Genomic DNA, 288,358 nt, shown 5'->3' with positions numbered 1-288,358 from the left:
AAATGCTGCTGAGAGTGTCATTGACACTGATAGGGACTGAAACAGACGGTAGCAAGCATGATTAAATATCTATAAGAAAATAGAAAATAAATTATTTAGGCTTTATATAAAGCAGGGATCAAAGAGGCTTAGATGCCACCTACTAGAAACAAGAAGGAAATTGCCTTCTTTGCAGGAGGCTAAAGAGAGACCTTTATATAATAAATCTTCTTTCTGGAAAAAAATTTAAAAAGCAGAATACACTTTCATTAATGCCCAGGCAGAGAAATAGTCCCTTAAACACCATGAACAACAAAGGTGACAAGGAGTCTCAGAAAGAAAAAAAAAATCCAGAAAATAAGCTTATAGACATACAAATTTGTGACTTAAATGACAGAGAATTCAGGATGGTACTTCTGAAAAAACTCAGTGAGTTCTGAAACAAGTCATATTAACAATTTCAGGAACTGAAAAAAACAGATCAGCAGAGTTCTTTGGCAAGGAGATTGAAACCCTCCAAAAGAACAGAACAGATCTTCTGGGAATAAAAATCAAACATACAAACAAACAAACAAAATAAACACTGTAAAAGTTGAAAAAGAAATAGCAAGCTTGAGAAGTAGAGTTGACCAAATGGAGTCGAGGATCAGTGAGGTCGAAGACAGAAATCTAAAAATAAATCAGAAGGGAGAAAAGAGACACAGAAAAAGGTAAAATAATGAAAGAGAAGTCCAAGAACTAGCTGATACCATCAGGAGAGGAAACATAAGAATAATAGGCATTATTGAAGGCAAGGGAAAGGAGCAGAGATTAGAAAGCATTTTCAGACAAATAGTTCATGAGAATTTCCCAAATCTAAAGAATGAGCTGGAGCTTGGAATCCAAGAAGTCAACAGAACACCCAATTTTCTCAACTCAAAAAAAGACCTTCTCCAAGACACATTGTATTAAAATTATTAAAAATCAATGACAAAGACAAAATTCTCAGGGAAGCCAAGGGAAAGAAGATGGTAAACTATACAAGAAAACCCATTAGATTATGTCAGAAATCTCAGTGCAAACCTCACAAGCCAGAAAGGAGTGGAATCAAATATTCACACTTCTAAGTAAAAGAACTACCATCCTAGAATAATGTATACAGGTAAGCTTAATTTCTCCTTTATATTTAAAGGAGAAATTAAGAACTTTCCAGACATAAAAAAATGAGAGAATTCTCCACTATGAGGCCTTCACTACAGGAAATACTGAAAGGGGTCAGTTCACTGAAAATAAAATGACAAAAAAAAACATAATTAGGAGTAAAGTGACTATCAGGCAAATAAAAGCAAAGAAGTAAAACCCTTACTAAGAACAGGGCACTATAAGCATAAATAAGAGAATTGTTATAGCAAGAATGAATAGTAATGAATGTCCAGCATAAATAGGGACAAACTGAGGTAACAATGACTGAAAAGGGTAGGAGTCAAAGATGAAAATTCACAAAGGAGAATGGAGATAAAGCACACACAGAAGAAAATGGAATGTGTATATATATCCTTTTTATATTGGTAATGGGAACCACACACCAAAGATTCAGAACTGAGGTATAGCATAAAGCAAGAAGAACCAGAGACAAAATCCACAAAAACCAACTAAACAAACAAACAAACAAACAAACAAACGAAAAACCCCATAAACACAAGGACAAGGAAGCAATGGAAACACCGAGCTACCAGAAAGCAAAACATTAAATGGCTATAAAAAGACCTCATATTTCAATAATCACCCTAAATGTGAATGGATTGAATTCATCAATAAAAAGGCATAGAGTTGCAGAATGGATTAAAAAACAAAGCCCAACCATATGCTGCCTCCAGGAGACACATATCAGCCCAAAGACAAATATAGACTCAAAGTGAAAGGGTGAAAAGTCATATTTCAAGCAAATGGCATTCTGAGAAAAGCAGTAGCAGTACTAATATCGGAAGAAATAGACTTCAAAATAAAAATAGTAAGGAAAGATAATGAGGGAAACTTTATAATGATAAAGGAAATCATGCACCAAGAAGACATGCCACTTATTAATATCTATGCTCCCAATCAGAGAGCCCCAAAATATGTAAAGGAATTACTAACAGAACTAAAGGGAGCAACAGACCACAACACTATCATAGTAGGGGATCTAAATACCCCACTGTTGGATATGGACAGATCATCCAAACAGAAAGTCGATAATAAAATAACATCCTTAAATTAAACCAACTGGACATAATTGACATATACAGAAACTTCCATCCCCAAACAGCTGGTTATACATTCTTCTCTAGTGCACATTCTAGAATTGACCACATATAGGGACACAGAGATGGCCTCAACAAATATAAGAGAGCTGAAATCAGACCAACCATATTCTTCACTCATAATGCTTTGAAACTGGAGATCAACTGCAAAAAGAAATCAGGAAGAACCACAAATACCAAACACTTAAAAAAATTTAATACTTATTCTCCCCAACTTTTCCCCAAAATCGAAAAGGAACCAATACTTCCAAACTCACTTTATGAAGCCAATATTACCTTGATACCAAAACCTGGTAAAGATAAGACAAAAAGAAAACTACAGACCATTATCTATCGTGAACACTGATGCAAAAATCCTAAATAAGACACTAGTGAACTGAATACAGCAATATTTTTAAAAGATTATATACCACGATAGAGTGGGTTTCATCCCAGAGGCACAAAGGTGGTTCAACATACACAAATCGATTAATGTGATACACCATATAACCAAATTAAAAAATAAGTATCATCTGATCATATCAATAGATGCAGAAAAAGCATTTGACAAGACACAGTATCCATTTAGGATCAAAATATTTAACAAAATTGGTATAGAAGAAAAGAACCTTAACATAATAAAGGCCATATATGACAAGCCCTCATGTAACATTATACTTAATGGTGAAAAACTAAAAACCTTCCATTTACTATCAGGAACAAGGCAAGGCTGTCCACTATCACCACTGTTATTCAATATAACATTGGAGGTCCTATCGAGTGCTATCAGGCAAGAAAAAGATATAAAAGGCATCCAAATAGGAAATGAAGAATTAAAACTGTCACTATTTGTGGGTGATATTATTCTCTATATAGAAAACCCTAAAAACTCCACAAGAACACTACTAGAAACAAGAAGCAAATACAGTAAAGTTTCTGGATACAAAATCAATGTTCAAAAATCCATAGCATTCTTATACTCTAATAATGAAGTGTCAAAAAAAAAAAAGAAGTGGAAAAAATAATTCCTTTTGCAATTGCACCAAAAAGAATAAAATACCTCGGAAAAATCTAACAAAACATATGATGGACCTTTATAATGAAAACTACAAGACCCTATTGAATCAATGAAGATACGAAGAAATTGAAAGATATTCCATGTTTTTGGGTTGTAAGAATCAACATAGTTAAAATGACCATATTACCTAAAGCATTATACAGATTTAGTGCAATCCCAAACAAAATCCTATCATCATTTTTCAAAGAAATAGAACAAAAAATCATCAAGTTTGTATGGAAGCACAAAAGACTCCAAATTGCCAAAGCCATCCTGAGAAAAAAGAACAAGACTGGAGGTATCGCTCTGCATGACTTCAAATTATACTATAAAGTAACAGTAATCAAAACAGCATGGTAGATGCTGAAAAATAAACACACAGAGCAGTGGAACAGAACTGAGAGTCCAGAAGTAAACTCATAATATATAGGCAAATAATTTTCGAGAAAAAAGCCAAAAGCATACAGTAGAGAAAGAAAAGCCTCTTTAATAAATGGAGCTGGGAAAACTGGAATGCTACCTACAAAAGAATGAAACTAGACTGTTGTCTATCACCACAAACCAAAATTAAATCAAAATGGATTAAGGTTCTGAATATAAGACCCGAAACGAAAAAATGCATAGAAAAAAAGCATAGGAAGTAAACTCAAGGACCTTGGACTTAAAGAGGATTTTATGAATTTCACTTCAAATGCAAAGGAAGTAAAAGCTAAAATAAATGAATGGGACTACACCAAACTGAAGAGCTTCTGCTCAGCAAAAGAAACCATCAACAAGGTAAAGAGACAAGCATCTGAATGGGAACATATATTTGTAAGTGATGCCTCCGATAAGGGCCTAATATCCCAAATATACAAAGAACTCTACAACTCAATAACAACAAAAAAAAAACCCAAATGATCTGATCAAAAAATTGGCAACTCCAAAGGGGGCTTGGGAGACTGGGAGAATGGGGTGAAGGGTTGAAGAAGTACAAATTAGTATTTGATAGTTGAGCATGGGGAACATGGAAGAAGTGATGTAGTTAGCATTAATATGATTAATAAGTGGAGGGTCAGGAGAGGGAGGGAGCAACTGAGGGGATAGTTTTATGAACATTATAGATGTCTAACCAATGTACTGTATACTTGAAACTAATTTAAATAAATAAATTTAGTTTAAAAATTTGGTAGAGGATCTGAACAGACACTTCTCCCTAGAGGACATACAAATAGCCAACAAATATTTGAAAAGATGCTCAACATCACTACCTCTTAGGGAAGTGCCAATCAAAACCACAATGAGATACCACCTCACACCTATTAGAATAGCTATAATCAACAGGACAAGTAATAACAAATGTTGGAGAGGATGAAGAGAAAAAGGAACCCTCATACACTGCTGGTGGGACTGCAAAATTGGTACGACCACTATGGAAAACAGTATGGAGATTCTTTAAAAAACTAAGAATTGATCTACCATATAATCGAGCAATCCCTCTACTGGGAAATTACCCCAAATACTTGAAAACCCATATCGGAAATGATATTTGCACACCTATGTTCATAGCAGCATTATTCACATTGGCCAGGACATGGAAGCAACCGAAATGTCCTAAGATAGATGATTAGCTAAAGAAGCTGTGGTACATATGTACAATGGAATATTACTCAGCTACAAGAAGAGATGAAATACTTCCATTTGGGACAACATGGATGGACCTCGAGATAATCATGCTAAACAGAATAAGCCAGATAGAAAAGTTTAAACTCACATGATATCACTTATATGTGAAATATAAACCTAAATGCAGCAAACGAACAGGACAAACAGAGACTCATGGACATGGACTATGGACTAATGGTTAACAGAGGGTAAGAGTGAGGGGGTAGGTAGACAGGGAAAAGGGGTCAAATACGTGGTGACAGAAAGAAATCTAACTATGGGAGGTGAACGCAGTGTAAATGTATATGTGCCTTACTGTTAAAGTGTACAGCTGAAACTTCGCATTTTGTTAACCAATGTCAACATAAAAAAATAAATGAATGAATTAATGAATAAATAGATTTTTAAAAATAAAATAAAATAATAACTTCGATTATGAGTATTTTAATGTGAATTGAATAGTCACATGATCATAGGAATCTCCTTTTTAAATGTTGCTATTATCTTCTCGGTGGATTCATCTTCAAAATGTATGGCTTGTTTCCCTTCCGGTTATATATAGTATGCATGCTGAACTCTTGTTTAAAAAAAAGTGGTAGATCCATTGAAAGGGAAGTCAAGGAGTCTGGGCTGCTTTCTAGTAGTTGGTGGGAGAGCAGGTCCATAACAACTGCCTGCTGTGTTTTGAGGGGTTGTCATGTATCTACCACTGAAATTGCAACTTTCCCTTATTAGATCATTCAGGTTGTACAATCATCTTCTAAAGCAGGTATTATTAATGTGACCCCCCACATTTTACAGAAGAGGAAACAGAAGCTCCAAAAGTGGATATAACTTGTATCAAGTCCACATAGTTAGGAAGTGGGTAGAACTGAGATTCAAACCCAAACAGTATGACTCCAGTGCTTCCTGAGCTAAACCATCTCTACTGCATATTGCAGCTTTGGGCTTCACCTTCCCTTGCTGTATAACAGAAGTTACTCTCCAGTTCTGAAATGGTGTAACTTTATTTATACACTGGAATGGGTGCCTGAGGTAATAGTCTTGAAAGCTGGAAGTGATCCTCTATCTTCATAGGCAGGGATGAATGAGGAGCCAGTGGAAGGCAGGAGGAGAGCCTGACAACATTGAATCCCTGGACTTTTTTCCAGTTGGTGAACTTGGTATTTATTAGACACCAGCATATTTGTGCCATGGGTCTTCTTTCACTGTCCCTCCTCACACAACAGGACCACTCAGAAAGCAGGATAAGCAAAGCTACCTGGTGAGTTTAACTGGCCCCAAGATAAAAGCCAATTTTTCCAGCCCAAGTGAGCCCCACCCCCCCACCTGGCTGAGTGCACAAAAAGAAAAAAGTGTTTTTTCTCTTCTCTTGAGTAATGGAGGGAGCAGGACAGCATGGTCTAAACTATTTTTTTAAGGGGAAAATTGTTAAGAGTAAAATTGAGATCATACAGAACTGTTTAGTTTCCACATTATAGACACTAACATTTTCCAAACATCATTTTTGCTATGTGATTCTCCACACATTCTCTTTATTCTCTTACAGTAAACCTAGAAGGGCAGGAGGGAAGTGTGAATAACACCCATTTTATTGATTAATGAGGAAGCTGAGGCCCAGAGAAGGGAAAGCAGTGTCCAAAGTCACACATTCAGGGACGCACAGACCCAGAAGGACCACAAAGGCAGAATTTTGACTAACTGCTAGGTGGGCAGGTATTTGGGTACTTCTACTGCATAGGGCTACTGAATTTCATCTCTGGCTACAGGAAAGATGCTCCTTGATTCTGAAGTAAGATGCTGGGAGGCTGTAGGCCAATTTTATCTGCATGGTGCCTGCCATGACTCAGCCAGCCAGGGAGGAATGAACATGAGACTAACCACACTCCTCTGGTCAAGGCAGGAGAGGCTCAGAGAGCACAGACATGACAGCTCCGGAACCTAGAATTCTAGGTGCATCATCCTGTTTTTGGAACTTTGTTCATATTTTGCTTCAGAAAATGAGTTACTAATCAATCAAAATGCATAGTAAGACTAGAAAATCATGCATTATATAAGGAATCAAGAGATACAGGGGACCCAGCTGCCTAGATTCCTCTGTGACCTTGACCAAGTGTTGGTCCTCCTTGAAGCCTGAGATCCCTCTTCTGTTATGTGAGGAGGTTAAGCTCTGTTGTTATCTAAATTTCCCTTTAGTTACAGGAATTTTTAAATTAGGGTTGAAATTAAAAATTCAAGGGTGAACTTTGATTAGGGGAAAAATACATCTTATTTTCATTACTCTCTGCCTCAAATTTACTATTTCCTTCAATGTTGGCAACAAACCATAGCAGTATTAGCTGTACAGATATTTTTTTATCACATTATAATTGTAGAAAAGGTGGTAAAACATATTTAAGCTCATTACCATTTAGTAATTGTGTTGGTAATTAGACTCTCCTCTAGATCTTATTATTTAATCCATTATTAAAGACAGACATATATTATGATATTTAAGATTTTAACAGCTTTGTTGAGATAAAATTTATATACCAAAAAGTTTACTTCTTTAAAATGTACAATTCAATGATTATTGCAAATTTACAGTTATGCAAATATTACCATAATCTTATCAGAACATTTCATCACACCAAAAATAAAAAACAAAAAATCTTATACCCACTGTCGAAGCCCTTCAACCAAAGACTATTAGAAATACAACTACGGTTAAACAAAGTGGGTTTATTATTCACTGCAGAGAGGGAAAACCCTATGGGGGACCATGGGTTGTCTCAGTAAGAGGTGTCAGAAAGGATCTATTCTAGGATTTGGATTTTAGTTGGGTAATTTGGAGGAGGGTATAAGTGAAGTTTTGCTCTAGATCCTATGATTGAACATGCCAATAAATCTTATCTATAGGGAGGGGTGACTAGAGTAAGAATAAAAGTATGATTGGTAAAGAAGTAACAATCATTCATTTTGGCCAAGAGAGATGTTCGTTATTTGTGGGTAGCACAGCAAACTTATTTTTGTCTGTGCTTAGACAAAACAGAGAAGTGAACTTGGTTTATCTCATTTTATCATGGTCTCAGAGTAATCTTGTCTGAGGTTGGTATTCTGTGGGGCCATTTATATCTGATAGGAAAATAACGTGACAGCTGTGAGCACCAGACCAGCTTCTGAATGTGAGGTGCTGTTCTTTTTCAGGTCCCTCTTTGGGACAAGGATAAACACATTTAGGCTATAGGACATTAATTAATGATACCCAGATATTTACTAATGTTGTTTTGTTGATTAAGATAATCAAAGTGTCCATTGAATGCCATCTGTAATTGAATCAGAGTCAACCAATTCTTCTCCTTATGTTGTAGGATAAGATTTTGAAATATCTGACTCAACAATGGCTGACAAGGAGGATTTGAAACTTTGGACAGGATATATCAGTCAACTGTAACAATTGTCAGAAACAAAGTGACTATTTGTCCTTGTAACAGGTCTTGAAGCCAGGGGCCTACATTATTGATACCAGGCAATAAAAACATGTCTCAGAAGTCAGCAGAGTCTATTTTAGAGATGAAGTGGCTTCCTTTAGCCTAGTCACAGACTGTTCTATTTGTCATGCAGTATTTATACAGATGCAACAAGAAGCATTTTCTATAGCACAAACAACTTCTTGGCTGACTCAGAGGAAATAAGGGGCTACATACCATTATCCTTGACTACTTTAGTTATCAAATTTAGACTAGTTTGTTGGGCTTTCAAAACAGAAGTACTTTAACTTTATGACTTCTGCTAAAGGCCAAAACAAGTTTTGAGCTACTATTTCTGATTATATTATTCCCATTGTGGGAATTGTGGATCACAGAACATGCATGGAGAGAGAGAGAGCCAGTTATTCCTCCAGGAAGTTTTCCTGAATAACCTTGCTTGTTTTGATTTTAATCCTGCTAGGTATCTTTTTTATGAGAAAAAAATCACTAGAATGATAGTAGTTTTAAATATCTGGATATCTCTAACTATTACTACTCATGTGCAGGATAAGTTAGTGTGTGGTGGGCAGATATGAGCCTGATGTTCATGTAAGAAATAATATCCTAAATGTTTAAACATATATTATAGCCATACAATAAACTATTAGTCATAAAAAAGGAATGAAGTACTGATACTTACTACAACATAATGAACCATGAAAACATTATGCTAAGTTAAACAATCTAAACACAAAAGGCTGCATATTGTATGATTCTGCTTGAAATATCCAGAATAGGCATATCCATAGAGATAGAAAGTGGAATAGCAGTTGAAAAGGGCTGGAGAGAGAGAGGAATGGGGAGTAGCTGCTTAATGGGCACAGGATTTGTACGTATGCGGTGCATGTGTGTTGTAATTAAAATGTTTTGGAATTAGTCAAAGGTGATTGTTATACAACATTATAAATATACTAAAACACAGAATTATATATTTTTAAATTGTTAAACTAATGAACTTTATGCCATGTGAATTTTGTCTCAATGAAAAAAAGTGAGAAACATATCCTAGTGGAGCACAGATTATATGAGAGCATAAGTATAATTTATTGTAACAGGATTGAGTCAATTTTGCATACCTAGGGAAGGAAAAATTCCTTGAATAAAATTAAACCGTTTTTGTATAGTAGGCTGAAGTGCCTCTAAAGAGAACAAATTGACTATTGTAACTATAGTCTCAACAATCATGTCTACTTCTGATTAACTAGGTTTTTGCTGATAAGATTGTAATGATTTCAGCAGAAGAATTTTGTTGGCATGAGATTAAGTACCATTTTTTGCAAAACTAAAAGTTGGGATTGATGATATCAGGGAAACTTATGTACCAGAAAGGGGTCTATTAAAAGGCATTGACCTTCTGGAATATTTTAAAAACATATTAAATTTTTGTCAGCAGTATCAGGTAGGGAGTGATAATTCCAGCAATCCATTAAATTCAGAGATGTCTTTGGTATGGAAAAATCATATAAGACAGTTTTCTTTCTTCTAAAGTGGTAGAAGATCATAGTGAGTAACAAATTGTAGGATGAAGATAGGGGAGATCATATCAGTGTTTTAGAGGGCATCAAAAATGGAATAATATGTAAGATTAGTACAAGAGTAAAGGAACAGAAAAAGATGTTGAAAATTAAAAAATTAAACTTGATCTGATATCTTGGACAGAAACCATCCACCTCTAAAGTGATTTGCTTCTGTAGGATTCCTAAGAATTGTATCTAAGATTTCGAGAAAATGGATGTCTAGGAGTCAGGATAAAGTGAAGTATATCTTTTTAAATGGGAAACATGAATCCAAGGATAAATACTTTGAAGTTTTACAGATATGTCAGATTTAACAGAAAGCCATTTGAGTCTGGGCTTTTCTTTATGGAAAGGATTTTGATTACTGATTCGATTCTTTACTTGCAATAAGTCTATTTAGATTTTATATTCTTGAGCCAGTTTCATTTGTTTGTGTGTTTCTGGGAATTTTTCTCCATTTCATTTTTTTTTATTAGTTTCAAGTATACAGCACATTGGTTAGACATTTATATAGTTTATGAAATGATCCGCCTAATTGCTCATTCTCTCCTCTGGTTTTCCACCTAGCCAATATATTAATGATTACTACATTCCCTATGCTATGCTCCCCAACCCTCTGACCATCTATCAACTACTAATTTGTACTTCTTTAACCCTTCACCTTATTTTCCCAGCCCCACAACACCCTGTCCCCTCTGTCCATCACCGAATTGCCCTCTATATTTGAGTTTGTTTTTGATTAGTTTGTTCTTTTTGTTCCTTAGATTCCACATGTAAGTGAAATCATATGGTATTTATCTTTCTCTGTCCGACTTATTTTACTCAGCATAATAACTTATAAGTCCATCCATGTCATTGCAAATGGTAAGATTTCACTTTTTTTGATGGCTGAGTAATATTCAATTGTATATATGAACCATAACTTCTTTAATCAATCTTCTGTTGATGGGCTTTTAGGTTGCTTCCATGTATTGGCTATTGTGAATAGCACTGGCATGAATATTGGGGTGCATAGATCTTTACAAGTTATTGTTTTGGTTTTCTTTGGATAAATACCCAGAAGTGCAATTGCTGGGTCAAAAGGTATATACATTTTTAATTTTTTGAGAAACCTCCATAATCTTTTCCATAGCGTTTGTACCAATTTGCAGTCCCACCAACAATGTATGAGGGTTTCCTTTTCTCTGCATCTTCACCAACATTTGTTGTTCTTTGCTTTATTGATGATAGCCATTCTGACAGATGTGAGGTGATATCTCATTGTGGTTTTAATTTACATTTCTCTGATGATTAGTGACCTTGAACGTATTTTCATATGTCTAATGGCCATCTGTATTTCCTCTTTGGAGAAGTATCTGTTCAGATCTTCTGCCCACTTTTTAATTAGATTGTTTGTTTGTTGTCGTTGAATTGTATGAGTTCTTTATATATTCTGGATATTAACCTCTTATTGGATGTATCGTAAATGAATATCTTCTCCCAAAGAATCGGTTGTCTTTTTATTTTGTTGATGGTTTCCTTTGCTGTATAAAATATCTTTAGTTTGATGTAGTCTCATTTGTTTATTTTTTTTCTTTTTTTCCCCCTTATCCGAAAAGAAATTAGTGTGAGAAATATCAGAGAGTTTACTGCCTGTTTTCTTCCAGAAGTTTTATGGTTTCGGGTCTTACATTTAAGACTTTAATTCATTTTGAGTCTATTCTTGTATATGGTGTAAAAAGGTGGTCCAGTTTCTTTTTTTCTTTTTGTATTTATCTGTCCAATTTTTCCAACACCATTTATTGAAGAGACTGTCTTTACCCCATTATATATTCTTACCTCTTTTATCATATATTAAGTGAGCGTATAGGCATAGATTTATTTCTGGGCTCTCTATTCTCTTCCATTGATCAATGTATCTGTTTTTATGACAGTACCATGCTACTTTGATTACTGTAGGCTTATAGTATAGTTTGATATCTGGTAGTATGATACCTCCAACTTTGTTCTTCTTTCCCAAGACTGCCGTGGCTATTTGGGTTTTTTTATGGTTCCATATAAATTTTTGGATTCTTTGTTCTAGTTCTCTGAAAAATGCCGTTAGTATTTTGATAGGGATTACATTAAATCTATAGATTCCTTTGGGTAGTATGGCCATTTTCACTAAAATTGATTCTTCCTAACAATGAACATGGTATATACTTCCATTTATTTGTATTTTCTTCAATTTCTTTTTTCAATGACATAATTTTCTGAGAACAAGTCTTTTGCCTCCTTGGTTAAGTTGATTCCTATGTATTTTATTGTTTTTGATGAAATTGTAAATAGTATTGTTTTCTTAATTTCCATTTCCGAAAATTCATCATTGATGTATAAAAATGCCACTAACTTCTGAATATTTATTCTGTAACCTGCTACCTTACTGAATGCATTGATTAGTTCTAACAGTTTTTTTTTTTTGTGGAATCTTTAGGGTTCTCTCTATATAGCATCATGTCATTGGCAAATAATAAGAGTTTTACTTCTTCCTTTCCAATTCAGATATCTTTTATTTCTCCTTTTTTTTGTCTTATTGCTGTGGCTAATACTTCCAATGCAATATTGAAGAGTGTTGCACGTGGGCATCCTTGTCTTGTTCCTGACCTTAAGGAAAATGCTTTTAACCTTTCCCCATTGAGTATGATGTTAGCTGTAGGTTTGTCATATATGGTCTTTATCGTGTTGAGATATATTTCCTCTATTCCCACTCTGCTGAGAGTTTTTATCATAAATGGATGCTGTATTTTGTTGAATGCTTTTTCTGCATCTATTAATATTATATAGTTTTTATATTTCATTTTGTTAATGTGGTGTATCACATTAATTTATTTACAAATATTGTACCAACTTTGCATCCTAGGAATGAATCCAACTTGATTATGGTGTATGATATTTTTTAATGTATTGCTGAATTTGGTTTACTAAAATTTTGTTGAGGATTTTTGCATCAATGTTCATAAGAGATATTGGCCTATAGTTTCCTTTTTTTTGTAATGTCTTTGTCTGGTTTCAGAATAAAGGTAATGGTGGCCTCATAAAAGGAGTTAAGGGGCCTTCCCTCTTCTTGACTTTTTTGGAATAGTTTGAGAAAAATAGGTGTTAATTTTTTTCAAATGTTTGGTAATATTCATCTATGAAGCCATCTGGTCCAGGTCTTTTGTTTTGAGGGAGCTTTTTGATTACTAATTCTATTTCATTAGTGGTAATTGGTCAGTTCAGATTTTCTGTTTCTTTTTGACTCAGTCTTGGGAGATTGTATGTTTCTAAGAATGTGTCCATTTCTTCCAGATTGTCCAATTTGTTGGCTTGTAATTGCTTGTAGAATTTTCTGATGATCCTTTGTATTTCTGTGGAGTCTATAGTTATTTCTCCTCTTTTATTTCTGATTTTATTTGACTCTTCTTCCTTTTTAACTTGATAAAACTGGCTAAGTATGTCAGTTTTGTTTATCCTTTCAAAGGACCAGCTCTTGGTTTCATTAATCTTTTGTATTGTTTTTCTAGACTCTATTTTGTTTATTTCTATTCCAATCTTTATTATTTCCTTCCTTCTATTCACTGCGGGCTTTGTTTGCTGCTCTTTTTCCAGTTCTTTTAAGTATAAGACTAAATTGCGTATTTGAGTTTTTTCTTGTTTCATATTGCTATGAATTCCTTCTTCAGACTGCTTTCTCTATGTACCATAAATTTTGAGTCATTGTGTTTTCATTTCCATTTCTCTTTAGGTATCTTTCGATTTCTTTGATCTCATTGATAAACCATTCATTGTTTAGTAGCTATTTAGTAGTAGCTGTTCAGTAGTTATTTAGCCTCCGTGTGTTAGTGTATTTTCCATTTTTTTTCTTGTAGTTGATTTCTAGTTTCATATAATTGTGGTCAGAGAAAGTGGTCGATATGATTTCAATATTCTTAGATGTATTGAGACTTGTTTTGTGTTCTAACAGATGGTCTATTCTGGAAAATGTTCCATGTGCATTTGAAAAAAAATGTATATTTTGCTGCTTTGGGGTAAAATGCTCTGAAAATATCTATTAAATCCATCTGGTCTAGTGTGTCTTTTAGGCACATTGTTTCCTTGTTGATTCTTTGCCTGGAAAATCTGTCCATTGGTGTCAAGGCGGTATTAAAATCTCCTATTATGCATGTATTACTGTTGATCTCTACTTTTACGTCAGTCAATAATTGCTTTATGTATGCAAGAGCTCCTATGTGGGGTGCATATATATTTACTAAGGTTATGTACTCTTGATTTATCGATCCCTTTATCATTATGTAATGTCCTTCTTTGTCTCTTATTATACCTTTTTTTAAGTCTATTTTATCTTATATAAGTATCACTACCCTGACTTTTTTCTTCATTTCCATTGTGTGAAATATCTTTTTCCATCCCTTTACTTTGAGTCTGTGAGAGTCATTTGATCCAACATGAATTTCTTGTAGACAGCATATGCATGGTTTTCTTATCTGTTTGGCTACCTTATATCTTTTGATTGAAGCATTTAATCAATTATATTTAAAGTGATTACTGATAGGTACCTAGCTACTGTCATTTTATTATTCATATTTGTTATTTCTATTTTCTTTTTTACTCCTTGTCTTTTTACAGAAGTCTCTTTAACATTTCTTATAATACTGGTGTGTTGGTCATGAATTCCTTAAGCTTTTCTTTTTGGGAAGCTCTTTACTTCACCTTCCATTTTAGTTGAAAGCCTGCTGGGTACAATATTCGTGGCTGTAGATTCTTGTTTCTCATAACTTTGAATACTGCTTGCCAATCCATTCTGGCCTGCAATGTTCCCATGAAAAAATCAGCAGACATTCTTATGAGGGTACCCTTGTAAGGTACTAGCTGCCTTTCTCTTGCTTCTTTTAAGATTCTCTCTTTGTCTTTGACCTTCGGCATTTTAATTATGATGTGTCCTGATGTGGGTCTGTTTAAATTCTTCTTGTTTGGAACTCTGTGTTTCCTGAACTTGTATTTTCTAATTTTTTGGCCAAGTTATGGAAGTTTTCTGTCATTATTTTTTTCAAATAGATTCTCAGTCCCTTGTTCTCTCTCTTCTCCTTCAGGTACTCCTGTGATCTGAATATTGTTATGCCTCATGTTGTCCTAAGGGTCTTTTAAACTATCCTAATTTAAATTATTTTTATTTTTGTTGTTCTGATTGGGTATATTCTGCTACCTTGTCTTCCAGTTTGCTGATTTGATCTTCTGCTTCATCCAATGTACTTTTGAATCTTTCTAGTGTATTCTTCATTTCTGTTATTGTAGTCTTTATTTCTGTCTGGTTCTTTTCTATGGTTTCTATGTCCTTTTCTATGCTTACTATCTCTATGTTGAGGTCCTCATTGTGCTCATCCATTCTCCTCCTATGTTCATTGAGCATTCTTATAACCATTATTTTGAACTCTGTCTCTGGTAAGTTGCTTGCCTCCACTTCATTCAGCTTGTTTTCTAGAGTTTTCTCCTATTGTTTGATTTGTGGCATGTTTCTTTGTATTCTCATTTTATTAGCATCTCTGTTTATTTCTATGTGTTAGGAATATTTGTTTTATCTCTTAGCCTTGGCCAGATGGCCTAATATGGAAGGTGTCCTGCGTGGCCCAGTGGCACACTCTTCCTGAACCCCTATGCCAGGGGCTCTGGACATGATGTTTGCATGGGTTGTATGTGATCTTTTATTGCTGACTAATTGTGGGAATTGGCTGCACCCACAAAGTAAGAGTTGCTGTGTGGGGGCTGACCCCACTGAGTGGGATTTTCCCTAGCAGGCTTGTGTACTTGTTGCAACCACCCTTTGCATGTACTGCTAATGGGGCTAGTCAAGAGTTGCTCTGTTGTGGTCTGGCGTCAGTCTCTGGATGCGTTGATTTTGTGGTCCCTTGGGAAGGGGTCTCCAGTAGGCCAAGCGTTGCAATATTGCATCTGGTGAGTGCAGGGTTCTGTGGGAACAAGGTCAGCCATTGGATTTGATTGTTCAGGACTACTCGGTGGGAACTACAAAATGATCTGCAGGTGGTTATTGCCTATTCTGGATCTACTGGTAAATGGAAGAGACAATGCTGTAGGCAGAAGTCTGGTTATCCCCTGTCCCTGACCTAGCGTAATTTAGCAGAGGGACCAGTACTCCTCAAGGCCTGACACTGCCTGTCAGTTGCCTCTAAGTCTCTGAAACTGGATGAGCCTCTGGGTGATATGCAGGTCAGGTGGTGCGAGGACCCTGGGAGTCTCCTGGGTCTATTGAGTAAATTTCCCTCTGCCACTGCAGTGTCAGTTTAAATACCAGCACTGTCGCTGTGGCTTCCCATACTAGTTTCTAATTGTAGCAAGTTCAGCTGCTGCCGCTTTGGGCCTGAATATGCCACCCCAGGGCAGGGGTAGCTGCCTATCAGGGTATGTATGGTGGGCACTTTGTTTATTGGATGGAGCAGAAGTTCAGGGAGTCAAGGGCCGTCAGGCCAATAGCTCCAGTTTTCTGCAATTTCTCTCTGCACATTCCCGTAGTAGTCACAGATCACATGGAGACAAGCTGCTCTCTGGTATAGTCCCACAGGCCCCTGCAATCCTCTCAAGAGACACTGCAGTTTATATAGGCAGCAGTGGTCTTCCCACAACCCTTTCCCCCTAAATGTGCTCACTGCGCTAGCCAAGGTCTATTGCCTGCATAGACTGTTCAATCCCAGAGCCAGGTCACAGGAGGCTGCCTGTCAGCAGGCTGCAGGCACTTTGCATCTTGGGTGAGGTGGGATCTCAGGGAGACAAGGGCCATCAGGCAAATACAGTCTCAGTTTTGCTGTAAATTCTGTGCCTGGGCATTCCCACTGTAGCCACAGATCACAATGAGACAAGCTGCCATCTGGGGTGGTCCTACAGACCCCTGCACTCACCAGATGCAATATTGCAACTCTTGCAGGCAGCAGAGGTCTGCCTGAAACTGATTTCCATGCAGTGCTCACTCTGTGCCAGCCAAGGTTTGTTGCCTGGGTGAAATAGAAGACTGGGGTTTGGGGGAACGAACAGGGTGGTGGAATTTCACTGTCATCAGGCCCCGCCTGGGGCAATTTGAGGATAGGGTGAGACAGGGTCTCAGGGAGATAATAATGGCAGTCAGATCAATACAGCTTCAGTCTTGCTGAAAATTTTGTAACTATTCACGCATTCCCACAGAAGTCCCAGATCACAGAAGACCAGCTACTTTTCTGAGACTGGCCCACAGATCCCCGAGATCAGCCTAAGTTCTGGTTGGCAGCAGTGATATGCCTGAAACTGTCAGAAATGCGAGTTCACAGTGCTGGCTGCCAGCTGTGAATGTTTGGCTCTGAAAAAGTACAGGGCTAGGCTGCCATCCAGCAACAAAAGCCCTTGGCAATCTGTAGTTTGGGTGGGGCAGGCTGATCTCCTCAGGTTAGAGCTTCCTAATGGTCCTGTGGGAGGGATCTGAACAGTCAAACTGGCAGAGGCCTGTAGATTGCTCCCATAGTGGGGCTGTACTAAGGCACAATGGTGGCTGCTCTTCCAGCCCTCGTTCTGGCTCTAGGTAATGTGGACTTTCTCAGGATGAATCCCATGCGAGCCTCTGACCCACTGCTGGTGTCCTGGGTCAGTGTCCACAGATCAGAAAGCCTATGTGTGAGCTCTTCAAAGTGTGGTGGCTGAAAAATGACCACTAGAAATTTATTGCTTGCAGGAAATTACTGCTTGGCTATCGCCCATGGAAACATGCTATCGCCATGAGAACATAGGCTATCGCCCATAGGAACATAACATTCTAACAATAAGCTTTCTGCTTCTGTGCCCTTGCTTGCACAACAAACCTGTGGGTTGACAGATAATGAATAATAAAAAAAAGACCTTTGTGTTTAGACAGAATGAAGAATGGGATTTGGGGCTTAAAAACCCTGTACCTCTACATTTCGGAGCTGCTTAATTTGGGGTCTGCGTACACCTGGCAGACCCAGCTGGCTGAATAAAGAGTGTGTTTCCTATAATTCACTGAGTTCTGGTGGTCCATGTGTCTTTCGGGGGCTGGCGGCTACAACAACAGGGGCATCTAGAGTTTCAGTCTCCTTCCGTCTCACCCAGACAGTCGGAATCTCCTCTGTGTCAGACACAGAGTGCAGACACAGAGCTGTTGGAGTCTTCTCTTCCCTGGGCTGGGATCCTGGGCTGGGGAGCCCCCAAATGAGGCCAGGACCCCCTCTCCTTCAGAAGAGCCTCTGCAGCCTGGCTCTCCCTCCCAGTGATCTTCCACCACCCGTGGGTACAGGTCCAGCCTGATTCACGACTTCGCCCCTCCTCCTGGCTTCGATGTGGCTTCTTCTTTATATTATCAAATGTGCGTGTTATGATCAGCTAGACTTCAGGTTATTCTCCACGTTGATTATTTTATAATTTGGTTGTTATTTCATTGCAGACCTGGGAGGAGGGAAAACCTGCTTTTTCCTAGTCTGCCATCTTCCACCAACACCATTTCATTTAAATTACTTATTGGCATATACATTTTCATAGTATTCCTTTATAATCTTTGTTTTTGCTGTATGGTCAGTCATGATGTTCCCTCATTTTAGTGATTTGAGTCTTTTCTGTTTTCTTAATCATTTTGTCAATTTCATCAAACTTTTGAAAGAAACAACTTTTGGTTTTATTGATTTTCTCTATTATTTCTATTCTTTATTTCATTTATTTTAGTAACGATATTTATTATTTCCTTCCTTCTGCTTATTTTGGGTTTGCTTTTCTTTTCTTTTTCTGGTTTCTTAAGGTGGAAAGTTAGGTCATTGATTTGAGTTCTTTCTTTTTTCATAATATAGTAATTTATAACTATAAATTTCCCTCTAAGGAATACTTAAGCTGTATCTCATAAATTCTGTTATGTTTTGTATTTGTCTTCACTCATCTCAATTTATTTTTTAATTTCCTTTGTGATTTCTTTGAACCACTGGTTTTTTAAAAGTGTGTTATTTAAATTTCACATATTTGTGGATTTCACAAATTTACTTTTGTTGTTGATTTCTAATTTAGTTTTACTGTAGTCAGAGGACATAATGTGTATAATTTCAATCTTTCTAAATATATTCAGGTTTGTTTTATGGTCTGACATATAGTCTATCCCAGAGAATGTTCTATGTGGCATAGAAAAGAATGTACATTGAATTTGCTAGATGGAGTGTGCCATAGATAGCTGTTAGCTTTAGGTGGTTATAGCAGTGATCCCCAACCTTTTTGGCACCGGGGACTGGTTTCATGGAAGACGATTTTTCCACAGACTGGGATAGGTGGGATGGTTTCAGGATGATTCAAGCGCATTACATTTATTGGGTACTTTATTTCCATTATTATTACATTGTAATATATAATAAAATAATTATACAACTCGCCATAATACAGAATCAGTGGGAGCCCTGAGCTTGTTTTCCTGCAAGAAGGTGGTCCCATTTAGGGGTTATGGGAGACAGTGACACCCGAAGTGTGTTGCTTATGTACAGTCTACTCCGTAATCTCGTTCTGGTTGCTATCACTGCAGAAAATCCTGCTTCACAAACATAGGAGGCTGGAAATGGAAGCAGCACTTTTGTGGCAGTCTCATGATTTTCCACCTTTATTTTAATCCAGAATGTTTTATGTTACGTTATGGAGATTTGAAGTTGTCTCAAAATACTTTAAAGGCCACTGTCATTTGCCATTTCAAATGGTTGATCCTTTTCTACCACAAAGTCTAATCACCTGGCTTATTCACAAATAGGTCGCAGATCCATTCCTTCCCAGTTCAGGGGTCTTTTGTGGTTGGGAAGTAATGCTCAGACTCTTTTGAAAGCTGAGATAGGTGATCATGCACCAGCTGTGAGAAAGAAGGCCCAGGTTCAGTCTCTTTCGAAATCTCTACTAATGTTTGAAATATGTCACAAATCCCAATGTTAACTCGTCGCCCCCATAATTCCAGTTAGGCTTTGAACGCAGCCACTTTATCTGCACACTTGAATACAGTTGTCATTCTCCCCCGAAGTGACAGATTGAATTGATTAAGCAGGTTGAATATGTCACACAGGTAAGCAAGTGTTGCGACCCATTCTATGTTACTGAAATATACTAACAGTGGTGACGGTTTTTCTAAAACAAAACTCTAACGTGGCTCTCATAACTCAGAAACTTTGGCCAGTGATCTATCTTTAGAAACTTATCTCCATTCTATGAATAAGTAAAGATGCGTGTGCTCTGCGTCCATCTCTTCACAGAGCTGTGCAAACAGATGTGAGGTAAGGGTTGTCCTTTAGCATGGTTGATAATATTAATCACATCCTGCAAAACATTGTTAAGTTCAGGTGACATTTTTGGGCTAGCTAACATTTCTCTATGGATGACACAGTATGTAGACTCACATTCAGAAATGACCTCTTTTTTAAAAAAATTTATTCCCAGCTTTATTGAAATAAAATAGACAATTAGTTGCTTGTATTTACATCGTACAATTCAATGAGGGTTTTTTTTTCCAGTTATAGTTGGCATACAATAATATACCGGTTTCAGTTGTACAACCTAGTAATCATAGATTCACATGACTCGCAAAGCTGTCACCCCATTAAACCTAGTACCCCTCTTCCCCCTTACATATTTATTACAACATTATTAATCATCTTCCCCATGCTACACTCTACATCTTGATGTCTATTCTACAACTATCCACTTGTACCTCTTAATCCCTTTGCCTTTCTTTCTCAGCTCCCAACCGCCTCCCATCTACCAGCCCTCAAAATATTCTCTGGATTTATGAGTTTATTATTGCTTTTGTTGTTGTTGTTTATTTGTTCTTTAGATTCCACGTGTACTTGAAATCATGGCATATTTGTCTTTCTCTATCCTTCCTATTTCATTCAGCGCAATACCCTCTAGGTCCATCAAGGCGATATCTTTCTCCATCCCCTTCCTTTTAGTTTATATGTGTCTTTTAATCTGAAGTGAGTTTCTCGTAGGCAACATATGTAGGGGTCTTGTTTTCTTATCCATTCAGCCACTCTATCTTTTGGTTGGAGCACTTAATTCTTTTCCATTTGAGGCACTTATCGATAGAAATGTAGTTATTTCCATTTTTTAGTCATGTTTTTGATACATGTTCTTTCTTCTTAAAGAAGTCCCTCCAACATTTCCTATAATACTGGCTTGGTGTTGATGAATTCCTCTAGCTTATTTTTGTCTAGGAAGCTCTTTATCTGTTTTTAGACTCTAAATGATAGCTATGTTGGATAAAGTATTCTTGGTGTAGACCCAGGGTTTTCACCACGTTGAATATTTTGTGCCAAGCTCTTCTGTCCTGCATGGTTTCTTTTGAGAAATCAGCTGCCAGCCTTATGGGTGCTCACTTGTTCGTAACTAGCTGCCTTTGTCTTGCTGCTTTTAATATTCATTCTTTGTATTTAACCTTTGGCATTTTAATTATGATGTGTCTTGTGGGCCTGTTTGGATCCCTCTTTCTTGGGACTCTTTGAGCTTCCTGGGGTTGTATGTCTATTTCCTTCACCAGGTGAGGAAAGTTTTCTATCATTATTTCTTCAAATAGCTCTTCAACGTCTTGTTTTCCTTCAGGTACCCCTATGACATGGCTATTTTTACATTTAATAGTATCGCATAAGCTTCTTAAATTATTATTATAGTCTTGGCTTCTTTTTCTTCTTGCCATTCTGATTGAGTGTCCTCAGCTTCCCCATCTTCTATATCAGAGGTTCGATCCTCTTCTTTATCCATTCTGTTTTTTCTATCTAATATACTCTTCATCTTAGATAATACGCTCTTCATTTCTAACTGGTTCCCTTTCATAATTTCCATTTCCAATTTTATGTGTTTTATCTTTTTGTTAAAGTTCTCACTGAGTTCATCTACTCTACCCCTAAGTTTATCAAGCATCTTTATAGCCAGCGTTTTTAGCTCTGTATCTGTTAGATTGTCTGACTCCATTATTCCCGGATCTCTGTTCTGTTCACTCATATGGTTTTTGCTTCTGTGTCTTCCCACTTTGGCTGCCTTTCTGTGGCTGTTTCTATGTACTAAGCAAAGTTCCGAGGTCTCCCGGTCTTATTAGTGCAGCTTTGTGTAGTAGGTGTCCAGCGGCACAGTCCTAAAAGGGGTTCAGCTGCAGACCAAGTTTAGCCCCAGCCTATGCCACACCGGGGTCACCTGTTAAGATTCAGCAAGCGATCCACAGATGCTGTGCTTATAGTTGCCTCAAGAAACCACACCAGAACCAAGGCCAGCTGCCAGTAATGAGTGTTGGCTCTGTTCAGCAAGGAGCACCTGACTCACCAAGGACACACCTGGATGTGGTTTGGGTGGGTCCACGAGTTTGGGGAGATGGAGTTTCAGGGAATCCTCTGGACTGAGCGACCTCTGCTATCCAGTTTGATGATGTCTCAGCTATGGTGGCACTGTGTCCACGCACTGGGAGAGGGGAGGGCTCAAAATTGCAAAAAATGGATACCACCAGCACTTCTGTCTGAGAGAGACCCTAGCCACTGGCCCTCATTCTGACAACTCAGTGTCCCCATGTAAGTCCCTGGTTCCCTCCGCACAGCCGAACCAGTGCTGGTGCTCAGAGCCAGCAGGTCCGTCACTGAAAAAGTTCGCTGATGAACATAACCCCTTTAAGAGATATCTGCAGCTTTCGCTGTCATTGCCACATCCTCTGTCCCACTCAGCTGTTCAGACCTGGCAGCCTTGTGTCCTTGCCCAGTCCTACCTCCTCCCATTGCAGGGTGATTTCTTATTTCTCTCCCTAGTTGTATGGATTGTTTATCTAGATCAAAGGTGACTTTCCTTGCTGTTTGCTCTGTGATCCTGTCACAACTTTGATTTGGTTGCAAGAGGGATTAACAGAGCCTCTATCATCTATGCCATTTTTTTCTCCTCCTAAATGCAGCTTTCTTTTTGTTGACTGTCTTAGAGTCTTCTGTTGTCTCATCATTAGGTCTTTCCCCCTTTTCAAAGAAGCTCTCCAGTCACGTTTTTTTTTTTTTTTTTTTAATCATTTTGGCTAGGGTTAGTTTGTGGGCTCACCAACACTGTGACTGAGTCAAATGTACAATGCAAGAAAGAGGCACGGATGGATGTGGTAAATAAAATAATGAGTGGGCCACATACAGACTAAAATAAGTGTCAGATTCTGACTTAAAGTCTTCCATCAGATTTAGCTGTATAATTGAAGTACATCAAGTCACTTGCCACTATAAAGTTTGCCACCAAATTGAGCTTACTTTTCGTTTGCCACTCACTGATAAGGTGTTGATATGAATGTGCAAGCAATTGATTTATTATGGCCTCTGTGAGGTCAAACCTCTACTGATGTTAGTCTGTATTTGCAGCCGCTCCCCAGTGCTAGCATTTCCGCCTCAGCTCTGCCTCAGATCATCAGTCATCAGATTCTCAATAAGGAGCATGCGACCTAGATCCCTCCCTCACATGCGCAGTTCACAATAGGATTCGTTCTCCTGTGAGAATCTAATGCCTGATGATCTGAGGTGGAGCTGAGGTGGTGATGCTAGGGTCGGGGAGTGGCTGCAAATACAGATGAAATTTTGCTCGCTCACCTGCCACTCACCTCCTGCTGTGAGGCCTTGTTCCTAATAGACACTGGACTGGTACCAGTCTGTGGCCTAGGGCTTGGGGACCCTTGGTTTATGGTATTGATCTGGTCTTCTCCATGTTTGATATATTATGCTATTCTGCTATCTTTGCTATTCTAAAATGGCCATCTCTATGTATACTAACAGTTTTTGTCTGGCTGTCTATTTTGTCTTATATTGATAAAAACACTTATACTCTCATGATTACTTGTTGTAGAGTTTATTTTTTCCATACTTTTACTTTCAACCTATTTGAATCTTTGAATCTAAAGTGCATCTCCTGTAGAGAACACATAGTTGGATCATATCTGATGATCACATCCTTTGGGTTTGATCGTTTAATTCATTAACATTGAATATTACCATTGATACGGTTAGACTTATGTTTGCTATTTTTCTTTATGTTTTCTCTGTTCCATGACTACATTTATTCCTCTGTTGTTTCTTTATTCCCTTCTTTTATCATAAACAGATATTTTATAGTGTAAAATCTTAATTTTGTTAATAATTTTAACTATAATTTTTGAGTTATTTTATGAGCGGTTGCAACATCTGAATGGTTTCTCAGTACTTACAACATAAATCATAACGCATCAGAATCTACTTCAAATTTATATTAAATTATTTCTAGTAAGACATAAAGACTTTACTCCTATATAGCTCCCTTCTTGTTTCTGTGCTATTACCATTATACATATTTTGCTTATATGTGTTCCAAACCAACGATAAATTTTTATAACTATAATTTTATATATTATGTGTTTTTAAAGAAGGGAAGAGAATAAAGAAGAGCACAAAGACATGTACTGATACCTTTTCAAATAAATCTTATTTACCATATTTGGTTGTCTTATTTTTTGCTGTGGATTTCAGTTACCCTCTGCTGTCACTCCCTTATTCCAACATAGTTTAATTCAATTCCTACTCTCCTCATTTATATTGTTATTATCTAATATATTACATTACTATATGTTATAGAACCCAAAGTACAATTTAATACATGTTGATACATATTGATTTATATTTATATACATTTAATACACATTGATCTATACAATCACCTTTTAATTGTGATGTAACTGATGTACTATGAAATCCACCACTTTTAAGAGTACAATTCAGGGGTTTTTCATATATTCACAGAGATGTATAACCATCACCACTAAGTCCAGAAGAGATCACCTACCCATTACCAGTCACTCTCCATTTCCTCCTACCCCCAATCCCTGGCAACCACTAATCTGTTTTTTTGTTGTTATAGATTTGTCTATTCTGGACGTTTCATACAAGCAGAATCATAAAATATGTGGCATTTTGTGATGGGGTTCTATCATTTAACACAATGTTTTCAAGGTTTATTCATTTTGTAGCATGTATTAGTATTTCATTCCTTTTTCTGCCTGAATAAAATTTCATTGCATAAATAGACCACATATTATTTATTCATTCTTTAGTTTATGGACATTGAGTTGTTTCTACCTTATGGCTATTATGAATAATGCTGCTATGAGTGTTTGTATATAAGTTTTTGTATGGGCATATGTTTTCATTTTTTTCTGGGTAAGTACCTGGGAGTGAAATAATGGTTCATATGATAACTTCATTAGACAGTATTGTGGCAACTCTTTGAGGAACAGCCAAAGTGTTGTCCACAGTAGCTGTACTATTTTACATCCTTATCAGCAGCACATGAAGGTTTTAATTTCTCCACATCCTTGCCAATATTTGTTACTTACTGTTTTTTTAAAAGTATAGCCATAATTGTGAGTGTAAAGTAGTACTTCTTTGCAGTTAGACTTGCATTACCCTAATGAATAAACAAAGTCCAACATATTTTCTTATTGTTTGTTGGCCATTTATGTATTTTCTTTGGAGAAATTTCTATTTAAATTATCTGCTCAATTTTAAATTTGGTTATTTGTTTTTTATTAATGGGTAAAAAGAGTTTTCTATGTATACGGGATACTAGGCCCTTATCAGATATATGATCTACAAATATTTTAACCAATTTGTGGGTTTTCTTTCTCTTTCTTGATAGTGTCCTTTGATGCACAAACATATTTCATTTTGATGCAATCTAATTTATCTACGTTTTCTTTTGTCACTTTTATTGATGTGCTATACAAGAAACCATTGACAAATCTGTTATGAAGATTTACTCCTATATTTTCTTGTAAGAACTTTATAGTTTTAGCTTTTATATTTAGGTCTCTAATCCATTTTGAGTCAATTTTTGTATATAGTATGAGGTAAGCATCCAAATTCATTCTTTTAGATGTGGATATCCAGTTGTGCTGGCATCATTTGTTAACAAGATTATTCTTTCCCCCATTAAAATTTCTTAGCATCTTTGTCAAAAATGAGTTGACCAATAATATAAAGGTTTCTTCCTGAACTCTCATTTATATTCCATTGGCCTATATGTATATTCTTATGTCAGTGCCGAATAGTCTTGATTACTGTAGCTTTGTAGTAAGATTTGGCATCAGGAATTTGAGTCTTCCAAATTTTTTCCTCTCTTTCGAGAGTGTTTCTAAGTCCTTTTAATTTCCATATGAATTTTAGGATCGGCTTGTCAAATTGTGCCAAGAATCCAGTTGCTATTTTAATAGAGACTGCATTCAATCTGTAGAGAATTTGGGGGAGTCTCTTTTGTCTGATATTAGTATACTCACTCAATTTCCTTTTTGATTATTTGTTTGCATTATATTTTTCCCATCACTTTACTTTAGTTTTTAATATATATATATTTTTATTTTTCAGTTACTGGTTGACATACAATATTATATAGTTTCAAGTACACGACAGAATGATTGGGCATTGATATAACTATGATGTGACCACTCCAATAAATCCAGTAACCATCTTTCCATTATTTTACTTTAAATCTATTTGTCTTTGAATCTAAATTGTGTCTCTTATAAACAGTACGCACATCATGTTATGTTTATCAAATCCGTAAGTACCTTATTTGTTTGTTTGTTTGTTTGTTTTAGTGTCAAGTATACAGTACATTGGTTAGACATCTATATAGTTCATAAAAAGATCCCCCCAATTGCTCTCTCCCTCCCCTGGCCCTCCACCTAGCCAACATATTAATGCAAACTGCATTCTCCATACCATGCCCCCATCCCCGTGACCATCTATCAACTACTAATTTGTACTTCTTAAACCCTTCACTCCATTCTCTCAGCCCCCCAATGCCCATCCCCTCTGTCTGTCACCAAATTGTCCACTGTATTTGTGAGTCTGTTTTTGATTAGTTCGTGCTTTTCGTTCCTTACATTCTGCATATAAGTGAAATCATATAGTATTTATCTTTCTCTGTCTGACTTATTTCACTCTGCATAATAACCTCTAGGTCCATCCATTGGAGAGTTAAATCCATTTATATGTAGTGTAATTATGAATATGGTAGGATTTATGCCTGACAATATTTGTTGGGTTTCATGTATAATGTCTTTTTCTTCTTTAATTACTGCATCTTCTTTGTTTTTCAATTAGATAGATGCTTTCTGGCGCACCATTTTAATTTTCTTCATTCTTTTACCACATACTTTTGTTTTATTTTCTTAATGTTTTCTCTGAAGATGATAAGTAACATCTCAATGTATAATTATATAATTTGGATTAAAACCAACTTTATTTCAATACAAATATTTTCCATCTATATTACTATACCCTCCCTCTCCTCATTAATGCTGTTATTGTCACAAATTACATCTTTACACATCATGTGCTCATGAATATATATATATATACATGTATATATATGTATATATATATAATTGTTGCTTTATGCAGTTTTTAAAAAAATCTTATAGGAGTAAAATTGAATTACAAAGAAAAATACATTTATATTGTCCTTAATATTTACCTATGAAAATATAAAACTCCAGAATTTCTGCTGGTTCCTTTTTATAACTTCTGTCTCTTATCTAGAGAGAAATTCTTATACACTATTTCCAAGAAAGTATCATATTTAGTTTTTTAGACACAGTTTCCTTTATCTCTTTGAAAATATTTTAGTAATGAATTTAGAGTATTTGTCTACTAAGTTCCATGTCTTGGTTTCCTTAGGGACAGTTTCTATCAATTGTTTTTTCCCCCGTGTATGTGATGTACTTTCTTTTTTTCATGTTTTTTTTTTTTTAATTTTTAGATTAAAGTTGGTGTTTAATATTATTATATATATTTTCAGGTGTCCAACATAGTGGTTAGACACTTATATAATTTACTAAGTGATCTCCCAATTAGTCTAGTACCCACCTGACACTATACATAGTTATTACAGCATTAATAACTATATTTCCTATGCTGTACTTTACATCCCTGTGACTACTTCGTAATCACCAGTTTGCACTTCTCAATCCCTTCAGTATGGGCTGTACTTTCTTTAATCTTTACAAGTCTCATACTTTTTAATTAAAACTTAACATTTTAAATAATATAATGTGGCAACTTTGGAAATGAGATTTTCCCTGCTTTTCAGGGTTTACTGTTGTTGCAGCTTATTGTAATTGTTGCTTTTTGTCTCTTTTGTGACTTTTATGAATTATTTTTGTAAAATCTGTATTCTTTATGTGTAGCCATTGATGTCTCTGCTTAGTTCACTTAGTGGTCAGCTAATAACTGGATGATAATTTCATTAAATGCCAGGAATCAACAAATACTCTAGTCTTTTCCATGGAGCATTGTGTGTATGTTGGGGCATGCTTTCAACAGTCAGCCAAGCAGTTTACAACTTTACCTTAGCATTTAGTTCCTGCTTGTTCAGAGCTTCAAGGGGAGCCAGAGGCCAGAGCTTTGGGCCTTCTCAGTTCTTACCTGAGCATGCACACAGCTCTAGGCATGTGTATGGCCTTCTAGATTTCTAAGAATATGTTGGAGCTTTTCAAACTCCCTCCATACATCTAATTACTCAGCTTTTCTTTTCAATATTTTGGTTAGTCTACTGTTTGTCTCAAACATTATCCACAATCTCAGCCAGAGGCAAATGTAAAGACTTGTCTGTGATCGTTTTCAACAAACACTTGCCACCCTTCCAGAGAGAAAACTTTTTATTAGTGGGCGAGGTTTGAGTCATTCATGTAAGGGGGATCTTCCAGGAACCAAAAGACAGGTAAGATAATGACAATTCTTCAACAATAAGATTTCGAGAGAGTTGTAGCTTCATTCTGCTCCCTCCAGTGGCTGTCGAGATGCTTTGGGAATGAGGGCTGTTTTTGTTTGTTTGTTTGTTTGTTTGTATGCATATTTGTTTTTAATTTTAATGCACAATTGGAGAGTGGAGACTGGAACTGGGACAAATTAAAATACCATGAAGCTCACTATTTTTGCTGCGATTCAGTTGTATTTCTTGAATAAACACTACCTGGATTGCTGTAAGCCTTTGGTTAACTTCAAGGATCATGAAAAAATTTATTCTGACAAATTTTATCAGATTTTGCATTGCCTTTATGGAAAGGTAACTTATCAGAGGTATTTACTGCCCACCATTTTTACTGATATAATCCTATCCAATTACTTTTTTAAATTGATTAAGAGAAGTAAAAACAAATAAATATGTAGTTATGCTGTCTATTATCGTTACCTACATAATTCAATTTATTAGAACTGTTATTTTTTTCATATGGTTTCAAATTAGTATCCGCTTTCACTTTCCTTCAGCATAAAGAACTCCCTTCAATATTTCATGTAAGGCATGTTTTCAAACAATGGACTATGTCAATTTTTGTTTATCTTGGAATGTCTTAATTTCTTCTGTGTTTTAAAAGATAATTTACTGTCGGGAGCCATTTTGAGGAAAACAAGACTGTTTGTTAAGCAGGATGTTTTTGCGAAGTTGGCCAGCTGTGCAGTCTGCTGACTCAGGAGGAAGTGCACCTGGTGTGGGGGCGGGAAACGGAATGTTGCAGAGTCTCCGTGATTGGTTGTTATTTAGAGGTGTTTTGCTGCTTACGCACTCAGTAGGGTATAAATATGCTGTGCAAAATAAACTCGGGGCTGCTGCAGTATTGACTGTGAGTCCTCCTGAATCTATCTCTTGTCTCTGTCTTTTCTTTAATCCTCACTCCCCATCTCGGGTGCTGTTTGACCTAGGCCGGCTGGCTCCGGCAATTTACCACATGCATAACTCTTGTTTGCCAGTTTATTTACTTTCTTTCTTTCTGCACTTTGACTACACTGTACCACTGCCTCCATTGTTTCTAATAAGTCCGTTGTTAATCTTGCTGTGATTTTCTTGTAATTAATGAGCCATTTTTCTCTCACCCTTTTCAAAGTTTTCTTTGTTTTTTTTTTTCAGTTTGACTCTATTTAGGTATCAATTTTTTAAAAAATTTATCCTACATGAAGTTCACTGAACATTTTGAATGTCCAGACTAATGTCTTTCATCAAAATTGGGATGATTTCAGCTATCATCTCTTGAAATATTCCTTCTTTCTCTTTCTTTCTCCCTTTCTTAGACTTCCATCATGTGTACCATTGCTGGTGTCCCACAAGCCTCTTTGTTCCTATTTATTCTTTTTTTTCTCTTTCTGTTTCTTAAACTGGACAATCTCAATTGAGCTATCTTCAAGTTCATTGATTCTTTCTTCTGCCAGTTCAAATCTTCTATTGAACACTTCTACTAAATTTTTCATTACAATTATTTAACTTTTTAACTCCATATTTTTTATTTTAATTATTAGACTTTTATTCTCTTTATTAATAGTCTTTATTTAATGAGACATTGTTCTGATATTTTCTTCATTGTTTTGAAATGTTTTTAGTTCTTTGAACATATTAAAATTGCTAATTTAATTTTTTTGTCTAGTAAATTCAAAGTTCTTCAGGATAGTTTCTATTGAATGTTTGTTTGTTTGTTTGTTTTTCTGTGCATAGGTCATTCGAGTTTCTTTGCATGCATCATAATTTTTTGTTGAAAAATTGGCCTTTTAACTAATATAGTGTGGCAAAACTGAAAATCAGATTCTCTCTCTTTCCCAGCGCTTGCTTTTGTTGCTCTTTTTGTCGTTTATTTGCTTAATGACTTTACTCAACTAACTCTGCAAAGTCTTTAACATACACAGCCACCGAAGTCTCTGCTTGGTTAGCTTAATGGTCAGCTAATATTTAGACATTTCCTTAAATGCCTGGAACCAATGTTTCCCAGCTGTTGCAAAGAAGCTTGGTGCATATGTTGGAGCAAGCCTTCAACAATCAGACAGGCAGTTCTGAACTCTGCCTTAGCTTTTACATTCAGCTTGTGATGAGCCTCAAAGTCAACCGGAATGAAAGATTAAGGCCTCTTTATGTCTTCCACTCGAATAGATAATAAAGCATAAATAAATAAAATAGATAATGAAAAATAGAAAAAAAATAAACAAAACAAAAATATGTTCTTTGAAGGCTCAAGAAAATGGGCAAATTTTTACCTCACGTGAGTGGGGGAGGAAAAAAAATAAAATTACTAAAATCTAGAACAAAAGAGGGGGCATTAATACCGACTTTGGAGAAATAAGAATTAGAAAAGAATACTATTAACAACTGTATGCCAACAATTAGATAATCTAGATGAAATGAACAAATTTCCATGAAGACACAAAGTACTGAAAATACCTCAAAAATATAGAAGGTTCTGGTCAAGATAGCAGGCTAGGTAAAAGCAGGATTTACCTCTTTCCATGACTGCATTAAAATTACAAGCAAACTATAACAACTTGGAGAACCACCTAAAGTCTAGCTGATCATAAAACATACATATGTGGACATAAAGAAAAATCCACATCAAGTCTGTAGGAAGGGCAGAAACACAAAGCAGGCTGGTCCCGTACCTGCGTGTGGCAGTTGAGCATCGGGAGAGAAAGTGTAGCTGCAGAGGCCCCCGCCGAAGGGATGAGGGGCCCTAGCCCAACACAGGGGCTCCTTAGCCCAAGGTTCTAGTCCCCGGAAGAGGAATTCCCACAAAATCTGACTGTAAAAATTAGTGGTGATTCTGGCCGTCTGGGTGAGAAATGGAAGGAACCCAAAAACCCAGATATCCCCCTTAAAAGGCCTGTGCACAGACTGACCTGCTTGCAGACACTTTCTCTAGGCTCCAGCAAAGGGAAAGCAGCTGGGGAGGTGCAAGAGACATATGAGGTGGGGTTGAGTTGTGTGATGTCAGAGTGAAGGATAAAGGAAGAGCTGCCATTGTTCCTTTAGCAGGACCCCTCTGGGTCAGTCTATAGACAAATGTCATCTTGCCTGTGTTGAACTCTCCCTCAACATGGCCAATTCTGAAGGTGCATTGGCCTGGTGAGATCAGACTGCTGCACCCTGCATCTTCCACAAGTTGCCTGCAGCGGCCCATTGTCAGACAGGTAGCCCCACCCTGTGCCTTCCCTTGGTTGAGCATTCATGGGCAAGCAGCTGCCCTCAGCTCCCATCACTTACATGAGGCTTGTGCATTACAGGGCAGACTTTTGGTGTCAGGCCACTGGTGCCAGCCTGAACTGCCAGGTCTCTTGGGTGGATCACTGGGGGCTGTGGACCCATGGTAGACAGCGGCATGCCTCACTGTGATCTGTAACTTTCATGGGAGCCTGCAGGCTCAGAATTGGCAGCAGTCTGCATTGGCCTGACAAGATTGGCTAGATCCATCCCCTGTCTCCTGAGACCCCGCACCGCCCAACCCACAAATTGCTCTCAGTGGGCCCATTTCCAGGCAGTCAGCTCCACTCTGTGCTTTCCATTGGCCATGGTTTCAACAGCAAACGACCATCCTCAGTTCGTGCAGACTGTGCATAGCTTTTGTATCCCAGGAAAGACTCTTGGTGGTGGGTCATAAGGCACACCCTGAGCTACAGTAATTCATGAACAGAACTCCAGGGTCTGCAGGCTTAAAGTGGGCATTAGCAGGCTTTGCTATGATCTAAGACTTTGACAGGAAGCCACAGATTCAGCACTGGAACAACACCTGATTCTACATCGACTAGGCGAAATCTGCACACTCTACCCCAGTGACTGCCTGGATCCCCACCACACCCAACTCCCATATACCAAGCAAAGGCTCTTACATCTGAAGAGACTTACAGGCAATGGGCAGACAGTCTCAGGCCTTGAGGTACACTGGTTTTTGGGCTGAGCCACCACAGGTCCAGTCCTGGGAGTAACCAACCTCGGTTTGCAGTATGATCTCTCCCATTTACCTCCAGATTCAGAACAGGCAGCAACTATTTGCAGATCTCATTGTAGCTCCAACCAGGTAGCACTGAACAATCAAAGTCAGTGGCTACCTCGACCCACACAGGAGCCCCTCCCAAGGGGCCCCAGAAGCAACACCCAGAGGCTGGCATCAGACCGCTACAGAGCAAGCAGCACCTAACTAACCCCCTAAGGGGCACACCCAAAGGGTGGTCTCAACAGGCACATGAGACTACTAGAGCAAATCCCACTCTGTGAAATCAGGCCCCACACAGCAACTCATGGACAATCCCCACAGCCGGTCAGCCCAAGAGTCAATCCCATGGACTGATGTGCTAATAGCAATGAAGGATTAGCTACAACAGGAGAACACACACAACATACACAAGAAATATTCCAAGAGCCCCCAGCCCAGGTAATCAGGGAGACTGTGCCACTGGACCACAAAAGATACCTACTCCATAAGGCCAACTGGCCAAGGCTTGGAGATGTAACAAATCTCCCTAATGCATAGAAACAAACACAGAAAGACAACTAAAATGAGAAAACAAAACGCAAGTTGAAAATAAAACAACAGGAGAAAATTCTAGGAAAAATCTAAAATAAATGGAGGCAAGCAAACTACCAGATATAGAGTTCAAAACACTGGTCGTAAGGAGCACCTACATATATAAAAATTATTGACTGACATAAAGGGAGAAATCGACAGTAATATACTCACAGTAAGAGACTTTAACATCACATTGGCATCAATGGACAGATCTTCCAAACAGAAAATGAACAATGAAACAGAGCCATAAATGACACACTAGATCAGATGGACTTATTGATATTTTTAGAGCATTTCGTCCCAAAGCAGCAGAATATACCTTCTTTTCAAGTGCACATGGAACATTTTCCAGGGTAAACCACATGTTAGGGCACAAAACAAGTCTCTATCAATTGAAAAAAGATTAGAATCATATCAAGCATCTTATCCAACTACAATAGTAAGAAGCTAGAAATCAACTACAAGAAAAAAAAAACTGGATCATACACAAACATATGGAGGCTAAATAACATGCTACTAAACAATGAATGGGTTAATGATGAGATCAAGGAGGAAATAAAAAAATACCTAGAAACAAATGAAAATGAAAACACAAGAACTCAAAAATCTATGGGACGCAGTGGAAGCAGTCCTGAGGGAAATACAAAGCAATACAGCCCTACCTCAACAAACAAGAAAAATCTCAAGTAAACAATCTAATCTCAAACTTAAAAGAACCAGAAAAAGAACAGCAAACAAAACCCAAAGTGAGTAGAAGGAAGGAAAGAATAAAGATTAGAGCAGAAATAAATGAAATAGAGTCTAGAAAAAACAATACGAAAGATTAATAAAACCAAGAGCTTGATCTTTGAAAGGATAATCAAAATTGACAAAACTAACCAGACTTATCAGGAAAAAAGAGACAGGACTCAAATAAATAAAATCAAATATGAAAAAGAAATTGTAACTATGGACTCTACAGAAATACAAAGAAGTATAAGAACATACTGAGAGCAATCATATGCCAACAAATTGGACAATCTACAAGAAATGGATGCATTTAAAAAAAAAAAAAAAAAGAAAAACATTATCTCTCAAGACTGAGTCAAGAAGAAACAGAAAATCTAAACCGACAGATTACCTTCCATGAAATCAAATCAGTAGTCAAAACACTACCAAAAAAAACAAAAGTCCTGCCCTGGATGGCTTCATAGGTGAATCTTGCCAAACATTCAAAGAAAAATTAACACCTTTTCTTCTCAAATGTTTCTAAAAAATTCAAGAGGAGAGACGTCTCCCTAATTCTTTTTATAAGGTCAACATGACCCTGATTCCAAAACCAGACAAAGACATTTAGAAAAAGAAAACTATAGGCCGATATCCCTGATGAACATTGATGAAAAAATCCTCAACAAAACATTAGCAAATTGAAAATTGAATTCACCAAACATTAAAAAGATTATACGTCATGATCAAGTTGGCTTTATTCCTGGGATGCAAGGTTGGTTCGATATGCGCAAATCAATTAATGTGATACACAACATTAACAAATTGAAATACAAAAATTATATGACCATATCAATAGATGCAGAAAGAGCATTCAACAAAATCCAGCATCCATTTATGATAAAAACTCTCAGCAAGGTGGGAATACAGGGAACATACTTCAACATAATAAAGGCCATATATGACAAACCTACAACAAACATACTCAATGGGGAAAGGCTAAAAGCATTTTCCTTAAGATCAGGAACAAGACAAGAATGCCCACTTTCACCATTCTTCTTCAACATTGTGTTGGAAGTCTTAGACAAAGCAATAAGACAAGAAAGAGAAATAAAAGATATTCGAATTGGAAAGGAAGAAGTAAAACTGTCATTATTTGCAGATGACATGACATTATTTACAAAGAACCCTAAAGTTTCACCAAAAAATTGTTAGAACTGATCAATAAATTCAATAAAGTAGCAGGATACAAAATTAATATTCAGAATTCAGTTGCACTTTTATACACCAATGATGAACTTTTGGAAAGAGAAATTAAGAAAACAATCCCATTTACGATTGGATCAAAAACAATAAAATATGTAGGAATCAAATTAACCAAGGAGGTAAAAGACCCCTTCTTGGGAAATTATAAGTCATTGGCAAAAGAAATTGAAGAAGATACAAATAAATGGAAACATATATCATGCTAATTGGTAGGAAGAATCAACATCTTAACAATGGCCATACTACCCAAAGCAATCTACAGATATAATGCAATCCCTGTCAAAATATCAATGACGTTTTTCAGAGAATTAGAACAAAGAATCCAGAAATTTATATGGACCCCTAAAAGATCCCGAATAGCTACGGCAATCGAGAAGGAAGAATAAAGTTGGAGGCATCACACAACCTGATATCAAACTATACTGCAAGGTTATAGTAATCAAAACAGTATGGTACTGGCAGAAAAACAGACACAGATCAATGGAAGAGAATGGAGGGCCCAGAACTGAATTAAATTCATGCCTATATGGTCATTTAATCTATGACAAAGGAGGCGAGAATATACAGTGGGGTAAAGACAGTCTGTTTAACAAATGGTGTTTGGAAAACTGGACAGATACATGCAAAAAAATGAAACTGGACAACCTTCTTACACCATATACAAAAATGAACTCTAAATGAATTAAAGACTTAAATATAAGACCTGAAACCATAAAACTTCTAGAAGAAAACAGTAAACTCTCTGATATTGCTATTAGTAATTTTTTTTCTGATATATCTCCTCAGACAAGGGAAACAAAAGAATAAATAAACCAGTGGGACTACATCAAACTAAAAAGTTTTTGTACAGCAAAGAAATCAACAACAAAACAAAAAGACAACCTATTGAATGGGAGAAATATTTGCCTCTGATACATCTGACAAGGGGTTAATATCTAAAATTTATGAAGGACTCACTCAAGAGCAAAACAACAACAACAACAACCCAATTTAAAAATGGGCAGAAGACCTAAATAGGTATTTCTCTAAAGAGGAAATATGCATGGCCAACAGACATATGAAAAAATGCTTAATATCACTAATCATCAGAGAAATGCAAATTAAAACCACAATGAGCTATCCCCTTACACCTGTCGGATTGGCTATCATCAATAGTAAGTGTTGGCGAGCATGCGGAGTAAAGAGAACCCTCTTATATTGTTTGATGGATTGCAAATTGGTACAGCCTCTGTGGAAAACAGTTTTGAGGTTCTTCAAAAAATTAAAAATAGAACCACCTTTTGATCCAGGAATTGCACTCCTGGGTATTTATCCAAAGAAAACCAAAACACTAATTCATAAAGCTCTATGCACCCCTATGTTCACAGAAGCACTATTCACAAATAGCCAAAATATGGAAGCAACTTAATAGACAACTGGATAAAGAAAAAGTGGTAAATATATACGGTGGAATATTACTCAGCCATAAAAAAATTGAGATCTTACCATCTGCAATGACATGGATGGGCCTAGAGGGTATTACGCTGAGTGAAAGAAGTCAAATAGAGAATGACGAATGCCATATGATTTCATTTACGTGCAGGATCTAAGGAACAAAAGGAATGAGCAAACTAAATTAAAACAGACTCACAGATACAGAGAAAAAACTGGTGATTGCCAAAGTGGAGGGAAGTTGGGGGGCTCAGGGAAAAAGTGAAGGGATGAAGAAGTACAAAACAGTTATGGGGATGTAGAGTACAGCATAGGGAATATAGTCTATAGTATTTTAATGGCTGTGTGTCATGCCAGATGGGTGCTAGAGTAATCGGGAGGATCGCTTCATAAATTATATAAATATCTAGCCATTTTACTGTATATTTGAAACTAATATAAAATTTAAAATGAAATAAAAAGAAAATATAGAAATTGTGAATAGGCCTAATGCGTGTAAAGAGATCTAATTAGTAATCTATAAAATCTTACAAATAAAAGCCAAGGATGAGATGACTTCCAAAATGAATACTACCAAAGTTTTAAAGAAGAATTAACACCAATCTTTCATAAACTCTTCCAGAAATGAAAGAGAAGGGAACACTTCCTAATTCATTTTATGAGGCCAGTATTACTCTGACATAAAAATTAGCCACAGACATCACAAGAAAATAAAACAGGAGAAAAATGTCTCTTATGAATACAGATGCAAAAATCTTCAACAAATACTAGCAAACGAAATCTAGAAACTTATACAATGGATTTCTGACAAAATGAAAATTAGTCAGTGTAATACGTCATATAATAAATGAGCAACCCCATCAAATGATTATCTCAATAGACACAGAAAATGTATTTGGAAAAAAATGAACACTCTTTCATGATAAAAAAACATTCAACCAATTAAGATTCGCGAGGGATTTCGTCAACTTGATAAAGGGTATCTACAAAATTCCCACGGCTAACATCATACTCAATGGTCAAATACTAAAAGCTTTCCTCTTAATATCAGAAACAAAGCAATAATGTCCATTCTTGCCACTTCTATTCACCATCGTAGTCGAGATTCTAATTGGGTTGATTTGAGAAGAGAAACAAAGAAAAATTATCTATATTAGAAAGAAATTGTAAAAGTATTTCTAGTGACAGATGACATCATCACGTATATAGGAAATTTAAAGAAATACAACAAAAAGTAAACATTAGAGCTGATAAGTTAGTTCAGCAATGTTGGAGGTTATAAGGTTAATATACAAAAAAATCAATTATGTACACTAGCAATGAAAATTTTAAAATAAAAATTTAAAAAATAGAAATAATTTAAAACATAATTTAAAATATTTTGGAAGATGCTGCTCTTGCCCCAAAGAACAGGGATTACCTCACGTGGCCAGCACATCGGAGTACATGTGTGCATAAGCCCTTCTGCACAGATCCACGGATGCTGAGGAAATCAACAGGTTTGAAAGTCAGGAAACCAGAATCGATGTTTCTGGATGGTCTTGGCTCAGTGTCCCCTGAGGTTACAGTCAAAACATCAGTGGGAGCTGCAGTTGCCTGAAGTCTTGTTTGGGCTGGAGGCTGTGCTTCTCACATGGCTGTCACACAGCTTTTGGCAGGAGGCCTCAGTTCCTTGCCCTGCAGACTTCCCTCAGGGCTGCTTGCTGTGGCATCTGGCTTCTCCCAGAGAGAGCATGTGGAAGCAGCCATGCCTTTTATGGCTTATTCTGTCACATCTGCCATGTCCTGTTCTTAATAATGAGTCCACACTCAAATTACATCCACACTCAAAGGGAAGAAAACTAGGCTCCACTTTTTCAAGGAAGGCGTATCTAAGAATTTGTGCACATATTTTAAAAGGGCCACCATCATAGAATCATCACAGCAACAGAGCCGTTCCGCCACTCTCACAAATGAGGAAACCGAGTCCCAGAGATACAACATCTTCCCACTCCTGCTCTGTATGGCACTGAACCCTTTCTTTTCTCACCCTCGGTCTTCGAACTTTCTGGCTTCTCTTCTGGGCTATAGAATTTAAATTGGTAACATTAAATGGAATCTGATTATCTAAAAAATAAAAGCTTTTAATTCCATTTATAATAGCATCAAAAAGATTAAACTTCAGTATGGATTTAACAAAAGAAGTGCGGAGCTTGTACACCAAAACTACAAAACATTGTGGAAAAAAATTAAAGATAGACATAAATAATGGAAAATGATATCATGTTCATGGGTTGGTTTGGAAAACTTTTATTGTTTTCTTTATTTGTTAATTAGAGTTGACATTCAATGTTATTTTATATTAGTTTCAGGTATACAACATAATGGTTGTAGACATTTATATAGTGTATGAAATGATCCCCATAATTATTCTAGTGCCCACCTGGCATTATGTGGTTATTTCAATATTATCGACTATATTCCCCCTGCTGTACTTCACATCCTCGTGACTATTTTGTAAGTACTAATTCGTACTTCAGTCCTTCACTTTTTTCACCCAGCCTCCTAACCCCGCTCCCATCTGGCAATCACCAGTTTGTTCTCTGTATCTATGATTCTATTTTCATTGGATTGGAAGACTTGTTAGTATGATCCCAATACTCCCAAAATTGATTTTCAGACTGAATGCAGTCTCTGTTAATATCCCATCTGTTTTTGTTTTGTTTTGTTTGCAGAAATTAACAAGTAGATCCCAAAATTCATATGGAAATGCAAGGCACCCAGAAAAGTTAACTTAAAACAATATTGAAAGAGAAGAACAAATTTAGAAGACTTGTATTCCAAAGTTCGAATCTTACTACAAAAGTGCCATGATCAAGGGTCTGTGATATTAGCATAAGGAGAGACATCTAGATCAATGCAATAGAATTTAGAGTCTAGAAACAAACGCTTACATTACTTGTGAATCGATTTTCAACAAAGATGCCAAGATATTTCAGTGGGGAAAAGAATAGTCTATTCAACAAATGGTGCTGGAACAACTGTATATTCACATGCAAAAGAATGAATTTGGATGCTTATCTTATGACATAATCAAATATATATATATATAAATTGAACAGACATAAATTTAAGAGCTAAAACTATTTTTTAAATTATACATTTTTAGAGGAAAACTGTTATGGGTTGAATTGTGTCCTCTCCCCAAAAAAGATATGTTGCATTCTTTACCCTCAGTAGCTTAGCATGTGGCTGTATTTGGAGATAGGGTCTTTACAGAGGCACTCAAGGTAAAATGAAGTCATTATCGGTTTCCCTACAGAAAGGGAAAATTTGGACACAGTGAGACACACACAGAGATAGTGCCACTTGAAGATTGAGACTGAGATCGGGGGATACTTCTACAAGTCAATTAATACCGAAGAGTGCCAGCCAACCACCAGAATCTAGATAAGGAACATAGACAAAATTCTTTCTCACTGACCTCAGGAAGAACCAATCCTACTGACACCTTTACCATAGACTGCTAGCCTCCAGAACTGTGAGACAATACATTTCTGTTAAGCCATCCAGTTTGTGGTGCTTTTTTTGTAACAGCCTTATCGTGCTAATACAAAAACAGGAGTAAATCTCCATGACTTTAAATTAGTCAATAGGTTCTTAGATATGACAGCAAAGGGACAAGTAAAAAAAAAGATAAAAACAGATAATTTGGACTACATCAAAATTTAAATATTTTTGTGCATCAAAGAACTCTATAAGGAAAGCAAAAAATTACCCACAGAATAGAATAAAATATTTGGAAATCATATATCCGATAAGGGTCTAGTATCCAGAGTATGTGGATCGCTTGCAACTCAACCAGAAAAAGGCAAATGGTATAATTAAAAATGGGCAGAGGATTTGAACAGACATTTCCCTAAAGAATATATACAATGGCAAATAAGCACATGAAAAAGTGCTCAACGTTATTATTTATTAGAAAAATACAATTCAAAATTGCAGTGATATACTACTTCACATCCAAAATATGACAGAAATAAAAATATCTCTCCCTTTATAGAGCTTATCTTTTCATTCTCTTAACAGAGACTTTTGCAGAGCAAAAAATTTTAATTTTGAGGATATCTAATATATCAGATTTTCTTTTCATCGATCGATCATACTTTTGTTATCAAGTCTAAGACCTCTCGGTCTAGCCCTAGATCTTCCAAATATTTCTCCTATTTTTTTAAGTGCTATAGTTTTAAATTTCACATTTATGTCCCTGATCTACTTTGAGTTGTAAATAATATTGGGTTTTTAACTTTTGTTTTACACTTGTTTCTTGGTATTATATAGAGTTTCAATAGATTTTTATATATTGGTTTTGTATTCTCAACCTCGCCGAACTCACTTAGTCTTGGTTTTCTGAGAATGCCTTTACTTCCTCTTCATTTACGGGACATTGAACTCACAGTTGACTTCTTTCAGCATTTGAAAAACGTTCTGTCTCTTCTCTTTGTCTTCCATGGTTTTCGATGAGGAATCTGATGCTATTCAAACTGTTGTTCCCATGTAGGTACTGTATAGTTTCTCTCTGGCTGTTTTCAGTTTTTTTTTTTTTTTCCTCTTCTTTTCTTTAGTTTTCAAAATTAAATTATGATTTCTTTGGATTTATCCTCTTTGTGGTTCACTTTCTCAAATACACAGTTTTATGTCTTTCGACACATTTTGGAAGTTTTCAACCATCATTTTCTCATATATTCTTTCGCTTGCACTCTCTTTCTTTCTTCTTCTGGAATATCAATGATACAAATGTTAGATCTTTTGTTTTCATCCTCCAGATTCCCTGTGGCTTTGTTCAGTTATGTCAATCTGTTTTCTCCCTATTATTCAAATTGCATAAATTTACAAATCTGTCTTCAAGTTCACTGATTCTATCCTCTGTTATTTCTACTCTACTATTGAGCCTATCCAGCATTTTTAATTCCTCTTGCTACGTATTTTTAGTTTTATAATTTCTATTTGGTTATTTTTTATAACTTGTCATTCTTTGTTGAGATTTCTAATTTTTCATTTGCTTCAAGAGAATTTGTAATTGGTTGTTGAAGCATTTTTATTATAGTTACTTTAAAACCCTTGTCAGATAATGTCCAGCATCTGATTTATCTCAGTGTTGACATCTGTTGACTGTCTTTTCTCATTAAAGTTTGATTTTCCTGGTTCTTGTTATGATGGGTGATTGTTAATAGTATTTTAGACAGTTTGCATAGTATGTTAGGAGACTCTGACTCCTGTATAAGTCTTTTCTTTTAACAGACAGCTACCCTATTTAGGTTTAGCATGAAGGTCCTGGCCTAATTTTGTAAGGTGTGATTTCAAAGATAATTTAATTGTCTTTATGGTCTTTATGGTACTATTTTAGTCTGCTTGGTCTATCTGGTGCTGATGGAGTTCCCACTCATTTCTGCTGATGTTGCCTGAGAGGTGGAGGTTGTCCCCCAGGCCAGACTACCTGGTGAACCTACGTTAGTGGAAAATAGTCATTGTCCTGCAGGGAGGATGGGCACATCCCAGGCCAGGTCACTTGTTTTGCTAGGCTACCCCGTGCTGGTGCCAAGAAGAGAAGAGTCCCAGGCATGGAAGAGAAAGAGAGTTGTTCCTCTGGCTTTTTATTCTTAACAGGGTTCCCAATCAATTACTTTTTATAGTACTTCTGGGATTACATGATGTTGTCAGAGGATCACCTGGGGAGAGTTGAGACTTCTCTGGCTGCCTTCCATTATTAGGTTGGGGATTGGGAAATGTCAGGTCTGGGTCACCTTCTTCTTGCGGGTTAAGAGACACATGATGTCCTGCTGTTGTGCTATTCTTCCAATCTATGATCCCTAACCAGCTCACCTTCTTACCGCTTTTTAAGTTCTCCTTCTGTTGTGTCTTTTGTTGTTTCCACAGTTTATAGTTGTACTTTGGGGGAAGATTGGAACCAGAAGACCCCATAAGGCATTTAAAAAAATCATTATTAACTGTCATAAAGATGAATAATACTTTCCTTCTGCCCTCAAAGAACTATCTTCTAGTCAAAGAGATGAGACAAGAATATAAATATAATAGCAGCATATACTATTCACTATGTTTCATTTTTATTGTTAATAAATATTCAGTTTGAGCTAATACATGTTTAATATTTTATAACTTCTGAGGGAAGTGTAAATATGTTACCCATTTTAAAGATGCTCAAAAGAGCTCAAGCAACTTGCTCAATATTACGTATCTAGTAGGTAGCAAAGTCAGGACTGGGACCTAATCAGTCTGGCTTAAAAGTTGTTACTCTTAACACTATGCCAAGTTGGGTGTATACAGAAAGAGGAAAACAAATAGCTGTAGGATTCAGAAGAGCTGGTGAGCCCTCCATAATGTGAAAATCAAGAGGAGATGGTTTTTAGGACATATAGTGCAGTATAAATAGGATTTCAATTGGTTAAGGTAGTGGAAGTCTAGTTAGAGGGGAAAACATGTATAAAGACCCTGCGGGGCCTACCAAATATCTACAGCATCTGCTATGTAGAGTGGTATGAGTTGGGACTACAAAGGAGGTTGGAGCCATAAGATAGAAGGCTTTGAATGCCAGGTTGAGGAAGTCATTCTTGACTTCATAATAGTGACTTCACAAAAGGCATGGCCTGAGCCAATGGGTGATTTCTAAAGAACAATCTGGTGGTAGCAACCGAAAGTGGATGCATGGTACTCAGTGGAGACTTGGAATGAAGGCTTGGCCTAGGACAATGAAAGCTGAGATGGAAAGGTGGGAATGGATTCAAGAGATGTTTAAGAGGTAGAATTAACAGAATTCAGTGACCGATTACATGTGGAGACTGAGCAAGAGAAAGGAGTCAATGATAACTCCATTTAGGAGCCCGGCTGGCTGGCGGTGCCATTAACCGAAATGTTGACTTCTTCTGGCTCAGGAAATGGAAAGAGACAGTATAGCATTGTCTGTGTATTAGTCTTTTGAGATTTAAAGACTATTATTCTGTTGGCAGGCAAACTTATTTTCTCAAGGCAAAATTTCTTTCACCTTTCCTCATAGATCCTATTTCCAACCATTATAAACATTTTCCTTTGCTCTCCTCTGGACATGCTTTAATTGCTGGCATGCTTAGAATGCAAGATGCAGGCAGAGTGGTGAGAGCAGGGTGGAGAGAAAGTGAGAGACAGTGAGGGAAACAGCGTGTGTGTTGGGACAATGATGATATGGCATAAGGATGTGTCCTGAATTCTAAACTTTAACTTAGACATAATGACACAAAAGACCTGTGGTTATCTTACCCATCTGTACTGTGATTCTTATGTAAGAGCCTTGTCCATTTTGACAAGAAATCAGAGGACAATAAAGCGGTAATGGAGTCTTCAGGGTTAAGACAAGGAACAGGGAGTCTTGGGGCTTAACTCCAGTTCAGCTTCAGATTATCCGATGGGCTTTGAGAAATATTCTTACATTCCACGTACTCACCTCAGCTATAGTTGACAGTCTATTATGTTGAACTATATGAAATTGCCGATACTTGACTAATTTTGACAAACAGGCACCAACAGCAGTATTACATGGTTCAACTTAGTACTTTCATCTATTGTATTCATGTGCCTGCTTACCATACCACTTTCCCACAGTACACACACACACCACTGCTAGATTGGCAGCTCCTTTATGGCTGAAACAGTTCTGGATTTCTTAAAACCTAAAAGGCCAAGATTTGCCATGTTTGCTGATTTCCATGGTAGAAATTACTCTTGCCATTACCAATTTCACCTATCAATGCGATATAACTGAATGTGGAGTTGGGAAGATTACGTACAATTGGCTCTTGAGAGCTCGTGCAAACTGGCTCTAGTATACCACTGCTTATCTCTGCATCCCCTACAGCACTTAGCACGTGATCTCGGACTTAGCATGAGGGTAACAATTGCCAATCTGACGATACAGCTTCCTCCTGAAGAATCCAAGCTGCACAGATAATTCCAGAAATAATAACAACTATTTTGGCACCTTGCTTTACAGTTTTCCAAATTTTTTTTTATATTTATTTCACAAGAGGGAGACAGGGAAAGAATTGAAATTCTTATTCGATGGATGAGGAGGCTGAGGTCCAAAGAAGTGAGGGTAGTGCCTAAGGTCATACAGTCATGGGCAGGCCAGGAACAGAAAAGCAGGTTGCTAATGTAACTCCCAGGAAAGCAGGCAGGCACTCCTACTATCAAACTCTACTCACTGGAGCTCAGCTCCATCTTGGGCTATGGAAAAGATACTCCCTGATTCATGAGCCAGGTGCTGGGAGATTGAAGACCATTTCTACAAGCTGCTCACAATTACTTTGAATAGTGGTTGCCATGAGCACAACCAGTTAAGGAAGAAGCCACATGAAACCATCTGTACTCTGTGTGTTTCTCTGCCCAAGCTAGGAACATGTTCATCCTTTGTATTGAGAATGAGAGAGAGAGGGAGGAATGAAGAGAGAGAGATCAAAAAATTGAGAGACTGATAGAAACTCAGACTGAGAACTTGGGGTTATTAAGAAAGTGAATTCTTTTAACTATGGCAATTTTCCAAAATCCTAAAACACACACACACACACACACACACACACGCACACACACGCACGCACGCACACACGCACACACACACACACACCAAAAATAAAACTCTAAAGTCACTGTGTCTAATAACTGGGCTGTCAAAATGTAGGATCTGGCTACTGACAGGTGCAAATTGCTTTACACAGGGCCCTGGCCTTGTGGAAGAGATGAGTTCGTTGAGAACTTGGGGTTATTAAGGAAGTGAATTCCTTTAACTATGGATGTTCCCAGCAAAGGCTTTCCCCAAGCCATTTTTTTAACTTCCAGGTAAGTAGAGTCTCTTTTCAAACTGGCTTACCACTAATCCTAGCCCAAGAGGTGGCATTATAAAGACCCTACCAATGCATTACCTTAAGGCTACAAATGCATTACCTCAAGGTAGAGACCCCAAGGAAAGGATTTTGGTGAGTTCTCTCTTTGCACCCTATATATAGATACAGCTTACTTGCCTATACAAAAAGCTACTGGGAAATCATCAAAGCCCAGCCTTGGCACCAAACACCAGACACAGTTATCTCCTTCCCACTCACATGATTGATTTCAGCGTTCCTCATTTTCCTCCTCCCTTTGCACCTGAGTTTCTAATACCCACATTGGGCTCCTTATTTAGATGATGGTTTTAATCCTGATTGTACAGCTCAGAACTTAGCCTGTTCTTCAAGGTACAGCCTGCTCCAGGTCTCCTAGCTCCAGGAACTTTCAATTTCTGGTAAAAGAAACACTTGTTACCTATTCTCCTTGAAGTCTCTATTCCAGCCTTTCCTTGAAGTGGGACATTGGACCTTGAACCTGGATGCTGACAGCCCTAGCTTTTCTGAGACCCTTGGGTCTGGACACAACAGGCACTCACAATGCTCAATGGGAGAAGTACAAAGGGCCCCATATTATTACTTGTCCAGGTGCTATGGCCTCCACAGAGGGCGACTAGGTTGACTGGATTCTCTCTGCACCTACCAAGGATCCAAAGTGAGGCTGCTTGTGTGCCAAGGATATAAGCCATGATGACAGCTAAGACTGTCTACCATCTGGGCAGGGCCTGCACAGGCCAGACACTTGACAGAAAGACCTTATGCACATCACTGCCAATATCTCATTTTATAGATGAAGATGCTGAGACTTAGAGAAAGCTTCACTTATCCAATGCCACGTAGCTGGTAAGTCATAGACCCAGGTCTGTTTGCCTCTAAAACTCATAATGCTTAATGTCTTACAGGTTTCCAGGAGTAATGGCAAAGGAAGGGCCTAGGTCAGGGGTCCCCAACCCCTGGGCCATGGACTGGTACTGGTCCGTGGCCTGTTAGGAACCGGGCTGTGCAGCAGGAGGTGAGCAGCAGGCCAGAGAGCGAAGCTTCATCTTCATCTGTATTTGCAGCTGATCCCCAGAGCCAGCATCACTACCTTAGCTCCATTTCAGATCATCAGTCATTAGATTCTTGTAGGAGCATGAGTCTCTTGTGCATATTACAGTGAAAGGAACTACCTGCTCTGTGGTGATGACTTTTTAAGCTTTGTTTGTTATTTTATTTCTAAAAGAATGCCAACATTAAAAAGGTATTAGAGAACATCAAGTAAAGCAATAGCCTCATACATCTCTGCCTAGGTTAGGCCATCATCGAGAGATCATGTCTTGTTCTGGGTGCACACTTGAAGAAGGCCGAACACTGGATTGTGTTCAGGAAAGAGTGAGAAGGCTGAGGAGGGGGATGAGACCTAGGGCCCACAAGGAAAGGTCGAAAGGACCTGGAACTGTTCAGCCTGGAAAAGAGATAACTCTGGGTGACACAAGTCAGATCATGTCATTCTCTGCTCCCATCTAACTCAGGAGAGGAGCTAAGGTCTTTACAATGGTCGATAGGCCCTTTTTTCTGCCTCTTCTACCCCCAAAGGGACCTCATCTCCTATTACTGTCCCCTCACTCACTCCACTTCAGTCACACTGGACTCCTGTTCTTTTGCCTCAAAGGTTTAGCTCCTCTCTCAAATGTGACCTGTTCAATCTCCTCTTGACTATTTTAATTTGCAATCTCCTATCTCTCCTTCACTACTAAATTTTCCCCTATTGTACCTATCACCATCTGACATGCTGCATCTTTTGTTTATTTATTTTGTTTATTAACCGTCCCCTCCTCTGAAAAAAAAAGTAAACCCCATGAGGGCAGGAGTTTTAATCTTTCTTGTTCACTGCAGTACCCTCAGCACCTAAGACAGAACCTGACATATAATAGGTACTCAATATTTGTTGAACCAAAGAACACCATCTCTGCCTTCAGTTCTGAAAGGGCTGTTATAGGGCAAAGAGAACAGACATGATCTGTGTGGCTCCCAGTGACTAAGCTAAGCAGATTCCAGCTCAATATCAGGAGGGACATCTTAGGCATTAAAACTGCTCCAAGAATCTATGCCAGTGTAAGTGAACAGGAACAGGACAGATGGTGTAGGAATAATTTAAACACCAAAAGGGGAAGGGTTTGGAAAGGACTTAAGCCTGAGATTCTAATGTTCTCCAATCCCCTCATTTACAGGTGAAGAAACTGAGGGTCTGAGAAATCACCCAAGTTCCCATCAGTTACAAGCAGAGCAAGGACTAAAATCTTGGTGTCCTGCATTCTAGGACAGTGAAATCATGTTTTGTTGTTGTTATTTGTTTGTTTGTTTTTGTAATAGGCAGTATTTTTGTGACAAGGTAATTTCTAGAAATGTTCATGTTTGTTCATGCCTGTCGTTCCTCTATGTCCCCACCTCCAATTCCACCACGCCATGGAAGTAACCAGGCCCTTGACAAATGTCTTACAAGAGGTATTCCAAAGTATAGAAAGCAGAAACAGGCTAAAGCCACCAAATCTATCATTTTTTTTTTTATGAAAGCCTGAAACCCCCCACTGAGGACATGTTGTCATAAAGGAGAAGAAAACCTTTTGAAAGCCCAGAGAGAAAAAAAAATAAGGAAGATTCCTAACACTCCAAGGTCCATGTGGAAAGGGAGAGCTCCTGAGTCTGGGACAGAAGAAATTAAGGTGCTGCTTATGGCAGTGCTTCAAGGATGGGGAAGAGATGACTCTAAGGTACCCAGAGGAAGGCAGAACCTACGTTTCCAGGGCTCTCAGCTTCCCTCCCAGAGGTGAACTAAGGGTATCAGCTGTGACTGGAACAGATGAGAGATTAGTTGTCCTTGCCTTAATTTCTGTGTACTATAAGCATCCCCTGGATTCCAGTGTCACTCTTAGGGGGCCCCTAGTCATGACTGACATGAAATATTTTGCTTTCCTGTTAGGATGGGGAGCTTAGTTACTTTAAAGAAAACGAACAAGGACTATTTTTTGGCCACTCACATCTGAGTTTGCAGACAGAGATTGGATGTCCATTCCATTTTCAGCTTCGTGAAGGACATAACGATACTTTTAATCACAGCATTTGTGATCAGGCAGAGCATCCACTTCCTGCCGGTGATGAGTGCTGCACAGGAACCCTTGGGAAGCCTCATGAGGTGCTCTATGGTCTGGGAAAACCAGATAGAAAATGTGCTTAGAAATCCAAAGGGAGGAGGTGGAAAAGCAAGACAGAAACTGAAGGAGCAGAGGAGAGCAGCCTTCAAGAGCCCATCAGACAGCAGTTATTCTCCAAGAGAAAGAGACTGTTTCTCACTGTGGCTATTAAGTGATTTACAATTAAGTAACTCTTCATGATGTGGTGCTCCAATTGATGGTGAAGGTGTGAGTGGCGGGAGGCCCATTCTCCAGACGTCTAAGTGCTCACATCTATCGATTCACTCTGCTATTCATCATTTTCCCAGGCCACTTATTAGCAGGTTTAAGTGAGAGGAGAGTATGGCCCACCTGGCTGGGAACAATCCCCATAGATCCAAAGCTGGAGGTAGAAGTGAGGGAAGGGAGTTCCTCCCTGGGCTCACAAGGGCCTTTGACCCAGGCTTGGAGCTGGGAGGCTGGGCTGGGCCCAGTAGGATAAGAGCTTTAGGATGTTCTGACTTAGGGCCTACAGCTGGGGGCATCGCTGGGATTCACCCCTAGCACCCCCAGTGCACAACTAACCAGCAGCTTCACACCAGTGCAACGGAAGAAGCAGGAGATTTGGAGTCCACTGTAAACTTTTCTGGCTGTAAACTTTGGTAAGGCTCTAAACTGAGGCTCCGTTCCCTCATCTAAAAATATAGGTAACAACACATCTCTCAACACATCTCTGCCCCAGCTTGCCCACCCTCTTTCTCACTCTGGTTTGCAATCAATATTTTATATTACCATGAGCAAGGCATTTCACTTCTCCATGCCTCCATTTCCTCATCTGTAAACTGGGGATAAAATCGTCTGCTTTGCCCACCTGCTTCAGGGGCCTTTTAGGTGATAATGGTGATGCAAAGAGTTTGCAGACTAGAAAGTGATACTTTAGGGTCGCTTGCTCTTATTGGCTAGGTATTCCTCACAAAAGCCATGCAGCCCAGCCTAAGTCTAGGAATTCATCCAAAGAGAGAAGAACACAGTCAGGATGGGGACAGTGGAGAGCTATCAGCTTACCCACAGCATCCTCCAAAAGGCTTGCACAAAGGTCTTTTATCTGTTGAGTTTACACCTGCTCTAATAGAGAATGGGGACAAAGGCAGCCCATTCTCTAGGCACAGCTCCAGCCCTCAAGAGGACCAGCAATGGAGCTGATCAAGGTGCTTTTCCTGATGATCTAAGGAAGGTCTTAGGTAGATCCCTCCACCCATGTCCCCCTCCAGTATTGCAAAGGACTCCCCAGGGAGCCATAGCAAAGGCAGCCATCAGTCACAGCACAACAGAAGGATCTCTTGCCACTCATCCAGCAGGTGCAATGCATCAGTCATGTAGGGTACTAGAAAAAATATTCCACCCCAGGCCAAGTGAGTCAGAATTAGGGAGTGGGGAGTGTTGGAATTAGTTAGTTGAAAAATTTCCACAGGCCACTCTGAGGTAGCCCAATCTTCTGATTTGCACATGGCAACAAGTTTAGCTAAATCTATGTCTATGCCCCTCACATGTTATTGATGAGGAAACTGAGACTCAGAAGGAGAAAACATTTGTGCAAGTTCTAGCTGATTAATGAGAAACAAAAATTAGGGCATAAACCTAGGCTTCCCTGACTCCACACCCCTAAGAATTTCCAGTGAATGTAATAAGACTTTCCCAGAAGGTTTTAGTCCAAAAAATCCCTGAGTAAACATGACCCTCTTTGTTTCCCAGCAGTCCAGGGCAGAGTATTCAATTTCTATGAATTATCAACTTCCCTCCCAGGAAGTTCTTATTTTTCTTTCCTACTAATTTGCTTTATTTTGGCTTTTCTTGACACATGTGGTCCTGGGGGACACCAAGCTTTTTTGTGAATCTGGGAAGGGGCCCCAGGGAGTTCCCCAATTATGTTTGTGGCATTACTGTCTACAACACTTTCAAGCAGTTATCATTTCAGGCTTTCTTGCTTGGACATGGCAATTGGGTAACACTAAATGAAGCGCACCAGCAGGTATAGGTCACCCTTGCTTGTCAGGAGTGAAAGGTCAGAGTTTGAAATAAAGAAATCACAGCCATTAGCACAATCGCCTTCTCCTGGTTGATGGCACAGGTAGTCCTCTGTGTGGGTAATAGAAAACAGCAAGTGATTCCTGCCTAGGTTAGGACAGGCTGGGAAATCAGGATGTGACCCTAAGGGGACTGGGTTATTGCTATGATAAATCTCTGGTGCCTACCAGATAGCATGCCCTACAATATTGGGCAGAAGCTGCATACTTCCCATTCAGCCCATGATTGAATAGGTGTGGCAGGCACCTGCCTGACCAGCATCTCATCTCTGTCCCTAAGCCTGGGTGAAGGATGTCATTCCTGTAGCTTGGCCTGAGAGTCCCACTATTAGACACATCTTTTTGATGGAGCCATCACTAGGAGGTCCACACCTCTACCTCCTAGCTCGTGGGGAGTCCAGCACATTTGGATGGACTGAAGCTAATTTTAGAAGTGCTAGCCAGCCCTTAGTAGGTATTAGAGTATGGAAAGTGTGATGGAGAGTTTACCAATAGAGTATCATACTTAGATGCAGGGCATGGCTTGGATGAAGAACTGAAGTTTCCTCTACTTTCAGTTTTGGCTTTGACTTCTGTTTCCCCTTCTGGGGGTATCCTCTAACTACTTCCTTTCTCCATTTCTCTTCAAGATCAAACCCAGAAACTATGGGTCAGAGTGATACTGCTGTGGAACAAACCACAAACATGCACTTTAGTGACTGGGGGTCCATTTTGAACCCAGTTTATTGGCATTCAGCAAAAGACATATACATCGTTACAAACAAGAAGTGCATCAAGATATCCAGATGTGAGTGATAACTAGGATTGGAAAGGTCACAATCCAGGCAATTTTTTGATGTCTCAGGAATAGAGAAGTGGAAGCTAGAGCACATCAGGGGTCATGCTCCCCTTTCCATAGTAGGAGAGAAAGAATTCTTACGCCTGGGATGGGGATGTACTGCAATTCCCGATTTCTTTCCTCTATCCCCCAGCCATTTTATTTAACATGACCTAAATATACATTCCTGGTTTCTGCCCCCCACCCCCACCCCCATATACAGCAGGAAAAATAAGCACCAATAGTAACAAGAATAATTAAAGCCCTGCCTCCCGGTAAGCCCAACCCTTATACATATACATGCTATGTAGATCTTCTTTCTTTGGGGTGACTACAGGATGAAAAAGTGGGGATCAAGCCATCACCCTGACAGTCACTGTTCCCCAGAGTACCATCCATGTGTGAACTAAAGCAAGGCAGGGGAGGGGAAATGGTGGTAAAGGAAGAGATTTCCCTCAAAGAAGCAAGAGGGATCAAGGAGTTACCCAACGTCTCTTCTGGGTGAATTTCCCAGTCAACTGACCTCCCAGAATTTCCTCAATGAGATGGCTAATTCCTGATGGTTCAAGCATTACTGGCATCTGTTTTACCCCATCTTCTTGGGAAGACAAAGCTTAGTTGAAACTCTCTGCCCTCCCCACTGGGTAAAGAATGTCTCCATCCCCAAAATGCTCCTTTGGAGAAATTCAATGTGACAAACACCAAAACATGGGCACTCTGGTTTCAAAACAAAAGCACAAAACATAAGGGGAAAAAAGAGAAAGACAAACACACAAGTATTCCCAGAAGGTCTACAAACAGGGAAAGTACAGAATCCAAGAAATAAAATAAAGCTATAAAACAACACACTGTCTACCAGGTTCCACATGCCTGAGTCACCTGGAATTTGTAAGTACCTGGGCATCTTTTGCTGTCCCTATCATGGAGGGAGGGGATGGACAGTGCAATACATCAGGGGTTGGGAGAGGAGCAAGAGTGAGGGCCCTAGGCAGTTGAGATGCCAGCCCTCTGCACAAGCAGCAACAATTTTTGTGTCACCTTTGTTTTGCTTAAAACTGTAAACAGCACCGCTTAAAAATAAAATATATCAGAAAAGAACAATCGATAAACATCATTTTCCATGAATATAAAATCAAACAATACAAAAATAGATAATTGATATATATATATATATATATATATATATATATATATATATATATATAAAACAACTTGGGTGCAACATATACATGGGTAAACTTGAAGTCTCCCTGCTAACCCCCCATGCCTCCCTCTAGCAATAGGGCCCCAGGGGCCAAAGGCAGGTAGGATGGGAAGAATGAGAAAGCCACTGGCAGCAGGCTAAGGGAAAATCATCTGGGTATGGGAAGCTACTTCTCTCCTTAGTACAGCACAAAGGAGGGAGGGAGACTAGTGTTGATGAAAGCCTTTGGCCCATGAGGTTCAGGAACTGGTGCCCAAGCTGAGTTCAGATGGGCAAAGAAGGCCCTAAGGCAAGGCTTCCTTGAAGGTGCTAAAGCACTGAGATGCTGGTGCCCCTGGGAGAGGCCTCCTAGGTAGCCTTTTATATCCCCAGTCACTGATTGCCTAAGGACCAGCCTCATCTTGTAATTCTCAGGGTTAGAGCTGTCTGGCACTAGATAAGCCTGCTGGGTAGATAAGGGTAGCCACCTCTTCTCAAGTCATATCTTCCCTTGAAGTAACATCTAAAAGCATTACCCCAAGATATGATGTTCAAATGGTCACAGCCTAGGAAGTGTGGACTTGACATCAGCACTTTTAGTAGTCTGGGGCATATTTGGCACCAGACAAGCAGGCACTGGCCTATGTTTGGGAAGAAGCCTGGAGTTTGGCTGGCTCTCTCAGTGTCACACTGCACTGCCATCACCACATGTCCCCAGGCAGGTCTTCCTTCCTCTTCTAGGCTGCAGCTGGAATTTGGCCATGAACTGCTAGAGGAGTCTGCTTTTGCAGCCATGCACCCCGACTGCCCCATTTCTGTTAGTGAGGATCTTGCCCTGGGCTAGTCAGGACAGTGAAAAGACTTGCAGGCAGTAATGTAGTCCAAACCATAAGCTGCTGCTGAGTCCTAGTCTCTACCCTGTGGAATGCAACTTTCCAAACCCCAGCAAAGTATGTCAGGGCTATGACTGCTCCCTTCAGAGGTAGCACCTCTTGCTGCCCTCTTGTCACTAAGGGCAACTCTCAGCCCTTGGCCAAAGGCTGATCACCTACTTTTTCTCTTCTCAGAAAGGTTAGTGGCCTAGTGGGCTCTGGAGGCTGGCGATGGCTCTACTACCTGCTGTGGCCACAGTCCACATCTAGACAGGAGCTGGAGCTGCCCTAAGGGACAATCAGAGACAGAGGAGGCAAATGGTGGGTTTTCCCTTGTTGTAAAGGCATTTGGTGAGTGTTTAATTCCTGCCAAAAAGCCAGGCCACATTTAGCCCCACCCTCCCAGGGACAGCTTTGATGAGAGGACCAAAGGTTGGAATTTGGCCACTTCTCTCCTGGTATGAGGAGGGCCTTCCTCACCCTATTTTATTTTCCAGCTCCATTACTGACACATCTCTTCACAATGCTGACAGTCATCTGGAAAGCTGGTCCGGGTCCCTTAAGCAGTGGCATTGGTGCCATGCAAACTTACGTGGGGCTTCCAGTGATGTAGCTTCTACTAGCCAAGCTTGATTTTTGGGGGAGCAGTACTGGGCCACCCCCACTCTGATAAATGGTGGCAAAGACCAGCACAAATGTATCTCCTGGCCAAGGGGTAGTTTGCCCACAAAGTCACCTTTGTGACTCAGGGGGTCAACAGTAGCTATTCCTAAGCCAAATTATCATATCTCAGTAATGGTAAGAGCCCTCTTCTCTTAACAAGCCAGGAAATGGGTGGGAGTAGGGGCAAGAACAGGGTGGGCAAGTATTATAATTTGGGTCAATACATCCAGGTAAAAAATGTTCCATATGCTATTTCCAATAAAGAAATTTAAAAGGAACACTTGTATTAGTGATTAATGAGAGGTTGAGCCTGGTAAAATTAGCTTGTTGCGATGCTTTCCTGACAGCAATTTTTCCTCACCAGTTTTTCCAAGCAAGTTTAACTAGAAAACTGAGTGGATGCAGGAGAAAGGAGGGTGCCATTCATTCCATAAAGGGCTGTAACTGCCATACAAATCAGTCTTCACGCTTGGCAGAGTGCGGGCAGGTCACAGTCTTTCCTCTCAAGAAGTCTAGTCCTTTGATCATGCTAAAGACTTATCTAATTGGAAGTGGAAAACTCTTTAGAGAATCTAAAACAGCAGCTTACATGCTTTGGGTATTCTGCCTCTTTGGAGAGTTACTCTTTACAGCATCTAAATGAAGGACTGGGAAAGGCATAAGGAATTTTTTTTGGGGGGGGCAATTTTCCATTCTAAGAAGCTGGGCTGCCTCAAGCTCTGCAAAGTTTGAAATCCTCTGTCCTCCTGGCTGGGACAAATAGACCTTTTTCTATCCTTTCCCTGCAATCTGGAAAAATCCCAACACCTACAGTGAAACCTAATTTAGGCCACTTCTCTTCTTGTACCTCAATTAAAAGAATGTATTCTTTGCAATGAGATTATGAAATTTTCATTCAGAGGAAAAAAGAATCAAAATTCAAAGATATCTGCAACTCAGGAAGTCACAAGCTTAAAAGAGGAAGAAGGAAAAAAATCCTATCATTCCAGAGCTCAAGACTTACAGCAGTGTGGCAGTGTCTATGATAGAACCCTATTTGGTCTTCTGTCTGCAGTTGGATAAATTTGATCACTCTATTAAGGGTATCAGCATTTTTGTCTTCAACCCAAGCTATGGCAGGCCAGATTAAAAAGCCCCCATCCAGTTATCATGACAGAGTCCACAGCAATAGGCAGTGAGACACATGCTACTTGATCCTCTCTAAGACAGCTAGCTAAGATGAATATATTATAGTCATTTTATGTAATGGCGGCAGCTATGCTAAGACCAAAGGGAGTAGGGGTGGGAGGACCTGTACCATAATTTTACATTGCTAACAGCAAACAAGGTCCCTGTCCCCACGTGGGAGGCAGCTGCAGACCTGGCTGTTTATCAGTGGTTCATCATTCACTGGGTTGGGGAGGAGGTGGCAGGGGGCACTAAGAGTTCAGCCTGTGTCAATGATGCATGCTATATGTGTGTGTGTGTGCGTGTACACACACACACACACACACACACACATAATCACTAACTCTGCAACTGGAATAGGCACAAAATTACAGCATCCCAAACCTTGCATGGGTCACAAGAAGAAACCCCAAAAGCAAAAACTGGAGCACAGCAGCAGTAGCAGCAGCACAGCAGCTACCTCCTAGGGCAGATGTACTTGAGCTGAATGTGGCCACAGATGGCAGAAGAAGAAAGTGGGAAAACAAAGGTGAAAACTCATAGGAGCCTTCCTTGGCCAAAAGTATTTTCAAGTTAAACAGCAATACCCACCCCCCAACCCTTCTGACCAACCCCTGATTCCCATTCACATGCTTAGGCCCCATGCCCCTACTCCAGAATTGAAGATGACTACTCAGCTAGGTTTCCATTCATGGCAGTGGAGGAATAGCTGGTGGGGAGAGGGGCATCTTGCCCAGCCCTCTCCTTTGATAGGTCAAGGCTAGAAGCCCCATAGTGCTGAGACTGTAGGGACTCAGACCGGACGCTAGGCAGCTGACGGATGCCATGGGTGATGCCCACAGGCTTGGCCTGGGGCATAGGACTGTTGCTGAAACCTCCAGAACTGGAGGAACTGGGTTCGTCAACAGAGAGCAGTATATCTCGAGGCCTAGCCCTCACACTCTGGGAGGCCTGTGGTTGGAGGTTATAACAAGGGCCCATGGGCAGTGGTAAGTGTGAAGGCCGAGCTAGTTGAGGCTCAGATTCCCTGGGTGCCCTTGGCTCTGGCCCTGGTACTGATAGCAATACTGACATAGCCACAGGAGGTATACAACAGGCTGCCTGCCCATATGGAGACTGGCTTAAAGAACCATTCGACTGCCTGGTATTTATCCAGGCAGGGCCTGGCCCCACTGGGAGAGGACAGGGAGCCCAGGCAGGCCAGTCATAGGCCCCTGGAGGTTCAGTATAGAGGGACAAAGGACTGTCTCGGCCCCATTCTTCCTCCTCTTCTTCATCTGAATCTTCCTGCCGAACTTGAAGCTCATCAGACTCCATGTAGCCCTGGGCCAGGTGAGAATTAGAGAGTTCCAGCTCCAAGGTCTCTGCAGTGTCAAGGGAGCGGCTCCTTCTGTTGAGGGCCATGGTGGCAGGTGGAGGTCGATGGTGCATGCCAGGCAGTCCTAAGTATCGAGGGAGACTGCTCACACCCCAGGGAAGGCCTTGGTAGAATCGGCTGCGGTAGTTGTAGGCATGTTTCTGGTAGTAGCCCAGCTCAAAAGCTTCCAAGGAGGCTGCAAGGTCCTCATCATTGTGGAATTCAGGATTCTCTTCACATTTGCCTTCTCCATCCCGTTCCACATCAGCGATGTCAAAGGTCACCATCGGGGGAAGCTCAGGGAGGTTTTGAGTGAAGGATGAGTCAGAGTCAGTGCTGCAGGACATACTGAAGAGGTTCCCATTGCTGGTGAACTCAACGAGGGCTTGCGAGAAACTCACAGTGACATTCCCTTCCTTCTCAACCTCCTCTTCCTCTGGCTCTTCAGGGGGTGAATAAGTAGGGTAGGCCCTCCTGGGAGATCCTCCAAAGTTTGCTTCTTGCATGTCTGGCTCAAACATAGCATCACTCTGGAATAGCTGCATCAGGCAGGTACTTTGATCCTTCTTAGAGCAGGACCCCTCAAAACGTTTCTCCAGAGGACGGAAGTCCCTCCAGTCTGGCTCACTGCTCGAAGTGGCAGGGAAAGCTGAGGTGGTTCCGCGGTGGGAAGTCTGAGAAGCCCCTGATGCCCCTGCCACCAGGCCCATTACTGATGGCCCTAAGGGCCTCATCTGATACTCTATGATGGGCTTTTCTTGACGTCCCTGGACCTCTCGGACTTGGGCCTCTCGAGCACGGGCTTCTTGGGCACAGCCTTCCCTGACACAGGACTCTTGGGCTCGAGCCTCTCTGACGTGGACTTTCTGGGTGTGAGTCTCTCGGGCACGTGCCTCCCTGGCCTCTTGGGCTTCGAGCTGCTCCCGCCGAAGCTCCCAATATAACAACTGCTTCTGAATGGTCACTAGCCGTTCTTCTTCTGTCTCCATTGCTCCAGGTGGCCGAGAGGAAGAAAAGGGCTCAAAGTTCAAGAAGGGGTCAAATATCTCAGAGCTGCGACCATGGAGGTCATAAAGGCAGTCATCCCCAGGTGGGGAGTTCTCAAGACTGTCATCTGGCTCATAGAATTCATAAAGGGCATCTCCACTATAGCTGTCTCGGGGTAGACAATCCCTGTGGACAAGCCCCAGGGCCTCACCTGAATCATCCTCAAATCCAGGTGTGGTAGAGTCATAATAACCCTCATCACTATTAGGGGCAGACTCTTGCTGGTCACTCTGAGGAGTCAAAAGGTCCCCAGGAGCTAGGCCAGGATAAGACTGAACTGGGTCAAAGAGCATGTAGCTGTGGTGGCCTGGGGATGTGGTGGTATGGTAGCCGAGATTCAAATTGGGTCTTGGGTACATCTGAGCACTTGCCCATAGATATTCTAAGTCATCATCTTCTTCTGCCTTGACTTCTTCTCCTTCCTCCTCTAATTCTACCTCCTCTTCCTCCTCTTCTTCCTCATCATCATCATCTGGCAAGGCCATCTCCTCCCCACCTCCTTGATAGGTCACCAGGCAGGAACTTCTCTTGGTCCCATCTCGGTTGGCCCTCTGGCCTCCAGAGGCCATGCTGTCTGTCATACTGTCCATGTCTTGCTCTGCTATGATGTCACCGCAACCTGTCAGTGAGTCAAAACTTTTCAAAGATGTTACGTCCCCAAACAGGAGGCTCAGCTGGTCCACCACGGGGCCATTGGGTGGATTTACCTCTCCTACCACCACCTTCTCCGCTGTTTCTGGGCTGTGGGGCTCCTCTAGGCCACTGGCTTCAGGGACAGGCTTGAGCTGCAGGAGTGTTGAGGCATAGACCTCCATGGTTTTTTCTGAATCTCTGTAGGCTGTCTCCTTTGTGGCTGCTGGAGAAGACTGTGGTGGTGAAGAAACTTTAGGTCTAGAGGCATCTTGGGCCTTGGCCTTTTCTTTTCTTGGGGCTTGGAGGGTTTCCTCGGCATGAGACAGATGGGCTGAGTTCACATGCTCAGGCCTGGCTCTGGCCCCTTTGGGCCCCTTGGCCCCTAGCTTACTTTGCTCAGCCCCAGAGATTTTAAACTTTCGGTAACGGCGGATACTGCTGAAAAAACCTTTCAGGCCTTTTTTTGGCTTGGGCACAGAGAGTGCCTTCTCAGCCCCAGCTTTCTCTGTGGCTATAGCCACAGATGCCTTGCTTCTGAAGCCTGTCTCCAAAGCTCCATGGGCACTCTGGGAATTGGGCAGTTGGCAGGGTGACTCAGGCAAAGGTGAAGAGAAGCTAGGTCCTTCACTGACAATGTCTTCACGGCTACGGGATGCTTCACTCAGGCCATCATGGGTCTTGCTCTTGCTAAGGCCCTTCTTGGAGCTGCCTTTCCCAGAACCTTTGCTCCGTCTCCCTCCAAAGAAACTAGGCAGAGTACAGATACCTTTCTTGCCACCAAATAATTTCATCGCAGTTTTCTTCAGCCTACTTGGGCCAGATGAGGGTGGCTCTAATTCTGGCCCTTCCATTGTCTCAGCTTCTTTGTTCTTGGCTCCTTTCTCTGTCCCTTGGTCCTGGGTGTCCACAGAGGCTGCATATCCTTTAACCTGAGCAACTTCATCCTTTTGGGTCTCCATGGTGATGGGAACAACTCAGTTATGTTCAGCTGAAAATGCAGCCTTCTGGCTTCCAGGTACTGTTATAACATCATCAGTCAGGAAGCATCATTATTGGGTCTGGAAGAGATGAGAGAGATAAAGACAGAGAGACAGTACTTGTGAGCAAGCATCCAGGCAGGGTTTGTTTTCACAGGTGTCTGCGGTTTCAGGCTTGAGTGGAAACAGAGAGAAAGAGAAAATGTGGGGAAAACCATAATGCAATCCATATGCTTGGCTTGCTAGGCCAGCCTCCTCTGGGCTCCAAGGCAGTGAAACCCTACACTGAGCAATAGGCAGCCATCGGCCCTACCTCCATGCTGGGTCCACTCCCTTCAGGCCACCTTAAGCTCAGGGAAGCACTGAACACAGGAAACTGCAGATATGAGAAAGACCCAGAGGTGTTATTGGCTACAGGAGAGATTGTTAAAGGGGTAGGGTAGGAAGAGGCAGAAAAAGCAGGACAGAGGTCATAGGTCAGCTCTAATGACTGAATTTTGAAGAGCATCTGGCAAGACAGCTCATTGAGTCCTTACTGAGCTCTGTGGGGTTCAGACCTCAATTTCACCTTAGCCTGGGCTCTCACTGACATTTTTCCTGGGGCTAGAAAGAGAAGTAGACCTGATGTTTCATTTCATGCCCACAGGCTCCCTAAATGACCTGCAAGACCATGTTTGAGGACCTGCCTCACAGATCCATATTCCAGAGCTGCTATCCAGGATCTGCTAAGAGTGCATGGTGGCCTTGGAGCAAGGCACTCTCTGGGGTTCACTATCCTTATAGTCCAAGAGGCCTAGCAATACCTCCCTCATAGTAGTTATATGAGGGATAAGTATAGGTCAGACTCTCTATTGGCTGTCCTGCTGGGAAGAGATTTTAATGTGGTCCTTAGTAACTAGAACCCCCAAGTTCCACTTCAGAACCATGAGACAGACTGTTTCTTCTCCACTCCCCCCGCCCCCGCAATTTTTTTTGGCTCCTATTAGCTCCCCATCTAGAAAGGGAACTCCTTGAAGGCACAATTCCATAAGATTCATGTTCCTGGCCTAGGAGTTAGGCTCTCAACATCTATGTAAATAATAAACCTGATACAAGGCACACCCTTCCAGTCTAGGCTCACAATACTTCAAACATCCAAATTCCACAGAGATGGAATAAAAGGAAAGGCTAGCTATTATTCGCCCTTAGCTACAACACATGTCACACTTCCAGGTCTGATGTATTCATTCCAGTGACTACAGCTGGTCGACAGCTGGATCAGTGACCAGCCTGCTAAAACCCAATGACTCCTCCTTGGAAAGTCCTTCTCCACTGTGTTCCTTCTCTGTAGAGTAGCCATCAGCAGACAGGGGGCTAAAATAAGGAAGGGAACAGCTGTGGGGAGCCAGAAAGAGGGGCAAAAGCACCACCGTTGTCCCAGAGCAGCTGGCCAGCACATCAGCCCTGTGATTAGTTGTCAAGGAAATCAGATACACATTCACTTCCAGTAGGAGATTACAGACCAACACTGGGGTTGAAGAGAGACTGGCAGCTATACTCTAGCTTCTGACCTCATTAGAAGAACCCTCCTAGAGCCCTTGATCCTGTCTTGCAAACATTAATTTTCTGCCTTAAGCCTTGCTTGGCTTAATATTTCAATTATCAGTGTGACCCAGGCTTCCATGAGGAGCACCCTGCAGAAATGAATATCAAACTTGGGGCAAGATAGTGGCTGGTTATCTAGTGAATAAAAGAGAAAATAAAACTCATCTGATCCCTTCTCTGTAGAAATATATATTGCCATTTGCTCAGGTTAGGTTTGTTTTTGTTTTTGTTTTTTCCCATGTGATATATTTCCACATGACATTGTTCCAGCTCAGACCTGAAACTGATAGTCCCATAAGAGTCAGTACCATTCACCCCTTAACAAATATACAATTGTACAACCACTCAGGGTCCTCTGCCTTGTGGTCTGATGAGAATAGGAGCCCTATAATGTATTTGAATTCCCCGCTTTCCAAAACACAGTTATTTTTAAACTCGGCCCTAAAATTACTTACAGTGTTGTCATTATGGTGTTGGGTATGGGGAAAACGGAGCAGTAGTAGTGCTGTCTGTGAAACTATATTCCCTTCTGTGGAATTCATGAAACAAATCTCTACTAACATTTGGTAAGTGATAGACATTGAGCTCAGTGTTGCAAGGCAGGTCATGAAGGGGAAACCCCTAGCAATTACTTTTGGGGAGCTTCTAGGCTAACGGGAAGAGTCCTATATGTCACAACCTGAAAGCACAGCATGATGCTGGTCTTAAAAAAAGAGCCCCCCATTATTGCTTAAGTTGAGTGGAGGGTAAACATTCTTCATACCTTGTTATGAGCCTGAGGGACCTGCTGCCTTGGACCACACTGAGGAAGAGCCAGGTATGGGAATTTTAAAGACGTGAGTGGATTTAAACAAAGTCCTCTCATTAGGGCAGTTTTAAAAGCCCTCTGCAGATGTGGTAGGAGTGGGTAAACTAGGCAGGATTGTGTCCTGGAACTGAGATTCTCTACCCGCAGCTTCAGGCCTTCCTCCTAAAGGGGATTGCGGTCATCTTCTGCCTCCTTACCTAGTTCCCCCTAGGGCAATGTACCCTACTCCATAGCCACTCACAGTGTCTCTGTCTGCTTTCCCCCTCACTAGCCCCACGTAGCCACCTCTGGCCCAGGTCCCTTTTCCACATTCCTTGATAACCACCCCAGGTCCCAGTGCTGTCCTTCCCCAGTGGGCTATGCTGCCTTTATTTAGGGACAGAGTTCACTGGCCAGGAGAGTGAGGTGGGGCAGAAGGCAAAGGGGACAGCAAGGGACAGATTTTTCAGCTCCCCCAGGCTGGGACTGGCTCCTATTCTAGTTCCTGCAAAGAAAGTGGTCCTGCCAAATGTAAGGCCCTGTAACCCTTGGGTTTCTCAACCTGTATGGCTAATTTACAGGTGGACTGGTGGGTAAGGGAATGCTCTAAGGCCACTCTGTGGTCCCTGGCAGGGGCTTGCTGCAGCTGCTACTTTGATGGCAGGGTGTGGGCTGTGGCCATCTTTGCTCCCAGGGCCACACTCAGTCCACTCCAAGACGGATGGAAGCCTAGACGTGAGTGTACAGCTTCTTCCGTCCCCCCTCCTCACAAAACACAGACAGGAGACCAGCCATAAATCTGCCTCATGGTCCCTTCTTGGTGAGGAGGAAGCAGCTGCAGCCTTATCTTTACATGTTCCAGTCCAGCTTCCTGGGACCAGCTCAGCCAACTTAAAGAAGGCTGAGTTCAGGGAAGAAGTGTATGGATTTATGCAGTAACTCCAGAGGCATGGTCTCAACAAGTCATGGTTCCTCAGAACTCCTCCACACAGTTTTACTTGGGGCAAGCCCATTCTGCACCCACCTTGCCATTGTGTATGGGGGGTGCACTAAGGAAGAAATGATCAGGATAGGGAGCGTCCCCCCCGCTAGCGAGTCAGCCAGTTTTGCACTGTAACCAGTTCTGCCCACTTGGGGGAAATCAGCAAGTTCTTTCAGTTTACTCAACTGGAAAATGAAACTATTGAGATGCCTACCTCTTAAATCTATTATAAGGAACAAAACTAAGGTATATAAAGTACCATATACAATGTGTTATGTAGCAAAGGCTCACAAACATAGCAACTAATTTTTAAAATATTTTATTCAAACTATAATTGGACAATTTCTAGCAGCAAAACTATCTCAGTCAGGGTTGAATAGAGTGCTCCACAGGGCTCTAAGGATAAGTAGCCGAGCTTCTTTGGACCTCAGTTTCCCAAATGATAAATGAGGGTGACTGTGTAGTTATCTCACAAAAGACTTTAGTTGCTCTTTTACCCAAACTTTGATATTCAAGGACCCAAAATCTTGCCTCCAGTCAAGTATTGCCTAATAGCCCTGGATTATCTGGGAATTTCAACTAGCCAGTTCTGTAGCCCAGGCCAGAAAGGTCAACAATTCAAACTCAGCTGAAAATAGCAACATCAAAGGAAATGCAAATCAACAGATATTCTTCACCCAACTCAGATACTTACCCATTTATAAAAAGCTCCACACTATCTCATGTGCCATTTACCCTTCCCAGAAATCCATTAATCAGGTCTGGTGGGGGATGGTAACTTCTTGTCACGGAAGCAGAAACTGCCTAGACTTGGGAAAAGATTTACCTAAGGTCACACATCCAGACAGTGACAGAGCCACATAGGCTCACAGGCTTCTTGAGTTTCAATACCATGCCAATCTGCTACACTGTGCTGTCCCCCAATCAAAAGAGGAAGACAAAGCAAGGACTGTGAAGGTTCTCCTCCCACATAGTTATCCTCTCCCCCTCCCATCTCACCTCTGTCCCAACCCAGGTGAGCTTTCTCTGCAGCATTTCCAGTCCTCACTGGCTGCCTCTGTTTTGGCACCCCCTGCACATTCCAGAAAGCCTGCTGACTTCAGAATCTAAGGGCTGCCAATACAGACTGGCTGCTCTCATCAGGAACGCCCCCCAACCCACCACTACCATTCCCAAACAGTGGAACATGTTCCTCTATTCTGCTTTTTCTTGGGAGATAAGTTTGAGCAGCCAACAAAAGGTTCTAATAGAAACCTGCCAACAGAGGACAAAGATGCAAAATATGAGCTATTGTTTAAAGGAAATGACCTACGATATGATCTGGAATGTGAATTACCCATTTCTAATGCCCACAGCCAAGGTCCAATCTCAAAACCATCCATTCAGGACCTGAAAGAAGGGCTGCCTGGCTTGGTACCCCTTGGTAGAGCTGTAGAGGCTGCTGGCAGAGCTCCATCAAAACTACCTCCGCAACCACCCCTCCTCTAGTTTTCAGTCTTTCTGTGGAAGGGCACTCTCAAGAGGACATTCCACCAACTCTAGATGCAGCACAGACCCCCACTGGGCCTTCTCGCCTCTGCTCCTACTCTCCAACTACTAGCCTCTCAACTGGGACGTTAACATTATTCAGCATTGGGTAATTCATTCTGGCTGAGATCCCTCTGGTCCCTCCATGCTGCAAAGCTAAAGTCCTGCCCCTGCCTCTCCCTGTCATCTCCTCCATCCTGCATATCCTTGCCAGATTCATTTTCTTACAACTTTGATTTCAGTGCATCACTCCTCCACTTACCAAATTATCCCGCATTGCCTACAGGATTGGAGCCAAACTCCTTCGTCTTACCTTCAAGACTTGCCCTTCATGCCCTCTCCAGGTTTCCTAGCCTCAGTCCTCTGCCCATTGCCCCAGTCCCCAATACACAAGTGTTTCTCCACTCTGGGAGATGTGGTCATCCAGACACACTACGTCTCCCCTCAAAATGAGCTTTCCTGGTAAGTCTTCTTGGTGCCCGTTTTCTCCTAAGGCTGCTGAGGTTCCCTGCCCAGCTCACCTGGAAAAACAGGGGCTCTTAGGGCCACCTACTTGCTACTTCCCTTGCACGCTCCCAAACCTCCTTAGAGAGGATGTATCTGAGATGGATGTCGTGCCTACACAGTAAGGCTTCTGCTATGTCAGTACTAACACAGCAAGGGTGAGATTGGAGACAGGTGCCACTCTACCCCTCACCCTCAACCCCAGTTCAGATGAAGAACAAGAGAATAGTTAACCCCGGGGAAACAGATGTAATGAGGCAGCAGAAGGAAGCCTGCAGAGGAGAAGCTAGGCCAAGTAAACAATGGAGACCCTTGATTTTCCTATGTATCCACTCCCATATACAAACCATAACCTATGTAAGAGTCCAGCTAAAGAAATTGAGGTGTGGGAGGGGATAAGGATCAGTGTGCTTAAATGAAGAAGCATTGAATTGGGGTCTAGGAGCTTTGTACTCTTGTGTAAACTTGGGCAAATCCCTTCCCTGTTCCGGGCCTCAGTTTCTCCACCTAGAAATGGAAGATTGGACCTGAGGGTTCGCTTGATTCACATTTAGTGAGAAGCTGGAGCAAGGGTGATTTTGTGATCACATTTCTAGTGGCTGCTAAGTCAAGAGGCATGGTGAGAATGTGATTTTGAGGGGATCCTAGGCTTCTCTGGGATGCCCGGATCCCTGGCTGGTTGAGCCCAGTCCACCACTATAGGACAGAGGTGTTCTGCACCCCACTCCCCTGCCCAACATTTTGCTCTTTACGAGGCCTGGCCTGAGAATATTTCCTATTTGTCCATAGGGGAGGGATACCACAACTGGCCTGGCCCAGCCTTCTATCCCCTGAGAAAAGCTGCAGCCCCTAACAAGAATTAAGGAATGTGGGCTGGAGAAGAGGGGTTATTATCTGCTTGGAAGCCAAGGAGGAGGAAAAAAAAAACCTGCAGGAGATGAAAGCAATGAAAATTCTGCAAGAAGAAACGCAGATCAAAAAGGGTCACAAATGCCCCTACAGCACCAGCATGCCTGCCTCTGATTCCCCTAAGACCTTCAAGCCATTTTCTCCATTGTCCATATTATCCCCTAATTCTAAAAGAGGAGGTGTGGGGGAGTAATGTACCCTTAGTCAGCTGGTACCTGTATCTCTGCAGTAGTTCTGCTTTCCCTGCCTGCTTTATAAGAGATATATTTACACAAGCACAAGTTTGAAAATTAAGACCAAGAAGAGAAGATGAAAAGCTCTGCGATTATTCAATTCAGAGAATAGAAGTTGGGAGTGGAAGAGATGTTTTAATGCCCATGAAATCTCCAGTGGATTGTTAAGCCACTATTGTGAAGAGCAATAGTGGCCAGCTGCTCTCAACTCCATCCCCTACACACACACACACACACACACACACACACACACACACACACACGCAGAGAGAGAGAGAGAGAGAGAGAGAACTTAAGTATAGCATGAAAGGCTCAGATTATCTCTAAGAAAGAACTTCCTGGTAGTGACATGGGAAATGCAGGAATGAGTGATACAGGAGGGCTATGAAATGCCATCTCTAAGGGCTTTACCTTTATCACCTAGTTTATCTGTCTGGACAGGATTTGAAGCAGGGGAACTGATGGAATAGCATAGGCAATACACTCTTCTAGCCTCAAGTTGCCTGTTAGTGAAGGGGCTGGAAGCTTGTTCTTCCTCTTTGGTTCTGTAAGCAAGAAGTGACTTGCCAGGTTTATTGCTATTCCGTTCATTCCCTTATTTCCTTGGACCAGCAGAGCAAAGCTGGTCTCCTCCTGCCTATCCTGCCACCTCCCATACTTTCCGAGAGTGTAAATGTAATACTTGAAAAAAAATTAAAACCTCCACTACTAGAAGAGAATCGTTGAACTGCCAACATCTTCCAACTTCCTCCCCTCCTTTCGAAACTTTTAGCTCCCAACAGGCTGCAGACCAAGATCAAGAAGCAAAAGAGACATGGAAGGGGAGGAGGGATTCCCCGACGGGGTTCCCAAGCTAAGCCAGCACCTCTTCACTCTTGAGGAACAGGTGAAGTGAGATGAGGAGTTGGTTAATGAGATGTGTGTCAAATGAAGGCCATTGGAGACAGTGGGATAAAGCGGAAAGAGCCACTCCACAGGAGTCATCAGCCTATCCCTCTATTGCTAAATGCTGTGTGACTTTAAGCAAGTCCCTGTTGCTTTCCAGGGCTCAGGATTCCCATCTGTAAGCATAGAATTTCAACCTGGAGCTCCTTGAAGGCCCAGGGGACACTTAGCTTCCACATTGGTATGTGGGCTCCGGGCTCTTTTTCCCAGTCCCCAACCCCCACAAAGCCAAAGGGAGACTGACACCATACAATTTCCTTCTAGAGACAGCCTACCCTCTAGTTTTACTTCTAGATCCAAAGGTGGCCTCTTACCTATCAGACTTATGGTATGCTTCTAATCCTCTTCTAAGGCTGCATTCTAAAACCCTTTCTAAAACTCCAATTTATTCTAGCATATTTGTATACACACACATACACAAAATACCAAAACTTCCCAATTCCCCATTCTTTGATGTCCCTTTGCCCCATGATCTGACCTCTGTTCCACAGCCTGGCATTTGGGATCCCACACCACTGGACACTAACCTTCTCTCTACCTTAAGAGTCATACAATCTCTACCAGGAAAGTTTGTCATCTCATTCGGCCTGCCTGCCAGGTTCCCCAACCCATTAATTTTGTGTATACCATTACCCTTTGCCTAGCCAAACTCCTCTACTTTCTGGCAACTTCCCAGGATGAAGTCCTTGCATATGCAGATCTCCCATCTCTCTCCATGGATCGTCTCTAGGCTCATGAATCAGCAACCAAAGGTATGTGTAGTCTGAAGTCTGGGCAGCCCAGATCCTGAGCTTGTTGTTGAAGGGAAACATCATGATTTATTTTTTTTCTTATAGCTGCAACCCATCTCCCTTCCCCATCCTTATGAGGCATACTCTATAAATACCTGAGCTTTGAGTAATTTTTCTAATCATTTTCATATGGATTAGAACAAGTGTGAATTGGAGAGGTAAAATTTTTCTTAAAAGCTCTACAAAGACAGCAAGTCCTCCTGGAGCATTCCTTAACTACTATGCATTTCTAGGCTTTGAAGGGGTTATGGCTGAGTTTCAGGTTTCATTAACCCCTCTGAGGGTTTCTAAGAGAACCCAGACATCCGTGAGATCAGCGAGACAAAGTAGAGGCATAGAAACTTAATTATAGTTTCCCTCCTATTATAATTTAATCCCAAAAGTGCCCAAGGGACTCAGGCAGCCAGGAGGAGTTCTGAGGAAAGAAAAATAAAAGGTCATCATGGGTTTTGAGACAGGCAGGAACAGCACTAAGAGGGTGAGCCAGAGAGAAAAGAGAATTTGGACAGTGTAGGGTGAGTGGGTTTGGATGTGGGGAGAGAAGTTATATAGGACAGATATGTCAGGTGGTTGTTAGTCTGAGGCAGGGCAGAGGACAGGTCTAGCCCTGGGCTGGAGATGGTCAGCTGCAAGTAGGGGATTTCTGTTGGCAGTGGTCATGGTGGGAGGTGAGTGTAGTACCATATCCGCAGTACTTGCTAGTGTCTCAAAGGTCCCCAGCTAGCTTTCCTCCCAAGTGAGGGATTTACTGGGTCTCATTGTCTCCTCACAAAGAGTTCTCCACCCTCAGAGGCTGGTCAAAGGTTCAAGAAGAACCTTTGCCAAGCACCTAGGTCGCTCCCTCTCTCCTGTTCCTCAGAAAGGCCTAGAGTCCATTGCCAGAGGCACAAGGCTATGCGGAGACTGAGCAGTGGGCGGGGCCGAATGAGGGGAGCCGCACTTGGGGAAGTAGGCTGTGCTGGAATCCCCAGGGGTGGGGCATGGATTCCAACAGTACAGTGCTCTCCACCCTGCATATACCCACACGCAGGCAAAAGGCAAGCAAAACTGCAAAGGGAGGTGTTCGTGTGTGACAAGGCTCGCCTTGACGCTGCGGCCCACTCCAAGAAGAGCCTGGTCCAAAGGAGGCCAGCTCTGCGGGGCCGGTCCAGCTGCTGCCCGGAAGCCTGGACTGTGGCGTGACTGGCGGACATAGCCCCTGAGGGCCGGGGAGCCTAGGCAAAGTCGGACAGTCACCAGTGTCAGAGGTGTCTGCAGCAGACAATGACAGAGGCTGGCAGGCTGGGTATTTTAAGTAACTGCTAAGTTGTAGGGTTTGGCTGCTTCTCTACCTCTCTCGCACTCAGCCGGTGCTTTCCCTACTACAATAATTGTTCTCTCGGCCTCTGGCACAGAAACCCCCTCCCAACGCCATGCTTATAGCTATTTTTAAACAGACATCTGGAGAGAAAAATGTGGCCAGTGCCCTCCCAGGAGAGAGGAGGCGAGACAAGGGGGGAGACAAAGCGGCCTTGCAACTCTAACCCAAGGACTAGCTTGAGCTGCTGTTCTAATCCAAGGTCCAGCGAGAACTCCCTTGCCAGTCTGCCTGTCCCCAGGGGCAGGCTCCAGATGCTCCTAGAGGCCCAGGAGCAGGGGGCGCGGCTGGTTGGGGCCTCATGACCACGGTACTGAAGGGAAGAGGGCAGCCCACAGGCCCAAATGAGCTCCCCAGGGAGGGGGTAGACAGCGTAGATACCCCAATCCACGCCAAAGTCAATATTCGTCGGACCTAGGCCAGCCTGTTGGCTTCGTCTGCGAGGAGAGAGACAGGAGATGAGAAGGGGAGGGGAGGGGCGGCCGCCTGGCCGCTGGGGTGAGCCACGTCCGCGTAACACAGCTGTTCCAGCCAATGTGCTACAACAAAGCTACAGAGCTCCCGGCCTACAAATGCACCGCTGGGGGTGCTGGCTGGTGGCTCCCCTCCTGGGATCGCGCAGCAGCACGTGGAGACCCCATCCCCTTCTCTCTGAGGGCCCGGAGGCATGGCCCAGGCTAGCTCGCCCGCCAGCCAGCCCTCTTTCCCCACCCCCCAGCCTCGGTGACGCACGCCCAGGGGGACTGTGCTCTGGCCCTCACCAGATAGTCCTCAAAGCGGGTTCCAAAGGAGAGTGGAGAGCGGCCCAGACGCCGACTGGCTTAGCTCTAGAGCCCCTCTCCAGGCATCCAGAGCAGAGCACGCGGGACTGCCCCGCTGTCGGAGGCTCCTGGCTGCCCCCAATGCTTACCCACCCCGGTCCGGTTTCCAGCCCGGTTATTGTCTGTTGCGCCGCCCTGGCCGAGGCTGGAGCCTCGGCTGCCGTGGCTGAGAGCGCCGCCACCGCTGCTCCTGCCGCCACCACCGCGGCTCTAGTCACCTACTGCACTGGCTCCCCTTCCCCGGGCTCTGGGAAGCTCCCCCATACCCCCTCCCAGCGGACTCCATAACCACAGGGTGGGGTGTCCGCGCCCGGATTGGCAGGCGTGTGGCCCAATCGCCAAGGTGGGAAGGCGTACCCCAACCCGCCCACTGTTTTCTTCAGTGTGTTTCCCTTTAAATGCAAATAAGCCCAAGCATGGTGTTGGCAGGGGGCGGAGAGGGTGCAGAATCCCTCTTAGGGACTTCCCACTCCAGCCCCGAAGCCGGGCGGGTCTCTGCTTGGCGACACTATGAGCTCGCGGGGCCTGTCCTGCCCGAATGGGGCTCACGGGAGCCCTGGAGCTCGGTTTCGGTTTTGCATGCGCTCCCATTTCCGTGGTCGCGATGCAATCGCGCTGCAGCGGGCGCCCTGTGCGCCACCAGGCAGTTTATTTCAGAACAAGAGAGGCTGGCAGGGAGAGGCAGAGCAGACAGGTTGGGGAGCCTTGGGGAACTGCAGAGCCCCTTGGAACCTCGCCGGGCCCAACCTTAGAGGTAGAGAAAGTCCTGCACTGAGAACTCCCAGAACGCCCAGAGGAGGGAATCGCCTGCCAGGAAAGCCAATTGCAGTGCCAGCGCCCCAGCTTCTTCCGTCTCTTTAGCACTTCAGGTCCCTTAGGGACCATTTAGGCCAACTTCCACCCATTACCAAAGGGCCTGCTGCTGCCCAGAGAAGGGGAGGCGCATTTCCAAGGTCACCCAGCCCACCAGCGACAGGAGCGAATTTGTAATTCAAAACTCTGGGCTCCCTGTCCAGAACTACTTTCACTTACCTTCTTCTCTGAAAAGATCTGTTTCGGTAGTTTGACCCTCACCCAAATTTCTCACCTTTCACAGAAATTGAGGAGATTTTCAAGGTTTGCAGAGGCCGCTTCAAACTTTTAGTGGTTTCGTTTTTGAAAAGTGTAGTTAATGAGAAAAAATTTTGACTTAGCCCAGACTGGAGGTCAAGGCTGAGGTCAAACTGAGAGGCCTGTACCAGCCTTGCAAACTACAGTGTCTAGGATGTGGCTGGAAGGAGGGGGCAGTCTGATCTAGGGTCTCTAACCAACCTGAGGGCATTATGTGGCATTAGTGGCTGCCAGAGCTAGGTGAGCTGAGGCAAGAAAGAATCCAATTCTACCATTAGCTCAAGAACATAAAGAAGGCTCAGCTCTAAAACTCTGAATGTCTAAAAGCAGGGAGGTGGGGGTTGGGTGTGGGATTGAAGAACAAAGCCTACCATTTGCATAGCAGGAAGAGTGTTCTCTGCTGTTCTACTGGGTCCTATCTGCCTTGAAAAGATCCAGCTGCTAAATTGGTAAGAGAAGGGCTGCTGTCTCTGTATATGTGTAACACAGGAATTGACATGGCTGCTAGAGTTGGGATCTGGCTCCAGCTCTGCCTCAGACTTGAAGTATGACTTTGGCCAGCTGGTTTTCCTCTCTGGGCCAGTCCATCACCCCATATCTAAAAGGAGGGAATAAGACTGTTCGAGATCCTTGATTTCTTCCAGCTCTTACAGTTCAACTCAATTCTTTCTATAATATTCCATGATGTTCTATGACCTTCCATAACATGCTATACATCTCCAACAAAAATCAGCAATTTGGATATCCGCCCTCCTTTTCTAGTCCCAGGTCTCAATAGATTTCAGGTAGTAAGGAACTGCCACTGGCTGGCTCATTGTATGACTTTGTTGGGTAAGTACCTTTTCTCCCCCAGTCTTATTTTTCCCATCTGCATGACTGGACTTTACTATTTCCCTGGAGCTGTGCTTTCCTGTTTTGCAAAGTCCTGATTCTCATTTGTTGGACATGGTTGGGAGGTGTCTTTTTTTAGGGCTCCTTCATAGGCTTCTCCTCTGCCTTGTAACTCTGGTTGCCTGCCACCTGTTTCAGATCTTGAGCACAGGGAAACCGAATCCAGTTCTACCACTAGCTAGGTCCAAGGCAGTCTCAGCTGTGGGAACAGGGAGAGAGGAAGTGTGCAAAGTAGTTAAGTGGTGGATTTGAAATAACCCTGAGATTGTGCTGCTCCTCTCACAGGAGCTAGTCTACCATGTCCTCTGCCCAGCTGCCAAACATTCTGCCACACAAGTCAGCTTTGGGACTGACAGATATTGAACACTGGGTTGGGCCCCAAAGAAATAGGACTTCAGGAAAATGAAAGTCTTTGATATGCTAAAGAGTTTTCTCAGCTGGGTGCCTTTCTTTTTGGTCCTGATATTTCTAAGTCTCAGGTGGAGATTGCCTAAGTGTACATTAAAGGGGGAAGGGATGTGGGAGGAGTGTGGCACAGCTACTTGTTTGTTTGGTCCACTCCTCCTCAAGGACAATGTAGGAAAAGACCAACTGTGGGCATAAACTTGTACCTCAAAATGCCTTCTTGAAGAGGAAGCCTTCCAGGTCCCCATTCCACATTCTGACTAACACATGATCAACTTGTTTGGCCACTATAGGGGCTGGTGGTGGGAGGCACAAATATTTTATTAAGTTTTGTCACCTATAAAATAGAGATAATCCCTCTGCTGCCCAGTGTCTTGTGGCTGCAGTGAAAAGAACATGAGAACAGATGTGCAAGCTGTTTGGAGGTAACTCCATGAACTCAAGTGATGGACTGGTCCACATGAGTACAATGGTCATTTCATTATTCACCAAAAGTACCATGGGCACCTCCTCTTAGCCAGGCCTGGTGCTTGGTATTGGGAGGAGGGGTACAGTGGTTACAATCTGCGAGAAGGGAGGTCTGAGGATGGAGTTGTGAGAGGAGCTGAAAACTAGACTAGAAGTCTGGCAAAGGTGATCTGAAGCATAGTGTGTGAAAGTTCTTCTCCTCAGGGTGAGGAAAGTATAAGAGAAAAGTTCCTGGAGGATGGCCTTAATGATTATGCCAAATCAGAGAAGTAGGGGAAGGATTCCTGCTCAATCCAAAGCCCATCAGTGTGAGAGTGTATGGAAGATATGGCAGATTGGGCAAGAGCTAGGATTCTGGACACCTGGGTTTGAGTATTTGTGTAAGGGGAGAGGAAGAGCTGGAAAATAGGTCTGAGGCCAAAGAGTAAAAGACCATGATTGTCCAGCTAAACTGAGGCTCAGGTGGCTAAGTTCATCCTTCCCAAGAAAGTAAGTGGTATAGTATATAGTGGCTTTGCTACCAGACTTCCTGGGCTGGGATGCCGGCCCCGCCACTTAGGAGTGGGGTGACCTGGATAGGTTATTTCACCTCTCTGATTCTGTTTTCTCGTCTGAAAAAAAAGGGAATAATAGTAGTATTTATGTCACAGGCTTGTGGTGAGAATTAAATGAACATTCCATGTGAGTGCTTAGCACAGAGCCTGATACATACAAAGCTTTCAATAAATGTTAGCCGCTGCCACTGCTGTTATTATTGTTGCTGTTCTCATGATCCAATGTATAGATCTTCAGAGTTACAGAACTCTAAATATGACTTTAACACCACTTTGTGTTATAAACGCATGTGAACCTGTGATTCCTTATAGACAGATTCCTTTTGATTGTGCAAAGCCAGACCGAAGTTTCCAGGGGAGAGAGTCTCTTTGTTTATCTTTGTATCCTCAGTACCCAACAGAGTTTAGCATAGACTTAGTGCCAAGCATGTTTGTTGAACATGGACAAATGAGATGTCTTCAAGTCTAAGATCAAGCTTAGTTACCAACATCCACCAGTGAAAAGTAATGTTGCCACCCTCTAATACCTCCTCTGTGTCAAGCCCTGTGTTTGGTGCCACACACATATTGATGAACTAGACACAGTTTCTGGCCTCGGAGCAATCGAGGCGGCATACAACCTATCAGACCAATGCCCTGCAGTTTCCAACTTAGGCAAGGCACTGGAGAGTTGTCAATTGAACTGAGGAATATAGGAATAGGATTAGGAAAATGTAATGATTTTGTTTAGAACATTCTGAGTTTGACAGTCTGAAATCCCACCTCCAGGCCTTCACACTTGCTGTTCTTTCTGCCTACAATGTTTACGTCCTCTGAATACAGACATAGTTTATAGCTCATTTCCTTCAGATGTCTACTCAAATGTCACCTGAGTTTAGTGAGACCTTCCCTGGACACTTGAAATGTAAAATAGCAATCCTCATCCCTATCCCATTTACTCTACATTCCCTTAATTTACTTTTTTTCCCCTCATCCATTGTATTACCATCTCCTGGCATATTCTTTTTTACTGTTATTTATTTATTTTATTGTAATTTTCAATTGTCTATTTTTCATCATGATAAAGAAGCTCCATGAGGGCTGACAATGAATAAAATACATAAGTAAAATATGTAGTATGTCAGATGGCAATAAATGGTATGGAGAAAAATAGAGCAAGGAAGAGGTACAGGGAGTATTGATGGAAGGGTGCTATTTTAAACAAGGCAGTTGGGGTAGGCCTCACTAAAAAGGTGACATCAAAGGGAAGATCTGAGGGAATTGAGGGAGTAAACCATGCAAATATTTGGAGAAAAAGCATTCCAAGCAAAAGGAACAGCGAGTACAAAGTCCCTGAGGTGAGAATATGCTGGAATGATAGAGGAACAACAAGGCAGCCAGTGTAGCTGGAGCAGAATGAGTATGGGGTAAAGTGGTAGAAGAGAGGGTCAGAGAGGACATGGAAAGATGATGGCGTATGGCTCTGTGAGTCATTTTAAAGACTTTAGGTTTTGCAGGATTTTGACCTGAGGAATGTTATGGTCTTAGTACAATGTCTAGGAAGCCGTAGTAGCAGTGAGACCTGGAAGGAAGCTCCCGTAGTGATCCAGGTGAGAGATGATGGTGGCACAGACCAGGGTAGAGGCAGTGGAGGAGGTGAGAAGTGGTTGAATTCTCGATATATTTGGCATCTAGAAGTGGTCAGACCTGGCGATGGCACCTTAGATGAAGACTATGAGAGGTGTAAGTAACAGGAGCCCACAAAAACCCTGAAAGGGAGGGATTAACAAAGGTGAGACCAGAGCCAGAAAAGCTGGTTCTGCCAGAAGCCATAGAAAATATGGGTTTTTGTGAAAGAGTATATGGGAAGTCACTGGTGATGTGCACAAGGCCAGTTGAAGCAGGAGTGAGGGTGTACACCAAACTGCAGTGGGGTGTCAAGAGAATGGTCTATGAGGAAAGAGAGAATGTCTGCAGGCTCCTTGTTCCAGAAGTTTGACTGCAAAGAGACAGTAGCTGGAGGAGGCCCTAGGGTTCAGGTTTGTTTTTATAAGATGGTAGGATGTGAGCTTGTTTATATTCTGAGGGGAAATATCAATCAAGTCGAAGATTCCAGAGACAGGGTTATTGATGGATGGGAGGCCCTGGATAGGGGTGGGGGATGGGATCCAGAACCCCTAGTGATGAATTAGCTTTGGCTGAGAAGAGGGACTGAGATAATAGGGAAGGATGGGTGGATGCAATGGAGTTTATTGTTATGGAAAGTTAAAGGTGTCACACCTAAAGACTTCTATTTGCTCTGGGACTTGGGAGGCAAAGTACCCAAAGTGAGAGGAAAAGCAGTAGTGATGGAGGTACAAGGAATCTTGCTAATATTGGACAGGATTTGAAATAGTTACTGCACAGAATGGGCAATTTGATAAATGCCTAACTATAATGTCGCCCAGGAATGTATGGTGATTCCATTCAGTTACTTGATATCCTTCCTGCTTCCTAGATATGCAACCTTGAGCAAGTTACTTAAACTCTGGTCTCAGTTGCCTCATCTATAAATGTATGAATGAGTAAAAGAAGGATATTGAATTAAATGAGGTAGTCCATGCTCAGTGATTACTGAGCACAATGTTGGCACATAGTAAATGTTCAATGCATATTAACTCTAGATTTCTATAATGATTAGTTATTTCAATTTATTCAGTGGTGTTTATTACCCCAGGTTTAGGAGAGGATGATGGTTTGATCCAAAGTTATTATGTTACTGGATGAGAGATTGAAGTAATCTAATGAATACAGGATCAAAGATGGACAGGGAAGGAAGTGAAGACAAGGTGTGGGGAGGCGGCAAATGGAAAGAAAGTAGAGGAATGCGTGGTGCCTGAAACACAGAGTCTGGCACAGAGTAGGTCTCAAGAAGTGTTTGTTGAGTGAAAGAATGGAGGATTCTGTAGGGTCAAACTATAGGGTTCCAGGAGTGTCACTTCTAGAAAAGTAGGCAGTGTGATTGAAAATGGGGACCTGCATTTCCAGGTGAGACCAAGGGTAGGTGGTAAAACAGAGGGTAGATTGTATTATGAGAGTTAAGGAGGTGAGGAAACTGCAAGTGAAGGTATTGAAAGAGTCACTGGACTGGACACTGCCATTAGTCCAGCCTCTACTTTTCTACTAGGAGAAGGTAGCTTACGATGAGAAGAGACTGGCAAAGTAGGAACTAGCAAGTAGGAACTAGCAAGTAGACTAATGTCTGGAAGCTAATATTTTCTGTGACTCTAGGTGGATAGAGGCCAGAAGGTACTAGGATGAAGTAGATGGTCATTCATCTTGCATCTTGGTCAGAAAAATGGCTTGAACATGAAAGGACAAGGTTCCTTTGAGCTAAGAAAAGAAGGAAGCTCCTGTAGAGTTTTTCTGAAATAACCAGGAAAAAAGTAGGGAAAAGGAGAAGAGCACTCTCGTATGCCCAGCTCCTCTCTCTGGACTTACCCCAGCTGCTTTAGCCTATCCACAGTGCTTGGGGCTGCCACTTTCCCCTGACTTGCCATATCATTGATTACTGTCAGCTCTATTGTGGGGGCCAGGGTTAAGGCATCTGACAGCTAATGGGCTGCTACCCCACTCAGCAAGAGAGAGGCCTGCACACACTATCCAGGCCTGTGAAAAGAAGTCAAGGTTTGTCCCTCTCCCTTCCCTAGTGCTCCCATTTACGCATGAGAGAGAACATGGCGTCCTGAACAACACGGAGTCCTATGTGTTCTAGTCCTGGCTCTACCTTTCCTTCTCTGGGCCTTAGTTTCCACATCTGTATAAAACCTGTCCTGCCTTCCTCGCAAAGTTTTTCTAGAAGCAGATGAAATGATGGGTGCACAAAAAGTTTGTAAGCAGTCAAATGCTCTGTGCCTGCAAGAGAGTGGTTAAATTAATGTTGCCAAAATAAACCCATGTGTATATAGTCAATCAATTTATGACAAAGGAGCCAAGATACACGATGGACACTCTCTTCAATAAATGGTGTTGGGAAAACTGGACAGCCACATGCAAAAGAATGAAACTGGATCACTATCTTATGCATACACAAAAATTAACCAAAAATGAATTAAAGACTTGAATGTAAGAGCTGAAACCATAAAACTCTTAGAAGAAAACATAGGCAATAAGCTCCTTCACATTCATCTCGGTGACGATATTTTGAATTTGACACCAAAAGCAAAAACAACAGAAGAAAAAATAAACAAATGGGACAACATCAAACTAAAAAGCTTGTGCACAGCAAACGAAACATACGAAATGGGAGAAAATATTTGCAAATTATATATCTGATAAAGGGGTTAATATTCAAAATATATAAAGAACTTATACAACTCAATAGCAAAATAAATTCTGATTAAAATGTGGGCAGAGGATCTGAATAGACATTTTTTCAAAGAATTCAAATAGATGGCCAACAGGTACATGAAAAGGTGCTCAACATCACTAATCATGAGGGAAATGCAAGTCAAAACCATGATGAGATATCATCTCACATCTGTTAAAACAGCTATTATCAAAAAAGACAGGAAATAACAAGTGTTGGTGAGGATATGAAGAAAAGAGAACCCTTGTGCACTATTAGCGGGAATGTAAATTGATGAGGCTACTATGAAAAACAGTATGGAGGTTCTTCAAAAAGTTAAAAATAATACTGCCATATGATCCAGCAATTCCACTTCTGGGATGAAAAGGCAAACACTAACTCGAAGAAAATGAAAACATAACTTGAAAAGGTATATGCAACTTAATTTTCATTGCAGCATTATTTATAATGACCAAGATATAGAAGCAACCTAAGTGCCTATCCATGGATAAATTGACAAAGAAAATGTGGTGTATGTATACAATGAAATATTATTCGGCAATAAAAAATGAAATCTTGCTATTTTCAACAACATGGATGGACCTTAAGGGTGTTATGCTGAGTGAAATAAGTCAAACAGAGAAAGACAAATAATGCATAATCTCACTTACATGTGCAATCTAAAATTTTTAAGAAATGACCTTATAGGTACAGAGAACAGATTGGCAGTTGCCAGAGGTGGGGTTGGAGGTGGGTGAAATGGTTGAAGGGGGTCAAAAGGTACAAACTTATAGCTATAAAATAAGTCGTGAAGATGTAATTTATAGCATGGAAACTATAGTTAATAATAATGTATTGCATATTTGAAAGTTGCTAAGAGTGTAGATTTTTAAAGCTCTCATCATAAAAAAAATAATTATGTTTGGTGACAGATGTTAACCAGACTTATCATGATGATCATTTAACAATATATATCAAATCAAATCAAAATATTAAATCATTATGCTATATACCTGAAACTAATATAATGTCCTATGTCAAATACATTTCAGTAAAAAATGTAACACTGACAGATTTGCCCTGGGAAATTAGAAAACATGTTCTTTGTACATTCAGCAAGTTCCTATAACTGTGTATGCCCTATTCTAAGAACTGAAATCTTCAAGTCCAAAAGACCAGGGTATCCAGGGCCCACTCCAGTCTAGTCCCAAGCCTAGTTATTCTTAAAATACATTGGACTCTAACCAAACTTTACTGGTTATCCAAACTGCCCTGCTTTTTTTTCACTTTTATGTCTTTGCTCACTGAGTTCCCTCCACTAATATTTTTTTCTTTCCTCTGGCCTGATTAAAACCCTTTCCACCATTTAAGAACAAGATCAAATAACACCGCTTATATTAGACTTTCCCTCAAGGTAGCAGCTGAACAGGATCTCTCTAGTTTCCGAGGCTCAATAGGCTCTTTCAAACTTTGGACCTAGTCTTTGGGGGCCACCTTTCTGAATAAAGGAAAATAGTTTTCCCACTGCAGGAGAGAATGCCAACTGATCAGTGGCACGTGAAGGGCAGAGCCAGGCCCAGGCTCATGGCAATGCCAGGAAGTAAGAGAGGGAGGAAGGGAATAAGGAAGGAAAGAAAGGGAGGCCAGGATAAGACAGGGAGAGAGGGAGACAAGGAGGGAGGGAAGGGACCTGGTTCACCTGAAAAAGTTAAGATTTGGCTTTCTTGGAAGCTGGGTGCTATAGTGGGTAGTGGAATGGGAGAGACTAGGTTATCCTCTGGGGGGACCGATGCCAAGAAGAGATTAAAAGCCAACGGAGAGATTTCACTCAAGGAACAGTGACATTACCTCTGCCTCCTCCTCACATTTCCTAAAGAAGGTTGTCTCTGAAGATTCACCATCAGAATTGGACATGATCCATTCATACCCCTGGTCTATTGTCTGGATGGGAATGGTTAGCCTGGGGAGGGGAAGGGCCTAAGGCACTAGGCCATGAAATTGTCTCTGCTCATCAGCAGCACAGACAACTGGAAATATAACAGCCAAAAACATAGGCACTTAAATTTGTTAGAGTCTCAGTCAACTTATCTGGGAAATGAGGCTGAGTTTTAGCCTTTCCTCTCTGCCTAGAATTTGGTATAATCCTACATCCTCCTCAAGTACAAGTACTTTAAAATTACCAGAATATCCACATGCTTTCATAGGTTAACCAGAGAATCTGTGTCCCAAATGCCACAGGGAGGCCACCCTTGCCAGGCCCCATTTGAAGGGGGCACTTTCTCAGGGGCCTACAATAGATGGAGTTGCTAAGGATCACTCCTAATTCTCAAGGGCCCAAAGAGAATGGGGGGGGGCAGAGCCATGGGAACTCACTCCTAAGAAGAGAGCTAGGTCTGTCTGCCCTGAAGCCCACTGTCTATGCTTAATGGCTCAGTCCTTCAGTTCTCTAGCTCCTTAGAGTAAACAGTTGCTTTGCTCTCTAAAATGCAGAAAAATGAGTCTGGAAGCTGAGTGGAGTAGGGCCATGGAGATAGATATCCAGTTCTCTCACGTTTTTCCTAAAGTCTCTAAGGCACTAGAAGCTAGGGAGAGTGGGAGAGGTGAGAGTTGGGAGAGAAAAGTCAGTTCAAGACCCTATTCCCTGCCTCCCTTTCCCCATAATAAGAAGTCATGATGTAGGAGGGCTGTCAAGGCAGCTCCCAGGAAGAGTCCTAAATAAAGTGCTTTCCAGGTACAGATTATCTTGGCTCTTCTCCTCCATCCCTTTATCATGTGTCAATGCTTTTCCACATGCCCATCCAGGTGTTATACAGGAGAAATGCAAAAAGGCACTTTGCAAGGATAAAGATTTAGCAAAATGAGGGTGCCTGGATCTGAATTTGGGTGGTTATCTGTGCTGGTCCTGTTTTCCAACTTCCCCTGCTCTTCTCCATATCATAAAGGACTGACTACTGTAGGCTGCATTTCCCAGGATCCTTCATCAATCATCATTTGACTGGGTTTAACCAATGGAAGGAATTGATGGGAGGGTAGGAAAAATGGAGAAGAATGCATATTTAGCCTCTGCCTTTTGTGCTTCTGGTACTATCTCTGCTATGTATATTCTGTGAATCCCACTGTCCATATACTTCCAATTCTGCTGTTTGATTCCAGCTTCTGACTCAGATCACACCATCTCCTCCCACTGTTTCTTCATTCCTCATGTTCCCCTATTCTGCCTTATATTGCAAGGGGACTACCCCCTGTAGGCTGTTTCCCAGTCTCCCGTATTAGTTGACTTTTAGTTTCCCCCAATGAGAGACATTTGAGGCAGATTGAAGGGCAAGAATGAAGGAAAGGAGAGGGTAATTTTCCTTTCCTGTGGTTTGGGCAGTGTCTCTCTTCTGGATAAGCCTGTGATTCCACTTTCCATCAGGCGACTTCTGTCTCTGGATTCTAGACATACTTACTTACTGCTTCAGCCTAGGTGTGGTCTTGGCCTCTTGATGCCACTAATCTGTCAATTAATTTCCTTGCTTGGATTCTATGGCTATCACCTATGTAACCAATTTCTTTTATGCATTAAATTCTGTAATATTTGGTAGTTTGTTTTCCAAGTTTGATCTTGATTATAAACTGGACTGGTGGTAATGCAGCCTATGATTCAAGGTGAATAAGTGGGAGGCTTCTTGATCACTTGACTCAATAGGGAATTTGATGACAGCCCCTGAAAATGTGCCTTGCAGCAGCCTGAGAAATAGAGGGTGGTACAGGGCTGAGCAAGTCGATGCTATCCTTCTACTCACTTGAATTCTTCAGGACCTTGCTTTTAAAACAATACAGTTTCAAATTCTCTTGAGGATTTTGGTGGAGAGGTATGGGCCATTGGGTTAGTTTTCTCTTTTTCTCTTCAGTGGTCAAGAATCCTTATCTTGTCAAATGCTAGACCATTACCCATGGCCAACCAGAGCCCTCCCCCGAGTAACTCCTCTATACACACACACCAGACATAGCAGCCACCAGGATTTATTTTGCTGATGATTTTATTGTGGAGGATAATACAGGAGAGCAGCTCCAAATGAGTGGGTAGAGCTATAGTGCCCTCCAAGCTACCTGGGTCCCCAGGAAGTTTTTGAAGGCATTGCGAGTTTCAACTGAAAGATTACAGTTGGTGTTTGAGGTAGCTAATCAACACAGGGGGAATATCCAGATGGTCAATGGCTTGTGGTTGGCTGGCCTGGTGCAGGGCTCTGCGGATAACTAAACGGGCCTGCGATAGTAGTGACCGTGGAGTGGCTATAGCAAGAAAAAGAGGTCATGAGAAGAAATCCTCAGGGTAATTTTCCCACCCAAGGCTGCATCCACTCTGCCCTGGCTACTGCAGCCCTAAATGCTCTCTCCCTTCTAAAACATGTCCCCTACTGTCCCCTCCATGCATGGTACCAATGGGGATGTACTGAGGTCTAGGGAGGGCATGTTCAAAGTCACAAAGCAGTCATGGCAGAGCCAGAATAAGATATTGGGCTAGTGCTATCCCCCCACCTCATCTGAGTGATTCCACTCCTAACCTCTTCTCCACTGGTGCCCAGGAGAGAGAGAAAGATAGTGTTTTCTCCAATTCATCCCTGAAAGATTGGCTTAGGGGTTGATTTGGGGCCCTAGGACTTCCACACAAGGAAGCCTATAAGACTAGCCTGCTTGACACTCACCTCGGGCTTGTAGCAGCAATGCAGTGCCTTTATCATCTTGTGAGTTCAGGTCGAGGGGGAGAGATGGAAGGTAGATGTTAGCACCAAAATCAATTAACAGCTGGATGTACTCTGGATCACAATTATGGTGGAGGCAGATTTCAAGGAGGGTGCGGGGCCGTGGGACACGAGCTAATAGGCGTTGGTCAGTGCAGTTGTAGTTGGGGTCTGCCCCATGGATCAAAAGCAGGCGGAAACAGTCAAGGTGCCCATAGACTGCAGCCAAATAAAGGGGGCCAGAACATGAAGCTATGTTCGATGCCCAGACAGGTAGTTTAGCTTTGACGTTTGCATCTGCACCATGACCTAGGAGCTCCTGCAAGATGGCAACAGCACCATCACGTGCAGCTGTGAGCACAGGAGAGCAATTGTTGTAGATGCTACCACCAGGACATGCACCAGCTTCCAAAAGCACACGCACACAATCAAGATGGCCATGGCTAACAGCAGTAAAAAGTGGTGTCTGTGCCTTGACATCTAAGCTATCAACGTCAGCACCATGTGCCAACAGGACCTGCAAACAACTAAGGTGGCCATAAGAAGCAGCCAAGCGCAAGGGTGTCCCAGGAACACCCCAGCCACTCCTGCTGTTGATGAAACGTTTGTAACGTTCCTGGCACAAAAGCTGGTCCAAAGCATACGAGTCATTGTTGTACACTGCTTGATTGAGAGCCTGCTTCTCCCCTGTGTCGGTGTCCTCCTCCTCTTTGTCGGGCTGCAGGAGGGAGAAGATCTTAGTAATGTCCATGAGGTTCATGTTGGCTGATTGGAGCAGAGATATTCTCATTATGAGGAGGATCTTCCAGATCTGTGGGTGACAAACACAGAAAAGAGACTGAGGGCCACTATTAAAAGCCTGGATGCCAGTCTTTGCCCCCCAGCTTTCACCATCAGGCTCTTCACTCATGGGTCCCCTCCTTATAACTTCTACTCCTTCTTAGGCCCCAGAGATGGTTGCCAAAACAGATTAGTGTCCTTGCTTTTGTTGTTCTGCCCACCCTTCAAACTCCTGCTTCTGGGAAGCCCTCCCTAATCTCTTCCTCCCCCTGTTCAGGGATTCCAAAGGATCACAACTAGACTTTGGCTATGAACTTTCACACCACATTTCCACTTATCTGTGCTTCATTAGTGTGTAAACGCCAGGATGAAGACTCCTTTATTCATCTTGTATTCCACCACTACCAGTAGGACCTAAATCATGGCTGGGGCTTTGGTATATGCATCTTCCTTAGTTCACAATGTGTGAACAAATGAGGTAGCTCTGGTCCGGTAGTTGTTAGGTCAACAGAATGGTGCTTTGTGATGTCGAACTTTCATTCCTGAGCATTCTGACATCAATTCCACCTCCAAGCCTTTTAGATGAAGTTAACCTCTTTACAGCCCTTCATATGTGACCTCCCTCAGACTTATGTCCCATGTTTCAGGCAACAAAATTGATTAAGAAATGGATCTTGAATGACATTTATTGATCAAATAAAGAGGTGGCATCACAAAGAACATACTTCAAGTAAAATGAATTCAAAGAGAAGAAATAGTTTAGGTTTCTAGGACAAGTCCTCCTTTCTGGTGACAACTAGTTTCTGCCCCAGGAACACTTTAGTCCAGGAGTCTCTTTGACTGCCAGCACCTCCTTGGAACCTATGGCTTCCCTATCCCTCTGGATTAAGCCTTTTCTCAATCCTCTCTGCCCCACCCAGCCTGGAGTCTTGTCTCCAACCACACTTATTACTCCTCATTATCCCCAGACCCTATGAAATCACCCATGGCCCAATGACTAATTCAACCTCTTCCTTTGAATTTAATAGTCCTGTTTCTAGTGTGCCAAAGTCAAAGTTACTCACGGAAGTTTGTAATGTCATCAAAGTAAACTGGTAGATTGTTCGAAGCTCAATCTCCCTACCCTCCCATACCCTGCAGCCATGGTCTCAGGGCCGCAAACCTCCTTTTATTCTCTTTTCACCTCCACCCCTCTTTGTTAGCCTGGGACCTCAGGTATACACCTCATAGAAAAAATTGTGATGTGGGTGGGTGGGGTCTCCCTCAAAATTAGACCCCTTCCCACCCACAAGCATCAACTCAATATGTGGTTTTACTATTTATTCATTTTGGAGGGAAATTGTAAGAAGAGGATTTTAGGAATTAGGCAGACCAAGTTGGCAACTTTAGCACTTCCACTTCCTAGCTGAGTAACCTTGGGCAAGACTTCCCTTCTTTGGGACTCAGTTTCCTTATCTATAAGACAGAAGTGATAGTCTCTGTATTATAGGTATGTTAAGAGGTAGAGAGCTACTGTATATTAGATCTTTAAAGTTAAGCTTCCTCTTTCTACACCTTCAACCTCCTCGTTGGCTCCTCCCCTCAGCCATCATAGGAAACAAAAAAAAACACTTCTATGATCTTTTGTCTGACTCTAGCCACCTTTCTCTTCATCTCTTGCTTCTTCATTAAACATATCCAGAGTTGTCTACTGTCTACTTTCCCACATCTCATTCAGTTCTCTGGTTTTTTCTTTCTTTCCGAGTATAGCCTAGATGCCTTAGCCTGACTCAGAGGTCCTTCATGAGTAAATCTTCACCAACATCTCCAGCCGTACATCGTATTAATCCTCTACTTATACTCCAATATCCAGCAATGAGAAAAGAAAAATGGTGACTCCCCATATATATCATGCTTTCTTCTATCACATGCAGTTTCTTCTGATAGATTAGTTCTTCCAGAGTCTGTGCTTTTATAGCACTATAGAAGTCATCATACTATTGTAACTCTTTCTATATGGATCTCTTTTGCTCCCACTGCAGATTGAGAGGCTATAAAATGTAGTGGTAAAACATGGTATGGCATTCTACTTCAGGCCCAAAGGAAAGCAGGAACTTTTTCCTAGGGTCATATGACCAATATTGTCAGTTGCTTCATTAGGAAGAACCAAAAACACACCTATAACCTTGTAATTTTCAAAGCTATTTCACCATAGTGGAAGAGGTGATACTGTATTACCCCGTTTTGTGGATAGAGGAAACTGAGGCCTGAGAGGGTAAGGGATTTGTGAGATGCCTTACATCAAGGCAATAACAGCCAGAAATAGAATTTGAGTTTCTCTACTACCCATCCTGTTTTTCTTTTGTAACCTTAAAAATGAACACATGACTCTCCCCCTTGCCTCAAGAAGAGTTACATTGTAGCTCTCAGATTCCTCAGTTTTGAGGCTGTGCTGAATTCCAGAGACTTCAGTCATGGAAGGTTTTTTTTTTTTAACAAATAATTTCTTCTGACAACCAGAAAGATTTCCCTTCTTATTGTTTTATTTTGGGGAGTTGTGTCCAGGAAGATAAAGAAGGCAGGGAGTGTGGAGGAAAACGCTGAAACTCTCACCAAGGTCTTACCATAAGCCCACAAGGCAAATCTAAATGAGCTTCCAGAAGGAAATCAACCCATGGCCCCCAGCTAGCTTGGGCACTTAAGTGGATTGTTCCTTATTGTTAAGGAAAGAAAATCTAACCACTCTATTTGTCTAACTTCACCTTGTTATGGCTTATTAATCAAAGAGTTATTATGTGACCATTCTGTGCAAGGATCCGTTCCCGATCCCCAAAGTACAGGGGTTTTAAACCTTTTTTGTGTATGACATTGGCCCCTGTGGCAATCTGGTTAAATATCTGATCTCTTCTCAGAATGCTTTTAACACATAAAATAATACATAGGATTACGGGAAACAAATTATATTGAAATACAGCTATCAAAATATTTAAAAAGCTGCATGAGATAGTAATAAATGTTTGTTATTAACACATTAATGACAAGATCTACCAATATTTTTTTATGTGATGATGAACATAAATAATAACTCCAGATCTCTTCCAGGACTGTAATATGGTATGAAATGTCTGTCATTTCTTCTGATCACCAAGTTACAAGAACTAGTAACGCTACTGCCATTTGCTGCCTACATTCATCCTTGAAGGAAATGATAAATTTCTAGTTAGAGATTAGGAGGATAAAAGGTAATTATTTGCACCATCTGTGTTTTTGGACCCCTCGAATTCTATCTAAGGCCCTCTTGAGGGTCTACGAATCCAGGTTAAGAGCTCCTATGGGAGAGTGGCTGGTTTCTGTGGACACTAGAACAGTCCTCCAGGCCTTAGTAAACTATTTTTAAGCCTCGCCTTCCTCCCCCACCCTGAGAGGCTCTGTCTGCCCTTCTTCCTTTGAGCCCATCCTGCTGCACCCAAACACACAGATTCACGAATACCACACAAGGACACAAAGACAACGTTCACACTCCCTGTATTGTACAAGGGCAATTTCCCTCAAGAAGTAGGTCTGTTTGGACCCAAAAGCCTTGGCAGACACACCGTCTTGGAACAGACACAGTAGGAAGACATCACCATATCCCTCTTTCCCTCTGCGGGAGATTTCCTTACAGGCTTCTCAAGTGCCCTCAGAAACCAGACCCAGTGGGAAAAACCTATAAAGGGTGGTAGCCACAGATCCATGGGCCTGCAGTCCTAAGATTCACTCCTCCCTAGCAATGTCATGCAGTTCTACATTCTAGGTACTCACCGGGCTTCTGCCTGAAGCCAGCACTACTCAGGGTCATCACTGCTACTGCTCCTTTGTGAAGCACTGGGCCTTGGCGGCCTCTTCTTGGGGAGCCCCTACTGCCCCAAGTTAGCAGGCAGGACACTCAGTTCCCACTGTTAGCAACACCACATAAAGGCTAGGCATCAGCCCCTGGACTGACTAAGTCCAGGGGGCTAATTTTAGGCTACCCTCCACCCCCCTTCCCAGGGCCGTGTTATCTTACTAGTGCCATTCTGGGAACGATCTCAGCCAGAGGAGAGGGGCCATCTGTGGGGAAGTCATGGAAGGACTGACTGACAGATAGACAGGTGCCTGGTCAGGCCAGGGCTCAGGCTTCTAGTGCGTCCCCGTATACCCCTCCCCACCATTGAAATGGACCACATGGCTAGACCCCTGAGCTTCTTTCCTCTTGGCAACCCCTTACTCTGGGCAGAGGCCTCATTTTTTTCTCTCCTTAACTTAGCCTCTCTGGATTTCCTTTTCCATTCTTGAAGGTCCATTGACACATAACGCTCCCCTCCTCCAACCCCTACCTCCATACTCTAATATTATTAATCAGTAAAAGACTTTAAGAAGGCCCTGATCACTTATAAAGGGCCTCTCATTCCACTAACCTTCCAGTCTCAGTCTGAAGAAAATACCTATAGCCTCCCCACTCTTCTCATATCTAAGGCATCAGATGAATATGTCCAGCACTGGAAATTTTGTCAAAAAATTAACTCTTAATGGTGTCATTTTATATCTCTGATTGCCTTTAACTGAAGGAAATGGTAAGGAGATACCTTTAGATGTCACCCAAAAAGAAACTGGGAGACAGTTCCCTCTTTCCTCTGTGAGGAAATGCCGGGCTCTCATTTAGTATGCAAACTACACCACGAATAATCTGATCATGCTGAGAAACTCTATAGAGAAACTATCAAGGTTATAGATATAGGAAGAACACAAAGAAAAGTAAGATTTGGAGTCCCAGAAAGAGCTTGTAGTTTATTAGGAAAAACAGACATGGAAAACATATGTTTCACATAATGTCATAACTAAAAGCTTTTTATGGTTACCCTGTGTCCATGCCAATCTTCCAAATTGATCCAGAGGGTTATTGCAAGGTTCTGTGTCCCTACATGCCACCCAAAACAATAGTATCTTGACTTTTCCTGCAAAAATATTCTAGTCTATGCAGAACACTGGTTGTAAGATTTCAGAGTCCTTCTCTTTGTCCCTTCTAATCACTAAGGAAGAGAAGTTTCCAATCATGAAAAAAATGAAAACCCAGTGAGAGACCAGTGTGATAAATCACTAGCAGCCCTGTTTTACATGATTACTTTGGTGTTAGAATCTATGCATCGAAAGGGAATTTCCACAGTCTGAGAGATGTTCAATGACTTCTGTTCAAATGATCCCAATAATAGGGTGTTCTCTACATCCAGAAGCAGCACATCTCATTACTGGGCAGCTCAGTTAGTCCTTTTTCTGTGAAGCCTGTATCTGCATCTATAAAGCACCCCTGAGGTTAAATGCTGATCTTATTGTCAATCATCCTTAGGACCTCAGGAAACAGGTCACTTTTGGCCCCAAAACATCCCTGTAGGGGTCTGAACTCAGGTATTCTATCCTTCATGTCATCTCAGGAGAAACAGCCTGGCTCCTTCAACTTTTTTTTTCAAGCTGGTTTCTGTTCAATCTATTCCCCAGTCTTGTTGACCATACACATGAAATGGTCATGTATCCTGCTTACACATTGACAGCACCAGGGAGTGCACAGGTCAGATGACTCCTTCAGAAAATGTCAGAGTGTTCTGATGTTATTAGTGAACCTGAAGACAAGAAACATCAAAAAGCATATCTGCTTCAGCTTAGTTTGAGCCAAAGGCCCATAGCTGCTCATTATCTGAAGCTTCTTGTAAACCCAATTAGCAGCCAATAAAGAAGCTATTATGATGTTAAAGATGACAGAGTAGGGCATGATTCTTGGGGGGAAAAAGATTAGTAAGTTTTTAAATAGCAATTTTTATTGAAAAAATTATATATTCACATGCAGTGTAAAAACAATAGAGAGATTCCTTGTACACTTTACCATTTCCCCCAATGGTAATTGATATTGAGACAATCCATCTATCTCAGATTTTCCAAGGTTTATTTGTAGTGATTTGTGTTTTTATTTTATTTCTATACAATTTAATCACATGTGCAGGTTTTTGAGTCCACTACCACAGACAATATACATAGTTCTATCACAATAAAGATACCTCATTTTGCCTTTTTACAGCCAGATCCACTTCCTTACTACTCCTCCCACCTTAGTCTCTAACCCCTGGCAACCTCTAATAGGTTCTCCATTTCTATAATTTTGCCATTTTAAAATTATATGAATGAAACCATACCTTTGGAATTAGCTTTTTTTTTCATCCAGCATGCTCTTGAGAGTCATCCAAGTTGTTGCGTGTATTGCGTTTGTTTATTTTTGTTACTGAGTGGGATTCTGTGGTATGTGTGTACTGTAATTTGTTTAACTATTGATCTGCTGAAGAACATCTAAGTTGTATGTGTTTGACTATTAAGAATAAAGTTTCTATGAACATCTGTATACAGGTCTTTATCATTGTAGTTACAGTATAGACCTTATTATTGGGTAGAGTGATTACTTCTACTTTACTATTTTGTATCAAGATTGTTTTAGTTATACTATGGTCTGTGCCTTTTGCATACAGTTTAGAATAAGCTTATTTATATCTATAAAAGAACTTTTGCTGAGACTTGGGGAGGAACTGTATTTAATCTATATATCAGTTTTGGGAGAAATGACTACTTTACTGTATTGAGTCTTCCAACACATGCATATGGTATGTTTTTATATTTAATTTCTTTCATTAGTGTTTTGTAGTTTTCAGCATATGAATTATGTACATACTTTGTTATGAATATACCTAAGTATTTCAATTTCTTTGGAGTAATTGTAAATGGTATTGGGTTTTTATATCAGTTTCCATATTTCATGGTTAGTATGTATTAATGTGATTATTTTTTTGTATGTTGATCTTATTTCCTGCCTCTGTGCTAAACTCACTAGTTCTGGGAGTGGTTTTGTTTTCCATAATTTTTTGGGGGGGATTTTCTGTGTGGTCAATCATGTCATCTGTAAATAGAGACAGCTTTATTTCTTCCTTTCCAATCTGTACACCTTCTTTCCTTGTCTTATTGCAGTGACTAGAAATTCCAGAATGATGTTGCATAAAAGTGGCAAGAGTGAACGTCTTTTCCTTTTCCCAGTCTTAGAGGAAAACATTAAGTTCTTTTACCATTAAGTATGATGCTAACTGTAAATTTTTCATAGACGCCCTTTCATGCTTCATGAAGTTCCTTTCTAGCCATAGTTTGCTTGAGAATTTATATGAGGAATTGATGTTGGATTTTGTTAAAGGCTTTTCTTGCATCAATCAATGTAAGCATATAATGATTCTTCTTTAACCTGTTCATATGGTGTATTGCGTTCATTGATTTCCAAATGTTGAACCGGCCTTTCATCCTTGGAACAAACTCTATTTGGTAATAGTGTATAATTATTTGTACACATTGTGGGATTAGATTTCCTAATATGTTGAGGAATTTTGCATTTAAGTTGATGAGAAATATTGGTTTGTAGATTTCTTTTTTCTTCTGTTTTTATTTATTTATTTATTCATTCATTTATTTATTTTTATTTTGGCATCAGGGTAATATTGGCCTCATAAAATGAGCTGGGAAATATTCTCTCCTCTTCTATTTCTGGAAGAGAATGTATAAATTTAGAAATTTAGAAGATTGGTGTTAATTCTTGAAATGTTTGGTAGAATTCTCCAGTGAAACTGTCTTGGACTGAATATTTCTTTTCTGGAAGTTTTTACATAATCAATGCATTTTAATAGGTATTGAGTTATTCATATCTATTTCATCTTTATGAAAGTTTTAGTAGTTGATGTTTTTTGAAAAATTTGTCAATGTCTTTTAAATTGTCATGTTTATGAATATAAATTTGTTCATAGCATTCCCTTTTATATGAGTAACTAATTATTTTATTGTTATATATAACAAAGTTTGTCATTTAAACCACTTTTTTGAAAACTTTGTTTTTAAGAGAAGTTTTAAGGTCACAGCAAAATTGAGAAGCATGTACATAGATTCCAATACACCCTCTATCCCTACACATGAAGAGCCTCCTCCGTTATCAACATTTCCCACCAAAGTGGGATATTTACACTAATTGATGAACCTACATTAACGTTGTAATCACAATAAGTCCACAGTTTTCATTAGGGTTCACTCAGTGTTGTACATTCTATGGGTTTGGACAAATATATAATGATATGTATCCATCATTACAGTAACATACTGAGTATTTTCACTGTCTCAAAAATCCTCTGTGCTCCACTGATTTATCCCACTCCCACCCCAGCCCCAGGCAACCACTGATTTTTTTTTTACTGTTTGCATAGTTTTTCTTTTTCTAGAATGCTATATAGGTGAAATTATACAGTATGTAGCCTTTTCAGATTGGCCTCTTTCACTTAGTAATATGTACTTAAGGTTTCTCCATGTCTTTCAAGGCTTGATAGCTCATTTCATTTTTGCACTAAATAATATTCTGTTGACCGAATGTGCCACAGATAATTTATTCATTCATCTAGTGAAGGGTAGGTATCTTGGTTACTTCCAAGATTTGACAACTGTGAATAAGGCTGCTATAAACCTCTGTGGGCAGGTTTTTGTGTGGATATAAGTTTTCAATTCCTTTGGGTTAGTACCAAGGAGTGCAATTGCTGGAATGTATGGTAAGAGTATGTTTAGCTTTATAAAAAGCTGCCAAACTGTCTTCAAAAGTGGCTGAACCATTTTGCATTCCCACCAGCAATGAATAAGAGCACCTATTGTTTCACATCTTTGTCAGCATTTGGTATTATTAGAGTTCAGGATTTTGGCCATTCTGATATGGGTATAGTGGCACCTTATTGTTTTATTTGCATTTCTCTGATAATGTATGATGTGCATTATCTTTTCATATGCTTAATTGCCATCTGTATACCTTCTTTCATGAGGCGTCTGTCATGATCTTTGGCCCATTTTTAAATTGGGTCATTTGTTTTTTTGTTGAGTTTTAAGAGTACTTTGCATAATTCGAATAGTCCTTTATCAGATGTGTCTTATGCAAATATTTCCTCCTAGTCTTTGGCTTCTTATACTCTTTAACAGTGTCTTTTGAAAAACGGAAGTTTAAATCTTTCTTATCTATCATTTCTTTTATGGATTGTACCTTCGATATTGTATCAAAAAAAGCTATTACCATACCCAAGGTCATCTAGGTTTTTTCCCAAGTTGACTTCTAGGAGATTTATAGTTTTGCATTTTACCTGTAAGTCTGTGATCCATTTTTAGTTATTTTTTTGTGAAAGGTGTAAGGTGTGGATCAAGATTATTATTATCATTATTATTTTGTAGGTGGATATCCACTTGTTTCAGCACAATTTGTTGAAAAGATTAACTTTGCTCCATCGTATTGCCTTTGGGACTTTGTCAAAGATCAGTTGACTATATTTATGCGGGTTCATTTCTGGGCTTTATTTTGTTCCATTGATCTATTTGTCTGTTATTTTTCCAATAACACACTGTCTTGGTTACTGTAGCTTTAAAGAACGTCTTAAAGTAGAGTAGTGTCAGTCTTCCAACATTGTTCTTCTCCTTCAATATTGCATTGGTTATTATGGGTCTTTTGTCTCTCTGTATAAATTTTGGAATCATTTGTCCTTATCCCAAAAATAACTTGCTGGGATTTTGATTAAGATTGCATCAAATCTATAGATCAAGTTGGGTAGAACTGACATCTTCACAATACAGTAATGCTTCTCTTAATGATGAGGATGTGTTCTGAGAAATGTGTTGTTAGGCAATTTTTCATTGTGAGAATATTGTAGAATGCACTTACAGAAACCTAGATGGTATCTGGTACTATACACCTAGTCTATATGATATAGCCTATTGCTCCTAGGCTACAAACCTGTACATAATGTTACTGCACTGAATACTGTAGGCAATTGTAACACAATGGTAAGTATTTGTGTATCTAAACTTAGAAAAGGTACAGTAAAACTATAGTATAAAGATAAAAAAATTGTACACCTGTACAGGGCACTTACCATGAATGGAGCTTGCAGGACTAGAAGTTGCTTTGGATGAGTCAGTGAATGAGTCATTGGTGAGTAAATGTGAAGTCATAGGACATTACTGTATACTACTGCAGACTTTATAAACACTTCATACTTAGGCTACCCTAAATTTATAAAAAAATACTTTTATTCTTTAATAATAATTAACCTTAGCTTACTATAAATATTTTATTTTGTAAACTTTTAAATTATTTTTTAACTTCTTAACTTTTTTGTAATAACACTTAGCTTAAATGCAAACACATTGTACAGTTGTACAAACAATATTTTTCTTTACATTCTTAGTCCATAAGCTTTTCCTACTTTTAATTTTTATAGTTTATTTTGTTGTTTGTTTGTTTGTTAAACACTAACACACATTAACCTAGGCCTGCACATGGAAAAGATCATCAATATCACTGTCTTCCACCTCCACGACTTATCCCACTGGAAGGTCTTCAGGAGCAATAGTATGAATGGAGCTGTCATCTCCCACGATAATAATGCCTTTCCCTGGAATATCTCCTGAAGGACCTGCCAGAGGCTCTTCTTGAGGAAGTGTCACTCTTCTGAAATTTATCCATGGTGCTTTGTTTGGTTTGTTTGTTTTTATCATAGATTTGCTTGAAAGTAAACAATGCACCATGAATCTTCCTCCTTATTAATGAAAACCTTTCAGTGTTGGGGTACATGTTTTCAAACATTTTAAGGAGTTTGTTGAAGTTTTCAAAAGTTTCTGCTAAACCCTTTCACTGTGAATTTTCTTAGAGGTTCTTTTTCTTCTCCTGCAGTTTTGTTTTCTCTCACCTCTTCTTTAGCTATGTGTTCCTATTCCAGTTCCAACAACTCCTCAGTAGTCAATTCCTCAGGAACTGCCTCTAAGAGCTCCTCAATGTCATCCTCATCTACACTCAGGTTCAGATTGCTTACTATCTCATTCAACAATCTCCTTTCCTTGATAAATTCTTTGAAGTGATGGATGAACATCTTGAGTGTCTTTTTCCAGATACCATTCATACACTCTTTGGTCACATTGTCTCAAGCCCAAGCAAGGTTCTCAAAGCAGTCATAGATGTTGCAATCCTTCCAGAATTGCATCAGTGTCTTCCTCCCTTGTAGTAATAGACTGGACATTAAAAATTGCTATAACTCCTTGACCCATTGTTTGGATCAAAGAGGTGGTGTTTATAGAAACACCACTTTGAAATTAGGATGAAGGTTACCAATAAAATATGTCCAGGAGCATTATCAATGATAAGCAAAATCTTGAAATGTATGTTATTCTCCAAAGAGTTTTTCTCCATTTCACTGGCATAGCAATTTAAAAGAGTATATTGGAAGAGAAGCTGAACCATCATGACTTCTTATTTCTCTTGTAGTATACTGGCAATGTGTGCTTATTGATATTCTTGAAGAACCTGGGGTTCTCACTGTGCCAGGTCACAAAGGGTTTCAATTTGTAGCCAGAAACACTGCCTTCAAGAAATATTGTTATCTTATACTTAAAAGCCTCAAAACCTGGCATAAACTTAGCCTTCTTAAGGATTAAAGTCTTTTCAGGCCTCGTTTCCAGAATAGGGAGGTTTCATTCATATTGAATATTTGCTCTGGCAAGTAATTTTTTCCCCACAATTAGCTTATCTAGAGTTTCCAAAAACTCTTCAGCTGCTTTCACATCACCACTCACAGAGTCACCATTCACTTTCACATTATGTGATGAATAATGATTCTTGAATTATTTAAACTATCCAGAGATAACAGTAAAGTCAACATCATAGTCATGTTCAGCTTTTTCATTCAACATTGCAAACTAACTTTTTGCTTCACCTGTGATCATCCTGGTGCTGAGAAGGATATGCTTCTGTGTCTGGTCTTCAATTCAGGTAATTCGAAGTTTCTCCATGTATGATATAAGCCCTTCTCATACTTTTCTTAGTCTTGTTTCCTTCAATGAGGCAGATCCTTTAAAAGCCTTCATCAGTTTGTAGCTACGGTGGAATAGGACATGCCTGTCTGATGAGAAATAACCATAACTGATTTTCCACCTTCATAGTCCTTAATCATTTTTAATTTTTTCCAGGTAAATCACTCAATGTGGTCTTTTACTGGAATATTAAAACATTAGCAGTGGATTCTATATGCTTACTATCCATGATGAACAAAACTATATGAGATTGAATCAAGCATAAGATAAAATGATGCAATCAAGATGTGGTAAGCATGAGATGTATGCGGCTGCTTCTGGTATAACACATAACATGACATACTATTTTACAGCAAACCTTTTTTGTAAGTACAAGGAGTATATTCTGAAATAACAATAAAAATATAGTAATATAGTACTTTATTATCATTATCAAGTATAATGTACTATACATAATCATATGTGCTATGTTGTTAAGTGATTGGAAGTATAGTAGGTTTGTTTAAATAAGCATTGCCACAAACACCTGAGTAATCCCTTCTGTTATTACATTAAGAAATCTATGACATCACTAGAAGATAGGACTGTTTCAGCTCCATTATAATCTTATGGGACCACTGTTGTATATGTGGTCCATCGTAGGCCAAAAGGTCATTTTGAGGCACTTGACGGTATTGTATCTTCTTTTCATAAACAAGGAATAGCTCATTTTTAAGTTATTTGTATATTTTATTAATCAGAGTTTTACAGTTCTCTTTATGTAGATCTTGTACATTTTTAAAAAATCTTTCTCTACATATTCCTTTTTGTGCAAGTGGGGGACTAATATAAACAGTATTATGTTTTTAATTTCAAACTCTATTTATTCATTGCTTGTATATAGGAAAGTGGTTGACTTATGTATATTAACCTTATATCTTTAAACCATGCTATCATTGCTTATTAGTGCCAGGAGTTCTCCTTTCCATTTTTTAGATTTTTTGCATACACTCATGTCATCTGCAGGCAAAGACAGTTTTATATCTTCCTTCCTAATCTGCATACATTTTATTTCCTTCTTCTTGTGTATTATATTAACTAGGATTTCCAGTACTATGTTGAAAAGAGGTAGTAGTGGGAAAGCTTCAAGGGTCTTATCATTGGGTATAATGTTAGCTGCAGGTTTTTTGTGGTTATTCTTTACCATGAGTAAGTGCTGGATACTGTCAAACAACTTTTCTGCATCTATCGATATGATTATGTGATTTTTTTCTTCTTGAGTGTGTTGCTTTGATGGATTACATTAATTAATTTTCAAATGTTTAACCAACCCCGAATGCCTTGAATAAATCTCACTTGGTCATGGTGTATAATTCTTTTTATACATTGTTTGGTTAGATTTGCTAATATTTTTTGCATCTAAGTTATGATATTGGTTTGTAGTTTTCTTGTAATGTCTTTGTTTGGCTTTTGTATTAAGGTAATGTTAGCCTCATAGAACGAGGTAGGAAGGATTCCCTCTGCTTCAATTTCTGGAAGAGAATGTAAATAATCGGTATAATTTCTTACTTAAGTGTATGGTAGAATCCACCAGTGAACCCATTTGGGACTGGTGATTTTTGTTTTGGAAGGTTATTAATTCTTGATTCAATTTTGTTAATAGATATAGGCCTATTGAGATTGTATATTTCTTCTGTGAATTTTGGTAGATTTTGACTTTCAAGGAATTCATCCATTTCATCTAGGTTATCAAATTTGTGGGCATATTTGAGTTCATAATTCTTCTTTATTATAACTTTAATGTCTAATGAATAATTTGTGTCTTCTTTTGTGCATAGTTGACCTAGCTGGAGTTTAGCAATTTTAGTGATCTTGAAAAAAAACAGCTTTTAGTTTTATTGATTTTCTTTATTGATTTTATATTTTTTATTTCATCAATTTCTGTTATAATTTTTCTTTCTTCTTTCTTTGATTTTAATTTGTTTTTTCTAGTTTTGTAAGGTGGAATCTTAGATTATATATTTTATATTTGTCTTATTTTCTAATTAAATGCTATAAGTTTCTCTCTATGCACCAATTTCACTGTATTCCGTAAATTTTGATAAGTTGAATTTTAATTTTCATTTAGTTAGAAATATTTCAAAATTTCTCTTGAGAGTTCTTCTTTGACTAGAGTGTTATTTAAGAGTGGGCTGTTTAGTCTCCTAGTATATTGGGCTTTTCCAGCTACCTTTTGTTTACCGAATTTTAGTTTCATTATATTATGGTATGAGGGTTCATTTTTATTTATATTATTTTATTTATTCTTCCTGCTTTGTTAAAATATAATGTACATATAACATTATGTAAGTTGAAGTTGTACAATGTGATGATTTGATACATGTATACATTGTAAAATGTTTACCAAAATCAGTTTAGTTAAAACATCTTTCATCTCACATGATTACTGTTTTTTTTTATTATTATCATTATGGCGAGAATATTAAAGTTGTACTCTCATAGCATATTTCAAGTGTAAAATCCAGTTTTGTTAACTGTAGTTACCATGCTGTATCTTAGATCCATTGAACTTATTCGTCTTATAATCAGTAGTTTGTTCATATTGACCAACATTTCCATTTGCTCCACTGCTTGGCCCCTGGCAAATACAATTCTACTCTCTGTTTCTATGAGTTTAATGTCTTTAAATTTTATATATAAGTGAGATCATTCAGTATTTGTCTTTGTCTGTCTGACTTGTTTTACTTAGCACAATGCCTTCAGTGTCCATCAATGTTTTCACAATTGGCAGGATTCTTTTCTTTTTATGGCTGAATTACATAAATATAACATTTTCTTTATTTGTTTATCAAACAGTGGACACTTAACTTGTCTCTGTATCTGGACTATTGTGGATAATGATGCTATGAACATGGGATTACAGATTTTTTTTATTTTTCAATTTTATTTTATTTTTCCAACCTTTATTGAAGTAGAATAGACAATTAGGTGCTCATATATATATATATATATATATATATATATATAGTACAGTTCAATGAATTTTAATCATAGTTGACATGCAATACTATATTGGTTTCTGCTGTATAGCATAGTAATTAGAGCTCAAGTGATCATCTTACTAAATCTAGTACCCTTCTTCCCCCTTATATATTTTTACAACATTATTGACTATTTTCCTTATGCTACACTTTACATCTTTACGACTATTTTGGAACTATCTATTTGTATTTCTTAATCCCTTTGCCCTTTTTCATCATCTCCCCCAACCCTCCCTCCCATCTAGTAGCCCTCAAATATTCTCTGTATCTATGAGTTTGTTTCCATTTTTGTTGCTGTTGTTATTTTGTCCTTTAGATTCTGTGTGCATATGAAATAATATGGTATTTGTCTTTGACTAACATCATTCAGTGCAATGCCCTCTAGGTCCGTCAAGGCAATATTGTTTTCCATCCCCTTCCTTTAGTCTCTGTGTGTCTTTTAATTTGAAGTGAGTCTCTTGTAGGCAGCATATGTAGGGGTCTGGTTTTCTTATCTACTCAGCCACTCTATCTTTTGGTTGGAACACTTACATCTTTTCCATTTGAAATATTTGCTGATAAGAATGTAGCTATTACCATTCTTTGTTCCTCTTTTTGATACATGTTTTTTTTTCCTTCTTAAAGAAGTCCCTTCAACATTTCCTGTAATACTGGCTTGGTGTTGATGAATTCCTCTAGTTTATTTTTGTCTAGGAAGCTCTTTATTTGTCCTTCAACTCTAAATGATAGCTTTGCTGGATAAAGTATTCTAGGTTGTAGATCCTAGGTTTTCATCACGTTGAATATTTTGTGCCAAGGACTTCTGTGCTGCATAGAGGTTTTTTTTTATATTTTATTTTTTTTTTTATTTTTCGAGAAATCAGCTGCCAGCCTTATGGGTGCTCCCTTGTAGGAAACTAATTGCTTTTCTTTTGCTGCCTTCAAGATTCTTCGTATTTAAACTTTGGCATTTTAATTATGATGTGTCTTAGTATGGACCTCTTTGGGTTTTTTTTTTTTGGACCCTCTGAGCTTCCTGGGATTGTATGTCTATTTCTTACACCAGGTTAGGAAAGTTTTTCATCGTTATTTCTTCAAATAGCTTTTCCACTTGTTCTCTTTCTTCAGGTACCCCTATGACATGGATATTATTTCCCTTAATTTTGTCCCATAGCCTCCTTTAATTATTACTGTACTCTTGGTTACTTTTTTCATGCCATTCTGATTGGATAATTTTGGCTTCCCCATCCTCGATATTGGTGGTTCAATAATCTTCTACTTTGTTGATTCACTCTAATATACTCTTCATCCCAGATAATGCTTTCTTCATTTCTGACTGGTTTCCTTTTATAATTTCTATTTCCATTTTTATGTTTTTTATCTCTGTTAAAGTTCTCACTGAGTTCATCTATACTTCCCTTAAGTTCATTGAGCATCTTTATAACCAGTGTTTCAAACTCTGTATCTATTAGATAGCTTGACTGTTTTTCCTAGATCTATGTTCTGTTCTTTTATATGGTTTCTGCTTCTTTGTCTTCCCATTTCGGCTGCCTTTCTGTGGCTGTTTCTATATACCAATCAAAACTCTTAAGTCTCCTGTTCTTATTAGAGTGGCTTTGTATAGTAGGTGTACAGCAGCACGGTCCTAAGAGGGGTTAGTTGCAGGCTAAGTTTAACCCCAGCCTGTGTCTTTCCAGGGCCACCTATTAAGATTCAGTGAGCAATCCACAGATGCTCTGCTTAGAGCTGCCTCAAGAAGCCACATCAGAAACTAAGGTCAGCTGCCACCAGTGTGGGTCTTGGCCCTACTTAGTGAGTGGCACAGGACTCACAAAAGACACAACTGGATATGGCTTGGGTAGGGACATAAGGTGAGGGTGGCAGAGTTTCAGGGAATCCTCTGGGCAGAGAAACCTCTGTTATCCAGTTCCATGATGTCTGAGATATGGTGGTGCTGTGGCCTCACACTGGGAAGAGGGACGGTTCAAAGAGGAACAGTGGATACCACCAGCACTTCTGCCTGGGAGAGAACCTTGCCTCTGGCCCTCATTCTGACAACTCAGTTTCCCCCTGTAAGTCTCTGGTGCTACCTCCACTTCCCAGCAGCTGACCCAGTGCTGGTGCTCATTGCGAGCAAGTGTGTAACCAGGATAGTCCAGTCATTGACATGGCACCTTTAAGAGGAGCATCGCATCTGCCAGCTGCAACTGCCGCAGCCTCTGTCCCACTCAGCCACTTGGGACCTGGCAGCCTTGTGTCTTCACCCTTTTCTACCTCCAACCATTGCAGGGTGATTATGTATTTCTCTTCCTACTTGTATGGTTTGTTCAACTAGACCCCAGGTGACTCTGCTTGCTGTTTGCTCCATGTTTCCATCACAACTTTGATGTGGTGTTAAGAGGGGATGAACAAAGCTTCTATTATCTACATGATTTTGTCCGGTCTCTGGTAGTTCTACTTTTAATCATTTTAGTAACCTCCATATTGTTTTCCATAGTGGCTATACCAGTTTACATTCTCACCAAATGTGCACCAGGATTCCTTTTCTCCACATACTCACCAGTATTTATCTCTTGTCTTTTTAATAATAGCTTTTCTGAGAGGTATGAGATCTCATTGTGGTTTTGATTTTCATTTTCCTGATTATTTCATGTACTTATTGGGCATTTGTACATTTTTTTGGAGGAATATGTCTCTTTGAGTTCTCTCCATCTTGCAATAGAATTTTTTTTGCTACTGTGTTGTATGAGTTCCTTATGTGTTTTAGATACTATCCCCTTACCAGATATATGGTTTGTGTATATTTTCTTCCATTCCTTTTCATAGATTATCTTTTCATTTTGTTTACTGTTTATTTTGCTGTGTGGAAGCCTTTTAGTTTAATGTAATCTGACTTGTTGATTTTTGCTTTTGTGTCTTGTACTTTTGGTGTCATATCCAAAAGAATCACTGCCAAGACTGATATCAAAGAGCTTTGATCCTAGAAGAAGAGTTTTCTTCTAGGAATTTTGAAGTTTCAGATCTTTACATTAGGTTCTTAATCTATTTCGAATTAATTTTTAGGAGTGGTATAAGAGAGAAATCTAATTTCATTATTTTGCATGCGAATATCCAGTTTTCTAAATGCTATTCATTAAAGAGACAATCTTTTCCTCATTGTATATTCTTAGTGTTTTTGTCAAAAAAAGTTAACTGTATATGCAAGAGTTTATTTTTGGACTCTCTTTTGTACCACTGGTCTGTGTGTCTGTTTTCATGTGAGTGCCATCTTGTTTTGATTACAATAGCTTTGAAATACAGTTTGAAAGACAGGAAGTGTGATGCCTCCAGCTTTGTTCTTTTCTCAGAATTGCTTTGGCTACTCAGGGTATTTTGTGGTTCCATTCAAATTTTAGGATTTTTAAATATTGACTATTATGGATATAACAGTCTGTATTAAGCTAAGAATAGCTTAATTTGACTGTAAACTACAACTCTACCCCTTTACTTACCCTCATTTTGTTTTTGATATCACAGTTTACATCTTGTTATATTGTATACCCATTAACAAATTATTATAGCTATTTTAATACTTTTGTCCTTTAACTTTTACAATAGAGTTAGTGATTAACACTCTACCAATTACAGTATTAGATTATTCTAAATAAGAATATACACTTACTTTTATCAGTTTGTTGTACATTTTCATATGTTTCCATGTCAATAATTAGAATCCTTTCCTTTCAACATATCATGTAAGGCAGGTAGTGGTGATGAACTCGATCAGCTTTTGTTTGTTTAAGAAAATATTTTTCCTTCATTTATGACAAACAACTTTGCTGGATAAAGTATTCTTGGCTGGTGGTTTCTTTCTTTCAGTACATTGAATATATCTTCTCACTTTCTCCTGGCCTGCAAAATTCCTGTTGATAAATCCATTGATAGACTTCTGAAGTTTCTCTTTTATGGGAAAAACTTTTTCCTCTGGCTACTTTTAATTTTTTTTTTTACTTTAGACAGTTTTATTATAACATGCCTTGAAGAAGATAATTGAAATTATGGGGTGATTTCATATTTTTAGCCTCCAAAATTTCCATTTGGTTATTTTATGTTTTCTTTTTCTTTGTCGAACTTGTTTTTTGTAATGTTTTCTTCGTATAGTTGTTTATTTGTGTTCCCTTGTAGCTCTCTGAGCATCTTTATAAAAATGATTTTGAATTATTTGTTGGGCAATTCTTGTATCTCCATTTCTTTGTGGGTCAGTTACTGTAGGTTTACTGTGTTCCTTTGGTGGATTAACGTTTTCCTGATTCTTTTTGATACCTGTAGCCTTGCATAGGTGTCTGTACATTTGAAGAACCAGTGACTTCTTCTAGAATTTGTGGACTGACCTCAGTAAGAAATGTCCTTCACCTGAAGTGCATACTGGATGCTGTGACCTCAGGTCTACTGGTGCAGGGCACCAAGTGCTGGGTCATGTGGTAGCTTCATGTTGGTGGTCATGATATCTCATTGGTTCAGGCTGCTGGGGTCCACAGTATCAACAATGCATGGTATTTCTCATGCACTGTGGAGGTCTGCAGTGGTTGTAAGAGCTGTGGGGGTCTTCAGAAGTACCTCCAGTTTCACCAGCGAGAAACCCGGGCAGGCAGTGGTGGTGGCTGCAGCTAGCGGTGTGCATCTATGTAGATGCAAGAGCCAGCTGCAGGTTTTTTTGTATTGGTAGGGGCTGGTTGCAGACACATATAAATTTGTGAGGTTTGGGGATAGCAGTGCATCCTGGAGATGCACTGGCAGCTGCAGGAGCCCCGGTTGTTGATGTGTACTCCTGTGGCTTCAGGGTCTCCTAAGGCTACATGCATAGCAGTGGAGGTTAGTGAAGGAAGTCAGGTGGTGGCATACAAGTATACAGCTTGGGAGACTGGCTGCAGGTGAGCCCAGTATTTGTAGTGACAAAATTCAGGCCCATACCCAGACCTACAAACATGTGCAGGGGCCCTACCTGTTGAAATGCACCCTGTGGCTAGTTGGGACATCCAGCTATAGGTGAGTAGAAAGGTGAAGGCCAGTCAATTGAGCTAGGACCAAATACAGGCTACAATCAGCTATGGGGGCCTTGGCTGTCAGCATGCACTTCTGTGGTGGCAGAGTCTCACAGTAGACATGCGCGTGGCAGTAGAGGCCAGAGAGAAGAGTCGGGTCAGCGGCATGCAAGTGCATAGCTGGAGGACCTCACCCCAAATGCATGAACGGCAGTGAGGTTCAGCTGTGTGGGTCTAGGCTGGTGTCTGTTACTTGCACAGCTGCAGAATCCTGGACTGGCTGCCAGAACAGATCCTGGTCTCTGGTGAGTGTGGGGATCATGGGGTGGGGAGGGACTCAAAAGTTTGACCTCTGTAAGCAGGCAGTGCTCAGTGATGGTGATGGTTGTTTCTTTAATGACAAAAACTGTTTGGGTTCTCTGCAGGGCAGTTCACTAGGAACCATGGTTACTTTCACTGCATGGCTGATATTGGTATCCCCTGATCTTTTTCTTGTTCCTTGGTGTTTATATATGTCTAAGTCTGCTGGTCTCTGGGTACGGTCAAACTGAAGTGAGTCCTTTGTGCAGTTCCCTAAAAGGCTGGGGAAGCTGGTCACTCATCCCACTCTAGCTGGGGAGTTCCCTCTTTCGAAAGTATGGGGGATTAGATGATGCAGGCAAAATGAAGTTGTTCATCCTTTCCTTTTCATGCAGTTATTTTCAGGTTATTCCAGTGTGATGCTGAAGTTTCTTAAGTGGATTTTTCTTACCTCTCCAAGAGTTGTTTTTGTTTATAGAGAGCTGTTTAATTGTTTATCTTTTCGGGGAGATGGAGGCTGGGGTCTCCTACTTTGCCATCTTGGTGGTCCCTCAGCTGATTTCTATTCTTTTATGTAACCTGGCCAAGAATGTGTTTTGTCTTACTGAATGCTCTGTGTGAGCTTGAGAATATGCATTTCTTGTCGTAGGATGTATTTTATAGCTGTCAATTAGATACAGTTGATTGATGGATGGTACTGTTGAGTTCTACTATGTCCATGCTGATTTTCTGCATCTGTATTTGTCAAGTAATCATAGAGAGGAGTTGGAGTTAAAAATATAATAGTGAGTTCATCTATTTCTCTTTGCAGTTCTCTTAGTCTCTGCATCATGTATTTGTCATTTTGTCGGTAGACACATACACATTAAGGATTGCTATATCTTCTTTGAGAATTGACCATTTTATCAATACGTACTTCCTCTCATTATCTTTGATAATTTTCTTTGCTGTAAAGTCTGCTTTTTCTTAAAGAAATATAGCTTCTCCAGTTTTCTTTTGATTAGAGATAGCATAAGGTGACATTCATGTGGTTCTAATTTGCATTTCTCTAATTATTAGCGATTTAAGCATCATTTCATGTACTTATTGCTATTTGTATACTGTCTTTAGAGAAATGTCTGAGTCCTTTGCCCATTTTCAATCAAGTTGTTTTTGTTGCTGTAGGATTTCATTATATACTTTAAGTACTAATCCCTTATCACACACATGATTTGCAAATTTTCTCTCATTCTGTGTGTTGCCTTTTAATTCTGTTGATGTTTTTTTCTTAATATTTTTATCACTTTTCATATACAGTTGGCATACAATATTATATTAGTTTCAGGTGAACATGATGATTAGACATTTATATAGCATACAAAGTGATCACCCCAATAAATCTAGTACCATCTGACACCATACATAGTTATTACATTACTGACTATATGACTTATGCTATACTTTATATCTCATCGCTATTTTGTAATTACCAATTTGTACCTCAATCTCTTTGTCTTTCACCCAACCCCCACTCCTTTCCATCTGGCAACCATCAAAATGTTCTCTATATCTGTGAATTTGTTTCTGTTTGGTTTCTTTATTTTGTTCTTTAGATTCCACATGTAAGTAAGATTATATAGCATTCGTCTTTGCCTTATTTACACCATTCAGCACAATACCTTCTAGGTCCATCCATGTTGTTGCAGATGGTAAGATTATCATTCTTTTCTATGGCTGAGAAATATTCCACTGTATATGTGTACTACTTTTTTTATCCCCTTATCCATTGATGGACATCCAGCTTGCCTCCATATCTTGGCTACTGTAAATAATGCTGCAGTGAACATATGGATTCACATGTCCCTTTGAATTAGTGTTTTGAATTTCTTCAGATAAATGTCCAAAAGTGGAATTACTAGGTCCTTTGTCTTTTGTCATAGCTTTTGTTTTAAAGTCTATTTTGTCTGGTATTAGTATTACTACCTCCACTTTTTTGTTTCTATTTTTATGAAAAATTTTTCTCTATCCTTTTACTTTCATTCTGTGTGTCTTTCAATCTGAAGTGAGTCTACTGTAGGCAGCATATATGAGTCTTGTTTTTTTTTACTCGTTTATCCTATCTTTTGATTAGAGCCTTTAATCCATTTAAATTTAAAGTAATTATTGATAGAGATGTAGTTATTGCCATTTTATTATTCATATTTTTTAACCTTTTTCCCCCTTCTTCTTAAAGAAGTCTTTTTAATATTTCTTGTAATACCAGTTTTGTGGTAATGAACTCCTTTAGCTTTATCTTGTCTGGGAAGTTCTTTATCTGTCCTTTGATTCTAAATAATAGCTTTACTGGGTAGAATAGTCTTAGTTGTAGATCCTTGCTTTTCATCACTGTGGATATTTCATTCCACTTCTTTCTGACCTGCAAAGTTTCTGTTGAGAAATCAGTTGACAATCTTACGGGATTTCCCTTGTATGTAACTTACTGCTTTTCTTTTGCTACTTTTAAGATTTTCTACTTGTCTTTAATCTCTGGCATTTTAATTATGATGTTTCTTGGTGTGGGCCTTTTGGCTTCTTTTTTGAGACTCTTTGTGTTTCCTGGATTTGTACATCTATTTTCTTCACCAGCTTAGAAAAATCATTATTTCTTCAAATAGCTTTTTTTTAAAAATTAGTTTCAGGTATACAGTATATTGATTAGACGTTTATAATTGTGGAGTGATTCCACCAATTAGTCTATCACACATTTAGCTCTACACTTAGCCATGATAATACTATTGAACATATTCTCTATGCTGTACTCTACATCCTTGTGACTCTTTTGTAACTATTAATTTGTGCTTCTTCATCCTTTCCCCTTTTACTCCCAGTGCCTTAAACACCCTCCCGTCTGGAAGTAACCGGATTGTTCTCTATATCTGTGATTCTGTTTTTGTTTAGTTTGTTCCTTAGATTCTGCATATAAGTGAAATCGTATGGTATATATCTTTCTCTGTCTGACTTATTTCACTCAACATAATAACTGCTAGACCATCTATGTTGCAAATAATTTGATTTCATTTTTTATGGCTGAGTAATATTCCATTGTATATATGAATCATAACTTCTTTACCCAATCATCTGTTGATGGACATTTAGGTTGCTTCCACATTTTGGTTATGATGAATAGTGCTACCATGAACATAGAGTTGCATAGATATTTATGGATTAGTGTTTTGGTTGTATTTGGATAAATATTGAGAAGTGCAATTGCTAGGTCAAAAGATAGTTCTATTTTAATTTTCGAGGACCCTCAAAACTGTTTTCTTTAATGGCTATACCAATTTGCAATCCCACCAACATTGTGAGAGGGTTCCCTTTTTTCCACATCCTTGCCAACACTTGTTTTTTGATTTATTGATGACAGCCAATCTGATAGGTGAGAGGTGATATACCATTGTGGCTTTAATTTGCATTTCTCTAATGACAAGTGATCTTGAGAATCTTTTCATATGTCTATTGGACATTTGTATTTCCTCTTTGGAGTAAAACCTATTCAGGTCTTCCGCCCATTTTTAAAAATTGGATTGGTTTTTGTTGTTGTTGAGTTGTATGAGTTTTGTAAAAATAAATTTTGGATATTAACCCCTTATCAGATGTATCATAGGTAAATATCTTCTATTAAGTATGCTGTCTTTTCATTTTGTTGATGGTCTCCTTTAATTTTTTTATTTTGACGTAGTTCCATTTGTTTATTTTTTCTGCCTTTTCCTTTGCCTGAGGAGACATTTCAGAAAATTACTGATAGCAATATCAGAGAGTTTACTGCCTATGTGTTCTTCTAGAAGTTTTATGTTCTTGGGTCTCACATTTAAGTCTTCAATCTATTTTGAGTTTATTCTTGTATATGGTGTAAGAAGGTGGTCCAGTTTCATTTTTAGCATGTATCTGTCCAATTTTCCTAACATCATTTGTTAAAGAGACTGTCTTTACCCCACTGTATATTTTGCTTCCTTTCTCATAGATTAAATTATCATAAAGATATGAACTGAATTTATTTCTGGGCTTTCTATTCTGTTCCATTTATCTATGTATCTGTTTTTATTCAATTACCATGCTGTTTTGATTATTATAGCTTTGTAGTATAGTATGATATCAATAAGTTGATACATACTACTTTGTTCAACTTTCTTAAGATTTCTGTGGATATTTGGGATTTTTTATGGTCCCATATAAATTTTTGGATTCTTTGTTCTAGTTTACTGAAAAATGCCATTGGTATTTTGATAGAGATTGCATCAAATCTATAGCTTGCTTTGGGTAGTATTACCATTTTAGCAATGTTGATTCTTCCTACTCATTAGCATGGTATAAGCTTTCGTTTATCTTCTTCAATTTTTTTTAATAACATAATTTCCATGAACAGGTATTTTACCATCTTGGTTAATTTGATTGCTAGGTATTTTATTGTTTTTGATGCAATTGCAAATGGGATTGTTTTAATTTCTTTTTCCAAAAGTTATTCATTGGTGTATAAAAATGCAACAGACTTCTGAATATTAATTTTGTATCCTACTACTTTATGAATTCATTTGTCAGATCTAACAGTTTTTTTTTTGGTAGACTCTTTAGGCTTCTCTTTATATAGATTCATGCCATCTGCAAATAATGACAGTTTTACTTCTTCCTTTACAATTTTGATGACTAATTTTCTTTCTTACCTGATTGCTGTAGCTAGGAATTCCAATAAAATGTTGAATAGAAGTGGGGAAAGTGGATATCCTTACCTTGTTCCTGATCTTAAGGAAAACACTTTTAACCTTTCCCCATTATGATGTTTCACTGTAGGTTTGTTATATATGGCCTTTTGTTATGTTGAATTATGTTTCCTTTATTCCCACTTTGCTGTGTTTTTATCATAAATGGATGCTGGATTTTGTCAAATGCCTTTTCTTCAACTATTAATAAGATCATATGGCTTTATCTTTCAATTTGTTAATGTGGTGTATCTCACTGATTTGTGTACATTGAACCAACCTTGCATCCCAGAAATAAATCCAATTTGATCATGGTATATGACCTTTTTAGTGTATTTTTGAATACAGTTTGCTAATACTTTGTTGAGGACTTTCAATGTTTATGAGAAGTATTGGCCTATAGTTTTCTTTTCTATAATGTCTGGTTTTGGAGTCAAGGTAATGGTGGTCTCATAAAATGAATTAGAAAAACTGCCCTCTTCTTGAATGTTTTATTTGTAGTTTAATTTTTAAAAATGTATTTATATATATTTTTATAACATTGGTTAACAAAATCCAATAAATTTCAGCTGTACACTTTAACAGTAAATTTTATATATATATATATATATATATATATATATATATATATAGAGAGAGAGAGAGAGAGAGAGAGAGAGAGAGAGAGAGAGAGCACGAGAGAGAGAGAGCAAGAGCAAGAGCGAGAGAGAGAACTATCCTTTATATATTTGTAATGGTGATCACACATCAAAGATTTAGAACTAAAGTTTATAACATAAAACAAGACAGACCAGAGGGAAAACCTACAAAACCCAACCAAATTAAAATTTAAAAAAAGGACACACAAGGACAAGGAAACAATGGAAACACCAAGCTACCAGAAAGCAAAAGATTAAATGGCTATAAGAAAACCTCATATTTCAATAATCACCCTAAATGTAAATGGACTGAACTCACCAATAAAAAGGCAGAGAGTGGCAGATTGGATTTAAAAACAAAACCCAACCATATGCTGGCTCCAGGAGACACATCATGGTTTCAAAGACAAATGTAGACTAAACGTGAAAGGGTGGAAAATGATATTTCAAGAAAATGGTATTCAGAGTAAAGCAGGAGTAGCAATACTAACATTGGATAAAATAGACCTCAAAATAAAAAAGGTAAAGCAGATACCGAGGGACACTTCATAATGATAAAGGGAATCATGCTCCAAGAAGATATAACACTTATTAATATCTATACTCCCAATCAGGGAGCCTCAAAATATGTAAAGTAATTAAATATGTGACGTAATATGTAAAGTAACAGAAATAAAGAGAGAATGAGAAACAGACCAAAACACTATCGTTGTGGGGCCCTAAATATCTCACTGTCGGATAGAGACAGATCATCCAAACAGAAAATCTATAAGGAAATGACATCCTCAAATGACACATTAGACTAAATGGGCATAATTGACACTTACAGAGCCTTCTATCTCAAAATATCTGCTTATACATTTTTCTCTAGTGCACATGGAACATTCTCAAAGAATGACCATATACTGGGACATAGAGATAGCCTCAACTAATATAGGAGGTTTTAAATCATACCAACCATATTCACTGATCATAATGTTTTGAAGCTGGAGATAAACTATAAAAAGAACCTGGGAGGAATAAAAAAATACATGGAGATTAAACAACATACTAATAAAGAATAACTGAGACAGAGATGAAATAAAAAGAGAGATCAAGAGATACATAGAAATGAATGATAATGATAGTACAATATATCAAAATGTTTGGGACACAACAAAAGCAGTAACAAGAGGAAAGTTCATATCATTAAAGGCCTATCTCCAAAAACAAGAATGAGACCAAATAGGCAACTTAATTCTTCATCTTAAAAATCTAGAAAAGGAAGAATAAATGAAGCCTGAAGTCAGCAGCAGAAAAAAAAATAATAATTAGTGAATAAATAAAATTTAAATAAATGCAACAAAGTGCTGGTTCTTGGAGAAGGTTATTAAAAGTGACAAACCACTGGCTAGACTCACTTAAGAAAAAAGAGAAAGGACCCAAATAAACAAAATCAGGGATGAAAGAGGAGAAATTATGGCAGACACTGTAAAAATACAAAAAATCACACATGAATACTATGAAAACATATACAACACCAAATTTAATAACCTAGGAGACATGAAAAAGTACTTAGAAAGATATCGCCTTCTTAGACTGAATCAAGAAGAACTGGAAAATCTAAATAGCCCAATCAGCTGTAGGGATATGGAAACAATTATCAGAAACCTCCCAAACAGTAAAAGTCCAAGACCGGATGGCTTCACCAATGAATTCTACCAAACATTCAAAGAAGATTTAATACCTATTCTCCTCAAACTCTTCCAAAAAAAATCGAAGAGATGCAATACTTCCCAAGACATTTTATGAGGTCAATGTTACCCTGATACCAAAACCTGGTAAAGATAACACAAAAATGAAAACTACAGACCAATATCTCTCATGAACGCAGAAGCAAAAATCCTAAAGATACTAACAAACCAAATACAACATCATATTAAAAAGTTTATACACCACGATTAAGTGGGCTTCATCCCAGAGGCACAGAGATGGTTTAACATATGCAAATCAATCAATGTGATACACCACATAAACAAATTAAAAAATAAGAATCATATGATCATATCAATTGATGCAGAAAAGGCCTTCAACAAAATACAACATCCGTTTATGATCAAAACACTTAAATCGGTAAAGGTTTGTATGTTCACATAATAAAGGCCATATATGACAAACCCACAGTCAACATTATACTTAATGATGAAAACCTAAAAACCTTCTCTCTAAGAGCAGGAATAAGGCAAGACTGTCTACTATTGCCACTTTTATTCAATACAACATTGGGGGTCCTAGCGAGTTTAATCAGGCAAGAGAAAGATATAAAAGGCATCCAAATAGGAAAAAAGTTAAACTGTCACTATTTGTGGATGACATGATTCTCTATATAGAAAACCTGAAAGACTCTACAAGAACACTACTAGAAACAAGAAGCAAATACAGCAAAGTTTCTGGATACAAGATCAATGTTGAAGATTCCATAGCATTCCTGCACTCTAATAACACAGTTTCAAAAAAAAATAAGTGGAAAAAATAATTCCTTTTGCAATTGCAACAAAAAGAATAAAATACCTAGAAATAAATCTAAAGAAATATATGAAGAACCTATATAATAAAAACTATAAGACCTTATTAAAAGAAATTAAAGAAGATACAAAGAAATGGAAAGATATTCTGTATCCTTGGATTGATAGAATCAACATAGTTAAAATGACCATATTTCTAAAGCATTATACAGAATTACTGCAATCCCCATCAAATTCACATAGGCATTTTTTAAATAAATAGAACAAAAAAATCATTAAATTTATATGGAAGGACAAAGGAGCCCGAATTGCCAAAGCTATCCTGAGAAAAAAGGATGAGGCTGGAGGCATCACTCTGCCTGACTTCAAATTATACTACAAAGCGACAGTGGCATGGTATTGGCAGAAAAACAGACACGTAAATTAGTGGAACAGAATCGCGAGTCCAGAAGTAAACCCAAGTTTATATGGGCAAATAATTTTCTACAAAAAACTGAAAACCGTAGAGTGTAGAAAAGAAAGCCTCGTCAATAAATGGTGCTGGGAAAATTGGAAAGCCACCTGCAAAAGAATGAAACTAGACTTTTGTCTATCACCGCACTCCAAAATTAACTCAAAATGGATTAAGGAACTCAAAATATATAGAAGAAAACACAGGAACTAAAGTCAAGGACCTTGGACTTAAAGAGGATTTTATGAATTTGACTTCAAAGTCAAGTGAAGTAAAAGCAAAAATAACTGAATAGGACTACATCAAAAAAAAAAGCTTCTGCACAGCAAAAGAAACTATTAACAATGTAAAGAGACAATCATCTGAATCGGAAAAGATATTTGCAAGCAACAACTCCAATAAGGGCCTAATATCCAAAATATACAAAAACTCATACAACTCAACAATAACGACAACAACAAAATGATCCAATTAAAAAATAGGCAGTGACCTGAACAGATTTTTCTCCCTAGAGGACATACAAATGGCCAACAAGTATATGAAAAGATGCTCAACATTGCTAGCTATTAGGGAAATGCAAATCAAAACCACAAGATGCCATCTCACCTGTTAGAATAAGTATAATCAACAGGATAAGTAATAACAAATGTTGGAGAAGATGTGGAGAAAAAGTAACCCTCATACTCTGCTGGTGAGAATGCAAATTGATACAGCCACTATGGAAAACAGTATGGAGGTTACTCAAAAAACTAAAAATAGATCTGCCATATGATCCAGCAATACCTCTACTGGGTTTTTACCCCAAAGACTTGAAAACTCATATCCAAAAAGATATTTGTATACCAATGTTCATAGTAACTTTATTCATGGTGGCTAGGACATGGAAGCAATGGAAATGTCCTATGATAGATGATTGGATAAAGAAGGTGTGGTGCATATATACAATGGAATGTTACTCAGCCATATGAAGAGATGAAATACTGTCATTTGGGACAACATGGATGGACCTCGAGATAATCATGCTAAACGAAATAAGCCAGGTAGGAAAGCTGAAAACCACATGATGTCACTTATATGTGGGATATAAACCTAAAAGCGACAAATGAATAGGACAAACAAACAGAGACTCATTGACATGGAAAATAGACTAGTGTTTACCAGAGGGTAGAGGGGGAGTGGGGTGGTATTTGGGGTAAAAGGGGTAAAACATGCGGTGACAGAAAGAAATCTAACTATGGGAGTTGAACACACAATGTAAATATATATATGACTTACTGTTAAAATGAATAGGTAAAATTTACCGGATTTTGTTAATCAACGTCACCATAAAAAAATAAATAAATTTTAAGAAGTAAAAAAAATAAATAAAAATTAGAATAAAAATTATTAAAAAATAAAAAACTAAAATAAAATAATATAAAATTATGTGGTTTTTTTTTTGCTCTTTTGATTGGCTGTTTTTTATTACTATTTATTCCAGACCACTTATTTTATTCTCTGCTTCATCTAATGTTATTTAGTCTCTCTAATGTATTTTTCATTTCTGACTCATTTCTTTTGTTTTCTATCTCTATTTTTATGTTTCTTATCTTTTTGTTGACATTCTCTCTGTGTTCTTATATTCTTCACCTAAGTTTATTGAGTATCCTTTTATCCACTGTTTGGAACTGTGTTTCAGGTAGCTTATCTCCATCTTGTTTAGTTCTTTTTCTGGTTTTTTTTCTACTCTTTCATTTGGGACATATTTCTTTGTCATTCTCATTTTGGCTGACTCCCTGTATTTGTTTTTACGTATTATGTACATCTTCCGGTTTTGGCAGTGTGGCCTTAAGTATTAGTTGTCCTGTGTGTCCCAGTGATGCAGTCTTCCTGGTAACTGAGCAACGTGATCCAGGGGTGTCCCTTGTGTGGGTTATGTGTACCCTCCTATTTTAGTTGAGGGTTTCCCCCCCAAGCTTTATTAAAATAGACAATTAGTTGTTTGTATTAACATTGTACAATTCAATGAGTTTTTTTTCAATTATAGTTGGTATACAATAATATACCAGTTTCAGTTTTACAGCATAGTGATCAGAGATCCACACAACTCACAAAGCATTTGCCCAACTAAATCTAGTACCTCTCTTCCCCCTTACATATTTATTACATTATTAATAATCTTTCCCATGCTACAATCTACATTTTCATGTCTATTCTGCAACTATCCATTTGTACCTCTTAATCCCTTTGCCTTTTTCCCCCATCCCTCCAATTCCCCTCCCTTCTAGTAGCCTTCAAAATATTCTCTGTATCTATGAGTTTATTTCCATTTTTGTTATTTGTCTTTAGATTCCATATATATGTGAAATCATGCAATATTTGTCTTTCTCTATCTGACTCAATTCATGCAGTGCAATACCATCTAGGTCCATCAAGGCAATATCTTTTTCCATCCTCTTCCTTTTAGACAGTGTGTGTCTTTTAATTTGAAGTGAATCTCTTGTAGGCAGCATATGTAGGGGTCTTGTTTTCTTATCCATTTGGCCATTCTGTCTTTTGGTCAGAGCACTTAATACTTTTCCATTTAAGGCACTTGCTGATAGGAAAGTAGTTATTACCATTCTTTATTCATGTTTTTGATACATGTTTTTTTTCTTCCTAAAGAAGTCTCTCCAACATTTCTGTAATACTGGCTTGGTGGTAATAAATTCCTCTAGCTTATTTTTGTTTGGGAAACTCTTTATCTGTCCTTTGACTGTAAATGATAGCTGGATAAAGTATTCTTGGTTGTAGATCCTGGTTTTTCATCATGTTGAATATTTTGTGCCAAGCCCTTCTGTCCTGTAGATTCCTTTGAGAAATCAGCTGCCAGTTTTATGGGTGCTCTCTTGTACATAACTAACTGCTTTTCTCTTGCTGCTTTTAAGATTTTCTCTTTATATTTAAACTTTGGCATTTTAATTATGATGTGTCTTGTCGTGGGCCTCTTTGGATTCCTCTTTTTGGGGACGCTCTGAGCTTCCTGGGGTTGTACGTCTAATTCCCTCACCAGATGAGGGAAGTTTCCCATTATTATTCTTTGAAATAGCTCTTCAATGTTTTATTTTCCTTCAGGTGCCCAAATGACATGGATATTTTTACATTTAATAGTGTCCTATAGGGTCCTTAAATTATTATTGTAGTCTTGGATCTTTTTTCTTGCCATTCTGATTGAGTGTCCTTGGCTTCCTCATATTCTATATTGGCGGTTTGATCCTCTTCTTTATCCATTCTGTTTTTTTCCATCTAATATACTCTTCATCTCAGAAAATGTGTTCTTAATTTCTGACTACTTCCCTTTTATAATTTCCATTTCCATTTTTATGTTTTTTATCTTTGTTACAGTTGTCACTGAATTTTATATTTTCCCTAAGTTCATTGAGCATCTTTACAACCAATGTTTTGAACTTCGCACTTGTTAGATTGCTTGACTCCATTTTTCCTGGATTTCTGTTGTTTTCTCAAATGGTTTCTGCTTGTATTCTCCTTTCTGTGTCTGTTTCTATGTATTTAGCAAAGTTCCTAAGTCTCCTGGCCTTACTTGCACGGCTTTGTGTAGTAGGTGTCCAGTGGCACAGCCTTGAGGGGGGTTCAGCTGCAGGCCAAATTTATCCCCAGTGTGTGCCCTTCCAGGGTCACCTCTTAAGATACAGCAAGCAATCCACAGATGCTGTGCTTACAGTTGCCTCAAGAAAGCACACCAGAAAACAAGGCCAGCTGACCCTAGTGTGAGTCTTGGTGCTGCTCAGCAAGGAGTACCACACTTTCCTAGGACACACATGGATGTGGCTTGGGTGGGGCCATGAGTTGGGGGAGGCAAAGTTTCAGGGAATCCTTTGGGCTGATTGACCTCTGTTATCCAGTTTGATGATCTTTCAGCTATGGTAGTTCTGAACCCGCGAACTGGGAGTGGGTAAGGGCTCAACAGAGGAACAATGGATACTGCCAGCACTTCTGCCTGGTAGAAAGCCTTACTTCTGGCCCTCGCCCAGATAACTCAGTGTCCCTCTGTAAGACCCTGGTGTCCTCTGTGCAGCTGACCCACTGTTGGTGCTCAGAGTGAGCTGGTCTGCTCACTGCCATGGCTCCTTGAAGAGGTATCTGCAACTGCTAGCTGCCACTGCAGTATCCTCTGTTCCACTCAGCTGCTCAGAACTGGACTGCCTCGTGTTCTCGCCCTCCTACCTCCTCCACAGGTGTTTTCTCATTTCTACTCTACCATCTTGACTAGAAGTACGTAACTTGTATTTCTTTGTTGAGAATTTCTATTTTTTCATTTGTCTTAAAATAATTTTATTTGCTGTTTGAATAGTTTCTTTTTATAACGACCACTTTAAGATTGTGAGAAAATTCCAACATCTGATTTATCTTGGTGTTAATGTCAGTGGCTGTCTTTTCTAATTCAAATTGCAATTTTCCTGTCTTTTAGTATTATGAGTGACTTTCTATTGTATATTGGAGATTTTGTTTAGGATGTTAGGAAACTCTGGGTCCTTTTTGAATCTTCTATTTTAGCAGTCATCTTACCTTTACCATGTAGATTCTGGCCTATTTGTCAGGTTCGAGCCAATGGAAGTTTAGGTTTTAAAGCCTTTTTGGTGCTATTTTTGGTCTGCTTGATTTATCTGGTACCCCTGGAACACTCACTGGTTTCTGCTTGTGCCACCTTAGAAGATAGAATGGCTCTTCCCAAGTCTGTTGCTTCATGTCTCTGAGTTGGTGATGAGTGTCTCAGGCCTGCAAGAATAAAGAAACTTTCTGGAATGAACACTTGTGGCAGGGCCTCTCTTGTTGAAGTCTCCTGGCTGCCTCAGTGTCTCTGGGTGGGAAAGGCAGAGATGGGAGAACTTTTTGCTTAGCTGTTTATTAGCGGGATTAGAGTCTTAATCAATCCTCTTTGCTGATACTGACAGGCTCATCTCTTTTCAGAGGGATTCCTATTTGATATGAGGGAGAAATGAGCCTACCTGAATTGCCTTCTGTTGTTAGATTGGGGACCAGGAAATACCCAAGCTGGACTGCCTTCTTTCGGGTTATTATTCTAGGCCTGGGGTCCCAAACCAGTCTTTTAACTCCTTTTGGAGTTCTCCTTTGTTTGCCTCTTGTGCTATTTCCAGGATTTATAGCTGTACTTAGTTAGAAGGAACAGTAAATAATAAGTCTACAACATCTTGTCTGGGCCAGAAGTCCAATCAACAGGATTTTATAGTACAAAATTCTGAAAAGAGACAATATTTTAGAGTTTGAGTTTCAATAGACTACATACTAACTTGATGACTTAGAGAACTTCAGCTATTTAAGTTACATGTAATATACTTAAAGCTCCCAGCTCAAGACTTGGCACAGATGAACCACTCAATAGGTATTCAGTATCTTTCCCTAGAAATCATTTATGTCAAACCAGCTGCTTTAAATACAAGGCCAGAAAGGCCTAGATAAATGTGGGAGCCTTTAAAATATGCAGTGACCCTCATATACCCAAGTGACATTTTTTTTTCCCAAAGCCCAAAAGCACACTCTCAATTCTTGATTATTTGGTTCCTTGCTTCTTCATGGTAGGTCTGGTTCAGTTGGAAAGGATTTGAAAATTGAAAATAAAAATACAATTTATATTTGAAAAGCACCTCAAAATTTACAAAGTGCTTTTGCAGTTACAATTTCCCTTGGTTGGTACAATCACAGCATGAGACGAACAAGGTAGAGATTACTTCTGTTTTGCAAATAAGGAAACTCAGTAAGTTGAAGGGCTAAGACTCATCCAGAAGTGATTTTTCATTCAGGGCCTTTGCTTGACACCTTTTACCCTGTGAAACTGGACCTTTATTGGATGACAAGAGGCTGTGGAAAGTTTTCTTTAGGGCACCAAACTTGTCATGTCTTTGGGATAATGCAGTGGATCAACTTGTGACTATAGGGTAGACAGAGTCCAAATTTAGGCTTATGTTTCATATATAGTAAAGTACCCTGAGACTTGGAGCTCGAATTACCCTTGGAGTGTTTGCTAGTAAAAAAAAAAAAAAGAATCTTCCCAGGTTGGTGAAATTATCCAATGGCATAGGTCAGCTCTGGCAAGGGGGTATCTTAGGTGAGAAAGGTTGCTGAATTCCAATAAAAGGAAATAGGGTATAGTCCAGGAAGGCAAGATTGGAATTTGATAGAAGGCTGTAGCTTGGCCAAACAATAAGGAGTTGGTTGAATAAAAAATAGCTTACATAGTGAGATACTATGTGATCATTAAAAATGATGAGATCGATCTATTTATTGAAAAGGTCACAATTAAACAAGAAACGTAGGAGTATGTAGTATGATCCTATTTTTGTTCTGTATACATGCATATAGATTTATCTCTGCATAAATTATGATGTCCTTTTTTTGGTACTATAATTTTAAAACATTCCATAATGAACAAAGGTTTCTTGGTTAATTATAAAATTTATTTTATAATTAAAAAAGAGAGCCATAGCCTAATCCATTTGTTATGACCTGAATGTTTGTGTCCTCCCCAAATTCATATGTTGAAATTCTACCCCCCAATATGGCAGTAATGGGAGATGGGGGCTTTTAGGGGGTGATTAGGATTAGATGAGGTCATGAAGGTGAAATCCTCATGAATGGAATTAGTTCCATTTTGGGTCATGAGAGAGCATGCTTCTTTCTCTGCTCTCCTCCATGTGAGGTTACAGCAAAAAGATAACTGTCCACTAGACACTAAATCTTCTGGCAGCATAAGTATGGACTTCCCAGCCTCCGGACTGTGAGAAATAAATGGCTGTTGTTGTTGTTGTTGTTGTTGTTGTTTTTGTTACAGTAGTTTGAATGGACTAAGACAGAAATTGTATTGTAATGTAATCTAATGGTCTAAAGACAGTGTGTCAAGAGTAGGAAGGGGGCTGAATGGAGTTGAGGAAAAAGGAAGCCTAAGAGTAAGGATCAGTTTAATCAGAAGTTAACAGGGCTGAAAGTAGGAGACTGACTGACGTATTTTGATTGCTTTTTTATGTGTCAGGCTCTTTACCAGGTAGTACTTTATTTGTTAGCTCAGCTAATCTTCATAACCACCATGTGGAAGGAAGGTACAATTAGCATCCCCATTTTTCAGATGAGACCTCTCCTCTTAGGCTCAGAGAGGGAAAGTGACTTGCCTAAGACCATACAACTAGTACATGGCAAAGCCAGGACTAGAACCCAGGTCTCTTTGTGTTCTACCCACTGGAGGTCCTGGGCATGTGGTTCCCAGGGAGGAAGCTTCTGCTATAGGACAAAGAGATATCACTGGACTCTTCTGCAGCCTAGAGAAAATAATCCGAGTTCATGAGGCTCCATGTGTGAGGATTCTTGCTTAGTGGGACGAGGAGAAAGGACCACAATAAAGAGCCTGATTCTTGGATAGATCTATCCTCAAGTATGAATTAACAAGCTGGCATTTGATCAGACAGTATGCTTTTGTGAGTTAAGCTGGTGTCGGTCTTGTCCTTAACTGATCAATGACAGCTAGAGCCTGGACTCTATAAGTGCTGTCCATCCTGATACTTGTCTTGTGTTATTTTAGCATCAACAGTGTATACTTTAACTTACCTGCAGATTCTGTCTTTATATGGAAGTTCATCTGTTAAGGCTATGCCAAGACACCCTTTTTTGAAAGTATGCTATATTTTATTTGTAGCTATTACACAGCAACCTCACACATGTAAGAGACTGAGGTTTTTAATTTTAAACTCAAAAACTGTATCAACCATTTTCAAACTGGAACAAAACTGCAGAAGAGAGCTAATGAGCAATTTTGCTCTAGACTAAACATGGCAGCGAGCGTCCTGATGGGGTCATATACACATACTCCAGTGGTATGACAGGTTCAAAATAACACACAACAGGCAATTTAAGTCAATATACACACTGTTGTACCTTGGCAAGTTCAGACTTGAGCTACTGTGCCAGTCATTCTATAAACCTGGGGCTAATGAAAAGTTAGGTTTGTTAAGAAAATATGCAGCTGAGATTCTGACATATATATCAGTTACATGATGTCCATGCAGGTATGTGACCACCATGAACACATTACAGATAACACTGGCCATGTATGTGAATCCTACTTTTAAAGCTGTTTGATCAATAGATCCAAGGAAAAAGGCCAATTGCTTCGCTATCATTTTGGTTTTTATATCTGGCTTGGTTTAACATGTCCTAAAGTCCTCATGGCACTTAGCTGGACAGTATCAAAGTTAAAGTTAAAGGTCTATCACTAGAAGAGTTCTTAAATCTTGGAAACATTTTCTTCCTCTGAATGCCCAAATGATCCATGAGAGCAGATACTGCTAAAGTTATAGTAAACACATATACATATACAAATACTCTTACCATGAGTTACATTCCAAAAGGACTAAACTTGTTAACTAATCCTAAGCCCGAGGCACTTTTAACTAGCATACAGAACATACTGTATCTCAGAGCTAGGATATGCGTTCTGCATTCCTACTGGCATTCAAAAAAACATAAAAAAACAACCCTATCTGCCGATGTGAGTTAGGTGGAGATGCAACAATACCTGTGAATGACTGTGGCCAATTGTATGTAAGGTGGGATCAGAGAACAGAGTCTTTAAACGATAATCACCTAGTGACTTTGGTGTACATATTCTCATATAACTAGTGATGGGTCCAATGATATTTCAAGCTACAAAGAGGCAAGGAAGGAGCCCAGAACTCATCTGCCTTTGGGACAAATTAAGGGAGAATACCATCCATCATCCTTGACTCTGGGGGGCGGGGGGGAAAGACCCAGGACTACGTACCCTAGCAGAGAACAGTGTTTACAAAGAAAATATACAACTCAGAGCATTTTTAAGGAGAGTTTCTACCAGTGTAAAAGACAGCTTTAAAATATATATATATGTCAGCCACAGTACTGCCTGAAAAAGAGAACCATTTTTGGATGTTATTGGAGCACAGGCAATCTTAAATAACTAGAACATTGTCATCCTGGACTGGCATATATTCCTTTTGCTTACTGGTCAGGTGTATTTCTGTATTATCTTCTCTTCCCTCCTGCCCTCCCCCCACCTTCACCACAACTGGGATTCCGTGAGGGTTGGTGTAGGTCTTTTCAAAGAGTACAAAGCCATTAAAATGGTTGAAAGGCAACAAAACTTTGGAAGAGAAAGAGGCTTTTAGGTCACCCTCAAAGCTTTGGAAATGCCAAGAAACAGGGTACGGGACTTAGCATTGAAGCTGCGAGTTTCATACAAGCCAACTTCTGAACATGTGTTTGTTTATCCCCAGAAAGATACACGGGCCTATATTACAGAACTGCTTTCAAAGGACACTTGCCTTTTGTGAAGTCACAAATCACACATCATGTAACACGCTTTTACTTGCACTGACATCTAAAGATGTAGGCTGCTGTGATTGGTGACAAAAACAATACTTCCTATTTAATGAGAAGGCACAGAAATCAGTCTTACAGCCAGGGAATCAGAGAAGACATATTCTGTATATCTTGAAATTACTTTTCTTTGTTTTGTTTTATTTTATTTTATTTTTTTTTGCCTTGGAAAAGCTTCTATGCCTCCATCAGATGTTTTGAAAACAGAACTGCCTTTAAAAGAACAACAAACTAAGAGTACTTTATACTTCCCAATTTTTTCTCTTGTCCTTTGTTTGGTGTCACATAACAGCAAGCCATTTTTTTCCACATTCTATGTTTGTGTGTGTATGTGTATGAGTGTGTGTGTGTGTGTGTATGTATGTATAAAATAATCTCATAGGACAGATTTTAAGGCTTAATTAAGCATGTCTACTTTTTTAATGTTTATATAAAAACTCAGGTCTAGATTTGGCACTTAGAAGATAACAACCAAATTTGGTTGGAATCATATGTGCCTGCATCTATAGACCTAGAATTCTGGGAGAGAGAGGCCTGACAGTGGGGGAAAGGTTTGGTACCACAGCTATTACTAAACCGCATACACTGGAAATGAGAGAAATTTAGAAACATTTTCCTAAGTATAAACCAATCTGAAGTATATAGTATACCCCTTTTGAGAGTAATATTTTTTAAAGGTAATTTACATTTCCCTACACAACTGTTTGAAAAAAGGCCACTTTATAAAATGGTCCAATAGAAATATTTCCCAGTGGTATATCGAAGCATAAAAGCATCAAGAAAAGGTGTTATGTGTTTCATAAAAGCCAGTAAGTAACAAAGATCTGACATAGTTATTAAACTTCTCCAACTGCTAAATTCAGGCTTAGCTTAAATATTTACCAATTTGGATTGAAAAGCAAAAAACTTGTTTTCCATCTAGTTGGAAGTATTCAAGAAAAGGTCTTACTTTCAAGTGAGGTATATTGCAGGCAAAAGGTATCCATACATGTTGACAGGCAAAGTTAACTGACTTTGTAGTAATCGAACACAATTTCTAGGGTGACTTTCCAAAGATATAAGTGCCCAATACATGCACCATAAGCTTTACATTCTTGCCCTGTTAGTTCCAAATAGAATTCCAGGTTTTCTTTCACACAGAAAACCTTATCTCTCAATTTCTTCTTTGAAAAGTCAGACTATTAGCTATTACTTAGCTTTGTTATTTGGGGTTATTTTATTTATTACTATGAAGAATCTGTCATTCTATAAACTAATCAAATAATTAAATTTTTAAAAAAGGTGTCCATGAAGAATCTTCCTCACCCTCATGGACACAAGCATAGGCACAGAGCCTCCCTCATGCTTAGAAAAGATAAACAGTGATCCTAAGCCTGTGAAACTTGCATAGGAAACTGGGAGAGGTCAGGTTAGTGGAAGAAACAGTAGCCTTCTTATTTAAGCAGGGCAGTCACATTAGAATGGAATTTCTGCTCAGGGAAGGGTAGTACAGTGAGGGAAGGGGTCATATTTCTTTCATAGCATAGGTACCATATGAGGGTATGAAATGAAAGCCATTAATAGATCACTTTTTTTCTAGTACACGCAGCAATTTTCCTTCAGTTGTTTCCTCTCTGTCATGAGACTCCTGACTACAGATATCTACTGGGCTTTTACCAGTGCACAAATATTTGGATCTCACTGAACTTTTTTCCTCTCTCAGATTTTCAAATCCAATTGAAAAACAGGGAGGTGTTAATGGAACATGTTAGGAAATAAAATGAAAACAGACCAAATAAATTGACAGATCTTTAGGCTGAAATTGATTCTATGTTTCTAAATCTTCAATAAAATAAGATAGTCTTTTTTAAAAATTTCATTTTTGCTTTTGGTAATACCAGTGTTGCTCTTTACCGCGTCTCAGTTTAAAATCATATTGAAAAGATATTTTCACTACTGATTAATTTTATTCTAGGTCTAAAAAATAAAGTTTGGTACTATGTACTGCCCTTGTTTAGGTCTGTAGAAACAAATCTGAGACTCTTAAACTAACTTTTCATAGGATTTACAAAATTACTGTGTCCTGCCATTTGCTTTTTTCCTTTTCCTGAAAATAACGTAACATCCTGTATTTGGAGTATCATGCTAGTTAATGAACTGTGAAATTCAGACTGAGATATAGGAAAAGGCCTTGGGTATAAGAAAGACCCAGAATAGACTCACTCATAACAGATGATTGGTACTGTCATCTTCTTTGACATCTTCCTACAAAGCCAGGGTTAGATGGAGTCTCCAGATCAAAATGATTTGCACAAATCATACTTTTTTCCCCAGAAGTAATAAGTCAAATAACTGGAAACATCTGATGATTTAGGCTATATAAGCCAGTGATCAAATTGTGGAAAGAGAAGGATCAGAGAATATATAATAGAAAATCACCTTATTGCTTAAAAATGAAAGAAACAAGGCAAGAATCAGAATAAGGCAAATTTTAAAAAATGGACTCTGTTTAGAATGAAAAAAAACTAATAAATTAGTTCTTTACAAACACAGAATTGAAACAGCTACCAATGGAAGGTAAGTAAAGAAAAAAATGGCTCTTATTTGCATATAAAAAAGATAACCTGAATGATTTAGTGTTCTTCCTCTAAAGAGGAAGGTTGTTTTGGGTTCATAGTTTAGCTATGGACAAGAAATCAAGGAGCTACCCTGGCTCTTCTTTCCTACTTCTAACACTTAAGTTAAAAGGCACTTCTTTCTTACAGAGGAAAGTAACCAATAAGTCTTTAGAAATGTCTGTGTTTACCACTGGATGTGTTAGTATCGAAGATGGCTCTTTCACTAAGAACTCATTTTTGAGCTTAAACCACCAGATAGAGTATTCAGAATAGACATCTTGGGTGAGGACATGGATTGTGTTGGCAACGGGAGTTCTGAAAATGCTGATATCATAGAGTGCATGACCCAAACTGCCAGAGGCCTACTCTACCACAGCATGTGAAAGCAGGTAAACCATGACTGAATATCCAATAGGAAAGTGTACATAAAGTATATCAGTCCCAAGAAGAAGATCTGGTGTTTAAACAATAAGGAACACATCCCTTCTCCAAAGAGTATTTAGGCCTCTTAAAAGAATGAACTTTTTTCAAAAGTGTACATTAGCACAAGGTGATAAAAATAGTGCCAATTGTATGTAAAAATCCACACACTTGATGTGATGTCTACAGAAGCAAAACCACTTGTTTTCACAAAAAAGACCTAAGAAAAGGTCTGTTTTAAGAAAACTCGGATGAGCACATAGGCCACATATAAGCCAGGGTCTAAAGCACTGAGAGTTTCCATTGTTTCCTGAATTGATGTTGAAAATACTATTAATAAATGACACTAATTTGGATCCCACCAATTTGGAATTGATCATTTTAGAATGTAGTGGATTCAAATTTATCTATGGAACAACTATGAAAAGGTGAATTGGCTAAGTGAGTATTATAAGACCTGGCTTTCATGTGTATTTGGGAGAACAAGTGTAACTTAAGAAAACTATTTCTTTATATGTTCTAAACCACCAAGCAGCCAGCACTCATGCTAACAATTAAGGATCATTTTGATTTATTCCTCAGGCAAATGTTGGGGTCTCTATAGGCAATAATGTTAGCTTATATCTTATGACTAAATATATCTGACAGTAAAATTTTCTTTTAAACTATATGGTGATTCAGTTACCTGTTGCACATCATCTCTTCATCCCCTTAATAAGAGCTTAATTCTCCACTATGACAATATTTCCACTTTGTTCTCATGCTATAGCAGTGAGGGTAGAAAAGTAGGGAAGTTGGGTCATTAAGGAAAACAGAACAATGGAACCAGCCTAGTATCTCAGCTGAAAGGCAATATTTCTAAAGTTAAATCCCATCCTAGAACAATAATATAATCTTTCTCTTACCTACATTGTGGGCTGCTCGAAGTGCATATACTGATCACTTAATAAGTAAAGGCCCTAAATCCCCTTCCAGACTCTTAAGTGGAAGGAGGGGTGCTCTGGCCTTACCCATTTAAGCTAATTGGAAAAGCAGGATGGCCTTCTTTTTGACAAGGATGATTGTGGGTACCTGCACGTGTACCTAGCATGGAAGCAGATAAGTAGCTCACTGTTGCTTGGAGCAGCCTGCTTCCTTAGTGCTAGCCTTTGAGATGCCTGTGTCCCCATACATGCCCATTTCCCCAGAGAAGCCCATGGCTCCAGAGATGCTGATGTCTTCAGAGATGCCTGTGGCCCTAGAGATGCCCATAGCCCCAGGGATGCCTCTGGCTTCAGAAATTCCTGTGTCTCCAGAGCAGCCTACATTCCCAGAAATATTTATGGCCTTAAGGCGACCCATGATCCCACAACAGTCATGGTGGTGGTCTGCACACTGGCTTGTTACTGGATCCATCTGAGCTTGGAGGCCTCCTTCCCTGGACAGGGTGCCATACTCCATCAAGATACAGAGGTCTCCATCAATACTCATCAAGTCAAGTGGATTTATCAAAGGACTTCCCAGATGCTGAGGTAATAACTGAGAGCAGGTACAGACTTGTTCTGGTGACTCATCATGGGCTTTCAATTTCTGTCATGGAAGAAAGGAATGGGTGAAAAGAATTAGAAACAGGAGAAAAACTACGTAATATTACATTATCTTGCAGAGATCCTGCCTGGTATCACTGATATGGTAACAAATGACCTTTTGCCCCCTCTTTACCTCCAAACAATTTTTCTTCATCACCTGAGATAGTACTTTAAAAAGCCCTACCTTTAAAGATCCTCAAAGGTCTTGTGTCTATAAAAGATCTCTTTTCTCAAAAATACAATTTTATTATTAGGAGCAGGGAGGGCAAAAGAGAGGCTCACTGATACTTAATGAATACTGCTATGTGCTGGACACTTTACATATAGTCTTTCCTTTTACACTCATAAGAATCCTGTTAGTATTAGCTGTATTTTATAGATGAGAAAACTGAGGCTCACAGAATTTAAGCGAGTCACTCAAATTCACATTTAGGAAATAGAGCTGGGATCTGACTCTGTTTCTTCTTAATGCCAAAGTCTATAACCTGTCTACTACCTTACTTATTCTATCTCCAATGAATATTTTCACTTTAATGTATAACACAATAATTCACTGATACTTTACAACAGTGATTCTTAACTTTCTAGGGGTCATAGATCCCTCTGAAAATATGAAGAAAATGATGGAACTTCTCATAAAACTACATGCATACACATGTGCACATGAGACAGCACAAAAAAAGTTTTTAGGTATACTTTCACAGGCTTCACAGATGCCCCAAAGGGCATCTTTGGATACCTACAGGGTTAATGGACTCTGAACAAGAGCTCTTGCCTTAAGGAACAAGCATATCACTTTTATTTTTCTAGAAATAACAAAATCTCATAAACACACACACAGAGTGATAACCCCTGGAGAGAAGAACTAAATAGTTAGGTGGCTGAGGAAGTTTTTTAAACTCTTATTCATTTTGTATATTTTTATATTGTGCATATTCTAACTGTACACTTGAACTGCCTTTTTAAAATGATGACAGGGCTATCTGGGAAATAATATTATGGGCCACTTTTGTTTTTCTTCTCTGTATTAAAAAAGAATGTTAATAATTTTAATGTATATACTTTAAAAGAAAGGAAGCCTTAACTTTTTTTTTTACTTTAGAATCAAATAATGATCTGATTCAATATAGAATAAATCTGATCTTCTCTCGGAAAACAGGCAGGAATAAGTGAGAGGGCTATCATGAATAAGGCACTTGCTCTGGGAGCCTTGTTGCTAATAGCTAAAAGAGAGAACAGAAGACCCTAGGGAAAAGTTTTCCTTCTTCCAGTTCTGCCTATCACTTGGTCTTCTCAGGGCTGCTTATTTCCCTTGTTTCCTATGATTTTAAGTCATGCTTCAGTTTTCAAGTTTCCTTCTTCTTCCTTCTTTTCCTTCTTCGTCTTTCTTTTTATTTTTTTTAAATAAATGGAACCAAGTAACTGACTATTACCTCTCAAGAGGACATTCAAAAGTTTGGAACCTGATGTAATCAAAATACATTTACTTTCACAATAAAAGGATATTTGATTACTTATAAGGTAAAGCTATGCCTTATCTGGCCTATACTGGTTCACGCTCAGTTCCTAAACAGCACATCTCTCCCAAGAATTCTTTTATAAGAGGTAACCCTCCCCTCTTTCCTTCAAACACGCCATTAAGAACCCCAAGAATCCAGAAGAAGCTCAGCATTTTCTTTATTTTGAAAAGAAATCCTTGTTGACTTGTTTAACCTATAATTAAAAACATGTGTCTGGTTTTGCTGGTATAATAAAGCAAAATGAACACATAGAGCATGACCACTCAAAGAACTGTTTACTATCTACATGAGAAGAAAATGAGAATTTTTATAAGGTTTTCCTAATTGAAAATATAAAAATTTCATTTTTCCTATAAGTAAACCCAAGATACAATAACAAATACCAGTATAACTTGCCTTTTGTTTCCCCTAATAATTACACCCAGGTCAAAATTGGGGAACCAATCCACTTGTTTAACTAGCTGAGTGTGATATTTACCACTTTCTATGGGGAGTAAGAAAAAGATTTGTGCCTTAGTCCCTTGTAGCCATAGGACACCTGGACACCAGAAGATATAACAAGTCAGTCAGGCAGCTTCTCACAAGTACTAAGTGGGCTGGGAATACTCAGAAGAGGCAAAAGGATCTCATTTTGAGATTCTTCTCTCTACCCCTTATAGTTTGTGCACATCTGCCTCCAGCATTGTTCTCTGCTTCTTAATTTCTAGGAGGCTCTCAAGCATACTCTGCTTGGGATGAAGCCCTTTGTCAAAGCGGTTATACATCCCACAACCAGAACCTTGAATAAACAAAAAGAACAAAAAGTGGGTTAGTTCAGCTGGAAGAATAGGTTACTTATGTTTTCTTGTGTCAAGAAAGTATTAGCCTGGTAGGTTAGCATATCTCAAAAATAAGGTAATTTTGACATAAAAAAGACTGAACATGCTCATAACTGAAGAGTAAAGTTCCTAGCAGAAAGAGCTCTTCTGAAAGAGACACTTTGGACTTGAGCAAATTTGAGCCAATTTTTAAAAATTAAATTAAACTTTTTATTTTGAAATAATTATAGATTCACATGCAGTTTTAACAAATAATAAAGAGTTACATCATCAAGATGACAAACTTGGAAGCTCCAGGCCCTTGTTCTCCCATGGCAATACTAAATAAATAACGATAGATGGACCAATGTAGCTTTGTGAGACCTCTAGAAACCAGGTAAGAAGCTGCAGCAATCAAATGCCTAACCAAGAAAAATTGTGCCCAAAATGGTAGAAAAAGTCATAGTGCTTTTGCTTATCTTTGCCCTACCCCCTCACCAGCACAGCATGATAGAATTCGCAGTATGGTGTCCAATTCCCATTTCCTTTATTAGGTCAGAAGAAAAAGAGTGGAAGTTGTTTGCAATGTTCTGCCTTGTCTATGGGGAGTCAAAGGGATTGATTTTTGTCTCACCTGCCTTGAAGCACTGACTGGAACAGTGGAAGCAGTGGCAGTAGAGAGGAGTAGGGGGTCTGTAGACACATGGTGCCTATGAGCAAGAGATTATGGACAGAGGAATACAAGAGAACTTCCAAGGCTTCTGAAACCCAGGGGTAAGACTCTCAGTGAAACTAGTACATTTAAAGCAGCTGGGAAAATTGGAAACGTGAATAAAAGCACATACAAAGACCCAGGGAAGACACATCTCCAGAAAAGGTTTGAGTGGGACCTGAGCCTTTAAACTGCCTGATGACTGTAGGTTTCTGCATGAATAGAGCCAGTCCTCAAAGACATGGAGAGGTAGCTAATTTATAAATACCCAAATTTCAACAGAAGATGAGGCATAAAGAGAAATGAAGAAACATAGTCCATTCAAAGGAACAAAATAAGTATCTAGAAACCAACCCTAAGAAACTCAGGCCTCTGGCTTACTTGACAAAAAATTAAAAACAAGTAATTTAAACATACACAGTGAGCTCAAAAAGAATGTGGAAAAATAAACAAAATAAGGAAACTGATTTAGGAACAAAATGATACGGTCAATGAGATAAAAATGAGAAAAAAAAAGAGAGAACCAAACAGAAACCTTGGAGTTAAAGAAACACACATAAAAAAAACTATTCAAAGAAGATTTAATATGTATTCTCCTCAAACTTATCCAACAAATTGAGAAGGAGGCAATACTTCCTAACTCATTTTATGAGGCCAATACTACCTTGATACCAAAACCTGGTAAAGATAACACAAATAAAGAAAACTACAAACCAATATCTCTCATGAACACAGATGCAAAAATTCTAAATAAGAAACTAGTGAACCGAATACAGCAACATATTAAAAAGATTATACACCACGATCAAGAGGGCTTCATCTCAGAAGCACAGGGATGGTTCAACACACACAAATTGATTAATGTGATACACCACATAAACAATTAAAAAATAAGAATCATATGATCATATCAATTGATGCAGAAAAAGGCTTCGACAAAATACAGCATCCATTTATGATCAAAACACTTAATAAAATTTGTACAGAAGGAAAGTACCTTAACTTAATAAAGGTCATAAATGACAAACCCTCAGCCCACACTATACTTAATGTGAAAAACTAAAAAAACTTTCCTTTAAGATCAGAAACAAAGCAAGGCTGCTCACTATCGCCACTGTTATACAATATAACACCGGAGCTCCTAGTAATCAAGTGCAATCAGTCAAGAGAAAGATATAAAAGGCAACCAAATAGGAAATGAAGAAGTCAAACGGCCACTATTTGCAGATGACATGATTCTCTATATAGAAAACCATAAAGATTCCACAACAACACTACTAGAAACAATAAGCAAATACAGTAAAGTTTCTGGATGCAAAATCAATGTTCGAAAATTCATAGTGTTCCTGTACTCTAATGATGAAGTGCCAGAAAAAGAAGTGGAAAAAATAATGCCTTTTGCGATTCCAATGAAGAGAATAAAATACTAGAGAATAAATCTAATGAAACATGGGAAGGACAAATATAATGAAAACTATAAAGCCCTAAGAAATGAAATCAAAGAAAAAAAAAAAGGAATGGAAAGATATTTTGTTTTCTTGGATTGGAAGAATCAACATAGTTAAAATGACCATATTATCTAAAGCATTATACAGATTTAATGTCATCCCCATCAAAATCCCATTGGCATTTCTTAAAGAAATAGAACAAAAACTCATCATATTTGTATGGAAGAATGAAAGACCCTTACTTGCCAAAGCCATCCTGAGAAAAGAGAACAAGGCTGGAGGCATCACTCTACCCAACTTCAAATTATACTACAAAACAACAATAATCAAGATGGCATGGTATTAGCAGAAAAACAGACACACAGACCAGTGGAACAGAATTGAGAGTCCAGAAGTAAACCTATGTATATATAGGCAAATAATTTTCAACAACAACAACAACAACAACAACAACAACAACAACAACAACAAAAGCCAAAAACATACAGTGGAGAAAGGAAAGCCTCTTCAATAAATGGCACTGGGAAAATGGGAAAGCCACCTGCAAAAGAATGAAACTAGACTGTTGCCTATCACCACACATCAAAATGAACTCAAAATGGATTAAGGACCTGAATATTAAGACCAGAAACAATAAATTGCATAGAAGAAAACATAGGAACTAAACTCAAGGACCTTGGACTTAAAGAGGATTTTATCAATTTGACCTCAAGGGCAGGGGAAGTAAAACAATAATAAATGAATGAGACTGCATCAAACTAAAAACCTCTGCACAGCAAAAAAACAAAACAAAAAACAAAAAGAACAACCATCAACAAGGTAAAGAGATAATTATCTCAATGAGAAATTATACTTGCAAGCAATGCCTCTGATAAGGCCCTAATATCCAAAATATACAAAGAACTCATATAACTTAATAACATCAAAAAAACAAATGATTCAATCAAAAAATGGGCAGAAGACCTGAACAGACACTTGTCCCAAAAGGACATATAAATGGCCAACAAACAAATGATAAGATGTTCATCTTCAATAGCTATTAGGGAAATGCAAATCAAAACCACAAGATACCATCTCACACCTGTTAGAAAGGCTATAATTAACAGGACAAGTAATAACAAATGTTGGCGATGATGTGGAGAAAAAGAAACCCTCATATGCTGCTGGTGGGGATGCAAACTGGTACAGCCACTATGGAAAACAGTATGGAGGTTACTCAAAAAATTAAAAATGGATAACCTTTTGCCCCAGCAATTGAACTTCTGGGTATTTATCCAAAGAAAACCAAACAATAATTTGTAAAAATGTCTATGCACTCCAATATTCATGGCAGTACAATTTACAATAGCCAAGATAAGGAAGAAATCTAAATGCCCATCAACAGATGACTGGATAAGGAAATTATAGTTTATATATACAATGGAATATTATTCAGCCATTAAAAAAAATGAAATGCTATCACTTGCAATGGCATGGATGGACCTAGAGGTTATTATGCTGAGTGAAATAAGTCAGACAGAGAAAGGTAAATACCACATGGTTTCACTTATAAATAGGATTTAAGGAACAAAAAGAACAAGCTAATAAAGAACACACAAATATAGAGAACACTTTGGTGATGGACAGAGGGGAGGGGAGATGGGAGTCTAGGAGAACAGGGTGAAGGGTTAAAGAACTACAAATTAGTAGTTGATAGCTGGTCATGGGGATGGGGAGCATGGCAGAGGGAATGTAGTTAGCATTAATATGATGGCTAGGTGGAAGGCTAGGGGAGGAAGGGAGCAATTGGGAGGATCATTTTATGAACTATATAGATGTCTAACCAAAGTAGTGTATACTTAAAACTAATTTAAATAAATAAACAAAATAATCATATCAAGATACTATGAACAATTGTATGCCAACAATAACCTATATAAAATGGGTAAATATTGAAAAACATACAAACTATCGAGATTGAATCATGAAGAAATAGATAATCAAAACAATTGTACATGTAGTAAGGATACTGAATCTAATAAAAAACCTCCCAATGAAGAAAAGCACAGGACCAGTGGGCTCAATGGTAAATTATAACACATTTAAAGAAGAATCGACACCAATCCTTTTCAAACTCTTCCAAAATTTTTTTTTTATTGTGGTGAGATTGGGTAATGAAATCCAGTAACTCTCAAGAGTACAAATCAACAGTAAGGCATATGTGTATGTGTATGTGTATGTGTATGTGTATGTGTATGTATATGTAGCATTGCGCTCACTGCCCATAGTTAGATTTCTTTCTGTCATCACATATTTGACCAGTTTTACCAAATCTATATCCCTCCACCCCTTACCCCCAACTCTCTAGTAACCACTAGTGTATTGGCTATGTCCATGAGACTTTGTTTGTTTGTTCTGTTCATTTGTTGCTCTTAGGATTATATACCACATATAAGTGATGACGTGGTTTTCAACTTTTTCTGTCTGACTTATTTTGTTTAGCATGATTATCCTGAGGTCCATCCAAGTTGTTGCAAATGGCAGTATTTCATCTCTTCTGATGGCTGAGTAATATTCCATTGCATATAGGTACCACAGCTTCTTATGCAATCATCTATTGTAGGAAACCTTGGTTGCTTTCATGTCCTGGACACCATGAATAATTCTGCTTTGAACATCAGTGTGAAAATATCTTTTCAGATATGGGGTTTCAAGTCTTTGGGGTAAATACCCAGTAGAGGGATTGCTGGATCATATGGTAGATCAATTCTTAGTTTTTTGAGGAACCTCCATAGCGTTTTCCATAGTGGCTGTACCAATTTGCAGTTCCACCAGCAGTTTAATCCACATCTTGCCAACATTTGTCATTACTTGTCCTGTTGACAACAGCTATTCTAACAGATGTGAGATAGTATTTCATTGTGGTTTTGATTTGCATTTCCCTAATAGCTAGCGATGTTGAGCATCTTTTCATGTGCTTGTTGGCCAAATTATATGTCTTCTTGGGAGAAGTGTCCGTTCTGGTCCTAAACTCATTTTTTGACTGGATTATTTGTTTGTTTTTTGTTGTTTTTATTGAGTTGAGTTCTTTGTATATTTTGGACATTATCAGAGGTGTTGCTTGCAAATATATTTTCCCATATAGATGGTTGTCTCTTTACCTTGCTGACGGCTTCTTTTGCTGTGCAGAAGCTTTTTATTTTGATGAATCTCATTCATTCATTATTGCTTTTACACACCTTGCTATTGAGGTCAAATTCATAAAATCCTCTTTAAGTCCAAGGTCCATGAGTTTAGTTCCTATGTTTTCTTCTATGCAATTTATTGTTTCTGGTCTTATATTCAGGTCTTTAATCCATTTTGAGTTCATTTTGGTGCGTGGTGATAGACAACAGCCTAGTTTCATTCTTTTACAGGTGGCTTTCCAGTTTTTCCAGTGCCATTTATTGAAGAGGCTTTCCTTTCTCCACTGTATGTTTTTTTAGGTCTTTTGTTGAAAATTATTTGCCCATATAAATATGTTTTGATTGCTGTCACTTTGTAGTATAATTTGAAGTTGGGGAGAGAGATGCCTAAAGCCTTGTTCTTTTTTCTGAGGATGGATTTGGCAATTTGGGGTCTTTTGTGCTTCCATATAAATCTGATGATATTTTTCTTCTGTTTTAAAAAACACCAATGGGACTTTGATAGGGACTGCATTAAATCTTTATAATGCTTTAGGTAATAAAGTCATTTTAATTATGTTGATTCTTCTAATCCAAGAATGCAGACTATCTTTCCATTTCTTTGTATCTTTTTCAATTATTTTCAATAGGATTTTATAGTTTTCATTACAGGTCTTTCACATGTTTTGTTAGATTTATTCCTCAGTATTTTATTCTTTTTGTTGCAACTGCAAAAGGAATTATTTTTTCCACTTTTTTTCTGACACCTCATTATTTGAGTATAGGAATAGTATGGATTTGTTTGTTTGTTTTTATTGAAACATAATAGACAATTAGTTGCTTATATTTACATTGTAAAATTCAATGAGCTTTTTTTCAATTATAATTGGCATACAATAATATACTCGGTTCAGTTGTATAGCTTAGAGACCAGAGAGCTACATAACTCACAAAGTGATCACCCTACTAAATCTAGTACCTCTCTTCCCCCTTACAAATTTATTACATCAACTATCTTCTACAACTACAATCTATATCTCCATGTCTATCCACTTATAACTCTTAATCCTTTTGCCTTTTTTTTGTCCCTCTAACCACCCTCCCATGTAGTAGTCCTCTAAATATTCTCTATATCTATGAGTTTATTTTCGCATTTGTTGTTGTTGTTCTTGATTTTGTTCTTTAGATTCCACATGTATGTGAAATCAAGCATAATTTGTCTTTCTCTATCCTTCTCATTTCATTCAGTATAATAACCTCTAGGTCCATCAAGGCAATATCTTTCTCCATCCCCTTCCTTGTAGTCTGTGTATGTCTTTTAATCCAAAGTGAGTCTCTTATAGGCAGCATATATAGGGGTCTTGTTTTCTAATTCATTCAGACACTCTATCTTTTGGTTGGAACACTTATATCTTTTCCATTTGAGGTACTTATTGATAGGAATGTAGTTATTACTATTCTTTATTACTGTTTTTGATCTATGATTTTTCTTCTTAAAGAAGTCCCTGGCTTGGTGATGATAAGTTCCTTTAGCTTATTTTTGTCTGGGAAACTCTTTATCTGTCTTTCAACTCTAAAAGATAGTTTTAATGTATAAAGTATTATGGGTTTTCATCACATCAAATATTTTGTGCCAAGCTCTTCTGTCCTGAATAGTTTCATTTGAGAAATCAGCTGCCAATCTTATAGTAACTGTTTTTCTCTTGCTGCTTTTAAGACTCTCTCTTTGTATTTAACCTTCGGCATTTTAATTATGATGTGTCTTGGTGTGGGCCTCGTTAGGTTCCTGTTTTGGGGGGCTCTCTGAGCTTCCTGGGGTTTTACGTCTATTTCCTTCACCAGGTTAGGGATGTTTTCCATCATTATTTCTTCAAATAGATCTTCAACATCTTGTTTTCCTTCAGGTATACCTATGAATGGATATTTTTACCTTTAGTAGTGTCCCATAGATTCCTTACATTATTGTTATAGTCTAGGCTTCTTTTTTCATGCCATGATAATTGAGTGTCCTTGGTTTTCCCATCCTCTATATAGGTCATTTGATCCCCTTCTTCATTCACTTTGCTTATTCCTTTTAATATTCTACTCATCTCAGATAGTGTGTTCTTCATATATGATTGGTTCCCTTTTATAAGTTCCATTTCCAATTTTATGTTTTTTATCTCTTTGTTGAAGTTCTCACTAAATTCATCTATACTTCCCATAAGTTCATTGAGCATCTTTATAATCAGTGTTTCGAACTCTGCATCTGTTAGATTGCTTGACTCCATTATTCCTGGATCTCTGTTCTGTTTTCTCATGGTTTCTGCTTCTTTGTCTTCTGATTTTGGCTGCTTCTTTGTGTCTGTTTCTATGTACTAAGCAAAGCTCCTAAGTCTCCTGGTCTTATTAGGTTATTAGGGTAGATTTGTGTAGCAGGTAACTAGTGGCACAGTACTGAGAGGGGTTCAGCTTCAGGCCGAATTGAGCTCAGTCTTGTACCCCTCTGGGACCTCCTGTTAAGATTCAGCAAGCAATCCACAGATACTGTGCTTATAGTTACCTCAATAGGCCACACCAGAAACCGAGGTCAGCTGCTACCAGTGTGACTCTTGGAGGTGGCTCAGCAAGGAGCACCAGACTTGCTAAGGACACAGCCGAATGTGGCTTGGATGGGGCCGGGAGTTGGGTGAAGCAGAGTTTCATAGCATCCTCTGGGTAGTGTGACTTCTGTTATCTGGTTTGATGACATCTTCACTAAGACGGCACACTGGGAGTGGTGAGGGTTCAACAGAGGAACAATGCATATCGCTGCCACATCTGTACAGAGCGACTCTTGCCTCAGCCCTCAGTCCAATCAACTCAGTGTACCCCTATAAGTCCCTGGTGTCTCTTGCACAAACAAGCACTGTTGCTCAGAGCAAGCAGATCCATCACCATGAAAGTCTGCTCACAAACATGGCCCCTTTAAGAGGCATCTGCCGCTGCTGGCTGCCACTGCCACTGTAGCAGCCTGTGTCCCACTCAGCCACTTGGGACCAGGCAACCCTGCATCCTCACCCCATTCTACCTTTTGTCGTGGCAGGGTGATTTCTCAGGTTTCTCTCTAGTTGTTTGTGTTGTTCATCTAGATCCCAGGAGATTTTTCCTTGCTGTCTACTCCGTGTTTCTGTCGCAACTTTGATTTGGTTTCCAGAGGGATGAACAAAGCCTCTATCATCTATACCATTTTTCCCACTCCCCTGCTATGGATTTTTGAACATTGATTTTGTATCCAGAAACTTTACTGTTTGCTTATTGTTTCTAGTAGTGTTTTTGTGGAGTCTTTAGGGTTTTCTATATAGAGAATCGTGTCATCTGCAAATTGTGACAGTTTGACTACTTCATTGCCTTTTATATCTTTCTCTTGCCTGATTTCCCTTGAAAGTACCTTTAATGTTATACTGAGTAACAGTGGAAATAGTGGGAAGCCTTGTCATGTTCTCGAACTTAGACATAAGGTTCTTAGTTTTTCACCATTCAGTATAATGTTGGATGAGGATTTGTAATATATGACCTTTATTATATTATGGTAATTTCCTTCTACACCAATTTTGTTAAGTGTTTTGATCATAAATAGATGCTGTATCTTGTCGAACGCTTTTTCTGCATCTACTGAAATGATCATATGATTCTTATTTTTTAATTTACTTATGTGGTGTATCACTTTAATCGATTTGCTTATGTCGAACCATACCTGTGTCCATGGGATGAAGCCCACTTGGCCAGAACATATCTTTTTAATATGTTGCTGTATTTGGTTCTCTAATAACTTATTTAAGATTTTTACATCTCTATGAGATATTTTTCTGTAGTTTCTTTTTTGTGTGTTATCTTTACCAGGTTTTGCTATCAGGGTAATATTGGTCTCATTATATGAGTTTGGAAGTATTGCCTCCTCTTTAATTTTTTGGAAGAGTTTGAGAATAGGTATTAAATCTTATTTGAATGTTTGGTAGAATTCACTGGTGAGGCCATCTGTTCCTGAACTTTTACTTTTTGGTAGGTTTCTGATAATTGTTTCCACATCCGTACAGCTGATTGGGCTATTTAGATTTTCCAGTTCTTCTTGATTCAGTCTAGGAAGGTGGTATCTTTCTAAGTACTTGTCCATTTCTTCTAGGTTTTTAAATTTCGTGGTATATACTTTTTCAAAGTACTCCTGTATGATCCTTTGTATTTCTGTGGTGTCTGTTAATTTCCTCCTTTTCACTCTGATTTTATTTGTTACCTTTCTCTTTTTTCTTTAGTGAGTCAGGCCAGGGTTTTGTCAATTTTATTAACCTTCTCAAAGAACCAGCTCTTTGTTATATTTCTATTTCTATTGCTTTTTGTTTTCAATTTTATTTAGTTCTGCTCTAATTTTGATTACATCCTCCTCTCTGCTGACTTTGGGTTTCATTTGTTCTTGTTCTAGTTTTTTAAGATGAAGCATGAGGTTGCTTATTTGGGCTTGTTCTTGTGTTTTGAGGAGGCCTGTAATGATATGAACTTTCCTCTTAATACTTGTTTTGCCATATCCCAAAAGTTTTGATATGTTGTACTATCATTTTCATTCATTTCTATGTATCTCTTGATCTCTCTTTTTATTTCTTCTCTGACCCAGTCATTCTTCAATAGGATGTTGTTCAATCTCCATATATTTGTGGTCCTTCTCATTATTATTATTTTTTTTTACAGTTCATCTCCAGCTACAAGATATTATGTTCAGAGAATATGGTTGATTTCAACCTTCTTATTTGTCGAGACTATCTCTGTGTCACATTATGTGGTCGATCATTAAGAATGATTCATGTGCACTAAAGAAGAATGTATAAGAAGCTGTTTTGGAATGGGAGGCTCTGTATATGTCAATTATGCCCAGTTGGTCTAATGCATCATATAAGAATGTTATTTCCTAATTGAGCTTCTGTTTGGATGATCTGTCCATATCCGACAGTGGAGTATTTAGGTCCCCTACCATGACAGTATTTTGATCTGTTTCTCCCTTTAGTGCTGTTAGTAATTGCTTTATATATTTTGGGGTTCCCTGATTGGGAACATAGATATTAATAAATGTTATGTCTTCTTGATGCAGATTCCCTTTATCATTATGAAGTGTCCCTCTATCTTTTTTTACCTTTTTTATTTTGAAGTCTATTTTGTCTGATACTAGTACTGCTTCCCCTGCTTTTCCCTGAATGCATTTGCTCTGATTATCATTTTACACCTTTTCATTTGAATCTACATTTGTCTCTAGAACTGAGGTGTGTCTGCTGGAGGCATCATATGTTTGGGTTTTGTTTTTTGATCCAATCTGCAACTCTGTGCCTTTTAATTGGTGAGTTAAGTCCATTTACATTTAGTGTGATTGTTGATATATAAAGTTTTCCTATAGCCATTTTATTTTTTGCTTTCTGGTAGCTTGGTGTTTCCATTATTTCCTTGTCTTTGTGTTTGTTTTATTTTAGTTGGCTTTTGTGGGTTTTCTCTCTGGTTCTCATTTTATGTCATATACTTCAGTTCTGAAGATTTGGTGTGTGGTTATCATTACCAATATGTAAAGGATAGTTATATGTATGTATGTATGTGTGTATGTGTGTGTGTGTATGTACACAGGCATACACACACACACACATACACACAGAGTCATTCATCTTCTTCTGCGTATGCCTTCTCTCTGTTCCACTTTGTGAATTTGGATCTTAGAATCCTCCCATTTTCTGTTATTGTTGTCTCAATTTGTCCCTATGTATGCTGAACATTCATTAATATCTTGCAAAGCAAATCTCTTCTTATTGTTTAAGCTTATAATGCCCTGTTCTTAACAAGGGTTACACTCCTCTGCTTCTATCTGCCTGCTAGTCATTTTACTCATAGTTATGTAATCTTTTTTTTTTTCATTTCATTTTAGGTTAGCTGACCTTTTTCAGTATTTCCTATAATGCAGGCTTCATAGTAAAGAATTCCCTCAACTTTTGTATGTCTGGAAAGGTCTTCATTTCTTCTTCATATCTAAATGAGAGCTTTGATGGATACATTATTCTTGACTGGTAGTTCTTTTCATTTAATAGTTTGAATGTTTGATTCCACTCTTTGCTGGATTGTAAGGTTTGTGCTGAGGGTCTGACAATAATATAATGGATTTTCCTTTATAGGTTACCATCTTTTTTTCCCTGGCTGCTCTGAGAATTCTTTGTCCTTAATTTTTAATAATTTTAATATAATGTGTCTTTGAGAAGGCTTTTTTGGGTTGATATAATTGTGTGTTCTGTTGACTTATTGAATTCCAAGCTCCAGCTCATTCCTTAGGTTTGAGAAATTCTTGTCAACTATTTGTCTGAAAATGCTTTCTAATCCCTGCTCCTCTCCCTCCCCTTCAAGTATACCCAGTATTCTTATATTTCTCTCCTGATGCTATTAGGTAGTTCTTGTATTTTTCTTTCATTATTTTTAATTCTTCAGTTTCTCTCTTCTTCTGTCTGGTTTATTTCTACATCTGTCTTTGATATCTCTGATCCTTTCCTCCATTTGGTCAAGTCCATTGCCCAAGATTGCTATTTCATTCTTCATATCTTTTAGTGTATTTTTCATCTCTAGACATTCTATTTGATTCTTTTTAAGGGTTTTGATTTCCTTGCTAAAAAATGCATTGTACTGATAACAGTTGTTTTTTCAATTATTGGAATTTTTGATATGAATTATTTTGGATCTCACTGAATATTTTCATAAGTACCAACCTGAATTCTCTGTCATTTAAGTCGCATATTTCTATGTCTTTAAGCTTATTTTCTAGAGAGTTTTCTCTTTCTTTCTGAGCTGCCTTATAACTTTGGTTGTTCATGGTGTTTAATGGACTATTTCTCCTCCTGGGCATTAATGGAAGTGTATTTTGCTACTTTTTTTTCCAGAAAGAAGATTCATTATATAAAATTTTCTCTTTATCTTTTTGGTAAGATGATGTTTTTCTTTGGTTTCCAGTAGTAGGCGGCGTCTAATCCTCTTAGATCTCTGTTTTATATAAAATCTTAATAATACCTTTTTTCCTTATAAATATCAATTATGCTTGCTACCCTCAGTCTCACTGCTTGTCAATGCTAGTGACAGTTTTGGTAATATTTGCTCAGATTTCCGTGGTGCTTCCCAGTGTTTGGTCTTTGAGGATATGGTGAGAGGTGCCATCTGGGTTAGGGGATGGGGGTTGCTGCTCAGCCTCACGTTTTGCAACTGAAAGTGGTATTAATCTACTGTTGCTTCTCTGCCATCCCTAGTTCTCTGCTGTTCCCACTTTTCTGCTTTCTGCCCTGATCCCTGGGGACAGCTGCTGCTTTGAGCTCACAGCTCTCTCAGGCAGGGCTGTTCAGGGAACAAGCCACTCTTTCTTTCCTCCCCTTCCTCCTGCAGGGAGCTTCAGCTGTGAGAGGCAGTTTCTTTATTTCTCCCAGTCTACCACCCAACTTCCAGGGTCCTGACCTGTAGCAATTCTTATTTGCAGATCCCTCACATGCTTGTGTGAAAGTTGGGTGTTTTTTGTTGAGGTTCAATGTTCAGCTTATTGCTGTTTCAAGGGGAGAGATGTGGGGACATCTGTCCACCATGTTTCTGACATCACTAGTAATCAGATGCATACCACTATTAAACACAGTCAGCATCTGTAATTTTTTTTGTTGTTTGTTGATTGTCTAGCTTTCAAAAGTCCCACTCTATCTAAATTATGAAATAAAGAGGCTTGCTTACAGAGAAAAGAAAAAGCTGCAACAGGAGGTAGAAATAAAGCAGTCAGTCAGAGGCTCCACAGACAGACACACAGACATGACTTAATCTTACCACTAAAAAAAGGGGAAGCTCTACCGAAAAATGAAAAGAGAGAACATTTCTGAATTAGTTCCATGAGGCCATCATTACCACAATATCAAATCCAGACAAATGCACTATAAGGAAACTAAATATTCATATCTCTTATGAATATCAATGCAAAATTTCTCAACAAAATACTAGCAAACAGTGTGATATATGGATTATACACCATGACCAAGTGGGATATATTCCTAGAATGCAAGAAGGTTCGAAATACACAAAATCATTTTAATATATACCACATTAGCATAATGATGGGGAAAACACATGATTATCAGAAAAAAATGTTTGATAAAATTCAACACCTTTCATGATAAGGAAAAAAGACTCAGCTTACTAGGAATAGAAGGATGGTACCACAACATAATATAGACCATATATGAATGATAAAAGACTGAAAGCATTTCCCTTCAAAAAAATCTACTGTTTTTATACATAAATATTACCCAACCAAAAACAAAATAAAAAAAAAAAACAATTCTATTTATAATACCAAGAAAAAGAATAAACTACTTCAAGAATAAACTTAACCAAGGAAGCAAAAGACTTGTTCACAGAAAACTATAAAATTTTGCTGAAATAAATTAAAGAAGATACAAATAAATGGAAAGACGTTTTCCATTCATAAAAGGTATTTATTGAAAAAATCCACATATAAGTGGACCCTTGTAGTTCAAACACATGTTTTTCAGGGTCATCTGTATATCCAAAATAGTTCTAAAGTAGGTTCTCAAAAATATCGTTACATGAATGTTCATAGCAGGATTATTTACAAGATCCACAAGGTAGAAGTTACTCAAGTTTCCATGAACAAATGAATGGATAAACAAAATATGGTATATATAATCAATGAAATATTACCCTTAAAAAGGGAAGAATTCTGACACACACACTACCACATGGATTAACCTTGAAGACATTATACTAAGAGAGATAAGCCAGACACAAAGGGACAGAGAATGTATGGTTCCACTTATATAAGATATGCTAACCAAAATAAGTCAGATGGAGTCAAGAACCATATGATTCACTCATATGTGAGATATAAAACTAAAAGCAACAAACAAGCAAGCCAAACTAAAACAGAGAAACTCATAGTATGGAGAATGATACATTTTCTCTCTCTTGCCCTGAGGCCCAGACTCTCCTTAAAGACCTAACCCTGGAACCAAGTAGAAAAGAGGGCTGTCTGGCTATATAGAATGGATCTGGTGAGGAACAAACTTCTCCTAAAGGGGGCTGAAATTAAACAATTGGTTGCCATAGTTCATAATGGAAAAGTGATGTCTCTACTAAAGGATCCCACACAATTCATATGAATGGTGGGAATGACCCACAGAGGAGGCTTTCAACCTCAGCCCACATATAACTTGTTGATGTGTATTTTTATGGCTTGGAGGGCTGCCCATCCTATGTTAGGCTTCATTAAAGCCTGGGCAGACTGTCAACGGAAAATATTAGCTGAGGCCAAAGATCTCTTTCATTACCTTGGGGCTTATCAGGCAACAAATGGATACAGTATGGCATGAAATATGATGACTTAGCAAGTACAGAGGAGACTGAACTGAGTCCCGAGTTTACCCAGTTGTTTCCTGGGGATGAGGGGTACTGATAAGTATAAGTCCTTTTTTTGGACCATGATAGCTAATGCTAAAACAATTCAATAAGTCATAGATGCCCTGTATTTAATTGAACTTATGAAAGAGAAATTAAGAGTCATGTTGTTTGCTAATTCTATAAGCGATACCCTATCTGGCTTAAATAAAGATTGCTATTAACAGTGATGCTTCCCTCTTCAAGAACAGACAACTAGGCCCCCACTTAAGTGTGAATTGTTAGATGAATGAGAGGTTACACTGGATCATAAAAGACAAGAGGAATTCTAATTGAATGATTTCTGGTAAACTGGTAGAGCAATTACAGTACTTACTAGTGTTATAATCCTCAGCAGGTATCACCTTCTAAGACATCCTCCCCTTTGAAACCTATTCCTGATCTCCTCCAGTGGCAAGCACCCACCCCCACATGGGGACCTGACAGTCACAGAAGGGGTGGATCCAGAAGCTGGCCACTTCTAGTAGAAAATAGCCCTTTTACCATATTAACTATAGTTTGGGTTCCAAAAACTAAACACCATGGGCTAGCTCTGTTGAATATGGTTGCCCAAATCTCCCTAATCCAAGAAATCACACTCATGCTTTAAAAGGATCCCTACATACCCTTATGCCCCCACCCACCCAGGAGGTGACCAACTGGGAAAGAAGATTAAATAAAGGAGTAATTACTCACTTAACTATAACTGTTCAAACTGGCCCAGTTGTGCAAAATGATGCTTCTGTCCTGGTTAGAACCGCCCCCCCCCCCGCCAACCAAGACAATCCCTTTCTCCATTTTTGGAATGGATTCCTTCAGTCAGCAAGTAACTCATGGAACAATCTTAAGGCTTTTATGCCATTGGTGGACACCACATGGTGGAAGCTGGTTAACCTTCCCTTACCATTGCAGGTGGTAAATATAGCACAGTATTGGGCAAGGCATGGCATTGGAAGATTGTGGCCTATCAAAGCTGATTTAGTTAAAGAAAGGGGTACTGAATCCTACTCTCTCACTTTTCAATTCCCTAGTATGAGCTGTGCTATAAACCTACTAGTAATACGTAGAAACTAACTACAGACTTTGAAGAGTTGAGCAAAGATGTTCCCTTTATTAGGAAACCTCTATCAGATATTTTCAGCTTAACATTCAAATAGGTAAATTTTCTGGAGTTACAGACTTGACTAATACATTCTTTCAATTCAGTAAAAATTTTGCAAGGAAGCTAACTTTTACCTTTAACTACCTTTACCTTTACCTTTACCTTTGAGGGTTAAAAAGTGTATCTTTTCTTCGTTGCCTATGAGATACATAAATAACCCTGTGATCACACATGTGGTTTGCTGACAAGACCCAGATGCCCGTTATATATATCCCACTAGAAACTTGGTTTTGACCTTATATTGATGGCATCCTCCTCAGCAGACTAGACTAAGATTGCCTTATAGGCCATCACAGCTATGAGCAAATACCACTGAGAGAGGATGGGCAAATGCCTTGCATAAGGTACAAGACTTCTTTCAATCTGTTAAATTTGGTGGCTACATTTGGAACTAAGAAGGGTGCACTGGTGTTTCCAATCTGGTAAAAGAAAAGCTCTTAGAGCTTCAACCTCCTATATTTGATAGGAATGTTTGGATCCTGGCACCAATGCTTTCCTCGTCTCCAGTATTTGCTGGCCCCCATCTAACAAGTCACCTGTAAATCTACTTTTCAGTGAGGATATAAGAAATAACGAGTACTAGATAAACTAAAGGTGGTCTCTTCCACTAGTGCTCTAAGGGTAGGCCTTATAAGTTTCTGACACCTCAGAATTCTCTAACTAGAACCTCTTGGCTGAATGGACAGATAAATGCCTATCCATGGGTTTTTAGTGTTAGCGACTCCTAGAGTCAGCTCAAAAGTTCTCTCCACTAGAGAGAAAACTCCTGGTGGTGTAGGGGGTACTTATCAAATTTGAAGCTCCATTATGGACAAATGCCTTGACCTCTGGCTAATTATTCTATAGACCATGATTCCTATTATGCTCTGAATAATGGGAAAAGGTTTCTGTAAAACTGGATAAGCATCATAGGCCTCCTAATTAAAATAGAAATGTTATCTAAAAGATCAAGCTAAACCCAGCTCTACTGAAGTATCACAGCACCATGAAGAAATAGCCACATACCTTGTTACTAAAATTAACTTGTCAAAACCCTCTGGGTCTTGCTCAGTGTGGACAGTACTCACATAACAAGAAAAGCAATACTATTTCTTTACTGATGGAGTGAACAGAGAATATAAGGGGGTTTGACAATTCAATTCACTCTTATTCAAACACTTCAATTTCCATAAGGAATAGACCAAAATACCCAATGGGCTGAGCTGCATGCAATACTAGTAATAGAGCATGTCCTTGACAAACATTTTCCTAAGGTTCACATTTTCACTGATACCTACATGGTGGCTAGTTGGCTAACTACTTGGTCAGGACTTCAGCAAAATCAAGGTTGGAAAAAACAAGGCTGAAACATTTGAGGTAAAGAGATACAGGGAAAAAAGCCACTACACTGGCTCCCACTCTGTGCATCCTGGTGCACCATACCTTGGCTCATACCAAACAAGACACATGGGAGGCACAACATAATGCCAGTGCATACTAACCAAATCAGGCAAACCTCTTAAAGGAGGGAGAGTCCTCAAAACTTTGGGATGAGCTACCTTATTTCTATTGGTAAGCATACCAGAGGGCAAGGGATTTGGCCATCATGGGGTTGTAAAACTAGATTGTTATAGAAGAGTCAAACCAATAGAGAGATATTTAAACAAAGCCAGTAGGGGCTGTACCCCATGAATTCTAGACACTGGGCCTACTGCACTAAAGGAAAAATTTATTAAAAAAGACCACATCAGAATTGGCAAATCAATTTCGCTGGGCCTCTCCCTGCAGTAGATAGAGCCACTAAGTATGCCTTAACAATAGTAGACACCTGCATAGACCTTCTGTTGGCTTACATATGCAAGGGTAACATGCTGATGTTATTGAGGAGCTAACAAAAAAGCTTTTATGGCCTTTGTAAGTTCCACAATTACACAGTCAGATCAAGGTTCCTACTTCACCACAAAGCAAATGCAACAATGGACATTATACAATAATATTACTTGGGTTTTCACCTACTCTTATTGTCCTAAGAGAGCAGATATCATAGAAAGACATAATGAGCTTTTAAAACAAGAGCTACTAAAGGGCCATGGAGGAAAATGGTCCTCCAAGTGTCAAAAATAGTGCTCATATTCCTGATTACATTAAATCCACCACCTACGGTATAATTACACCATACTAAAATCCACAACAAACTAAGACACCACAACCCTCACTGGTATAAGGACTTACATAAGATATAACCCAATTACCAATTTTCTCAGACATGAGAGCCCTGATATTGTCATCTACAGCACAGTAATATCCACCTGGTGCTTTCACTTTTTCCTTTTCTCTGAAAAATTCAGAGCCTAGCTACTTCCCTGTCAGTCCCGAGAGGACCTTACATGGACAACTGATCATTCAGTGGTTGATAAGGTATGTCTGGAAGCAACATGCCACGTGCACACCACAGGAAAACACACAAGGTGGACCAAATTGGGGACCATGCTGTTGGCTATTTGGGTTGAACGATCCTACTAACATGACCACAAACATCCTTCTCCCATCTCTACTACTACTAACAATACTCATTCTGGTTAAGCCAGACTTTAAGATATCACTTGTTACTTATAAATGCCTTTTAAGCTCTATGTGACAACTTTTACTTCAAATCAGATGAAACTGACCATTAAGTAAGGCCAAACAAACAAAACAATGTGTCACCTATTGAGTCTCATTTAAGGAATGTCCAGAAATAGTTGCACCCATCTTACAATCAGAATGCTAATGATTGTTACAGTCAAATAAAAGATGCTGTAATCCTGAGCCAATACCAATAAACTCTACAGTATTATAGAGAGAAAATTATAGCTTTTACTAATCCCTGGCATGAGAATAAATGTAAAACTCTGCCAATAATGCACACCCTTTAGCTATTGGTCTCTTTTCCTATTAATTATAATGATCTCTCTCACTCTCCAACATAAGTCTCATTTAATGAAGCAAAGAGAAACTGCACTAATCATATGGCCAAGGGCTCTTACCATGGAATTAGTTCCTGACCACTAATTAATATAAGACAATATAAACCAGATAATATCGCCTACACCAAGGACTATTTTTTTTTAATCAGGGATTACTATCAGCTTGGGAATTCTTCCCTAACCTAACCTTCCCACAATACCAACTGCAAATTTTACATAAAAATGCAATGCTGGATGCCCATACTAAATAATCATAATTCTTAGGTGTTATTGCAAAGAGAAGTCTTATGGAAAATGCATTTGACCCCATGGGGAAATCTAACCACTACCTATATGAGAGTCTCCACCCAAATTGACAACTACTTGTTTATAGCTATTATAAAAGTTGCTGGACCTACAAAAGTCACTGTTAATAAAGACTTGGGAAATATTTGAAGGAAATTGACACTCAAAAACCTCTTCTGAGGGGCTCCTTAAAACATATAGCCCTCACCTTAAGGAAGACAGAAATAATGAGAAGCCTAGTAGCAAAGTTAACCCAGGGAGAAATTTATTGGTTTCATAACATCATTCTCCTGAGGGGCTACCAAACAACTATTAAAACTATGCAAATGATTGTCCTGGAAAAGTCTCCACTAGTATAGAAGCACTGCAGCAGGTGGTCCCTCACTGAAACACAGCAACATTGTGATAAATAGGGACAGAAATACGCTGAATATATAATATAATTAATGTCTACTTTTGAAATAATGTGTCCCACCTGTGAGGATCCCATATGTGAATCCCTAATAGTTCAGGATCTAATTTGATGTGTAACTAAATTAACAACTAAACAAAACCTCTGAGAGTACCTAAAAAGCTTATTTCACAATCATGGAAACACACCAATATTATTTACCACTGACACTGGCAAGAAACCAAAACACCAATGTATACCAATCCGAAAAAGGAGGAACATACAATTACCCACCAAATCAAACCTGCATATAGCCTTAGCCACAGAAATACATAATATGGCACCTTTAACCACATGTTGGACTTGGTTCCACCAAACTGATTTTAGTACACACAGCATAATAAATTTCCCTTAGCCTAGCTCCCCCATAAACTTCACTTATCAAGATGAGCCTATTTCCCCTAACCACTGATGACACCAAACAAATTCCAGAGGCTTATCTCACATAAATGTGTGGGAAATGGTGGGCTTAAATAATAACCAATTTAGTTGACCCAGGTGCTAAATGTAAGGTGGATACCACACACTTGATTGACTAGAACATTATATGTAATAAACCTGATTAGAGAACTGAGGCAGCTGTGTAGCCCATCCTACAGCCATACTTGCAGGAGTTCCCAAGCAGAGAGCTTAACCAGTAGTTCTGTCCACTTGCAGAGCTGAGCCAGTAGCCATAACTGGCTGGGGATCCCAGTGGGAAGATCTGCCTGTTTCAGGTCACTAGACAGAAAGTCGAGCTGGCCACGGAGCTTGTTTTGCAGACTCACATTGGTGGGAAAATAAATTCAAAGCCCTTCCTGCTGCTGAACATAGCCCCTAGTCCTGCTCAACCAGGAAGCCTAACCAGAGAACTGGGGCAGCCACGGGGCCAATCTTAAAGCCATGTTTGGGCAAGGAGCCAAGCCAGCAGTCGCGCCAAGAGAAATATAGCCTCTGGCTCTGTGTAGCTGAGGGGCTAGGTGACAGAGCCATGTCTACAGCCTTGGCTGATTGCTGAACAGAGCCTGTGACCCTGTTGAAGTAGGAAGTCTGGATGGTGATCCTGCCCAACTGTGGAACATAGTCTCTAGCCCCTCTCCCCTGTGAAATACAGCCCCCTCCTAACCAAGGAACCTAGTTGGCAAGTTTGCCAAATTGTGGTGCACAGCCAGCAGCATACCTGATCACTAAGTCCAGCCTATGGCCTATCCAGCTTTGGGGTATAGTCTGCATCTCAGCCTGTTTGCAGAATACAGCTTGAGTCCTTATCTGACCATGAAGCCCTTCCTGTGGCCCCAACTAAGCAGAGTCCAGCCAACAGCACCACCTGATTGGTGATTACAGACTAAGAACCCACCCAACCAGGATCAACTGCAGAGCCAAGCCCATAGCCCTACCCAACCAAAGAATTCATCCAGAAACCTTAACTGACCCAGAGGTTATTGCATAGCACACTTAGTGGCCTCACCTGGCTGAGTAGCTGAATGAACAGAAACCCCTGAACAGGGAAATAAATGAGTGGCCTTGCACAGAGCCCAGCCAGCAAGCTCACCCAAATGTGGAATTGAGCCAGTGGTACTCCCCTCAGCCTGAGAACACAGGCAGTGTCTTTGCCCAAAGAGAGACACCAATAGGGAGCCCTGCATATTAAAGGGTGCTATCAGCTGACCTATCCATAAACCCAAGGTGTGCTGACTGGTGAAGCAAATCTATTATGTCTGGAAGAAGAGACTGCTTACTCAAATGTGCAGATACCAACAAAAAGAATCAACGATCACAAAGAATTGGGCAAACATGACACCACCCAGGAAACCAATAAAGTTTCAACAGAAGAACCTAAAGAAATGGAGATCTACAAACTGTCTGACAAAGAATTCAGAATAATCCTCTTAAAGAAGTTCATTGAAAAAGAATAAACAGACACCTAAATGAAAAGAAGGAAATGCTCCACGAAGAAAATGAGACAAATGACAAAAAAACCCCCCCAAAAACAGAAAACCTAGAATTGAATACAATGACTGTACTGAACAATTCAACAGAGCTTCAACAACACTTCACCAAGAATAAAAAAGGATCAATAAACACAAAAATAAGTTATATACAATTATCACTCAGAGGAACAAAGAGAAAAAAAAGAATGAGAAAGAATAAAGAAAGCCCATGGGACTTATAAGATATCGCCAAAGAAAGAATAAATGTATTATGGGAATCTAAGAAGAGGAGAAACAGGAAGAAAAATGGACAAAAAGGACATTGAAAGTAAAAAGGCAAGACACTTCTCAAATGTAGTGAGAGAAATGAACATCAAGATTCGTAAAGCCCAAAGGCCCCCATAAAATTTGAACCCCTTCGACACCAAAGGCAAAGGCAAAAATAATAATAATAATAATAATAATAATAATAATAATAATAAAATAAACAAGTGGCACTACATAAAATGAAAAAGCTTTGCAGAGTAAGGAAACAATCAAAATGAAAGGTAACCTACCAATGGGAGAAAATATTTTCAAATCACATATATGATAAATGATTAATATACAAAATACATAAAGAACTCATACAACTCAAAAGAAAGAACGATCTGCTCAAAAAATTGGCAGAGGATCTGAATAGATATCTTTCCAAAGAAGACATACAAAAAGGGCACATGCACATGAAAAGATGCTCAGTGAAATTAACCATCAGGAAAATGCAAATCAAAATCAAAATGCAATATCACCTCGCATGTGTTAGAATGGCTATCATTAAGAAAAAAAAGAGTCGACTTGGAGAAGGATGGCAGAGCAAGGGATGTCCCTGGATCACTCCACTGAAATAACAATAAGCTGAATATCTAAAACTCAACAAGTAACATGCAACCTCCACACAAGCACGTCTGACTACCTGATCTGCGCATAAAAGCTTCCAGAGGTCAGAACCACTGGAGTCTGTGGGGTAGAGTGAAAGAAAAAAAGAAGCTGCCTCACACAGCCGAAGCACCCTACAGGAGGGGGAGGAGAAAATCTGAGACCAGTTCCCCAAACAGCTCTACCTGAGGGATCAGTGTGTTCCATGCAGGAGAGCCCAGTGATGAGGACAGAAAGTGAAGCAGGAACTAAGTGTGAAGGGGCAATAGCTGTGTCATAGTAGCCACAGTTGCAAAGCAGGAGGCTGAGACACAGAGACCACCAGCAACCCCCACTCACTGACACAGAGGGTGCTCTCTCTCCACCCCATATCCTCCTAGACCTAGCACCACAGAGCACCAGGGGAATTTGAGCAAACGGTACCAAAACAACAACAACAACAAAACACTGTTGGTACCACAGAGAGAAGCTGGGACCCAGGGTAGTCGATTATGACTTGAATGTTTAATTTATTGGAGACAAAAAAAGGCATTATTACCCTCAAAGAAGAGATCCAATAGACTTGGCCACCAACTTCTGGAAATCAAAAGAAAAACACCTTCATATCAACAGGCTAAAGACAAATCTCTACATAATAAATCTTTCTGAAAAAAAAAAGCTGAATATACTCCCAGTAAGGCCCACGTGGAGAAACAGTCCATCAAATACCATGAACAACCAGGGTGATGAGGGGTGATGAGGCAGCTTAGAAAGAGAAAAATCTCCAGAAAATAAGCCTAAAAAGATAGAAATATGTGATTTAAATGACAGAGAATTCGGGGTTGCATTTCTGAAAAAAAAAAAACGAAATGAGGTGCGAAATAATTCAGATCAACAATTTCAAGAAATTAGAAATAAATAGACAAGCAAAATTAAATTTTTAGCAAGGAGCCAGAAACCCAAAATAGAGCCACATAAAACTGCTGAAGATGAAAACAACACTAAAAGAGATGAAGACTGACATAGCAAGCTTAGGAAATAGAGCTGACAAGATGGAGGATAGAATTAGTGATATCAAAAACAGAAATCAAGAAATAATTCAGAAGAAGAGAACGAACAATGAAAAATAATGGAAGAGAAATGCAAGAACTGCCTGACATCAGGAAAGGCAACTAATGAATGGGTATACCAGAAGAAGAGAAGGAAAAGGGAGCATATTCAGAAAAACAGTTGATGAGAATTTCCAAAATCCAAGAAATGAGCTGGAGCTTTGAATCCAAGAAGCTAACAGAACACCTAATTACCTCAACCCAGAAAGGCTTTCTCCAAGACACATTATATTAAAACTATCAAAATATATAACAAAGAAAGAATCCCAAGGCACCCAGGGAAAAGAAGACATTAACCTATAAAAGAAACCCCATTAAACTATCTTTGGACTTTTCAGCACAAACCTTACAAGAAAGGAGTGGAACTAAATACCCAAACTACTAAATGAAAGAAATTACTAGCCAAGAATAATGTATCTTTTAGCTATGAAGGAGAAATAAAGACCTTTATAGACATACAAAAGCTGAGGCCTGCATTACGGGAAATGTTGAAAGGGGTCAGCCCACCTGAAACAAAATGACAAAATAACAACAATAACAACAACGAAAAACACCTAACTAGGAGTAAGATGACTAGCAGGCACATAGAACCAAGATAATGTGACCTTTATCAAGAAGAGGGTAAAAATAAGAAGGGAATGGCTATGGCAAGTTAGAAATGAACATTCAGCATGCATAGGGGCAATCTGAGACAACAATGACTGGAAATGGGAGGATTCAAAGATCCAAATTCTCAAACAGAGATAAGGCACACACAGAAGAAAATGGACTATTGTGTATATATACATATAGCTATCCTTTACATATTCTTCATAGTAACGACAGATGAAACATCCAAAACTGAGGTACATAACGTAAAACAAAAGGGTCACAGGGAAATTCTGCAAAACCCAACTAAATTAAAATAACAGACAGAAATACAAGGGCAAAATAACAATGGAAACACCAAGTTACCAGAAAGCAAAAGATAAAATGGATATAAGAAAACCTTATATTTCAATAATTACCCTAAATATAAATGGACTAAACTTGCCAATAAAAAGGCACAGAGTTATAGAATGAATAACAAAACAAAACCCAAACATATATGGCCTTAGGAAACACATCTCAGTTCTAAAGACAAATATAGACTCAAAGTGAAAGGACAGAAAATGATAATCTGAGCAAATAGCATTCACAGAAAAGCAGGACTAGCAGTACCAATATCAGATGAAACAGACTTCAAGATAAAAAAAGGTAAAGAAGGATACTGAGGGACACTTCATAATGACAAAGGAAATCATATACCAAGAACACTTAACACTTATTAATAATATCTATGCTCCCAACCAGGGAACCCCAAAATATGTAAAACAATTACTAACAGAACTAAAGGGAGAAACAGACCAAAACACTAGCATAGTAGGGGACCTAAATACTCCACTGTCGGATATGGACAGATCATCCAAACAGAAAATCAATTAGGAAATACCATCCTTAAATGACACATTAGACCAACTGGACATAATCAACATTTAAAGTCTTTCATCCCCAAACAGTTGCTTATATATTCTTCTCTAGAGCACATGGAACATTCTCAAGGATTGACCACATACTGAGACACAGGGATAACCTCAACAAATATAAGAGGGCTGAAATCATACCAACCATATTCTCTGATCGTAATGCTTTGAAGCTGCAGGTCAACTGTAAAAGGAAAGCAAGAAGAACCACAGACACATGGAGATTGAACAACATGCTACCGAAGTATGACATATCAAAACATTTGGGACGTGGCAAAAGTGGTAATATGAAGAAAGTTCATATCATTACAGGCTTATCCCCCAAAATAAAAATGAGCCCAAATAAACAACCTAATGCTTCATCTTAGAAAACTAGAAAAAGAACAAATGAAGCCCAAAGTCAACAGAAAGAAGGATGTAATTAAAATTAGAGCAGAACTAAATAAAATTGAAAACGAAACAAAAAAAAACAATAGAAATATAAATGTAACAAAGAGCTGGTTATTTGAGAAGTTTAATAAAATTGACAAAACCCTGTCCTGACTCATGAAAGGAAAAAAAAGAAAGGACATAAATAAATAAAATCAGAGTGAAAGAGGAGAAATTAATAGACACCACAGAAATACAAAGGATCATACAAGAATACTATGAAAAAGTATATAACACCAAATTTAAAAACCTAGAAGAAATGGACAAGTACTTAGAAAGATACAACCTTCCTAGACTGAATCAAGAACTGAAAAATTTAAATGGACCAATCAGCCAAAAGGTAATTGAAACAATCATCAAAAACTTACCAAAAAGTCAAAGTCCAGGACCAGTTGGCTTCACCAGTGAATTCTATCAAACATTCACAGAAGCTTTAATACCTACACTTCTCAAACTCTTCCAAAAAATTGAAAAGGAGGCAATACTTCAAAACTCATTTTATGAGGCCAATATTACCCTGATACCAAAATCTGGTAAAGATCTCTCTCTCTCTCTCTCTCTCTCTCTCTCTCTCTCTCTCTCTCTCTCTCTCTCTCTCTCTCTCTCACACACACACACACACACACACAAACTATAGACCAATATCTCTCATGAACACAGATGCAAAAATCCTAAATGAGATATTAGCAAACTGAATGCAACAACATATAAAAAATATTATATACCATGATCAAGTGGGTTTCATCTCAGGGGTAAAGGGATGGTACAACATATGCAAATCAATTAATGTATACACTACATAAACAAAATAAAGAATAATAATCATATGACCATATCAGCAGATGCAGAAAAAGCCTTTGACAAGATATAGCATCCATTTATGATCAAAACACTTAATAAAATAGGTACAGAAATAAAGTAACTCAACATAATAAACACCATGAATGACAAACCCTCAGCCAACATTATACCTAGTGGTGAAAAACTAAAAACAATTCTTCTAAGATCAGGAACAAGACAAGGCTGGCCACTATCACCACTGTTATTCAATAGAATATTGGAGAGCATAGTGAGTGCAATCTGGCAAGAGAAAGAAATTAAAGGCTTTCATAGGAAATGAAGTAGTCAAACTGTCACTATCTGCAGATGACATGATTCTCTATATAGAAAACCATAAAGACTCCACAATAATACTACTAGAAATAATAAACAAATACAGCACAGTTTCCTTATACAAAATTAATGTTAAAAAATCCATCGCATTCTTGTACTCTAATAATGAACTGTCAGAAGAAGAAATGAAAAAAAAATTCCTTTCGGAACTGAAACAAAAAAATAAAATACTTAGGAAGAAACCTAACGAAATGTGTGAAGGACCTATATAATGAAAACTATGAGACTCTATTAAAAGAAATTAAATAGGATATAAATATATGGAAAGATACTCCATATTCTTGGATTGGAAGAATCAACGTAGTTAAAATGACCTTATTACCTAAAGCATTATACAGATTTAATGTAATCCCCATCAAAATCCCATCAGCATTTTTAAAGAAATAGAAAAAATAGAATAAAAAATCATTAGATTTGTATGTTGGCACAAAAGACCCAGAACTTCCAAAATTATCCTGAGAAAAAAGAACGAGACTGGAGGCATCACTGTGTCTGACTTCAAATTATACTACCACGTGACAATAAGCAAGCAGCATGGTTTTGGCTGAAAAACAGACACACAAACCAGTGGAACAGAACTGAGAATCTGGAAGTAAACTGCCATTTGCTTGGATGAATAATTTTCAACAAGGAGCCAAAAACATAGTGGAGAAAGGAAAGCCTCTTAAGTAAATGGTGCTGGAAAAACTGGAAAGCCACCAGTAAAAGAATAAATATAGACTGTTGCCTATCATCACATACCAAAATTAACTCAAAATGAAGTAAGGACCCGAATATAAGACCTGGAACAATAAATTGCATATAAGAAAACATAGGTGCTAAACTCAGAGACCTTGGACTTAGAGAGGATTTTATAAATTTGACCACAAAGACAAGGAAAGTAATAGCAAAAATAACTGAATAGGACCTACATCAACCTAAAAAGCTTCTGTACAGCAAAAGTAACTGTCAACAAGGCAAAGAGACAATCACCCAAATGGGAAAATATATTTGCACACAATGCCTCCGATAAGGGCCTAATATCCAAAATATAAAAAGAACTCATAGAACTCAATAACAACAATAACAATGAAAAAATAAAACAATCCAGTTAAAAATTGTCAGAGGACCTGGACAGACACTTCTCCCAAGAAGACATACAAATGACCAGCAAACATATGAGAGGATGCTCAACTTCACTAGCTTTTAGGGAAGTGCAAATCAAAATCACAATGAGATACCATCTCACACCTGTTAGAATGGCTGTTAGCAACAGGACAAATTATAAAAAGCTTTGGAGAGAATGTGGAGAGATATGAACCCTCATATAGTGCTGGTGGGACTGCAAATTGGTACAACCACTATGGAAAACAGTATGGAGTGTTTCTCAAAACTAAGAATTGATCTACCATATGATCCATCAATCCCTTTATTGGGTTTTTACCCCAAAGGCTTGAATACATATAGCCAAAAAGATTTTGCACACTAATGTTCATAGCAGGATTATTCACAGTGGCCAAGACATAGAAGATACTGAAGTGTCCTACAACAAATGACTGGATAAAAGATATGTGTGGTACATATATGCAATGGACTATTACTCGGCCATAAGAAGAGATGAAATACTGCCATTTGCGACAACATAGATGGATCTTGAGATACTCATGCTAAGTGAAATAAGCTACACAGAAACAGTTGAAAACCACATGATATCATGTATATTTGGGCTATAAATCTAAAAGCAACAAACAAACCTGAGAAACAGAGACTCACAGACATGGACAATAAACTAATGATTACCAGATAGTGGGGGGAAGGAGGGAGGTGGATAGGGGTAAAAGGGGTCAGATATGTGGTGAAAGAAATCTAACTGTGGGTGGCGAATACACAATGCAATATACATATGACTTACTGTTGAGTTGTACACTTGAAATTTATTGGATTTTGTTAATCAATGTCACCCTAATAAAACAAACAAAAATCAGATAACAAATATTGGCAATAATGTGGAGAAAAGGAATCCTTTATGCACTATTGGTGGGAATTTAAATCAATGCAGCCACTATGTAAAACAGTATGGAGGTTGTGCAAAGACATATTCTTCCCCATGTTCACTGCAGCATTCTTTACAATAGCCAGGATGTGTAAACAATCTAAGTGTTCATCAATGGGTGAATAGATGAAGAACTTGTGTTATATAGATACAATTGAATATTATCCATCCATAAAAAGAAGGAAATCCTCACGGGTCCCCTGGTTGAGCATGTCTGTGGATGACCTCTCCAGCCTGGATTCCCAACTACAAGTTTACAGAGGGCAGAATCTGAGGTGGGCCTGGGTGTAGCTGCTGCTGGAAGCCTCCTCCCTCTTCTGAGGAGGTCAGAGCCTCCGAAAGAGGGCAAGACCTATAAACAAAATTCTCCTGGTAGGATACGTCATCTATCTCCAAGATTCAATCTCCCAATAATGAGAGCCCCTTCATAATTTCTCTCTTTACCCTCCTATTGGACCTCATGACAACCCTACTGATTAAGTGATGATATCCATGGAGAATACTAATTTCCTGCCTCTCTCCTTTATTTCTATTTTCCTCTCCATTCAAATCAGAGTAGTGCGCAGACACGATTTTAAAAGTCAAACAGGATAGCCAAGAAGATTGTGGAGAAAATCAACTCTGAGTTCACCTCCTCCCACAACCACATCAAAATTACAACTTGATTATAAAACCATCACTGAGAAGCACCTTAAGACAAGTTGAAAAGATAAGGATATAAAGCAGAAGCCATATCATTAAGGGTACGAAGGGAGGAGATGCAGACCAGGCAGATATGGGATGGCATTTCAGAAAAGGGACAGATAGCTCAGCTGCAGAGATTCCCCCTGAAGAGCAAGGGGTCCCAAATCCATACTGGTACCCCCAGCATGGGACACCAGTGTCAGAAAGGAGTCCCCATGATATCTAGCTGTGAAAACCATTAGGGATTACATCCTAGAGAGACAAAGGTCTGCGGGAGACCCAGACACTGCTTTTAAAGGGCTGGTGAACAAACTTACTCCCACTAAGCTCTAGTGCAGGTAGAGCAGCTACAAAAGTGCCAGGGAAATACCATGAAGAACTAAATAGACTAAGTTAAGGGTAATGGGCTGGAAGTACGAGAACTGAGGTATCTCTCTCAGGGGACTGAAGTACTGGTGGGCACCATTGTTCCTTTGTTGAGAGCTCTTCTACCATCCAGCCAGCCCAGAGCAGCAGGTGCCAAATCTGTTGTATCCCATTAACCTGGCTATCTCCATTTGCCCCATCCTGGTGATACCCTGAGACCTCAACACACTCTACTTGCTCCTGGGCCTCAGTCTATTCCATTGGCTACTCCACACAAGCAGCTTATGGTGGCTTGTGCTGCGGACCTTCCCCCAAATGCACGAACCCCATATATCAGCAGCCTGCCTCCAAGTGTGCCGTAGAGTCTCTCAAAGATTCAAACAGCCCACAAAGGCAGAAGTCAGCTTTGGTTTTCATCGTATCTCCTGAAAAGTAACACCAAGCTCAGCACAAGCAGTGGCCAGCCTTAACTAGCATGGTGACTGCCATCAGGTGGCCTGTCTTGCCCTGTAATATAGCACCACCTAAGGGGATACAAGCCTAGAACAAGTGGTGGCTGGCTTCCTTGCATTACAGAGCCCACCAAAGGGTCCCAAGACTGGTATAAGTGGCAGCCAGACTCAGTTCCTATTGTAACATCTCTCATGAACCTGATATGTCAGTACAAGCGGCAACCAAATATAGATCATTTCACAGCTCCATACAAGTGGCCACAAGCCTGGCACAAGTGGCAGCTAAACTTGTCCCAAATTGGAGTCACTCCCAAGAGGCTCCAGACCCAACACACCTAACAGGTGGCTTCAACGGCACCAGAGCCCTACCCAATAGGTCCACAACCAACACACTAGAAGGGTGATCTTGGCTGGCACCAAGCCCTGATGAAACGACTTCTGCTCCATGGGGTGAACACCCACACAAAGCTCACCCATTGTAGTCATGGACAACTCTCACAGGCAATCAGCCTTAGGGTCAACCGCACCCATCCACTGATGAGCCATCAGAAATTGAGGCCCAAATATAACAGGAGGACACATACAACCAACATAGGGGATACCACTGGAACACCTGGCTCAGTTGACCACAGAGACTGTGCTACTGTGCACCACACCTTCTACATAAGACCACTTTCAAGACTGAGAGACTTAGTAGATATGCCTAACACATAGAAATAAACACAGGGAATCAGTTAAAACGAACAAACAAACAAACAAAAAACCTGTGCCGAATAAAAGAACAAAACTCCTGAAAAAAAAATGCTAGAGGGAATCAACAGCAAATTAGATGAAGCAGAGAATTAAATTATCAATCTGGAAAAGGCAGCAGAAAACACCTGATTGAAAAAGCAAAAAAGAAAAAAAAAAGAATTTTTAAAACAAAGATATTTTAAGGCAGCACTCCTCAACCTTTTTGGCACTAGGGGCCGGTGCTCCGATGAGAATATAATACCTGATGATCTGAGGTGGAGCTTAGATGGTGATGCCAGTGCTGGGGAGCAGCTGCAAATATAGATGAAGCCTTGTTTGCTCACCTGCTACTCACCTTCTGCTGTGTGGCCCAGTTCCTAAAAGGCCACAGACTGGTACCAGTTTGCAGCCCAGGGGTTAGGGACTCCTGGTTTAAGGAACCTCTGGAACAACATCAAATATAGTAACACTTGCATCATAGTGGTCACAGGAGGAGAAAACCAAGAGATTGAAAACCTACTTGAAGAAATAACGACTGAAAACTTCTCTAACATAGCAAAGGAAACAGATACACAAGACTAGGAAGCCCGGAGAGTTCCAAACAAGATGAATCCAAAAAGGCCCATACCAAGACACATCATAATTAAAATGCCAAAAGTTGAAGACAAAAAGAGAATATTAAAAGTAACAAGAAGAAAGTAGTTAGTTTCTTATAAGGGAGCTCCCATAAGAGAACCAACTGATTTTTTAACAGAAACTTTGCAGGTCAGAAGGAAATGGCAGAACATATTCAAAGTGCTGAAAAGCAAAATCTCACAAATACTATTACTCTACTGAGCAAGATTATCATTTAGAATCAAAGGAGAAATAGTTTCCCAGAGAAGAAAAAGCTACAGGAGTTCATCACCACTAAACCAGTATTATAAGAAATACTAAAGGGACTTCTTTAAGAAAAAAAAAAAAGATAAAAAATATGAATAAAAAATATAGGAGAGAAAAAATGTATGAATAAGAAAAATAGAGGAGAGAAATAAACAGGAAAAATTATTAAGTATTCAAAAAGGCAAATACTTAGTAAAAGTGGTAAATCAACCAATTGTGAGGTAGTATAGATGTTAAAAAAAACAAAAGTAGACCATGTGTAATTACGATAAGAAAGGGATGCAATCTATAAGAGATATTCAAGAAATAAAGGTAAAGGAATCCAAACTATATGATATCACATATAAGAGAAGAGAGAAAGAGAAGGAACAGAGAACCTCAGAATCAATCAGAAAACAATTGATAAAATGGCAATAAGTACATACTATTAGTAATTGCTTAAATTTAAATGGACTAAATGTTCTAATTAAAACACGCAGGGTGACTGAATAGATAAAAATAAAAGACAAGGTCACCTGAAACAGATTCACTTCAGATCATAAGAGAAACACACACTGAAATTAAAGGGATAGAAAAAGATGTTTCATGGATATGGAAATGAAAAAAGCCAGGGTAGCAATGCTTTGACAAAATAAACTTTAAAGTAAAGGCTGTAACAAGAGACAAAGAAGGGTATCACACGATGCTAAAAAGATTAATCCAACAATAGGGTATAACTCATATAAACATCTACATGCTCAATGTAGGAACACCTAAACAGATAAAGGAAATATTGACAGGAATAAATGTAGAGATCAATGATATTACAATAAGAGTAGGGGCTTTAACACCCCACTGACATCAATGGATAGATCATCCAGACAGAAGAACAGCATAGAAACAGTAGCCTTGAATGACACCTTAGACCAGATTGAATAATTGGTAATTTTAGAACATTTTGCCCCAAAACAGCACAATATACATTATTTTCATAAGTACATTGGACATTTTCCAGAATAGATTATATGTTAGGCCTCAAAATAAGGATTAATGCATTTAAAAAGACTAAAGTCATACCAAGCATCTTCTCTTAATATGATGGTATAAAAACAGAAAGCAATTACAAGAAGAACACTGAAAAACACACAAACAAGTAGAAGCTAAATAACATACTACTAAACAATGAATGGGTGAACAACAATGTGATCAAGGAGGAAATCAAAAGACACCTTGAGACATATGAAGAAGAAACACAATGGCCCAAAAATCTATGATATACTGCCAGAGCAGTTCTAAGAGGGAAATTCATAGCAATACAGGCCTACCTTAAGAAACACATGATATAATCTGATATACAGAGAATCATAAAGAGTCAACCAAAAATACTAGAACCAATAAATTAATTCAGTAAAGTATCAGGATACGAAATTAATATTCAGAAACTGGTTGCACATTCATACAAAAATAATAAATTATTAGAAAAGGCAATTAAGAAACAGCCGTATTGGTGGCCAAATGGATAAGAAAACAAGACTGTTGCATATGCTAACTACAAGAGACCCACTTCAGATGAAAAGAAACACAATGAATGAATGTAAAGGGATGGAAAAAGATATTTCATGAAAATGCAAATTGAAAAAAAAACCTGGGGTAGCAATACTTATAGTAGACAAAATAAACTTGAAAACAAATGCTACAACAAGAGACAAAAAAAAGACCCAGTAATCTCACTTCTAGGTATTTCTCCAAAGAAATCCAAACCACTACTTCAAAAGGACATGTGAACCCACATGTTCATTGAAGCGTTATTTACAATAGCCAAGATGTGGAGGCAAGCTGATAGGAGAATAGATAAAGAAGAAGTGGTACATATATACAATGGAAAATTACTCAGCCATAAAAAGAATGAAATCTTGTTATATGCAACAACATGGATAGACCTAGAGTGTATTGTGCTGAGTAGAGTAAGTCAGAGAAAGACAAATGCAACATGATTGCACTTAAATGTGGAATCTAAAGAACAGAATAAACAAACCAAACAGAAACAAACTCATAGGTATAAAGAACATTCTGATGGTTGCCAAATGGAAGTGGGGTGTCCCGGCCCGCAGGACAGTCAACGGAGGTCCTAGGACTGAAGGAGAAGGGGGACAAGAGGCGCAAAGAATGGAGACAAGACAGGCTTTCTGATCAAGTCTCGTTTATTGTAAGTAGGGGGGTTACATATCTAGGGGCAGGTTTAAGGGAGGGAACATGTAGCTCTAGGCGGGAGTTACCTAATCACAAGATGTCTTAACTTCTTAACTTTCTTTATCTATCTTGGTAAAGTGAGCAAAGCGCTAGCTGTTTTGAAAGGATTATACTACTGTCTCCAGTTCCTGGAACCTTAGTCCCCCGGGCAATGTCAGGAAGGACATTTATCTTTACAGGTCTGAGTCGTTCCTATATTCAGGTGAGGGGCTTCCTCTGACTTTGGGCAGCCTGGCTCCCAACAGTGGGATTAGGGAGGTGGCTGAAAAATGGGAAGGGATTAAGATTGGTGGTTACAAAACAGTCACAGAGATATAAGTATAGCATAGAGGATACAGTCAAAATATTTTAATAATTATGTATGGTGTCAGATGGGCACTATATTTATTGGGGTGATCACTTCATAAGTTATATAAATATCTAATCGCCCTACTGTATAACTGAACAAGTATAATATTTTATGCCAGCTGTAATCGAAAAATAAAAAAATATACGTGTTTTATAAAAGTGCATTTACTGAGGCCCAGTAAATTGCCACTTAAAACCAAAAGTAAATGCAAAAATATGCTTACAATGCAAGTTGCTCCCTCTGTGCTACTCTCTGAGCTTCCAACTACAGTGTAAATACAGAAGTGCCTATGTTGAAACTTTCTTTTGTATTTCTGTTTTTAAAAAGCACCTAACAGACTGTGGGAAAACTTGTCGTGAGAGATAAAAAAAAAGTTAAAGTAACTTGTGAATGAGGTTCAAAATGATTTATTGTGTGTGCAGTTGTAAAAGTGTATGCTTGGTTTGAAAAGTGAAATTTGAATTTTGAATGTTTATCAAATATTAGGAAATTTACACTTGAAGCTGATATAATGTTGTATGCCAACTATAATTGAAAAATTCAAAAAATATATATATTATAAAAAGATATGGCAAGGAACCAGAAATATCTAAAAGGAATGAGAAAATAATCATGCTTCTTCTAGGGCAGTTGACATGTTGAAATATATATTTCCCTTCAGAGAAGTCCACATAGCTTCCATAATTAAAATTGTTATAGGTGGGGAAATGGAAAGGAGGTGGAGAAATGAAGTTTTAAAACCTCCGTCATACTCAATCACGAGTGAGAAATGCTTATAGAGAAAGAGGTAAAGAACAGATACTTTGAATGTCTATTCTATTTTATATATTTACGTAATGAATTGTGTATGTTTTCAGCAAAGAAATTTAAATACCTGACATCAAAGATTTTCAAAGAAAGGCAAACAATAGACTGTTAAAATTTATCTCAGAAATATCAGTCTAATTAAAAAGAGAAGCCAGGCTCAAATTCATTTAACTTATTCATCCATTAAACAAACATTTATTTCCTAGATGAGTAACATTAACGTTACTTCAAGTCCTTAAAAAAGTCTATGGAGTTTGGAGAAACATGGTGGAGTCAAAGACACCACCAGATCTGTTTCTGTGAAACAACAATAAGTTGAACAACTAAAACTCAGCAAAAAACACCCAAAGTGCACACCAGCACGTCTGAGCATGGGATCCGTGTGTAAGAGCTACCAGAGGTCAGACCCTGGGTGTTGGGTGGTCAACTGAGAGAAACAAAGAAGCTGCATCTTGCAGCCAGAGCTCCCTGTAGGAGGAATGAGAGGGGGAGAAGGTGCGGTGAGTTCCCTGAATAGCCCTTCCTGGGACAGCTGTGATCTCCACACAGCTGGTGGCAGAGCCCAATCATAAGGACAGAGAGCAGAGAAGCAGGGATGACAGAGAAACAACTGTTTATTTTTGCCAGCCACCGTTGCAGAACTGAGGCTGATGGGAGCTCCCATCCTCTAAACCAGAGGGCACCTCTCCACATATAATTTGAGACCAAACACTATAGGGCCTCAAGGGGAAACTGAGCAAACACTACCGAAACTGTCGCTAACACTGACAGGGACTGAGACTAAGAGTGGCAAGCATGATTAAACATCTATAAGGGAAAAAAAAGCATTATAAAGTCTTTATACAAAGCAGGCATCCAAGAGGCTTAGAAGCCACCTACTGGAAACAAAAAGAAAAACACCTTTGCAACAGACTAAAGAGAGACCTTCATGTAAAAAATATTCTTTCTGGAAAAAAAGCCAAAATACACTTCCATTGATGCCCAGACAGAGAAATAATCCATTAAACACCACGAAAAAGAAAAATCTCCAGAACATAAGCTTACATACATAGATATATGTGACTTCAATGACAGAAATTTAGGGATGGTACTTCGGAAAAAACTCAGTGAGATCTGAAACAGGTCATAGCAACAATTTCAGGAAGTGTAAAAAAAAAAACTAGATCAGCAGACTGAGTTCTTTAGCAAGGACATTGGAGGCCTCAAAAAGAATCAAATAGAACTTCTGAAAATTGAAAACACACTGCAAGAGTTGAAACATAAAATAGCAAGATTGGGAAATATGATTGACCAAAGAGAGGAAAGGATCAGTGATATCGAAGACAGAAATCAAGAAATAGATCAGAAGGAAAAAGAGGAAAACCAAAGAATAAAAAATAATGAAAGAGAAATACAAGAATTAGCTGATATCATCAGGAGAGGAAACATAAGAATAATGGGAATTCTTGAAGGGGAGGAGAGCAGCAGGGATTAGAAAGCATTTTCAGACAAATAGTTGATGAGAATTTCCCAAAGCTAAGGAATGAGCTGGAGCTTGGAATTCAACAATCAACAGAACACCCAGTTATCTCAACCCAAAAAGGCCTTCGCCGAGACACACTGTATTAAAATTATCAAAAATCAATGACAACAACAGAAGAAATCAGTAATTTATAAAGGAAAACCCATTAGATAATAGTCAGACTTCTCAGCACAAACCTTACAAGCCAGAAAGGAATGGAATCATATATTCAAAATATTAAGTGAAAGGAACTACCAACATAGAATAATGTATCCAGTTAAGCATTCCTTGAGATGTGAAGAAGAAATAAAGACCTTTCCAGACATACAAAAATTGAGGGAATTCTTCACTATGAGGCCTGCACTATAGGAAATACTGAAAGAGGTCAGCTCACCTATAACAAAATGACAAAAAAAAATACATAACTAGGTGTAAGGTGACTATCAGACAAATAGAAGCAGAGGAGTGCAACCCTTACTAAGAACAGAACATCATAATCTTTAACAATAAGGAGAGAATTGCTATAGCAAGATAGTAATGAACATTCAGTATACATAGGGACAAAATGAGACAACAATGACTGAAAAGGGGAGAATTCAAAGACCTAAGTTTGCAAAAGGAAATGGAGATAAGGCACGCAGAGAAGAAAATGGATGACTGTGTATATGTAACTATCCTTTAGATATTCATAATGGTAACCACACATCAAAGATTCAGAACTAAAGTATATAATATAAAACAAGAAAAAATCAGAGGGAAAACTCACAAAAGCCAACCAAAATAAAGAAAGCAGGAACACAAGAACAAGGCAGCAATGGAAACACTGAGCTACCAGAAAGTAAAGATAAAATGGCTATAAGAAGACCTCATATTTCAATAATCACCCTAAATGTAAATGAACTAAACTCACAAATAAAAAGGCACAGAGTTGCAGAAGGGATCAAAAAACAAAACCCAAACATATGCTGCCTCCAGGAGACACATCTCTGCTCAAAATATAAATATAGATTCAAAGTGAAAAGGTGGAAAATGATATTTCAAGCAAATGGCATGCAAAGAAAAGCAGGAGTAGTAGCACTAATGTCAGATGAAATAGACTTCGAAATTAAAAAGATAAAGAAAGATACAGAGAAAAGGAATGAAGCTGGAGACATCACTCTGTCCAACTTCAAATTATACTACAAAGCAACAGTAATCAAAACGGCATGGTATTGGCAGCAAAACAGACACACTGACCAGTGGAACAGAATTGAGAGTCCAGAAGTAAACCCATATTTATATGGACAAATAATTTTTGACGAAAAAAGCCAAAAACATACAGTGGAGAAAGGAAAGACTCTTCAATAAATAGTGCTCGGAAAATAAGAAGGCCATCTGCAAAGGAATGAAACTAGACTTTTGTCTATCACTACATACCAAAATCAACTCAAACTGGATTAAGGACCTAAATATAAGACAAGAATCAATAAAATGCATAGAAGAAAACATAGGAACTAAACTCAAGGACCTTGGACTGAAACGACGATTTTATTAATTTGACCTCAAAGGCAAGGGAAGTAAAAGCAAAAATAAATAAATAGGACTACATCAAACTAAAAAGCTTCTGCTCATCAAAAGAAATCCTCAACGAGGTAAAAAGATAAGCATCTGAATGGGAAAATATATTTGCAAGCAATGCCTCCGATAATGGTCTAATGTCCAAAATACACAAAGAATGCATACAACTCAGTAACAACAACAAAACAAATTATCTAATCAAAAAATGGGCAAAGGACTTGAACAGATACTTCTCCCTAGAGGAAATACAAATGGCCAACAAATATTTGAAAAGATGCTCAACATCTCTAGCTATTGAGGAAATGCAAATCAAAACCACAATGAGATACCATCTCACACCTGTTAGAATAGCTATAATCAACAGGACAAGTAATAACAAATGTTGGAGAGGATGTGGAGAAAAAGGAACCCACATACACTGCTGGTGGGAGTACAAATTAGTACAGACACTATGGAATACAGAATGGAAGTTCCTCAAAAACTAAGACTTGATCTACCATATGATTCAGCAATCCCTCTACTGGGTGTTTACCCCAAAGACTTGAAAACTCATATCCAAAAACATATTGCCACACCGATGTTCATAGCAACACTATTTACAGTGGCCAGGACATGGAAGCAACCGAAATGTCCTACAATAGATGACTGGCTAAAGAAGCTGTGATACATATATGCAATGTAATATTACTCAGCCATGAGAAGAGATGAAATACTGCCATTTGTGACAACCTGCATAGACCCTGAGATAATCATGCTAAGCAAAATAAGCCAGACAAAAAAAGTTGAAAATCACATAATATCACTTATATGTGAGATATAAACCTAAAAGCAAGAAATGTACAGGAAAAACAGAGACTCAGGAACATGGACAATGGACTGGTAGTTGCCAGAGTGTAGGAGGTGGGGGAGGATGGAAGAGTTAGAGAGGGTAAAGAAAGTCAAATATATGGGGTTTGGGGGAGGGCAGAGTGGGTAAAAGGGATCAAATATATGGTAGCTGAAGGAAACTGGTTCTGAGTGACAATCACAAAATATAATACATCGATATCAAATTATAATGTACACCTGAAAATTATATAATTGTCTTAATCAATGTTACCTCAATAAACTTAAAAAAATAAAAGCTACTCAGGAATACTTCATAATGATAAAGGAAATCATGCACCAAGACGATATAACACTTATTCATATCTATGCTCCCAATTAGGGAACCCCAAAATATGTAAAGCAATTACTAACAGAACTAAAGGGAGAAACAGACCAAAACACTATCATAGTAGAGGACCTAAATACTCCACTGTTGGATATCAATACTCCACTGTTGGAAAATCAATAAGGAAATACCATCCTTAAATGACACAATAGACCAACTGGACATAATTGACATTTACAGAGCCAGCCTTCCATCCTAAAACAGCTGTTTATACATTCCTCTCTAGTGCACATGGAACATTCTCAAGGATTGACCACATAATGGGACACAGAGGTAGCCTCAACAAATATAAGAGGGCTGAAATCATACCAACCATATTCTCTGATCATAATGCTTTGAAACTAGAGATCAACTGCAAAAAGAAAGCAAGAAGAACCTCAAATACATGGAGATTAAACAATATGCTACCAAAGAATAACTGGCCCAGAGAAGAAATAGAAAGAGAAATCAAGAGATATATAGAACCAAATGAAAATGATAGCACACATATCAAAACTTTTGAGACACAGCGAAAGCAGTAATAAGAGGAAAGTTCACATCATTACAGAGGGTGACCAGAGGGGAGGGGGTAAGGGGGCGGTAGATGGGGTAAAGGGGGTAAAATATGTGGTGACAGAAAGAAATCTAACTATGGGAGGTGAGCACACACTGTAAACACATATATGCCTTACTGTTAAAGTGTATGTCTGAAACTTATTGGATTTCATCAACCAATGTCACCATAAAATAATTTAATCAATCTAAAAATGTCTATGGAATAAAAAAAATGAAAGTGTAATGTGGAAGTGAGCTGTACAAGCATACAAAAATATAGTAATTTGTAAAATCATTATAATGGTTGTTTTGTTGGGTAACAGGAGTAGAGAATCAAGAGTTCATTAAAAATAATAAAAGAAATTAACATATTTAAGAATTGGATCAGAACTTATACAATACCTGGAAAGGGAATAAATTTCACTAAGAAGGTGAAAGACGTACTCAGAAAATTATACGTCATTGAAGAAAAAAGTTGAAGACACAAATAATTAGAGAACTATACCTTGCTAAAGGATAGGAAGAATTAACACAATTATAATGTCCATAATAACAAATGCAATGTACAGATTCAATACAATCTCTATCAAAATACCAATGGTATTTTTCACAGAACTGGAACAAATATTCCTAAAATTTCTATGGAACCACAAAAGCCTGGGAATAGTCAAAACAATATTGATAAAGAATAAAGTTGGAAGTATCATACTGCTTAATAACAAAGTATACTACAAGATTATAGTAATCAAAATAGCATGGTACTGCTATAAAAACAGACCATTAGATCAATAGGACAGAATAGAGAGCCCAGAATATAAATCCATGGCAACATGGCCAGTTAATCTATGACAAAGGAGGCAAGAACACACAATGTGGTAAAGATAGTCTTGTAATAAACGATGTTTGGAATAATGGACAGATATATGCAAAAGATGAAACTAGAACACTTTCTTACACCCCATTATTAATTCTGTAATAATCTCAAAATGAATTAAAGATTTAAATGTAAGACCTGAAACTATAAAACTCCTATAAGAAAACATAGCAATAAAGTCTTTGACAATGGTCTTAGCAGTATTTTGATTTTTGGATATGTTTCCTCAGGCAAGGGAATCGAAAGCAAAAATTAAAAACAAAATGGGATTACATAAAACTAAAAAGCTTTTGCACTACAAAAGCAACCATTAACAAAATAAAAAGCCGAAGGACTAAATGGGAGAAGATATTTGCCAATGATACATCTGCTAAGGGGTTAATATCCAAAATGTATATAGAAGTCATACGTCTCAACATCAAAAACAACAACAACAATTCGATTTAAAAATGTGCAGAGGACATGAATAGCTTTTTCTCCAGAAGACATACAAATGACCAACAGACATATGAAAAGGTGCTCGATGTCACTAATCATCAAGGAAATGCAAATCAACAACACAATGAGAGATTATCTCATACCGGTCAGAATGGCTATTATCGACAACAACAAAAAAAAGTGATGGCAAGAATATGGAGAAAAAGGAACTCAAGTGCACTGTTGGTTGGGCTATAAATTAGTGCAACTATTATTCAAAAAGTATGGAGATCTTCAAAAAATTAAAACTAGAACTACCTTATGACCCGGCAATTCCACTTCTGCATATTTTTTCAAAGAAAACCAAAACACTAATTTGAAAAGATATATGCACCCCCATCTTCACTGCAGTGCTTTTACAATAGCCATGATATAAAAGCAACCTAAGTGCCCATGAGTAGATGACTGGATAAAAAATGTGGTATCAGTATACAATGGAATATTACTCAGCCATAAAAAAAATAAAATCTTAACATTTACAACAACATGGATGGACCTAGAGGGTATTGTGCTGAGTGAAATAAGTCAGACAGAGAAAGACAAATACCATATGATTACACTTATATGTGGAATCTAAGGAACAAAATAAATGAACAACAACAACAACAACAAAAACAGACTCATAGATACAGAGAACAAACTGGTGATTGCCAGATGGGAGTGGGGATTGGAGGGCTGGGTGAAGATGGTAAAGGGATTAAGTATAAATTGGTAGTTACAAAATAGTCACAGGGATATAAAATACAGCATAAGGAATATAGTCAATAACATTGTAAGAACTATGTATAGTGCCAGATGAGTACTAGACTAATTAGGGATATCACTTTGTAAATTATATAAATGTCTATCCACTATGCTTAACACCTGAAACTAATATAAAATAACATTGAATGTCAACTCTAATTAAAAAAATAAAAACTAAAAAAAAAGAAAAGCTATATATCTATTGCAGCATTATTCACAAGAGTCAAGATATGGAAGTAACCTGTCTACAGATAAATATATAAAGAGGATGTGGGGGGGGGTGTTTGTGTGTGTGTATACGTATATGTATATACGTATATATATATATGTATATATATGTATACACACACATATATATACATATATACACATATACACATACATATATACATATATATGTATATGTATATATATACATATATATGTATATATATATACATATATATGTATTTATATGAATATTAGTCACAAAAAAGAATGAAATCTTACTATTTTTAACAGTCATAGATCTAGTGGGTATTATGCTAAGTCAAATCTGTCAGACAGAGAAAGACAAATACCATATGATTTCATTCATAATAGAATCTAAAAGAAAAAAAAACAGAAAAAACTTATAGATACAGAGAACAAACTGACAAGTGCCAGACAAGACAGGTTTGGGGAGATGGGCAAAAGTGGTGAAACAAATTAAGAAGTAAAAATTCCCAGTTATAAAAATAGTCATAGTACAGAGGGAATAAAATCCCTAATGCTGTAATAATTATGAATGGTTTCAGATGTGGACTAGATTTTGGGGGAGTGATCACTTTATAAGTTGTATAAATATCTAATAACTATGTTGTACATCTAAAACTAATAAAATATTGCATATCAAGTATAATCGAGAAATATATTTTTTAAAAAGGAATTCCTGAACTTTGTCAAAACATGAACCTTGAGTGTATTATGCTAAGTGAAATAAGTTGTGAAAGACAAATACTGCGTGCTCTCACTTAGATATGAAAGCTTTAAAAACCCAAAACTTATACCTAAAACTAATACATTATATGTCAACTATACCTTAAAAAGAAAAAAGTAGTGGACAAATGACTTGAATAATTTTTTTTTCCAAAAAGATATACAAATGGATAATAGTTACATAAAAAGATGCTCCATATCACTAATAAATGAAAGTCAGAATAATGAGATATCACTTCCTTCCCACACATTTTGATAGCTACTATAAAACAAATAAGCAAATAAACAAAAAACTGAAAATAATTGTTGGTAAGGAAGATGAGAAATTGTACCCCTTGTACACTGTTGGTAGGAATGTAAAATGGTACAGCCACTATGAAAAACAGTATGACATATCCTCGAAAAATTAAAAAACAGATTTACTATATGATCCAGCAATTCCACTTCTGGATAGACATCCCCCAAAAATTGAAAGCCAAGACCCAAATATTGTACAAGCATGTCCATAGCACCATTACTCACAATAGCCCAAAGTGGAAGCAATCCAAGTGTCCATCAAAGGATAAAGTGATAAAAATATGTCATGTATACGTACAACGGAATATTATTTAGCCTTAGAAAGGTAGGAATTTTTGAACCATGCTACAACATAGATGAACCTTGAAGACATTATGCTGAGTTAAATAAGCCAGTCATAAATGGACAAATACTGTACGATTCCACTTATTATAAGGTATCTATAGTAGTCAAATTTATATAGAGAGACAGAAATTAGAATAGTGGTTGCCAGAGACAGAGGGAAGGGGAGAATGGGGAGTTACTGTTTAATGGGTATATAGTTTCAGTTTTGCAAGATTTACAAAGTTCTGGGGATGGATGATGGTGATGGTTGCATAAAAATGTGAATGTACTAATGCCTCTGAAATGTACACTCAAAAATGGTCAAAATGATAAATTTTATGTTATGTATACTTTACCCAAAAATTTTTAAATGGGTAAAAAACAAAAATTCCTAGTGTCTCAGAACACATCTAAGGATTCAATTTAGAAAAGAACTTCTTGAAGCCCTCTATACCATTTATTTTCTTTCCCCTCTGAGTCCTTCCATCTTTTCCATTTCAATTAGATTGCTGAACATTCTCACTGCAATAAAGTTCACCTTTTATTTTACTCAAGGCTATACTCAAAGACACTGCAGAGATTCTTTCAGTGGGATAATGAAAGCCTACATGGAAACCTGGCCTTTTAAATCTTACACCTGTGCTATAGCAATAATGGCAATAGAATTAGTCTAAAGGCCTTTGAAAGAAATTGTACCTGCTGTGACTAGAAATAAATTATACAGTTATTTTAGGGGGAAAAATAATTGAACAAAAACCAAACTCCTAGAAACAGAACAAGGAGTAGGGGTGGGGGAAATGAGTGAAGGTGGTCAAAGGGTACAAGCTTCCAGTTATGAGAATATGATGTGCAGCATAGTGACTACAGTTAATATTATTGTATTGTATATTTGAAAGTTGCTAACAGAGTTGATTTTAAACATTCTTACCTGCATAGAGAAAATTGTAACTATGTGAGGTGATGGACGTGTTAATTAATATTATGGTAATCATTTTGAAATATATACGTATATAAAATCACTTTGCTGTACACCTTAAATTTACACAATATGTCAACTATATCTCAATAAAACAAAAAAACACATTGTAAGCACTTATCGCCACCTAGAATTATGAATTGTGCTAATACAAACTTACCTACAAACGAACTCAAACGATATAGACAGTAGAGGGAGCCTGGTGGGCATATAAGGGAAGAAAATGGCTTCCCCTATCATAAACTTCACCTTGTCCAAACCTGAAAAATATTTCCTGAATTTGGATTTCTCTCAAAATTCCACTAAATTTTACTCAGCTGAGGAACTCCAGTACTTTCCCCTACAAAGAATGCTAGCTGCAACTCTCAATTGCTACAAATGAGGTATTTTACTTATCTCCCTGGCACTGACTGCCCTGGCATTGCTAATTTAGGGAGCAGTACAAGCCATATAAGTGTAAAATATCAGACAGTAATAACGGAAACACAGATAACCATATCCAAGGAATTAGCCACATGAATTTAACAAATGGACGACAGGACTGAAACTCTGGGGCAAATCTTTTGGGATTATGGTGACAGATAACTGCATAGTCCTACATTATTTATTACCCGCTTGAAAGAGAGGTCGGCACATTTGTTAATACAGTTGCTGCATGTGAGTAGATAATACCAAATTTTACTGATGGTCAGGGTCATGCATCAAAGGGGTCATAACATCACTATGCTAACTAAAAAGATCAAACAAATTTAGGAAAGGAAAACATTTTTCTTTTTATGATTTGTCCTCTTTGCTTTCCCCCATAAAAATGGGCAAATTGGCTGGGAACAGGCTTTGAAATTTTAGTGTTTCTTTACAGGATTCTTGGTCTTTAAGATATTTTATCGCTGACTCCAAACTTAGGCATTATGAAATAACATACAACTGAAGAGTATAAAACTATAGATGCTAACATTCAATAATGGCTAGAATGACCAGACAGAATATCAAGGAGAAAAAAAAAAGACTGGAACAACCTTAGAATCGATTAGACCTTGTAGACACATATAGAAAATTCCACCCCAAAACAGCAGAATACACAATTTTCTCAAGTTCACATGGAACATTCTCCAGGATAGACCATATATTAGGCTACAAAACATGTCTTAATACACATAAAAATCAAACAAAGTATTGATTTATGACAATGGGGTGAAACTAGAAATGAATAAGAAAAAACTGGAAAATTAACAAATTCGTGGTAATTAAACAACATACTTTTAAACAATAGGTCAAAGAAAAGAATCACAAGTGAAATTAGAAAACAGCTTGAGATGAATGAAAACAAAAATATTTCTATTTATCAATTTCTTCCTTTTGCTAGCTTTGAGCTTAGTTTACTGTTATTGTCTACTTCCATAAGTGTAATATTAGGTTCTTGATTTCAGATTTTTTTTCAAGTATTCATATACAGCTGTAAATTTCCCTCTTAATATTCCTTTTGCAGCATTCCTAATGTGCTTTTGTTTTCATTTATCTCAAATGTATGATGATGGAAGGAAATTTAACTTTGGATACAGAACACACAATGCAATATACATATGATGTATTATTGAATTGTACATTTGAAACCTATATAATTTTATTACCCAATGTCACCCCAATAAATGTAAAATAAAAAAATAGTGGAGATAAAAATATAGACTACAAAAACAATAGAGAAAATCAACACCAAAAATTGGTCTAACAAAATTGACAAACTTTTAGATAGACTAAGAGAAAAACAAAAGAAGACTCATTACTAAAACCAGAAATGAAAGTGCTATCAATACTACTCATTTTATAGAAATAAAAATAATTATATGATAATATTAAAACAATTGTATATCAATAAACATGATAACCTAAATGAAATAGACAGACTCTTAGAAACACAAATCTACTAAAACTAACCCATGAAGCAACAGAAAACCTGAATAGATTTATATCTACCAAGGAGATGGAATTAGTAATCAAAAACATCCAAGCCAAAAAATCCACAGACAAGATGACTTCACTAGTGATTTCTATTAAACATTTAAAAGGAATTAAAACCAATCCTTTTCAAACTGTTCCAAAAGACAGGAGAGAACATTTTATAACTTATTCAATGAAGCCAGGATTACCATAAAATCAAAATTAGACAAAGACACTAAACTACAGACCAATATCTCTTATTAACATTGATGCAATGATCCATAAGAAAATATAAGGAAAGAAAACTAAGCAGCATACATGATGAACACAACCCAAGTGAGATATATGCCCAAAATAAAATGATGGTCCAACATACAAAAATCAATCACTGTAATATATTACATAAACAGAACTAAGGTAAAAAAAATGAGAATCCCAATTGATGCAAAAGAAAGCATTTGGCAATTTCAATAGCCTTTCACGAAAAAAGAAACAATACAATAGGAACAGAGGGAAAATTCTTCCACATGACAAAGGCCATGTATGAAAACCCACAGTTACCAATGTATTCGTGATGAAAAACTAAGAAACTTCCCCTGTAAAAATGGCATAGATGATAGAGGCTTTGTTCATCTCTCTTGTGACCAAATCAAAGTTGTGATGGAAACAAGGAACAAAGAGCAAGGAAAGTCGCCTGGAATCTAATGAACAAGTCTTACAACTAGGGAAAGAAATAAGAAATCACCCTGTAAAAAGAGGAGGTAAGATGAACCGAGGACAAGAGGCTGCCTGGTCCCTAGTGGCTGAGTCAGACAGAGGCCATAGCAGTAGCAGCTGGCAGCTGCGGACACCTCCTAAAGGGGCCGTGTCCATGAGCAGACTTTAGTGGTCATGGACCTGCTCACTCTGAGCACCAACACCGGATCAGCTGCACAGGGGCACCAGGGAATTACAGGGGAACACTGAGTTATTGGAGTGAGGACCAGATGCTAAGATCTCTCCCGGACAAAAGTACCCATGGTATCCATTGTTTCTCTGTTGAGTGCTCCCCCCATCCCAGTGTGTGGACCCAGAACTGCCACAGCTGAGATATCACCAAGCTGGGTAACAGAGGTCGCTCTTCCCAGAATATGCCCTGAAACTCCACCTCCCCAACTTGTGGGCCTACCAAAGCCATATCCAGGTGTATCCTCTGCGAGCCAGGTGTTCCTTGCTGAGGAGTGCCAAAGAATCATACCGTGGCAGCTGGCCTCGGTTTCTTGTATGGTTTCTCGAGGCAACTATAAGCACAGCATCTGTGGATTGCTTAATGAATCTTAACTGGTAGCCCTGGAGGGGCTAAACAACCACAGGCTGGGGCTAAACAACTTGGCCTGCAGCTGGACCCCTCTCAGGACTTTGCCACTGGACACCTATGACACAAAACCACACTAATAAGACCTGGAGACTTAGGAGCTTTGCTTGGTACATAGAAACAGACACAGAAAGATAGCCAAAATGGGAAGACAAAGGAGCAGAAACCATATGAGAGAACAGACCAGAGATCCAGAAATAATGGAGTTAAGCAATCTAACAGATGCAGAGTTCAAAACACTAGTTGTAAAGATGCTCAATTAACTTGGAAGAAGTATAGATGATTTTACTTAAAGTGAGAACTTTAACAGATAAAAAATATAAAATTGGAAACGGAAATTATAAAAAGGAGGCAGTCAGAAATGAAGAACACATTATCTGAGATGAAGAGTATATTAGATGGAATCAACATAGTGGAAAAAGAAGAGGGTCATATGACCTATATAGAGGATGGGGAAGCCAAGGACACTCAATTAGAATGGCAAGAAAAAAGCCAAAAATATAATAATAATTTAAGGAGCCTATGGGACACCATTAAGTGTAAAAATATCCATGTCATCTGGTGACCTGAAGGAAAACCAGATGTTGAAGAGCTATTGGAAGAAATAATGATGGAAAACTTCCCTGACCTGGTGAAGGAAATAGACATACAACACCCCCCAAAATAAAATGACATAAAATAAAAAAAGGAAAATGCTCAGAGAGTCCCCAGAAAAAAATGAACCCAAAGAGGCCCTAACCAAGACACATCATAATTAAAATGCCAAAAGTTAAATACAAAGAGAGAATCTTCAAAGGAACAAGAGAAAAGCAGTTAGTTGTCTACAAGGGAGCACTCATAAGACTGGCAGCTGATTTCTCAAAAGAAACCATGCAGGACAGAAGGGCTTGGCACAAAATATTCGATGTGATGAAAACCCAGGATCTACAACCAAGAATATTTTATCCAGCAGAACTATCATTTATAGTTGAAGGATAGATAATGAGTTTCCCAGACAAAAATAAGCTAAAGGAATTTATCAACACCAAGCCAGTATTACAGGAAATATTGGAGGGACTTCTTTAAGAAGAAAATACATGTATCAAAAACAGGAATAAAGAATGGTAATAAACTATGTATTATCAACAAGTACCTCAAATAGAAAAGTATTAAGTGTTCCAACCAAAAGACAGAATGGCTGAATGGATAAGAAAACAAGACCCCTATATATGCTGCCTACAGGAGAATCACTTCAGATTAAAAAACATGCACAGATTAACAAAAGGGGATGGAAAAAGATATTGCCTTGATGGATCTAGAGGGTATTATGCTGAATGAAATGGGCCAGAGAAAGGCAAATATCGCATGATTTCACGTACATGTGGAATCTAAAGAACAAAATAAACAACAACAAAAGCAGAAATAAAATCATAGATACAGAGAATATTTTGAGGGATACTAGATGGGAGGGGCATTGGGAGGATGGCATAAAAAAGGCAAAAGGATTAAGAGGTACAAATGGATAGTTGCAGAATAGACATGGAGATGTAAAGTGTAGCATGGGGAAGATAGTTACTAATGTTGTAATAAATATGTAAGGGGGAAAAGAGGTACTAGAATTAGTGGGATGATCACTTTATGAGTTACATGGCTCTGATCACTATGCTATACAACTGGAACTGGTATATTACTGTATGCCCAGCTATAAGTGAGAAAAAAGGTCATTGAATTGTACAATGTAAATACGAGCAACTAATTGTTTATTATATTTGAATAAAGCCGGAAAAAAAGAAAAATGAAATGTTCGTGTAAGACAAAAAAAAAGCTTACCCCCTGTGATCCTGAGATCAAGAACAAGGAAAGGATGTTGACTCTCGCCATTACTATTCAACAAAGTATTTGAAGTCCAGCCAGAGCAATTAAGCAAGGGGAAAAAAATAAGAGGCATTTAAACTGGAAAGGAAGGAGCAAAATTATCTTTGTTCACAGATGATACCATCCTATATGCAGAAAATTCTGAAGAGTTTACACACACACACACACACACACACACACACCTGTCAAATCTAATTTAAAATGCAGTAAAATTGCAGGACACAAACATGAAAAAATCAGCTGCATTTGCATTTTGTACACTAGCAATGAAAAATCTGAACAGGAAATTAAGACAATAAATCCATCTATAAGAGCTAAAGAAATAATATACTTAGGAATTAATTTAATCAAGGATGTCTAAGATTTGTAGACTGACAACTAAAAATTATTGGTGAAAGAAATTAAAGAAGATAGAAATGAAATGGAAAGACAATCTATGTTCACAGACTGGAAGACTTATTGTCAAGATGTCAATACTATTCAAAGTGATCTACAGATCCAATGCAATCTCTGTCAAAATCACAATGACATTTTTGCAGGAATAAAAATGTGAATCTCATAATTCATATGAAGTCCAAAGGAACCACCAATGGCTTAAACAATTTTGAAGTACAAGAGAAAAGTTGGAGGGCTTACCCTTTGATTTCAAAAATTAGTACAAATAGCTAAAAATAAACTTTAAAAAGAAGGTAAAAGACCTGTACACTGAAAACTATAAGACACTGATGAAAGAAACCCAAGAATACACAAAGACATCTAAAGATATTCTATGTTCATGGATTGGAAGAATTAACATTGTTAAAACTTCCATATTACCTAATGCAATCTACAGATTCAAAGCAATCCGTATCAAAATCCCAATGACAGTTTTCACAGAAACAAAACAAAGAATCCTAAAATTTGTATGGAACCACAGAAGACCCCAAATAGCCAAAGAAATCCTGAGGAGAAAGAACAAAGCTGGAGGAATCACCCTCGATGATTACAAACTTTACTACAAAACTATATAGCAATCAAAACAGTATGGTTATGGCATTGGCAAAAAAAAAATCATAAAGCCAAACAAAAAACCCACAACAAAACAATCAAACAAGAAACAAACACAGACCAAAGGAAGATAATTGAAAGCCCAGAAATAAACTCGCACATATATAGAGAAGTAATTTATGACAAAGGAGCCAAGAATATACAATTAGAAATGAAAGTCTCTTAAATAAATAAACGGTATTGGGAAAACTGGATAGCCACATACAAAATAATGAAACTATATCAGTATTTTACATAATATACAAAAATTAACTCAAAATGGATTAAAGACTTGAATGTAAGACCTGAAACAATAAAATAAATAGAAGAAAATATAGACACTAAGCTTCCAGACATCAGTCTTAGTGGTATACTTGTGAATTTGATTCCAAAGACAAGAGAAAGAAAAATAAATAAATGGAACTACATAAAACTAAAAAGCTTCTGCATAGCAAAGGAAACCATCAACAATGAACAAAAGGCAACCAACCAAATGGGAGGATATTTGCAAATGACATTTCTGATAAGGGGTTGATATCCAAAAATATATAAAGAATGCATACACTTCAATAACAACAAAAAACAAAGAACCTGACTAAAAAAAATGAGAAGAGGATCTGAACAGACATTTGTCTAAGGAAGACATACAGATGGGCAACATACACATGAAACGATGTTCGATATCACTAATTTTTAGATAAATGTAAATCAAAACTGTAATGAGATATCACCTCACACCTGTTAGAATGGCTATTATCAAAAAGACAAGGAATGACAAATGTTAGAGAGGATGTGAAGAAAAGGGAAACCTCATACAGTGATGGTGGGATTGTAAATTGGTACAGCCACTATGGAAAACAGTATGTATCCCTCAAAAATTACATATAATCCAGCTATTCTTTTTCTGGGCATATATCCAAAGAACATGAAAATACTAATTTGAAAATATATATGTACCCTTATGCTCATTGTAGCATTATTTACAATAGCCAAGATATGAAAACAATGTATATGTCCATTAACAGATGAATGATAAAGATGTGAGACATACACACACACATGCACACACATACATGATGGACTATTACTCAGCCATAAAAAGATAAATTATTGCTATTTGTGACAACATGAATGGATCTCAAGGGTACTACACTAAGTGAAATAATAAGTCAGATGGAAAAGGATAAAAACTGTATGATTTCCCTCATATGTAGAGTGTAAAACAAACAAAAAACCAGAGGAAATAAAAAAAAACAAACTCATAGATACAGACAACAGATTAGTGGGGTAGGAGACTGGGTGAAATGGGTAAAGCAGGTAAATTATATGGTGATGGCTAGAAACTAAACTTTTGGTGATCACACTATAGTGTATACATATATCAAATTATAATGTACATCTGAATTTATATTTACCAATATAAATTTTATTATTAACCAATGTTAACTCAATTAAAAAATAAAAGATACTTTACATTTATTAATATGATCCATTTTGCATTATATTTTATAAAATTATGAGGTTTAGGTAGAGGGTTTTCCAATGAGTATACCATCATTATTTGGTGAAAAGTATAAGCATCATTGAGTTGTTTTTGCAATAAGCTTGATAATTTGTGTAAGTCTTCTTCTGGGTTCTCTATTAAGTTCTATTGAAGTATGTGTCTATCCTTCCACCAATAGCACACAGATCTGGTTACCTATATAATAAGGTGTTCAAATAGGGCACAATAATTCCTTCCACTTTATACTTCTATTATATAAAGATTTTAATATTTTTAGTGTATGAGGATCACAGCAAAATTAAATGGAAGGAACAGAGATTTTCCATATATCCCAATACCACACCACAGGTTTAGCCTACCCCATTATCAACATCCACAACCAGAGAGAGTGGCATATTTCTTACAATTGATAAACCTACACTGATACATCATAATCACTCAAAGTCCATATTTTACCTTCGAATTCACTCTTGGTGTTATATATTCTATAGATTTGGGGAAAATGTAAGTATTTTCATGGCCCTGAAAAGCCTCTAGGCTTTGTTTATTCATCTCTCCTTCCATCTCCAACTCCCGACAATCACTAATCATTCTACTGTCCATAGAGTGGTCTTTTCCAGAATGTCATATAGATGGAATTATACAGTATGTGCCATTTTTAGATTGGCTTCTTTCACTTAGTATTATGCACTTAAGTTTTTCTGTGTCTTTTCGTGGCCTGATAATTTCATTTTAGCACTGAATAATATTCTATTGACTGGATGTACCATAGATAATTTAACCATTCATCTACTGAAGGACATCTTGGTTACCTCTGCGTTTTGGCAACTATGAACAAAGCTGCTATAAACATCTGCATGGATGTTTTTGTGTGGATATTTTCTATTCCTCTGGGTAAATACCAAGTAGTGTAACTGCTGGAATGTACGGTACGAGTATATTTAATTTTGTTAGAAACTGCCAAACTGTCTTCAAAAGTGGCTGAGCCATTTTTACATTCCCACCAGCAATGAATGAGAGTTCTTATTGTTCCACATTGTTGTCAGCATTTACTGTTGTCAGTGTTCAGGATTTTGGACATTCTAATAGGTATCTAATTTTATCTTGCATTTCACTGACGATATATAATGTGAACCGTCTTTTCATATGCTTATTTGTCATATGTATATCTTCTTTGGTGAAGTATCTGTTAAAATTTTTGGTCTATTTTCTAAATTAGTTTGTTTTCTTATTGTTGAATTTTAAGTGTTCTTTGTATAATTTGGATAACAGTCCTTCATCATACGTCTTTTGCAAATACTTTCTCCCAGATTGGCTTCACATTCTCTTAATGGTGTGTTTTGCAAAGTAGAAGTTTGTTGTTGTTGTTGTTGTTGTTGTTGTTGTTGTTTTAAATGTTAATAAAGTCCAGCTTGTCAATTATTTCTTTCATAGATAACACCTTTGGTGTTATATCTAAAAAGTCATTGCTATACCCGAGGTCATCTGGTTTTCTCCTGTGTGATCTTCTGGAATTTTATAGCTTTCCATTTTACCTTTAGGTTTGTAATCCATTTTAGTTAATTTTTATGAAAAGTTTAAGGTCTGTGTCCAGATTTATTTATTTTTGTATTGGGATCTCCAGTTGTCCCAGCACCATTTTTTGAAGACTATATTTGCTGTATCATATTGCCTTTGATACTTTTTCAAAGATCAATTGACTACATTTACGTGGGTCTATTTCTGGGCTCTCTATTCTGTTCAATTGATCAATGTCTATTCTTTTGCTAGTAACACACTGCCTTGGTTACTGCAACTTTATAGTAAGTCTTGAAGTTGAGTAGTGTCAGTCCTTCAATACTGCTCTCCTTCAGTACTGTGTTGGCTATTTTGGATCTTTTGCTTCTGTATAAAATTTTTTAATCGGCTTATAGATATCCACAAAATAACTTGCTGGGATTTTGATGGAGACTGCACTGAATCTACAGATCAAGTTGGGAAAAACTGACATCTTGACAAAAGTGAGCCATCCTACCCATGAACAAGGAACACCTCTCCATTTATTTACTACTGATTTAGTTCTTCAAATTTTGTAGTTTCTCCATGTAGCTATTATACTATTTTGTTACATTTATCACAATGTATTCCAATTTTTAAGGTTCTAATGTAAATGGCATTATTTTTAATTTCAAATTCTACTTGTTCACTACTGGTATATAGGAAAGTGATTGACTTTTGTATATTAACCTTGCATTCTGCAGCCTTGATATAATTGCTTATTAGTTCCAGGAGTTGTTCTGTCCATTCTTTCAGATTTTCCACATATAATTGAGTCATCTGTAAAGACAGTTTTATGTCTTCCTTTCCAATCTGTATAACCTTGTTTGTTTGTTTGTTTGCTTTTCTTATCACATTAGCTGAGACTTTAGTATGATGTTGAAAAGGAGGGGTGAGAGGAGACATCCTTGCTTTGATCTTAAAGGCTTTGAAGTCCTCACCATTAGGTGTGATTTTATCCATAAGTATTTTGTAGATATTCTTTATCAAGTTGAGGAAGTTCCTGTCTATTCTTAGTTTACTGAGATATTTTACCATGAGTAAGTGTTGGATATTTTCAATTACTCTTTCTGCATGTATTGATAAGATGATATAATTTTTCTTTTCCAGTGTTTCTTTGATGGATTAAATTTTCAAATGTTGAACCATCTTCCATGCCTGGAATAAATTTCCCTCGGTCATGATGTATAATTCTTTTTAATTTTATTTGATATTGTTTTGTTGAGGATTTTTGCATCTACAGTCATGAGAGATATTGATCTACACTTCTTTGTCAAAAGTGTTTTATCTATGCTAGTTCCTTTGACTTTCCATATAAACTTTAAAATATTGATGATATCTCCAAAAAGTCTTCCCAGTATGTTGATAAGAAACTAATTATACCTGTATATCAATTTGAGGACAATGGACATCTTAACTGTGTTAAGTTTTCTTATCCATGAATATTTTATGCCTCCCCATTTAGGTATTCTTTGATTTCTTTGTTTTGTAGTTTTTGGCACACAAGGCCTATTTATGTTTTGTTATATTTCTACTTATATATTTCATTTTTAGATTTAGATAAAATGTCTCCTTGTTATAATTTATGGTGATAAAAAAACACATTAAAATTACCATCTCAACCATTTTGGAGTGTACAGTTCAGTAAAGTATCTTCACATTATTGTGAGGCATATACCTAGAACTTAAATTTTCAACACTGAAACTCTACACTTTCTGTACACTAATTCACTCCTCGCCTGCCCCAGACCCTGGCAATCACATTTCTACTTTCTATTTCTATGATTTTGACTACTTTAGATACTTCATATAAGTGGACTGATAATTGGTTCTTTTGTGACTGGCTCATTTCACTTGACATGTCCTCAAGGTTCATACAAGTTGTAGCGTGTGATGGGAGGTCCTTTTTAAAGGCTGCATAATATGCCATTGCATTGTTTATACCATTTCTTTATCCATCTATCAGTCGATGGACATTTTGACATTTGGGTTGCTTCCACATCTTGGTTATTATGAATAATGCTGTGATTAACATGTGTGCACAAATATTTCTTTGAGATCCTCCTTTGCATTATTTTAGATATAAATTCAGAAGTGGGACTACTAGATCTAGTTGGTAATTTTATATTTAATTTTTTGAAGGACTGCTAAAATGTTATTCAACAATGACTGTACCATTTTATAGTCCCACTAGGAATGTACAGGGTTCCAATTTCTTCACATACTTGCTGATTCTTTATCCCATTTTTTTTTGATAGTAGCAATACTAATGTGTGAAGTGGTATCTCGTGGTTTTGATTTGTATTTCCCTAATGATCAGTAATGCTGATCATATTTTCTTGTGCTTATTGGTCACCTTGTTTTTTATTTAACAGTAAGGTGTGTGTGTGTGTGTGTGTGTGTGTGTGTGTGTGTGTGTCCGCGCGTGCACTGTTCACCTCCTATAGTAAGATTTCTTCCGTCACCACATATTTGACCCCCTTTACTTCATCTATCTCCCCCTCCCCCCAACCCTCTGGTAACCCCTAGTCTATTGTCCATGTTCATGAGTCTCTGTTTGTTTGTCCTGTTCATTTGGTGCTTTTAGGTTTATATCCCACATATAAGTGATATCATGTGATTTTCAACATTTTTTGTCTGGCTCATTTTGCTTATCATGATTATCTCGAGGTCCATCCAGGTTGTTGCAAATAGCAACATTTCATCTCTTCTTATGGCTGAGTAATATTGCATTGTATATATGTACCACAGCTTCTTTATCCAATCATCTATCGTAGGATACTTTGGTTGCTTCCATGTCTTGGCTACTGTGAATAATGCTGCTATGAACACTGGTGTGCAAATATCTTTTCTAACATGGGTTTCATTGATTGATTGATTCATTCATTCATTTTTAACACCTACAGCACCCGGTATTCCTAGGTGGTCACCCATCAAAGTACTAACCAGGCCCAACTCTGCTTAGCTTCTGAGATCAGACGAGAACGGGCACGTTCAGGGTGGCGTGGCTGTAGACTCTTGGATTTGGGTTTTAAAGTATTTGGGGTAAATACTCAGTAGAGGGTTTGCTGGCTCATATGGTAGATCAAGTCTTAGTTTTTTGAGGAACTTCCATACTGTTTTCCATATAGGCTGTACCAATTTGCAGTCCCACCAGCACTGTATGAGGCTCCTTTATCTCTGCATCCTCTCCAGCACGTTATTACTTGTCCTGTTAATTAGAGCAATTCTAACAGATGTGAGATGGTATCTCATTGTAGTTTTGACTTGCGTTTCTCTAATAGCTAGCGATGTCGAGCGTCTTTTCATATGTTTGTTGGCCATTTGTATGTCCTCCAGGGAGAAGTGTCTGTTCTGATCCTCTACCCATTTTTTGATTGGATCATTTGAGTTTTGTTGTTATTGAATTGTATGAGTTCTTTGTATATTTTGGATATTAAGCCCTTATCAGAGGCAATACCTGAAAATATATTTTCCCATTTGGATGGCTCTTTCTTTACCTTGTTGATGGTTTCTTTTGCCATGCAGAAGCTTTTTAGTTTGATGTAGTTCCATTCATTTATTTTACCTTTTATTTCCCTTGCCTTTGTGGTCAAATCATAAAATCTGCTTTAAATCCGAGGCCCTTAAGTTCAGTTCCTATGTTTTCTTCTATGCATTTTATTGTTTCAGGTTTTCTATTCAGGTCCTTAATTCATTTTCAATTAATTTCGGTCTGTGGTCATAGAAAACAGTATAGTTTCATTCTGTTGCAGGTGGCTTTCCAGTTTTCCCAGCATCATTTATTGAAGAGGCTTTCCTTTCTCCCCTGTATGTTTTCAGCCTTTTTGTTGAAAATTATTTGCCCATATAAATACGGGTTTACTTCTGGACTCTCAATTATGTTCCACTATTCTGTGTGTCTGTTTTTCTGCCAATACCATTATTCGTCATCTTTGTATCTCCTTTGAAGAAATATCTACTTAAGTCCTCTGGTAATTTCTGAATAGTAATGTTCCCTTTTTTGCTAGGTTTTAGTAGTTCATTATATATTCTGGATATCAATCTCTTACTATGCAAGATTTACAAACATTCTCTCTCATCTTTGAGTCTGTCTTTTCACTCTCTTGATAATGCCTTTTGATATACACACACAAAATTAACTGTGATCAAGCCTATTTTACTTTTTTTTTCTTGTCTGTGCTTTTGGTTTCATATCCAAGAAATCATTGCCAAATCCAATGAAAATTTTCCCTATGTTTACATCAAGGAATTTTACATTTTAACTCTTACATTTAGGTCTTTAATATATTTTGAGTTAATTTTTGTATATAGCGTAAGGTAAGGGTCCAACTGCATGCCTTTGCAAGTAGATATCATTTTCTCAGCACCATTTTTGAAAAGATTGTCCTTTCCCCACTGAATGTCAGGTACTCTTGTCAAAATCAATTGACTGTATATAAAAGGGTTCATTTCTAGGCTCTATATTCTATTCCATTGGTGTATATGTCTGTCCTTATGCCAGAACAATAGTATTTTGATTACTGCAGGTTGGTAGTAACCTTTTAAATGAGAAAGTGTGGGTCCTCCAACTTTGTTCTTTTATTTCAAGATTGTTTTGGTTTACCAGGATCTTTAGTACTTCATTTTGGGCGAGTGATTATAAATGGTATTTTAGTTTTTATTTCCACGTCCCTTTGTTCATCACTAGTATATGTAAACACAACTAATTTTTATGTTTATCCTATATCCTGTGACTCTGCTGAACTCAACTATTAGTTCTAAGAGGTTTTTAAAATTTTTATTAGATTTCTTAGATCTACATAGACTTTCATGCCATCCACAGATACAGTGTTTTATATCATGCTATCTACTACATTATACCAAGGACAGGAAAATATAAGCTTGAATGAAAAAAGCAATAAACACAGAAATAAGTGATGTTAGAATTATCTAAGATTTTAAACAGTCATCATTAAAATGCTGCAGCAAACCAATTACAAGCAAAGAAGTCTCAGAAAATAAATTGAAGACATATAGAAGAACCAAATGGAAACTATACAACTGAAAAATACAATAACAGAAATTTAAAAAAAATGAATGGATGACATCAACAGAATGGAAGGCAGAAAGGAAAGAAGCAGTGAACTTGAAACAGAAAAATAAAAGTTATTCAATCTGAGAGAAATTCTACTAAAAAAAAGGTAGGCCTTCGTGGACCTGTAAGATAATAACAAAAGATCTAATATTTGTGTCAGTGGAAAATCAGAAGCAAATGAGAAATATGAGGGGTTGAAAAAGTATATTAAAAAATAACGGCTTAAAATATTTCAAATAAAGCAAAAGGCATAAACACAGAGAGTCAAAACATAAACCTAGAGTCAAGAAGCTGAGTGAACATCAAACAGGCTAACCAAAAGAAAGATACAGTAAGATGCATCACAGTCAAACTTAAAAACAATCTTGAAAACAGCAAGAAATAAATGATACTTTACTTATAGGGGAAAAAAAAACTACTTGAATGGTAGCTAATTGTTCATCAGAAATCATGAAATCCAGAAGGGTGTAGCATAACATTTTCAAGTGTTCAAAAAAATTACTGTTGACTTGGAATTCTATAACTGATGAAAATATCCTTCGAGAATGAAGGAGAAATAAGACATTCTCAAATTAGGACTGTTTCACTCTTAGACAAACTCTAAAAATAAAACTAAAGGAACTTCTCTAAAAAGAGAAGTTTTCTAAAAAGATAAATGAAGGAAACTAAGAAATTCAGAAAGGAAGAAAACACAATGGAAATAAAAATATGAATAAAAACAATAGGCTTTCTCATCTTTAGTTGTCTAAATTAGGTTTGAGACACACAATACACTGCCTAGAGAAGTCACTTAAAAAATCTATCCAAAGATATATACTCAGATGACAAATTTACAGTTAGAGTTCGAGAAATCAATACCCCTTTCTCAACAATTGATAGAACAATTAGTCAAAATCAACAAGGACATGGAAGAACTCAATACGGCCAGCAGTGCTTAGTACATATGTATACAATACTCTATCAAACAACAGAATAATACATTCTGTTTTCAAGTACCCAACGAATATACCAGGATAGACCATGTCCTAAGCTATTGAAAATTTTAACTGAAATTATACAAAATATTTTCTCTGATCACAATAAAATCAAACTAGAAATCAATAATACAAAGACGATAGGAAAATATAAAACAGATTTTCTACTATTTAGAAACTAAGCAATGTATTTCTAAATAATCTATGCATCATAGAAAGTCTCAAGGGAAATTAAATGTATATCGAAATGAAAATACATTCAAATGCAATCAAAATTTGTGGGGCTCAGCTAAAGCAATGCTGAGAAAATTTTATAGCACTAAATGCTTACATTTGAAAAGAGAAAAAGTCTTATATAGTCTAAGTTAGCACATAAATAATCTACAAAATATTAAAATAAACCTCAAAGAAGGAAATGAATAATAAAGATAAAAGCAGACGAATAACAAAAGAAAAAGGGAGAAGACACAAATAACTTATGTCTGAAATGAACCAGGGGATATCATTACAAATGATGCAGACATCAAAAGGATAATAAAGAATGGTCCTGCTCCCAATAAGTCCTACATGTCTGCAGTCACCTCTCTGGTTTTCCAGGCACTGACTTGCCTTGTGGCCCTGTAGGTTGTCAATTTGTTTAGCTTTTCTTCTTCTGAGAAACATGAGAATTATTTCTTGGCTCTTCACCATGAGAACTTACTCTAGAGGGAGAGTAAGACTGTGCTCCCAGAAATTTCTCACTTACAAACTATAACCTTGTTCTTAAACGTTGACGGCACAAGGTAATCTTTTTCAGAATAGCACAGAAGCAGCCTGAGTATGAACAAAACTAGATTCTGGACAAACCTGCTGCTGCTTGAAGAGGACTGAAGTGTGGTCAGGAAATGGGTCTACAGGATGCCAGTGTGAAGGCATTCTTCTAAAATTCTGTGGTACTCCAGCTGCTTTCATCTGATGTTTTGGGATCCTAGAATTATTTATACAGTTAGGATGGTACTTTTTAGTTGAAAAAAAATTAAATACTCAATGTATAAATCATACACAAAACCTCATTCACACTTCTCTAGATCTTAAGACATCCATAAGCTACGGTGGCTATCACAGAATGTTTATACATGCAAAATATACTGAATATGCTTCAAGCATTTCAAAAGTCTGCAACTGTGAGTAGCACACCAGCATGGTTTACCATAGTGTATCTGCCTTTAAACATGTTTCAACTAATATTGGCAATTGCTTTACAAGTGAAAACAGGCCTCTTCAGCTCTCAGAATGCTTGCTGTAATCTAAGCATATCACATCTCCCCCACTCTGCTTGTGCACCTTTCTCTGTACCTTTTATCTTCTTGGGCTATTTAAATAGCTCAAGTTCCAGATCAAATATCCTCTACTCCATGAAGCCTTCCTTGACCCTCTCCATTGACAGTAATAACAAACCACCTCTGAATTCTCACAGCACTTTGTTTTCATTTGTTAAATCAAGCACCACGATCTGAGTGGTGTGATTGCTGGAAACTTGTGTTTCCTTGTAGAGTCTGATATCTTATTTCTGTTTGTGTGATTCTATTTCTTAGTAAAGGACCTTAAAGTATGCTCTCAGTAATTCTGATTGGGCTGAATTTCAGGTATTCATGAAATGCAAATTCCAGTAAAGCTTTTGTATGACTGTATCCAGATAGTTCAGTTTTTAAGACTAGTAGAGCTCCTATAATTCTTGTGATACTTTATATTTGCATACCCATCTATAACTTACAAATACTTTTGTAATAAATATTTACATGCAAATGTAAGAGTCAACTAAAAATAAAAGAATCAAAACAAACACTGCAAAAGTAGAGTGGGTGACGTGTAACGTGACCTGGGACAGAAATGAAAAGTACTGAGGAAGTACTAAGAATATAAGTTATTCTCTTCCTGACAAATATTTGGAAAATCTAAGGGGAGAGAGGGAGAGAGAGCTCTACAAGAGCAAGGAGACAGTATGCACGTTTCTGTCAACTTTAGCAAGCCTTCCCATGTTTATGTTAGAGGAGAGTCACGCTCAGAAGTCCCTGCATCATTATAGTGGTTTGAGATAACAAAGGACAACAGAAATAGAGCCCTTATTTACAAACCTACCTCTAGGAGGTGAGCTCTAAGACTCTGTAAGATGAAATTTCCCCAGGGAAAGGGAGATTAAAGGCAGGACTCCAGACATCTCACACATGCACACACAGACACACAGTCTTCTACTTCAAATCTGGTAGCTCTACTTCTAAGTATGTCGATCTCCTTAAAATGTTTAAAGAAATGGTTCCTTGACTGAAAAGTATAAATTTTGAAAACTACCGACCTAAGGACATTGAAAATTAACAAATTCTTCAATAATTTTAAGTATTATGGCACCCTTCTAGAAAGCAAAGCTCAAAGATTAACACACAGAAGCTAAATCAGGGAGAATGTAGAGTGGGATAAAAAGAAAGTGAAGCTAGGAAAGATGCTAGCAATGGGAAGTGTGACCCACTTCATGAAGAGTAGTTTACTTGGGAGGGGTGAACATTTGTTCACTGGGACTCTTGGAGGACTCCCTGAGGAGTAAAAGGCAGGAGAATTTATCTGCTGCTTGTCTCCCTTCACACATATTCCACGATTAAGCTTCATCCCACAGGGAGCTAATTCACTATAACTGCAGGATGCAACTTTTGGTTCCTTGGTGGTAACTCAGAAATCTGTTCCCATGCCAAAGCCTGGATGTGAAGAGGCAACACAAAAGAAGTAGGGCTTTGACCAAGAGAAATAAAGAGAAGGCTGCTGGAATTTAGGGAAGAGCAAAGATCTGTGTCCAAAGCAAAGATACTTTTTAAGACACTGGCTTGTAGAAGTTAATAGTATCACTTAAATGAATGTAAATCAGCACAAAACAGACTGGCATTATATAAACAGAAGTTGTAGAAGAAATACAGGTAAATGAAAAATCACAATGAAAAGCATGGAGGTACAATAATAATAATAATACATTAAATGAGAGTGGGAAGTTTGGCTTGAGTGAAGTATCTTCTAAGGTTACATCTACATTTCTGGACAGTATTTAGGAAAAATAAAGATATTAATCTGTGTTATGAATTACTGAGGATCCTATAAGGTTAGCATAAAGCCATTGCTTTAACCATATATCTGTCTGGGGCTTACCTAAATATCTTAGTCAAGACTGAATGGTCTTTAATATTGAAATAAGATTCAAAAAGGTAGCAAGTACTGTGGCAAGCAGTAGAAATTCAGGTATGAACAACTCAATTTTTAGCATTAGTTTTGAAGTTCCATACAGGACAGTTTACATAGAAATATGCTATCTACACAACCTGCTCCTATGTTCTCACTCCCTCACATTGTGCCTATTTTTTTAATTTAAAATTAAGTTTATTGGGGTGACATTGGTTAATACAATTTTATAATTTTCAGGTGTACATTAAAATTTCACATCTGTATATTCTATTGTGTGTTTACCACCCAAAGTCCAGTTTCCTTCAGCTACCATATATTTGATACCTTTTACCAACTTAACACTTCCCCTACCCCAGGTTTTGACCTTTTTTACCACGTCTACCTCCCTGGTCCTCCTCCACCCTCTACCCTCCGGTAACCACTAGTCTATATATCATGTCCATTATATGTTGTTTCTCCTCTTCATTTGTTGCTTTGAGGTTTATATCCCACATGTATGTGATATCATGTGATTTTCAACTTTTTTTGTCTGGCTTATTTCACTTAGCATGATTATCTCAAGGTCCATGCAGGTTTCAAATGGCAGTATTTTATTTCTTCTTATGGCTGAGTAATATTCCATTCTGTATATGTACCACAGCTTTTTTAGCCAATCATCTATCATAGGACATTTCAGTAGTTTCGATGTCCTGGCCTATGTGAATAATGCTGCTATGAATCATCATTGTGCAAATATCTTTTCAGATATGAGTTTTCAAGTCTTTGGGGTAAACACCCAGTAGAGTGATTGCTGGATCGTACAGTAGATCAATTCTTAGTTTTTTTTTTTTTTTTGAGGAACCTTTATACTGTTTTCCATGGTGTCTGTATCAATTTGCACTCCCACCAGCAGTGTATGAGGGTTCCTTTTTCTCCACATCCTTTCCAACATTAATTACTTGTCCTGTTGATTATAGCTATTCTAACAGGTGTGAGATGGTATCTCATTGTGGTTTTGATTTGCATTTCCCCAATAGCTAGAGATGTTGAGCATCTTTTCAAATATCTGTTGGCCATTTGTATGTCCTCTAGGGAGAAGTATCTGTTCAAGTCCTCTGCCCATTTTTTGATTAGATCATTTGTTTGTTTGTTTGCTGTTGTTGTTACTGAGTTGTATGCGTTCTTTGTATATTTTGCATGTTAGGCCCCTATCAGAGGCATTGCTTGCAAATATATTTTCCCATATGCCTTTTTTGCAGAGCAGAAACATTTTAGTTTAATGTAGTCCCATTTATTTATTTTTGCTTTTACTTACCTTGCCTTTGAGGTCAAATTAATAAAATTGTCTTTTCAGTCCAAGGTCCTTGAATTTAGTTCCTATGTTTTCTTCTATGTAATTTTGTATTCAGATCCTTAATCCACTTTCTGTTAATTTTGGTTTGTGGTGATACACAACAGTCTAGTTTCATTCTTTTGGAGGTGGCTTTCAGTATTTCCAGCACCATTTGTTGAAGAGGCTTTCCTTTCTCCACAGTATGTTTTTGGCTTTTTTTCTCAAAAGTTATTTGCCCAAATAGCATGGGTTTACTTCTGGACTCTCGATTCTGTTCCATTGGTCCATGTGTCTGTTTATTGCCAATACCACGCCATTTTGATTATTGTCACTTGGTAGTATAATTTGAAGTTAGGCAGAGTCATACCTCCAGCCTCATTCTTTTATTCTCAGGATGGCTTTGGCAACACGGAGTTTTTTTATCACTCAATACAAATATGGTGATTTTTTTCTATTTCTTTAAAATATGCTAATGGGATTTTGATGGAGATTGTAATAAATCTGTATAATCCTTTAGGTAATAGGATAATTTTAACTATGTTGATTCTTTCAATTCAAGAACATGGAATATTGTTCTATTTCTTTGTATTTTCTTCTATTTAATAGGATCTTGTAGTTTTCATTGTATAGGTCCTTCACGTTTCATTAAATTTATTCTTAGGCATTTGACTCTTTGTTGCAATTACAAAGGGATTATTTTTTCACTTTTTCTGACATTTCATACTACAGTATAGAAATGCTATAAATTTTTGAACATTGATTTTGTATCCAAAAACTTTACTGTATTTCCTTCTTGTTTCTAGTAGTTTTCTTGTGGAGTCTTTGGGGTCATCTGCAAATAGTGGCAGTTTAACTTCTTCATTTTCTATTTGGATACCTTTTATATCTTTCTCTTGGATGAGTGCACTCATTAGGCGCTCCAATGTTATAATGAATAAGAGTGGCAATAGTGGACAGCCTTGCCTTATTCCTGATCTTAGAGGGAAGGTTTTTTGGTTTTCACCATTAATTATAATGTTGACTGAGGGTTTGTCATAAATGACCTTTAGTATGTTAAGGTACCTTCCTTCTATACTGATTTTATTAAGTGTTTTGATCATAAATGGATACCGTATTTTGTCGAAGGCTTTCTCTGCATCTACTGATATGATCATATGATTCTTATTTTTTTAATTCGTTTATGTGGTGTATCACATTAATCAATTTGCATATGTTGAACCTTCCCTGTGCCTCTAGGATGAAGTCTGCTTGGTCATGGTGTATAATATTTTTAATGTGCTGCCGTATTTGGTTTGCTAGTATCTTCTTTAGGATTTTTGCATCTGTGTTCATGAGAGATATTGGTCTGCGGTTTTCTTTTTTTTTAGTTATTTTTACCAGGTTTTGGTATCAGGGTAATATTGACCTCATAAAATGAGTTGGGAAGTTTTCCCTTCTGTTCAATTATTTGCAAGAATTTGAAAAGCATAGGTAATAAATCTTTGAATGCTTGGAAGAATTCATTGGTGAGGCCATCTGTTCTTAGACTTTTACTTTTTGGTAGGTTTTTGATGATTGTTTCAATTCCCATACTGCTGATCAGTCTATTCAGTTTTTCCAGTTCTTCTTGATTCAGTCTAAAAAGGTTGTATGTTTCTAAGTACTGGCCCATTTCTTCTAGGTTATTAAATTTGGTGTTATATACTTTTTCATAGTATTGTTGTAGGATCCTTTCTATTTCTGCGATGCCAGTAGTAATTTCCCCTTGATTTTGTTTGTGTCCTCTGTCTTTTTTCTTTAGTGAGTCTAGCCAGTGGTTTGTCAAATTCATTAACCTTCTCAAAGAACCAGCTCTTTGTTGCATTTATTTTATTTATTTATTTATTTTATTTCTGCTCTAATTTTGATTATTTCTTTCCTTCTTCTGACTTTAGGCTTCATTTGTTCTTCCTTTTCAAGTTTTTTAAGATGAAGCATTAGGTTGTTCATTTTGGGCTTTTCTTGTTTGTAGAGATAGGTCTGTCATGATATGAACTTTCCTCTTATGATCACTTTTACCATGTCCCAAAAGTTTGGATATGTTGTAATATCATTATCATTCGTTTCTATATATCTCTTGATCTCTTTTTCTTTCTTCTCTTACTGAGTTACTCTTCAGTAGCTTGTTGCTTAATTTCCATGTATTTGTGGTTCTTCCGGATTTCTTTTTGTAGTTGATCTCCAGTTTCAAAGCATTATGAGCAGAGAATATGGTTGGTCTGATTTCAACCCTCTTATATTTGTTGAGGCCATCTCTGTGTCACTAAATGTGGTTGATTCTTGAGAATGTCTCATGTGCACTAGGTAAGAATGTATAAACAAATGTTTTGGAATGGAAGCTTCTGTAAATGCCAATTATGTTCAGTTGGTCTAATGTGTCATTTAAGGATATTATTTCCTTATTGATTTTCTGTTTGAGTGATCTGTCCATATTCGACAGTGGGGTATTTAGGTCCCCTACTATGATAGCGTTTTGGTCTGTTTCTCCCTTTAGTTTTGTTAGTAATTGTTTTACATATATGGTGCTCCATGATTACAAGATAGATATAAATAAGTGCTATGTCTTCTTGGTTCATGATTCCATTTATTATTATCAAATGTCCCTCAATATCTTTCTTTATCTGTTTAATTTTAAAATCCACTTCATCTGATATTAGTACTGCTAATCCCAATTTTCTCTGCATGCCATTTGGTTGAAATATCACTTTCCACCCTTTAACTTTGAGTCTATATTTATCTTTTGAACTGAGATGTGTCTCCTGGAAGCAGCAAATGTGTTTTTTTGTTTTGTTTTGTTTTTCTTGTTTTATCTCTTATTTATTTATTTATTTATTTATTTATTTATTTATTATGCAATCTACAACTCTGTGTCTTTTTAATTGGCGAGTTCAGTCCATTTACATTTAGGATGATTATTGAAATATGAGGTCTTTTTATAGCCCATTTTATCTTTTGCTTTCTGGTAGCTCGGTGTTTCCATGTCTTCTTTGTGTTTCTGTTTTCTTTGTTTGCGTTGGGTTTTGTGAGTTTCCCATCTGGTCTTTCTTGTTTAATGTTATATACTTTAGTTCTGAAACTTTGGCATGTGGTTACCACTACAAATATTTAAAGGATAGTTATGTATATATAGTCATCCATTTTCTTCTGCATGTGCCTTATCTCTATTCTACTTTGTGAATTTGGATCTTTGAATTCTCCCCTTTTAAGTCATTGTTATCTCATTTTGTCCCTATGTATGCTGAGCATTCATTACTATCTTTTTACAGGAATTCTCTTATTATTATTTAAGCTTATAATGCCCTGTTCTCAGTAAGGGTTGCCTGGTGTGCTTCTATTTGCCTGATAGTCACTTTACTCCTAATTATGTACTTTTTTTGTAATTTTGTTTTAGGTGAGCTGACCACTTTCAGTATTTCCTGTAGTGCAGGCCTCATAGTGCAGAATTCCCTCAATTTTTGTACGTCTGGAAAGGTCTAAATTTCTCCTTCATATCTAAAGGAGAGCTTAGCTAGATACATTATTTTAGGCTGGTAGTTCTTTTCACTTAATAGTTTAAATATTTGATTCCATTCCTTTCTGGCTTGTGAGGTTTGTGCTGAGAAGTCGTATGATAATCCAATGGGTTTTCTTTTATAATTTTCCATTTTCTTCACCCTGGCTGCCCCGAGAGTTCTGCCTTTGTCATTGATTTTTGATAATTTTAATACAATGTGACTTGATGAAGGCCTTTGTGGGTTGGGATAAGTGGGTTTTCTGTTGATTTTTGAATTCTAAGCTCCAGTTCATTCCTTAGATTTGGGAATTTTCATGAACTATTTCTCTGAAAATGCTTTATAACCCTGCTCCTTTTCCTCCCCCTCAAAAATGCTCATTATTCTTATGTTTCCTCTCTTGATGGTGTCAGCATGTTCTTGAATTTCTCTTTCATTATTTTTCATTCTTCGGTTTCTCTTTTCTTCCTCCTGATTTATTTCTAGATTTCTGTCTTCGATATCACTGATCCTTTCCTCTATTTCATTGACTCTATTTCCCAAGCTTGCTTTTTCATTTTTCAACTCTTGCAGTGTGTTCTTCATCTTCACAAATTCTGTTTGGTTCTGAGGGTTTCGTTCTCCTTGCTCTGCTTCTTTAGGTGTTTTTTTAAATTCCTAAAATTGTTGATATGACTTGTTTCAGAACTCACAGATTTTTTCTTAAGTACCATTCTGAATTATCTTTCATTTAAGTCGTATACTTATGTCTGTAAGCTTATTTTCTGGAGATTATTCTCTTTCCTTCTGAGATGCCCTGATATCTTGGTTGTTCATGGTATTTAATGGACTATTTCTCTGCTTGAGCATTAATGGAAATGTATTCTGCTTTTTTTTTCCAGAAAGAAGATTTATTATATAAAGGTCTCTCTTTAGCCTGCTGCAAACAAGGCACCTTTCTTTTGGTTTCCAGTAGGTAGCGTCTAAGCCTTTTGGATCCCTGCTTTATATAAAGCTGTAATAATGCCTTTTTATTTTCTTATAGATATTTAATCATGCTCGCTCCCCTCAGTCTCAGTCCCTTTCAATGTCAGCAACAGTTTTGGTAGTGTTGCTCAAATTCCCCTGCAGCTCTGTGGTGTTCGGTCTTGGAGGCTATGGGGGAGGAGGCCTCTGGGTTGAGAGTTGGGGACTGTGGCTCAGTCTCCAATTTTGCAACTGTGGCTGGTAAAAATCAACTGTTCTTTTTCTGTCATCCTGCTTCTCTGCCTTCTGCCATGATGACTGGGCCCTGCTGCCACCTGCGTGGAACCCACAACTCTCCCGGGCAGGGGTGTTCAGGGACTTCACTGCATCTTCTCCTCTCCCCTTCCTCCTACAGGTACCTCCAGCAGCTGAACAAAGCAGCTTCTTTTTTTATCCCAGTCCACCACACGATGCCTGGGGTTCTAACCTGTAGTAGCTCTTATATGCAGATCCCACTCTCAGACGTGCTGGTGTGCAGTTTGGGTGTTTTTTTTTTGTTGTTGAGTTTTAGATGTTCAGCTTATTGTTGTCTCAAGGGGAGAGATTTGAGAACGCCTCTCACTCCTCCATATTTCTGCCCTATTAAAGATTTAAAGGCAGGTTGGCCTGAATCTAATTCCTGATTCTTTCATTTTGAGTATTCCACTTAACTTTGAAGTACACTGTTTTTCTTTTTAATTGGTAATACTGTGATTAGAATATCTCAAACATAGTGTTGTCGAAAATAAATTCATTAAGAAACTATAGTAATATTCTACCACAGTGTTTAAAGAGTGATAGATATTATGACAATGTTATTTAATACCATTATCATCGTCGTTTTTATAACTTTTTATACTTGGGTTAAATATTCAATATTCTGTATATAGTAGTTAATTCCTAGTGAAATTATATTCTACTCAACTAACAACTTACATTGTCCTGGTAAAGTGATGGGAAATAAAAAGTAAATTGCCATGTATTGCTGAGAAGGAATTTCTGAAATGGATGGATCCAAGTAACATTTATAGTCTCAATCCTTGTGCTCCTGATGCCAGCTTTTCAGTTGCTAACATCTGTCACAGACTAGAGACTGAACAAAGTCTCTTCATGTCTTGCATGGTTCATTTCCACATATCATCTATTGTAATTCCTGCAAGTTTATGTGCAGTAAGCAGGCTAGTCATTGCTACTTCCTTTAAGAGATAACTGAACTCAATCTGTGACTTGAATTATGTCTAGCAGCTACTTCTCGGCAAACTCAGACTTCAAAACTCATATTGGAGCTCACAGTATAGTATATTTATCACAAGACTCAAATGTAGAATGTGATAGATTTATTTATGTGAAGGATAATTAGTCTTCATTTGGGGGATTATCAGGCACTTGCTATTCTAGACACAGAAAAAGTAGCACTTTCTTAGAACACTGGATTTGGAGAACCAGAATTCTATACTGTTCAGTATTATATAAATGGGTTTATTTTGATCTGCTGATTTATGGTCTAGATCAGTGGTCCCCAACCTTTTTGGCACCAGGGACTGGTGCTCCTATGAGAATCTAATGCTTAATGATCTGAGGTAGAACTGAGACAGTGGTGCTAGAGCTGGGGAGCTGATGTAAATACATATCAAGCTTTGCTCGATTGCCCACCCATCACCTCCTGCTGTGCAGCCTGGTTCCTAACAGGCCACTGTTCTGCGGCCTGGGGATTGGGAACCCCTGGTCTAGATGACTATGGAGGTAATGAAAAGTAATTTTTTTCTGTAAATAAACTCTTCAGCAATCCAGGGAAACATATTATAAATGATGTTTTCCAGTTAGGTAAATTAAATTCTGGTGTAATGACCTGTCTGGCTTCTTGTTCTGAAATCTATCAAATTAAGCCCTAACTGTAGGTGCAGACAGACCTGGCCCAGCCTGTGGATTAAATATCATTTATTACACAAAGAAATGAAAACAACCCAGCAAATTCAGCAACATGACAATTTAGCACAATTATACCTTTATTCTTGGTTTGTCTCTGGACTTACACTCCAATAAAATTACTGTGTTCCTATTTTTATTTATTCATTTCAGTCAAAATTTATTGTGAACCTATTCTCTGACAAATTTTCTGCTAGGTTCTAATACTCATTCCTGAATTTTGAAACTTTCTTCTTGCTAGACTTCCATGAGTAAAGGCCTCCTTCTCTTGAATCCTGGTTCCTAAAACTTTCTTTCAGAATTTACATATATACAATGCCAAATGGTTTCATTTAGACATAGTTGCTATTTTAGATGTACTGCTAATGTAGATATAATTGCTAAGATTGCTAAATATTGCTCCATTGCAGTCTGAATTTACCAATCATTCAGCATGCTTGCCTTTGTTATCAATTATTTAATATACTTGATTTTAGTGATTTATCTAAACTGTCAAATTAGCTTCCACTTTATTCCCTTAATACTACACAATCTTTTTGAATATTGTTTTATTCTCATTTTATATACTTGACAGTTTGTAAGAGCTGCATTACCTGAGCTAATGTGGGCTTAATAAAAATAAAGTTAAGAGTAAAAAAAGAGATAATAAAGGAATACTACAAACAACTTTAAGCCACATGAATTTGAAAACTCAGATGAACCAATTCTTTAAAAAGCATAAATTACCACAACTCATCCAATATGAAATAGATAATGTGAATAGCCCTACAACTATAAAGGTAATGTAATTTAGTTAATAATTTAATTCTCAAAGAAGAAATTTCCATGCCAAGATTGTTTCACTGGATCAATCTACAAATTATTTAAAGAATTAACACCAACTACAAATCTTTTCTAGAAAACAGAGTAAGAAATACTCTCTAATTTATTTTAGAAAGCTAGTATTACCCTGATACCAAAAGCAAAGACAGTACAAAAGAAGAAAAATATAAATCAATAACCCTTATGAAGAAGACTAAAAATCCTTAGCCAAATATTAGTGAGTAGAAATCACCAATATTAAAAATGTAATTTTATACCATGACCAAGTAGGGTTTATCACTGATCCAAAGCTAGTTGAATAATCGAAAATCAATCAATAACCATATTAACAGATTAAATGTAGCATGATCATAAAAACTGATTAAGATAAAACATCTGACAAAATTTAACATTCATTCATGATAAGCTAAAAAGACTAGGAATAGAGGGAATTTATTCCCCTGATAAAGAGCATCCACAAAACAACTACAGCTAATATTGTACTTGTGACAAGACAGGACACTTTACACCTGAGATGAGGAACAAGGCAAGAATACCAGTTTTTCCATCTTTTTCAGCATAGTAATGGAAGTCCTAGCCAGCACATTAAGGTAGAAAAAAGAAATTAAATATATATCTATGGGGAAGTATAACTTTCAACTGAAACCTACAGATTTTGGCAATTTTGTTATGAGACTGTGAATCCGTGGATCTTATTTGAATCTTCTGTGTTAGCAAGCCTGTTATGAGGAACTATGGGTGCTTCCTCATTACTGCCGGGTGGAGTAGAGATTGATATTTCCCACCTGGTTTCCACTGACAAGTTGGGAGGGCCCCCACAGTACTGTTGGGTGGAAGTGGGGCCACAGACATCCCACTAGTGCTATGCTGATAGCACCCTGGCTGGGATGTGCAGAAGTATTTCATTATTTCTCCCCATGTGACCTCCAATGATACCATTGAATAGCCTCATTAATGCTGTGTGATGGTGAAAGTCCTGACTCTACATTAGGCCTCCTCTAATACCATCCAAGAAGGGAGATGGACAGTAAAGGTGAAAGTCCTGGCTGCCCGTGTGATCTCTACCATCACTGGCAGGAAGAGAGTAACTAGTGAGTATAAAAATCCCAGCTCCCCACCTGACCTTCTCTGACACCACACTGGAAGAGTGGATGTGGGGATATTTGGGTGCTTTGTTACAGCTTGGTGAGAGCAGAAATCTAGGCTCCCTACTTGGTCTTTGCTGGCTGGGAGGAGCCACAGTTTACATCTGTAGTATTTGACTAAAGGTGAAAAGTTATCATCTAAGTGTTCTGTCTTTCTAGGCTGTCCTTTTCCTGGTCCTTTGGCTAGAAAGAGCAAGCTTCTCTTATGGCTTTTTTTCCTGTATCTTTGATGTTTCTGGATTGCTAACTTTTTTAGCTCCATGTCTGACACATATGAAGCAAAAAGAAAACCCATGGAACTCATTGTTGTGTTGTGTCTTTAGTCCTGTGGACTCCAGTCAGTCTGCTTCTATTCTCCACTGTTCATAATAGTTTAATGTTCATTTTATAATTTCCAGGGGTAAATTTTTTACTTAGTGGAGAGAGTAGAGAAAAACATGTCTACTATATGTTCCCTTTGATCTAGATTTTACTTCTCAAAGAAATATAGGAGGATTTCTGGCACTATATTTAAACTAGCATCACTTCCTGAAGAAATTCTCATATGGACTATCCAAAGCTAAGAATAATAGTCATAATAATAATAATAACAACAATAATAATAATAAACACCATTATTGGTGACATCACTGGAAACAGTGAAGTAGGGATTTCTAAAACTCTATTCCTTCACTAAAGCAATGATTAAGCAGACAAAATCAGTAATAATAATTTTTTTTGAAAATTCAGAATATACTCGAAAACTTAGAACAACTAGGAGAATACTTAATGAAAAAATAAAACTGATAAAATTTAAGAGAGTGTCCTAACATTTTGACTTACCTACCTTCCAGTCTTCACTCCCCAACTTCGCAGCAGCTTTGGGGAGGGCAGTTCACATAACCATGTGGCTTTCTGGTGCCAGAGGGAGCAATAGAGACCTTGTTATCAAAATACTGTGGTGGTATATTTTGGCTTCCCTGGTATCTCCCTGAAGGACGGGCCCAGGGGCTTGTTTTGCTGTTCACCTCAGAACTTTCTCAGGACTGGAGTCACCTTTCAGACAATGTCGAAAGAATTTAAAGGCAAATATACTAGACATAGCCAGCTGAGGCAAGGAATAAGAGATAGGGCAAGCTGCAGACATACTGAAAATTTTGGGAAGAAAGAGGTTCAGGAAGAAGATACATGGGAAAATAAGGGCACTGAAATGTTCCTGTATATACTCGGGTATGTAGAAGGCCAGGTTCATGCCCAGGGCTAGACACATGGTCAGGAAAGACCTGAGAAGACCCTAAGTTTTCACCTGTGGCTGACTTTTAGGCTCTGTACAAGCAGGAAATGAAGGCTAAGGGAGAGTTATAAATAACCTTGCTAAGCAGTGAACATGTCCACCAAACCAGAGTTAATTTGCAAATACTGAAAATTATTTTTATTTTTTAGCATTTAAGGAAATTTCTGGCAAAACTAGCTGACCACTTAGCTAAGAGAAGAATTCATTTCTGACAAAGAATACATGACAAAGAATACAGTCCTGACAAAAAGAAAAAAACAAATACTTTAGAAAAGTCACTAACCAAATAACCACAACCTATGACAAGTAGCAACAACAAATCCAAAAGAAGGAGGAATCTGATTTCTAGAATTATCACATTATACTATTTAAAATATCCAATTTTCAACAAAAATATTATGGGGCATGGAAAGAAACATGAAAGTATGGTAAATTCACCGCAAATAGAATAAATTAATAGAAACCACTCACGAATAAATCCAAACATTGGTTTTACTAGGCAAATACTTTAAATCGATTATCTTAAATATGCTCAAAGAACTAAAGAAAAACAAGGAAATTAAATCTCACCGAATAACAACTATCATATCAATAAATAGATAAATTATTAAAAGAAACCAAATAGAAATTTTGGAGATAAAAAGTACAAAAAGTGAAATGAAAAATTCACTAGATGAATTTAACAACAGATTTGAGCAGGCAGAATAATGATATAAACAGAAGATAGGACTATTGAGAGCACCCATTCTAAGGGGTAGAAAGAAAAAAAAACAATGATGAAAAGTAAACAGAGTCTGAAGAAGCTGTGAGAGACAATTACACATACCAACACACACATAATGGTAGTCCCAGAATGAAAGAAAAGATAGCAGGGACAGAAGGAATATTCAAAGACAAAATAGTAAGAAACATCCTAAATTTGATGAAAGATGAATCTACACATTTAAAAAGCTCAAGAAACTCCAAGTAGGATGAATTCAAAGAGATTTACATTGATATATATCATAATCAAACATAAAAAGACACAGAATGTTGAAAGCAACAAGACAGAAGCTACTCACCACATACAAGGAAACTTCAAAAAGATTAATAGCTTATTTCTCATTGGAAATCACATAAGCCAGAAAGTAGTGGGATCACATACAATGCTTAAAAACAAAACCGAAACAAACAAACAAACAAAAAGTCAACTAAGAATTATATATCTGATACAATTACCTTTCAAAAAATAAGGAGAAATTAAGATATTCTCTGATAAACTAGAGCTGAAGAAGTTAATCATTAGTAAACTTGTTCTATAAGAAAAAAAAAACTAAAAAGTGATCTTTAGGCTGAAATTAAAAGTTATACACAGAAATAAAAAATACTAATAAAGGTAACTAATTAAGTAAATATACAAGCCTGCAATATTATAGTTTTGATTTGTAATTCTTTACCTCTTTAAACAAATTTCAAAAAATAATAATTATGGGTCTATTTTAATGGACACACAAAATATAAAATGTAATTTATGAAAATAATATAAAGAGGTGAATGGAGCTGTACAGAAGTAGAGATTTTGTGTACAATTGAGGTAAATTAGTATTAACTGAAACTAGAATGTTATGAAATTAAAATGTTAATTATAATCACCAGAGTGACAAATAAGAAAATAACAAAAATATACAGAAAAAGAAAGAGAACGGAATTAAACGATATACTTAAATGATCAATTTAACACAAAAGAAAGTAATAGTGGAAAAATTAAGTAATAAAAAAGATTTAAGATATATAGAATATAAATTACAAAGTGGCGGAAGTCCTTTCTTATCAGAAATTATTTTAAATATAAATAGACTACATTCTCCAATTAAAAAGCAGGAGTTTGCAAATAGATAAAAAAAATGATCTAAAACATGATCTAACTATAGGCTGTTTTCAAGACACTCACTTTAGATTCAAAGTGAAAAACTAAAAGGATAGGAAAAAAATTCCATGCAAATAGTAACCAAAAGAGAGCTGGTGTGACTACACTAATAAATACAAAACAAACTTTAAGTCAAAAAATTGATACTAGAGTCAAAAAAGGACATTATGCATTCATAAAAGGGTCAGTCCCTCAAGAATATATAATTATAAACTCATATATGCCTAATGATAAAGCCCAAAATACATTAAACAAAACTTGAATGAATTAAAGGGAGAAATACACAGAAATGAAGGGAAAAATAGTTTTAGAGTAATAGCTGTAGACATCAATATCCCACATTCTATAATGATAAGAACAATGAGGGAGAAGATCAATAAGAAAATAGAGAACTTTCAGAAACATGGTGGAGTGAGAGACGTCCCTAGATCACTCCCCTTGAAAAAACAATAAGAAGATCATCTAAAACTCAACAAAAACACCAAAACTACACACCAGTACATCTGAGCGTGGGATCTGCGCATAAGAACTACCATAGGTCAGAACCTCGGGAGTCCGGGTGATAGACTGGGAGAAACAAAGAGGCTGACTCTCATAGCCAGAGATCCCTGCAGGAGGAGGGGGAGGGAAGAATGTGGGGCAGGTTCCCCGACAGCCCTGCCTGGGAGAGCTGTGAGCTCCATGTGGCTGGCAGCAGGGCTCAGTCATCAGGGCAGAAAGCAGAGAAGTGGGGATGGAAGAGAAGCAACAGTTGATTATTACCAGCCATGGTTGAAAAACATGAGGCTGAACCACAGCACTCATCTCCCAACATGCAAGGCCCCTCCCTTTCATATGCTACAAGACAGAATACCGCAGAGTCCCTGGGAAATCTGAGCAAATGCTACTGAAACTGACGCTAACAATGAGAGGAACTGAGATTAAGGGTAAAAAGAGTGATTGAATATCTTTAAGAAAGAAAAGGCAGACTAGGAAAAATGTGGCATATAATAGAGGTTCTGTTCATAACTCTAGTGACCAAATCAAAGTCGTGACAGAAACAAGGAGCAAAGAGCAAGGAAAACTCGCCTGGGATCTAGATGAATAAGCCATACAACTAAGAAGAAATTTAAGAAAACACTCTGCAATGGAAAAAGATAAAACAGGGTGAGAACACGAGGCTGCCTGGTCCCAAGTGGCTGAATGGGACACAGGCTATGGCAGCAGCAGCCGGAAGCTGGAGACGCCTCTTAAAGAAGCCATATCCACGAGAGGACTTTTGTGGTGATGGATTTGCTTGCTCTAACCAACAATGTGGTTTGGCTGTGCAGGGGGCACCAAGGACTTACAGGGGGGCACTGAGTTGTCAGACTAAGGGCTGAGGTGAGAATAGCTCTGAAGAGAAGTGCTGGCATTATCCACTGTTCCTCTGTTGAGCCCTACCACCTCACAGTGAGAGGATTTAGTGCTGCAATAGCGGAGACATCATTGAACTGGACAACAGAGGTCACTCCACCGAGAGGATGCTCTAAAACTCTACCTCCCCCAACTCGCAGCACTACTTAAGCCACATTCAGGTATGTCCTCGGCGAGTCAGGTGATCCTTGCTGAGCAGCACCAAAACTCACAATATTGGCAAGTGGTCTCGGTTTCCGATGTGGCCTTCTGAGGAAACTATAAGCACAGCATCGGAGGGTTGTTTGCTGAATCTTAACAGGTGGCCCCAGAGAGGCATAGGCTTTGGCTAAAATTGGCTTGCAGCTGAACCCCTCACAGGGCTATGCCACTGGACACCTACTTCACAAATTCATACCTATAAGCCCGGAAGACTTAGGAGCTTTGCTTAGTACATAGAAACAGACACAGAAAGGCAGCCACATTGGAAGACAAAGAAGCAGAAACCATATGAGAGAACAGAACTGAGATCCAGAAATAATGGAGTCCACCAATCTAAAAGATGCAGATTTCAAAACACAGGTTATAAAGATGTTCAATGAACTTATGGGAAGTGTAAATGAATTCATTGAAAACTTCAACAAAAAGATAAAAAACATAAAAATGGAAATGGAAATTATAAAAGGAAACCAGTCAGAAATGTAGAATACATTATCTGAAGTGAGAAGTATATTAAATGCAATTAACAAAGTGAATAAATAAGAGAATCAAAAAAACAATATAGAGGATAGGAAAGCAAAAGACATTCAATCAAAATGGCAAGAAAAGAAGCTAAGGCTATAACAATAATTTATGAAGCCTATGGGACACTATTAAAGGTAAAAATATTCATGTCATAGGAGTACCTGAAGGAAAATAAGATTTTGAAGAGCTATTTGAAGAAATAATGATGGAAAAATTCCCTCATCTGGTGAAGGAAAAAGACATAAAACGATTCTTAGCTCAGAGAGACCCAAAAACCAGGAACCAAAAGAGGCCCACACCAAGACACATCATAATTAAAATGCCAAAGGTTAAATACAAAGAGAGAATCTTAAATGTAGCAAGACAAAATCAGTTACCAGTTACCAATAAGATGACACCCATAAGACTGGCAGCTGATTTCTCAAAAGAAGCTATGGAGGACAGAAGGGCTTGACACAAAATATTCAAAGTGATGACAACACAGGATCTACAACCAAGAATACTTTATCCAGCAAAGCTATCATTTAGAGTTGAAAGACAGATAAAAGAGCTTCCCAGACAAAAATACACTAAAGGAATTTATCATCATGAAGCCATTAATACAGGAAATGTTGGAGGGACTCCTTTAAGAAGAAAAAACATGTATCAAAAACAGTAATAAAGAATGGTAATAAGTACATTCCTATCAACAAGTACTTCAAATGGAAAAGAATTCAGTACTCCAACTAAAAGACTGAGGAGCTGAATAGATAAGTAACAAGACCTCTACATATACTGCCTAGAAGAACTTCGCTTCAGATAAAAATACACACACAGACTGAAAGGAAGGAGATGGAGATATTGCCTTGATGAACCTGGAGGGTATTGTGCTGAATGAAATGGGTCAGATAGAGAAAGACAAGTATCATATGATTTCACATACATATGAAACCTAAAGAACAAAATCAACAACAACAAAAGCAGAAATAAACTCATAGATACAGAGACTATTTTGAGGGACACTAGATGGGAGGTGGGTTGGGGGGGAAGCGAATGGATTAAGGAGTACAAATGAATAGTTGTAGAATACAGACATAGATGCAGAGTGTAGCATTGGGAAGATGGTTAATAATGTAAGAAATATGTAAAGGAGAAGAGGGTTACTAGATTTAGTACAGTGATCACTTAGCGAGTTATGTGAATCTCTGATCACTATACTATACAACTGAAACTGATATATTATTGCTCTGATCACTATACTATACAACTGAAACTGATATATTATTGTATGTCAATTATAATTTTAAAAAAACTCATTGAATTATACAATGTAAATACAAGCAACACATTGTCTATTATATTTCAGTAAAATTAAAAACTTTAAAAAATTTAAAAAAACATTTAGACTTTTGCAACAAATAAAAAAAGGCATTATAAAAATTTTATAAATTATAGATCCAAGAGGCTTAGACACCAACTACAGGAAATGAAAAGAAAAACACCTTCTTTGCAACAGGTTAAAGAGAGACCATTATATAATAAATCTTCATTCTGGAAAAAGATCAGAATACACTTCCATTAATGCCCAGGTGGAGAAGTAGTCCATTAAACACCATGAACAACCAAGGTGACAAAACATCTCAGAAAGAAAGAGAAAAATCTCCAAAAATAAGCTTTCAGACATAGAAATATGTGACCTAAATGACAGAGAATACAGGATGGTACTTATGAAAAAAAAATCAGTGAGATCCCCAAAGAAACATATCAACAATTTCAAGAATTGAAGAACACAACTAGATAAGCGCAATGAGTTCTTTAGCGGACTGAAACTCTCAAAAAGAACAGAATAGAAATTGTGGAGATAGAAAACACATTGCAAGAGCTTAAAAATGAAATACCAATCTTGGGAAACAGAGTAGATCAAATGGAGGAAAGGATCAGTGATACTGAAGACAGAAATCTAGAAATAAATCAGAAGGAAGAAGAGGGAATCCAAAAAATGAAAAAAAGAAAAGAAAGAGAAATAGAAGAACAAGCTGATATGATCAGGAGAGGAAACATAAGAATGGACACTCTCAAAGGGGATGAAAAGGAGCAGAGTTTAGAAAGTATTTTCAGACAAATAGTTGACAAGAATTTCCCAAAGCTAAGGAATGAGCTGGAGCTCGGAATTCAACAATCAACAGAAAACTCAATTATTTCAACCCACAAAGGCCTTCACCAAGACACATTGCATTAAAATTATCTAAAATCAATGACAAAGACAGAATTCTCAGGGCACCCAACGAAAAGGAGACAGTAACATATAAAGGAAAACCCATTAGATTATCATTAGTTTTCTCAGCACAAACCTCACAAGCCAGAAAGAAGTGGAATCAAATATTCAAACTTTTAAGTGAAAGGAACTACCAGCCAAGAATAATGTATCCAGCAAAGCTCTCCTTTAAATATAGAGAAATAAAGACCTTTCCAGACATACAAAAATTGAGGGACTTCTGCACTACGAGGCCTGCACTACAGGAAATACTGAAAGGGGTCAGCTCACTTAAAACAAAATGAAAAAAAAAATACTTAGGAATAAGATGACTATCAGTAAAATAGAAATAGAGCAGTGCAACTTTACTAAGAACAGGGCTTTATAAGCTTAAAAAATAAAAAGAGATTTGATACAGCAAGAGTTATGAACTTCAGCATAAATAGGTAAAAATTGAGACATTAATGACTGAAAAGGTGAAGATTCAAAGATCCAAATTCACAAAGGGGAATGGAGATAAGGCATGTGTAGAAGGAAATGGACAACTATATATATATATAAAACGATCTTTATATATTTGTAATGGTAACCACACACAGAAGATTCAGAACAGAAGTATATAACATAAAACAAGAAAAACCAGAGGGAAAAACCACAGAGCCAACCAAAATAAAGAAAACAGAAACACAAGGTCAAGGAAGCAATAGAAACACTGAGCTACCAGAAAGCAAAAGATAAAATGGCTATAAGACTATAAGACCTTATATTTCAATAATCACCCTAAATTTAAATGGATTGAACTCACCAATCAAAAGACACAGAGTTTCAGATTGAATTAAAAATAAACCCAAACATGTGCTGCCTCCAGGAGTCACACCTTAGTTCCAAAGACAAATAAAGACTCAAAGTGAAAGGGTAGAAAATGATATTTCAAGCAAATGATGTTCATAGAAATGTGGGAGTAGCAGTCCTAATATTGGACGAAATAGACTTCAAAATAAAATAGGTAAAGAAAGATACTGAGGGACACTTCATAATGATAAAGGGAATCATGCACCAAGAAGACATAACACTTATTACTATCTATGCTCCCAATCAGGGAGTGCTGAATATGTAAAGCAATTACTAACAAAACTTAAGGGAGAAACAAACCAAAACATTATTGTAGTAGGGGACCTAAATACCCCACTGTCGAATATGGACAGATCATTCAAACAGAAAATCAATAAGAAAACAACATCCTTAAATAACACATTAGACCAACTGAGCATAATTGACATTTACAGAGCCTTCCATTCCAAAACATCTGTTTATACATTCTTCTCTAGTGCACATGAGACATTCTCAAGGATCGACCACATACTGGGACACAGAGATAGGCTCAACAAACAGAAGAAGGTTGAAATCAGACTAACCACATTCTCTGATTATACTGCTTTGAAACTAGAGATCAACTGCAAAAAGAAATCAGTAAGAACCACAAATGGCTGGAGATGAAACAACATGTAACTGAAGAATGACTGGATCAGGGAAGAAATAAAAACAGAAATCAAGAGATAAATAGAAACAAATGATAATGATAGTATAACATATCAAAACTTTTGGGACACGGCAAAAGTGGTCATAAGGAAAGTTCATATCATTACAGGTCTATCTCAAAAAACAAGAATATGCCCAAATAAACAACCTAATGCTTCATCTTAAAAAACTTGAAAAGGAAGAAAAAAATGAAGCCTATGATCAGCAGAAGGAAAGAAATAATAAAAACTAGAGCAGGAATAAATGAAATTGAAAACAAGAAAACAAAAGAAAAAAATAAATACAACAAAGAGCTGGTTCTTTGAGAAGATTAATAAATTTGACAACCCCCTGGCTAGACTCACTAAAGAAAAAAGAAAAAGGACACAAATAAACAAAATCTGGGATGAAAGGGAAAATTATGACTGACTTTGCAGAAATACAAAGGATCTTACAACAGTAATATGAAAAAGTATATAACGCCAAATTTGATAACCTAGAAAAAATGGACCAGTACTAAGAAAAATACAATCTTCCTAGACTGAATCAAGAAGAACTGGGAAATCTGAATAGACCAATCAGCAGTATAGAAATTGAAACAATCATCAAAAATCTACCAAAATGTAAAAGTCCAAGACCAGATGACTTCACCAGTGAATTCTACCAAACATTCAAAGAAAATTTAATACCTATACTCTTCAAACTCTTCCAAAAAAATCAAAGAGGAGGCAATACTTCCCAATTCATTTTATGAGGTCAATGTTACCCTGATACCAAAACCTGGTAAAGATAACTCAAAAAAAGAAAACTACAGACCAATATCTTTCATGAACACAGATGCAAAAATCCTAAATAAGATACTAACAAACTGAATACAGCAATATATTAAAAAGATTATACATCACAATCGAATGGGCTTTATCCTGAGGCACAGGGATGGCTCAATATATGCAAATCCATTAATGTGATACACCACATAAAAAATTAAAATATAAGAATAATACGATCATATCAGTAGATGCAGAAAAAGCCTTCGACAACATACAGTATACATTAATGACCAAAACACTTAACAAAATCCGTATAGAAGGAAAGTACCTTACCATAATAAAGGTCATATATGACAAACCATCAGCCAACATTATACTTAATGGTGAAAAACTAAAAATCCTTCCCTCCGAGATCAGGAACAAGACAAGTCTGTACACTAGCACCACTGTCATTGAATATAACATTGGAGGTCTTAGCAAGTGCCATCAGGCAAGGCAAGAGAAAGATGTAAAAGGCATCCAAATAGAAAACAAATAAGTCAAACTGTCCTATTTGCAGATGACATGATTTTCTATATAAAAAACCCTAAAGACTCCAGAAGAACGCTACTAGAAAAAATATGCAAACATAGTAAAGTCTCTGGATAGAAAAAATCAACGTTCAAAAATCCATAGCATTCCTATACACTAATAATGAAGCATCAGAAAAAGAAGTGGAAAAAATAATTCCTTTTGCAATTGTAACAAAAAGAATAAAATACTTAGGAATAAATATAATGAAACATTTGAAGTACCTATTCAATCAAAACTATAAGACCCTATTAAAAGGAATTGAAGAAGACACAAAGAAATTGAAAGATATTCTGTGTTCTTGGATTGGAAGAATCAACAGTTAAATGACCACATCACCTAAAGTATCATATAGATTCAATGGAATCTCCATCAGCATCCCATCGGCATTTTTTGATGAAACAGAACAAAAAATCATTAGAATTGTAGGGAAGCATAAAAGACCCCAAATTGCAAAAGCCATCCTGAGAAAAAAAGAACAAGGCTGGAGGCATCACTCTGCCCAACTTCAAATTATACTACAAATTGACAATAATCAAAACATCATGATATTGGCAGAAAAACAGACTCATGGACCAGTGGAAGAGAATCGAGAGTCCAGAAATAAAGCCATGATATAGAGGCAAATAATTTTTGAGAAAAAAGTCAAAAACATGCAGTGGAGAAAAGAAAGCCTCTTCAACAAATGGTGCTGGAAAAACTGAAAGCCACCTCCAAAAGAATGAAACTAGACTGCTGTCTATCACCACACGCCAAAATTAACTCAAAGTGGATTAATGATCTGAATATAAAATTACATAGAAGAAAACATAGGAACTAAACTCAAGGAGCTTGGACTTAAAGAGGATTTTATAAATTTGACCTCAATGGCAAGGGAAATAGAAGCTAAAATAAATGAATGGGACTACATCAAACTAAAAAGCTTCTGCTCAGCAAAAGAAACCATCAACGAGATAAAGAGACAACCATTCGAATGGGAAAGTATATTTGCAAGCAATGCCTCTGATAAGGGCCTAATATACAAAATATACAAATAACTCATATGACTCAATAACAACAAAAACACAAACGATCTAATCAAAAAATGGGCAGAGGACCTGAACAGTCACTTCTCCCTAGAGGACATACAAATGGCCAACAAACATATGAAAAGATGCTCAACATCACTAGCTATTAGGGAAATGCAAATCAAAACCACAATGAGATACCATCTCACAGACAAGTAATAACAAATGTTGGAGAGGATACAGAGAAAAAGAAACCCACATACGCTACTGGTGGGACTGAAAATTGGTATAGCAACTATGGAAAACAATATGGAGTTTCCTTAAAAAACTAAGAATTGATCTACCATATAATCCAGAAATCCCTCTACTGGGTATTTACCCCAAAGACTTGAAGACCGATATCCAAAAAGATATTTGCACACCGATGTTCATAGTGGCACTATTCACAGTGGCCAGGACATGGAAGCAACCAATGTATTCTACGGTAGAATATTGGCTAAAGAAGCTGTGGTACATATATACCTTTGAATATTACTCAGCCATAAGAAGAGATGAAATACTGTCATTTGTGACAACATGGACGGACCTCAAGATAGGCCAGAAATAAGCCAGACTGAAAAAGTTGAAAGTCACATAATATCACTTTTATGTGGGATATAAATCTAAAAGCAACAAATGAACAGGACAAATGAATAGAGACTCATGGACATGGACTATAGGCTATTAGTTACCAGAGGGTGGGGGGATGTGAGAGGAGGGAAGAGGTAGACAGGGCAAAGGGGGTCATATATATGAGAATTGGGGAAGGGTGAAGTGGATAAAGGAGATCAAATATATGGTAGCTGAAGGAAACTTTGGGTGGGAAACACACAATAGAATATATAGATGTCAAATTATAATGTACACCTGAAAATTATATATTAACCAATGTTACCCCAATAAATTTAATTTAAAAAATTAATAAAATAAAACATAATAAAAAAAAGAATAAAAGAATTTACCAAGGATGATGAGGTTGCAAAAACCAACAAGGCTGTGGTCGAGATTGCAAACAAGTATAACCTGGGTATATAGATAAAGATAACTTTGAGAACCTTCCATAGGTGGTTCCTGAGGAATTGGAACTGGGACACGAACACATAGCTGAAGAATAAGCAAGTTGGGGGAAAAAAACTGCAGGAGAAGAAAATGAAGAGCCCACTAGAAAATTCACAGTGAAGGGTTTAGCAGAACTTTTGCAGACCTCAATAAGCTCTTTAAAAGGTTTCAAAACATGGATTCCAACACCAAAAGGTTTTCATTAGCAGAGAGAAATGTTCATGGTGCTTACAAGCAAATCTATGATGAAAAAAGAAACAAACCAAGCAAACCACCATGAACATATTTCTGAAAAGAGTGATGCTCCTTCAAGAAGAGCCTGAGGCAGGTCCTTCAGGAGGTATGTCAGGAGAAGGCATTGTTATCATAGGACAAGACATCTCCATGTATGGTATTGCCCCCAAAGACCATCCCATGGGACAGGAGTGGAGATGGAAGACGGTGATATTGATGATTCTGACCCTGTGTAGGCCTAGGCTAATGTGCATGTTTGTGTCTTTAAAAAAATGTTTGAAAATAAGTTTAAAAGTAAGAAATAGAAAAAAAAATTAACAAAAGAAGTTTGAAAGAAATAAAATTCTTAAAGTAGGAGAAAGCTCAGAATGAAGATATTAAGAAATAAAATATTTTTGTACAGCTGTATCATATGCTTTTAGTTGTGAGTCAAAAGTTTAAAACAATTTAAAAATTTATAAAGTAAAACGTTAAAGAAAGCTAAGGTTAATTTATTATTGAAGAAAAATATTTGTATAAACTAATGTATCTTAAGTGTACAGTGCTTATGAAACCTACAATAGTGTACAGTAATGTCCCACACCTTCACATTCACTCACTATCACTGACTCACTGAGCAACTTCCATTTGTGCAAAAGCTTCATTCATATTAAGTGCCCAAACAGGTGTACTATTTTTTATCTTTTATACTGTATTTTCCTCCTTGTTTTCTATATGTAGATGTTTAGATACACAAATGCTTACCATTTTATTATAATTGCCTACAGTATTTAGTACAGAATCATGCTGTGCACGTTTGTAGCATAGGAGCAATAGGCTAAGTGTGTAGTAGGCTCTACTTTCTATGTTTGTGTAAATGCTCTTTATGATGTTCACACAATGACAAAATTGAATAATGATTCATTTCTCAGAACATGTCCCCATTGTTAAACAATTCATAACTGTATAAATCTTTGCTCTGTCACTTGGTTAAGCTATTATAGTAAAGTCTGTTTCCCTGCAGTGTTACTCTTGGAGTCTTTCGGATCACTTTAACTCTTTTCTTGATTTCTCTATTAAGCTCTCAGTCTCAACTGTTATTATGCACTAGGCTCCACTAATTACTAGCTAATTGCTCTATTTTTTTTAAAGAAAAGTTTTTTTTTACAGTATTGGCCAGTTTTGCTTGTTTCACTAGGAAGTGGGTCCTATGGATGGAAGTGAACGTCTCACAATTGATTTTTATGTGTTGATCTTGTATCTGTAACCTTGTTGAGCTCACGGTAGTTCTAGGGGTTTTTTTTATAGCTTTGGGGAATGTCTATGTGTATAATCATGGCATCTGCATATAGGGAATATTTTATTCATTCTTTTCCAAACTGTATGCCTTTTATTTCCTCTTACCGTTTTATTGCAGTGTTTAGAATTTCCATTACTGTCAATAATTGTGGAGAGAGTGGACATCATTACATGGGTTCAATCTTAGGGGAAAAGCATTCAGTCTTTCATTTTAAGGGTAGTGATGACGATAGGGTTTTGTTATAAAGGTTCCTTATCAAATTTAAGTAATTCACCTCTACTCCTAACTTGCTGATATTTTTTTTATAATTAATACATGTTTAATTTATGAGTGCTTTTTCTGTATGAATTGATATATTTTTCTTCTTTAGCTTGTCAATATTGTAGGTTATGTTGATTGATTTTTTTAAACATTCATCTACCCTTGCATACTTGGACTGAATCCCACCATGATTCTTTTTATGCATTGTTGGATTCTATTCCTCAATATTTTCTTGAAGATTTTTTTGCATTTGAGTTCATGAGAGATACTGGACTCTAGGGCTTTTTTTTTGATATTCTGTCTTGTTTTGTTTTCAGGGTAACTATGACCTCATAAAAATAGTTGGGAATGCTTCCTCCTCTTCTTGCTTTCTTGAAGATATTGTATAAAATTTGTGTTAATTCTTTAAATGTGTGGTAGACTCCTCAAACAAATATTATCTGGACCTAGAGATTTCTATTTCTGGAAATTTTATTTTTAATCCAATTACTTTAATGATAATAGCACTATTCAGATTGCCTATGTTATCTTGGTTGAGTTGTGGGAGGTTGTAATTTCCAAGGAATTGGTCCATATGTTCTAAATAGTCATTATAAGTGTAAAATTGTTTGTAGTATTCTCTTATTAGCTTTTTAATGACTACAGGATATGTAGTGATATCCCCTATTCCATTTTTCGTTATGTCCTTTCTCTTTTTATATTTGTCAGTCTTGCTAGAGGTTTATACATTGATTTTTTGGGGGAGGGTGGGAATCAGCTTTTTGTTCATTTTTTAAGAATCAGCTTTTTAAAAATTTTCTCTATTTTTTCTGCTTCTGATAGCATTGATTTCTGTTCTCATCTATTATTTCCTTCATTCTGCTTGCTTTTGTTTATTTTGCTCTTATTTTTCCAGTTTTTTGAAGTGGGAACTTAGATTATTGATTTGAGATTTTTTTTTCTTGTTTCCAAAATAAGTAGTGCGATAAATTCCCCTGTCAGTACTGCTTCAGCTGCATTCCTCATATTTTGAAAAGTTGTATTTTTATTTTCAGTCAGTTTTATGCATAGTTTAAAATTTTCTTTTGAGACTTCTTTTTTCAGTTGTGGATTATTTAGAAGTATTTTCTTTAATTTCCAAGGATTTAGAGACTTTCCAGTCTTCTTTGATCAATTTTTAGTTTGATTCCAGTATGATCAGAAAACGCACTATGTGTGTAAAATTACTATGTGTAATTTCAATCATTTTCAATTTCAATTTAATGAGTATTATTTAATGACTCAGAACATGGTGAATGTACCATGTGCACTTGAGCAAAATATTTATTCTGGTATTTCTGGGTTGCGTTTTATACATGTCAATTAGATACTGCTAATCGTGTTGTTTAGATCTAATAGATCTATATTCTTGCTGATTCTCTTTCTAATAATTCTCTCAATTATTGAGAGTATGTATTGGAGTCCTCAAACATACTTGTATATTTGTCTATATCTCCTTTCAGCTCTATCAGTTTTTAAATTAAATGTATTGGGGTAACATTGGTTAAAAACATTATGTAAGATTTAGGTATACAAAATTAGTAGTTGATAGATGGTCACAGGGATGGGGAGCACAACATAGGGAATGCAGCTAGCATTAATGTAATGGCTAGGTGGAGAGCCAGAGGAAAGAAAGAGCAATCGGGGAGATCATTTATAAACTATATAAATGCCTAACCAACATACTGTATACTTGAAACTAATAATAAAATAAAAGTTAAAAAAAAGCAATGTGCCATTTGTACATAAATAATCAGAAGGATGATGGCACCAAAAAATAAAATTGGACCTAAGTATATAATGGAAGTATAGTATATTATGTGGTAAATTAAATGACAGGGGAACAATAGAGTTTTCGATTAATATTTTGAAGACAATTCAATAGTTATTTTTTTAATCTAAAATTAAACCTGTATGTTGTAACTTTTACTAGGATAAACTCCAAATAGATCAGAGATATAAATATTTAAAAGAAATTATGCAATTACCAAAAGAAAACATTTATTAATTATCATGTCAAAGTTGGAAAGTCTAAGTAATAATGTCTCAAAATATATTTGCAAGGAACGCCTCCGATAAGGGCCTAACATCCAACATGTGTAAAGAAGTCACACAATTCAGTAACAACAACAAACAATCCAGTCAAAAAATGGGCAGAGAACCTGAACAGATCCTTCACCCAAGAAGAAATACAAATAGCCAACATACATATGAAAAGATGCTGAATATCGCTAGCTCTTAGCGAAATGCTAATCAAAACCATAATGCAATACCATCTCACACCTGTTAGAATAGCTATTATCAACAGGTCAAGTAATAAGTGTTGGAGAGGATATGGAGAACAAGGAACCCTCACACACTGCTGGTGGGACTGTAAACTGGTACAGCCAGTGTGGAAAACAGTATGGAGGGTCCTCAAAAAACTAAGAATTGATCTACCATATGATGCAGCAATCCCTCTACTAGGTATTTACCCCAAAGACTTGAAAACTCATATCCAGAAAGATATTTGCACACCGATATTCATAGCAGCATTATTCACATTGGCCAGGACATGGAAGCAATCAAAATGTCCTATGATTAATGACTGGATAAAAAAGCTGTGGTACCTATATACAATCGAATGTTACTCAGCCATAAGAAGAGATGAAATACTGCTATTTGCAATGATATGCATGGACCTTGAGATAATATTGCTAAGTAAAATAAGCCAGACAGAAAAAAACCACGTGATGTCATCTATATGTGGGATATAAACCTAAAAGCAAAGCGAACAGGACGAACAAACAGACTCACGGACATGGACCATAGACTAGTGGTTACTAGAGGGTAGGGGAGCAGGGTGGTATGTGAGGTAAAAGGGGTCAAATATGTGATGACAGAAAGAAATCTAACTATGGGAGAAGAACACAACGCAATATATATAAGCTTTATTATTGAATTGTATACCTAAATCTTACTGGATTTTGTTAATCAATGTCACCAAAAAATAATTAATTAAAAATACATTTAAAAATGATAATGGAGGACTTGAACATTATTAATACTCACTAAACTAAGAGATATTTTTAGAACACTATACCTAACCACAGCAGAGCACATACTCTTCTTAAATGATTACACATCATGTGAAAAATAGATATCATTCTCCAGGACATAACATGTAAGGTTTTAAAACAGTCTTTATAAATTTTAAAATTTAAAGTATGTATTCTGACCACAATGGAATAAAGTTAGAAATCAATTACAATAACAAAAGGAATAGTGGAGAATTCACAAGTATGTGCAAATTAAGCAACACATGCTTAACCAATCAAGTCATCAAAGAAGTCATATGAAATTAAAAAAAATACTCTGGGAAGTTCTAAAGAGGGCTATTTTGCAGAAAAAATAAACGGTATCCACATTGGAAAGGAAGAAATAAAAAATCTGTATTCAGAAATAACATGATCTTATATATACAAAATCCTAAGGAATATGCTAAATAAACTATTTGAGCTAATAAACATATTATGTTCTGTCTTGTACTTCATTAAGTTGAGGTCAGTGAGAACAGCAACCTGTATTTATACTCTTTTGTAAAAGTATAACAAAAAATACCAACACTTTCTATTTCTGTCTTTTCTTCTCTATGTTGTGGAAAAGGATGGGAAAGAAGAGGAAGATATAAAGAAAGAGAAAGAGGAATGAAGCAACCTACATCCTGACTTGTTGTACTACTATGAATAAACTATTATTTTCCATTTATTTCCCTAAGCAAACCCCGAAACCTGAAAGGAGTATGGTCTTGTTTTCAGATGCAGCAAGGAATGGGTGATCTGGAGAGAGTGTCATACTCCACAGTTAGGCTTATGGAGATGATGACAGTTATATAAGGAGAGGCGAAGCAGCTGAGGTCCTAGAGCTTCCTGTAAGAAAGGAAGGAACAGCCTAAGAACTTACTGAATGTTGTAGGGCACAGTACTAGGACTGAGAAACCCATACATAGTGAAGCCTTTATAGAGGGGTTCCTGAAATCTGGTTTCCTCTGAACCAAGAAAGAGTTTTCTCATAGACTCTGTTGAAAAAGAAAAACAAGCCAAAAAATTAAAAGCAGCAAGCAAGTAATCTCAATAGTCCTGCTGAACTTGATAATCAGCCAAATTTTACTAACAAATAACCCAACTCAAGACAAAGCAACAAGATATGATAGAAAGAAAATGGAAATAAGTGGCTTATAAGCATTGATAGTATAATGAATTATCTGGCTTCAATTTATCCATTTTTAAAATGAATCAGAAATTAAACAGTTCTACACTGAAGAGCTGGAGATGCTAATAAGCCTTCTGCTGTGGAGTAGCTATGTGATCTTAGTAATAACCCTAGCTTTTTCTGGGCCTGTCTTCTCATTCATATAATATGACCCCTAAGGTCTATTATGAATCTAGGATTCTATGAACTTATCATCTTTCCATTTTTTGAAAATCTGGAATTGTTTTTAAAATTCTGGTAAGTTAACAGACAGCCTAGAGGGTGAATTTCTGTTTTTTCTATATTTCATTTTATGTCAAGCCAGCTTCTCTTCCTCTCAGAAAGTATAAGACAGAGAAAGACAATTGATAATTTATATTGGAAAATATTTGTGAGTTATCCTAGGTGGGCAGCTAAAGACTGTGATATTTATATCGTAAGACTAATTCTCATGTGTTTGTTGAGACCACTGAACCTTGCTCACCAAGCAAAGTATAGCCCCTTAGTTAATACCTCAAAAAGCATCAGTCCCCACTGGTCCCCAACAAGAACTCCTGTGTAATCATGCATGGGAAGGTCATTTGCACACATTGTTTCAAGGAAGAGAACGAAGAGGAGTAGTATGGGTGGTAGGACCTAAAATTGTAGTCTTTTACCTTTTCTAAACCTCAGACCATTCCAGTGAAGTCAAAGGACCTGTATATCTGTCTCTCATTTGTTGTTAGTTAAAAAAGAAAAATCTTGCAGAGGTAAGATAACTAATATTTATCGAGTATTTACTATGTGTCAAACACTGTTCTAGACTCTACTTAAAATACCTTGTTAAATTTTATGATATTTTATCCCCAAATTAGTAATGAAAATGAGATAATTAATTTGCTAAAGATCATATTGCTAGTATAGGTAACACAGTCAAAATCTGAACCCAGGTCTGATTCTAGAGCCAATGCTTTTCCTTTCATGAATGAATGATACTTCTGTTTAGTTTAAGTAATCACTATTTTAATGTGTTAAAATTCTCAACTTTTGTACTTTTACATGGAGATTTAGATTTGTATGGGGAACAGGTCTAGGATATATTAGCCTCATTTTAAGAGGTGGAAAAGGAATTTGGAAAAGATCCTAGGTTTAATGCCTAGACAGAATGAATGTGTCTAAAAGCATTTGGGGAGAGGGTAAGAAAGGTCTGGTTGTAAAAGAAAGAGACAGAGAGGTGATTTCATCCAGGATATGTCATAGAAGGGCCTGAGAACTTGAGCTAACTGCTATTCAACCAATAGCTGTGAACGAAGAATGAGTTGTGAGATAGCTACTTCCCTATCTATTTCTTTATCTCTAAAACAAGAACACTGCTAACAGCAACTCTATCGCGTCAACCTCAAAAAGTATTTATGCTTTGGATATTGTGGGGATGTTAGAGTTTAAGTCAGATACAAATTCAACCATCTACAGGAACTGAGAAGATAACATTAGAAATTGGCTGAGAATAAACTATAGGGAGTGATGAGAGCTGTGGCAAACAAACAAGAGTGAGTGCCTCATCCAAGCTGAACATCTACTATTCAGCTCTAGCTGATTATGGCCATGAGAAAACAGGTCCAGTGTTGCGAGAGCTTTTGATGTTTCAGAATATCTTGGCAAAATCGTTTTTCTATTTAGGACAAAATCCTGAAATAACTATATTTTTATGTGAAATAACCTGATATTAAAATGTCGACAACTAATTCATAGTTTAAAAAATACTCCACGGACTGAACAAAGCGTATCGGTTGAGCCAGGTTTATTTGGATTATGAGCTGCCATTCTGTGGTCTCTGATTCAAGTGATGAAAGCCTGCAGATAATAACTACTCAGTCCTACACGGTAATTGATTTTTACAAAGTCCTTGCACATCCATTTTTTATTGGTTCTTCATGATAGCTCCAAAATGTAGGTATTAGTATCTGTTTTACCAATTAGGAATCTGAGGTTCTGAGTAATTCCCACATGAACACCGAGTGCTTTATGCTTCAAAAGTTCTTTTTACTGTTGTCATTCCTTCCCTTTCCTAAACTGCTGTTCAAAATTCAGGATGGTGGGTACATTCTGTTTGCACTGACCCCCTCTCCCTATTCAATATTTTCTCACGAACTGAATTTACCTTATATCTTCCCGATCCTTCTGGCAGTTTCCAAAGAAGTTCCCAAACTGGCAGGAAAAAACATGATCATGGATCTCCAGCAGGAAGATTTCATTAAACTCAAAGGCACAAGGAAATTGTTCCATTAACTGCCAGATACAGTCTAGGAACTGAGTGAAGACAGGAGATACTTCTTTAGAGTCCCCGTTGAGATGGCCACACCTGAGAGATGCAAATAAGGCAAAGAAAGACAAGAGTTAACATCAGGGATTACACTGTTTGGAACAGTCTATAACAAGATCACCTTTGGTCCTTGTTGGCATTAGCAAATAAACACCTCATGCTAAAAGGCCACCCGGAATTCAATACTTGTTAATCTCAACAGATCTATTAGCCACTGTCATCCTTCACCATCATTCAGACTGTAAACCCTTTGATCATCTATTCTAACTCCTCTTATACCCTCTCTACAATAGAACTTTCTGCAATGATAGAATGTTCCATATATCTGTTGTCCAATATGGTAGTCACTAACTATTAAGCACTTAAAATGCAGCTTGTGTGATTTAGGAACCGAATTTTTAACTGTAGTACTTAATTTAAATTTAAATTTAAATAGCCACTTTTAACTCTGGGTAAGAACTATATCTATGTTGTTTACTGTACGGTTCTTAACACAAAATAAGTGTTTAATAAACATTCACTAAATGAACAAACCTCATCCTAGAATTGTTTAATGCCTCTCCCATGATGCCATCTTTACCAACTCTTACCATCCATTGGAAACCCTATTCTACTGGAAACAAAAACAGCATCCTCAGCTTCTACATTGTATGTTCTACCTTATGATTTAACAAAAATATGCCTCACCAAGGACACCACTTCTTCCTGGGGCCCAAATCAAATGGAAAATGCCCACCATTCTACTCTCCAAATATCATAACCATAAAACAGGGCATAGATGGGATCAGCTTCCTCTTTACTCCTAACAGTTTTCTATTATTTCTTTCACTCTTCAAACCACTTCCATTATGGGTCACGTTATTTACCTGATACCAACTTGCCCTTCCCCAGTGTTGTCTCCTACCAATCTCTGGGTCACTTCCCCAAGCTTTCTGAAGATTCTGACTCCTGTCTTAAGTCAAATTTGAGGTCAATGCAGATAACCTACACTGGCTTAGAGGGTTCCTTAACTAACTCAAATCCAATTATCTTCATGGATCTTTACCTCTACTCTACTATCAGTCTCCCATATCCATGACCATAAGCTGGTTCTTGAAGTTACCTAGAGGTTTCTACTCCACTTAGAAATTTTAATCTCAATATCCTACTCTGACCACCATATTTTATATTTCCAAAGGCTCCTCCAGTCCTCATCTCTGAGCCTCTCAACCTGCCAGATTCCTTCCCTTTTGTACTTATCCAACCTATACTCTATGGTCTGCCCCATCAACCACTCTCTCTCCATTTTCTCTAACTTTCTGATCTTTCTTGTCATTATTCTCCTTCAAAATCCAACTACAGATGAACTGAAAAAGCTATGTTCTCTGCTCACAGATCCTGACTGATGGATGCTGTCTGAGAATATTATAAAACCATGCAAACTGATGCCATTTAAAATTAAGTCTCCAGGGATGGCTCTATAGTGTAGTGGTTAGCACATCTGCTTTACACACAGAAGGTCCTGGGTTCGCACCTCGGGTGGAGCCACAAACCATACCCCAGGTGCGCCAGGTCCCACTGAGTGCACCAGGCTCCGGGTGCATGCTGCACCTGGGTGTGGGAAGAGACGCTCCGCCTTCAGAGATCCAGTTCTTAAAGGAAAACAGCAACATCCGTAGGTCAGGGGTGGAAGTGTGTTGGGGGGAATTAAAGAGGGGAAAAATAAAAAATAAAATTAAGTCTCCATATTCAGTTAGAATTTAATTGCTCTCAAATAATCTTTATGTATGTCCTTGACACTGTTTTCCCATCATCCTTACAGCTGTTGCAAATTTTAAGCTATCGTCTCAAATCCCTAACTTTTTTGAAACTTGTGTTTATAGTATCACTCACTGGAAAAGACCAAGGCCATCAAGTAAAAATATCTAACTGCTGCCTCTGACACTCACACGCTTAGTTCCTTCACTGCCTGTCTTTCCATCCAGTCCTCATGGAAGAGGTGTTCTTAGTAATAGCTCATGCTAGTCTTTTCATGTGAACTGTAGTTTTTGCTCGTTTTCTCCTCAGGAGACTATTCTACCAAACGCTCACTGTCTCAAATCTTTAACCTTATGTTCTTTAATGTTCTAAGGTGCCATTAATTCCAGGTAGCCTTCTTTGTCCCAGTATGGGTTAGGTTCTTTTGTTTATGTTTACTTTTGTCTTAGCACTTATTATAATATACTGTCATCATTGATTTTCAGTGACCATATCTGAGTCAACACAGTCTTCTTAAAACCTGGCATACAGTCTGGCCCAATGTTTGTTGATAAAGGAAGAATGAATAGATGGACCCAAATTGCGAGAGGGTGGCAACCAAATGAAATTAAATAGATGTACATCAATGGAAGAAAATATGACCTGAATTATAACTTCCCTGAGAATAAAACATTTTATGTGTCTTTGGTACTGGCTCAGTGTCTGATATAGTATACAGCACATTGTTAGGTATTTGGTAAATATTCATGGATTGTTCTGATAACATAGCTAAAGCCTCAGTGAGGCCGTTAGGCTCATAGCACACACTAGATAAATGCAAGCCCTAGCACCACCCCTTCCTTACTAAAGAACAGAAAAAAGCATCTCTCTTTTTCCTTACAAAAGGTTAAAAGGTTGAGTGTCTTGTGTATTATTCCCTCTGCCTGAATGCCCTCCTCATCCTGCTATTCTGTCTAGCAAACTCCTATCCATCCCCAAAATTTTATCTTTAAATGCTGCCTATTCCTGGACATCTATCCTGACTTCTTCAAGCAGAGTTAAGCACTTTATCCTCTGTGTCCTGTGATGCCTTGTTCTTCCCCGAAACATTTAACAACTTGAAATAATCATCTGCACACTTTGAAGGAAGAGATATACCTTTGTAACACTAGTACCCAAACATAGTGTCTGGAATACTTGTTTCCTGATGAAAAGAGATGTATACCGTGTTTAATTCACTGTTCCTTCATACACAGGAATATATTGGGTTTTGATAAACCTCACCCTAATGACCATCTCTTTTAAAGTGAGGATATTTTCACCTTAGGGAGAACTTGTGGCCCATGGATATCCATTCCTTCTCTATCATAATCTTCATTTTTATACAAAAAGAAAAGTTTGCATTAGGCATCATAAAATGAATTAACCATACATATAAAAATATCAAAACACTTTCCTGAAATGGACGTTGTACAAGTTTGAGATGGGTTGATAATAAATAAATGTTCCAAATGATAACTAAGTAAGTAATTTGCATTTCCTTTAAAGGCCTGTACAGGCTGCCTTCAAATTTCAAATGCTCTCAGGAGAAATTATTCTGGACTTGTATCCAGTGTCGGATTTCTGGATTTCTTTTAGCTTTTACATGATGTGTGACAAGCCATTTGAGCCATAGCTAAATGCGAACCTAATAAACATGATATTAAATTCAACCTATCAAGAAGTAGATCTCCAAAAATCAGTGCTTGGGTTTGTAACAAGAACGAATCTTGGTACAAACCTATTTTCAACCACTTAAAAAAAAAGCATTTCCAAAAAATGAGGTGAAACTCTGATGTGTTCTTTTTTTAGGAAGATCAACTAAGAAGCTTTGGATTCAGTATCAAAAAATAATCATGAGTCCGACATCCAAATGGCGGACATGTTGAAGATGATGAATTCATGAGACAGTCTTTGATAGTCATCCAACCACTCTGCTTTGCAAACTTTTTGAGTTTCTCCTACCCTTTACAGCATTTTATTATATCTATCAATACAACTTACCTTCTGATAGGTAAGAAACTATGTTGAATGTACAACAGAAAGTATATAGATTGTAAATGCCTAATTTAGTAGAAAGAAGCTAAATTGAAAAACAGGGCTACTTTTGTAGATTTGGAACACTTTCTTATAGAAAACGAGTTGGCTGAAAGTTCTTTTTGATTTATCCACAATCTATCACTCATACAAAGTAAAACACTATTGCTTGCTCTCTTACCATGAGACCTTTGAATGTCCTGTAAAATGGATCTAGGAGAATGCTAGCCACAGATTAGACTTGTGCTGTGCGGTCCCACCCATCAGAACAGTGGACTAAAACACTGGCCTTTTCTCCCTTCACTGTCTGTGAAGACAAGAGGCAAAAAGTAGCATCAACACATTTTGCATAGTATGTTGGGTTAATAAATAGGGATGCCAAATGCCATCCCTACAATACAGAGAACTTGGTCTTACTGGACTATATTTTTTTTTTCTCATAATATTGGTATCTCTGTGGGTAATGAAAAAGAAAATAAAGGTATGCAACAGGAGAAGGAGAGTTTACCTAACAGGAGAATAAAATCAAACAATACATGAGTCAGGGTAAAAAGAAAAGAGAGTTCCAAATTCACTAAACCTCTGAAGAAGACAAGAATCAACTCTCAGAGAGAGGGGTGGGCAAGAATAATAATTCTCCCCCAAAACACATATAGGACAGTTCTGCATTCCAGCCCCAGACATGGCAATGAATTCCTCTGGAGTCTGTAGACATTTAGTCTTACTAATCTAAATCCTTTGGACATAAGATAGAGAGGGTTATCTGTCTTAGGTCAGTTTCAGTACTTTCGGAATGATGTAAAGGTCTGGGCAGTTACCTAGTCTTGGCAATTTAACAATTGATATATATGGAGCCTTCATTTATTCATTCTAACACTTAATGTATCCTATCTCTCTGTGCAAATATGTGGTTAGATATTATAGATACAAAGACAACTCAGTTTCTGCCTTCATGGAGTTCATAAACTAGAGTGAGCAAATGTAAACAAATAAATACAACACAGTGAAACAACTGCTGCTATAGTGTAATGTATAGTAACTATATCCTTTTGAAGGAGCCAGGAAATCCTGAGCCTTTAAGAGTAGCATTTCCTCAGGTGAGGAAGGAGAATGAAATTAATTTATTATACAGATGATAGAGGCTTTGGTCATCCCTCTTGCAAGCAATTCAAAGTTGTGACAGAATCACAGAGCAAACAGCAAGGAAAGTCGCCTGAGATCTAGGTGAAAAGCCCTACAACTAGGGAGAGAAATAAGAAATCACCCTGCAATGGGAAGAGGTAGGACAAGGTGAGGACATGAGGCTGCCCGGTCCCCAGCAGCTGAGTGGGACGGAGGCCATAGCAGTGGCAGCTGCAGGCACCTCTTAAAGGGGCTGTGTCCATGAGCAAACTTTCACAGTGATGAACCTGCTCACTCTGAGCAGCACTGCCAGTTCGGCTGTGAGGAGGGCACCAGGGATTTACAGGGGAACATGAGTTTTTGGAGTGAGGGCCAGTGGCTAGGGTCTCTCCTGGATAGAAGTGCCGGCAGTATCCACTGTTCCTCTGTTGAACCCTATCCCTTCCCAGTGTGTTGATGCAGCACCGCCAAAGTTGACACATCATCAAACTGGAAAACAGAGTCGCTCCACCAGGAAGATTCCCTGAAACTCCACCTTTCCCAACACACGGCCTGTCCCAAGCCACATACAGGTATATCCTTGGCGAGTCAGGTGCTACTTGCTGAGCAGAGCCAAGACTCACACTACTATCAGCTGGCCTCGGTTTCTGGTGTGGCCTTTTGAGGCAACTATATGCACTGCATCTGTGGATTGCTTGCTGAATCTTAACAGGTAGACTGGGAGTGGTACAGGCTGAGGCTAACCTTGTCCTGCAGCTTAACCCCTCTAAGGACTGTGCTACTGATCACATACTAAACAAACCCACGCTGGTAAGAGCGGGAGACTTAAGAGCTTTGCTTAGTACATAGAAACAGATGCAGAAAGTCAGCCAAAATGAGAAGACAAAGAAACAGAAACCACATGAGAGAACAGAACAGAGATCCAGCAAGAATGAAGTCAAGCAATCTAATGGATGCAGAGTTCAAAACACCTGGTTATAAAGATGCTCAATAAACTTAGGGGAAGTATAGATGCATTCAGTGAGAACTTTTACAAAGGGATAAAAAACATAAAAATGGAAATGGAAACTATAAAAGAGAAATGGTCAGAAATGAAGAACACATCATCTGAGATGAAGAGTATATTAGATGGAAAAAACCAGAGTAGATAAAGAAGAGAATTGAACCAACAATATAGAGGATGGGGGAGCCAAGGGCACTCAATCAGAATGGCAAGAAAAAAGAAGCCAAGACTATAATAATAATAATAATAATGTAAGGAGCCTGTGGGACACTATTAAGTGTAAAAATATTCATTTCATAGAGGTACCTGAAGGAAAACAAGACTTTGAAGAGCTATTTGAAGAAATAATGTAACCCGGTGAACGAAGTAAACATACAACCCCAGTAACCTCAGATTGTCGAAAGAAAAGAGGAACCAAAGGAGGCCCACATTAAGACACATCACAATAAAATGTCAAAGGTTAAATACAAAGAGAGAATCTTAAAAGTAGCAAGAAAAAAGCAATTAGTTATAAGTGAGTACCCACAAGACTGGCAGCTGATTTCTCAAAAGAAACTATACAGGGCAGAAGGGCTTGGCACAAAATATTCAAAGTGATGACAACCCAGGATCTACAACAAAGAATACTTTATCCAGCAAAGCTATCATTTAGAGTTTAAGGACATATAATGAGCTTCCTAGATAAAAATAATCTAAAAGAATTTATCAACACCTAGCCAGTATTACGAGAAATTTTGGAGGGACTTCTTTAAGAAGAAAATACGTGCATCAAAACAGGAATAAAAAAAATGGTAATAGCAACATTCCTATCAACAAATACCTCAAATGGAAAATAATTAAGTGCTCCAACCAAAAGATATACTGGCTGAATGGATAAGAAAACAAGACCCCTACATAAGCTGCTGTCGGGAGCCCTTTTGAGGCAGAATTAAACTGCCAGTAAAGCTGAGACTTTTGCAAAGTTGGCAAGCTATGCAGTCTGCTGGCTTGGGAGGAGGTACACCTGGCCTTGGTGGAGAGAAACTGAAGGTTCTTTGACCATGGGAAAGAGTATGTTAAGATAGCTACAAAGTTTCCTGAGTGAATATCATCAATTAATTACATCCTTGTGGGTGTTTATTTCTCATGGGCTTTGTAGAGTATAAACATGCTGTGCTAAATAAACTCGGGGCTGCAGCAGTGAGATTGTATGCCCTCCCGAAGTGCTTTCCTGTCTTCTTTTTTTCCCTTAGGCTTCACCCCCTCTTTCAGGTGCTGTTCGACTCTATCTGGCTGGCTCTGGCAAGTGGCGCCCGAATAGGGAGCTGAAAACTAGGATGGAACGTTTATGAATGTTGAGGTTGAGACTGCCACCGCAGAAAAAGCTGGGCCCCCGAGTATAAAGCCGAATAAGCGGCAAAGGTGAGTACGGTGGAACAGTCCAGGAGTTTTGTAAATACAAAGAAATAAGAGAAAAGTCGACTTATTAAAAGAAAAATGGGTAATGGAAATAGCTGGCTGCTTTTTGTACATAATGTTAAGAATATGCTCCGAGTCAGAGGAGCTAAGGTAGGGCATCAACAATTGTGTAATTTTTTAGAATGTTTAGAGAAGGTTTGTCCTTGGTTCCCTGAGGAGGGAACAGTAAATTTAGAAACATTGAAAAAGGTAGGAGAAAAACTACAAGATAATTATGATTTTCATGGACCTGGCAAAGTGCCTGTAGATATCTTTGGTTTATGTACTTTAATTAGAGATAGCTTAGATCCTAGGTATGAAAGGGACAAGATAAGGGGACAGACCTTAGATTCCCTCACAGTAAAGGGGAAGGGGCCAGGCTGCATGCCGGACGCCCTGGCGGCTTGGGAAGAAAGTAAAGCTAAACCCTCCACTCTGCCAGCTAAGCTAGTTTGTTCAGAGTCATGGGGAGAGTTATACTGATGTTTTATCTCGGTTATGCATGGTCATTGTCAGGGCGGTGGCTCTTCCTGAAGTCCAAGAATTACTCTTATAATCTCTAGCTTATAAAAATGCAAATGCTGAGTGTCAAAGGGGACACCTTTAGAAGAATATATTAAAGCTTGTCATGATGTTGGCTCTTTAACACATCAAGCTACTTTGTTAGCAGGAGCTTTACAGAAAGGGTTTCAAAGTTCTCGAATGAAATGTTATCAATGTGGAAAACTAGCACATTTTCGAAAAGGCTGCAAGGGAGAGAATAAGGAAGAAGGAAAAGTAGTGTACACAAAGCCCCCTGGTAGGGAACAGGCCTCTAACAAAAGAGAAATTTGAAGTGTTACAGCAACTAGTAGATGTACAATTGGCCAGTAATCATACTGAATCCTCCTCTTCTTCATGGAACTCACCAGTTTTTGTTATAAACAAGATGTGAAGAAAATGGACAGTGTTAACAGGTGTAAGAACAAACAATGCTGTTATTCAGTCTATGGGAACTTTGCAAACTGGGCTCCCTAACCCCACATTAATCTCCCCGAAATTGGGTTTTAAAGATTATAGATTTAAAAGATTGTTTTTATACTATGCCTTTACAGCTTCAGGATAGAGAAAGGTTTGCATTGACTATTCCTACTTTAAATAATGCTCAGCCTACTCAGCGATATCAATGGAAAGTGTTACCCCAAGGCGTGCTTAATAGTCCTACCATGTGCCTAGCATTTGTAAATATACCTTTTCAAGAAGTGAGGAAAAAATTCCCTCGGGGACTTGTGTATCACTACATGGATGATATTCCTTTTGGGCATAAAAAGAGAAATATTAGAAAATATGTTTTCATTTGGAAAAACTTCTCTGGAAAAGTATGGGCTCGAGATAGCTCCAAAGGAAATACAAGAATCTGTTCCTTATCAATATTTAGGACATAAAACTTAGCAATAAAAAATTACCCCTCAGAAAATAGGAATTAGGCAGGATGCTCTCAATACTTTTAATGATTGTCAAAAATTAGTAGACAATATTAATTGGCTCCATCCTTCCCTCACTTCCTCACATGTGCTTTTACTAACTTGTTCTCTACTTTAGAAGGGCCCACAGCATTGAAGAGTCCTCGGGAACTAACGCTGCTGGTGGAAAAGGAATTTTAAATACTGTATTATTAAAAGACACTCTTATAGTCACAAACTTACATTGCTCAGGTTTCATTATTGTGTGATAAAGGTTTTCTCTAACTTAAAATTTAAAAACTATTAATGATTTCCTTTTTCTTTTATTAGCGAATTAGTCTAAAACTTAGGTCATTTTAGCATGGAGTCAACAGTGAAAATAACATGATTTTGTATTGGAGATGAGAAAAGTAATGACTAAATTACAAAATTCAATGCTTTTTAAGGTACCTTTCTGTTCCTGTTTCTGTTGACCGTTCACCAGGGGTCTGTGGAGATACTGGGCACAGTCATATCTCCCGGACCACGGCCAGGCTGCGGGACGCCGCCTCCTGTGCTCTGTTGTCAAAGTCTGTTTATTGTCTTTGGTCTTGTCTAGGTGGTAGGTGGCAAACTTCCCTAGGCCCACCTACACCCCAGTAATTGTCCTTGTCTGAGTGTCTGTTTTGTGTTCTCTCTTTTGTGTTCTCTGCGCAAGCAATCGGGGGGTGAGGTATGAAATGCCTCAAGAAAAAGGCTTAATAGAGCTTTATATACTTTAAATTTTTGACATCAAGTTGAACAAGGCAGCACAGAGGCTCATCGACATTGGGTGAAACAGGCCAGTGAGCCTTTGCAGCAACCAGGATACTGCAAGGATCTAACAAGAGATCGGGTGCCTGCTGAGGTACTGAAATGGGGCTGAGGTTTAGCTTTTATCTCTACAAGAACAGAGAAGCTTTGGATCTGAGCCAAGAATGTCAGGCTCCATGAGCGGAGAGAAGCGGCAGGTAGTCACTAAGTCGGGGCAAGAGATAACTCGAACTACTCTGTTCCTTTCAATGAATGACAGCCCTGATTACAGCACAGGTAAGAGGGGTACAAGCTGAGACAGGAAATTATTCATATTGGGCGTATGTCTAACTAGATGCTTAGACCTTATGATACTAGAGGGCCTCTCAGGCCTGAAGAAGAAGGGAGAGTGATTGAGAGCTATACAGTAAAAACGGAAGGGATGCCAATTTGCATAGGAGGAGCTGGAGAGCACTGTTTACAGCTAGGTGCTCGAGTATAGTTGATAATTTTGCAGACTTCTGAACAGAATGCTAGGGTAGATCACTTGTTTTTATGAAGTATAGAAGGATTTAAAAATGTCCTTCACTGTGTTCGAGCCTGTGTTCGGCTCCCCTATATCATTATGAAGGGCAAGGTGAAGTGGAATAAAACTTTAGGTTATGTTTCGTGTAAATACTGTTCTTTTGACACTTGTATTAAATCTTCTATTTCTTTTAACAAGTTATATAAAAGCTTATATATTCTCAGAGCTAGAACTGGATATAGATGCTGGTTAGATTGTCTCGACCCTGGCAGGACTCTCCTGCCACTATGATATTGCAGCAGCTGATGGACCCTGTTAAAAGAAGAGCTCAAAGATTCCTTGGCATGCTGATCACTGTTATGGGTATCATCACCATTACTGCTGCTGCTGCCGTGGCTGGAGTAGCTCTGCATCAATCTGTACAGACTGCTGATCATGTTAGAACTTGGCATAAGGATGCTAAACATTTATGGACTTCTCAAAGACAAATTAACTCTGTATTGCAAAGTCAAGTAGCAGATTTACAGCAAGCAGTTATATTGTTAGGAGATGAAATTGTTAATTTGCAGATACGTATCCAACTTAAATGTAATTGGAATACTACTTCTTTTTGTATAACTCCTGTATTATATAATGAAAGTATGTTTGAATAGGATAAAGTAAGACAGCATATTTTGGGGTATAGTAATGCTTCAGGTTTAATTGCAGATTTGCAAACCCATACTGCTGACTTTTCAAAGACAGCTTCCTGAATTACAGGGGATCACAGTGCTACAAAGCATGGTCAATAGTATTGAAGACTTACATCCTATTCCACAAATTCATGGGTTATTAGGCTCATTTACTGCTTCTTGGATTGTGATTTGTTTGTTGCTTGTTTTTCTTTGTTTGGTCTGAGACCATCAAGAAACCAAAGACTAGGAGACACTCAGGCCACTGTGTTCTCAGTGATGCTGAATAAAATTCAGCAAAAAGAAAAGGGGGAGCTGTACCCTACCTCCTCACAGAACAGTTTAAATCATGCTCTTTTATTTTAAATTTTTTAACTGTGGATGCTCAAAGACTCTCCACTGTTGAGCATTTCTGGCATCCAAAGACTCAGACCACCTATGCACAGGTGAGGCAGAAGGACCCCCTCACAGGTGCATGGAATGGCCCCAACCTGGTGTTAATATGGGGACGAGGGCATGTTTGTGTTTTTCCACAGGATGCTGAAAATGCCAGGTGGCTTCCAGAAAGATTGGTCCAGTTCACGGGGATCTCTCCCCCTCCAGAGATTACTCCTGATGATGGTGATGATGCTGGGCCCTCTGGTTGAATGAGAACTGTATTGGGCCTATGTACCTGATCCACCCATCCTGCACCCTTCTATTTGGGAAGGTCCAGAGATTGTGGTAAAGGTGAATAATACGCGATTGCTAGACCAACCAGCAATGGGCAAAGGCCATAAAAGAGAAGAAAGAAGTTAAAATTATACAGGATCGGGGATTGGTCTGCCTATCTGTTTTTCAAAGAATAGGACAGTCACAGGATGTCTGACTGTGGACAATGCCACTCTATTAAGAAGGAGTTCAGAAGCGAGACTTCTGTTTTTCAGATTTCATCACCCAAAAGGAAAGCAAGTGGACTCGCCTCTACCTTCTCCCCAGTCTTTTCCTCCTTGCGGGGAGGAGGGGCTCTCCAATCAATCCATTCTGTAGAAAAGATGCTTATGTCCCTGCTCCTACCAGGTATAATGTGTCTGGAACAGATCGGTACATCTTAGACTGGTCTGGGGGAGATTGGGGACATATGACACGGTGGATAGGAGGACATGGACTATGTACTAGCTGGACAGTGGGACTATGGTGGACTGATGAGGGGTTTCTTCAAATTTATGTGTGGAAGTTGGGTGCAGCGATGGGAGAGCTGTGCCCTGCAAGATAGACCCCTCGGATAGCACGCACGAATGTAACTTCATGTGTAGCTCCACCACATGTGTTAATAGTTGGTAAAATTAATGTGACTATGAATGGAAGAAATTTCAATGTTACATGTTATGATTGCAAATTAACTAACTGCATTTCTTTTGTTCCAGAAGGAACTACTATAATGGTCTTTCATCAACCCTCTTTTGTAATGTTACCTGTAAATGCGTCGGGGCCTTGATATGCTGAGCAAGGACTACAGGTGTTAGAAGAAATCAATAAAGATTTGAGTAGGCAGAAAAGAATGATAAGGTTGATCATTGCTGGAATTACTGCCCTCGTGTCGCTTATAGCCCCTGCTGCTACTGCTGCTGCTGCTGTTGCTTTCTCTCAAACCGTTCAAACTGCTCATTATGTTAATAATTTGTCTAAAAATGTTACGATGGCTTTAGGGACCCAGGAAAATATTGATAACAAGTTAGAACAGAAGCTTGATGCATTATACAGTTTAGTTATGTATTTAGGAGATGAAATCCAAGGTCCAAACGTAAGTTCTCATCTGAAATGCCATGCAGCATATCAGTGGATTTGTGTTACCTCAAAAATGTATAACGAAAGTCAGCTAGGATGGGACAGAGTGCGCTCTCATCTCCAAGGTGTCTGGCATGATGCTAACATGTCCTTAGATTTAATACAACTGCATAGAGAAATTCAGGGACTGGAGGATGCGGGACCCCTTCAGTTTGATGCAGCTTAAGAGGCTTCAAAATTTTTACAACATCTGAAAAGCTTTTTACCATCCTGGTCTCTTTGGGTCATTTGCTTGTTTCAGTTTTAGCCTTGGACCTTGGCATAACTATAGGCCTATGTCTGCTTCCTCCTTTGATTAAATACTTCTTCAATTCCCTGCTGAAGATCCGGGCAGAAATGCATGGTCTCAGGCTCCAGGCTCAGGTTTGAGCCAGTTATATGTTGCATCTTCCATTTGCAGAGGCTGGTAGTCAAAGACGGGTAAGAATCCTTCAGGGCTAGGACCAACCTAAGACAGGGTATGATTGCAAGACTTTCATGTGCCAATGACGGGTAAGGCCCAGACCTGTGGAGGGTCACCTAAGACAGGCACAGTCTTTCGGCGCCATAGCTAGGAAAGCTGTGGCATTTATAAAATAAAAAAGGGGGAGACGTCGGGAGCCGTTTTGAGGCAGAATTAAACTGCCAGTAAAGCTGGGAGTTTTGCAAAATTGGCAAGCCGTGCAGTCTGCTGGCTCAGGAGGAGGTGCACCTGGCCTTGGGGGAGAGAAAATGAAGGTTCTTTGACCATGGGAAAGAGTATGTTAAGACAGCTACAAAGTTTCCTGAGTGAATATCAGCAATTAGTTACATACTTGTGGGTGTTTGTTTCTCACAGCTTTGTAGAGTATAAATATGCTGTGCTAAATAAACTCGGGGCGGCAGCAGTGAGACTGTATGCCCTCCCGAAGAAACCTTTCGTTTTCTCTTTTTTTTTCTTAGTCTTCACCCCTCTCTTTCAGGTGCTGTTCGATCTCTGCTGGCGGGCTCCGGCATGCTGCCTACAAGAGACTCACTTCAGATTAAAAGATACAGACTAAAAGGGGATGGTGAAAGATATTGCCTTGATGGACCTAGAGGGTATTTACACTGAATGAAATGGGAAGGATAGAGAGGGACAAGTATCACATGATTTCGTGTACATGTGGAATCTATGGAACAAATGACAACAAAAAAAAGCAGTAATAGACTCATAGTTACAGAGAATACTTTGAGGGTTGCTAGATTGGAAGGAGGTTGCAGGGTGGGAAATAAAGGCAAAGGGATTAAGAGGTACAAATGGATAGTTGCAGAATAGACCTGGAGATGTAGAGTGTAGCATGGGGAAGATGATTAATACTGTAATAAATATATAAGGTGGCAGGGGGTTCTAGAATTAGTGGGATGATCACTTTGCGAGTTATGTGGATCTCTGATTACTAGGTTGTACAACTGAAACTGGTACATTATTGTATGCCACCTATAATTAAAAAAAAACCATTGAATTGTACAATGTAAATATGAGAAACTAATTATCTAATATATTTCAATAAATCCAGGAAAAATTAAAAAAAAAGAAAAAGCTGGTCATGACAGTTAGTGGAAGATGAGAGATGAGCCTAATTTTTCCATGAAGAAGAAGACATTTTTGAATATGTACTTATAGAGAGGGGAGTAACAGTGGTGTAGCCAGCTTGAAAGCAGGTACAAATTAGGAATAGCTACTTGGTGGAACAGAATTGGTACCCAACCAGGGACACAAAATGACTGCTAAGTGGCCCTAAGACTACAGGACTACAGCTAAGATTATGGAACATAAGCCTATACAATACCAATTAACATAGCTATGGGATTTATTTCTTTGTAGCAATGTTTAGTCATCAGGGTGTAAGAGCAGAGAACATAGAGAACGACTAGGATTAACAGGGCAGGTAAAGTGGAAGGATAACGGGCAAGGTGGTACAGATGAGGTGTTATACCACTAGGTCTTGGATGGAGAGTAAAGAATAGGGGAAAAGGTGGAAAAAGAGTAGTTAAAAGTGTATAGGTCTTCATGGGACAGAGGAACAGGCTAGCTGGTATAAGAATGTGAGTGTGAGAATTGGAGTATAAAAGCTCAAAGAACTATCAGCACTGAGTGGTCAATAGATTGTATCAGGACATTCAAATCTCCTGGGAGGAAAGGAAGAATTAGGATGGAGAGAAAGGTAGTAAGGATATCCCCAAAGTCCTTAATGGAGAAGAGAGAGTAACTAAGAGAGGTACAGAAGTATAGCTAAGTAAAATAGACATGACAGGAAGAAGGAATTTTTTAAGGAGTAAGGGGAATACTATACCTTCTATGGGCCCTGTGATTCATAGGTTGTGGGAAAATAAGTAACCTTTATAGTAGAAGGTACAAAAGAAATGATATTCCTAGAAGGATAGTTAGGTTGCAGGTGATACAAGAGTTAGAGATATCTGGAAAAAAGTTTCCCAACCTTTTTAACTTCTCAGTTAACCAGACATCTCAGGTAGTGTCTGAGGCCTGAAAGTAGCAACTATATTTTCCTTAGGTGTCCAAATGAAGTGAAATGATAGATTTGAGAAACATTTCTATCAACTCAAATTGAAAAATAAATTTAAATGAAATAAAAAAAAATAAAAAGTGAAAAAAGAAAAAGAAATAAATGTTAAAAAAAAAGAAAAGAATGACATCTGAGGTACAGCTGATAGGAGTAGGCAATTGCCAGCTGGAGGAAAAGAGAGAGAATTCAAGGCTGACTGAGTTTTCAAGCTTGGGGTAAGGTGGCGGTAGAAATGAAATGGGGAGCAAAGGATAATTGTGAAATCCCAAACCTCTCTTTTTCATCCACTCGTTTTAAATCAAAAATATTTATAAGATTGCACTGTCTATTAAATTGATCCCTCCTCTCCATCCTTACTCTCTTTGTCTGATAAAGTCAGCTTCAGAGAGGAAATATAGATGTATGGATATAGGACATATGAAAAAGGAACAATATGAAGAATGGTTAGAATAGTGGGCTTGAAACAATCAAGGGGGTAACATAGTAACATTAATAACATATAATTTAAAAAATGTAGGCAACAAAACTAGGAAAGTGAAAAAGTATTATGGATGGATATTTAAGGTAGAAAATGACAGCAGAGGAGTAAAACGTCATTCTCTCCTTTACTTCTTTCACATAACAGGAGTGAGATGAAGAGGGAGAGCTGTCATGTAGGAATATATATTTTTTTTTTTCAAAACTTCAAAACAATAAAATGTATACTCTCAACTTCTTCTTTTTCATCACCTAACAAATGATACAGAGGCCAAGGTTCTGGAGGTCAGAAAATAAGTGAGTCACCAGGACTGAGTGATGAAGCCTGCCTGGATTGCATTCAGAGGCAGACCTATAGAAAGAAGTTAAAAATGTCTGCTTAATACTCAGAGCTCTGAATACCCATAGATACACAATCTCTGCATTTATTTTACACCCATTCATACTTCCACTTGATACCTTAGAATCATCACAAAAATACAACAGAGTATTTGAGCTGGAAGAACCATTAGAAATCATCTAAGAGGTTTTAATCTGGGGTATGAAGGTCCATTTTCTGCACATGTAGCCAGCCATGTACATTTTTCTAGGGGGAGAATCATATTTCCAAAGAGTTCTGTGGGCCCCCCCCAAATTATAAAATGACACTCTAGTCCAACTACCTTGTTTTACAGATGAAGAAACTGAGGCCCAGAGAAGGGATGAGATTTGCCAAGGTGCACAGTGAATTAGTAGCAGAGCTGAATTTAGAAACTAGGCTTCTTTTCAATATTCTTCCCACCATGATTCACTACTACACCTCAAGAAATCCCATAATTAAAGTTAGTGCAAGTTCTTAAAAGTCCTGATTATTACCTTTGCAATGAGAATTCCAGCATCCATAATAGTTTTAATATGTTTCAGCCACCCTGAGCTCTCCAGGCCGCTTAGAAATTCACTCATTTTTGGAGTTTTCAAGTCACAAACTAGGGTAGAAAAGGAAGCAGAGATTGATATTAACAACCACCTCAGTTTATTCACCAAGAAAGGGGACTAAGTGGGCCCTAAATTTGTAAACGAGGAAGCTGAGGCACAGAGCAGTTAAATGATTAGTTGGAAACCACATAGTGACTCAGGGATGGGCTAGAGCCTACCATATCTTCCAGCTCAGGTCTCTGCTTTCTTGAGTTGAAGAACCCACCCCTGAGCCCACAGAAATCTCTGAAAAGGGCCAGAAGACTGAGTCAGCCTCCACAGGAAAACACATCTCCTCTGATTAGAAAACACATCTGATCCTAATTCTACCCATTCTTCCTATCTCTGCAGGCCCTTAACATCTGTCTGTACTCCCATACCCACATCTGCCCCCTGCAGCCCTGTACAGTCTCAACAGATTGAAAACTACACACACGCGCGCGCGCGTGTCTGTGTGTGTGTGTGTGTGTGTGTGTGTGTAGCATAAGTTTCCTGGACTTTTCACTGCTTAGCCAGCAGAGGACAATTATTTTCCTCAAAAATCTGTGAAAAGTCCTGTTCTATAATCTTGTAAAACATTCTGGGACAAAAAAGAAAGGAGGAAGAGACCTAAGGAAGAGGAGCACTAATGTCCTATAAAGGATGAAGATTGAAGAAACATGACCTTATATAGGGTCATGTAAGGGAGAGGTCCTGGCCTGCAACATAAGTACAAAATTGAAGAAAAGAGAGGAAAAACAGGGAAAAGCAGGTTTTCATTCTCTCTTCCTGAGTTGACATACCATATCACAGAAACCTGGGTGGTAACTTTGGGAAAAATGTTCTAGACTCATGAGTCCTTCTTATAAGGCCCCAGTCTCGCCTTGCCCCTACATTGACCCCAACTATTTTACAGTGATGATGGATAAGCCCAATTGTCTGATGTCAGCTTCATTCTTTTGAAGTCTGAACTCATCCCCTTTATCAGCACAGTAATGAAATCAGACTGACTCCTTACAGTAGATTAAGTGAGGTGATTTCTTACCTTGTGGATGATACGATAAATCCTAAATTCATTTATACTTATGTTGACCTACCTACCCTTGAACACCACTTTCTGTAACTCTATAGAAATTATTTCCACAGAAACTAAACTCAGAGTATTCCACTGAGTTATGAAACTGCACATTAGTTCCACTGCCAAATCAACACTGCTACAATTCAGTACTATGTAAGCTGGATTCATATTATAGTCAAAAACCTTATCACCTATTAACTCTGTTCACCTGGTTGCTTTTATGTTTCATACCAAATAAGGCATGCTTTTTGCATATATAATAAGGCAAAGCTATGGCCTCTGGCCTAACCAAGGTAAAATCCCTATACCTTCCAAGAGTTTCTACAGGCTGCTCTGCATCACATGGATATTCTCAATGCCCATGAACCTGAAGCAAATGTTGGCAAAGTTGTCTTCATTTTCATACCCCTTCCCAGCCACTCTGTTGGCCATGGCATTCAACTGCAATAGTTGAGGACATAATAGAGCAGATTGGGAAGATGATGAAATAACAGGGTTTATCAATCTCAATGCCTTATTCTAAACAGTTTTAAATCTTACCCTTTTACAAAGAAGTTAAATCAGATAGGGTACATTCTGGAATGGACAGAATTTCACTGTTTTTTAGAACAAGTATCTTAAGTAATAGTAGTATAAGGAAAGAGAGAGAGAGATTTAGTGCTTTTGTTTTATTGCTATACCTGCTTAAGAAATTGAAGGATATGGCAGCTATGAGGATATGTGATCTGAAGAACTCAAATAATAATTTTGAGCTTACTATCACTAACAAATGTTTTCTCAGATGAAAGGTCTTTACGCTGTGAAACATGTAAAAGTTCAAAAATCTTTATAGCTGAGAAGCTCCAGAAAAAAAGTCTAAGAACTTCAAGGCCAATTAATTTTTAAAAGCTATTCTAGAAAATGTCTAAAACATGCATGAGAAGATGATTGATTTTCACTCACTGATTAAACTGAAATGGAAATACCAAGACCTGTTTTAACACAAAGTTAAGCTTGTGGTAATCAGAACATTTCTAGGTCATAAGAACAATTCTGGGCAGGGTAGGGAATAAATGAGACTTGCAGAAAGAAGATAGTAATATAATAACTAGGAAACAGCTAAAATACCTTCTATGATGGAGGTACAATCAACAGACAGCTAGTAGAAAGGAAGTTTGCTATGACTGATGGATGCTTCAGCAGACAAAACAATAATTACAGCAGTCCCTATCCAGATCTGGGTAACACTAGAATAACCAGCTACTACAGACAGCTAGCAACATCTGTACCACTACAAACTCTTTGGGAATATGTCTGGCAGAGTTAAGGAATAGCTACATATCAACGGCCTAATATTCAAGTAGGAAAGAGATCATATTTATGGAGCTCCTACTATGTGCCAGACACTGTACTAGATCCTTTACATTATCTCATTGAATCTTCACTACAGTCCCTAAAGATAGGTACTATTATTATTCCCATAAGAAAACAGTGTCAGAGAGGTGAACCAGTTTCAACCAGAATCATGGATAAGGGCTAAAGGCAATAGCTGGCCCCAGATTTGTCTGACTCCTTAAAAATATAATTTTGTCACTATAATACAGTTTCTACTCAAAGTACAGGTCTAGCCATTCAGAAGGGGTGGGGGGATACTAGATGTTTCTAAGCCTTCTGAGAGAGGAAAAAAGGACCCATTAAAATGGGCCTTTTGGTCCTGGGTTTGGACAAAAGGTACCAATCCCTTAACTTTTCAAAAACTTGGTATGTTTCTCTTTACCATGTTAAGATTATTTAATCTTGATAAAAGATACAGATTGGATTAAACTTTTTCCAGTCTTGAATGGCAGATGCAGTTATAGTTCAAGCAAGACAGCAAACTTCTGAGAAACTTAAAGATAGTGCCAAAACAGAAAGGGAAATTATTTTCCCTCTTGAGCCCATTTAGTCTTAGGTCGATCTGGAGAATGACCAGTAAGAGATCCCCAAAATGGGGCAGAGAGTTGTTGAAGGCCACTATCTGGTTTCATGTGCAGCCAACTGCTCATTTCTGATGCCACAACTTAGACTTAGATATAAATCACTAATTTAGCAATCACGAGTTAGCAATGAAACCTCCTAGTCAGCCATGCTTCACACGTCAAATTACAAGCAAACATTTCTTTCTGGGGCTCTTTATAAAAAGGGGAGCCTTTAAGAAAAGGGAATCTGTCCTTTACTTGCCTCATGGGGCACTATTAATTTTTCAACAATCCCTAACAAAGGGAGATGATATACTGAAGGTCAAGGAATTAATACAGAGAGTTCAGGTTGATACTTAAGTTGATCTGAGGACCCTCCTTTGTAGGACATTCATGTTTGAAAGGGACAGATCATGTAGTATCTGACTCTTGGAAAGATCAAAAAATTTCACTAGGACCATGTCTACTGCCGAAATACATTGCAAACTTATTTTTCTGCTTTTCTTTTTCTCTGGGACCAAGATTTACTATACTTCATTGAACTTTGAAAACTTAATCAGCAAATAGTGCTGGATGCTAAAAAAATATTTCCACACAAGCTAAAGAATTTTTGTTAATTATATAGCAGTCACATTTGTAAACCTGGTTCCTTCAGGGAACATCAAAGTATCACTAACCCATTGCAGTTTGATATATTATTTACAAAAAGATATGTTGGTATTGACAAGTTTCCAGTATTAAGCCTAAGTGCTTTCTCTGATAATAAATTTACACCATAGGGGAGGAATACTAAAATTCTGATTGATGAACAGATTTAGCAAAAAAAAAAGAGGAGGGAACATCAAAGAATCTCCAAGCATTCAATTCAGATGTCACAAATTCAGGAGGTGGAAAAGCCAAGTTATTCAAAGTAACTTTGAAAGAATCAAGGACATCTCACAGTCTTGCTTGACAGTGACAGGCTACAATAAAAAGAGCTCCAAAAGGCTTGCTCAAATTATTTTACACAATGTCTGACACAATAAGCCCATATACACAAACCTAACTTTCCCAGTAACACTGTGAAGCTCAAAAGGTAGTAATGGGGATTACAAAATGAGTGAAGTAGGAATATCGAAGAAATCACTAATAGATACCTTTGGTCTTGTGTCTACAACATACATAAACTGGCTCCCTGGGTTCGTTTGGCTAATGGCCTCTAGCAAGAGCTCATCATCTATGCAGCGAGTGTAAAATTCAGACAGAGGCTGACTACAGCGGCAAATAGCAGCCTGTACGGAAAAATGTGACGATTGAGTAATCACATGCAGATGGTCAAAATCCTCCTTGATCCCAGGTTGTGTGAGCAGAGAAAGATGAGCCAACTCAGAGTAGTGAAGCAAAGAGAGATGTATCTCTGAAGCCCAGCTACTCCACTGACACTGGGCTCAGCTTCCAGCCTCCCCCAGGCATGTGGGCTGTGGGCTGTATTACCACAAACTGCTGCTCGGAATAATCTTTTTTTTCCTCCTACAAGGCTAAGATTCTTAACTCAGTCTTGGCAAATCCAGACTATAAGAAAAATCACACCTTGAGTAAGTAGTTCCTTAATAAAATTCTATTCTCAATATTTATTAGGCTAGTATTTTTCTGAAACTTCCCTGCTTTTCATAGTCCCAGTAATATCACCCATATAAACCAGAGGCTTGCAGTGGCAGCAGAATTCAAAATACAGCAGAGATTTAGAGTGTCTAAAGAGAGAAGGGTTCACTTATTAATGTCAAATCTGAGAAACTAGATTGTTTTGAGCCATTTCGATATAAAAACGACATAGCTATTTTGCAGGCATGTTTGTTAATGATTAATTAATGGACTGCATTGCAGGTCAGTGTAGTTTTAATGAATCTGCTCACCTTGATAGTTTGACACAAAAACACCCACTTGTATCACTATACTCTTTAGCACCTGACTAGTTACCTATTTTGATCATGATTGTTTTTCTAACTCCAGATCTCAGAATGACCACAAAAGGCAAGTACTATTATCCATTCCTATGGAAGAGGACACAAATGGAGGAGTCAAGTGCTTTTTCTTACTACCTTAAATTATATTAAAAGTAGTGAGAAAGAATCGAGGACATCTATGTTCCAGTGATACACCACAACCTGCAAATTTCCTTTCATATAACCGTCTCCCTTTCATTCAACAACTTATCATCAAGCTGGAGCCCTCAGAAAGGGAAAGAAACAAATGAACACACAAAAAATTTCATTTAATATCTGTACAACAATTTACAATCTACAAAGTGAACATGTATTTTCCCTCATGTGACCTGCTTAAAAACCCTCAGAAGTATTAAAGTTCAGAGAAGTAACTTGCTTGATATTACACAGCTAGTAAGTGGCAGTGATGGGACCTAATCCCAGGTCTTCTAAAGACAAGTTTAATTGTCATGAGAGAAGTTTGCTCAACTCACATTGTTCTTTTTGTAGAGGTAGGAGAGCACAGGCATCCGTTCTTTACTTCTGAACTTCGAACTTCCAACCACCGTTCCCAAGGTAACAGGTTTAGGAACCACTACTGCAGGAGGGTAAATACTGCATATCTAAAAAATTTAAATTTTTTAAGCTATATATTTTTTACATTTTCCACTTGCTACCAATAGGTTGGAATAGCGATCACTCAAGCATTAGCTGCCTAGTATTTAACCTCTTAGAATCATCCATTCCTCAGAAATAGGAACAAAAATATCCTTGGTGTAATAGTTTTTCCAAGTATGTCAATATTTTCTAGAAAGGAAGTTACCAAAACATATAAGAACAAAATGTACTAACATTATAGGTAGAAATGCATATTACAGATAGAAACACACAAATAATGCTACCTTGAAATTCCTACATTGGCCTATCAGAGTAAATAATACATATTGTAAATAACTAACTAAATTAAAACAAATACTCAAATATAAGGTGAAAAAGAAGAAAACATTATTTACTTCTTAAAATACATACTACCTTCCTAGTATACACATCTTGAAGGTCTTTAAAGCACTAGTGTGGAGGTGAAAGTACTGTCATTTTAGGTGTGACTTACTCTATAAAGGGGGTCGAATATGTGGTGACAGAAAGAAATCTAACTATGGGAGGTGAAGACACAGTGTAAACATATATATGCCTTACTGTTAAAGTGTACAACTGAAACTTATTGGATTTCGTTAACCAATGTCGCCAAAAAAAAAAAAAGCTGATACAGTTTCTCAAATTTATCAGCTTTTAGTGGCTGATTACCAAAATATTTCATTTTAAAGATACATTGACAAAATACTAAAACAGCACGGACCTGACGTTGCCAAATTAATTCTAATCACTCATTTAACTAAAGAACACTCTTAAATATTTGGGTGTTGACAATGGATCAAACAAATAAAAAATGTGAATAGGTAAAAAATTCAAGATGGATCAGATTAAACACTCTATGTAATTCATTAAAGTCAATATCCTCATAATGCAGAACAGTTGAAAGAGAAAGAGTTTTCTACCCATCCCCTTACCTGGACTTAGACTTTGGAGAAGTAGGTAGTACAAAGACAAATAAATGGAACTTCTCTATCAGCTCAGAAGGCTACAAGCATCCCAGGTGCCAACAGAGATACTTCAGACTCATTCGGGGGACTCAGACACATATTTGAACTGGAAGTCAAGTGTGACCCTAACAAGCAACCTCACAAATGGCCCTGCTTAAGTGACAACTCATCAATCTTTATATCTAGTAGTTATTCCAAACTGTGTTACCAGACAGCCATTACAATTACTGTTCTTTTGATAGTAAAAAGCTGTAAATAAAGATCCAACAATTCAGAGATACAACTTAAACACGAAGGACTCCTCTATGCAGAACTTATCACAGCAAAGCCTGACTGCTATCCTTAGAAAGGCCTGATTGCAAGGTTGCCCCTTGGCTGATGCATGGAAACTTGGATTTTGTAAGGGTTCACACCATCCCTTAACTGATAAGAGTGACTCATTAGGCCTAAGTTGTTTGTACAAACAGTATGGTTTATGCCAAACACTTGTTTTCCTTCTGGGCATGTGAAATTTTGGTAAACGCAAAGTAGAGAGTGCCTACATGACCAGCCCCCAATAAAAATCCTGGGCACTGATTTTCCAATGAGCTTTCCTATAAACGACATTTTCTATATGTCATCACAATATGTTGCTAGAGGAATTAAGCATGTTCTATGTAACTCCACTGGGAAAGGACTATAAAGCTTATACCTTGTTTTCTCTAGACTTTGCCCCTTTTCCTTTTGTTGATTTTGCTTTGTATCTTTTCTCTGTAATAAATCACAGCCACAAGTACGACTATATGCCATCCCATGAGACCTCCTAGTGAATCACTAAACCTAAGGAATGTTTTTTTGGAATGACTCCACACAAATGCAGACACATTCCCAGACCTCAATATTTGGCCTAGAGTTCTTCCTTGACATCCTGACTCAAATACTTGCTTTCAAATACTTGATATATTTTGAATAAACTTGAACTCAAATCTAAAACTGAAAACACTGCCCTCTTCTTGTGCTCATTATCTTGATTAACATATCCATTACCCACTGTTCACCTAAGCCAAAAACCAGGAAACCTGGGATGCATACTAAAATGCTCCCTTTTTCCAGCCACATTATTTTGTCAAAGTTCTTTCAATTGTACCACTTAAATATCTCTTGAAACCATCTCTTCCTCTCCATTCATAGTCATTACCTTAGTTCAGGTTCTCATCATTTTTCATATTCTTCTGCATTCTTAGCTCTAGCAAACCAATTCTCCATATCAGTACAAAGTTATCTTTCTAAAATACAAATATACTCACATTCCTTTCCAGCTTAAAATACTCTAGTGACTTCTGTCTTCTAGGTAATGTTCAAATTCCTTAATTTGGCCATGAAACCCTTCATGACCTGACTTCATTTCCTGATCTCTTTCCTTCTCTACTTGTATAAATTTAAATAGATTTCCTTTTCCAGGCTATTTCCCAAAGTGTCAGGCTGTTTCTGATTTCCCAATCTGAGTTTCATACCTTTCATCTATGCGCCAACAGTGCTCTGTGTTTTAGACTATGAGAACTCTGACTCAGTGACCTAAGTACTGCAGGTACTTGATAAATGCTTGTTGCATGGCTGAATGTCAAATGAAAAGGAGAGATTATGATTTTGTTTTCTTTTTTCAAAAGGTTGTTTGATGATATTCTTGTGTTTTAATGTTTAAATGGACCTAAAGGAAAACAACAATGATAAAATTACCTCATAGATTCTGTTGGTATCTGTTATGGTCCAGTACCTGTTGGGTATTCCCATACGCTTAAAGTCTGACATTGGGTCAATCAGCTTCCATCCATTCTCCCTCATTTCTTTTGAGGACTTGGGATTATAAGAAAAGGCATATAGATCTTCAGGTAATGCTGGAGAATAGAGACAGGCATGAAAACAAAGTAATAATGACTATAACTTAACATCGAATAATGCAAAAAAAAAAAAAACAGGCTAGATTTTCCTTTCTCCTGAAAGGAATATTTGTCAAGCAGCCCCAGAAAAGGACAATGATCTATGTATAAGGTGGCCTTTATATAAGGAATGAGAACTGGAATATTGTTTCAGAGTCCTCTTTTTAAAATGTTTTAATTTTTTGTGATATCAATACGAAGCAGGAACATTCTGTCTAGCTTCCTGTGAACTGCTGGGTAATGGACCCAACTGAAGTTTCAATGTTTCACATGCTGGAAAAGTGGTCCTTACAAACTGTTTTTCAACTGAGCTTCAATGTCCTAAGTGTACTGTTTATGGTAACATGTTGCAAAATATTAACACTGTTCTTGCATTCTACTTATCAGGCCAATACCTACTTCTGGCTGATAAATAGCCAGATCTTCTCTTCTTCTGGTCAACCCCACTTCCCCCCTTCACAATATGCAGCATGTAATCAATAATTCATTTGACAAATTTATGTGGTAACGAATTTTCCAGAGAGGAATGGAATCTGTCAGAGCCTTATACAGTGTTGGGCTGGTTGACATGTAACCTCTGACAATAAAATGCCAGCAAATTCTAAGGAATTATTCTGGGGAAAGGGCGGAAGAAAATGGGAGGGAAAATGTAGGAACACAGAAATTCTACAATCTAAAATCAGAGGAAGCTGATGGGTTAGTCATCTAGGGATGGGGCTAGGGGATGAGAGTGAGGCTGGAGAAAGGAGATATAACTACATGATTAAGGACTCTTGATACTACCAATTTATATTTCATAATCAATAATATTGTAATAAATATGCATAGTGCCAGGTAGGTACTAGACTAACTGGGGGGAATCACTTCATAAATTACATGAATGTCTAACCACTATGTTGTACACCTGAAACTAATATGAAACAATATCAAATATTAACTGTAATTGAAAAGTTAAAAAACTAAAAAGGACTGCCTTAGTCTTCTAGCTGGAACTGAAAGGAGGGGTGGGAATAGTGGACCAAAAATAAAGTTTTCAGGACAAGAGGAAACAAATTTTGCTCCAAAGCAGACTTCCTTCCTGAACTGATGAAAGATATTCACTAGTTGACAATTAAAAGGAGGGAGTGAGAGAAGGAAATAACATCTATTAAACATCTACTATATAGCATGTACAGAGTAAAATACACAAATACATTTAACCCTCAAAACGACCCCATGGGGAACTTATACCATCACTACTTTTACAGATGAGGGAGTTCAGAGATTATATAACTTGTCCAAATACTATGGAGCTGGTAAGTGGTGGAGCCCAGATCCAAATTCTGCCCTGTTTAACTTCATAGCCCATGATATTTCCAGTATGTAATTCTGGGGAAAATATAAATGGTTTCAGACAAAAATACTATCATAACTACCTGGCTGAGAAAGCTTGAGCAGTGAAATATAAACCTCATGGCACACAACATCAGAGTCTAAAACAAAATGGGCTATCCGGAAGTTCTTACAATGGAGAATCAGAGGACAGCCCAGGCTAGTGATGGGTAACTTCTCCACAGTGGCAATGTGATGCAATGCAATCTACAAAACAGAAAAAGAACCAAAATAAATTTTCATAGACATGCACTAGTTCTATTATCAGTGTGCCTCTCAGTAATGGTAACAGCACTGCTAGAGTTCTGATCAGATCTACGGCCTTCAACCATCCTTCGTAAGGCACAACTGGTTTTTTCTCAAACAGAAGTAAATAGTGGTAAAGCAATGAGGAGCAAATTGTAGTGTTATAAAACTCTCTCCTTAAGGATATAAGGTTACCAATCTTGTGAGGCAATTGTAGTAAACTGCCTTAATATAGATGATTTCTAGTATGCTATGGTGGAGCTTATAATCATAATAGAATAATTATCACAGTGAAAAAAAGAACTTCCTTTTGTTCTACCAAATTACTACGTAAAATAATAACTGGAATTGTGCTCAATTTCTCACAAGGTAATCCATGACTATTAATTATTAAATTCCTGTAATAACCTTTTGAGATATAATCATCCCATTGCAGGAAGAAACCAAAGTTCTGAGAAGTAGAAGTGAATTGGGAAGAGGGGGAAAGTGAAGCAGATGAAGGCTGAGAAGAACTTCATTAAGTACTAACTGGGTAAATGAGCCTCCTTTGATCTGTAGAAATAATTCACATAAGTTCTCCCTTCCAGATCTAGTCCCCTGGGTTTGAAATAATACCCAATAAGAGCATATCTAGGAAAATATGTCCTTCCTATAAATGCAGGTAGAAAGGAGAAAGGCTCATGTCACAGCACTAAAGAAATTCCTAAACTTTTAGAAATGGAAGGGTCAGTACTAATTATGTAATCAAACCACCTTATTTTACAGATGAAACTGAAGCCCAGAGAGCAAGAATCATTTACCTGAGGTCATATAGCTACCTGAGTGCATAGCTGAGTCTAAATAGAACCAGCTTTCCTGAATCCTCTTTTGGCATTCCTTTCATCACACCAAAGGGAGCAAGAAAAAATCTTGTATGGGGAGAGCTCATGATATTTTCAAAAGGAAGTATTAACATTCAGCTGATCCTTGAACAACAGGGTTTGAACTTTGCAGGTCCACTTATACGTCGATTTTTTAAAATTAAATATACAGTTAGCCCTCTGTATCTTCAAGTTTCACATCTACAGATTCAACCGAGGACTAAAAACAGTATTTTCAATCCATTGTTGGGAATCCACAGACACTATATGTATTGTTGCATGCTATTTTCTATAACAGACTTGAGCATTGATGGATTTGGGTATCTATTAGGGGGTTCTGAAACCAATCCCTCACAGATACCAAGGGATGACTGTAGTTAAATTTTTGAAAAGTCAAAAGTTATATGCAGATTTTCAATTGCAGAGGTCAGCACCCCTAACCCCCACATTGTTCAAGGGTCAACTGTACTTATTTAATATGTATATTCAGTTTAATTTATTTTATACTTATACAATAGTATTTACCATGTGCCAGGCATTACTAAGCGCTTACAACATTAACATTTTAATCTCATACAAGGTTCTTATTACTATCCCTATTTGACAGATGAGAAAAGTGAGATACATAGAAGTTTAAATAACTTGAACGATGTTACAAAGGTAGTAAATGCTGAAGCTGAGATTATACCCTGAGCAGACTGGCTCTAGAGCCTACAATTTTAATCACTATGCTATGCTATATACCAGAAACATGTTGTACTTCTTATAGAGAGTTCTCAGCATAAATCTGGCTGATTAAGTTAAGATTGAATGATGCTACTTTAGGATGAAGAGGGCATAAATTAATGTTAGGGGTGATACACTAATTAGAAAACATTGTCAAAAGGTATAACAAGAAATAACAACACATACTCTGTCTTAGGTCAGAGACATGGTCTAAATCATTGATACCCAATATGTAGTCAAAGAGCTATCAGCATCACCTGAGAGCTTTTTAGAAATTTAAAATCTTAGGCCTGAGAGTCTGTATTTTTAATAAGCTCCCAGCTGATATGAATACTGCTGGTTACTGGACCACATTTATGGGTAGCAAGGCTTTAAATTACTTCAGGATGCTTGTCAATTAGGCTCAGAAAATGAGCAGAGACTACTCTACCTAAAAATATTGAGGAAAAGTCCCATGTAGTTTACAGTGACTAAGATGACTACAGGTAATAACTTGAGGGATGAGGAGTCATACAATCCAAACTATGAAAAGATCCCTAGAATAGCTTATTTGAAGGAAAGTTCTTAAGCAATTTAACTGTTACTTGAAATTTCAAGAAACTACCAAATGCAACTCTTCAAGACCCTTGGAAATTTCTTCTCATGAACATACCCATGTTTCTTTCCGGGATGCACGAGAAGCCTCCACATAGATCAGGTGAGTTACAGTAAGATACAGAGTCCCATTCGGTGGTTTCTTATCCATATAACGATCCAGTAATTTCACATTTTCTACCTGTTATTTGGGGGAAAAATACTGATGAAGTCATCAACTCACCAACTGCAATTAAACTGAGATAATTCAAAACAAGATAAATGCTGTTCATCTATTACAAACTTCTTTGAAGTTTTCTAGTTCCTGCCACAGTAGGAAACTAGTAATGGTCTATGTTTCCTTTTCCTGAATCAGCCCTGGAGAAACTATAAAAGCAAGAAAGAAACATGGATTCCAGGAAGGATTAAAATTCTAAATGATGGTATCATGATGAGGTAGGTGTGGGTGGAAGATAAATGAGAAATAAGAGCCTGCTGAAGTACTTGTTGGAGGGAAGTTGCAGTTGTAATATGCATAAAAATCAATAGGGGTAAATAACATGAGGTTAGATCTTCAGTTGAAGGGCAAGAAACTTATATAAATATAACTTTCTATAAGGCAGGGGAAAACCTGAACTATCCAATGGAAAGCAGAAAAGGAAAAAGCAAAAGAAAAGCAACGACAAAAAAGAGAGTACCATAAATAGAAAGTATAAAATGACATGCCAGAAATATGTCCCAATGTAAGAGTAATTAAAACAATTAGACATGAACTAAACTTACCAATTAAAAGACAGATTTACAGACTGGATTAAAACAAAAGACTCAACAGTATTGTCTAGAAAGGATACATTTAAAATAAAGAGATGTAAACAAGTTGGAAATAAAGGATAGAAAATATATTCTAGGCAAATATGAACCAAAACAAAGCTGGTGCAGCATTCTCAATATCTGACAAAATAGAATTAAGTGACAAAGAACAACAAGACAAGAATATATATTCATCATAAACATATATGCATATTATAATAGAGTTACAAAATATACCTTGTTGATGTACTTGCCTGTAGCAGAACTGCAGAGAGAAAAAGAACACTTGAATATTTTAACACTCTAGTTAGGAATTGATAGATCAAGTATACAAAAACAAAAAACAAAAACAAGTAGAGATACAGAACTCTTGCACAGGACAACTAAAAAGCGCAAACTATTAGATGTACAAAGTAGAACTATATCCAACAGAAAGAGAACATATAATCATTTGAGACAACAAATGTAATGGAAATTGTAACTGCATACTAACCACACACAGGCTTCATTTCTTTGATATAGCTATTTTTCTCTGATTCATGCAGGCTTTACCTAATGTATTAGTATTATAACTCACTTGCTTTTTCTGCCCTTACCCTTCCACCTTTGTATGCCTACTCCTGTAGTTTTCTGATTTATTTTCTTGGATACCATCAGGAATAAAGCCTCTCCTATGAAAAATTGTAAAGCTAGGTTTAACTGTATTAGTGTTAAGTCTAATGTAATATTCAAAGTAATCATAATAAGCATAACTAAACTATGTAGACAGGCCTCGAAAACTAAAAAGCAAATGCACTTTAGAACTCATCCTCTAACAACATGTCTTATTTCAAGTTCAAGCATTCCATGATAAATTATTGTCCCACAAGTCCATGATAGGTAGATTAACAAAACTTCCATAAAAATAGAAATGAGAAAAATACAGTGGGAATTGTAACTGTGATTGTCGTGGTTTTATTGTAGCCTTATGGCTGTAAACACTTTTTTGTTCTTTTTCCTTTTTGTCCTTACAATCTCACTCTCATATTTTATGTACATAAAAATGCCTTGTTAACTAATGTGTAACTTGTAGATAAACAGCTTGCTTGATTGAGAAGTCTAGGAATAGACTTCAAAGGGAGCTATCTTGGTTCCCCAACCATTTGGTAACAGAAGATTGCCTGCAAAATCCTCCCTTAGATGAAGAAAACCAGACCTATGCTCTGCCATAACAGCTCCAGGATGTTTATCAGAGCAGGCTGCAAAGGATAGTTCATCCTGCTGACTTGCACCAGAAAAGAACTCCTTACCCTCCTCCTTACTCCTCTCTCTATTTTGACTCGGAGCCTTAGACTTCAACATGAGAAACAAGCCAATGCTGGAAGGCAAGATAAGTGGCCTCAGGCCACCTCCTCTCCTCCAACCCTGGAATTTCTCCTTTGTCCCTTACGCAATCTTCTCCCTGCAGCTTTAGAATTTCTCCCTATTCCTTTCTCAACCCTCTCCCTATAACCCCTGCCTACACTACAGTGGCAAAATGGCCTTTGTGACAATAGCAGGTCATCTTCTCAAAATGCCAGCTCTTAAATAAACCTGCCTTCCTTCCATAAAAATCTTTGTTTCTCACTTATTGGCTTATGAGTGGCAAGCAGCCAAACCTGAGTTTGGTAACACAGAGAACACTTCCAAAAAGACACCATGATAATGGCTTTTAAGGAAGCCTGAATAAATTCCAAAGACTCAATATTACACAGTCTACCTTCTCCAACCATAATACAATGACATCAGAAATTAAAAACAAAATAGTCAAAATTAGCGTATATTTGTAAACAAAATGGCATATTAAGTTAATCTTGGGTTAAAAGAAAGTCATAAATAAAATTAAGCAATATTTTTAAATAAAAAAATTAAAATACAACGAATGAAAATGACAGACTCGTGGCACACAGCTAAAGCAGAAGAAGAAAATGTATAGCTTTAAGTACATTTATCATGAAGCGAGAAAGGTTAAAAATAAACTGGTTAAGCATTCAATGCAATGAAAGAAAGCAAAAGACAGAAACAAGAAAGATAAAAAAAAGAGAAATTTATAAGCAGAGAATCCACCGCCCCACACACACACGCATAAAAGATGTGCAAACTAGAATTTGATTCTTTAAAAAAGTAAATAGATCTTTGATAAGAGTATTCAGGAAGAAAAGGGGAAAAGGCAACTAAAATACAGAATGAAAAAGAGGAAACAGAATTTTAAATGAGGGGAAACAAAAGAGGTAACAAAAATTTTAAATGAGAGTATTGTGAGCAATATGCTAATAAATTGAAAAGCTTACATGAAGTGAAAAAATTCCAAGAAAAATATAAAAAAGTAATGATAGTCAAAGATTTTCCCTACAAAAAACCTCAGGCCCAGATGATTTTATATATGAATTCTACCAAACTTTGAAGAAAGTTAATGACTACCTTAGCCAATTGATTCCAGCCATTGGAAAATTAATGATGGTTAGTCTGTTTTATTAGGCTAATGTAATCTTGATTCTAAAACCAAACAGACAACTATAAGAAAAGAAAATTTAGACACATTTCACTTATGAAACGAAGATGCAAAAACTCGAAATAAAAAAGTTATGAAACAGTATATTTTAAAAAATACATTTGATCAAGTATAATTTATCTCAAGAAAGTAAAGATTGTTCAAATCAGAAAATTTCAATATACTAAATCACATAAATAGATTAAAAGAGTAAAGAAGAGAAGATTTGCTCTACTAGAAATTAAAACATATGCAAAGCCATGAAAAAGAAAAAAAACTGTAGTACTAGTGCAAGAACAGAAAAATAAACCATTGGAAAAGGATCAGAGCTCACATGCAGACTAATGTATAAATGGAAGCCTAACATAGCACAAATATGGCACTACAAATTGATGGACAAAAGATAAGAGTATTTACTAAATGTGTTGGGGAAACTCTATTAGTACATGGAGAAAAATAAAACCAGATCCCTACCAAACACCATACACAAAAGTGGACTCTAGGTATACCTATCTGTAAAAGGTAAAACTACAAAGTAACTAGGAAAAAAATGCAGAATACCTGGAATCTTGAGAAAGGGAAAGATTTAAAAGTTAATCAATAACAGAATGGGAGAAAATATGTACAATGTCTAAAACTAACAAGAGATCATTATCTGGATTATATAAGGGACTCCTGCAACTCAGTAAGAAAAAGACAGAGGCCCTAAATAGAAAAAAATGGCAAAACATAAGAACAGACAAATTACACAAGAGAAAATCCCACAAGCATACAACCAGGAAGGTGCTCGAAACATCAGTAATCACAGAAATGAAATTTAAAATGAAAAGATATTGTTTTAAGTCTATAAGACTGACAAAAAAGTGAAAGGCTAGAAAATGCCAAGTGTTGGCAGAGTTGTAGGGATATATGAACCTTCATCATCTACTACAACTGGGGTGGGGAGAACATTCTAGATAGGTGGGGCCATTCAGGAAAGGCAATCTAGTAGTACATAAAGTGAAAATACATACTCTATGACCCAGATTTTCATATAGGCCCATAAAAGGACATATGCAAGGATAGACATGCCCATCATTTGGAGATTAGATAGGTCATATGTTGTAGAGTATTAAGCAGCTAATAGAAGCAATGGGTTAGAGGTACATAGCAACATAAATGGATCTAAAAAGAAACAAAAACAAAAAAAAACATGAAAAAATAAGAAAGAATGATATAGTGAAGACTTAACTAGTTACATAAATTAAGAATCCATGAATATAAAACACCCATCATATTTTGAAGGACATGTTCAAATATAAATATAGTATTAACCATATTAGACTGCTTTCATATGATAGGGGAGTAAAATAAGAAAAAGGAGGGCTAAATAAGTAAATAAAACAAGAGACAGCCTTGTATTGACCAGTGATGATAATGTACCATGAATCGAGGAGCATGTAATAAACTAAATCCTGTCCATCTGAGGCTAAAAAAAATAGAAATAAACAATAAGCCATCTTTCCTTTACAGAAATATGGAAAATAATCTTAGACAAGGTATTCTATAATGTTGGCCTCTTTAACTCATTCACACTCATGATTGTGTCCCAACATCCTTAGGTATCATGATTCTAAATTGCAAAGGGAGAAATGAAGAAGTGCCTAAGATCACAGCAAAACATAAAATACCCAGCCTAATTCTCTTTTAATTTCATGTATTCTCATGGCCACATCCAGTAGTCATCAGCCAAAAGTAGATCAATTACTACACAGGCAAATTACATGTGGCTGAAAGAGATGACACAGAAATGGTATCATCTCTTTCCCTAAAGGCATTTAAGTACAGGATACCCATTCATCTACTGGGGACTTGATATTTTCCTTACAACTCTAAATATGTTCTAATAAGGAGGATACCATACATATCAAAGATGTTTCTGTAAAATATAAATACATCTTTCACATGTATGTATGAATGTATGTATGTGTGTATATGTCTATGTATATATATATGTATGTATGTAATGTATGTGTTTATTACATGGTGACATTGGTTAATGAAATCCAGTAAGTTGCAGGTGTACAATTTAGCAATGAGGCATATACATATATGTTACATTGTGTATTCACCGCCCATAGTTAGATTTCTTTCTATCACCACATATTTGACCCCCTTTATCCTGTCTACATCCCCCTCCTGCCCCACCCCCTTCCCTCTGGTAACCACTAGCCTACAGTCCATGTCCATGAGTCTCTGTTTACCCTGTTCATTTGTTGCTTTTAGGTTTATATCCAACATATAAGTGATATCATGTGATTTTCAACTTTTTCTGTCTGGCTTATTTCACTTAGCATGATTATCTCGAGGTCCATCCATGTAGTCACAAATGGCAGTATTTCATCTCTTCTTAACGATTGAGCAATATTCCATTACACACACACACACACAGATACACACACACACACACACCACTGTTTCTTTATCCAATCATCTATCATAGGACACTTTGGTTGCTTCCATATCCTGGCCACCGTGAATAATACTATTATGAACATCGGTGTGCAAATATCTTTTCAGATATGAGTTTTCAAGTCTTTGGGGTAAACACCCAGTAGAAGGCTTGCTGCATCATACGGTAGATCAATTCTTAGTTTTTTGAGGAACCTCCATACTGTTTTCCATAGTGGCTGTACCACAGTGCAGTCCCGCTAGCAGTATATAAGGGTTTCTTTTACTCCACAACTTCTTCAACACTTTTTATTACTTGTCCTGTTGACAACAGCTATTCTAACAGGTGTGAGATGGTATGTCATTGTGGTTTTAATTAGCATTTCCCTAATAGCTAGCGATGTTGAGCATCTTTTCATATGTTGGCCATTTTGTATATCTTCTTGGGAGAAGTGTCTGTTCAGGGCCTCTGCCCATTTTTTAAATGTATTTTTTTCTTGTTATTGAGTTGAATGAGTTATTTGTACACTTTGGATATTAGACCCTTACTGGAGGCATTGCTTGCAAATATATTTTCCCATTCAGATGTCTCTTTAGCTTGTTGACGGTTTCTCTGACTGTGCAAAAGCTTTTTAGGTTGATGTATTCCCATTCATTTATTTTTTTTCTTTTACTTCCCTTGCCTTTGTGGTCAAATTCACAAAATCTTCTTTAAGTCCAAGGTCCTTGAGTTTAGTTCTTATGTTTTCTTCTATGCAATTTATTTGTGCAGGTCTTATATTCAGTTCCTTAATCCATTTTGAGTTAATTTTGGTGTGTGATGATAGACAACAGTCTAGTTTCATTCTTTTGCAGGTGGCTTTCCTGTTTTCCCAGCACCATTTACTGAAGAGGCTTTGCTTTCTCCACTGTGTTTTTTGCTCTTTTGTCAAAAATTATGTGTGTGTGTGTATACACACACACACAAATAATTATATATACACACACATACACGCAAATAATTATATATAATGTATATTATATATAATATACATATAATATATAATGTATATGTATACATACATATATACACATTATATATACATATATACACACAAATAATTATATATAATGTATATATTATATTTATAATATACATATAATATATAATGTATATATACATACATATATGTGTGTGCGCGCATATATATACATATATGTGCGTGTGTGCATGTGTGTGTATACACACACACATACAAACATACATACACATGCACACACACATATATTTACTTCTGGTCTCTTGATTCTGTTCCACTGGTCTGTGTGTCTGTTCTTCTGCCAATACTATGCTGTCTTTATTATTGTCACTCTGTAGAATAAGTTGAAGTCAGGCAGAGTGATGCCTCCAGCCTTATTCTTTTTTCTCAGGATGGCTTTGGTGATTCAGGGTCTAATATATCCTTGATATTTATAAGAATAGCAAAACAACCTCAATAGATAAAGTAGCAAAAGAATATGAATAGGCAATTCGCATGAGGGGAAATGATAAATGGAAAAAGCTCAATTTCATGAGTAAAGACAAAAATGCTGATTTAAAATGACATGGAGCCACTATTTTACACTCTTTAAATTTTCCAAATACCCAATGCTGGCAGGATGTAGGTAAAACTAGTATGCTTACACAATGCTAATAGCAATGTTTTGTCTCTTTTACAAAGCTATATGGAAATATTATCGAGACCATGTAAGTAAGACCCAGTATTCCTTTGATCTAGTAGTCACCCTCTTGGTAAGATCCCATGGACCTTTCACCCAGTCTCTGCCAACTTAACACCTTTTAAAAACTATTGTACATCATCAAATCCTGGAATCTCGCATTGCTACAATCCACAAACTGTATTCAGATTATACCAGTTATACGTGTACCTATACATGCACATCATGTACATGTTCTACAGTTATATGCTATATGTGTATAGCTGTATTCAATTTTATCATATATATAGCTTTGTACAACCACCACAGTCAAGATGCATACATACATAACATAAAACTCTCTTGTGCTATTCCATTATAGTCACACCTACCTTTTCCACCTATCTATCCCTAACACCTGGCAACCACTAATCTAAACTGTTCTCCATCTCTACAATTTTGTTTTTAAAGAATGTTATATAAATAGAATCATTCAGGACATAACATTTCGAGAAATGCCTTATTCACCTAGCATAATTCCCTTAAGATCCACCTAAGTTTTTGCATGTATCAATACTTTCTTTTTTATTTATGAGCAGTATTCAAACTGTATGAATGTACTACAATTTGTTTACCCTTCACTCATTGAATGACATCTGGGTGGTTTCCACTTTGGGGTTATTACAAATAAGTCTTGATGAACATTTATATACAAGTTTTTGCATGAAAACTTTTCAGTTTTCTTGGATAAATGGTCAAGAGTTCAACTGTTGTAATATTGTTTTTCTATAACAAATTAAAGAACATACACGTACACCTGAAAGAAGAAAAGGATATTTCACATAATAATTCTAGGTCTTGGCCAATCAATCCACAGACCCTTCTAACAGCTATCTAAGAGATATGTTCCAGGCCAACAGAGGGAATACAGAAAGAAGAGATGCTAAGTACTGTGCTATACTCTGCATGTGTCATTTTATTTAATTCTCATAAGAACTCTATAAGATAGATGCTGTTGTTAGTTCCATTTCATATATGTGAATACTAGGGCTCAGAGGTCAAAAGACCACATGGATGGTTAGTGATTAGACAAGGCATGTATTCCAGAACCCAAACTCAACCATTAAAATATACTTATTAACGAAGTATGGTTGAGGAGAGGAAGGGAGCTTTCTAAGTCTATTTGTGCTGCTATAACAAAATACCAAAGACTAAGTAGCTTATAAACAACAGAAATTTACTTCTCACAGTTCTGTAGGCTAGGAAACCAAAGATCAAAATACCAGCATAGTCAGGTGAAAGTCCTCTTCAAAGTCACAGACTTCTTGTTGTATCTTAACACAGCGGAGGGAGTGATGAATCTCACCAGGGTCACGTTTTCGAGGGCATTAATATCATTCAAGAGGACTCTGCCCTTATGACCTAATTACCTCCCAAATAACGCACCTCCCAACACCATCATCTTGGGAGGTCAGGATCTAACTATATGAACTTTGGGAGCGGGGCACAAATATTCAAAACAAGGCACTGAGTGTGGTTAGGGAAAGGAAGAGAACTGAAGACCTCTTACCTCTATGGCTTTCCCTCTAAAATAAAATTTTAAAAAAAGAAGAAAAATAACAAAACTGTGGTCAAGGCATGGAAGCTAAGGTAAGATGCCAAAATACCTAAACCAAAGTGTAGTCCATTATTTTTTAGAAAGGATAGATTAGAAAAGGCAAGGCAAGTGGCATGAAACTTCCTGCCAATGCAACTAAGTTTGAAGGCCACTGATCTACTGGGAAGATGGTACAGCCCTGGGTGCAAAGAAAGGAGCTAAAATGGCCACAAGAAGTTTTCTTCCAGTCAGATATATCTTAATACTCACTGCATCCCAGAGACAGATGCCAGAGAAAATACAAACACTGAAGCTAGATTTATTTCAATAATCCCTTACTGAATACCTATTATATACCATTTTCTGTGCTAAGCCATGCCATGAGGAAGTAAAATAAGACTGTATGAGACATGGTTCCTGCACTTCCAGGAGTTTACAATAACTTAAGAATGTGCATATATGGATACAACTTAAATACAATGCAAGACATTCCCTGATAAATGCCAAAACTGAGGCATGAATAGAGTACTGGAGTAACTGGAGGTCCACGTTTTAGAAAGATACATCTGGGAGACATCTAGAACCAAGTAAAAGTTCCTTCACTAAACATTTCTTGAGCACCTACTATTTTTAAAGCATGAACTTAGGTATTGTGGGGGAACACTGAAATAAACAAGACAGAACTCCTGCCTATACCTATCCATTTAACAAATATTTCTTGATGATCTACTATATGACAGGCACTATTCCAAATGTTATAAAAGAAAAGAACATGTTCTTTACCTTCAAGGAGAGTTCAATCTTAATAGGAAAAATAGACATGTAAAACCAGAATCATAAGAGAAGTTAAAATGAGAGAAAGCAATAAAAGTAGAAGACAAAAAAAAGAACAAGATAAAAGGAACAAAAGTGTAGGGCAATAAATAGAAAACAGTAATAAATTTGATAGATATTAATTCATGTATATCAAAAATCATGTTAAATGTCAATGGTCTTCTGGTCAAGATGGCAGAGTATGTAAATGCTATGCTTGCCTCATCTCACAAACACATCAAAATTACAACTACAAAATAGCCATCACTGAGCGTCATCTCAAGTCTAGCTGAACAGAAGTCCCACAACTGGAGATTCACAGAAGAGCCTACCTCAAGACTATAAGCAGGGTGAAGATGCCAAATGGGCTGGTCCCATACTTGTGTGTGGCAATTGAGAATGGGGAAAAATATCTCAGCTACCAAGGTCCCCTCCCCATGCTAGGCTCCCTAGCCCAGGGTTCCAGTGCCAGGAAGAGAAGTTCTCACAATATCTGGCTGTAAAAACTAGTGGAGATTGTGACTGAGTGAGATAGGTTGCTCAGGGAGTCGCAGATATTCTTAATGGGCCTACATCGCTGACAGACTCACTCATGCTGAGCTCCAACTCTGGGACAGCAGCACAAAAGGTGTCAGGGACATATGGGTAGGAACTATATTGTCATTGACTTCAGGGGGAGGACTGGAGGGGTAGCTTTCTCACAAACAAAGTGCTGGTAGAGGGCATTGTTCCTTTGTTGAACCCATGCCCGCCAAGCTTGTAGACCCAGGCAGGCACTATATCTGGTCTCCATTAATGTAGCTAACGTTGGTCACCCTGACCTGGTGATTCCCTGAGACCCTGCCCCTCCCACTGTGCTGGCCCACCCAAGTTGTTTCCGGTGGATTTTCCATACAAATGACCTGTCTTGGCTTATACGGCAAACTTTCCTAAAATCTCTCAGAGGTTCACAAAACCTAAACAAGCAGCACCTGGCCTCAGCAAGCCCTGTGCCTCTTGCTAAGCAGCCCCAGCACTAGTGGCAGCCAGCTTCAGTTTACCGCTTGGCCTCTCAAGGAAATTCAAAGCCCAGCATGGGTGGTGGCAATCTGAGGACTGCTTGGTGGCTCATTCCAGGTGGCCCTGGACAAGGCACAGCTGCAGCAGAACTTGGCATACAGCAGGGCCCCTCCAAGGAGGCCTCAGCCTGCATTCCCGGCGGCCTGCTTTGGTCTGAACTGGAATACTACCCAGGGTCACATCTGAGGACAACACACTTGATTAACAGTAGATTAGATGTGAAGGAACAAATCAGTAATTTACAAATTAAGGTAGCAGAAAATACCCAATCAGAATAGCAACAAGAAAAAAGAATCCAAAAAATGAAGATAGTTTAAGGGGCCTCTGAGATAACATCAAGTCTACCAACATCTTAATCATAGGGATGCCAAAGGAAAAGAGCAAAGAATTGAGAACTTATTTCAAGAAATAATGATGGAACATGTCCCTAACATGGTGAAGGAAACAGACATAGAACCCCAGAAAGTGAAGAGAGTCACAAACAAAATGATCCCAAACAGGCCTGCACCAAGACATATCATAATCAAAATGCCAAAGGTTAAAGACAAAGAGAATCTTAAAAGCAGCAAGAGAAAAGCAGTTAGTTACCTACAACAGAGCTCCCATGAGACTGTCCGATGATTTCTCAACAGAAACTTGAAGTATAGAAGATACTGGCAGGAAACATTCAAAAGGATGAAAACCAAAGATCTACAACCAAGATTACTCTACCCAGCAAAGCTATCATTTAAAATCAAAGAACAGATAAATAACTACCCAGACAAGAAAAAGCTAAAGGAGTTCATCACCACTGAGCCAGTATTTCAAGAAAATCTAAAAGAACAAGAAGAAAAGAAAAAGGAGAAGGAGAAGGAGAAATAAAAAATATGAATGATAAAATGGCTATGACTACATATCTATCAATAAATACTTGATTTTTAAAGATTTTTATTAAAAAATAGCATACAATATTATATTAGTGTCAGGTATACACCATAGTTATTCAACATTTATATACCTAAAGAAATGATCACCATGATAAACCCAACAACCATCTGACAGAATACAATGGCATCACAATATTATTGACTATATTCTCTATGTTGTACATTATATCCCCTTATTTGTTTTATACCTGGAAAATTGAACCTCTTATTCCCCTTCGCCTTTTCCCCACCCTTTTAAAAAATTTTTCAATATTATTTTATATTAGTTTCAGGTGTATAGCATAGTGGTTAGCCATGTATGTATTTACGAAATGATTCCCTTGACTAGTCTAGTACCCACCTGACACTATACATAGTTATTACCATATTATTGACTATTTTCTATGTTTTATTTTACATCCCCATGACCATTTTGTGACTACCATTCTGTACCTTTTAATCCCCTCACCTTCCTCACCCCACCCTCTAATCCCCTCCCATCCAGCAACCATCAGGTTTCAACAATTACTTTAAATGTAAGGATTAAATGCTTCAATCAAAAGACATAGGGTATCTGAATGGATAAGAAAACAAGTCTCCTATATATGCTGCCTACAATAGACTCACTTCAGAATGTAGGACACACACACACTGAAAGTAAAGAGATAGGAAAAATATTTCATAAAAATATAAGTGAAAAAAAAGCTGGTAAAGCCATACTTATACCAGACAAAATAGACTTTAAAACAAAGGCTATAACAAGAGACAAAGAAGGACCCGGCAATTCCACTTCTAGGTATTTATCTGAAGAAACTCATAGCACTAATTCAAAAATACATGTTTCCATATGTTCATTGCAGCACTATTTATAATAGCCAAGATATGGAAGCAACCTAAGTGTCCATCAATAGATGAGTGGATAAAGAAGTAGTACATATATATAATGGAATATTACTCAGCCATAAAAAGAATGAAATCTTGCCATTGGCAAAGCATGGATGGACCTAGATGGTATGATGCAAAGTGAAATAAGTCAGACAGAGAAAGACAAATACTATATGATTTCGCTTAAATAGAGAATCTAAAATAAATAAATAAATAAATAAATAAATAAACAAACAAAACAGAAACAAACTCATAGATACAGAACACATTTTGATGGTTGCCAGATGGGAGAGGCATTAGGGAGATGAGTGAAAAAGGTGAAGGGATAAAGAAGTACAAATTAGTAGTTACAAAATAGTAAAAGGGGGTGCAAATTTTAGCTTAGGGAATATAGTCAATAATATTGTAATAACTATGTTTGGTATCAGAGGGTACCAGATTTATCGTGTTGATCACTGTAAGGTTTACAAATGTCTAATCACTGCATTATATGTCTGAAACTAGTATAATATGTCAAGTATAATTGAAAAAATATTTTAAAAAAGAAGCCCATTTTAAACATCAAAGGCCATGCATTAAAAAGGATGAAGATATATGCCATGCTAATACAAATCAGAAGAAAGGCGGAGTATTACCTATTACCTAAAGGCATTACATAAAGGTAATGGAGTCAATTCTCCAAGATACAACAATCTTTAGTGTCTATACACTTAAAAGCAGAGCATCAAAATATATGAGGAAGAAGCAGAAGTGCAAGGAGAAATAAATAAACCCCCTATTATAGTTGGAGACTTCAACACCCCTCTATTGACAGATCCAGCCAGCAGGAAATCAGTAAGGACATAGTTGAACTGAATAGTACCATTAATCAACCTAATCTAATTGACATCTATAGAATACTTCATCCAATAAGAGCCTGAATTCATATTTCTCAAGCTCACATGGAACATTCATCATGACAGACCATAGTCTGTGCCATAAAACACACCTTAATAAATTTAAAAGAATAGAAATCATATAAAGTATGCTCTCAGCATGCAATGGAATAAAACTAGCTACCAAATAAAGAAAGATAGCTGGAATATCCCAAAATACATGAAAATTAAAGAACACACAGAAATAACATATGGGTCAAAGAAAAAGTTTCAAGAGAATTTTAAAAAAATATTCTGAACTAAATAAAAATTAAAATATGTTGAATGCAGCAAAAGCAATGCTTAGAGGGAAATTTACAGCATTTGATGCATTAGAAGAAATATCTAAAATCAACAACCTAAGTTTCTACCTTAGGAAACTAGAAAAAGAGCAAATTAAATCCAAAGTAAGAAGAAATAATAAAAATTAGAGCAGAAATCAATGAAATAAAAAATAGGAAATCAACAGAGAAAAATTAATGAGACCAAAAGCTATTTTTATGAAAGATAAATAAAGTTCTTAAAATATCTAGCCAGATTAACTAAAAAGAGAGAGAAAACACAAATTACTAATATCAGAAATGAAAGAGGAACCATCACTACCAGATAATAAAAGGATAAAAAATAAATATTATGAACAATCTTATGCCCACAAATTTGATAACTTAGATGGATTGGACCAATATCTTGAAAGATATAATCTACCAAAACTCACACAATGAAACAGATAATCTGAATAGGCCTATATCTATTAAAGAAGTTGAATCAATAGTTAATAATCTTCCAAAATAGAAATTATCAGGTCCAGATGGGTTCACTGGTGTATTCTACCACTTAAGAAGCTATATCAATTCTCTACAATATCTTCCAGAAAATAGAAGCAAAGAGAATGTGTCCCAACTTGTTCTATTAGTCTAGGATTACTCTAATGGAAAAACTAGAAAAGACATTATAAGAAAGGAAAAGTTCTGCTGCACAACATATACCCATAATGAACAATACTGTATTGTATACATAAAAATTTAAGAGATCTCATGTAATAATAATAATAATAATAATAATAATAATACAGACCAATCTCTCTCATGAATACAGATGAAAAATTATCAACAAAAATCAGGGTATTAATTTGCTAGGGCTGCTGTTACAAAGTACCATAAACTAGGTAGCTTAAATAACAGAAATTTATTGTCTTACGATTCTGGAGGATAAATTCCCAAATCAAGGGGTCAACAGCATTGGTTCTTCTGGGTGCTGTGAGAGAAAAATCTCTTCCATTTTCTCTCTTCAGCTTGTAGATGAACATTTTCTCTACATATCTCTTTGCATTGTCTTCCCTCTATTGCACATGTGTTCAAATTCTCTCATAAGAAAACCAGCCATATTGGTTTAATGCCTACCATACTGAACATATTTTAAATCATTTACCTCCATAAGGACACAATCTCCAAATAAAGTCACATTCTGAGGCACTAGGGTTTAGGTAGCACTTCAACATATTAACTTTAACAATTCAACCCATAATAATTAGCAATCAAACCCAACAAGGTATAAGAAGAATTATATACCATGACTAAATGAGATTTATTTCAGGTATACAAGACTGATTCAACATTTGAAAATCAATTAATGTAATCCATCACGATGACAGACTAAAGAAGAAAAAAATCATACAACCATATCACTAGATGCAGGAAAAAAACATGATAAAATCCAGCACATATTCACACACACGACAAACCTCTCAACTTGTTGAAGAATATGAGCAAAAAACCTATACCTAACAGCATACTTAATGATGAGAAACTAGATGTGTTCTGCTAAAGTTGAAAACAAGGCAAGAATGTTTGTTCTCACCACTCCTATTCAACACTGTACTAGAAGTCATAGCTAATGCAATAAGATAAAAAAAGAAATAAAAGGTATACAGATTTGGAAGGAAGAAATTAAATTTTCTTTGTTTGCAGAACACAGATTATATAGGTAGAAAATACCAAAAGATCAACAACAAAACAAAAACTCCAGGAACTAATAAGCAATTATAGCAAGGTTTCAGGATACAAAGCTAATATGCAAATATAAATTCCTTTCTTATATATTAGCAATAAACAATTAGAAGGTGAAATTCAAAACATAATTTACAGTAGTACCAAAAACTACTTAGGTATAAATAAAAATATATATATATATTTACAAGCTATGAATAAAACCACAAATTGCTGACAAAAAGAATCAAGGATCAAAATAAACAGATTGATAGTCCATGTACACGGATAGGAAGATTCGATATTGTCAAGATGTCAGTTCTTTCCAACTTAAGCCATAGATCCAATGCAGTCCCAGTCAAAATCCCAGCAAGTTATTTTGTGAATACTGAACAACTGATTCTAAAGGTTAAGTGGAAAGGCAAAAGACCCAAAACAACCAAAATAATGTTGAAAGAGAAGAGCCAAGTCAGAGGAATGACTCTAAACAACTTCAAGACTTACTATGAAGCTAGAGTAAGCAAAACAGTGTGGTACTGGGAAAAGAACAGACAAATCAACAGAATAGAGGGAACTGAATAGAGAGTCCAGAAAGAGACTCACACAGATAGAGTTAGGAGATCTTTAAGAAAGTAGTGAAAGCAATTCAATGAAGAAAGAACAGTCTTTTCAAGAATTGTTGGACATCACATGCAAAAGCATAAATCAAGACACAGATGTTAAACTTTTCGCAAATATTAATTCAAAGTGAATCATAGACTTAAATATAAAACATAAAACTACAAAACTCCTAGAAAATAACCTGGAGAATATATTGGTAAGCCTGAGTTTCATGATGACTTTTTATATATAACACCAAAAACAGAATTCATAAAAGAAAATAACTGCTATGTTGGACTTAATTAAATTTCAAAACTTTTGCTCTATAAGACAGTTAAGAGAATATACAGCCAAGCCACAGACTGGGAGAAAATATTTTCAAAACACCTATTTGAAAAAGGTCTGTGTAATGCAGAAGTTCCAGGCCTGGAACTTGCTCCTAGCCTTTTGATATCCTGAAAAACAAAACCACGAGGAGAACCAGAGGAGTGGGACATGTCGTTCATCACTCACAAGGCAGGGGAGCCTGATGGCAGCTGGTCTGGCATGCAATAACCACATTAGCCAAGGGCAAACAAAGTTTTGTACACATAAGCAGAGGGAGAGGTAATCTCATTGATAGAGCAGCCACCTTCTCAAGCAGATTGGAGCAGGATGGGCTGCTTAGTTAAAGGAGCAGAAAACGTCTTTGGGAGCAGGCACTGCCGAGAACCCTTTGTTTACTGCCTTCCTTGTGGCTGCTGGCCAAGTAGCCATCATTCTTCTGAGTATGTGGAGGGGATATTTTCTGGATTAACCCCACAGCCTGGTATCCACATATACAAAGGGCAGTTAAAAACTTAACAGTAAGACAACAAATAAGCCAACATTAACAAATGGGCAAAGATCTGAACAGACATCTCATTAACAAAGATATAGAGATGGCAAATAAGCAATACAAAAAGATGCTCCACATCCTATGTCATCAGGGAACTGGAAAGTAAAGCAAAATATCACAACACATCTATTATAATGGCCAAAATCCTGAATACTGACAACACCAAATGCCGGCAAGGATATAGAGCAACAGGAATTCATTGCTAATGGGAATGAAAAATGGTACAGTCACTTTGAAACATTTTGGCAGTTTCTCACAAAATATACTCTTACCATATAATCCAGCAATTGCATTCTTTGGCATTTGCCCAAATCAGGTAAAAATTTATGTCCACACAAAAACCTGCAAACAAAGGTTTATTGCAGCTTTACTCATAATTGCCAAAACATGGAAACCAAGATGTCCTTCAATAGGTGAATGGATAAACTGTGGTAAATACAGACAAAGGAATATTACTTAGTGTTTAAATGAAATGAAATATCAAGTCATGAAAAGACATGGTGGGATCTTCAGTGCATTACTAAGTGAAAGAAGCCAATCTGAAAAGGTTGCACACTGTATTATTCTAACAACATGGCATTCTAGAAAAGGCAAAACTATGGAGATAGTAAAAAGATCCGTAATTGCCAAGATTTAGGGTTACTAGGAGAGATAAACAGGTGAAGCACAGAGGCTTTTTAGGGCCATGAAAATACTCTATATGATACTGTAATGACAGATATATGTCATTATACATTTATCAAACCCCATAGTACAATACCAAGAGTGATCTCCTAACGTAAACTATAGACTTTAGTTAATAATAATAATAATAATAATAATAATAACAACAACAACAATGATGATGATGATGATGTATCAATATGGGGTCATCAATGGAAAGAAATGTATCACATTATTGCAAGATGTCCATAATAGGAGAAACTGGTAGGGGTAACGTGGGCGTATATGGGAACTCTTCTTTCTGCCCAATTTTTCTGTAAATCTAAAACTGCTCAAAAATAGCTTATTATGAAAAAAAAGAATGGAAGGAGTGAATTGAATTCTCAGTCCTTATCTTACTTCATCTACAGGCAGCATGTGACATAGTTATCAATCGCTCCTTGAAACACATAGACAATGAGAGGACTAAGTTTAAAACCTCTTTTTCCATGTTCTAAGCCTTAGAGGAGACAGGTTGTCAATGGGAGTTGAAACTGAATGAATGTAGAAAAAAGGGGATTAGATCAAAAAGGATTCTACTCAAATTGGGTGATTACTTATTCCAGTGAGAAACTGAAAAAAGAATATGTACTCATACTGGAAGGAAGATATATTTTTTACAAGGTTGGGTGCATGGCACATTATAGCACAACACTGCAATAAGTGTCCTGGGCACGTATACAGCTCTGAAAATGGGGTAACCTTAGGGAACTTATTTCACCTCTCTGCCAGTTTTCTCATCTGTAAAACAGGGAAAATTATGCCTGCCATGTGGGTTTATTATGAACAACAACTTAATATGGATCTGACAGCATATTATAAACCATAAGAAGTGATTATTACAGAACAGTGTGACCCAGAAGAAATAATACATTTAGATTTTCACTGAAAAATTGTTATGGCTATAGCAATTAAAACCCTGCAGTGTTTTAACTTTACAAACAGAAACCTCCTTTCAGGTAAACCAGTGGTTCTCGACTTGGGCTATAAACCACAGGCACTTTAAAAGAAAACAAAACAAACAAAAAGTGGAATATGCAGACCCAACCCCACAAAACTGATTTTTTGAAGCTCTACAGGTGATTCTAATGTGTAGTCATCATTGTGAACCACTGAATTATTTCAAACAATATGTAAATAAAATTTGTGGCTAAGAAAAACTTAGACATGGAAAATCCATGGAATATGAAATCACCAAAATATGTATATTTTAGGGCAGTGGTTCTCATGCTTAGCTTAATATTGGAATCGACTGAGGAACTTTGAAAAAAGACTGATGCCTGAGTTCTACCCCTAGAGATTTTGATATAATCAGTCTTGCGAGTTTGAAAAACTTCCTCAGGTTCTAGCATGCAGCAAAGGTTGAGAATCATACCTTTAGGGGATTACAACTTTATCCTCTTATTTTCGAGAGTGAGGTTCCAAGATTTACCCCCAAATATAGGAACAAAAACTATAACAAAATAGAGAAGTTACTATACACCAAGTGTTGTGTTTTACATCTTATATTTCATTTTAATCTTTACTACAACCCAATGCAGTTATGCTTGAGAGAGAAAAAAATCTCTTTTGATCACCTGTTCCTAGTACTCTATCCTGAGAGGTCATTCTTAAAACTGTTCTCCAATACTGGAAGTCTTAGCCAGAGCAATTTTAACGAGATAAACAAACAAAAGATATGCAAATTGTAAAAGAAGTAAAATTATCTCTACTGACAGAAGACATAACCTTATATAGAGAAAAATATAAATATTCCACCAAAAAAACAGTAAACAATATTTTTAGTAAAGTTGCAAAGTACGAAAATCAAGAAACAAAAATCAGCTGAGTTTCTATACACTAACAATGACCAATCTGAAAAAAAAAATAAAACAATTCCATTTACTATAGTATCTAGAAAGATAAAATACTTAAGAATAAACTTAACCAAGGAAGTAAAAGACTTGTACACTGAAAACTAGAAGGCATTGCTAAAACAAATCAAAGAAGGTACAAAGAAATGGAAAGATAGTCCATGCTTGGTAGGCTTAATATTGTTAAAATGTCCATTCTACCCAAAGTGATCTACAGATTCAATGCATTTCCAATCAAAATCCCAATGGATTTATTCTTTTGCAGAAATAAAAAAAAAATCCTAAAACTCATATGGAATCTCAAAGGATCCCAAGTAGCCAAATAATCTTGAAAGGCAAGAATAAAGCTAGAAGTCTCACAATTCCTGATTTCAAAACATACTACAACAGTTATCAAAATGGAGTGATACTGGAAAAAAAAGATATATATAGAATGGAATGGAATAGAAAGCACAGAAATAACCCTTGTGATACGGCCAAATGATTTTTGACAAGGGTGCCGAGACTATAGAATGTGGAAAGGACAGTCTCTTCAACAAATGATGTTGAGAAAACTGAATATTCACATACCAAAGGAAAAAAAATGGAGCAGGATCTTTAACTTATATCATATGCAAAAATTAATTCAAAATGAATTACAGACCTAAATATAAGACCAAAATATATATGATTCCTACAATAAACATAGGGAAATAGCTTCAGGACATTGGATTTGGCTATTCTTGGATATGACAAAAAACACAGGCAGTGAAAGTAAAAATAGATGATTGGGAATATATCAAATTTTAAAACTTCAGTATATCAACTGGGTGAAAAAGTAACCTACAGAATGGAGAATAATATTTGCAATTCATGTATCTGGAAAGGGGTTACTATCTAGAATATATAAAGAACTTCTACAACGCAACCAAAAAAAAAGCAAACAAATAACCCGATTTAAAAATCTACAAAGGGAGGGATGTCAGAAACATAGTAGAATGAGAGACACCCTAGATCTCTCCCCTTGAAACAATAGTAAGCTGAACATATAAAACTCAATGACAACAAAAAAACACACCCAAACTGCACACTAGTGCTCCTGAGCGTGGAATCTGCTCATAAGAGCTACTATAGGTCAGAACCCTGGGAGTCAGACGGTAAACTGGTAGAAACAAAGAAGCTTCCTCTTGCAGCCAGAGCTCCCTGCAGGAGGAGGGGGAGGAGAGAAAGTGCACTGGTTCCCTGAACAGACCTAACTAGGAGAGCTGTAAGCTCCATGCAGTGGGCAGTACCCAGGGATAAGAACAGAAAACAGAGAATTGGGGACGCCAGAGAAACAAGAGTTGATTATTACCAAGCACGGTTGCAAAATGAAGGTTGAGCCGTAATCCCCATCCTCCAACCCAGAGGGCCCCTCACTCCATATCCTCCATGACCAAACACCATGGAGCCCAAGGAAAACTCAGCAGATGCTACCGAAACTATCACTAACACTGACAGGGACTGAGACTGAGGGTAGGGAGTGTGATTGAATATTTAGAAGGAAAAAAAGGTATTATTAAAACTTTATATAAAGCAGGAATCTGAGAGGCATAGACACTACCTTCTGGAAACCAAAAGAAAAATGTCATCTTAGGAACAGGCTAAAGAGAGACTTTTATACAATAAATCATTCAGGAAAAAGAAAGAATACACTTCCATTAATACTCAGTCAGAGAAATAGTCCATTAAATACCATGAACAAAAAAGATGACAAGGCAGCTCAGAAAGAAAGCAAAATCTCCATAAAATAAACTTAAAGACAAAGAAATATGTGACTTAAATGATAGAGAATTCAGGACGGTACTTCTGAAAAAAGTCAATGAGGGAAGGAAAAAAATGGTGTAGATGATAAATGTTTTGTTCATCCCTCTTGCGAGCGAATCAAAGTTGTGACAGAATCACAGAGCAAACAGCAAGGAAAGTCACCTGAGATCTAGGTGAAAAGCCCTACAACTAGGGAGAGAAATAAGAAATCACCCTGCAATGGGAAGAGGTAGGACAGGGCAAGGACATGAGGCTTCCCGGTCCCCAGCAGCTGAGTGGGACGGAGGCCATAGCAGTGGCAGCTGCAGGCACCTCTTAAAGGGGCTGTGTCCATGAGCAAACTTTCACGGTCATGGATCTGCTCACTCTGAGCAGCACCGCCAGTTCAGCTGTGAGGAGGGCACCAGGGATTTACAGGGGAACATGAGTTTTTGGAGTGAGGGCCAGTGGCTAGGGTCTCTCCTGGATAGAAGTGCCGGCAGTATCCACTGTTCCTCTGTTGAACCCTATCCCTTCCCAGTGTGTTGATGCAGCACCGCCAAAGTTGACACATCATCAAACTGGAAAACAGAGTCGCTCCACCAGGAAGATTCCCTGAAACTCCACCTTTCCCAACACACGGCCTGTCCCAAGCCACATACAGGTGTATCCTTGGCGAGTCAGGTGCTACTTGCTGAGCAGAGCCAAGACTCACACTACTATCAGCTGGCCTCGGTTTCTGGTGTGGCCTTTTGAGGCAACTATATGCACTGCATCTGTGGATTGCTTGCTGAATCTTAACAGGTAGACTGGGAGTGGTACAGGCTGAGGCTAACCTTGTCCTGCAGCTTAACCCCTCTAAGGACTGTGCTACTGATCACATACTAAACAAACCCATGCTGGTAAGAGCGGGAGACTTAAGAGCTTTGCTTAGTACATAGAAACAGATGCAGAAAGTCAGCCAAAATGAGAAGACAAAGAAACAGAAACCACATGAGAGAACAGAACAGAGATCCAGCAAGAATGAAGTCAAGCAATCTAATGGATGCAGAGTTCAAAACACCTGGTTATAAAGATGCTCAATAAACTTAGGGGAAGTATAGATGCATTCAGTGAGAACTTTTACAAAGGGATAAAAAACATAAAAATGGAAATGGAAACTATAAAAGAGAAATGGTCAGAAATGAAGAACACATCATCTGAGATGAAGAGTATATTAGATGGAAAAAACCAGAGTAGATAAAGAAGAGAATTGAACCAACAATATAGAGGATGGGGGAGCCAAGGGCACTCAATCAGAATGGCAAGAAAAAAGAAGCCAAGACTATAATAATAATAATAATGTAAGGAGCATGTGAGACACTACTAAATGTAAAAATTATCGTGCTATAGAAGTACCTAAGGAGAATAAGATGTTGAAGAGCTATTTGAAGAAATAATGATGAAAAACTTCTCTTACCCGGTGAAGGAAATAAACATACAACTCCAGGAAGCTCAGAGAGTCCAAAGAAAGAGGAACCCAAGGAGGCCCACACCAAGATGCATCATAATGAAAATGCCAAAGGTTAAATACAAAGAGAGAATCTTAAGAGGAGTAAGAAAAAACAGTTAGTTACCTACATGGCAGCACCCATAAGGCTGGCAGCTGATTTCTCAAAAGAAATTGTGCAGGACAGAGGGGCTTGGCACAAAATATTCAAAGTGATGAAAACCCAGCGTCTAAAACCAAGAATATTTTATCCAGCAAAGCTATCATTTAGAGTGAAAGGACAGATAAAGAGGTTCCCAGAAAAAAATAATTAAACGATTTATTATCACCAAGCTAGTATTACGGGAGTTAAAGGGACTTCTTTAAGAAGAAAAACCATGGATCAAAAACAGAAATAAAAAAGGGTAATAACAACATTTCTATCAATGAGTTTCTCAAATGGAAAAGAATTAAGTGCTCCAACCAAGAGAGAGTGACTGAATGGATAAAAAAACAAGACCCCCTACATATGCTGCCTACAAGAGGCTCAATTCAGATTAAAAGTCACATACAGACTAAAAGCACGGAGATAGAGAAAGATACTGCCTTGATGGACCTAAATAGTAGTATAAATAGTACTGAGCTGAATGAAAAGGGAAGGATAGAGAAAGACAAATATCACATGATTTCATGTACATGTAGAATCTAAAGAATAAACAACAAGATCAAAAGTAATAATAGATTAAATATAGAGAATATTTTGAGGGCTACCAGATGGGAGGGGGGTTGGATAGAGACAAATAATAGAGAGAATAATAACAAAAAGGGGAGGATTCAAATTTGCAAAAGGAGATGGACATAAGGCACACGCAGAAAATGGCTTACTACACATACATATGTGTGTGTTTGTGTGCATGTGTGTGTATATATATACACAGATAAACTATTGTCTACATATTCATAATGGTAACCACACACCAAAGATTCAGATCTGAATTATATAACATAAACAGAAGGACCAGAGGGGAAAATCCACAAAACCCAAACAAAATTAAAAAAAACAAAAACAAAAACAAAAAACAGACACACGAGGACAAAGAAACAATGGAAACACCAAGCTACCACACAGCAAAAGATAAAATAGTTATAGGAAAACTTCATATTTCAATAATCATCCTAAACTCACCAAAAAAGGCACAGAATTGCAGATTGGATAAAAACAAACGAACAAACAAACAAAACCACCAAGTCATATACTGCCTCCAGGAGACACATCTCAGTTCTAAAGACAAATATAGACTCAAAGTTAAAGAGTAGAAAATGATATTTCAGTAGAAAATGATATTTCTGAATGCCAAAATTATATGGCATTCAGAGAAAAGCAGGAGCAGAGATATTAATATCAGATGACATAGACTTCAAAATAAAAAAGGTAAAGAAAGATACTGAGACACTTGATAATGATAAAAGAAATCATAAACCAAGAAGACATAACACTTATTAATACCTATACTCCCAATAGGGGAGCCCAGAAATATATAAAGCAATTACTAACAGAACTAAAGGGAGAAACAGACCAAAACACGATTATTGCACGAGACCTAACACCCCAATATTGGATATGGACAGATCATCCAAACAGAAAATCAATTGAAAAAAAAAACGAAAAGAAAAAAAATAAGAAAGAAAGAAAAAAAGAAAGAAAAGAGGTTTAACTACCACAAAGTACTATACAGATTCTAATTCCCAGGGAGGCCACCCGATTGCTTTGTTTTGTACTTCTGATCTGTAGACTGAGCCCTAACATTTAAAAGATCTTTGCTCTTGGGGAGCTGTAGACCAGACATGGTGTTAGGTTTGGTGGTGGGGGGGGGGTGGCGTTGCTTGTTTATTTATTTCCATTTCCATTCTGGGATGGGAGGAAGGGAGAGAGGAAATCAGGTGTACCTCAGAGGTCTCAGAATCCATTTACTATCCTGATTTGCCACAATTATCGGTTATAACTTGGTTACACTGCAAAAATAAATAAAGAAGAGACATCTGGCTCCAGGAGAACCAACAGTGTAATGATATCCATCAGCCATACACATGTCCCACATAAGCCCTGCTCCGTGTGGAATCACCTCTGACAACAGAGAACATTCATCATGAAAACAACTGCTGCACCCTGAACATATCAAAATGGCTTTCTCCTACTTTCGAGACAAGCACCTCTGATTAGATCTCTTCTTTAAAGTAGTAACTAAGAAAATATGCAACAGGGTAGGAGGGAGGAAAGGAAAAGGTAGAGTGCGAATGAAATCTTCTGTGTCAAGATGTACAGGTCATTTGAAGTAAGTGTTAAAAATACAATCCAGACTTAGCCTTGAATTATGTCTCCTCACACTCTATTTTTCAGCACTCCTCCAATAAAGAAAATTTGAGACTCAGAAAAAAATGCTACATTTCACAGTCCGCACATCTATCATCATGTACTCAGAGCACTTAAGTAACAATGAAATTTCCAGACTGACACTAGCATTTCTCGAAGCATATTCTAAGAACCCTGGTTCCACAGGATGTTAATTAGTGTACACACACACACATACACACACACACAGTTTTGCAGTCAGGTTAGGAAAACACTGGGTTGAACAAATATAAACAGGTTTCTTTATTGCAGGGTTTCTCAGAGATTTTATAGGTGAAAATTCACTATGAAACTCTACAGAGTTTATAGTATCAACATATTTCACCTTAGAATCCTTTTTATTTCTTTAAATAGTTTATCTTGTGGGACTAGTAGTCCTCAGGAACAAGGTTTAGGAAATGCTGTTATAATACAAACTACTCATTTTATTGAAGCAGTACAGTGCAGGGGTTAAGAGCACAGGCTTTTGAGTCTCAGAGTGTCTGTTTCACATTCTGGTTTTCAGCAAGTTGCTCAAGCTTTCTGGGTCTTGATTTCTATATCTTTAAAATGAAGGCAATAATAGCGTTGTAAGTGTTAAATGAGTATATAAACATTCCTGATAAGCACTTAGAATAGTGCCTGGAACATAGTAATTGTTCAAGAAAAGTTAGATATTATTATTTTGCCCACAAGGAAAATGAAACTTAAGGTCACGCAGCATGTCAGTCACAGGGCTGGGACTAGAACCCAGGTCTCCTGACTCTCTGTCCAGTCTGGGTTTCACAAATAATGAAAATGTCTCTGGAGCTCATCAAAAAATCTTTCTAAAACTTTTAAGCATGGTACCACAAAACCACAAAATGCTATCTAAAAACACACTAACCTAAAACAAATCCCAGTGGTTTCTAGGAATACGGCTTAGTAGGAGGTTCCCAAGTATAAAGTGAAATCAAAGAAAGAGGTTTTGGTGGTGAGGAAAATTATTCCAAAGCCTACTAAATGGTGGCCAACATGCCAGACCACTGCCACCAGGGCTTCATGGATAGCCTCTCTCTTTGCACTGTAGTACCAAGAGTCTTCCTGGATACTCAGGAAAATATCCCTCTTTGAGACAGGCAGATCTTCAGACATCCCAGAATTAGTGTATACTAGAATCTCTACTATTGTTTAGCTCTGATTGAAACAGAAAGGGAATACAGTTATGGAGCATTCAACATGTACCAGGCCCTTATCAGTACCTTATATCTTAATCTTTACCATAGTCCCAAGAGGTAAATATTATCCCCATTTTAGAAATGAGGAAAATGATAGAGAATTTGAGTGATTTGACCAAGAACTCACTAATAATACATCTGGAATTCAAACCCAGCTCTGTCCATGTTTGTTTGTTTTTTCCCACTATATTACACTATTTCCTAGACTAAAAGAATGAAAACGAAGCCAAATGAATTTGGACTTTTGAGAACTAGAAGGGGAGTACAATCCCCACCTCTAGAAATCACATTTCCTTGACAATAAAAAATACTTTACCCAGTTTTATCATGATTTATTCTGATCTTGCCTCTTTCCTAAATGATTGAGGTGGCTTATAATTAAAGACAGATCTACGATTAGGTTATTAGTACAGGAAATCAAAGCCATGAAAAGGAAGAGGAAATAATTATGCTAAGTACAAGAGCTAATGTAGTTAATATGACTGAACATTAAATTTGTTTCTTTGTTTCCTGGAAGCCAAGCCAAAAATTATCTTTTAGGAAAGCTTAACCTAAATAGTAATCTTGAGAGCAGATAGTGTGGATTGAAAAGCACTTTGTAAACAGTAAAGTACTATAAAGTGTTATTACTTATTATTATCCAGAATAGCATTCTATGCCCGCCTGGCATTTCCAATTATTTTGACTCTAGTTTCAGTGATAATTCCACACAATTTATCATAGTCTGAACCAGCTGAGCATACTAACCAACAAAAAGACAATGCTGGTTCTGTCACTTGGTAGATGTTTGACCGTGGACAAGAAAATTTAGTCATCTGGGCCTAGCTTTCACATTTATGAAATGAGAGGCTTGAACTAGCACTAGATGATCTATTCATTCATTCTTTCATTCATTCATTCACCGGTGGATTGTTGAACTTACATACCATGAAATTCACTTGTTTTAAATGCAAAATTCACTGATTTTTTTAGTAACTTTACAAAGTTGTACAACCATCAGAATATAATTTTAGAGCATTTTTATCATGACAAAAAGAAACTACATTCCCATTCCTCATTAACTTTTAAAAGTCCTTTCATTTATATTCTACATTACTAGACTTAACAAAGCTTTAGCAGCTCTTTGTTACTTATAGAACCAAGTTTAAATTCCTCAGTTTAACATTCAAGGTCCTCTACAATCTACAAAACCTCTCTCCAACTTAATTCTTTGAAAAGTTCCTCTCACTGCCTTGCCCTAGTGAGTTACCTTCCCCTGAGCTTCCACTCTTACAGTTCCCTTGGTAGTGACACCCTCTCACCTTCTCAGTCTTTACAAAGTAAAATCCTATTATTCAGACTCAGTTTAAATGCCACACTTTCCATAAGCTTTCTTCATTTCATTCTCCCCTCACTCATCTACAACTGGACCTCATTTGCCTTTAAACTCCAATAGCATTTCATTGCTCCCTCTTATGAAAGTTCTCACTTTCATTCTTGGATCATCACTTTACTTGATTAGAGACCCTAGAAGGTAGTTGCTATATCTAAGACAGCTATGTATCCCTAATAACTCCCAACATGGGGTAGTGTAAAGAATAACTAATAATGATGGTGATGATAATGATGATGAGAATGATGAGGATGATGATGACTGATAATTGGTAGCTAAATTAAGCATCTATGATGCACCAAGCACTGGTCTAAGCACTTTTACAAATATTTGTTTAATCCTTATAACAACCTTGTGAGATAAATACTATTATTATCAATACTATTTTACAGATAAAGAAACTGAGGCATAGAGAAGTTACATACTTGTTAAGATCACAAAGTTAAGTAGCAGAGTTGAGATCTGAATTCAGACAGTCTGGTTCCAGTGCATACACTCTAAACCAAGGGTCCCCAACCCCTGGGCCGCAGATCGGTACTGGTCTGTGACCTGTTAGGTACGGGGCTGCACAGCAGGAGGTGAGCAGTGGGCAAGCAACTAAAGCTTCATCTGTATTTGTAACTACTCCCCAGTGCTAGCATCACCATCTCAGTTCCACCTCAGATCATCAGGCATTGGCTTCTCATAGGAGCACTGGTCCCTTGTGCCAAAAAGTTTGGGAACTGCTGCTCTAAACCACTACAGTAAATTTCCAAGGCAGTTGAAACTCAATTAATGATAACAAAATTCCTAATAAATAAGGTTCCATTCCCGAATGGAAAGTAATTAAGAATTCTAGGTGCCAATTGACACAGAAGTGATGGAGATAGAGAAAAGTACAAAGAAAAATTTCTGACTCAGTTAGGAAAGTCACTAAACTTATGTATGGGTAGGCCTGAGGGAGTACAAAAATCGCTGCTAAATCCTAAGGTTATAACTTAAAAAGACAATTCGTCTCTCACACACAAGTAGTAAGAGTGAAAAATTGGTAGTGTCTACTCTAGCTTAATGTATGCCTGTCCTATGATGGAGAAATTCCACTCCTGTGTACATCCCGACAAAAATGCAAATGTATGTATATCCATCAAATGTTCTATTTTTAACAGCCAGAACTTGAAAGTCCCCAATAACAGAAGACTGGATAAATCACACGTGGCATGTTAACAAAATGGAATACTATTATCTATAAGGAATAATATGGATGAATCTTTCAAATACAATTTTAGTCAAAATAAGCCAGACATGAAAGTATATAATGTATGAATCCATTTATTTTAAGTAAAAAAAGGGCAAACTAATCTCTTCTGTTAAGAAGTCAGGATAGTGGTTACCCTTGAGAGGGGTATTGACTAGAAGAGGAATGAGATGACCTCTGGTCATGTTCTGTTTCTTGATCTGGGTGCTGGTTACATGGGTATGTGAAGTTTGTGAATATTCACGGATTATAAACTTATCTATAAACTTTTCCAAATGTATGTTACACTTCAATACAGTTTTTTTTAAACTCTTCCTGAGAAAAAGATGCTAGCAAGAACCAGAAATAAAAGTCACTTTTGCCCCTGACATGCAGAATAAATAAGAAGCTCATGGTTATCTTTTTAACCTGAGATGGACAAGACAGAAATCTCTCCCTTTTTTGGAAATGGTGAGTTAACAAGAGAGAGGCTATGTTAATCCTTAGCCCTTAGTGCAACCCTAATCCTTTCCAGAAATTTATAATAATAAAATAAAATAAATGGACTTGTGGCAGTATACCACCTGTGAGCTGTGACAGCCCAGCCAGGCACCAAAAGAAATAACAATTTTATTTAAAGAACTAAGTCTTCATTTGGAGTTTTAATTTGTGTTCCAAGACTCACAATACTATCTATGCAGTACAAATGGAGTCCAGCCATGCCAGTTAAAATTTTTTTGAGCACTAACCTCATTCCCATACCAGTTTAAAACTGAGCACTCTTATCTTTATTAGGCAAGTCACTTCACCTCTATGGGTCTGTTTCCTCATCTGTAACACAGAAATAATAAAAGTACCTCCCTTATAGGTAGATGTAAGGATTTAAGATCTATTTCATGTAAAGTAATTAGCACAGTGCCTGCCATAGTAACTCATTGAGTATTTAACTATAGCAGGATAATGGTATCTTCTTCCTTACCATACAGCTAGACCAGTTTATAGCTTTAATCCCCTAACAGAAGGATTTTAATATTTTAAATGTTTTAATATTATAACATTGAAGCACAAGGGCAGTTTTGCCTCCTCCTCTTCCCCAGGTCAAAAGAAAAACAAAGGGAGTATTCAGATGAGCTAATTTTGAAATGGGCAAGTAGGATGATCCAGGGTTAGATGGGTGGGGAGAAGAGGAAGATAGACAGCAGAAGCCCCATTCCTTTGATGATGCCACCTTCCTATACCATGCCAGGGAAACTGGCTAATGACATGACCTGTAAAGGAAAGGATCAAGAAAAAGGTAAGGCTGGTTGCTACAAGGGATGTGGTTATCTTCAACAGAGAAGGAGGCCTAAAGAAAAAGGAGTCAGGAAAGAAGAGATTTGAAGGTTGGACTTCCTGCTTTGCCCATCAGGCAGCATCAAAATCTTAAGTCAACAACTAGGCAGGAAACTTTTCTAGTTAAAAAGAAGCTTTCCTACACAAACTTTGATTTAGTCCTCACAACTATCCTAAATGAGCAAAGCAAATTTCATTATCCCTATTTGGTAGAGAAGGGAAAAATTACAGAGGTTAAGAAATTTGTCCAAAGTCATCAGCTAGTGGTTGGGAGAACCAGCATTCTAATTAAAGTTTCTGGCTTCAAAATCGATGCTCTTTTGATTACAACATACTGGGCTTTTATGTAGACTTCAGTTAACGTAGGTAACGTCTGTTATGACTGACAGGGAAAAAAAATTAAGCAAAGACTAGTTGTGAACTCTTCTTGATCTTTGGATGGCAGAAAGAAAACTGAGAGGAGGGAGGTAGATTTGGGAAGGGACTATCGTTGAGGAGGGAAAAAGTATGGTCTGAAAAGTAGAAGCGGATCTAACTGGGAGTCTGCTGTAAACAAGCGCCAACTGGCCTGGCAATGACACCTTCCGGGTTTTTTTCACCTGGATGAGTAAAGCCAGGTCCATTCTGCTACCCCTCCTCCTTTTTCCACAGCCCAGATTGGGCTAGAGAGATGCTGTTGCCCCCCAAAACCCACACACGCATGCCGGGGAGCTGGGGCGTGGAAGGCGGTGGTGGTCTGGGCAGCCATCTGTGCAGCTGTCTGCTGGTTAGGGGCCGAGGGAGCCAACAGGAAGGCAGGGAAACGCTGAAAAAAGGAACTCTCCGGGAGGCAATGCCATGTGGAGTATTCGAGAAAGGCGGCTACAAGTGCAGCAAGTGTGTGTAAAATGGGGTGTGTGAAGTAATGGCTGTGGTGCCGGGAGAAGCTGAAGTAGAAATCATAGGGCAGGGAAGGATCCGGCAGTCGCTCCCCGGGTGCAGGGACAGCGTCGCACGAGGGGATGGTTGACGCAGACCACCTTTCCTCCGCGACGCTGCCAACACTGCCCACAGGCCGTTCAGGAGTAGAGTTCAGTTTGGCTGAAAGGGAGTGTGAAACAAGGAGATAACGTGGGTCCTGGCGCAAGAAGGGGGCGTCAAAGGGCACCCTGAGAAAGCTTGACGAGTGTAGCTAAACTCCCAGCTGAGCACCTATAGGGAGTTCGCAGCTCCCTGCATCGCCTAACTCTTCTCCTTACCTTGGGCACCGTGATGTGGTCCATGACTGCAGTTCCCGCCAACTGAAACTCTTAGTACTTTCACGGCGCCTGCAGCTGCCCGCCACCCGCCGCCGACGCCCCCTGGTCCAGTAAGAGCTCCAGCCCCCGGCCTCCCTGTCTTGGCTCAAACTCTCGTTACTTGGGCCTCACTAAGGCTCCTATCGCGACACTATGCTTGTGGCCGCTCCCGCCATCTTGCTTTCTGGCAGATGCCCTTTTCTCTGGGGAACTGGTCTGATTCAAGCAATAGGTTTGGCCCAGAGGTTAAGTCCTAGACTCAAGTACTAACACCCTTCTCACACTTCTTAATGCAGTAAGGATTCTGAGCACCAATATAATTCCACTACTTTTTAATGTTAACAGTAATGGCACCCAGCAGAGATAGACTCTCCCTTAGTGGCAACTAGGTTTCTGAAGAGCTTCCTAGCTGTAAGACCTTGGGAAAGTCACCGTGGAATTTTTTGAAATGGTTTATAAACATTCTCCCCTACCTTCCTTTACAAGTCTACCGCTATAAACCTAATTAAGGCCTGGACAATGGCAGTAGCCTCATAACTTTTGTCATTACAAATGTGGAAAAAGGACCAAGGGCCCACTGGGCCGCATCTCAGATGAAGTTCAGATAGGTGTAGTCACTCAGTGGTGTTCTCTGAATCAGTCTTGTGAAACAGTCTAGAGGTGGAAAACCTGAGTTTTACTCTCAGGACTGCCACTAACTTGCTGTGTGACCTTGGGCAAATCATGTCACCACTCTGGGCCTTAAGTTGACAAATGTTACAATAGAGTATTAGCCACTATTGCTTTGGTCATTTCTGGCTCTATTATTGTGCTGTTATGGTTTGCAATCTCACCTCCCCTACAAAGTGATTTCTCTCTTCCTTGAGTGTCCATAACACTTGCAAGTTAAACTACTCATCCATCATATTCTGCCTTCTCCCCAAGCCTAAAAGCCCTTCCCTCATTCTATGGCCCAATTACCCTTTGAATTGTCATTCCATGAATTTCAGTCCTTTTACTGCCAAAGCTCTCAAAAGAATAGTCTTCACTTAACCATTGCCTACACTTCTTCATAACACTCACTCTTCCCTAGCCACCCCCATCAATTGGCACTTTTAAGTCATCCTGGACTCCAATTGCTGTATCCAGTAGCTCTACTCAGTGTTCACCCTCTAATTGTTTTGCAGCATTTAACACTGTCAATTCATATTTCTTTTTGACACTCTTTCTTTCCTTGGACTTTGTTATAAAGAAGACTGTATCCCAGCTCCTCTTGATCCTTCTTTAGCCATTTTCCTGGCTTTTGTCCTCATTCCTCTTCTGTTTTATTTTCTTTAGTAATCTTGATCTCTTTCTCTGGTTCAATTCTTATGCCCTGGTAGGGGACTCAGAAATTTATATCTCAAGTCCTGTGACCTTTCTTCTGAGTTCAAATTTGGAACAACCACTGTCTTCTGAGACTTCGACTTTAGTGTTTCTGCTAACATATTAAAGACATCTTGGCCAAAAACAAATTCATCTTGAACAACCAAAGTGACTCCATCTTAGGTATAAGACTCCATCTTAAGTACAGGCCAGTTCCTGGAAAAGCTGCAGATAGCGAGACGATCACCCCACCCTAGACTCAGCCAACCAGAGCAGCTATGGAAAGTAACTCCAAATTCCCCGCCTTGTTCCTTGGCGCCATCACCCAGCCAATCCTGCTAAGCGACAAGCTCGTTGTACCAATCCTGTAACGCCAAGACATCACTCCCCATGCTTACGATGATTTTTCCCTTCAAATACTCCTGAAGCCCTATGTTCGGACCGCCTCCTACTCACTGCTGCATCAGTGTGCAGACTGCAGTCCAGACTCGAGTCTGAAATAAACTCCCTCTTGCTCTTGCATCTGCGTCGGCTTCTTAGTGATTCATGGAGATACGAGTCGGGGCATAACAATCTTTCACACCCTTCTCCTTACCCCTGCACTCTCCCTCCTCTGTCACCTGCTCTTTCTCAAGTTTTTCGTATCCCTATTAATGCCACCACCATACACTCAGTTTCTTAAAACCTCATTTTGATGATATTTGTGGTAGTGAAAAGGGGTATGGACTCCAGGTTCAAATTCCAGTTCTGCTATTTGTTAATGGTGAATAACCCTGGGCAAGTTACACAACCTCTCTGGGTGTAACTTTTCTCATCTATAAACCCATTCTGATAAGGTGCTTGGGAGGATTGAAACAGGTAACATATACTATAAGATGACAAGTTTGCCTTCTTTTCCTCAACTCAATTATCAAACATGTCATTCTGTCTTGCAGATGATTACCTTGAAGCTGTTAGAAAGGAACTTTCACATCTTCTCACAACAAAATTTGATTGCTGCCCAGCCGGTGGACCTATGTAATCTACCTTCAATGAATCAGCTGTTCCTGAGCCTTCCTAAAGCAACCCCTCCATCTGTCCACTCAGTTTCACCTATCTTCACCTACTTAGTTGCCCCTTCTTTCCTTTATCATGAAACATTCCCACTTTACCAAATCATTTCCACCAGCACAAAAACATACTATAATATTTCCAATTTTAAAAAACCTTTCCTTTGTCCACATTACTCTCCCCTAACTACCATCTCCCAATTTCTCTGTTGCACCTTATAGGAAAACTCCTCCAAAGATTTTTTAATTCACTCTTTCCTCCCACTTCTTTTCCTCTCCTTCCATTCTCTCTTCAAACAACTAATATCAAGTTTTGCTCCCACTACTCCACCAAACTGCCCTTGTCAAGATTACAGTAATTTTCATATTGCAAGATTTATTAGTCACTTTTCACCTCTCAAAAGTATTTGATCACTCTCTTCCCCTTGATACAGATTTTTTTGTTTGTTGGTTGGTTGGTTTTTTGCATTTGACTTCAGGGACACTACTCTCCTACTTCTCTGACTTCTCTTTGTCAATCTCCATTGCTGTTACTCCCTCATTTTACCCGTTTCTACATGTTGCAATGCTTCCAGGGCTAAAACCTTAGGCCTCTTCTCTATTAACTCTTATTCCCTGGGTTCTGTCATATAGTCTCATGCCTTTAAATACTGTTTATTTCAGACAACTTTCGATTTTTTCATCTCTAGTCCTGATTTGTCCTCTGAACTCTTAAACTTAAATAATATCCAATAGCCTACTATATATGTCTATTGGGATGTTTTAGAGGCACCTCAAACTTACCAAATCCGAAACTGAACTTTTTATTTCTACCTGCATCCTCAAATATACTCTTCCTATACCATTTCTTATCTCAGGAAATGACAACTCTATCTTTCCAGTTGCTCAGGCCAGAAGCCTTGGAGGCACTCACTTTCTCTATGTCTCAAGCCTAACTCATTATCAAATCTTATCAGCTCTTCTTTCAAAATGTTCTCCAAATCCAACCACTTCTCACCCCTGTATCCTGGCTCAAGCTTCTGCTTACCTTGCCCGGATTATTGTCGCAGTCTGGTCTCCATGTTTTGTACCTATCCTCCCTACATAGCATCTTCTAGACTCTAAAATCTATAGTCATGGCACTACTGTGCTTAAAACAGTCCAGTGGCTCCCCATCTCAGAGTAAAATCCAAACCCTTAATTGTAGCCTATGAAACCCTACATGTGATATCCCAGTGCCGGAGCCCGCCGGCGGAGATCGAACAGCACCTAAAAGAGGGGGGTGAAGAAAAAAGAAGATAGGAAAGCGCTTTGGGAGGGCATACAGTCACTGCTGCAGCCCCGTCTTGATAAGTTTTTGGATACAATAGCAGAGTATGATAGCAAAGCACAGAGTACAATGGCAAAGCACAATGTACATTACCATAGGAATGCTGACATTTACATAAGTTCCTCTATATCCTTCCCTCAGGGTACAAACATCCTTTTCTAGGCTGTAAAACATTCCACTATCTTAAAAGGGTTTCTTTATGATGCAAGTCTCCCCACTAGGGTCAGTAATGTTTAAGTTAACATCTTGCTTCCTTGAACCATTGTTAAGCAGTCTCAGCAGCTGCTTCATGGCTATCAGCTACGGGACTTCTTCAGTATCTCTTAATAGCTCCCGACATCCCAGTACCTCTTCAACTATGTCTTCTATCACCTAATTCTCCATTCAAGTCATATTGCTCTCCTTGCTGTTTTTCAAATATTCCAGACATGCTCCTGCCCCAGGGCCTTTACACTTGCTGTTCCCTGTGCCTAGAATGCCCTTTCCCCAGATATCCACATGTTTACCCCCTCATTTCTGTCAGGTCTCTGATCAAATGTCACCATAATATAGAATCCTTACTTGAGCACTTTATATAATATAAAACGACCACCACTCTTCCCCAGCATTTTCTACCCTCCTAACCTTTTTTCTTCAAAGTTATCAACACCACTTGATATATTATAAATGTCTTTGTAATTTACTACTTGTCTCCCCCTTTAGGATGCCAGCTTCATGAGGACAGGGACTTTTTGTTTATTACCAGATCTCAGAAGTTTACAACAGACCTGACACACAGTAAGTACTCAATAAATATTTGTTAGATAAATAAATTGTCAAAGTTATCCCAGATTTCCTCCACCATTAACTTTAGCCTTACTCCTAACATTCCCTCCTTAAGGCAAGTAGGTGTCATTTCAGAGTAAATTAAGGCACAGGAAATTTTTGTGAAAGGCTGCAGAAGAGTCAGAAGTCAGATTGGACCCCAAAGGAATTGAAAGAGCCTTGGAATAAATGGAAAAATCTAGAAGAAAATATTAGACTCATAAAATATTTTTAGGGAAAGGGATACTATTATGATCTATTTATCATTTGGTTGTCTCCTCCCATTACGATGTCAGCCCCATATGTACTTTTTATCTTCCTTACTTTATCCCAGTGCTTAGAAAAGTATTTGGCATATAGTGAATGCTGAGTCACTAGAGGAGGATGAATGACCCTAGATTCATAACCGGTGTGGGCAGAAGAGAAACTAGAGGGAAAGAGCCCAGAGGCAAGATAGCAATTTTGAGGCTATTTTGGTGGTCCCAAAAGAAGTAGTGAATTGGTGAGCCTGTGAGCTTTTTGACTTTATACCTAGAGCTCAGGTTTCAGCAAGATTAGTTGACATCTGAGATACTAGTTTCTGCAGTAAATCTCACCTGTCCTGCTTTATATTCAAATCTCCAACTCATTTATTGAGTTCTACTTCAAAGGCTTTTCCACTGTTGGGGGTTAGTGTTTTTTCCATGGTATCCTAGGGAAGTAAATAGGTGTGCTTTGCCTATATAGATCTCACTAGCTAGAGATATAGCCTCAAGAAACCTATGGCCAAAGGTCAGCCATGATGTGATGGATGATGACTATTTAAAAAGTCATAGAGCCTTTGTGACATCACTCCTGCTCTAGAGGTAGCTTGAAAAATCACAGCAGAGGGCAGCTGGGACCTAACTTCATCCAAGTCACCAAGACCTCCTCCACCTTGCTGCTGGGGAGAGCTCATCAGAAACAGACTGCATTTTAAGCTTATTTCAGTCTCTGCTTATCAGTCATCTTGAACCAACTTCCAACAAATTTCTTCTGAAGACAAACTTGCTAGAAAGCACTTCATTCATCTTTTAGAGACAGCTTACTTGAATCATGCAGTGTATAAGGGATATCAGTGAAGAGGTCTGGCAAGACTGCATCACCCTCTTCCTACAGACTGGGATGTGCTGTGATGCAGCAATTATCACTAACTCACCACCCTGGTTGTTAGCTTCTTATCCTGAAGGCAACTTTTTCCAGTTGACCCAGGAAGAAATTCAGATCTTGCTGGCGAAAGAGGGGAGAGAAAAGTTCTTTCTTCAGGGAGTCACCCTTGCAGGGACTAAATGCTTGTTGATCCGGGACGACCTATACACTGAAGGTAATAACACCATGGACCTCCGCACCAAAGGCCAGAGTCGGGGCAGCCAGGCAGTGACAGTAGTTCAGATTGAGTCTGTATACCTTGTGGTGATGGGACAAAAAGGAACAGAAGGAGGGCCTCTCAATCTCAAGGCTTTTGAGATGGCAGGTTACATCAGAGAGACCATTCATCAGCACATGCCCATTTCTAACTAAATAAAAAGGAAATGGTGTTTCACGTGAGTTCAGTGTTATTTGTTTCTCCTGCTGAATTAACATGGTCTTGAGGAAAAAGGAAAGGGAGACCCCAGATGGGGTTTGGATGTGCGTGTGTGTATATGTACGTGTATGTATATGTATTTATGTGTGTGTATGTGTTTGTGTATTGAGGGATCAGGCATCTGGGTTTCTGGGTCTCTTTTATACCTAGAACACCATCCCTCCCTTCTCAG

General features: G+C 37.9%; 4 protein-coding genes and 2 pseudogenes across 21 annotated transcripts; 2 read left to right on the top strand and 4 right to left on the bottom strand.

Moving 5' to 3' along the window:
- Positions 1–51,539: 51,539 nt before the first annotated feature.
- On the bottom strand, positions 51,540–70,272 carry AMER1 (APC membrane recruitment protein 1). Of its 7 annotated transcripts, none has more exons than XM_036226829.1 (3): positions 69,946–70,272; positions 63,613–63,727; positions 51,540–59,646 (listed from the first exon to the last, which is right to left on the bottom strand). In XM_036226829.1, exon 3 carries the CDS (start codon positions 59,545–59,547, stop codon positions 56,221–56,223), a length of 3,327 nt encoding a protein of 1,108 aa, XP_036082722.1. In that variant the 5' UTR covers positions 59,548–59,646; positions 63,613–63,727; positions 69,946–70,272; the 3' UTR covers positions 51,540–56,220. The 7 variants fall into 7 exon arrangements, with proteins under 7 accessions (XP_036082722.1, XP_036082723.1, XP_036082727.1 ...); XM_036226830.1 differs by having other exon boundaries at positions 63,613–63,722; XM_036226834.1 differs by having other exon boundaries at positions 70,099–70,272.
- An 11,472-nt stretch (positions 70,273–81,744) lies between these two features.
- ASB12 (ankyrin repeat and SOCS box containing 12) lies at positions 81,745–87,166 on the bottom strand. The gene is made up of 3 exons (XM_016123393.2): positions 87,024–87,166; positions 82,428–83,274; positions 81,745–82,014 (listed from the first exon to the last, which is right to left on the bottom strand). The coding sequence occupies exons 2-3, from the start codon at positions 83,251–83,253 to the stop codon at positions 81,881–81,883; spliced, it is 960 nt and encodes a 319-aa protein (XP_015978879.1). The 5' UTR covers positions 83,254–83,274; positions 87,024–87,166; the 3' UTR covers positions 81,745–81,880.
- A 32,303-nt stretch (positions 87,167–119,469) lies between these two features.
- Positions 119,470–282,152, bottom strand: MTMR8 (myotubularin related protein 8). Of its 12 annotated transcripts, XM_036226713.1 has the most exons (9): positions 282,039–282,152; positions 267,763–267,832; positions 250,509–250,631; positions 248,069–248,231; positions 246,454–246,611; positions 243,631–243,759; positions 238,083–238,192; positions 223,148–225,733; positions 217,914–221,673 (listed from the first exon to the last, which is right to left on the bottom strand). In XM_036226713.1, the coding sequence occupies exons 2-7, from the start codon at positions 267,781–267,783 to the stop codon at positions 238,181–238,183; spliced, it is 606 nt and encodes a 201-aa protein (XP_036082606.1). In that variant the 5' UTR covers positions 267,784–267,832; positions 282,039–282,152; the 3' UTR covers positions 217,914–221,673; positions 223,148–225,733; positions 238,083–238,180. The 12 variants fall into 12 exon arrangements, with proteins under 12 accessions (XP_036082596.1, XP_036082598.1, XP_036082597.1 ...); XM_036226707.1 differs by lacking the exon at positions 267,763–267,832; XM_036226708.1 differs by lacking the exon at positions 267,763–267,832 and having other exon boundaries at positions 248,159–248,231.
- Positions 184,765–184,883, bottom strand: LOC118608234 (annotated as a pseudogene).
- Positions 231,014–232,813, top strand: LOC118607792 (annotated as a pseudogene).
- A 5,505-nt stretch (positions 282,153–287,657) lies between the features above and the next one.
- Positions 287,658–288,122, top strand: LOC107499322 (profilin-1-like). The gene has a single exon (XM_016123392.2). The coding sequence runs from the start codon at positions 287,658–287,660 to the stop codon at positions 288,120–288,122; it is 465 nt and encodes a 154-aa protein (XP_015978878.2).
- Positions 288,123–288,358: the final 236 nt, after the last annotated feature.

This window comes from Rousettus aegyptiacus, unplaced genomic scaffold, assembly GCF_014176215.1.
Source record: "Rousettus aegyptiacus isolate mRouAeg1 unplaced genomic scaffold, mRouAeg1.p scaffold_m13_p_9, whole genome shotgun sequence".
NCBI classification, from domain to species: domain Eukaryota; kingdom Metazoa; phylum Chordata; class Mammalia; order Chiroptera; family Pteropodidae; genus Rousettus; species Rousettus aegyptiacus.
The sequence above is the reverse complement of the archived record's forward strand: the minus strand, read 5'-3'. Positions and strand labels throughout refer to the sequence as shown.

Bases quoted from the DNA above. Each gene is read 5' to 3' on its own strand.
- LOC107499322 (XM_016123392.2), top strand. From the start codon at position 287,658: ATGCAGTGTATAAGGGATATCAGTGAAGAGGTCTGGCAAGACTGCATC.
- ASB12 (XM_016123393.2), bottom strand. From the start codon at position 83,253: ATGAGAATATCTCTGCTCCAATCAGCCAACATGAACCTCATGGACATT. The intron at 82,015-82,427 runs GTGAGTGTCAAG...TTCTTGCTATAG, and splicing joins ATTGCTGCTACAAGCCCGAG to CCACTCCACGGTCACTACTA.
- AMER1 (XM_036226829.1), bottom strand. From the start codon at position 59,547: ATGGAGACCCAAAAGGATGAAGTTGCTCAGGTTAAAGGATATGCAGCC.
- MTMR8 (XM_036226703.1), bottom strand. From the start codon at position 238,105: ATGCTGGAATTCTCATTGCAAAG. The intron at 221,674-238,082 runs GTAATAATCAGG...TGCATCTCTCAG, and splicing joins CTGGAATTCTCATTGCAAAG to GTGTGGCCATCTCAACGGGG. The intron at 188,886-221,472 runs GTAAATTCAGTT...AAATAATTCTAG, and splicing joins AAGGATCGGGAAGATATAAG to GATCCCAAAACATCAGATGA.